We start from the raw sequence: 275,585 nt of genomic DNA, 5'->3' as shown, positions 1-275,585 counted from the left end.
GCTCTGTCTTCATGTTTGCAGACATCTAGCTCCCTCGCTAAAGCCTCAGCTTTCTAAATCGTTTTTTATATTGATGCAAACGGTCAACATTGCCCTCAAAAGTCTGTTTGCCCTTCAGGATGGTCTTTCATGTGAACTAGGACCCTGGAAAGCTGGAGCTCACAGTTCTTCCTGCTAAAACTGCCAGAATAGGAGGGAAGGAGGACTCCTTCCTAACCTCCCTTCAGTCGCCAGTATGAGCAAAATCCAGAAGAGTTCAAGATTGGGCGGAAGCCATTCCTGTTCACTGGATTTGGTGGATGGAAACCCGAGGCTGGGAGGTTGTCATTATGGAGAAGTAGCTCAGAGGACTCCAGATGGTTGCAACAAGTGTTGTGTCTCCATGAAGAAGACTTAGTGCTGTTTGGGGTAGGCAAGAAAACATTCAAACACCCAGGAAAAAGGACATGATTCAAGGTGACCTTGTTATACTGTAGTTGTTAAGCAACTCCAATATTGTATCTGCATTTACCATTTGTTCATCTACGTTCACCTACATGCAGTATTATGTACTAGAAGAAAGCGGGGAAATGCAAGCAAATTCGACTTTATTTTTCCGTTGTATATATGTACACCCACACCATTCACTTGTGTTTTGTTAAAGAGGTAGTCACAAAGGGCTTATGAAAATCACTTTTGAGTTAATAATTAGATGACAAGCAGTTCTGTGATCCACTAATTTGTTTTATCTGTTATGATTATAAAGCAATCAGTTATGTATTTAAGTTGTTTTGATTTAACTACAAATATAAAATTATATGTACTGATGTCTCCTGGCCCTTATCTGTGGATATTTTTTAAATGGACTTGTATGCTGATAATTCTAGACCAAAGTAAATATGGCAGAATATTTATACATAAAAATAATTTTGCAAATATTTTCTATAATTGTATTATTCATTTAAAATGTTGATAGTTTGTGTTAGTTTCAGGGAGGGGTGTATATTTTGATAAAATACTTTGTAATTCTGTATATTCTATACAATTTATAGCAGAGCCATTTTAAGACAACTGGTTACATTTTTTTTCTTGATTGTGAAAATGTTATGAGTGGTGTTTAATTATGCATCAAGTCCATAACGACCAAGTAGAATTACAGTGTAAACAGTGAGCATACTGTATTCTGTACAAGATATATTGTAACTTGCTGTTTTAGCATCTGTATTTTGGTTAGAAGATATTATTAAATGCAGATGTTAAGGATTGGAAAGGTTTAATTTTATTTTTAGAAATAATATAAATTTGTTTTGCTTGATTAAAATAGCTTATTCCTACATTAAGTCTCTTTTTAAAATGTCGTAGTGTTAATTCTTGTGCAGCTATTTCATCTTGGTGAGTCATGGCTTTGTTACACACAGTACTCATTTAATATATTGTTTCCTTGCTTACATCTCCTGGTACCTACATGCTTCAGATTTATAAACTGTGATATTAAACTCCATTAATCCCAGCACTCAGGAGGCAGAGGCAGGCAGATCTGAGTTGAAGCCGCTGGTCTATATAATGAGCTACTAAGAGAAACCAACAGAAAAACTGAGTAGCAGACATTGAACGTCTCTCGTAGATTACTTTCAGAATAAGCTGATGTGATGGTGGTACCTCAGAGTGAAATACTCACTTGAAAGTATTCTAGTCTCACAGAGAACAAATTACATTTACTGAGTCCTAGGCACTTGGCCATGTCTTTGGATCTAGGCATTCATTATCCACTCCCAGTTCTGAAGGGAGCCCCCGTCCCTGCTTTGTAGTGAAGTTGGAGTGGCAGTCCTACAGCTAGACGGTACGGCATGCCCGATCCCAAAGCCCATGTGTTTGAACTTTCTCCGCGTTTTTAATAAAAATGCTTATAGGAAACTTGAGAGCAAGGGGACAAGACAAAGACAAACAGATTTGGAACGTTCTAGAGGCTTCTGTGGAGTGGGCCGAAGGAAGCTGTGTCTAACTCAGTGCCGTATGTCCTTAGTTGCTCTTATGGTCTCGGGATATTGCCTTCATAAAACCTGCTTCCATAGTGTCTGCCTTGCCTGTTTTTTTAAGATAATGGAGTGAAGTTACCATTTCATGCCGCTATCAGCCAGCAATCTTTCTTAGGAAGAAAAATGTTCCGTTGTCACAGACTGTATTCCTAACCTTAGCTGATCATCCTGTGGTAAATGTAGTCAGTCACAAGGGGAAATGCAGAAAGGGACTTTGAGGCTCAGAGAATGTAATCCACCAACACAAGCAAGAAATCCAGACTTTTTAAGACACAATGCAGAACATTTTAAATAGTGAAAAAGGTTGTAGCCAGGCATGGTGGTGCATACCTTTTATCCTAGCCATGAGGCAGAGGCAGATGGATTTCTGTGAGTTAGAGACCAACCTGATCTATATAGTGAGTTCCAGGGCAGCCAGGGCTATTCAGAGAGACCCTGTCTCAAAAAGAGCTGGTAGCAATTAAGGAAGTACTCACATGAAAAGCATCTAAAACAAATCAAATTTAAAAGGTGAGGCTTTGGTGCATATTTTTAAAAATTCACGTGTCAGTCACCACCTTGTTGATACAACTTCACTCCACCACCCATCTCTGTCTTTGAAGAGGCAAGGACACTTCCAGTTTGGGTTTCGTCCATGTCTGAGAACTTCTTACACTCCCCTCCCCCGCCCCACCAAACCCCAGCCATCCTTAGGCTTTTCCTTCCAGATAGAGCCTTTTCCCTCCCTAGTTTGCACCCTTTGGCCCTAATTCTTCAAGAAATATGATCACTGAGCAGGTTTGTTGGCACGCAGTAATCTCTCCAATTACAGACAATGAATGGAAAACCTAGTCATATTAGAAATGCTATATTATTTAGCGATGGCAAAGGCATCAATTATATAGTAAATGGTCTTGTGGGCCAAGGAGATGGTTCCACTGGTAAAAGCACCTGCAACCAAGTCTAACAACTGGTTAGCTTGGAGGACTCACATGGTGGAAGGAGATTCCCACAAGTTGCCCTCTGACCTCTACACATGAGCTTTGGCAGAACACACACACACACACACACACAACTAATATTTCTAAAAATATCAGGGTTAGTCTTCTGATAAAAGTTATGCCTTCTGAGTGATTATAGGTGTAGGTATTTTTTTTACCTAACATAAACTTCTGTAAGTGGAGATTTAAAAAGCTGGATCAATGCTAATTTATATAGAATTCTTTTTTCACTGTTGTTTGGTTTTGATTTGGGTTTTTAAAAACAGGGTCTGACTATGTAGGCCAGGCTTGCTTCAAGTCCAAGATACTCCCCCTTCCACCCCCAATATGCTGTGATTACAGGCCGGCCTTAATGTTGTGGGATATTGGTTCACTGTGTAAAGATGTGTTGCTGTGATTGGTGTAATAAAGAGCTGAATGGCCAATAGCTAGGCAGGAGATATAGGCGGGACTTCCGGGCAGAGAGAGATAATGGAGGAGGAATGTAGGTGCAGGAGGGAGACATACAGAATGAAAAAAGGCTATATATATATATATATATATATATATATATATATATATATATGTATATATATATATATGATAAAACGTAGATTAATAGAAACAGGTTAAGTTGTAAGAGCTAATGGGACAGGCATAAGCTAAGGCTAAGCTTTCATAATTAATAAGTCTCCATGTCATTTGTAAGCTGGTGGCCCAAAGAAAAATCCATCTGTACCCTAACATACTTAATTCTGAGTATTGTGCATTTTATCTAGGCTTGGGTCATAAAGATGTGTGGCAATATACTAAAGTCTCATGAAGGAGGAGGATGAAGCAACAGAGAATTCAGAAATTGAGTCTGAGCTCCCATGGGTTCAAAACCAGAGCAGAAAGAAATTCTGAGGAGACCCCGGCCTCAGGGTCAGGCCCACGTTGGTATGACTGGAACAGAAGGAGCCATAGATGGATGTAAACTGTTCCAAAAGACTGAGCTTGGGTAGGCCTGCTGGACAGGCAGGCAAAGGGCACAGCAGGTCTTTGTGGAGCTGCTAAGGCACAGCATTGAACTTCTTCTCTTCTGACACACAGGGCTGTCGTAAAGCTGGCGAGGGCCCAGTGGGAGGGGAAATGGTCAGAGAGGTACCTAAAGTCCCAAGGGCCTTTGGAGGGCTTGCACAGAAATGGGAAGGATTTGCTGCTTTCAAGAGAAACACTCTTCCTGCAGTGTAGTGAACACACCAACAGAGAGGGCAAGGCTGGAGGCAGGAGAGCAGGTAAGAGATTGAGAATGGCTGGGTGAGAGGTATCAGGGACTTGGACAAGCCTGAGAATGAAAAATAGAAGAACGTTAGAAATCATAAGGGTGAGCTGGGCAGTGGCAGGCGCATCTCTGAGTTCAAGACCAGCCTGGTCTACAAGACCTAGTCCCAGGACAGACTCCAAAGCTTCAGAGAAACCCTGTCTCAAAAAAACAACAAAAATGAATAAGAGCATGTCACATTCTAGACATATATTTTTAGATCTTTTGATGTGAAAATTTTCAAATGCACAGCTCCCAAGTACCCATAATTCTATGCCAACAATTTGTCACCAATCATATAGTTTAGCTGTACCCTCCCCAACTCTTCCTCTCTATTGTATTGAAGCAGGGCCTGGACAGAAGACCATTTCACATGTACTAATATCACTATGATGATTCTAAAAAGTAAATAGTGGGCTGGAGATATGGCTCAGCGATTAAGAGCACTGGCTGCTCTTTCAGAGGACCTGGGTTCAAGGTCCAGCACCTGCAAGGTAGCTTACAGCCGTCTGTAATTACAGTTCCAAGGGATCTGACATCTGGTCTTCTCAGGCACCGGGAATGTGTATAGTGTGGCCATACATAGAACACTCACATAAAATAAGAAGTAAATCTATTTTTGAAATTAATAATTACCAGCTCCAGAGATAGCTATCAATAAAGTGTTTGCCATTCAAACCTGATGACTTGAGTTTGGATTCTGAGCACACTTGTAAAAAGCTACATACATGCACCTTGTTCTGTTCCGGGGAAGCAGAGACAAATCGATCCCCAAGACTCAGTGGCCAACCAGCCTAGCCAAATCAGTGAGCTCCAGGTTCAGAGAGAGACCCTGACTCAGAAAGTAAGGTGGAATGCTATGAAGACACCTGACATTCACCTCTGTCTTCAGCATAGAAGTATACACTCATGCATGCACACACATGCATGCACACACACACATACAAACACAGGCATGCAGGACACATACTCACATCCACATGTATATGTGCACATGCACAAACATCATACCCCCAAATGTTACTTCATATTAAATTTTATAAGCTACAATTTTTTATTATTGTAGGCTACCTAGATCGCTATGACCTTCATGGCTTTGGTTGTAACCTGACTGGGAATGAAGAAATGACAGACAGACAGACATGCAAAAAGACTGGAGCTGAGCCGGTGATGCTCCAGCAGCAGACTGGACACTCAAATGAGTTTATTAAACACAACACAAGCAAGGAGTGAGGGAGCTAATCATTGGGGTTCTCTATAGGGGAGCAGTCTGACCTGGTTCAGCCAGTTCAGGGAGAAGGTGGCTGTGGTAGATATTTTCTGCACCGGACCAGGGGAAGACCTTGCCTCTCCTTAGAGCCTGACCAGGGAAGGTCTTGCCTTTCCCATGGGTCTGAGGCACTAGGGTTCTTGACACGGCAGTGCTCATGTGAACAATTCGTTCACCCTATACTTCATCTGCTCCCCACCGAGATGGCTTAATGGTTAACAGCACATACCGCTCTTGAAAAGGACCCAAGTTTGATTCCCAGAACCGACATCAGGCGGTTCACGACCACCTGTAACTCCAGCCCGTGGCCTCTGCAGCACCCTCCACTCATGTACACATTCCTTCTCTTGTCCCTGCCTATGTATGCACATAACAAAAAATAAAAAAATCTTTAAAAATCTATCATAATTGTCATGCTTTTTATGATTTAAATCAGAATTCAGTGAGATCCATGGTTGAATTTCCTGTTCTGTAGGTTCCCCTCTCTACTTCCTTTTTAAATGTAGTCTATTATTAGGCTGTCCCCAATGTAAGTATTAGCAAGAAAACTTCCTCAGTGGGGCCATATTCCTCCATTAGAAAGCACACGATGTGGAAGACATTGGGTATATTTTGAAGATCGATTTCATAGTTTTTGTTGGTGTTTAGGTAGCAGGGGGTAAGGAAAATGAATCAAGGATGACTGTTGCAGCCTGAGCAATTGGAAGAATGGAGTTGCCTACAGACAACGAGACACACAGTCAGAGATTCAGAAGGTGAGACTAGTAACAAGTGTGTATTCAAGAGCCGTGTTTCAGTCATGTGAAGCAGAGCTGCATTACACACCGAGAATCCAGGAAGAGAAGCAGAAAACAGGTCTCACTCTCCAGTGGGAAACACAAGAAATGAATAAATGACCACTTTTAAGTGCTATGAAGAAGAGGCTCATGGCTCTAGGAGACTATCCAATGGAGTAACATGTCCAAAAGAGACCTTGAAGAAGTAGCATTTAAGTTGAGATCTTAAGGATAGTGTAAGAGCTGACATGGGATGTCCTCCTGTATATGTGTTGCTTTTATTGGTTAATAAATAAAGCTGTTTCGGCCTATATCAGGGCAAAATATAGCCAGGCTAGAAGAGATATAGAGATAGAGTAGATGGAGCCAAAGAGGTGCCATGTAGCTGCTGAAAGAAGCAGATGCCCAAAGCCTTTACCGGTAAGTCACTGCCTCATGGCAAGACACAGATAAATAGAAATGGGTTAATTAAAGACGTAAGAGCTAACTAGAAATATGTCTGAGTCATTGGCCAAGGAGTGTTGCAATTAATAGTTTCTGTGTGATTATTTGGGTCTGGGCAACCAGGAATGCAAGAGCAATCTCCATCTACAAACAGCTAACAAGGAGAGGGCTTGAGGAATGGGTGTGCTGAGGTCTGCCTCTGGAGAGATCACAGTGCATGGGGGGGGGCAGTTGTGAACAAAAAGCAGGAGCAATGGGCTTGAGATCAAACAGAAGGACAAAGGGCCGTCGTATGGAGGGCCTTTCATGTTATGCTGAGATTTGAGTCTTGTATGAAGAGCAGCACAAAGGCACTGAGGCTGGAGATGTGGCTCAGTGCTTGCCTGGCACATGGGAGCCCCTGATTTCAGTCCAAAGGAAGAAAAGGAAGGGAGGGAAGGAAATGCGGATGGAGGGAAGGAGGAAAGAGTGGGCTGGTGAGTGATTTTGAGCAGGTTAAGACAAGGAAAGTTATTTTGTATGTGTATGTATGTGTTCATGTGGGTGCATGCCTGCGAAGGTCAGAGGTGAACCTCAGGTGGTATTCCTTAGATTCTATTTGCTTTGGTGTTTTGAGACAGGGTCTGGAGTTTAACAAGGAGAGTAGGCTGGCTGCCAGGGATGCCTAAGGATCTGCTTGGCTCTACCTCATCAGTGTTGAGATTACAAGCAAGCATCACTACACCACCCCCATTTAGAAGAGATACATTTTCAATGACAATTAGAATAGGATCTCTTTCCCCTTTTCCTTTCCTCCCTCTAGGTCCTTCTAGGAGCCTTCCCTCTAATCCCTCCTGTGGCCCCTCTCTCAAACTGACAGCCTCTTTTTTGATTATTCTTGTTCCATATATTATATATATTATATATATTATATATTATATAATACATTATACATTATATATTATATATATATAATATATATATATAATATAGGTAAACAAAAGACCAAAACAATGGCAAAAGCAATAAACATGCTAACATAGAAGGGGAATTTTTCATGGGATCCCACCCTGTCAAAACAAAACATAGGCAACCAATGACTGCCGGGAGAATTCGCCTCTCCCAGAGAGGAGCCACCTTGCTGGTTATCTGGTTTTGTTTTGCGTTTTTGTAAATGTGAGTCCTGGAACTCAAACCCAGGTCCTCGTGCTTGCGCAGCACGTGCTTTACTTAGTGAGGTAACTTCCCAGGCCCAAGGGAAGGCATTTTAACCACTGCCTTATTATAAAAGAGTCTCTGTAGTTAGGTCTCACGGTCCACACCTTTGATCCCAGTACTCAGAAGGCAGGAGCTGGTGACGCTGTGAGTTCATGCCTAGCCTGGTCTACAGAGCGAAACGGCCTTAAGAAGGGGCTGTGCTGGAGCTGACAGTGGCCCAGATTATAGTCAGCAGTGACGAAGGGAAGAAAGGGGAAGCGTTGAGAGTTACTTAGGGAGTAAGATCAGCAGGATTTGCTCTTGGTTTGGATTTGAGACATGAGGGCTAGGGAGGGGTCCAGGGACCATCTTATGGTTTTAGGATGATTGCACCTGGCAATGACAGGCACCCCCATGAAGCTTATATGAGAAAGAAGCCAGAGTTCCAGAGAATGCCAGTATCTGAAAGATGGTCAAATAAATGCTCCACTCAAACGGGTCACCTATGGAGAAGGCCAAAGCTTAGAAGAAAGGCAGAATCTGTGGGACAAACCGGCCTCTGCCTTTGCAGAGATCAAGTTCCTTCAGTAGATTCTGCTGCATAATACCACAGCCTGAAAGCTGGGGCAATCAATTACACTCACACGCATCCTGGTCCCTCTAATGGAAGGACAAGGAAATGACATGTCAGCTAGAAAACGGTTATTGACTTCGCATGAGCTGTTAGGCATTGCCAGAGCCAAGCTGACTCATCTCTGGAATGGCTGCTTGCTCTCCCACATCTAACAACCTGAGACTGCATACAGAATAGAACATAATAATTAAGACCCTTAGGCTGGATTTATAACTTTTAAGTGTTCAGACACATGATATACAGGACTCCATCTGTATACTTGTTCCTGTAAAATTGGGGTTGGGGAGGGGCTAGCCATCACTACACCCACAAACAGCAACCCTTTCGACACTCTGTGTCTGTGCACCAGCTCCGGGCCATATTAAAATGTTCTCCTCTCTCCACAGAGTCGTATCTCAACACTTAATTTGAAAGGTCCTACATTGCAGTGCTGTTGGGCGATGGCTCCTCAGACCTCTGTTGTCTTTGCCTGGGACCTCACTGCTACTCTGTGGGAGTGGATGAGTCAGGATGAATGTGTGCTGTTGAGCATAGCCGTGTCAAGGACACCAGTGCCTCAGACCCATGGGAGCGACAAAGCCTTCCCCTGGTCCTTGTGCAAATGTTGATAGTGTGTGTAGAAAGTATGGGCTCCAGCTTCCTTCTCCCCAATGTTTACAGCTCTGAGAAGGCTCCCCTAGAGAGACTTCCTACCAGATCAAGCCTCCTCGTTTAGTTATATACAAAACTACCCACCTCCTCAATCCAGATGTATAAAATAAATGTGCCCATTCTGGGCTCCTGCTGGTGCATCTCCATCAAAGCATACAGCCCATGTGACCTCAGCTTTTCTGTATATGTGTCTGTCCTTTCTTCCTTCCCTCATTGCTCCAGTCAGGACAACCATACAGCCATTTGAGTCTTGACATGCTCTCTGGGGAAAACCATCCTCAACGCTACCGCTACTGTCAAGCAGGAACTCCAGTAGAGTGGCGCCCAGAGCCAGTTTCCTCAGCACCATCCTCCCAGTAACTGTACAGTGGCATCAGGGTGAGACAGCTACTAAACATCCGATCTGCCATCTAGGGTGAACAGCCTCCCAGTTTGCCCAAGACAGAGGCTGCTCTCAGCGTGCAGACCTTCCAGCATGAAAACTAACATGGTTCTAGGCAAACTGGGATGGATGTTTGGTCACCATCATGGGAAGTCTCTCTAGAAAGGTGGGATTCAAGCGGAAGGAACTAGCAATCAGAAGGAGAAGTAACTGGGGAACTTAAATCAATGAGAAGTAACCAGGCCACAGAACAATGTGCCCTGGTTGTACAAGTCTGGGCTGGGAGAAGAGAGTGGCTAACCCCAGGTTCACTTGCAGATCCTACTGGAGTCAGTCACTTTCCTCTGTGTCCTGAAGAATGCCTAGTAGACTCTTTCATGAAGCAAGAACCTTGAAGGATCATCTCACCTTTAGGCAAGTTCAGCAGTCATTTCTCTGTGTGTCCTGCATGTCCAGTTCATATAGCATAATCCCGCCTACCCCTGCTTCTGCCTCATTATTGGCTGTTTAGTTCTTTATTAAAACCATCGAGTGTTTTAGACAGGCACAGTAATACAGAGTTAAACAAATGCAGCGTAAACAAAAGTAGCACGCCTGAAAATAATATTCCCCAACATGCCACACAATCTCCTGAAATGGCACCACCGGCTGCGGACCATGAGCCTACAGAGGACACCGGACTCAAACAGTGACCATGGTGTTACTGGTTTCTGCACCTGCTATCCTATACTTCTTATGGTTATTTTACCGTGTGTTCGTGTGTGTCAGAGTTGTGAAAATACACAAGTAGGGCCAGCAACAGCCCTCAAACATCTTATGGTCACCATTTTCTCCGTTGCATCAAGAGGCCATATCCAGCAATCAACCTAGACCATCTAATTTTGGGCAAGTATGAAGTTCATACAATAAGTTTGCCTAGTGACATAGCTCAGAGCGTGTATTATGTATAAGTGGCACAAACCATCATAGGCTTTGAGCAAGGCTGGATCCAGGGACTCACACCGCAGTGTTCCAGCTCTCTCCATCTCTGCTCCCCCCTTTTCTTCCTGCTCACTCCCCTCAGGGTTAGATTCAGTATATTACTGCTTCTCCAAGTTTATGGCAAAGATGTCTATACTTAACACAATAAAGCTCTCCAGCCAAAAAGATAAAGTAGGAGCCTTCAAAAGATAAAGTAGGAGCTGGAAAAATGCCACCGTGGATAATTAATTTGAAAGCCCGAATACCTGAATTCTGTCTCTAGAGTCCACAATGGAAGGCAAGAGCTGACCCCTCTAGTTGTCCTCTGCCCTCCACATGTGCGCTATGACATGCACATGCTCTGTGCTGGTGAGTTTTTATAGCCAACATAACCTATAGTCACATGGAGAGATCACATGGGATTATACAAAGAAGAATTGCCTACATCAGACTGGGTTAGGGGCATGTCTTTGGGGGTTATCATGATTGATAATTGATGCAGGAGGACCTGGAACATTGACGGAGACACCACCCCAGGCAGATGACTCTGACTGTGTAAGAAAGCTAATGAACCTGGGTGAGAAGGCAAGCTGGTAGGGTGCATTCCTGCATAGTTCCCGTATCCAGCTTCATCTTTTGAACTCTTGTCCTGACTTCCCTCAATGACAGGTTGTAACATGTAAGCTAAAATAAACCCTTTCCTTCCCTAAGTAGCTTTGGGTTCTGTATTATATATCACAGCAACAAAAAGGAAATGCCCCATCACCACTACCACCATACCATACACACAAACAATAAACTAAAATAACAATATAAAGCTATTTGTGGTAGCACATGCCTTTAATACAAGCACTTGGGAGGCAGAGGCAGATGGATCTTTTTAAGTACAAAGTCAGCCTTATCTACAAGGTGAGGTCTAGGTCAGATACATAGTGAGACCCTGTCTCGAAAATTAAAAACAAAACTTTTTTTTTTAAACTCAAGCATAATGTGACATCACAAATGACATCCTAGCACTCAGCAGACTGAGGCAGGAAGATTGAGAGTCAGGAAGTTTGCTGTGAGACTGTCACACAATCAGATGGCAGAAGCTCCACCCATAAAGTCTCCCCAACATGACTGCCCAAATATGAGCCGAACAAGGACAACACGGATAGTCATGCCAACGTGGAAAGAGGAAAGCTCAACACGAAGAACTACAGACAATTAGCGAAGGCTGAGTGGAGAAACAGTCTTCCCCAAGGATGAGCACACCAACTGTCAACAAAGACCAAGTGCATCAGCCCTGAAAACATGCATGTAAGTAACAGTATATAGACTAAGCAGGTTATATTTAGGAATGCGTATAACAACAATCAATGAAAAAAAAGAGGCTATGAATTTGAAAGAGAGCAAGGAGAGGTATGTTGGAAGGTTTAGAGGGAGGAAGTATGATGTAATTATATTATAATCTCACTCACATACACAAAATCAGACCTACAACAACAACAACAGAGCCAGAGGCCAGCCTAGGCTGCACAGTGAGATCCTGCCAACAACAACAATATTAACATTCAAAGACAAACCACTAACAATCTCCTTGGAAACTGAATTCAAACAGAACAGGCCAGCATCATAGTAGACACTCCGTCTCTTCTAACGTAAGTGGTATAACCTCCTTTTAGGGAATGTTGAAGAGAAGCTGATCAAAATGACACCCAACATTCAACATCAGCCAACTAATCCAGGCTCTGCGCCAGATGCTTTAATCTGTATTTAAAAGAATCTAGGGGAAAGGGTATTGCTTTCACTAATTACTGGGTGCAGAGCCTGCAGGCCCATGCCAAGGACTCCACAGTTCTAGGTGTTGAGAACGCAGATAAGACTCCCTGTTCAGTTACTGAGCAATTCCTCACCTGCAGACATCAACTTCCCAGTCCACAAACTACACCCTTCCACATTTCACTTTGTGTTGAGCAAACAATAGTGAAGTTTCACATCCCTCCTCTTCTACCTGATTGCTCTATTAATTCACAAATAAGAGGAAGGGCTGCAGGATGGGACTCGAGCAGTGTAGACAGTCATGAAGATCCACCCAGTTCCCAGGCGCTCTGAGGGGTAAGAGAAATGTCTACTATGGAGGGTCCTAAGTATAAAGACGGTAAAGGTGAACAGCGGGCTAGCACAGTTGTATATACATATGTGTCCGCTGTGTATTTCACGAGATAATGCATGTACATGAAAACATTTTTCACATGATACAATCATTCCATAGATGCCAATCAATCTGTGTGTGTGTGTGTGTGTGTGTGTGTGTGTGTGTGTGTGTGAATGAACTTGGATTTTCTTATCCTTTTTCAGAATATAACACTACACACAAGTTTCTTTAAAATAGAATGTGGGAACATTCCATCCCTGTTGTCCTTTCAACAGCTGCCTAATGTGTAACTGTATGACGAGTATGTAACTAGTTTCCTAATGGTGAGCATTTGTTTTCAATCTTTTGCTTTTGTTTATGCATTTTAGATAGATTTTTATAGCAAATACAGAAACAAGTTGGGGGAAAGATTTTCTGTGTCTCATTCTCATTTAAACACAAAGTCCTGCTAGACAAAACCCCATCCCATTATGGGGTTTCTTGGTAATTTGCATGAATTCAAAGTCTGAGCTCGCAAAGCTTTTCAGAATTCTGCTCTATTATCTTAAATGTCAGTTAAATAAAAGCCCGTGTCTTCGAGAACTTTCCTTCCTTAAACAAATGCCATGGTGGAAGGGAAGAATAGTGTACGATAGAATCCAAGGAGGCTGGGCAAAAATTCAACGGGAAGCAGAAACCTCTCCCCCACGACATTTCATTTAAATTGCGTTCCTCTCTCCAGTCATCCTTCTGTGCTCTCTCAGTGCTGACGGACTCCGAGGCTCTCTGGAGCTGGAGGTGGAAGACGCGGTCTCGTTCCCAGGCAAGGGAAATGTTTCCGACCAACACGCCCACACGCGAGGATTGGTTCCTGCATGGTCAGGAGTTAGCCTCTGGCCCAATGAGCTCTGATTATAGAGTCAGAGCCCTGCTGTGAAAATGGCTGCAGAGACTCCGCCCACAGGCGAACCTCACGCTGGAAAAGGCTCTCAAGTGCCACCCGGTGGCCCCACAAAGACAAGAGGTTTAAGTTGTTAAAAAACAAAACAACAACAAAAAACCCTATAGGATCCCGGAAGATCTGCCACAATGGCTTCAACTTGGCAGCCTGACTTCCTGGGCTGGAGTCCCTCAGGAAGATGTGCCTGGACTGTTCATCAAAAGGTCTGCTTGACTTAGATGCGGCTAATGCGTGAACGACGGCAGCATTTTGCGTTGGTTTGTGAGTTAGGTGAGGGGTAGCGAGAGGAGGTGTGATTTGTGTATCTATAAATAGTACTTCAGCATCTAGGTGCCCAGTGTGGACCGGAAGAGTAACCTTACTCAGTATTCATTTCACTTTGATGTGTTGTAAACATGCTGGGCGGGGGGGGGGGTGTTGTTATTTATTTATTTATGTATTTATGAATGAATGAAAGTTTGGCCGGCAGGGTGGCACACGCCTTTAATTCCAGCACTAGGCAGACAGAGGCAGGCGAATCCTTGTGAGTTCAAGGACCGCTTGGTCTATATAGCAGATTCCAGGACAGTCAGAGCTACATAGAAACTCTGTCTCAAAAAAAAAAAAAAAAAAAAAAAAAAAAGGAAAATAAAAATAAACATTTGTTTGCGTAGTGGCAATTGTTTGGGGAATACTCTTTTTGAATTTTGGTTTTTTGGGGGGAGGGGTTACGTTTGTTTAATTTGTGTGCATGTGCGCGCAGGAGCACGTGAAGATCAAACGACAACCTTCAGGAGGTGGTTCTCTCCTTCGAACCATTTGGGTCTCAGAGAGTGAATTCCATGATTCGGGCTCTAGCCGGCTCCCTCTTTGAGAATTTTGTTTTAAGATTCATTTTTTTTTTTTTATTTTTAACTTTGTGTGTCTGTGTGTGGGAATGTGTATGTGTGCCTGCAAAAATCAGAGGCGTTGGGTCCTTCTGGAGCTGGAGTTACAATCGCTTGTAGGAGGCTGATGTACCGAGCCATCTCTCCGGCAACCTTTTTGAGAATTTTTAAATAAAATATACGTGTATCTGAAAGTGAACCAGCTTTGAGAGGAAGTTTGTGAAAGCAAAGACAAGAGCCTCACTTAGACTGCTGGTAGCTGAGGTCCCCAATTAACGCGTTAGTAGGGAAGCCCTCAAGCCTTGCTCTCCCTGGGCATCTGCAGTGTGGCATCTCAGAAGGCGACAGAACTACGGTCTTGGAGCGGTCACTTACCTCTGTGCAGAGGGAGAGGGAAATCCCACCACCAGAGGTCGCTAATGTACCAGCTGGGAATCCACAGCAGCTCCTCTTACCGGTGCGCCTGCCTTGCTCCCGGTTCATCACTTGGAAGGCAATCAGTGTTAAGTGCGTGCATGCCTGTTGTGGGCAGATTTTCTCAGTGGGACCTACCTTGATACCCTCAACCTGAGGCTGTTTGTTTTAGCTGATTTAATACTTAAGGCAACTTTGGATTGTACATCATCAAGTTTACCCTGGTCCAGGAAGTAGTTATATGTGCATCTAGCCTGGAACTTAAAAAAGGCATTCCCTTCCCCAACACCACACACACACACACACACACACACACACACACATCCAAATAGCTCGAGTTTGCGTACAAAGACCCTCCTGAGTAGGAGTGGATGCCATGATGTGACATGGAGTGGTACAGACACCAAGAGAAGGTATCGTGGAGCATCTGCAGCTGAGCCACTTAGAGTGTCAGAGCTAGCCATGGACAACAGCCGTGGGTAATGGAATGGGCTGCCGGCCCTCCTGAGTGACCATCAATAGCCGTTGTATTAAAGGGAGAAGGAAAGGGAGCAGTGGGGGCACCCAAACATCACCAAATCATCCCAGGACAGGACTCACTCACCTCATAGACAAGTCTGCCCTGGACAAAGATGCTGCCAATCTCAGAGGCCAGGTGAGAGCGCTAACGAAAGGAACTACAGGAACCAGGCCTGTGACCTGTCTCCCATGTAGGCATCTGGGCGACCAGGCGACCAGGTAACTTCAATTCACAGGCACTGGGCAAAAGATGGTGATGACCCGGATACCAAAGGGGCTGAAGGAGGCCCAGTGGCTCCAGGAGACTTCCTGGGAAGGAAAGGAAGTTGTCTTTTACCTGGAAAGAAGGCTAAGGAAAATCATGTGACCGAGGCTATGCATTGTATTTCCACAGTCACAGTGATTGGTCCGTCAGTGTGTATGTAGTCCAGTTGGAATCAAGGAGGCCATGACTTTCCGAGGACTACGGTAAGAGAAAGGGCACATTTCTCTTTCCGGTGAACTTGCTGCTGAGGGTGTACAGATCTGGAGAAACACCCTCTATCTTGCCAACACGGGGCAGGGGGGGAACCCAGAACTGAGTGGCCACTTTGGGGCTTGTGACAGCTTGTTTTGATGTCAGTTTGCCACACATTATAATCACCTGAGTAGGGAGCTTTATGTGAGGAATTGTCCTGGTTGCCTTAATTGATCGGAGAAGACCCACCCCAAATGTGGGTGGCACCTTCTGGTAGCGCCCCAGATAAAAAAGGTGTGGCAGAAGGAAGATTATTAGCTCGCTTCCTTGGCCTGCCCTCTTGTTAATGAGCTGATTTACTCTGTTGCTGCTGCTGCCGCTGATTTTCTTCACCGATAACAGAACCAGTGTTTCCAGGCTTTCACTAGAGGCTCTTCCAGAAGCTTCCAGGTTTGCACCACCAGATGAGGAATTCTGAGGCACTGCATGTCTTGTTGTTTCTGTTCCTCTAAAGCAGTGGTTCTCAACCCTCCTAATGCTGAGACCCTTTAGTACTGTTCCTCGGGTTGTGGTGAACCCAACCATACAATTAATTTTTTGTTTGTTTGTTTGGTTGGTTTTTCGAGACACAGTTTTGCTGTAGTTTTAGAGCCTGTCCTGGAACTAGCTCTTGTAGACCAGGCGGGCCTCAAACTCACAGAGATCCGCCTGCCTCTGCCTCCCCAGTGCTGGGATTAAAGGCGTGCACCACCACCATCTGGCCATAAAATCCTTTTGTTGCTACTTCATAGCTGTAATTTTGCTACTGTTATAAATCGTCATGTAAATATCTGATATGCAGGATATCTGATATGTGACCCTTGTGAAACAGCTGTATGACCCCTGGGATAGGGTTGTTAGACACCCCCTCCCCAAAGAGTCCATGAGCCACATGTTGAAAACCACTCCTCCCTGACTAATACAAGTCCTGAGACATGACCTCAACTTGTCTGAAAATTGAGTCCCAGTATCATTGCCTGAGCACCAAATCAAGCCAGACCTGGAGTTTATGTTACACTTGGATTCTTCCGTGGGCCAGTGAATCTTTCTTTTGCTGATTAGAATTGCATTAAGACAAGATAGGTTTTTTGATGCTACTACCTATAAGATTCCTGGTCGTTCATTCTTTTCTTTTTTAAAGATTTATTAGTTGCCAGGCATGGGAGCATACACCTTTAATACCAGAGAGAGGTGGGTGGATCTCTGTGACTTTAAGGCCATCCTGGTCTACATAGCAAGTTCCAAATCAACCAGGGGTACATTGGGAGACCCTGTCTCAAAAGGAGGGAGGGATAGAGAGACAGCTCAGTGGTTCTTAATTACTTTTCTATTGCTGTGAAGATACACTACTGTGGGAGCCAGCCATAATAAGCTAAGTATGGGCAGGTCACCCAAAGGAAGTTCTTTACTTCCAACCATTACCACCTGCCAGAGTAGGACTCAGCCATCTATAAATTTAACAAGAGGCCTGGGTCTCAGTTTACCCTGAAGCAGTACCTGGTTGCAGGAAGAGCCACAAGCTGAGATTACTTGAGCACCACCCAAAATCAGACCATCTAAAGGAAATGCCTAACATTCCAACTGCTAAAGATAGGATCACCTGCCAGTACACACTCACCAGGACACCCCTAGACAAATGTCAGCCAATCAGGGTTCCTAAATCTCGGAAACCCCTCACCCCCACCTTTACTACTATAAAACCTTATTCTAACTGAGCTTTGGGCTCTCCATTTATTCTAATACATTGGACATGCAGAGAGACCAAGTTTGCAAACTTGTATAAAATAAAGGCTCTTTGCTTTTACATAAGGGACTTGGTCTCCTTGTTGGCTTTTGCGAGGACTTTGCAGATTTGGGCATAACAACTATGACCAAGGCAACTTAAAGAAAAGAGTTTATTTGGGGCCTTGCTTGCAGTTTTAGAGGGTGAGCCTATGACCATCATGCCAGGAAGCAGGGCAGCAGGCAGACAGATACGGCGCTGGAGTGCTAGCTGAGAACTTGCATGTTGAGACAACAACCGTGAAGCAGAAAGAGCAAACTGAGAATGACACAGAACTTTTGTTTTTCTTTTTGTTTTGTTTTGTTTTCGAGACAGGGTTTCTCCATGTAGCCTTGGCTGTTCTGGAACTCTCTGTAGACCAGACTGGGTTTGAACTCAAAGATCTGCCTACCTCTACCTCCTGACTGCTGAGATTAACATGCACCATCACTGCCCAGCTGACATGGGTTTTTGAAAAGCCCACCCCTAGGGACACACCTTCTCCAATAAGGCCACCTCCCAATCCTTCCCAAACAATTCCACCAACTGACGACCAAGCCATTCAAACATTAATCTATGGGGGCCACTCTCATTCACGCAAAGGTTTAGAGCATCCATTGCTTTTGCAGAAGACCTGAATTTTACTCCAATTCTGGGTAATCTGATGTCTTCTTCTGACCTCAACAGGTACTAGGATCATACATAGTGCAAAAATGCAGGTAAAACACTCATATGCATAAAATAAAATAATAAAAATGAACCACTTAGGCAATTTCTTTTCTTTTTTTTACTTTTTAAATTAAATGAAAAATGTTCACAGTAGAATGGAAATCTTGTGTACAGATTGATAAAATTTAACACATATAAAACAAAAAAATTGACCTCTCTGGGCATTCTCACTGTTGCGTGGTCCTTTATTGTTCAAGTCCCTCTCCAGCTCCTCACCATGAAGTCACAAGGTCCTCAGAAGTCCTCTGGAGTGTGCATCTTGCTGAAACCCTAGCCACGCCAGTGTAATTGTAAATGTTTCCTGAGGAGTTTGTTTCTAACCTGCTGAGGAAATGTATGTATTTCAGCTAAGATGCCCTGGACAGAGAAAAGCCCATAAGGAATGCCAAAATGGGTGTTTCTGAGCTCAGTTATACCAGTAAGGACTTGGTCTTTATTCACCTCTCAACTCTGTCCTTCATGTCCGCATTTACAGGCCGAAGATGACCCAAAGCAGTCTAAGCATCACCAAGACCAATGGGAATAAGAAAGGGCATCATGCCAATACATACTGCATTCCTCAAAAGCCCTCAGCGGTCCCAACAGACCAATCCTGGAAAGGCAGAAGTATATGATCCCTTAAAAGATTATACTCTGGAATAACTCTCGAGAAACCAGGACTCCGTGAGCAAGCACTGTAGGAAAAGGCATGAATTGCTGTGGAATCATCACATTGACAAGATACTGGCCATCCATCATCCAGGCCAACCGAAATCCAACCAAATAAAATCTTCAAGTAACCCATTTCCACAGCAAAATTGTATCATAGCCATTAACTAGGCGAGCAAGGGCCCTGTGTGAAAAGTTCCGGTGGCTTCTAGAAACTTGATGACAATGAGAGCCTTCTTGGTCTGTTTACCACATATTCTTTGCAGCAAATGAAGAGGCTTGACAAGTGTGCTTGGCCTCTTCCTGGGTAAAGGTCACAGGCAGGAGAAAGCAGCTTGTTGTGTGGCTTAGCAGAACAGTCACCACTTGTTCCTTCTCAATGAAATGCCACAGTCTGGGAGCAGAAACGAGCACCCTCCAGAGCCTGCCTTGGCAGCCCCACCTCAAGAGCCCGCCCACATGAGCCGGATAAATTACTGTGAAGAGACCTGTGGGCATGGGGGGGGGTGTGGACAATGACCCTGAAAGTGGCCAAGGTGAGGACAAAGGGTCATTTCCCAGGAAGTATGAAAAATGGCACCTAAGAGGCTCCTCCACTAACAACTGGCCTCTTATCTCCACCCGTTCTCTCCAGTTATATAGACCAAATCTACCCTGAATGGGGTGGGGTGCATCTGTGTGTCCATGGGTGGGGGGCAAGTGGCAGGACCAGAAGCCCAGAAAATGAATTGTACCTGTTATGATTATACCCCAAAGATCACTCTGGGCCCACAGGCTGCCACTCTTGTTTCTTCACATCAGACTGAAGTTTGTTTATTTCCATAAGGAAACCAAAGAACCAGTCACAGAATAATAGAAAGACATCTAGACCTGGATATGTGCAGTTGCAACTCAGTAACAAAAAAGACAGCCCAATTAAAATGGGAAAATATTAAAATTAGGTGTTGTTGCATGTGTAGGGTGTGTTGTATATGTTCACATGTATGCACACATGTATGTGCAGGACATGTGATTGATATTGGGTGTCTTCTATTATTCTCTGCCTTATTTCCTTGAGACAGGGTCTCGTATTAAACACAGAGCTCATGGATTTAGTTAGAGTATCTGGGTAGTAAGCCCCAGGAACCTGGCTCTGCATCTCCGGCACTAGGATGGAGGTATAAGCAGCATCATTCCCGGATTTATTTATCTCCTTCTCTCTCTCTCTTTCTCTCTTTCTCTCTCTTTCTCTCTCTCCCTCCCTCCCTCCCTCCCTCCCTCCCTCCCTCCCTCCTTTTCTTTCTTTTCTTTTGTTTTTTTGTTTTTTGAGACAGGGTTTCTCTGTAGCTTTGGAGCCTGTCCTGGGACTAGCTCTTGTAGACCAGGCTGACCTCGAACTCACAGAGATCTGCCTGCCTCTGCCTCCTGAGTGCTGGGATTAAACGCATGTGCCACCACCGCCCAGCCAATCATTCCTGATTTCTTATGTGATGCCGACTGTCCAGATTTAGATCCTCATGCTTGTGTGATAAGCACTTTAGTGACCAAGCCATCTCCCCAGCACCTAAATTAGACGTTTTCCCCTAGAAGGTCTACACATAGATACTCATGATGGTTGTATCACTCACTGCCACCACTTCCTTGAAATACAAATGCAAACCAAAACTGTGGTAAGATACCACCTCATAGCATTAGAGTGTTGTGGTTTGGTTTGTTTTGCTTTTTTAAGGACAGTATCAAGAGTCAGAGAGAATGCAGAGAAGTTTAAACCTCTGTGTGTTGCTGGTAGGAATATAAAATTATAGATCTGCCTTGGAGACAGCCTAGCAGTTCCTCAGAAGATGAAATACAAAGTTATCACATGACCCAGCAATTCTGCTCCTGGGTCTGTGTCTGGCAATTTGTCTGTGTCTACACTTGCAGGTGAGTATTGGCAGCAGCATTATTCATAATGGCCATGGAGTGGGAATAACCCGAATGTCTGCCAGCCCATGGAAAGGCAAACTCATTGTGTTGTGTGCATACGAGGACGTAGCACCGGGCAATAACAACAGTCGAATCTGTAGTTACAGTCAATCAGCAATTCCTAGGTCTGATGTTGTACAGGGAGGGAGAAAAGGAAATGGAGAAATGTGGAAAGTGATTTCTGCTGACGACGGGATTTCTTTTGGAGGTGAGGAAAATACAAAATTCTGGTGATGTCTTATTCTGAATAAATAGTATGAAAATTGCTTTATACACTTTAAATAGTGAATTGTAAAGCTGGGGAGATGACTCAGCAGAGAATGTACTTGCTGCAAAATTCTAAAGACCAGAGTTCAGATCCTCAGACTCCACATGGCTACCCACCTGGAAACTTCTGGAACCAGGACCCCAAGAACGAGACTAGCTAGGCTAGATGAATCCATGAGTTCTGACCTCAAAGGAAAGAGCCTGCCTCAACACATACGTGGTAGAGCACTAGAGGAAGGCAGCCAAATCCATGTCAGACCTCCACACGTGGAGACTTTTATAATTTAAAAAAAAAAAAAAAATGCTGCAAGATCCCCAGCGGCAGTAGGCAGCAGAAATGATGTAGGTCCCAAATGGTGGTAGTGGGCAGACAGCGGGCCCTGGGAGCAGCCAGTCTCAGGCAGAGACGGCTGCCGGTCCCCGAGCAGTGGCTGGTCCCAGGCAGGGAGACACATGGCCGGTGGGCAGGAGACAGAGACATGGGTAGACATGACATGCAGAGTGAGGTTGAATATTTATTCAGGGGGATTATGAAGGGGGAAGGGAGAAGGGGGGAGAGAGAGAGAGACAGAGAGAGAGACGGAGAGGAGAAGAGGAGGGGGGAGCGGAGAAGTGGGGAGAGAGGCAGAAGTGAAGCTGCCTCTCCAAGAGGAAGATGGAAAAGAGAGCCAGCTCAGGCGGGAAGCTGAAGATCAGCCTGCCTCAGCGGATGGGGGAGGGAGTGGATGTGGCTTGTCTCTTAAAGGGACCAGGGACCAAAACCATAACAGAGACCACACACATACCAAAAATGAACATATTTTAAATTATTCAGCAAAATTAAAGGAGTGGACAGTAATCCCTATCCTGTGCAGTCTCTCTTGAAGTTCTACTCATCTTACAAAGAGTGAAGCAGCCTATCTGGTTTTCACATGGTGGAAGGAGAGAGCCCATTCTGAAAGCCAGCCTCTGACCCCACAGGTGCACCCAGCACTCAGAAGGCAGAGGCAGGCAGACTTCAAGGCCAGCTGGATCTATAGAGAGAGTTCCAGGACAAACAACCAGGGATATCTCCAAAAAAAAAACAACAAAAAAAAAGAAACATAAGAAATTAAAACTGACAGTATAGCTTCTTGTATTTGTACTTCTTCGTCATGCCCATTGACTCCCCGATAATGACATGGAGGTTTATTATTAAGTATGAAAGCTTGGCCAGTAGCTTAGGCTTGTTTCTAATTAGTTCTTATAACTTAAGTTAAACCATATCTTTTACTCTGCTTCCCTTTACGTGACTTAGTTACCTTTACTTTGTACTGCCCCTGCTGCTTCCTCTCCAATTGGCTGATGACTTCCTTTCTTTCTTCCCAGAGTTCTCTGTCCCCAGAAGTCCCACCTATACTTCCTGCCTAGCTACTAACCATTCAGTTCCTTATTAAACAATCACAGTGACACATCTTCACACAGTATAAAGGAATGTTCCACAACAGCTTCTCATTAAGATTGCTTAATTTCTCCAATGACATATATAGCATTCACAGATTATTGTGATAATTATAGAATTTATGTTTAACTCCATTTTTTAATCATAAGGGTTGATTTATTATTCTTTATCTATGTGCACTTCTTATTTTTCTTTTCCCACTTATTTGCTTTGTTTGTTTTGGAGACAGGCACTCATTGTGTAGTTCTGACTGACGTGGAACCAAGGGCTGGGCCCTTCTGCATAATTGGCAATAAAGAAGAATAAAGAAGATGTCTCCACAGATCCACCTGCCTCTGACTCCTGAGTGCTGGGAGTGCACAATACAGCCCACTATACCCAACAATTTTCCTTGACTTTCTCAGAGCTATAAAAGCCTTTAGTATCCAGCCTGGACACACTTGTTCAGCCCATGGAGCGTGGACTTAGGCTGCACATATCTGACAGTGGTCCCAATGCTACAGTCCATTGCAGAATACGGACCTAACTAAGGAGCCTTTCTGCCTTTGCATTTCATACAGCAGCTAATTTTCTGACTTGAATTCAAGACTCTTTGAATTCTAAATGTGCTCACTGAAACTGATTCATTTCTGGTGTATTTTGAAGGGATTTCTATAATGGTCTGTCCTGTCCTTTTAAGAGACAAGCCCCTCCCACCCACCCCCACCCCACCCCACCCACCACTGAGGCAAGCAGATCTTCCTTTTTGCTTCCAGCCTGCACTCCTTTCTCTCTCCCAAAGAAGCAGCTTCTGCCTTGCTCCCTTCTCCCCACCTCTCTCTGTTTCTCTTTCTCTCTCTGACTCTCTGCATTTCTCCCTTCTCCCCCTTCCTCTTTTTCCCTTTCCCCTCCATTATCCACTAAATATATACCCACTTTCTCTGCATGGCGTGCCTAATAGGTCTCTGTCTCTCACTCGCGGTGTGGCTCCCTGCCTGGGACCAGCTGCCTTCGTGGCCCACCATGGTCCCGGAACCCACTGCCCACTGCAGCCACTCAGGGACCTGCAGTGCCGTTTTATTTTTACCATAACATTAGGTGCCTGTGACTCAGCCAGATTCCCTCTCACCTGCAGGCGGGCCAGCTGAGGACACGTGGAACCCTGGGCTCAGGAACCGGATTCCTTTACAACAGCTCTGCCTTCTATCTGCCTGAATTCCGACCTCTATGCACACCAGCAGCTGCGGTAGTGAGTTTTTTCGCTTCCAGCCCACAACCACAGATTTCATGGCTACGGTTGAGCTCTTCGCTGACATTCATCTCTGGTTACTTCCCATATCTAAAAACGTGATTGGACTACCCAGGGTTGGTCCTCCTGCGCTGGCACTACACATACTGTGCCGCATGCGGTGCATTTGATTTGGGGCCCAGGGTCCCTCGGATTTTTCTTTCTCCTTTCTTTTTCTTTTCTTTCTTTTGGACCACTTGTAAGTTGTCCCCGCCATGAGAGAATGCTCAGAGTGGCTCTAGCCTCTGGCTTCCAAGTCTCCCCATGGGGACTAGTCAGGCTTTAACACCCTACCTATAGAGAAGAGATGTCTTTCTATAGGCCCTGTGGTGTTCGTTCACTATTTTTGTGGGTTTTCACATTTTCAGCTATGGTATAAACCCTCAAACTATCAGCTACCTGCCTGTGAATGCTCTGCCAGTCTCCTGCCAACTCTGCTTTTCCTCTGACTGTCCCTGCCACCACTACCACTGGTACTGCGGAAAAAACAAGATTAGTCAGATCTGCAAGGCAGCTGTTTTCAATTCCAGCCTTTGCTCACTGCCATGGCTTGTGGTGTGGTGGCTCAGCAACAGGGCGGATCACACCTCTAGGTCTCTCTTGTTATTATGTTTAAAACTCCCCAGCTCAAAAAAACATGGCTTCTCCATGCAACACATGACCGTCACCATTTTGACTAAGGTCAGGTGATCTTACCACCATCATTACTGACGTCAGGTGACTTCACCACCATCTTAACTGAGAGCCAAGTCAGGTGACCAAGACCCACCATCTTTACTGAGGTATTCCCTGCCTGGTTCCCTGGTGCTGACTCTGTTGCATGTGTGTTTTGTGCAGTGGCATGCCTTTGGTAGGGCCCACCAAGAGCATCCACTTTGCCCAATTTCTGCTCACTCTCTGTGTGTGTGCATACATGTAACTTAAATACATCTATGTTTACTGTTAAACATTATAATTGTCTGTTCATTATATCTCATTCCAGACTAACAAAGCAATGTCTCATATTTTAAATTGGTATGTACTTTTAAGTCTCTTAATCCAACCCTGCTATACCTGTTGAGAGCCAGTACAGTCAAGCTCAGACCCAGCTCTCCAGGCAGATTCTGTACTGTGGTTATAACTCATCTATACCCAGTAAACAGCCCTCAATTGCTCAAAGATCTGGGAGAATATGACATTTAAATGCTTAATTATTAAAAGATTTTTTAAAAACAAAGAGACAGATTGGCTCCTAACAGCAGCATTCTATTCCTCCAAAGAAGACAGAAGACATTGTCTATCCGCAATTCACTTCAACTGCCAGGCGCTGACCACTAGGCAAAACTGCCTTTCATCTAAACTGAAGATCTCCAGACAGTGGACAGAATCACTGGAATCGACAGCCTAGCTGCTCAGGTAAAGGTAGGCTTGTCTTCCTACAGATTTCTTAGGCCACAGGATCTTCTGAAGCAGGGCAGGCCCTGCACTAAACAGCAAAAGGCAAATACGACCCTCAGCAACCATGGAGAACCCTGAGGAGCAGTTCTAGGTGCCAACCAAGTAAGTTCTCTGTCATTTTTTAATCAATAATGCAAGTAAAATTTTATCCTTCTCAAAGATCTCTGATACAGCTTGACAGCTGAGAGGTTTTGTCAGTTTAAAAGGACAACCTCACCAAACAAATTTTAGTAAAACACAAATACAGGTTATTAAGGTGTGTACTTGCAAAGTTATAAAGGTATGAGGACAAACACAAGTTATCAAATTTCTCTCTCATGCTGCCTTCCATAGTCTTAAAGATACTTTTATTGTGCAAGAACATCTGTCACAGTCATCCTGACATAAATATGCTGTTTATGCATGTGTCTAAATCATTTGTTTTCACAAACCCAAAGAATTCTTATGAGTTCCAGGGAGCCGAATTGAGGGATCCACCTTAAACAAGTCAGATACACTCCTTTCAATTCCCTGGTACTAAAAAAATTTTTTTTTCCTAAACTTAACTTTGTCCTCTGTTCTGCCAATACCTTAAACAGGTGTAAAAGATACCAGATATTTCCATACCACAAATACTGGACAGGAGCAAAGAGACCAGCTATTCCAGGATGTGACCAGCACCCAGTTTCAGGTTCTCCCCAAGACGATGCCCACAAGTAAGTAGGAAGCAGTCTTGAGAATCTGCTGTCCCAATTTCTTTAACCTGTTTTGCCTAACCTCCTGCCCTTTTATTATAACAAAGAGATGGGAATGTAATGGTCTGCCCTGTCCCTTTAAGAGACAAGCCCCACCCACTCCCTCCCCCATCCTCTGAGGCAAGTAGATCTTCCTTCTGCTTCCAGCCTGAGCTCCTTCCCATCTCTCTCCCAAAGAGGCAGCTTCTGCCTCACTCCCTTCTCCCCACTTCTCCCCTTCTCCTTCCTCTCTCTGTTTCTTTCTCTCTCTCTCTCTGCCTCTCTCTCTGCTCTTCTCCCTTCTCCCCTTCCCACCTTTCCCTTTCTTCTCCATAACCCACTAAATAAATACCCACTTTCTCTGCATGACATGCCTAATAGGTCTCTGTCTTTCACCCTGCCTGGGACCCACTGCCTTCATGGCCTGCCATGGTCTCAGGACCCGCTGCCCATTGCTGCCACTTGGGGACCTGCACCGTTTTATTTTTACCATAACAATTTCCCCTATTTGAACCAACTTTAACTGACTTACAATTCAAGCATTTAGAAAATACTTGATGGGCATGAATGATTCATATTGATTCTTTCACATGCTTTGTAAATAAAAGGAATGCTATGTCTTAAAGTGTAGTGGGTATTATTTGTGTCAACATTTTGCAGCTTCTTTGTATTGGTGCTTAAAAAAGAAAGAAAAAAAACCTTGCTGAATAGAAGACATAAGAGGCAGTGAATCAAAATCCAGCAGTTCTGCTTTAGGACATGGCAAAGTGATCCTAACAGTTCATCTGGAAGAAAGAGCAAGAAAGAAAAGGCATAAAACATTCTAAAGAAAATAGCAATGAGGAAGACATTTACTAAAAGATATGGAATTAGCTGGGTGTGGTGGCAGCTGTGGTGAGACAGGGTCAGGCAGATCTCTGTGAGTTTGAGGTCAGCCTAGTCTATATAGTTCCAGGATAGCTAAGGCTATGTAGACAGACTGTCTCAGAAAAACCTAAAACAAGCAAGCAAACAAACAAAAAGGTATGTAATAGTTATTATGGTTAAAACTATATGGTATCAGAGCAATAATTAGTAGGGTGCTTCAGGGAACAAAGTGAAAGCCATAAATTTGTATTCATGCACCAGATTAGTTTATAATAATGTAAAGAACACAACCCTATCATATAATATTAAATATGTGCTACATGTGTGTACACTGTGAAACATTTGTTTAATGATTGCAAAGATGTGTTGCATTCATTTATGTTGCATTTGCTTAACTCTGTGAAGCTGTATTACTTTGCCTGTCTAAAACAGCTGATTGGTCTAATGTTGGGACACACAGAGATATAAACCTGTTCCACCTTGTCTGGAGGGCAGAGAGTCAGAGTTTATCTTTCCTCTTTCAAAGCTATTGACAACAGGTGTGGCTACACACCCTGACCCAGGGTGTGGCTTTTTGTTGTTTTGGACATTAAGATGGCCTGTAGAGGTGGATCTGCTCCTTCCTGACCAAAGGTCAGAGAATTTGAGCATACTTTTGTTCCTTTAAAAAAAATAGGAGGTTTGACATAGGGAGTGGCTGCTTACAGGATACTTGGTCTAGGGTGGGTTCACTGCATATTCCTGCCAAAGACATAAAATGCTTTACTCAGGAAATAATGACTTGATGTCTCAAGTATGGAAGGAGGTGACTGTTCTGGTTGTCCTTTGTGTCAAGTTAAAGCAGTCTTTTGCCTTCGCCCCCCTCCGCCCCCCGTTTGTATTGGGGTATAAAAGCACATGAAAATTAAACACAGGTGAATTCAGAATTCAGTATTTGCTGATTTGCCCTCCTGGTACTATCTTATGTCTCTGTTTCTTTTTAATCTCTGTTCCTCCTACCTAACATTTATAATCCACATGCCCCTACCCTGGAATGTATGAACCCACTGTGGCTAGGATCACAGCAGAAGTCACCCCAAAAGGTTTACAACAGTCTAATAAAAAGCTGAAGGGCCAATAGCCAAGCAGGAGAAAGGATAAGCAGGGCTGCCAGGCAAAGAGAATAAATAGGAAGAGAAATCTGAGAAGAGGAGATTGGGGACAAGAAAGGAGAAGGAGAGAGGACTCCAGGGGCCAAACACCCAGATACACAGCAAGCCATGGAGTAAGAAGAAATACAGAAATAGAGAAAGGTAAAAACCCAGAGGTGAAAGATAGACTGGATAATTTAAGATAAGAAAAACTGGCTAGATAAGAGCCAAGCTAGGGCCGGGCGTTTATAAATAATAATAGGCCTGCATGTGGATTATTCGGAGCTGGGTGGCGGGTCCCCCCAAAAGTAAACGAGTGGAAAACACACAACCCATGTGCTCTGGTTTGATTTCTGTCATGTATTAAGCACCATGACAAAAATGGGAAGAAAGGGTTTATTATTACAGCCCATCATTGAGGAAAGTCCGGGCAGGCACTGTAAGAGTAGAGGCCAGCACACAAAGCAAAGCAGTTGGCCAGCTAGCTTTCTGGCTTGTGCCGAGCTAGCTTTCTTCTCCAGCCCAGGCCTCCCTGCCTAAGGACAGCACCGCCCACAGTGGACTGAGCCCTCCTACATAATTAGCAGTCAAGAAGATATTCCCACAGGCTTGCCTACAGGCTAGTCTGATTCAGGCAATCCCCCAACGGAGACTCCCTCAGATAACTCTGGGCTGAGTCACAGTGACAGCTGACAGTATCTAGAAGATCATGGAAAAGCAAATAGTCTATTAAGCAAAAGGTGCTGAGGTTGTACTTGGAGGAAATAGATGAAGCTTGTGTCAATAATATACATAAGTACAGTTCAAATGAATTAAATCACTTGAAAAAGTCAAATCATAAAAACAAAATAAAACCAAGCACATATGTACCTGATATCTAGACAGGAAAGAAGATAGAAATTAGCACAAAGGATTAGCTGGGTATGAAGGTGCATACCACGTCTTTAATTCCAGCACTTGGGAGGCAGAGTTAGGAAAATCCCTTGAGTTCAAGACCAGCCTGGTCTACAGAGTGAGTACGGGATAGCCAGGAAAGAAATTAACACAAAGGAAAAGGTTGATTATGGGTACATAAAAGTTGGCTATTTGTTTTTAAAATATCACAAACAAGGTGATGGGGGCAGCTTTCTAAGGGCTGGGGATGTAACTCAGTGGTAACACACTTCTCTAGCATGTGCGTAAGTTCAAGGTTCAAACCCTCGCATCATACACACTTTCCCCTGGAACCACTAAACATCACCAAAACCAGGACCGTGAGAAGATGCTGCTGCCAAGAAGATCTGGTTATGGAACCAGTAACCAGAAAAGGAAAAGGAAAAACAAAACAAATACAAAAACCCAAGACTTCTAAAAAGTTTGACAATCTGTCCAGAAATAAAGACAAACAAGCGACACCTCCATTTTTAATGTCACAAGGTGAAAGTCACAGCATGAGACAGTGACAGCATTGCTTGAGTCAATACGCATTTCTCCTAAGGTAGACAAGATGGCTGAGGCATAAATAGGTTTTCTCTTGTAATTTCAGAGGTGGTTCAGCTGTAAAGTATAATCACTAATGTCTGTAGCCATGGTTCTATCAACTGTTGTCTTCACAGTTTCTCAAGTAGGACAAACGTTTCCAGGAGTGACTGCGTGCCTCTGGGGTTGCTGCTCAGCAGTCTTGTATCAATATTTTTTGCTGTAGCATGTGTTTCTCCCACAAACATCGAGAGATCCATGTGGGGCACCTAAGGTAATCTTAGTAATACTGTACTCCCTAACTACTTTTGTATAAGAGGTGTTTCACAATTTAATATGATTTATCTGAAAAATGGACCATTAGGCAAAACAAAGTTCGTATTTAAAAGAAAACAGTAAATTAAATGGAGAAAGCAATGTCCTGAATATTAAAAATTTTTAAAAGCCAAAGAAGATTCTAGATAAAATTTTCCAGTGAGATCGCATGTTTCTTTGTAAAGGAAAATGTGATTGTATAAAAGGCTGGATTTTCTGTGTGATCCAACAGGTGGCGCTATGCTAGCGCCAGGCCTCAGGGGAAAGAGAGCTAGCTAGCTACCAGGATGGGACAGGCCAGGATGGGACAGGCCAGGATGGGACAGGCCAGGATGGGACATCGGTTTGCAAGCTCATTCTATATACTTAAAAAGCAAAACAAAACAAACCAGAAATCCCCAGAGGACCGCTCTCAAGAAGGCACTTAATAAAGCACTCTCAGCGAGGGTGATGTCAGTCGCTCCCTTACTCGTTCACGTCTTTCTCTCGCGCGTCTCTGGAGGACCACCGTGTCAGACCCCGTGTGGCACTGGGGTGACAGCAGTGAGGAAATGGGGACCCTGCTCCTCCACACATTATCTTAGTGGGAAAACAGGCTACTGGGAGCTTCTGGTATCAAAGTCACCAGTTCGTGATGAGAGGTTCAAACGGAAAGGAGAGTGCGGATATCAAGACAAGATAAATTGCGGCAGAAGGGCTGTGGGAAGGCAGCCTAAGTTCTGTGCAGGTGAGAGAGAGTTGTAGAAAATGTTTAAAAGTCGGTTTATCAACAACTGTCTATGACCCTCGAAAAATCACCCTTCCCTTCATGGTTGCTAGGAGACACAGTGTTATACTTCACCTAAGTCCAGGATGGATCCCAGTTTTCTCTCAATGGGCTCTCCTTCCTCTCTAGCCTTCCCTCCTCACAGTGCAGGGATTCCCCCAGAAGCTGCATACCGGCCTGCGTTTTTGAATTTTCGAAGCAATGATTTTCCTCCTGCTGGGCCCTTTCTTATGAGACGGTCAGAAACCCGGACTGTCTCTAAACTGACCTGCTGCTCTCTTATCCTGTCACTCAGATCTCCAGCGCCTGCCCTGACTGCCTTCCAGTCCTGCCTCACACAAGCCCTATGGACAGAGACGGCCACCTGCCACCACTGGAGACAGCAGCCATCCCCCTTCCTGGCTTTTGCTCCACGCATTGCATCTGTCTGAAGTGGATTTTGCACTTGTACATAAGAAATATCCTCTCTAAAAGTCGCCTTTAAAAAAAGATGTTAAAAATCCTTTTGAAAAATGATTCTTTTTCTTCTTTGATGTGTATGTAATATGCATGTGCATATACATATTCAGATACATGTGGGCTTCTGCTTGTGTGTGTGTGTGCGTGTTGTGTGTGTGTGTGTGTGTGTGTGTGTGTAGGCACAAGGTTAATATCAGGAATCTTCCTCTTCATTCTTCCACTTTATTTTGTTTTTTCCACTGTAGTCTTTAAGGTAGGGTTTCTCAGTCAAACCCAGAGCTGGATGATAAGGTTAGTCTTGCCTTGTTCCAGGGATCCTGTCTTCACCTTCCCAGAATGGAATTACTGGGGGGAGGGGGCTCGCCCTCCTGGCATTTACATGGGTGCTGATGACTCAAACTCTTGCTCGCACGACACGAGCCGTAACTGCCAAACCATCCCCACAACCCGGAAAGGTCCTTTTTCTATTTTTATTCCATGTGCATTGGTGTTGTGCCTGCAAATGTTTCTGTGTGAGGGTGACAGATTTCCTGGAACTGGAGTTCCAGACAACTATATGCTGTCCCGCGGATGCTGGGAATTGAACCTGGGTCCTTGAAAGAGCCATCAGTGCTTTTAACCTTTGAGCCATTTCTCCGGCTGCAATAAGGTCTTTTAAAAACAACAGAAACCCTGATGATATAAAAACACAAATAGTGATTCTTTTTAAACAAACTTACATGAAAAATAAAAGATTGTTACCCCTGCGTTATTCCTTCCATATACAGACTTCGTTTTGCTAACCTTCTGAAGTCTCTTTTCAAAGAACCTGGCCTCACTGGGTTTGTGAGGACTCCCCACCCTGGGGAGAGGATGGCCGAGCACCCCTCTCCAGTCTGTCAGCAGTTGTTCTGATGTTCTAGCTCTTGTGTGAGCATCTGGACTTCTTCCACACTGCCTGGACAGATGCAGTCCACCCACAGGGCTGTGGTCTCAGCCTGAAGACTCACAGCATGGTATGCGGTAGGTAAACTATAGAGGTATGCATGGTGGCAAAACAGTTTCGAAATGTCAGAGCATGCGGGCTCCTTCCTCATTTATCATATACTGATCCTCCCTCCCTCAGACTTCTAGAGGCTTCTAGTTACCTTAGTAAGGCTTAGAGTAGTTACAGGAGAAATGCTAAGAAAGAGGAAACCGGAGAAGGAAAAGTTAAAGTCATCTACTAAATAGAACTTGCAGACGTTTTAGCCCAATGGTAGCTTAAACAGCTGAACTGTGTAAGGGAGAAAGTATGCTACTTCGTCTCAGACTGCTTTTCCTTGCTTTTTGACAACAGGGTCAGTTAACCATGGCATTTCTGTCAGAAGTCCTGAAGCGGACAGAAAGAGGACAACCTACCCTGCTAATCCTACTAAACTCTGTGGGAAGGAACAGAAAGATGAAGGAGGTCACCAGCTGACGTATTGTCTCCTCTCCTGACCCTGCCTAAATCAGCTTGGTGGGGGGGACATGGAGGGCTCCTGAAGACCCCATCTTTGGGGTTCTGGGAGGGCCTACCTGCCATGTTACCTTGCCCCTGAGAGTGGCTCCAAGGTTATTTAGGGAGAAGAGTTGAGTATAATGCTCTGGACCTGCCCCCAGGACCACAGCAGGAAAGCAGCTGAGCTGACTGAGCCGAGAGCCAACAGGCCTCCGTGTGCCAAACATCATGAGAGAAAGGTGAGTCACTAGCAAGGTGGGGGTGGATACTCTGGTGAAGAGCCAGATGGAAGATGTGGGGTCAAAGTCCCAGCCAGGGCAGCACTGAGTCATCAGGGAACACATGCAGGTCCTTCCAGGCCAGGAAGGACCAGACCACAGGCACTAGAGACCCTGCCTCAACAGCAGGTGCATACAGATAGCCTAGGAACAGATTCAGTCTCACCCCACAGCAGAGCACAGGGAACAGTCAGACCATCCACCTAGCAAAATTCAGCAAAGATATAGGAATTAGGACTGGACCAGAGAGCCCATCCTCTCTCTATCCCCCAAAGAATCTGTTAGCCGTAACGTCCATCCCAGATCCAAATATCATCTCTGAAAGATAAAAAAGAAGAAAAAAGATGGCAAGATGGACTATTTACTTGATGCATCTATTCAAGTTGTTTCAATCCAATGCCCCCCTCGATTCTATGGTTGGAGATTCAGAAAAGAGAAAATAATTTTGAGAAACAAAGATAGCATGCCATCTCTGCACATCTGTGAGCGGGGTGACAAAGCTCTGCAGCCTTCCTCACATACAAGCGCTGCCAGCCCTTCTCATCCTCCTCCCAGCTGCTAATTCGGGTGCTACTCGGGCTGCTCAGCTCCTCCCATCCACCCACAGGCAACTGTGCAGAAGAGGGCCTAGACCAGCTCTTTGGGCTTTTGGATGCAAACTGAAGGGAATGGGAAGGAGGCTAAAAATAGACAGGCCACAGGAGTGGAGTCTAAGGAGAAACACAGGAATGACGAGTTTGTCTTGAAAGAGCCTCTAAAGAACAGAGGACACAAAGTGTGTCCAAAGGTGTCGGAGTGGGAGACGAAGACAGGAACATAGAAATGACAGAGCCAGTTACTGCTGCACTTTAGAGGAAACAAAGACGGATTCTTTGAGATTTTAAGGGAGTTCCTATCGAGACTGTTTCTCTGAACCCCATTCAGTCACCAATACAGAGATCTTGACAACTACCGTGCCTCGAAGCTATGTAACAGAAGACTAACCTAGAGCAAAGACTCTCAGATTGGGTGGGGGGGGGCGATTTCTGTCTCCTAGAGGACATTGGAGACATGGTCTGATGTGTCCCAGACAGGCTTCAAACTCGTCATTTAGCTGACGATGACCTTGAACTTTGGTCCTCTGCCTCTGTCTGAGTGCTGGTGCCACTGCACTGCTCTTAGATTTATGCAGCTCTGGCCATTGAACCCAAGGTCTTTCACATGCCAGGCAGGCACTATGACAACTGACCTTCATCTCCAGCTCCTGAAGACACATTTAGTTGTCTGAGATACAGCTAAGACATGCCAGTGTCATATGTACAGAGGCTGAAGCACTGCCAAGCATCTTGCACTATACTACACGACCCTCCACAGCAAAATGTCCCAGGTAGAATCACGGCCAACAAATGTTTATTTCCTTACATCCCTATCTAATGACAAAAATAGAGGACAGCTTTTCTTATTTTAAACGTTCTTTCACATTTGTGATATTCTTTTTAAAAATGTTTACCACTTTTTTTTATTTGGTATGTGTATGTGTGAGAGAGGACACAGAGATGGGGGAGGGGGAAGCACACAATCACAGGCACATGGTGCTTGTGGAGGTCTGAGGATGAGTACTTTGGGTACCAGGTGGGTCCTGGAAATCAAACTCAAATTGTCAGTCTTGGCAGCAAGTGTCTTTACTAGTCCCTCACGCCTGTTCTTATCTGGTAATCTAGATAGAACTGGGTTCATAAAAACCATTAATGTGGAAGAATTCCTGTTTAATTCCAGATCTTGTAGAGGGAAAATAGATTTGAAAAAAGAAAGTTATAGAAAATCTTGTCAAATATCTACACATACATTGTATATGTTTGTGTGTGTGTGTGTGTGTGTGTGTGTGTGCGTGTGTGTGTGTGCACGTGTCTGGAGGCCTGAGGCTTACCTCAGGAGTCTTCCTTGACTTCTCCCCCATTACTCCATTTCCACTGGTCTAGCTAGTCAGCTTCAGGGATACCCCACCTCAGCCTTCCACCTTCCCAGAGCTGAATCATAGGCCAGCTGCCATGGCTGCCCAGCATTTTTGTGGGTTTGGGGATCTGAACACTGCTGAGCCATCTCCTTGGCTGTTACCAGTATGAGAAAACAAGCACACCAGATGGAACAGCGCTCACGAGTAAGACGTGATCACAGTGGGCAATTATGGCTTCTTTGCATCCCTTGCTCTCTAAAGAGAATTCCCAGAATCCAACTCATTGCCCAGTCCCTCCCACACACTTCCACACAGGGACTAAGCACTTGGTTTTACTTCGTTGCAGGTAATATATTCACTAAGGATTATGGGGATAAGGTGTTAGGAAATCGTGGCATATTTAATTTCAAAGTTTTGTTCTAAGTCTGGCTGGATTCCCATCAGCCCTCTCTGTCTCTATGCAGACAGCCCTAGGCTTCAGTCCTGGAAATCTAAACTATATAACTTTAAAAACAGCACTAGATCAATTATTTTAATAGGCTACAAATTTATCCAAACGCCAATTTCTTTTTTGCCTATATACCCCTGTCTTTTCTCGGAAACGCAGTCCTATGTTTAGGAAATAAATACCAACATCTCATCTATGAGGGCCAAGATACTGAACTGGCTCACTCCCAGCCCCTGTATTTCTCTATAGGGACATATTAAGTCAAGGGTCCAGAGGCAGAGCACATGGTCAGAGGGTAATTGCCAGCAGATTTGGTCCAGCACCAACACCATCAGAAGTAGCTACATTTATTGCCTCTACTGCCCTTGGTGGAGACCTACCTCTTTCCTTCAGTAACAATGAACAGCAGGCAGGGCCACCCTTGAAGATTCCAGGTGATTTGTGAATGAACAACTTGGCTCCTATGAGATGGGGTCACAGCATCAGCACATAATATGCAGAGGTTAAAGGTGTAACCAAGAGGAGGATGCCTGGTGCTTCAGTAACTGACAGGACAGATGGTGACTTAGAGAGGCAGTCTCTCTCTCTCTCTCTCTCTCTCAACAAATGGCCTAGAGAAATGAGTCCATAGCAGTACAGATTTCAGAGTCAGGGCTCTCTTGAGCTTTTCATTGTGATCACGAGATGGTTGTGGAATTTTCAGGTGTTTGTCCTTGTTTAACAAAGCAAGATGACAGGGCCATAGGAGAAATGGTGACAGTCCATGTATCATTCCTAGTGAAGAACACAAAGCCTTTTGGAAGATCAAAGCAGGCTCCCTCTCAAGTCCCACTGACTCATGCAACCAGCCCTAGCTGCCAAGGAGATGGGGACACATAAGGGAGAAGTTGGGGAATGTTGGTCGCTTTGACCATGACACAAAAGTCACACCTACAGCCTGGCATCTTAGACTAGTGGAGCCCTGATGGTGAGAAAGGGGAAGACTTGGAGCTGAGAACTGTTTTGCAAGTCTTCCAGCCCGCAAAGTGCCACTTTGGGCCTAGAAACGGAAGAGTGAACATTCTTGCCAGCTTTGCTGATACTTGGATACCCCACAGGTTCTGCAACATGACGCTCTTGGCTTGGGTCTTTACCTTCTCATAGCAGGCATCACAAAACAGTGGGCAGTCCCATTATGTGACACAAGACACCAGAGCAGGAAAGGAAGAACATAAGCACTCCTTCCCCCTCATGTCATTCAACCCGACCCCAAGATGCCAATTGCAACCCTATGACTCTTGATTCTTGGGAATCAATAACTGAGGAGAGATTGGATTATTTGGGCAGGTAGTGGCAAGATGGACAACTTTGGACTCATCTGTAGCCACAGAATGATAAGGCTGCCTAGAGATTGCTTCACAAAGTCTGAAAGTAGCTCACAGCTTTGTGTACACTCTCCCTACATTCCGCAACAACCCACAAAAGCGGAAGATGTTTAGATCTAAGCCACTGCTAACAACAGTGTGTGGCCAGTGAGCTTCTGTTTTCCTCTGCCCTCTCTGCCAAAGAAGAGTTGCTTGTGACACAGAGCCCAGCCCTGGGTGAGGACGACAAACCACAGATCTTGCCTCTCTCCCTTTCTTCTTTCTCACCTGCCTTCTGACACTTTGCCTTCCCTCTGCCCCCAAACTTTCGGCAAAGCTCTTGCTTGACCCCTCTGGCTCTGGGATGCGCTCTGGTTTCTCTTCCCAGAGTTCTGACACGTGTGTTAGCAGCTTCTCTGAGCATCCCACCTCGTGTCTTTGTTCGTGCACTCATTCTTAAACATTCAGTTGGTGCCTCCTGTGTCTGTTTTGCTTCCCATGTACGTCCAAGTCAAATGCACCGTATTGTCCAGTTTTTGAGAACTGCACACACAGAACAAAAAGGACTTATGAGTTTGCTATGAGCACTGTGGGCAATGTCTGTGTACACAGGGTATCATACTAGCCCAAAGGAAGAAGAAGCGGGTCAATGAGGCAGATTCAGAAAATTAACCTTGGACAGTAAATGTATCAAAGTATTTTCAGTTGAACATAGACAATATCGTTGGTAGACACGCTGTGGTAGACAGAACTCTCTGACTTCATGGATATTGATCCCCTCTCTCACAGTGAAAATTGATTTGGTCCAGACCACCTGATAACAAACGATGCAGGTTACCTGATGATGAGGTGCCTGCCTTCAGGCCCATTAACAATGACTAGACTAAGACAGTTCATACATTCAGAATGATGATGAGTCTTCATGGGGAGATCCTGGTCAGTGCACTCTGCTACCAGATGTAGGTATTTCCAGCGACAACAGCCATCTTGTAACTACGAAACCAAAGGCAAGAAGACTACAAAGATGCTAACTCCCCAGATGCACCCGCAACCTCAAGGATTTCTTTTTCTTTCCTTTTTTCCCCACTAATTTAAAAAAAAATACATATAACATAAGATGTGTTATCTTGGGGCTGGAGAGATGGCTCATGCTGCTCTTTCAGAGGATCCAGGTTTGGTTCTCAGCAACCATATGGTGGCTCACAACCACCTGTGACAAGGGATATATGCCTTCTTCTGGCCTTTGCAGGCACTGTATGCACTTACATACATGCAGACAAAACATTCACACATGTAAAATAAAATTAAATAAAATTGTTTTCAAGATAACATTGGTAAACATATGGTTCAGAGATAAGGACATTCACATTGTTCTACAGCTTTTACCACCATCCACCCCAGAGTTCTTTCTATGTAAAAACTCAAACTCTACCCATTAGACAGTGACTCCCTATGACTCCCTTCACCCAGGCCCTGAAAAACCCTGTTCTACTTCTGACTCTATGAACTTGAGCCCTTAGGTCCCACATATGAGCAGAATCACAGCTTATGTCGCTTCGTACAATGTCCTTGAAGTTCGTCCACACTATAGCAAGTGTCTAAACTTCCTTTTTTTACAGTTGAGTAACATTCCGTTGTATGTCCACACTACGCTTTGTTTTTCCATTCATCTTTTAGTGGGCGCTTAGCTGCTTCCACTTTTTGGCTCCTGTGAATGATGCTGCTGTGGAGATTAATGAACAAATGTCTCTTCAAGACCCTGCTTTCAATTCCTTTACCCAGGAGAGAAGAATTGTATGGTAATTCTTTTTTCTAATTTTTGTAACAGTAAACAGTTCTTCTCTATGAAAAAAAAAACAAAGAATAGTTGTTTGAGACAATTCTGAACATTTTTTTGTTAGTTACAGACTAATTTCTCCTAACTGTGCCCATGAGGGATGAGACTCAGAGGGAAAGTTGTACAGAGGGAAGTTGTGTGGACACAGGAGTGCCCTGGATAGACACTGGGCTCATTTAGGGGACTGCAGACAGCTTTGCACATCAGCACAGATAGTGCAGGGATGTACCTCACTTTACTTGAAGCAACCGAAATCCCTGCTTACTAAGAAATGACTGCTTTAAATACATTAGATAACTGAGAATCCCTTGGAGAGACAAAGAGCCAAACTGTAAAACTTACCAGCCCAGAATAATGCCCAGTTGACATGGCTCGTGTGCACAGATACTGTGGTCTGTGCAGGAACAGTAGCCCAAGGTTTGGTGGCCTCTACTGCCTGAAGTCTCTCTGAGGACATCTCACCAACCTAACCTTCAACGTAGCCTTCTCCAGCCCTGCCTTCTTCCTCATCTTTCTGTGAATCAAGGTTTCATATGGCTATGATACTTTATGGGAAACTGGGTTATGAATATGCATCCAAGCTGTGAGCAAGATTTTAATCTTGAAAAGTCTTCTCTCAGGCCAAAAACGTGTGACAGAAACTCAGGGACATTTCACAAAGCAACTGACATGAATCCACTGAGAGTATCAAGCTTTGCCAAACTAGATGCTCCACCCCTTAGCATTCACTGTACTGGAAGGTTCTCTGCATGCTACCATAGAAGGGTATTCATCAACTGCAAGGTACTCTGCATGCCACCATAGAAGGACAGTTATCAACCCAGTTATAAACCCCATGACCTACAGTAGTGACCTGCCTATGAGATAGGCTGGTGCAATAGTGGCTCAAGATTGCATTTAAGGCCAACTCCATGAGATGGAACCTGACACTACTTGGGTGGCCAAGAATCTGAGACTGGATAGGCAATGGGCCTAGGAGAAAGCCAAATGCTATTGCTTTGTTAAAGAAACAAAAGACGGCTGAGCAGTGGTGGTGCATGCCTTTAATCCCAGCACTCGGGAGGCAGAGGCAAGCAGATCTCTGAGTTCGAGGCCAGCCTGATCTACAAGAGCTAGTTCCAGGACAGGCTCTAGAAACTACAGGGAAACCCTGTCTCGAAGAAAAAAAAAAAGAAACAAAAGACTTCTCACAATATTCTGCTATATCCATAGATCAGTGTCTTACTCCACTGTCATCAGAAAGGCTTCTTCTTGCAGGAGAGGGGAGCTGACACAGGGACTCACAGCTGGACAGTGTGCAGAGAGTGAGAGACTTTAGAAGACTCAGTCCTAAATGGGATATTTTCAACCCCACCCCACCCCACCCTAAGGCTCAGGACCTACTCAGAAGATGAGGCAGAAAGATTGTAAGACACGTCAGGATAGATGCACACATGAACGTGCAGTGACTGTGGCAGCACGCGCAGGGTATGATGCACAGGTTCAAGTCTGATGAGATCCCAGCACTAAGAAATGGGCGTGGACGGGGGCTCCCACACCTAACCAAGAAGCCGTTGCTTGCAAAGGAAACGTTAGCTTTCCTTAATGGAGTCTCAGTGGGTGTATAAACCACACTCCAATGCAGGCATCATGCGACTTGGGCGGTTTTTGTCTTAATGGTCTTTTGTTTGTATATTTTGGTTCCCATTTTTTTTTGTTCTTGTGGGTTTGTGGGGGGAGGTGGGTGGGTGTGTTTCTTGTGGTTTTGCTTGTATTTGTTTTTTTAGAGAGAGAAAGGACATTTAGTTGGGTGGGGGCGGGGAGGATCTTGAAGGGATTGGGGAAAGTATAACTAGAATATATTGTATGAAAAATTATTTAACTATTTTTTTCAACTAAAAAATATCAAGACTGAGAAAGGCAAGGAAGAATTGAGGAACTGTCTCAGATGAGAAGAAAACAAAGACAAGCAGTGGATGTCACTCAGAACTAGGACCTTCTTTTTCTGTAAAGATGATTATTGAGTTAATAGAAAAGCGAACCAAGCCTGTAGATTGTCTAGTGTCTTAGTAATATTGATTTCCTGACTTTGTAAGAATTCCAGGTGAGGTAAGAGAACTCTTCAGTTTAAGAAACACACTGATCATCTCGGGTGGAGAGCCACCTGCTTCCAAACGGTTCTGGAACACAGGAGAGGTAACGGCAAAGCCAAGATGAAAGTGTTAGTGAGTGTTAATGAGGCAAGCATGAGGTCCGGAGTTCAGATGCTGAGCACCCACATAAAGGCCAGGTAGGTACAGAAGCACACCTGTGACCCCAGCTATTTGGAGGCACAGGCAGGGGATCCGAGACAAGCTTGCTAACCAGACTAGTCAAACAGGCAAGCTCTGGATTCAACAAGACCTTGCCTCGGGAACCTAAGTGGAGAGCAGTGGACAGGAGCTCCTGTCAACCTCCAACGGCCATACAAATGCACACACCTACAAGGATACACTTTTGGACCTGACAAATTATATGCAGATACGCGTGTTGGTCAAGACTCAGGGATGTTTCATACTGCCTTGGGGTCAAGACTCCTCCTCTGAACTGGTGAACCGACCACCTGGGTCCCGGCCATCTCACAACCGCCTTTCTTTCTAGATACAGGCCTAAGGAGATACCCGTGAAAGCTGGGCCATTCATCTTCTTCCCCCGAAACAGGAAGCTATTCAGATTCCAGGCTCTAATGGGCCCTAGGAACGCGAGTTCCCTGGATCGAGAGCCTTCCGGAGGGACTTTCTCTCTGTGCCATCTACAGGTATTGAGAAGTGGCCTTGGATTTCATATAGAATATACTTTGCCTTCCTGAATCTCTGGGTCCCAGCCTAAGCAACTTCTCATGTCTCAACTTTCCTAGACTTTTCTCTTAAAAAGAAATCAGACACGAGGCTGGAGAGATGGCTCAGCAGTTAAGAGCACTTGCTCTTCCAGAGAATCAGGGTTCAATTCCCAGCACCCACATGACAGCTCATGCCTGTCTGTATCTCCAGGGCTTCTGACACCCTCACGCAGACATACATTCAGGCAAAATACCAATGAACATTAAATAAAATAAATTTACAAAGAAAGGAAGAAAGAAATCAGACAGGGTCTCTGGACCACCCCCCATGGCATCACCACACTCCGCCAAGAACCTCCTTTGGTGATACAGTGCTTTCTTCTGATGTCTGCGGTGACCAGTGGCAAGGTGAACCTCCCTGATTCATTTGCCTGCAACAGAACAGCGCAATAGCGGCCTCCTTGTTTCCCAGAATGTGTGGCGGACCCCTGCTTACGATTTATAGAGTGTGAGAGTTGCTCTGGGGCTAGTGTTAGACATGTTGCCAGTCTCTTGTAAAACATGAGATGTCACTGGAGTATGAAAGACTGGAGGAACCCAAGGCAAGAAGCTGACGCTCCTGCTGTAGATGACAGGAAAGGTAGACAGGAGTGCAGAGAAGAGGAAATGTCCTGGGAGAGGCTCCCCCGAGGACTGAGCCCGTGGGCTGATAAAGTACCGGAGCTGACGGGCAGGCTGAGAAGATGTGGCCGATGTGGGTGGGCACTTGTCAGCTGGTAAGTGGAGTAGATAGGGCTAGAATTACAGTTCAGAACAATGCCCAGGCAACCTCCACCACTGGCGTATAAAAAAGGGAGGCTACTCAGAGCACTGCTGGAGTCTAAGCAGCCATGCCAGGTCATACTAGGACATGCCATCTACGACTGGGCCATTCTTTATCCTTCTTCTTCTGGACTCCTGCCTCCCCCAGAGAAGATGGCAACTTCAGTGAGCACAAAGAGAGGCCACAGAAAAGGCAGGACATCAGCAAGATCGTACCTCCACTCTGCAGCTGGCCTCCCAGTCGGTGACATGCCTCATTCAAAGCGGAGGAGAAACTGCAACTCGGGCTGTTATCCTCAGCTGGATGCTTCAGTTGCTGACACGCTATACTGGGGGCAACCGAGAGGCTGGAAGGGTGGTGGTAATGGTACCAGACTTCACTCAGAACTAGGAAAGAAGTAGCATCGGGAAGAGGTCAGGGGAAAGAAAACTGTTTCGTTGCCGACATAGAGCCCTGCTGACACTTGGCTATGGCAGAGTTTGCTGGCTCTTCCCCCAATGATCTGCCCTACCCCTCTTGCAGGGTCCTCTTTCCTGGAGGCCTGTTCTGGTGCAGCGTCTCTATTTCTCTACCCAAATACTTCTCTTCTTCTGCTTCTCTGGGGCTAACCCCCCATTCAGCCTTTTCATACCAAAAGGATCACAGAAGCGGCTCAGAGGTTGCACTGGCCCTCAGACACGGCCGGTTCCCAGAGCCGATCTCCCCCGGTCCTCACCACTGGAAAAGTGCCCAGTGGGCAATGGAGCTTCTGAAGATGGCAACAAAGAGGACTGACTGGGTTTGTGCTTGGCAGTCAGGGTGCATTGGCTCAAATCTGAGCGATTCTGTGGCTCAACTCTGCTCGGAGCCAGCACAGTAGCGTGAGAATCACAGTAACAAACACTGATGTTAGCCATGAAGAGTCTAGTATGGCATGTGCCATCGACCTGCATAGGCCCACTTGAAGAGCCTGGTTCAGTATTTACAGCCGGCACCACCTCCTGTGTTTTGTAGAGGAAAGAGAGATTCTGCAAAGAATTCCCCTTGTTCCTGGATTCTTGACTCTCAGTCCTCACTGCTGACTGATATTTCCTCCACTCTGGCTTTGCCCTAAGAGGGATTTGGGGTCAACTCTTTAGCTGGCTCTTTTTTTAAAAAAAATTAAGTTTTATTGTACAGGTGTTTTGCTTGCATGTGTGTCTATGCACCGAGTGCATGCCTGGAGCCCAAAGAGGGCAGAAAAAAGGTGTTGGACACCCTGGAACTGGAGTTACAGACAATTGTGAGTTGTCCTCTGAGTGCTGGAGATTGAATCCCAAGTCCTCTGGAAGAACAGCACTGATCTTAACCACTGAGCCAGCTCTTCATTGGCTCTATTTTCTTTTTGCTGAGACTTTAGAAGACTTTGAAGGTACCATTTAACCAACTACCACTTCGTTGTTTTCCAAGGCATTAATGAATGGGGTGGGGGGGGGCCTGGAACTTTCCATGAGCGTATCTAGGTGAGTCACCAGCCCACATCCCCTTTAGATGCCCCTGCGAATGTGTGCCAGCCAAGTTAATGACAGGGGTATTGGGAGACCCTACCTGCATCTTAAGAGTGTGGGACTCAGCTAGGCCACGAGCTGAAGTTCATGCGGCTGCACCGCCTGAGGTACTCCAGCCTAACTCTTACCAAATGAATTCCTGGTGTGTGTGTCTCCAGTTTTATCGAATGGATAGGTCTGCCCAAACAAAGACGTTTCCGAGCACGGAGCAGATGAAACAAGTCTGCAGTTACTCAGCACCTCCAGCTTCCCTCTTACAGCTGTTATCAGTCAGTGACGGGAGGGGTCCGCTGGAGGAGGGCTAATGTGCCATCGTAATTCCAAAGGAAGGAAGCTGGAGCACACCTAAGTGACTCTGGCCAAAGGGCACGTGCTGCCTCATGGTCCCACACCCAGGCCTTTAACAGCCGTCTGCAGGAGCGAAATGTACTCGAAAGTCTTTTCAATAAGTGAGCTGGAGTCTTCAGGATAAAGTTTGCCCACATCTTTGGACCAGTTTTTATCACAGCCTTGTTTGGTTCTGAAGTCAAATCTTGGAAGCTCTCTGAGTAGTTAAGGCCTCTTCCATCACCTCCCACAACTCCAGCTTTGCTAAACAGAGATTGTCTGGGTTTAGAGGTCAGAAATGAAAACCTGAATCCACAAAAAGCATTCAGATGACAAGAACAGGGAAACCAAATCATCACTCATAAAAGGAGCTTGCTTCCCGATTGGTCTGGAGGGCCATAATTCTGCCTCATTAGTGTGCAGATCTATGAAAATGACCCACATTTAAATACTAAAATGCAAGCACATACCTCTTCACCTGAGCTATCAGAAAACACCAAGAACTCAGGGGGGCCGAACTTGGTGGCCAGCACATTTGACCCCAGCATCCAGGAAGCAGAAGTCTGTGGTTCTCTGAGAGTTCCAGGCCAGCCAGGCCTACATAATGAGCCCTGTCTCAAAAATAAAATAAACTAGAGGCTGGAAAAATGACTAAGTGGTTAAGAGCACTTGTTCTTGCAAAGGACTTGAGTTCGATTCCCAGCACCCACATGGAGGCTAGCTAACAATCATTATAACTTTAGTTCCAAGGGATCCTATGCCCTCCTCTGATCTACAGGGGTGCCAGGCACTCACATGATGCACAGACATACATGCAGAGAAAAATACCCACTAGACACATAAAATTAAAAAATTAAAATAAATATGAAAAAAACAAAATGAAAAACTTAGAGCCAGTAGATACCATTCATACATCATGTTACAGGCTGGTAGGTGATTCAGAAATAAGCTGAAATCGACAGGCTCTAGAAATAGTTTCTCGTGTCAGGATGTATTTATCTCATTAAGAGATAAGGCGATGGTCTTACACAACCCACCATGAATGAGTTGATTTGTGGGTTTAAATGAATGAATGGGTTTAAAACTAGTAAAGGAATCAGAAAAGACAAAGTAGTGAATGGTTGCTCCTCAGAATAGAGAAGAGCAGAGATAGGAGGCTAGCCCTTAAATACATTCATTAATAATAAGGGGAAGGAAGTGAACTGCAAGCGCTAGTCTGGTGCAACAATGTTGCAGTTACCAAACACGGTGAAGAAAGGAGAGGAACTCTAGATGAATTCAGACCCCAGCGCAAGAGCCAGAGAGGAAACGAGATGAAAAAGCAGCCTTGCCGTTCGAATGTCAATCTTAGCAGTCTGTAAAACTTGATTTCCCAGGCGTTTTCTATTAAGGAAACAATGACCAGTAAAGATTGCTTCAGCACCAGTTGGAAACGTTCATAGCCTTAAATGATCATTCGGAAGCGGAGTAATTAGAAGTGACTTCCGATGAAAAAAGAAAGGAAACTTGAGAGTCTTTAGCGGAACAGTGTGCTAATTTTGTGCTCTGCAACAGGAAGATGTCCTAGGAGGAAAAATTCATGTTACTTCAAGTGAAACTGTTTTTATATCTTTAGTAACAATTTAGTATCAGAGTTAATGGAAAAGAAGGGAAATCAGAAGAATCTGGCATAAGCACTAATGCTTTTCAAAAAAAAAAAAAGCTAGCTTTGGATGTCTAATTAGAGGATGATATTAACGTTTTCGATTCCGACGCCTGCCATTTGGACAGCTATGATAACGAATTACAAGTGAGAGATTTCAAAATAGGGAAGCTCCAAGTCTGCAGAGCAGAGGAAGTGAGTTAATACATCACTCATTCATGCATTGAACATACTGAAATCGTTAGAACATTGAATGTAGGAGGTGAAACACCTAATCGACCACCTTCCGTTATTCTCCCATTGTGCTAGGAGGGCTTCCTATAATACCCAGCAGAAATTAATCAGCTCCATAGCACATGAGAATGTCTGTCCACAAAGGGATGGACAGGAGAATGACGAGGCAAGGAGGCAGCCCTCCACCAGGATTATTATTATTATTATTATTATTATTATTATTATTATTATTTTGTCTTTGAGACAGGGTAGCCCTGGCTGGACTGGAATTTGATGTGAAGACCAGGCTCATAGAAATTGGCCTGCAACTGCCTCCCAAGTGCTGGGATTAAAGGCAAGTGTCCCCATTTCTGGCTTGGGAAGCCACTCAACATCAGGTTGTTAGGAAAAGGGGTTCAAAGTGACTGAGGTGGAAGGACTGTGAGGCACACTGGGCCCAAGCTCGGAAGGACCCTGAACACCTGGCTGGGGAAACTGAGCTTTATCCCTTGGCCATCTTTACCACTCTTCATGACTAGCACTGTACACTGGCTTGATAACAGGCAAGACGAAAGAAGCCATTGGTAGGGTTTTGGTTGCTGCTGTTTTGCTTTTCACAATAAGTAACAAGCTTCGGTTTTTGCTTTGGATTAAGACTAAATGGTGTAAAACGGGAATGACAAGGGTAAGAGACCTATTACAAGAATTCCCATCAAGAGCATGAAGTGGCATTTACTGAACTAATCCTACTTACTGCATGTATCACAGACATGCTCTCAACAATTATTTAAGGCCAGCGACACACAGGGAAGAGTCCGTGTGTATTTCCATTTTGCCCTAGAGAAACATGCAGACGTATAGACCCACAGGATAGGACTGCTCTCGGCCTCAGTGAGAAGCTTTGTTTTTCAGTGGACAGAGGCTGATGTGGAGATCCACGACTGGCCAATGAGCTGAGGATCTGGGACTGAGAAGCGCTCAGCCCTAAATGAGACACCCACACCAACTACGTCTGAGGTTCAGAGAACTTCAAGGAGGATGGGGCAGGAAGCATGTAAGAGCCCGAGGGTGGGAAGGAAGGCTGTGAAATGCTGTCTCTGGACTTGACACGGCCTTTGTGCTCATGAACTCACAGCAGCTGTGGTTACTGACATGCGATGAAATGGGTCAACATTCCAGCACAGATTGGGAGGGGCTCCTCTGAGGAGCTGTAGGCAGTTAACGAACGGCTGCTGGGAAAGGGGAATCATTTTCTTCAATGGTGCGACTACTGTTAAGTCGCTCCGATAAATAAATCTTGATCCACAATCTTAATTAAACTCTATGGCACACACACACAAGGTAGCTGCGAGAAATAAAGAAGAGTCTCAGTAGGGGTGGGAGAGTGATGAGGGAGGGTAGTGAGGGTGAATATGATCAAAATACAATATGTGTGTGTGTGCACGCGCGCGTGTGTGACGTTATCAGAGAAGAGACCACAGGACATATAGAAATCAAGGCGAGACAGAGCTGGAAGCATCCTCCAGCTAGCGCTGGCACTCAGTGCCAGAGGTGCTATGCCGACTGCTGGTGGAGGATTGTCATCAGTAGTCGTGCTCGGAGGTTGTTCCTACTTGCTCCATCCTGACCTGCCAGGCAAAGTGCACCCTTACCTAGTGGTAAGTCTGTTCCGGGGGTTCCCAACCACCTCCTGACTGAAAATGAGGGCTGCTCCATTACAGGGAAATCACATCTGGTACTATGAGTCTAGTTAAAAGCACGTGACTGGGGAGGTCATGGGCTCTGGTAGGGAGGCTACAGATGTTTTGCTAAAAGGATGTGAAATGTGCACTAAATTGTGCACAATGACTGTGCTTGTGCCCTTGAATTAGTGATGCTGTCCAGTTTGGTTAGAGAAGCCTTTGTTTGGTTGGTTTTCTGCAACAGGCAGTGGTAAGTGCAGACTTATAACTGGTCAATATTGAGAATAAGTTGAGTGTTGAGTGCCTAGCCTTAAATAGGACTTCTACATTTATCTATATCACCTCCTCTGAGGCTCAGCTAAGGTTGAGGAAAAGATGGCAGAAAGAATGTAAGAGAAAGAAGATAGAGCAGAGTGTTGTGGGATTTTCTGGGCACAACATGTCCATTATATTCTTTAAAAAATTTTCTATTTCTTTTTATGTGTATGGGTGTTTGCATGTGTGTATGTATGCATGTACATACATACATGTATGTATGTATATATGTATGTATGTATACCACATGAGTGCCTGATGTCCCTGGAGATCAGAAGGAGTTGGATCCCCTGGAACTAGGGTTATAGATCATCAGGAACCACCATACTGGTGCTGGAAAATCCTCTGCAAGGGCTGTAAGTGCTCCTAACCACTGAGCCAACTGTCCAGCGGCTGTGGTCGTCTGTACAAGGCTGGGCTGTGGAGTGCTAAGGGATTTGCAAGGATGTCTAGGCAGCTAATGGTTGCTGGAGGAAAAAGAAACATTTTCTTCAGTGCTGTAGCCACTGGTAAGTCTCCCGTGTTCCTGTAATTAACCTCTCGCCTATACCCTGGAAACAACTCTCAAAACCTCATTGAATTAAAAAAAAATCCTGCTGGTGTGATGGCTCAGTGGGAAGAGGCTCTTGATACCAAACCAAAGGAACTGAGTTAATCCCTAGAACCCACATGGCGGAAGGAGAACCAACTCCCAAGAGTTGTCCACTGGCCTTCTGGTGGATCAGTGTGGAAGGGGGCTTAGCTGGGAAGAGGAAGGGGTTCAGAGGAAGTGGAAGGTGTCAAGAAAGGGTAATGGCAGGGAGAATACAATAAATACATTATACACATATGTGAAAATGTTATTAGGAAACCCATTATTATGAAGAATTAATAGATACCAATAAAGCACTAAAAGATTTAAAATAGAAAAAAGCCAGTCTCCTGAATTCCTATTCAGAAAGCAAGGGAAATAGAACTTGGCTTACTGCTAGTAAGGACAACAAGATACCCATAAGAGGAGGCATGCTCACTTGCCCTAAGACTGCAGCATACAGGAAACGAGGCATCACGCATCCCAAACTGGATTAGAAGCATTGCTTTGAGCCTAAAAGGCCTAGGAAGCCTGGGTCACTGTCGGAGTGACTGGCCTTTGCACAAGTGGCTTGTGCTCTCCGAAACACTTCCACTCGTTCCTCATTCTGGTCTTCTGTTCCCCCTTCCCAGGAAGTGATCTTTCCCAGGAAGGCTCTTCCTTACTACCTTACTTCTTCTATCATGGCACCTCTGACTTTTTCTGTGTGCCCTTCCAGATTGAGGCGCTCAAAGGCTGGGGCTGTCTTTTGACCTAAGGCCATTTCTGTATGTCTGACCCTTAAAAAAAAAAAAAAATCTCTCCACTGACTGGCAAAGAATAGCCCTGCTCCATTATATCAGTTTCTTCCTTCTTCGGGCAGCGCAGTTAACGACCTCAGGAGCAGGAAATCATCCCCTCATCACATACCAGGGTATTATTCACAGTTTACTCACTGTGAATAGTTCCCTTAAGATAGAGACAACAACTAGTTGAAGATTTACAAACTCCGCAGGGCCAATCTACTTTCTTAAAAGCCTGTTTATGAGAGTGGGGAACAGGTCCTCTTTCTGGTTCTGAAATACACCAGGGGTGATAACGTCAGAATTTCTCTGGGTCTCGGGCTGGGTGGGAGTCTGTGGTCCTTTGCTTGAGCCAATTTTTTTGCGGAGCAGTGTTCTTAGAGCAAAGGTTGTGGTTTGTCTCCTCGTTCGGGAGCATTTGGCCACTGCTGGGAGAGTCTCAATACATCTCTTAGTTGTTTGATGTTCGCTCCAAATGCCAAACTTTCTCTTTGAACCTGGAGTCGCACTGACTGAGGACTCCTATTTTCCTTGAACATTAGGGGACCTGGAGGTCCGTTCGTGGGGGACGCCCAATTCCCAGGGTTCTGGGGATCACAGCAGGGCCAGAGTTGTCCTCCCGGTGGGGGTTTCAGAGCCTTTCCCCCTCCCCACTCGCTCAAGGCCGAGAGCTGGAGCAGGGTCCCAGCGAGGCTGGGCGAGGCGGGCGGGCACGGCGCGAGGGGCGGGGCGAGGCAGCCCGAAGCCGGGGCGGGGCCAGAGCGCGACTCGATCCGGCCTAGGCCTCGCCGGGCTCCGCCTTGCCCGGCTACGCAGGCGGTAGGACTGCGGTAGGGGCCGGGCGGCACCATGGCGGCTGCTGCTGCGGCGGCGGCTTCTCCCGAGGCGCCGGCCGTCACGGGCACGGCCGAACCCGAGACGGGAGACGAGGACAGCCGCGAGGTCCGAGTGCTGCAGAGCCTGCGCGGCAGGATCTGTAAGCGGGGCCGGGGTCGGGAAGGGGGGGCCGGAGGGGATCCCGGGGCGGCGCGGCTGAGGGTGGGCGGCAGGCGCGCGGGGGTGGCGGCACGCCCGGGACTGGTGAGCCTGGATGGGGGTGTGTTGGGGGAGGCGCCGCGTCGACGGGACGGCGCGGGTCGGGGCTTCCCTCGGCGCGAGCAGGGCGGGGAGCTGCCCGCGCGGGCGAGCGGGCGGCAGGCGGGCAGGCGGGCATGAGGGGCGCCGCCTGGAGCGCGGCCTGGACGCGGGAGCCCGGGGCGCGGCCGGGGGCGCGCCGAGTTTCCGGCCTCTCTCGGACGCAGGCCTGCGGGCGGCCGCGGACGACGGGAGCGGCCCGAGGTGGGAGCCCCGTGGTAATTACCGGGGAGGCGCGGCTGTAGGAGGGAGGCCGGCCGGGGCGGGGCGGGGCTGGGCCGGGTGGCGGGCTGAGGAGGGGGTGCGGGCTCCCTGGGGCTCCGGGTATCCGGCGAGGTCGACACGGCTGCTGGGGGCTGCGGAAGCCGGCGGCCCGGGGTCGGCTGGGTGCGGCGAGGCGAGGCGGGCAGGCGAGCGGGACGCCCGAGAAGCACGGGCCGGACACCTGTGCCCGCCCCACCTTGCTGCTGCTGCGGCGGCGGCGGCAGCGGCGGCAGGGACTTGAATCGAGAGACGGCGTGACTGACAGGGACTGTGGGCAGGATGTAGTGGCTTCCTGTGAGCAGGTCTCAAAACACAGTCATCCAGCCCGCATTTAACCCACTTCATTCTTTCCCGTGCATTTGTTACTTTTGTGAGAGCCGCGCTGAGGAGTTTAGAAGCTTACTCGGGGACAGGCTAGTGTGATTGTCCTTGCGATCCTTAGTCTTTTTAATAACCCGTTTGATATTGACTCCCCCCAGCTTATTTAGACGACCCCCCCTCACTGTTGAAAAACAAATCAATAAAACTTAACTTTTTTTGTAAAAAGATTTTATTCAGTGCCTTTAGATTGGAATCATGCTCCACGGTGTCTCTCCTAAACCCGTGGCTGTGAAAGATAGTTTATGTTTTGTGTTAGACTGGGTAATACCGCTTTCTTCAGCAGAATATAAATTTTTTCTTCTTAAATATTGACGCTATAACTTATTTTGGATTCTCCCACTTTTTTAAAAAAGTTACTCCCTTTCAAAAGAATTTGGAATTTTATTAAAACCCCAGGAGCAAACACGTGAAACGTCATTTTTTATTCCCTGTTGAGATCCTGGGACTCTTAATGAAGATATTTTAGGTATTAAAACTTGGGAAATTACACCGGAGCAATGGATGCTTTGTGAGAGTCTTTTAAGTTCCCAGTATTTTAAGTTACTTTCGTAGGGGTAAGCTTTTCACAGTTAATATTTCTTACACCTAGAATTTGCATATATGTAATGCTTGGATACAGCCAAATGAGTTAGGATTTCCTGCCCCGCATTGATCTGGCTTTCCAGATTTTTGCTACTTTATATTTCTCTGTGAATTGATACTAGACACTGTCTGTGGAAGCCTTTCTGATCTGTAAAAGCAGATTGTATTGTGGGGGTGACAAATGAACTGTTGAAGTTGAGCCTCAGGGTTGGACTGTTTCTAGAAGGATTAGACACCGTCTACTCTGACCTGCTCCATAGCAAAGGTTCTGTGAACAGTTTGGCCAAAATATCACTCCAAGAGAGATTTGGGTGCAAATTAAAACACACACACACACACACACACACACACACACACACACACACACACACACAACTTAATTCCTGTGGTTTAGGCAGTTCCACTGCCCAGAAATTGACCATTAAGCTCCTGGGAATGCTATTTTCAGTTTAACTGGGGGCTAAAGTATTACACTTGCTTTCATCCTAGGCAGGTTATCTTTTAATTGCTCAACTTATAGCTCGGGTCATGGTGTGACTGTTTTGCAAAGAAATACATTTAAATAAAGAAAGCCCCTCCCGTTTCTGTGTCCTCCTTTTAGCTGGTGTAATGTAGAGCTGGTTAAGCTTGGGAACCTTGCAAGGAGATGCTCTTCTCTGTTCCTGAAACTGACATGTGGGTTTTATAAGGTGAGGGCCGGAGAGTGGCAGAAACGGCAGCAGGTGTTGAAGCCACAGAAATGGGCTGATGGTCTGGCAGGGAAGATACTGGGAATGGTGACATAAGCTATGTCGCCCCATTCCTTTTCAGCATACCGAGAAACCTTGGGGGAGGGCCTGAGAGTTGCCTGTTGTCCTGGAGATGTACTGTAAGAGTCAAGACGGCTCTTTTGGGGTCTCTGATCTGCAATTAGAGACCTAGACAGCTGAAAAATCCACCGGAGAGGAAGCATTCCTATTCGTATTCCTGGCCCTTCAGCTCTGAACCATCCTGGTGTGAGCCTGGACCCATGTATGTATTATTGAAGTTCTAGAGCTAGATGATAGGCCGCACCCTTCTTCAGGTGTCTCGTTCCTAATTTGTTTATGTCCCATGGATTTCACAAGGTATATGGTATCAGATTGGTGGATCAAAACAGCTGCGGGGTGGGGGAGAGGGCTCAGCCGGTCAGGTGCCCGCTGTGTAAGCCTGAGGACCTGCCTTCCTCACCAGAGCCCTTATAAAAAGCATGAGTAGGGGAGGAAGGCTTGCAGCACATTCCTTTAATCCCCACAGTGGGAGAGTGGCCACAGGCAGATCCCTGGAACTCATTGGCCCGGCCAGTGTGGCTGAGGAGAGCTTCTAGTTCATTGAGAAACCTTGTCTCAAATAATAAAGGTAGAGAGTCTCAGGCACCCACATACACGGGCACCCACATGCACATCTGTACATAGCCACATGAGCAAGAATACACATAGACAGAAACCATTTTATAGCTGCCTTTACACAGTCGGTTTAAGGAAATCTACTATTGCAGACAGTATTTTGGGTTATAGACTGATGGTCCGTTAACTATGCTAAAAAGCCTGAAAACATTTTGAGTGGTCAGCTTCCTTAACTGTATTCAAGGGGTAGAGTTGTTGGATGTCTTCGAATTATCTGTCACCTGAGCCTTTAGTAACTGAAGTCAGGAGTACTTTTGGTCTGAACTACTTTGATGTAAGTGGCATACCTAAAGCTAGTTTGCATGCCCCCCCCATTACACCCTAATTTCAGGTGAAAGAAGGGTTTTAGACTTTCTCTCTTATTTATATCTTCAGGTTTGGTGTGACCTCCTTTTTGGTTGCCACATATTGTTTAGTCTGCCCTTGTCCAATTAAGTCCATTATAAAAGTTTTGAAAGGCTCCACACTATGCACAGGCTTTTGGTTCAGGGGATAGATACCTGGTTCATATAGGTGCCAGCTGTGAAGATTTGTGTGAAGTGTTTGCTGTATTGTACAGTGAGATTTGTGAGAAAATGATTGGGTCCAAGAACTCACTTAGAGTTTTGATATTTTCAGACCAAGACTGGCTTACGGCTGTTTGACAAAGCAGAGAGCAGAGCACTTAACAGTGCTTAAGCTTACGGGCCTGGTGTAATGAGTCTGCTGGGATTGAGTGTACACTTAATTCTCAGCTTTTGTTCACACCTTTGTGTTCCTCTGTAGTCTCATGTGTAAACTGTGAATAGTAAAAATATCTGTCTCACAGGATTGCTATCATGATACCCCAACCCACAGCCAAAAAAGAGCTGGGTCAGCCATGGGCCATCTCTTAGGAAGGAGTGAAGCAGGAGATAAAGCCTTATCTGATGCTCTTGTCCAGCATGCACCAGCGTTTCCTGGTATACACAGAAAGCCGTGTTCTGCTTTGTACTTTGTTAGGTAATATTCCTGTGACTTTAGATGGCTCATTTACCCGTGAGCTTATCTCTGTCTTCTCTGTATCATCTTCAGAGTGGGACCAGTGCTTTATCACTAGCCATTTTGCTCATGTTATTTCCTCTGCCATATTTATATCAGAGAACCCTACATGTACTTCAGAAGCTTGCTCCATGTGATTTAAGTCTTTGAGACAAACTTACCCTCATTTCTAGCCATAGGGCTTTGATGCAAAAAACCAATATTGCAGTTCATGACCATTTTCTTATTATAGAAATCATTTGTGTATGTTCCTGTCATACTGTGAACTCTTTCAGTTTAGTATTTATTCTTGTGTATGTTTTATTTTTGTCGTTGTTGTTTGGCAGTCTCACTAGAACAGGGCAGGCCTCCCTCTCAGTGTCATCCTGGGGATAGTCTCAGAGTGCGGGGGGGGGGGAGGGGGAGGGTGGTGGGAGGATTTCTGTATTGCTGGACAAACTAGCAACTGTCAGTTTTCTCAAAGGAAAACTTCTAGGATCTCTCAGGAAGTTCTTTTTTCCTTTGAAAATTGGAATTTTCACTTAGCCTAGGTTTGAATTGAGGCCAAAGTTGCCTCCTTAGGAAAAGGGTTACATTTTTCTAAATGCTGACTTATTAGACTTTTTATTGTTATCTGACTATATTCATAAATTGTTATCTGACTATATTCATAAATTTTGATATTAGTTGGCCCTGGAGCTTGGAAAAGAAAATCTTAAAATCATACTTTACACAGGAAGTGTTTTTATTTGGCACGGCAGGTTTAAGTGTTTTGGTAATAAGATATAAATCAAGACTTTTTATTGACTACCCAAGAGTTGAGAGGAAGAGATTTCAAAGGAATTATTCATGCTAATAATTCATTATTATCAGATCTTTGAAATGAGATGAGGAGTACTTAATGGAGGGATTTAAAGGGTTTACTCATGGTAATAATTCATTATTGTCAGAAATTTGAAATGAGAGGATGAGTTATTTAGGACAGAAGAAGAATCCATCTTTGAGATGGATAGGAACTGAGGAGAAAGGGATCTTTGTAAAGTTCACAGAGCAGTCAGCTAAGCCTTTGCTCCTTGGAGGACAGGAGTAAACCTCAGTGAGTTCATAGAGGGGTTTTTGTAACTGAGAGCTCTTTGAATAGTTCCAGAAGTGACTGTAGAACTAATGTAGCTAGAATAAAACCATAATTTTATAGCCTTTAATTATAGACCCTAATCCTATTTTCTTGATAATGTGCTTTATGGAATTATTTAATAGTAGCAGATTATGTGTTTTGCCTACTGATGTATTTCTATACTCTTTTAAAAACTGGTAATAAAGTTTTGTTGTATAGTCATGTATTATTGTTAAATTAAGAAATATTTTATGTAAATTAAATTTTTATGAATCTAGTTATGTGTGGTATTTTAATCAAAAATCTAGATAAATTGGCTTCATTTTTAAGAGTGTGCATGTGTGTGTACATGTGTGCGCAGGTCTACATGCAAGTGTGTACATGTGTATGTGAAAGCCAGAGGGCAGTTTCAGCCGTTGTCCTCAGGAACACTGCCCACCTCTCTGATGGCATGGTGCCCAGTAATTAGTCTAGACTGACTGACCAGCAAGCTCCGTGGATCCCTCTCTGTCTTCCATCCTAGTGCTGGGATTACACACATGACCCCCACACCCAATATTTTTGCCTGGGTTTTGTTCTGAGGATTAAACTCAGGTCTTTGTGTTTGACCCCCCCCCCCCCATGGCATGTTATAAGGTTATATCAAATACAAGCAGGGCAGTGGTGGCGCACGCCTTTAATCCCAGCACTCAGGAGGCAAAGGCAGGCGGATCTCTGTGTTTGAGGCCAGCCTGGTCTGTAGAGTGAGTTCTAGGACAGCCAGAGCTACACAGAGAAACCCTGTCTTAAACAAACTAAAACAACAGCAGCAGCAGCCACAAACAGAATAAACAGTGAGCTGTAGTTGGAAAATTTACTTTGAGTATGGTTCCTAATATCCTAATAGTGCTGTTAATGATAGAATAGCTAAGCAGATTGAGGAACCCTTTCTTCTTTACTTCAAAAATGGGTGTTTGTATGTGTCTTTAAACACCCCTTCTAGTTCTTTCATAGTTGCTTTATAAAGTGAACCATTTGCTTTAAGATAATACATCAGAGACTTTTGTTTTAATGCTTGAATTTGTTTAATATACCTGTTTTGCATTTAATACAGTGCTCTTAAGAAATTTGCCTAAGACTTAATAGAATTGTTTGAATCCTAAACATTTTTTCTATGGCCAGTGGCTAATTCAGTAGTAGTATGTAATATATATTTGAGTATCTGTGAAGGCATATCATCCCTTGGACTGTAAAGTTTGTCTCAGGTTGTGAGTGGGATGAGGAAGTCTTTACTCACTGTTCTAGTCTAAGATTTATACTAAGCAGAAGTTTTCATTCATTCTCTGCTTAGAGGATTTTACAGTTTGGAAGAGAAAGAACATAACATTTGTGTTGGTCTTGTGTAATACAGACTTTGGTGTCACACAGTTAATGACTTGTAAGACAGTGCACTCTCAAAGGTTCCTCCTAGAATGCTATTGACTTACCACTATGAATGTTGAAAATATGCTACATGTAAGGTTTGAAGACTGCTTTCCCTCTCCAGTGGTTTTCAGAGTGGTGATAGAATTTCATTGAGTTTTGTACACATGTTCATCTGTTCCTGCTGAAGAATTTTGTGTAATGATAGGACTAGCAATGCAACCGAGGGTGTGTGTTATGTGGAGACTGAACCTGGGTGTTTATTCATTTATGCCAGACTTTATCTCAGCCCTTTGCAGTCTTGACTATCCATCAGTGTCTCTTGTGTTCTTTAAAAAGTTCTGGTACCCCGACTCTAGAATCATCATTTTGAGTGTCTGCCAGTTAGTTTGTATTCTTTTAGAGATTATTTAAGCACTTACAAACAATTGTGCATTGTGGCTTTTCTACTACAGAGAAATAGAAGCAAAATATGTGTGTTTTGCATCTCTCTTCTTCAATATAACGTGAAGATTTTTTCATATCCTCATTAAAAATAATATATTTGTAATATGCATAATCTCTCATCTGGGTGTATTGTATTTTATTTAACCAGTCACCTATTGATTGACATTTAAGTTGTTTTTGCCTTTGCAATAACAAATGTTGTATGTGTGTGCGTGTGTGTATGTGTAGAGTACTGGGAAAAGAATTCAGAGTCTTTGTACTCTACAACCAAGTTATATCTAGCCCAGCTGTATGTTTTTTATTTATTTATTTTTTTTGTTTTGCTTTGTTTTGTTTTTCAAGACAGGGTTTCTCTGTGTAGCCCTGGTTATCCTGGAACTTGCTCTGTGGAACAGGTTGGCCTTGAATACACAGAGATCTGCCTGCCTCTGCCTCCCCGAGTGCTGAGATTAAAGATGTGTGCCACCACCGCTGGCTACTGTATGTTATTTTAAATGTGAGCTCTCACTGTTTCCCAGGCTGACCTTGAATTTATGGTGATCTTTTGTTTTGTTTTGCTTTGTTTTTCGTTTCTTCAAGATGGGTTTCTCTATGGATCTTTGGAGCCTGTCTTGGACTTCACTGTAGACCAGGCTGGCCTTAAACTCACAGAGATCCACCTCCCTTTGCCTCCCGAGTGGTGGGACTAAAGGTGTGCACCACCACCGTCGGCATGATGATCCCCTTGGCTCCTGCAGTCGCTGAGTGTGCTGAGATTTCTGGTTTGCATCACTGTGTCTAGGCTTCATACAGATTTTTAAAGAGGCCCTTGGAAAAATATGTGCAAAAGTACTTCACAAAAGAAAATAAATTATCTAGTAAATATATGAAAGTGTTGGTGAAATTGAACAGAAATAAATCAGAGAAATAATTGTGTGAATGTATCACCATTTACAAAAAATAGAAACCTTGATTCTTTCAGTATTTAATGAGTGCGTAGGAAAACATACTTTGCACTTTTATTGTGATTTTAAATTTATAAAACCATGTTATAGCATTTTGGTAGTATTTATTAAAATTTAAATGTATTTTTTATGTGTTTTAACTTCTACCATATTATCCTACAGGCACATACAAAGAGATTTTGTGTTGGTCTTGATGTTTAAAAAGAAAGACATAATTAAAATGTTCATTAACAGGAAAGTAGATAGTCTGTTCATACATATATACTGTAGCAGTTAAAAAGAATAAAGTACATATATATTAGAATGACCCCAAGGTGTATCATTGGGTGGGGGTTTTTCTGTTCATCTAGCCATCCATCCCTCTAATCTGTTTTTGTGGTACCTGAGGATCAAACCTGGGACATCACAAATGCTAATTAAGCTTTCTGTCACTGAGTTACAGTCCAACCCCTTAATGTGTGCTTTTAAACTCTTGGGACAGTGGGTTTTTCTCTTTAAACTAATAGATACATTTTATTAAAAAGATGTCTGAAAAGATGGATAGTTTTGATTATTATTTTCAGTGGTGGCAACAGGAATTAGTCTTCCTTGTAATGACTTGATTTTTAATAGAGAGTATAGGTGTATTGGAGATATTATCAAACATTTCTGTTTGTAAAATGAAGTGTTAGTCAGATACTGTGAGTCACAATTCGACTTCAATTCTCTATGTAAAATTAAGTTTGGTAACATTTTAAGTACACATTGAAATTAATAATATCAACTTTTTTATTTTTAAATCTTAGTGTGTGGGTATAAATTTTATTAGGGTGTGTATGTATAAATGTATGTAATTCTGTGTGTGTGTGTGTGTGAGAGAGAGAGAGAGAGAGAGAGAGAGAGGTATAACCGGAAGGAGTTGATTCTCTCTTTCACCATGTGGGTCTTTCATACTGAACTCAGGTTGTCAGAATTAACACCAAGTGCCTTTACCTGCTGAGTTTTCTCACTAGCCCTCTCCTTTTATTATTTTTTGGCAATTTTAAAGATTTATATTTAATAATGTGTACAGAAGTGCAGGTGCCTGTGGGAGCCAGAGGAGTTAGAGGCAGTTGTGAGCCGCTCTAGTGTAGATGCTGGGAACTGAGCCCAGGTCTTCAAGAGAAGTATGTGCCAATCCCCTAATTTAAAGAAAGTAAAACTTAAAAATACAAATAATTTTCCTATTTGATCAGTTGTTTATGCTAAAAATGTTGACTTTTCAAAAAGTTAATAACTTTCAGGGATGTTATATTTGAAGGTCCTCAATAATTTTGAACCTGTATATTTGGATAACCTTATTTATGTAAAACTTCCTGGGCCAGGTAATGGTGGTGCACACCTTTAATCCCAGGACTCGGGAGGCAAAGGAAGATCTCTGTGAGTTCGAGGCCAGTCTGGTCTACAGAGCAAGTTCTGGATGGGCTCCAAAGCTACAGAGAGAAATCCTGTCTCAAAAAACCCAAAAAACCAAAAAAGTTCCTCAGTACATATGGGGAAGTGAACCCATGTTATTGGATATTTATTGATTTTCAGGTAGTGTGCTAGGATAGTTTGCATGTTATTAAATTTGCTTCATTTTATGTAGAGGATCGTTGTTCTTGACTTTAACGATGCAGCTACAGAGAGCTCTTGAGCAGTGTCAGACAAGGTCTCACTCAGCAGGTTTGTTGACAAGGCTCATGTCTTTTCCCACCAGGCTGCCCGTCTTCCAGTACACTGGAATGAATTTGTTTCTGTTGACAAGACTTGGTGATTACCTCTAAATTAACTGTGGTCTAATGAAATGGATACTCAATAAAGTTAGAATGTTGTCAAATGTAGTAAAAATGAGTCTAGGGATTTATAAAATAGTCTTTTGTTTTCCTAACTCTGCTTTTGTGGGTTTTCTGCCCACTTGCTTGCTCGCTTGCTTTCTTGTTTCTCTCTCTTTCCCTTCCTTCCTTTTCTTCTTTTTTGCCCCTACTTACTGTTTTTTGACGTGAAATCTCTCTATGTGGTTCTGGCTGGCCTCAGCCACAGTCTAGCTGGAGTGCTGGAGCTGCAGACATGTTACCACAGCCACTCAGTTCTCTGCTGTGGACTGCAGTTTCTTGCTTTTGAGTAGTTCTAATAAATACACACCTTTTCTGCAGAGAGGGGCATGTGTAGCATTTGTTATCAGGTACTGCTTTGTTGCTTTTGAAAAGGGGCTGGTAAGAATTCCATTACCAAAGATAACAGTCACAGCCCCTGTAAGGCCTGTCCTTGTGGCCCCAGCTCTTCCACCATTTGTCTTTGGCCTTTTGCTTGCCATTACAGGCTCTCTAGGTTGCCTTATGAACCTTGCTAAGCATCATGTAACTGCAGGAACCAATGGCCTGCCTCAGCAGAGATTACACCATAATCTCTGTTTGCTTTCTCACCTTGCAGAGGGGCCTGTAAGAACCATAGAAACCAGCACACATTCAACACTGACACCGTAAGTGGGCAAGGCAAACCACAGGAAGATCGTTCTTTCACTCGGTAACATACTTCTATAACCCATGGACACTTCCTGGCAGTATCTTGTGAAACTCGCCTTTTCATGGACAGTAGTTTCCTAACTTCTTGTTCTAGACTAAGCTTCAGTCAGAGGTGATTAATATCACTGTACAGATAGCTGCAGCTGTTGTGCATAATCTTTGATCCGGACCAAGTAGTTTGGATAAGGGAATTGTCTGTAGATGTTAATTTTTAAGAACCTCTAGCCAAACAAGGATATTGATAGTTACTATTTACTAAGTACTTTCTTTGTTTTAGATATTGTGTCAAGGGCTTTACCACAGTTAATGTTCACTACCGTCCTAAGTGTTATCTCTTTTTACACAGGAAATTGAAACTAAGGACATAACCGATTGTTAAATGCCAAAAGCTTATATTGAAACCCAACTGTCTGCTTTAAAACACAATCATTTAACTTGCTGTATTGTCAATACCACTTGTTATAGTGGTATTTTATTTGTGTTTTAGTAAATATAGCTTGCCTGAAGAGCAGAGAGCAAAGCAGCCATACTGGCCAAGGAGTGGTGGCACACACCTTTAATCCCAGGACTCAGGATTAAAATTAGAAAAATTTAAAGACTTCATTATATATTACCATATCATAGCTAGGACTATGTATTATGTAATTAGGTGACATTTTAATCTTATCTAAGCTTCTTAACATGAGTCCATATTTTTATATTTTTTAACTTTTAAAAGATGTATTCTCAAGTGTATGAATGTTTTGTTTGTTGGAATGTGTATGTATGTATATGTGCTCTACATGTGTACCTCACACCCTCAGAAGGTGCCAGAGCCCTAGAACTGGAGTTATGGATGGTTGTGAGCCATCATGTGGGTGTCAGGAACTAAACTCAGGTGCTCTGCAAGATCAGCAAGTGCTTTTAACTGATGAGCCATGTCTCCAGCTCCTAGAGTATATTTTTAAGTATGTATATTCCCTTTTTTTGTAAAGATATGGTGGTATTAACATGTGTCATATCTTCTCACTATGTAAAAACTACATGCTTAGGTTGACGTTTCTGTTGTGATGATAACATATCCCATGTCACTCAGGCCAGTTGATACCAGGTTCACGGAATTCTCTCTTTAGAGTATTGCTTCCATTCTTTTCTTTCCACTCTTTATTTTTTGTTACTTCAGTTCAAGTCCCTTGTCAGATTTTTCTGAAGTAGACTGTGGAAACAGAAGTTTCTGGTTGTTCTCAAACATTCAGAGGCTTATATTAATTAGAAATGCTCAACTGATAGCTCAGGCTTAACTCTTATGCTTAAATTAACCCATATTTCTTTTTTTAAAATTTCATTTTATATTCCAACCACAATTTTCTCTCTCACCTCCTCCTCGCCTCCACCCCCAGCCCACCCCCCATCCCCTCCTCCCAAGGTGGGTAAGAGATCCTATGGGGAGTCAACAGAGTCTGGCACATTAAGTTGGGGCACAACCAAGCCCCTCCCATAGGGAATATTAACCCATATTTCTACCTATACTTTGCCATGTGGCTTGGTACCTTTTCTCAGTGTGGCGTTCTCAGTCTTGCTTCTCTGTGTTTACCCGTGACTCTGGACCCAGTCCTTCTTCCCATCATAGTCTGGTCACCTATACTTCCTGCCTGGCTACTGGCCAATTAGAGTTTTATTAAACCAATTCGAGTGACAAATCTTACAGTGTACAAGAGCATTATTCCACAGCAAGACCATATAAAAGGGTTTCTTTTAGTAACCCTTGCCTGGCGGTGGTGACTCTTGATTTTAATCCCAACACTCAAGTGGCAGAGGCAGGTGGATCTCTGAGTTGGAGGCCAGCCTGGTCTATAGAACGAGTTTCAAGACAGCCAGGGCTACACAGAGAAACCCTGTCTCAACATAAACTAAAACAAGCAAATAAAAAACCCAAAAACTTAGTAACCCTTGTTGTCTATGAAGTTAGGACTCTGTAGCTTTCCATTTCAGGTTCTCTGTCAAACTCTCCTGTGTCCTCAGGCTTCCCCTTTTATCTGCTTCCTCAGTTTGTCATCTTCGCTGCTGCCTTGAAGATGCTCCTCTAGTTGCCGCTCCAGATTTATCTTCCTGCTGCAGCAGTCCTCTTCCAGTGTTAATTTCTGTATTTTGAAAAAGGTACTTATCACTTGAAAGATTTGTTTTGAAAATTAACTAAAATAACATGGCATTCTTAAAAAGTTTACTGTGAAATAATATATTTAGTAAATAAATGTTAGCTTTTATTGTTGTTTGACTTGCCCTTTTCCCACTGCAAATAGTCTTTTTCTTAATGTTCTTTTGTCCGGGACCCTGCCCTATTTTGATTTCCTTTGAGGGTTAATCCCTTTAGGATCTGTGTTGACTCCTGTCCTTCTTTGTATTAAAGGTATGCTTTGAAGTAGGTCTGAGTTTACCAAATCTTTTCCAGACAGGGATAGAGTCTCAGAACTACTATTTTAGAAGGAATTTAAGAATAGAGTGGAAATGCAGTCATACTATGGCTTTTGACTGTGACTTATTCATTGATGCTGTTGCTGCTGCTGATTTACTTTATTAAAACTATTGCGGGGTTGGAGAGATGGCTCAGCGGTTAAGAGCATTGCCTGCTCTTCCAAAGGTCCTGAGTTCAATTCCCAGCAACCACATGGTGGCTCACAACCATCTGTAATTAGGTCTGGTGCCCTCTTCTGGCCTGCAGGAATACACGCAGACAGAATATTGTATACATAATTAATAAATAAATAAATATTTTTTAAAACTGTATTGCTTGCCTAATAGAGTTGTTATACAAATTTGTTAATGCAAATGAAATGAGACATTGAGAAAATTCTTAGGGGCATTCAAATATTTAAGAGGTAGTTTATGTTAGTAGTATCTTTTCCTAGGATATGTATAAGTACAGAATACAACCTACTGATAGAAATATATAGATGGACTCGGGAGGCAGAGGCAGGTGGATCTCTGTGAGTTTGAGGCCAGCCTGGTCTACAAGAGCTAGTTCCAGGACAGGCTCTAAAAAAAAGCTGCAGAGAAACCCTGTCTCGAAAAACCAAAAAAAGAAAAAAAAAGAAAAAAAAAAGAAATATATAGATGGGATGTTCCCCAAACATACATACCAAAGTCTCTGTTGAACAACTTGATATTCTAGTGCTAGATACAATTTATATGGTAGGCTAGGAAGATGGCTCAGTTGGTAAAATGTTTGCTACAAAGTCATGAGAATCTGAGTCTGATCTCTACAACTCACATAAAAACAAACAAAAAAAAAGCACAGGTGTGGTGGTATACGCTTATAATTCTAGTTTGTTGGGGAGGTGGAACAGGAGGATCTCCAGGGCTCAGGGTCTAGCCAGGCTTAGTCAAACTTGTTAGCTCCAGGTTCAGTGAGAGGCTTTGTTTCCCAAATAAAAAAATTACATGGTAGGATCTAGGTACAAGCAAGCCTCCCTGCCCACATGGACTTATTGTACAATCTACACAGGAAGGACAAGCATTGAAATAACATTGTGACTGGAATGGTGGTTAAGCAAATAAGAGCACATGCTCTTCCAAAGGGCCTGAGTTTGGTTCCCAGGATCCATATTGGGTGGTGGCTCTATACAGCCTGTAATTCTAGCTCTAGGGCTATCTGTTGCCCTCTTATAGCTTCCGTGGGGACTGTACTCAGGCACGCGTGCGTGCGCGCGCACACACACACACACACACACACACACTGCATTTAAAAGTTAAAATTATTAGAGTTTTAGGCCAGCTAAGGCTACTTACTGAGACTCTCCAAAATAAATAAATTTAAATAAGTTACATGTAAATTTCTTCTTTAATATAAGTTGATCTGTGTCAGCACTCTAAAGGTTAAAAATAGGTCCCTTATATACAGTATGTGGCATGTTAATAAATGTAAACAGGAGTAGGTACCACATTTAATGACAGAGAATGAGAGTAGTCAAGAAGGACTTCATTGAGAAGGTAGCTTCTGCATAACTAAGGAGACGGGAGAAACATTTAATTTTATAGGAGATAGTCACTTTTTTGCCATTGTCAAAAAGTAAACAGTTAAAAGCAAGATAATAAATGTCAATGGAAATAGTAACTGATAATGGAAATCTTGAGTTAAATGAAAAATCCTCCATATAAATGTCATTCATTTAAAGATCATCAGAATTTTAAAGTAAGATTTAAAAATGATAATAGCAAAAAATAATAACAGCTAACTGGTGGCACAGGGTCCCCAGCACTTGGGAAGTAGAAGTAGGAGGACCAGGAGTTCAAGGTTACCTGTCTGTCCCTGGCAAAATAGGAAGTCCAAGGTCAACATGGAAGTCCTTGTCTCAACCTTCAACATGAACACCAACCGAATAATAAAAGAAAAACACACATACGCCATATATAGGTGTGTGTGATGAGGGAAAATTTACATTTTATTCATTGGATAAAACCACTGTCATATAATGTGAAGGTATTTTAGCCAACTTGCAGTACATCTGTGAAACAAGAAATGTCTGATTGTCTTAGGGTGTCTATTGCTGTGAAGAGGCACCATGACCATGGCAACCCTTTAAATGGACAACATTTAATTGTGGTGGTTTACAGTTCAAAGGTTCAGCCTGATGTGGGAGGGTCTTCTGTTTGAGTTGATTTCATTGGTTAATAAAGAAACTGCCTTGGCCCATTTGATAGGCCAGCCCTTAGGTGGGTGGAGTAGACAGAACAGGATGCTGGGAGTGAGGTAGATGCCTCTGGCAGTCGCCAGGACTCTCCTCTCTGAGACAGATGCCATGGAGCCAGCCGCCAGGTCAGACATGCTGAATCTTTCCCCGTAAGCCACAATCTCATGGTGGCATACAGATTATTAGATATGGGTTAGTCAAGATGTGAGAGCCAGTAAGAGGCTAGAGTTAATGGGCCAAGCAGTGTTTAAAAGAGTACAATTTGTGTGTTATTTCGGGGCATAAGCTAGCCAGGTGGCCGGGATCCGGGCGGCAGAAACGCAGCCCGTCTGCTCCTCACTCAGAACATGACTGTGTGCAGGCAGACGTGGTGTTAGAAAGGTAGCCAAGAGTCCTGCATCTTGCAGGCAACAAGCAGTTGTCTGAGACACTGGGCGGAATCCTGAGCATAGGAATCTTCAAAGCCTATCCCAGCAGTGACACTTCCTCCAGCAAGGCCATACCTACTCTAACAAAGCCACATCTCCATAGTGCCACTCCCTTTGGGAGCCATTTTCTTTCAAGCCACTACTCTAGTGAAGGGTTTATTTTGCTCATCTTTGAAGGTTTGAAAAAGGGACACTTTAAAAGAAATTTAAGACACTTTAAAAGAAATTTAATGAACAGTTATGCATTAAACCATAATGTAAGCTAAAGTGCTTAAGGAGTATTGCTTAAGAGCTGAAAAAAAAACATTTATTATGGAGTAAAAGAAGTTATGCTGGAGTGCCGTCCTCATCTTTGCAATGAGGAGCAGTTGATTGTGAATGATAAATCTCCTGACCTTGATTCATTGTTGATGGAAATAGTGACAGTCATAAATACAATCAAATGCATACTTTTTGTTATAGGGCCTTTGTATATTTACAGTACCTTGGCATGTTTTGTGAACATGAGAACCTGAGTTTGATCACTAGCACCCAAAGAAAAAAATGCCAGATGTGGCGGTGCATAGCTATAATTCCAACTCTGGGGAGGCAGATCGGTAGGGCGAGTTTGTTCCATCAAACCACATTAGCGTGGAAGGAATCCACAGGTTCTCGTCTTTTGTGGGGACAAAAGCAGAACCTCTTTTCTAAAGCAACGTATCTATCCTTAGACCCACATTTTGAAGTCAAGATACCTTTATGTTGGTTTAACTTAGCAGCCCCCAGAAACAAATGTCTCTCTGCAGTCAAAAAAATTAAAGAAAACACAATAATATACATAATTCAGACCTTCTGTGTATATTCCATTTTACGTGGCTTTTTAAATTACACCTTTAATCTATGACTGTCTGTACTCTTATATTACTTTTACTGTCTCTTTAGAGACTTTGTTTTATTTTTAAAACCTATTTCTTTTTATTTATTACAATGGAAGTGAAAATAATTTTTTCAGTTGGCTTGCTCAAGTATTATATCTCAAACTATAGTGGGATGCTATAAGAAATAGTTTCCAGAGACAGGTACATGGGTGCTTTGAATTAAAATACATTACTTTATTTTAAAAATTTACTTTTATTTATAGATATGCATGTATAGCCATGTAGGTGCATGGCATATGTGTGCCAGTGTCCTTGGAGACCAGGAGAGGTATCAGATCCCCTGGAGCTGGAGTTAGAAGCAGTTAGTTGTGAGCTGATTGTGAACAGAACTCCAGTCCACCAGAAGAGCAACAAGCAGTCTTCCTACTGTGCCCATTTCTTCAGCCCCTCCCCTCTGTGTGTGTGTGTGTGTGTGTGTGTGTGTGTGTGTGTGTGTGTGTGTGTGTGTGTGTGTGTGTGTGGCTATGTAGCTCTAGCTGTCCTGGAACTGCCTCAAAGTCACAGAGATCCCCCTGCCTGTGCCTCCTGCATGCTGGGATTAAAGGCATGCACCACCATGCTTGACTTTTTTTTTTTAATGTTTAAGAAGGTGTGTGTGTGTGAGAGAGAGAGAGACACAGAGAGAGAGACAGAGAGAGAGAGAGACAGAGAGAGAGAGAGAGAGAGAGAGAGAGAGAGAGAGAGAGAGAGAGAGAGAGACAGAGAGAGAGAGAGGTGCAGGTGATATGGAAGTCAAGGGCAATTTTGTGGAGTCAGTTCTCCCCTACCACCTTTACATGGGTTCTGAGGATCCAATTCAGGTCATCAGACTTTCATGGCAAGTGCTTTTACCCACTGAGCCATGCCGTTAGACCCAAGACCTCTTAGTGGTTTCCAGGCCAATGAGGCACCCTGTGCCAAAACAAAACAAACAAACAAACAAAAAAACCAACAACAAAAAAGTGGACAGCTCCTAAGGAATGGCTCCTGAAATTGTCTTCTGGATTCCACACTGACTCCACACTTAATGTGCATGTGCTGCCCCTCCCTCTAGGCTCCCAAAAAAGGCTGACTGGAATTCTCAAGAATGAATTCGAGGTCACAGTGGAAAGGGCTGTGGTGTTACTCAGTAGTACAATGCTTGCCTAGCATCGGTGTGGGGCCCTGAGTTCAATCCCCAGTACCATAAAACCCAGAAAAATCGCATCTCAAATAGGCCACCAAAAGTTATTCTCTTTTTTTATAATCAAAAGAGCCCTGCAGAACTGGTAAAAAGCTCTAACTTGTAACTTATTGCTTAGAACCTTGTTACCTCTGCCATGGTTAGGAATGTTCTAGTATTTAAGAAATAGCCTTTAGCAGGTAGTCACCTTCATCACTGTTGCTAATTCTAAATCCAACCCAGACCTCCCATAGCCTGTACCATAGAAAAGGTGCCCTATAAATTCCTCCCTCCCTTCCTCCATCCTTCCTTCCCTCCCTCTCCCCCCTCTGCCCCTTCCCCTCTCTCCCTCTCTCTCCCTTCTTTCCTTCCAAAGAAGGTCTCACTTTGTAGCTTTGGCTGGCCTAGGACTCACTGTATAGACCAGGCTGGCCTTGAACTCTGAGATCCATCCACCTGCCTCTGTCTCCTGAATGATAGGAGTAAAACAAAGACAGCTTAAAATGAGCTATGTAAACTGAGGATAGGTCAAGTGTTACCAGATACTAAAAAGTGGCCAAATAAAGTAGAAATTGAAAGGCAATAATTTGATTTGGTAGTGCTTAATATTATTAGTGTTCTTGAAGGTTCTAGACAGAGGAGGCTCTGAAGCTAATTGTAGGATTTTCAGGGTACAAGTAAAAGAAGTATTAGAGCTAGAAGATGGCCCAGTGCATGTGAATTATATCCTAAAACTGCATGAAGATAGTAGGACCATCTGTGAAGAAGTACAGCTTCAAAGGTGCTTCACTTTTGCAGATTATGTAGCTTGATGTTGTAGGTTGTGCTGTTAACACCTTTATCCTCTGCTTAGAGATGCAGCAATGCTTTAATGTCCTAACTATTGGCTAATGCACTTTATAAATGAATGAACAATTAGTCACTGGCCTAGTTTAGAATTACAGTTTAAATTCCTGATAACTGATTAAACATGTCAGTGTGATTATTTTGGAGAACTGGGCATTGATTGGATGAATTACTTTCAGCATAGCTTTTTGAACTTCAATCAGTGGTAGATACTGGGGGAAAAAAAGCACAAGGTAGGAGAATTGCTTATAGAAAATGATGCCAGGTGTATTTCTTTAATTATTCTAAGTAAATATTTGGCAATTTCAGTTTCATTAGATTCTGCAGACAGAATAACCCTTGTTTCCCCTCTTGAGGATGGAATTGGCAAAATATTTACACATTACGCGGCATTATTTTCAGGAGAAGGGATGGGGAGAGAGAGCCCCGATGAAGGGCTAGCTCCAGGTGAAGAGAGGAGTCTGATTTCTTACTATTTTTCCTGGAGGGAACTGCTTCACTTATAAATACCATCTCATTTTAGTTAGTTTGGGAATTATTTGCATGGCAAAATTCCTGATTCTGATTTACTCGGAATGAGCATAACTTTGTTTATAATGGATAAGTGGTAATTTCATTTTTTCTGGTCTCCAATGATTAATAGAAATGAATATTTTATTGTTGCCTTTTCATTGGTACTTTTTTTCCTTCTTTCCTTTCCTTTTCTTTTTAGACAGGTTCTCACTACGAAGTGCTCTGGTCGGGATAGAACTTGCTATGTAGACCAGGCTGGTTTCAAACTCAGATCCTCCTGCCTCTGCTTTCTGAGTGCTGGAATTAAAGCTGGTTCTTTGATTTTCATATTTTAAGTTTTAAAAATTACTTGTTTACTGATTTTTTATAAATGCTTTTTAAGTTTCTGGTAGACTTTATAACATATTGGCTTTAATAGCTCTTGATTCTAAACTTAAGCAGAAAAAAACCCTCAAACTTTGATCAGAAAAACTGTTCTTCAATGATTTTTCTGAAGTTATGCTTAGTAGGAGACAGAGAGACATTGATCTCATGATTCTTAGGGTAATTGATGTTCTTTCCTTTATGAAGCCACCCTGCTTTCTTTTAAAACTTTATTTGTCTATTTATTTATTACATGTGTGGGAGTAGAGATGGTATATGTGTACATACTATGGCATGTATATAGATGTCAGAGGACAACTTTTAGGAGTCAGTTCACCTTGCTTTTGAAGCAGGGTCTCTTATCTGTCTCAAGAGCTGCTGGGTGGTTCTTCTGTATCCTCCTCCCATCTTACTATAGAAATGTTGGGAACATTTAATGTGTACCCCTCCATTCAGCTATTCAGATTGCACACAAATATTCTTGCTGACCTCTTCCATACTTTTCTTGATTTGTACATTGGTGTGTATTTCAATGTGTAGACTTGTGTTTGTTCTTTTGGTACATGAGTAGCTCACAAGAACTTCAAAGCTTGCCTTACTTGGTTCTTTATTCCATCGAATATGTTACCAAATGTTTGCTGTTTTAGTTCTTGAGCATTAGCAAGTTCTCAGGCCTCATATTGGAGCTGCAAAAACTTCAAACAGCAGTTCAACCAGTTACAAATGCTCTCAAGGAGACCAAACAGAAAGAATGTGGTAGCAGGATCATCTGATTTAGACAGACTAATGAGGGAAAAGTTCTCTGACAAGTGTCATTTGAGCTGAGACCTGATTGATAAAAATGTACCAGCCATGTAAAGAGAAGAGAGATCAGGAAGAACTCATAGTAGACTTGACAGAGCTGGTAAATGGAGGAAAGTGAACACGGGAGAACAAAAGAGGAAGGGGTCAGAAGGAATACTTAGGGCTTTATGATTTAGAGATGAAATTTTATTTTTTACTTTTATTTATTTATGTTTTGGTTTTTCGAGACAGGTGTCTCTGTAACTTTGGAGCCTGTCCTGGAACTAGCTCTTGTAGACCAGGTAGATGTGAGATTTTATTCTCAGACAGTTGGTATGATTTGGAGCAGAGGAGTGACTGACTTGAATCTGATGAAAAGATCACTTTTGGTCTGAATTATGGCTATGTGGCAGAACACTTAATCTGCCATGCTCCTGTTGTGTCTGATCCCCAACATTGAAAAGAAAAGATCACATCTTTTGGTGAAGAATAGATTGTAGGAGAGTAATAGAAGCAAAGACACCAGTTAAGATATTGCCATGCTTGTCTGAACAAAAAGTCATAGTGCTTGGGTTTGTGTGATACTGGCAAAGGAAAGAAGTAATTGGATTTTAGATTTTGTCTTTTTAAAGATCTTCTGGATTTGCTAATGAATTGGATGTATAAAGGAGTGACGGGAAGAAGATGAGGGAGAGGGAAATAATTGTAGATCAAGGGAAGAGCTTGTGGAAGAGGAAATAAGATTGTTTTTCTGGAACTTGTTAAATTTGAGATACCTACTGGATATTCAGAGGATATTTAAGTTTAGCATGGAGGAGGAAGATCAGGCCTGGGAGCCACTAGCACATATGCTACAGGTGTTTATAGAAAAGAAGAGGTATTCTAGAACGGAGCCTTGAGGCAATTACAGCATTGTAGTGAGAAGGGGATGAGCATAGTGGAAGACATAGGAGGAAAGCCAGAAATAGTATGTTGTAGAACCCAAGAGGAGGGAGCATGTTAAGTGTTCACTCTTAAATTATGTTGCAAGGGTGGATATAGTAAGAAGAGGATTGAACATGTGGGATTTAGTAAGCCAACATTCATTGACACTGGTGACTTTGATTAAAGTTTCCGTTTCACATTGGCATCAGAAACTGATTAGGAGAGCCAAAGGATAGGTGGAAAGTGAAAAGGCAGTCTAGAGTGAAGGTTTGGCAAGAGAGAAGAGGTGGGATTTCCCTCTGAATGCTGTGAATATGTTTTATTACCATTGGTTAATAAAGAAACTGCTTTGGCCTATGGCAAGGCAGAATAGAGCTAGGCAGGAAAACTAAACTGAATGCAAGGAAAAAGAAGGCTGAGTCAGGGAGATGCCATGTAGCTGCCGAAGGAGAAAGATGCTGGAACCTTATCAGTAGGCCACAGCCTTGTGGCAACACACAGATTAACAGAAATGAGTTTATTTAAGATGTAAGAGTTAGCCAGGAATATGTCTAAGCTATTGGTCAACCAGTTTTGTAATTAGTATAGTTTCTGTGTGATTATTCAGATCTGGGTGGCCAGGAGTTGAGCGTGCAGTCTCCCGTGGTCTGGGTGGCTGGGAAACCAACATGTAGTCTATTTACAGGATGATTATTTGCTTCTGTTTGTTTTAATTGGGAAATGTTATTTATGTATTGATGAGAGAAATCTGATAGACAAGAAAATTAATTGCTGATTCAGGAAAAAGGCATTGACTGCAGGGAAATTCTTGAGATGGTACTGGTGGGACAGAATGGAGAGAATACCTTTTCTCTCATAAAGGAAGGATGCAGTGATGTATCATGACCCCAGGTGTCTATATATGGCTCCTCCCTTCAGCCTTTTTTGTTTTTAAGCACTTAGGTTTTTTCTTATATTTAAAAAAATACACTTTGATACAGAGTTCTCAGAAAAGGCTTCCTTTAGACCGCTTTGACCTCTTTGACCACTAGTTGCTTTTTTCTCTACTCCGTGTTATGACTTCTTCCAGACTGGATTCATATATAAGCCTTGGGTGATATATATATAAAGATATTTAACATCAATTTAAACTTTTTGTGTCAACAGATGAAGCAAAAAATTTATTGCCATATCTTGGACCCAACAAAATGAGAGATTGTTTCTGCACTATAAATTTGGACCAAGAAGAAGTTTATCGTACCCAGGTTGTTGAAAAGTCTTTAAGGTTGGTAGAAAATAAGAAATTACCATTTATTTGATATATATTCATGGGCTTATGTATTTTTCCAGATTTTTATCAAGTTGACTTTCTTGAATTAAAACTAATATTTTTATTTAAAGATTTTCTTTTCTATTATGAATTTATTTTTAGAATTACAGGATGGAAGCATTTGAAGGGATCTTGTATGTTCAGTAAACTGGGCTAACAACTTTGGACTCCTTAGCAGTAGCTCTGGCAAGTGGTCATGTGGTATCTGCTTAATAACGTTACAGTCACAAGAATTTCGTGCTTCCTAAGCAGTCTGCTTGGTCTTTGAACTGTTCTAACACAGAAAGTGCTTATGTTTAATTGGTTAATGATTATTAAAATGATATTCAACCATGTACCAAGCACTTGCTCAGTTCTGGGTTCTGTTTACTCGTCTGTCTGTGAGAATGACATCAATGTAGTGCTTGGTTTCATGTGGCTTTTCACTGCCTTAGAAAGTTTTTTTCTTTTGAATTGTCCTAGCTCTGTCTCTTAGATTTTCTGGGGAACAAATTTAGTGTATCTTTTATATGACACTATTAAATGTTTGAAAACAACTATTGTTAAGACTTTAGTCTGTTCTCTAGGCTAAATTTTGCCTATTTATTTGAGTTTTTCTCAAATTTCATCATTTTATTTCTCCAAAGAATAAATTAGTTCTTAAAATTCACACAAGTTGGAGCTAGAGAGGTGGCTTAGTTGGTGAAGTGCTTGATGCACAGATATGAGGACTCGTGTGCCATCCCCAGCACCCATGTGAGAAGCCAGGTGCAGTAGCTCCCATTTGTAGAACTGTGCTGAGGACATAGAGGTAGGGATCCCAGGAACTCACTGGCCAGCCAGTGTAGCCAGATTGTTCAACAAGAGACTTTATCTCAAAAAACTAAATTGGAAAATGATTGAGAAAGATACCTGATGTCAATCTCTGACCTACACACACCCCCTACCCTTGCATATACACAAGAACAAACATCCAAATACACACACACACACACACAAATTCATACATGTTAACTTACTAGTATATTATCAGGGAATTAGCCTTTGGTAGATTGTTTTCATCTTTGAAAGTATCTCAGCAAATTCTTAATTTGCCTCCTCTGCCTTGGTGCAGTGTTTGTAATTCTGATTTAGAATTGTGCTAAACTCACATGTCATGGCACATGCTTTCAATCCCAGCACTTGGAAGGCAGAGGCAGGCAGATTTCCATTGACTGTGAGACCTGCCTGGTCTACATAGAAAGTTCCAGACCAATCAGGGCTACATAGTGAGAGCCTGTCTCTTGTCTCAAATCAAACAACAAAAATCGAAAATACCACCACCACCAAACTGCTAAAATGATAGTCTTCAGAGACAAAGCAGTTGAGGGTTCTGGGGTTGAAACAAGCACGTTGGTGAATGAAACTGTTGTCACGATGTATTTCATTCCATTGGATTTCTGGAATATGTTTTGGTACTGCTTTACCCCCTCTCCTTAACTTACCTGTCTTTTCCTCTGAAGTTTGCCTGTGTCTCCTTTTCTGTTTTTTTCTCTTTTCTTTTCTCCATCTTCCCTTTCTTCTCTCTTTTTTCCTCTACCCAGGCTGGCCTCGAACTCTTATTCCTCATACTTCAGCCTCTGAAATGTCTGTGTTATAGGCATACCCCTCTGCATGCCTTTTTTATGTGTTTTGGTTCTTGTGATTTTGAACTCTTCATAAAGAAAGTATTATATAAAATTAAAGTAGGCCAATATAGAGGATTAGTCAGTTGGTAAAGGTGTCTGTCAGCTGTCAAGTGTGACATTTTGAGTTCAGTACCTGTAGTCGGAGTTTTTCTGTGTCTCAGATGTTGCTTTCAAATATCCATGCAGAGATTTACTGTTAATTATAAATGCTTGGCCAATAGCTCAGGCTTATTACTAACTAGTTCTTACAACTTACACTAACCCATTATTTCTATTAATCTATGTGCTGTTCTGAGACTCGTGGCTTTTACCTGTTCTGCATACCTGCTTTTCCATTTGGCTCTCATTCTGTCCTTCCCAGCATTCTCTCTGCCCCCCCCCCAAATCCTGCCTAACCATCGGCCAATCAGCTTTTTAGTAACAATGAGAGCAATACATATTTACAGTATACAAAGATTGTTCTATAGCAAGTACACAGAGCCCACATGCTGAAAAGAGAGAACCAACTCCCACTGGTTGGTTGTTCTCTGACTTCACAATTGTTCCACCCTCAGAAGAGAGTAAATAGTAGCCCCAAAAGATTGGGAGTAATATACTTCAAAGATTTTGTCATTAGTCGTATGCCCATATTGATTTAGAATTTTGAGTTTTTCACATATGTGCATATAAATTCATACATGCTTTTTTATTTACACTTATGAATGATGGAATAGTGTCACCAAAAGGCTGAATAATTTGTCATGTAATGAAGGAAGTTAAAAGAACAGCTGGGATTTGAGACTTGAAATCCTTTCAGTTTCAGTCTGTTAAAATTATATATCATAAAGTAATCAGTGATAAAATTAAATAGTAGTTGTCCATAAGTTGAGTACTTGTAGTTTATAATATGTAACCCTATAAATCAAAATTACCAGAATCAGCTTGTATTTTTTAATCCTTAACCTTTCTGAATTTTTGTGTAATAGAAAATGATGAGATCAGTTTCCTTTATTTCTTTATCTACCTTTAAAAAACAAGAAATCAATTTGAAAGATATTTTAAAGTTAGCAATGTAAGTACTGTAGTCACTTAAGAGTATAGCTAGTTAGATTATTCTTGGATTCTGAGTGTTTTCTAATTTTTACTTCTAGAATGGGGCAAAACAATATTAAAAACATTTCCTCTTCTTGATTTTATTATAATCTCAATACTTATATAAGTTGTGATCCAGCTGAAAGTAACTACATAGTAGGTCTTTCTAACTTTTTCTCCCTCTGAATTTTTTCTTTTTGCTCTTTATTTTTAGTTTTTAATACTTTTAATTATAAATCAGAAAGTACTGTAGAATTCCCAAAAGAATTATGTAAGATATTTTGCTTTTAAAGATCTCTAAATCAAATCAAAACCCTTAATAATGAAGAAATTTAAAATATTAGTAGACTCAGATATCTCATAAAAGATGATATATAAATGCCTTGGAGACACATGAAAAGAGATTGCACACCATTAATCATCAAGAAGATTGAGCACCACTAATTACCAAGAAAACACTATTTTCATCACTCTTAGGATTTAACCAGTAATGTGATGATAGAACTTGCACCAGTTGACTTACAGTGTGGGAGAGTAATTACAGAGGGTACAAGGGAAGTTTCTGGGAGATAGGTTTTATTTTTAATTCAATCTTTGAAAATTCTGTGTAGTTGGACTTTCTTTTGGGACCACCAGCCCCAAATAATGACAGAATGACTTCTTATTAATTATAAGCTTGACCTTTAGCTTAGGCTTATTCCCAACTAGCTCTTTAGCTTAACCCACTTCTGTTAATCTACATTCTGCCATTTGACTTTTTACCTCTTCTCCATTCTGTATGTCCGACACCCTTCATGTCTCCTTGGCGTCTCTCATGCCTAGATTCATTCTTCTCTGCCTGGAAGTCCTGCCTAACCTCTCCTGCTTAGCTATTGGCCATTCAACTCTTTATTAAACCAGTCAGGTGCCTTAGGCAGGCAAGGAAAAACAGTGACACATCTTTGTACAGTTTGCTCAAATATCCCACAACAATTCTATATGTGGATGTGTTGTCTCTTAAATCATACCCCTTGTACGTCCTCTGAACTCCTTCTGACAGGTTCTCCTATTTTCATATATCTTTGTGTATGTGTGTGACCCATTGAGTTTAGTTTAATTAGCATGGGTAGAACATTATTTACTGGAGCATGGGCAACTAATCAATGACTACACCGCTGAAGAAATGATTTCCCTTTTCCAGCAGCCATTAACTGCCCGTGGGACCTCCCAGGCCTCTTCCCCAACAATGATGAGTCAGTCTACAAAGTGCTTGCCTTAAAAACATTGAGAACTTCATTTTATATACTTAGAAACCTATGTAAAAAGTCAAACACAGTGGTGTAATCCCAAGACTGAGGGTGTGGAGACAAGAGGATCCCTGGGACTTGCTGGTCAGTCACTATAGCCAAATCAGTAAGCTACAAGTTAAGCTAGAAACCCTATATCAAAAAATAAGGTAGAGACAAATGGAGGAAGATGCTCGACTTTAACTGTTGATCACTATAGTCATGTACACATACACACAAAGTATGTGGGAAGGTAGCTCACTCAGTAAAGTGTGTGTTGTGCAAGCTTGAGGACCTGAGTTTGGATCCTGAGCATCCATGTAAAAAGCTGTTTGTCATGGCATGAAAATGAGCTGGGCCTGAAGGAACAGGAAGATCCAGCCTCAGGGAAAGACTCTGTCTTAAAACATAAGGTGGAGACAGATTGAGGAAGACACTCAACATTGATTGATAGCCATACACTCACACCTGCAAACATATGTGCACACATATACACACACATAGAAAGAAATATCACTGAGCTAAAATTATAGCTCAGTGGTAGACTACTTGCTTAGCATATACAGTGCCCCAGGTTCAAGGCCCTGGACTCCCCCAGCCCCATTAAAACTAGTTATTTGCGTAAGGTACTAGGGTGGTAATGGTGTTCTATATTTTGATTGGGATGGAAGCTGCACAGGATTGTAAATTTATCAAAAGCCACCAACCTCCATAGATCAGATTTGATAATACATAATATACAAATAATTTGGGAGTTCGAGACCAGCCTGGTCTACAAGAGCTAGTTCCAGGACAGGCTCCAAAAAGCCACAGAGAAACCCTGTCTCGAAAAACCAAAAAAAAAAAAAAACAAATAATTTGGGAAAAATGCTGAAAATATTTAATGTTCAGTATTTGTAATACATTTAAAAATATTTTATATAGCATTATCCATTTTAGGTGTTATGTATTATTGTGACCAAAACAACTTTATGTAGTTATATTTTTCCAGTATAATAATGTGAATGACTTTGTTCTTGGCTCTCTTTTAGGTCTACTGTAGTGACCATGGCCTAGGCAATTATTGCTTCTTCTGTCCACAGGACCTTCTGAAAAGCTATATGTTTAGAATTCCTTTGGCACCTGGGGTCTTTTCACTTCAGCTTGATTTGTATAGAATTTGTCTGAAACAGTAATGAGAGTAATTTGGGGGTTTTTGAAGTTCTTTTCTAAAGAGTTGTAATTTATAATTTCATTGATGTTTATTGAAAGTGACATTTGAATGTGATTTTAACAGTACTATTATGATAGTACTATTATGATAGTAGTAGTAATGGATTATTTAATAGTAATCATAGATGTATGTTATTTGGCATAATAAGCTTTCTCTTTTCTCTCTAGACCATATTTCAGTGAAGAATTTTACTTTGAAATTCCAAGAACTTTCCAGTATTTGTCATTTTATGTTTATGATAAGAATGTTTTACAAAGAGATCTTCGTATAGGTAGGTACAATTCACACGTTTCTTTTTTCTTCGATACAGGGTTTATCTGTGTAGCTCTGGTTGTCCTGGAACTCACTCTGTAGATCAGGCTAGCATCAAACTCACAGAGATTCTCCTGACTCTATCTCTTGAGTATTGGGATTATCAAGATAAAATGTGAGTGCTTAGAATCAAACCCAAGTTCTCTGGAGTATTAGTCATTGCTGTTGACTGCTAAACCATTTCTTCAGCTCCTTACCCCTGTTTATCCTCCTTTAAGATCATATCACATATTTCCCAGACTGGTTTTGAACTGGTGGGATCAAAAGGTCATTCTGCCCCATTTGCTTTAGTAGATGGTATTACAACATGCACCATTAGACCTGATCTATCACATTTGTATTTGTAGATGTATATATACCTGTACTTTTTCTCATCACTAGAACAAAATAGCTGTCAGAAGCAATTTGAAGGAGGAAGGATGTGCTTTGATTTAAAGTTGTAAAAGATTTCATCATGGAGAGAAAGACACAGCAGTGGAGGTGACCCAATCTTTGTCACTGGGAGCATAAAGTGGCCGGTTTCATCCTGGTATTTGACTAGGGAGCAGGGAGAATGGGACAAGAACTAGGGCTCAGATGCCTGCACCAGTTACCTGTTCATCAGTAAGGCACTAAACCTCCCCAGACAACATTACCTGAGAACCAACATTAAAATACATGAGCTATGGGGAAAGATTCCAGATTTGAACCATAACAATTTGTTAGCTTTTGTCACTTTCACTACTGAGTACTTGTTCTTTCCCATAGTTTTAAATTCTTATCTGCCTCAGAGCTTATTGAAAGTCAGCAGATGTTGACTGATGTTTCTGTCCCAACTGGTCCCACAGTCGTTAAGTCCCAAAGAAATACAGAGGACTACATTAATTATAAACTGATTGACCTAGTAGCTCAGGATTCTTATTAATTAATTCTTTCTTACATCTTAAATTAGCCCATTATTCCTGTCTATGTTAACCATGTGGCATGGTACCTTTTTTGGCAAGGCAGTTGCATTTTGCTTGCTCTGTGTCTGGGTGACAACTGGAGACTGACTTTCCTCTCCCAGAATTCTCCTGTTCTCATTGCCCTGCCTCTACGTCCTGCCTGGTCACCCCACCTATACTTCCTGCCTAGCTACTGGCCAATCAGCGTTTATTTAAAATACAAGTGACAGGGTACAGACCATTGTCCCATAGCATCCCCCCTTTTTTAAAATAAGAACTGTGAATCGAATCTCCTTTGTTTAGATTTTCTACTAACCATTATCCATAACAACTTCTAACCAACATTCTAAACAAAGACAAATTTTTTAGGAACGTGGGCGTAGTTTTCCAGGATACTTCATGCTGATTGGGGGCACTTATAATCTTATGGGGACCAAGAGAAAATTTAGAATTACGACCTGCTCTGGATTGAACAAAAGTACCTGGGAGCAAATGAGGCGGGATTCAGGTATAAAGAGTCCCCAGTGAACACTGATAAGGCGTTATCAGAAGGTAGGAAAAGGGATAGGAGAGCATAATATCTATCACATAGTATGAGATCTTTCAATGTCAGAGAGGTAAAGTAAGGATTGGAAAGAAGCTGTTGGTTATTAGCAGCATTCGAGAGTAACTGATAATTAACTGCATGCTGCTAGGGTACTGTGTTTTCATTGCCCCTTTACATAACATGTAGTCTTCATGTAGTATTTCTTGACAAGACCTTTATTATTTACTTCACATAAATAATAATGGTTTACCAAAGTTGCCTTTGCTGTTTTCTTTTATTTTTTTAAATTTATTTTAAAGTAAAAATCACCAGGCATGGAAGTTCATACTTGTACCAAGAGATTTGAGGCAGGAGGATTGCTTTGAGTTTGAGGATATCTTGGGTTACAGAGTAAGACTTCCATCTAGAAAAAAGAAAACCAGACAAATATTTCTTTAAAAAAGCAATTACTAGCCAGGCAGTGGTGGCTCATGCCTTTAATCCCCATCACTCTGGAGACAGAGGCATATCTGAGTTCAGGCCAGCCTGGTATACAGAGCAAATTACGGTATGGCCAAGGATACACAGAAACAAAAACAAAAATTGGTGGGGGGAGGGGGTTCAGAAGGATGAGAAGATAATTTGCTTCTGAAATGTTGTACTTACGGGACTGATTGCCTTTTGGGAAGTCACGTGTATCAGATATATTTCCTGTGATCTGAAAGATGTAGTAGAAAAGATAAATTTCTGTGTAGCTTTTAGGCACATGTTTTGTTAAATAGGTTTAAGTTGAGGCAAATGGACCATGAATCACTGTAAAAGTACCAGTATGATTTATATTATGAGGGCATGAATTGCTCAAAGCAATAAAGTTCCAAATAAAAAACGTAAAGCTCTCCCTTTTACAGTACTTACTATTTATGTGTACATCTGCATAATTGCAAAGTATGCATAAAGCTTTAAAATTATGAAAATGATAGAATAGAGGCTCTACAGAGATTGTTATTCTTGACAGAAGGATTCTCTCATTTATGCTCATTCTTATTCATTCATTCATATATAGTCTGTCTTCCCCCCTGTAGTAGGAAAGCCACTTTTTGTTCCTGGCTTCTCAGCCCTGAAATAACCACACAGAAACTGTATTAATTAAACCACTGCTTGGCCTATTAGCTCTAGCTTCTTATTGGCTAATTCTTTTATCTTAACCCATTTCTATTAGTCTGTGTGTCACCATGTGGCTGTGGCTTACCAGCAAGGTTCGGCGTCTGTCTCCGTCAGGGCTATATGGTTTCTCTCTGCCTCTGCCTTCTTTCTCCTTAGTTTCTTTCTTCTTAGTTTTCTCTGCCTAGCCCTGTTCTACCCTATCAGGCCCAAAACAGCTTCTTTATTAACCTCTGGTTTTCACAGCATACAGATGTGAATCCCACATCACTCCCCCTCCTTTACTGGCTTGAGATCACAATTCTTCTGCATCTGCCTCCTAATTGCCAAGGTTTTAAGCATGTGCTACCACATCTGGCCTAGTAAACTCTCTTATGCTAGGGCTGGGACTATAGCTTAGCAAAGTGTTTTTATAGTATGCCTGAGATCCTAATAACAAGAAAAACTAAAAAAGTAACTATATAAATTTAAGATGTTAAAAGTTGCATGCTAGATATTCTCTATACCTTTTCCTGGGTAGATGATAGCAAAGACATTCCCTAACAAAAACCTGTAAAAGATAAGAACTTCAGCTGTAGGGTGTATGCATGCATGTACATGTATGTGTATATATTTTTTCTATGTATATATGTATTTTTAAAGTACCAAACTATTATTCATTCCCTTAAAATTTATTTCTGATGCAGAATCAGTGATAATAGGAATTACAGTAGTTATGATTATCTCACATTTATCCATACGAAACTGAATGCTTCAGTATTTTCTATCCTGAGCCATTTCAGGTATATTGATTTGTTAAGAATTTTGTACAATCTGTAGAGTAAACATTTCAAGAAATTTATATCATTTGATCCTCAATCTAAATTCCATAGCAGTATGAGGAATGTTTGCTTCTGTACTTAGATTTCTATACTTAGATATCAGTGTGCACATTCAGAACTAGAGTGATTTCAGTTTTACCTTCATATCTCATCTTAAAATTCACAAAAAGCCCTGAAGTACATTTTTATAGTGTCATTTTGTACAATTCTAGTTTACAACACAAAGATTTTTATCTTTATATTAGATTTCACTCAAAATATTTTTAAAACATCATAGGTTTAAAGTTTTATGTATTTTCAGTTTTCTGTGCTAAATTGATGAATTTTCAGTAGGTCTCCTTTGAGTAGTAGTGTTACAGCAGTTGCCATTCTATTAAAAATCTCATTGTATATCTTAACTTTTTTCTTTAAATATCTTAACTTTTTAAATTTTATACATCTTTAGTTTGAGTTTTAAGTTATAAATATGGAGATAACTTTATGAAACTAATATGTTAAAAAGTTAGGTAACAACTTTATTAAGGTGTAAGTCACATACTGTAAAATTTCTTGTTTTAAAGTGTGTGTTATAGGGGGCTGGAGAGATGGCTCAGCAGTTAAAAGCACTGGTTGCTCGTCTAGAGGGCCGAGGTTCAATTCCGAGCACCCACATGGCAACTCACAACTTTAACTCCAGTTGTAGGGGACCTGACACCCTCACATAGATGTATGTGCAGTTAAAACACAAATGCACATAAATTAAAATATAAATTGTTATTTTAAAAGTGTGCATTATATTTAAATCTTATTTTTTAATGACTCAGAGAAAATCATTTTATATATCATACATATATCAATATATGTATAGATGAGAAAGAACAAAACATGGTAAAAAAATGATAAGATTTTGGAAGTTCTGGGTGAAAAAAAATAGAAGTTTTTTGTACTGTTCTTGACAACTTTTTTCCAAATTTGAAAATCTTTTTTGGGGGGTGGGGGCAAAGTCTCTCTCTATAGCCCTGACTGTCCTGGAACTCATTATGTAGACCAGGCTGGCCTTTAACTCATAGTGGTCCCCCTGCCTCTGCTTCCTGAGTTCTGGGATTATCAAGATAAAATATTTGTAAAATGAGAAAAGTGAGAAAAAGCTTGCACTATTTTTTAATATATCCTGCAGTTGTATGATCACTATCATTTCCAGAAAAAAACTTTAAACATAAGTTTTCCTGTGTTTATTTTTCTATCTTCCTTTTCACTTGCTATTCCAAAATTTATATTTCTACTCATAAAAGTTTACCATTTTCTTAGTGTTTTCAACTGTTGAGCTAAAAATAAGGTATGTTACAAGCAAAAGGACATAACATGTAGTTTTTTAAAAGAAAATTTTTAGGGACTTTGATATTTTGTCTGCATGTATGTCTGTGTGAGGTGAGAGTATTGGATCCACCAGAACTGGGTTTGCAGGCAGTTGTGAGCTGCCATATGGGTGTTGGAAATTGAGGGTATTACCTTTGGATGGGTAACCGGTATTTTAACTGCTGAGTTATCTCTCCAGCCCCATGTAGTTACTTTTTAGAAAAGGAAAAAGTAAATTTGTTTTAAACTATAACATATCTCCTTTGTTGGAGCTTTTGTACAATCTTTGAATTGTTAGTCATATGCAAAACTATGAATTGAGGAAGGAAATGCTTTGCACCAACATGGCAAATACTTCATTTGAAAATTATTTCTTTTCTGCTACGTTGTTCATGATATATTATCTTTCCTTGGTAGATAGCTGCCTTAATTTTTAAAATATATGAATTGAAGCAGTATAATCAGTTTATTAATGTTTTGATAAAGTGAAATTTTAATAAGATAGTTTTTGAGGTCCTTTTTATTAATAGGTGATATTATTTGTCCTTTGTCGTAATTGCAACATATAACCTCTTTCTAAATGCAGATATAACTGCTCAAAATTAGCCAGCACGTTTACTGCTTTCACAGTGTTACAGAACCTGGAAAATTATATTGCACTGCCATTTATATTTTGTTTTTTATTCTGAAGGTACTAGTAAAATATTAATTTGAGTAAGTGCTAAACTATATTAAAGTTCAACTCAGATTTTCCTTCCTTCTTTTTTTCTTTCTTTCTTTTTAATTTCTTCCTTTATTTTGTTTTTCTAGTATTTTGAGGCAGGGTTTCCATTTGTATTCTAGACTGGCCTCAAATTTACAGAGATCCCTTTGCATCCTGAGTGCTGGGATTATGGCTGTTTTTCTAATCCCGATTCAGATCCATAAAAGGGTCTACCAATGAACAAATAAAAATAAGACATTTCTCTTTTAGGGTATAGGAGGAAAGTACATTGTAGAAATAGGTTTTTAAATTCTGTACTCACAGCCAGGCAGTGGTTGTACATGCCTTTAATCCCAACACTTGGAAGGCAGAGACAGGTGGATCTCTGTGAGTTTGAGACCAGCCTGGTCTACAAAGAGAGTTTGAGGACAACAAGGACTGTTACTCAGAGAAACCCTATCTCCAATAAATAAATAAATTAAATAAATAAATAAAATCTGTAATTCTAGCATCCAGAAGGCTAAAGCAGGAGGATCACCATGAATTCCTATATTGGGCTATATAACAAGTACCAGGACAGCTAGGGCTACATAGCAACATCCTATTTCAGAGAAAGGTGGTGGTGGATTTTTATATCAACATATTCAAGTCTAAAGTATTTTCCACAAAGTATATAATACTGCTAATGGGTTATAAGGTTGTATAAAATATGTTTTCTTGTCATCTTATTAATTTTCTGTAGGAAAAGTAGCCATCAAAAAAGAAGACTTGTGTAATCATAGTGGTAAAGAAACTTGGTTTTCACTGCAGCCTGTTGACTCGAACTCAGAAGTTCAGGTAAGTTAAAACCTACAAGAGACTGTGACATAAAGAAAATGAATGAAAACCAACTAATAGCCGGGCGATGGTGGCGCACGCCTTTAATCCCAGCACTCGGGAGGCAGAGGCAGGCGGATCTCTGTGAGTTCGAGACCAGCCTGGTCTACAAGAGCTAGTTCCAGGACAGGCTCCAAAGCCACAGAGAAACCCTGTCTCGAAAAACAAAAAACAAAAAAAACAAAAAACAAAAAAAAAAAAAAAAGAAAACCAACTAATTATACTAGTTTATACTGTTAGAATTTGTTATACCTTATTTTAAGTTCTAATACCACACATTATAGACCTTCAAGTAATAGAGAGCTTGAAGGAAGTGGCTTTTCCATGCAGATATAAAAATAAGGTATGAATGGTGAGATAGCTCACTAGGTAAAGGTGCTTGCTGCCAAGCCCAGTGACCTGAGTTCAATCCCTAGAATCCCTGTAAAGATGAACAGAGAGAACCAACTCTCACCTCTGACATCCATACATATTCCTTGCACCTATACATGTAAATACACATGTACATACATGTATTTATAGAGAACTAACCACAAAATAATAAAAATCTAACAGACATTTAAAGAAGGTAGTCATGAGCAAAGTACATAGTTAGAAATGCCACAGTGATATCCATTAAAAAGTACAATTGATGCACTGATAATTATAAGAAAAAATAATGTGTATATACATAGTTTAGGAGTTTTGTTTGTTTGTCTTTGAGGCAGGGTCTCTCTATGTAGCCCTGGCTGTCTGTAACACAGTATGTAGCCTAGGCTGGCCTAGAACTCATAGAGGTCCACCTGCCTCTGCCTTCCAGTGCTGAGATTAAAAGTATGTGCTACCACACTCAGCAAGAGGACATTTCCTTCATTTCTGAGACCCATTAGCAAATTACTGCATTTTTAAAAGATGAAACATTTTAAAGGAAAAGTTGTTTTATTAACTCTAACCCTTAGGGGAATACATGGAAATCTGATTTTATTCATCCTTATTTGGATGCTTTTATTCCATTTCTAATTAACTAGACTTGGAAAAAGTGTTACTTTTTTTTTTTTTTTTTGACAGTTTGAGTGTGGAGTTTATTTGAGATAAAGGGAAGAAAGAATGATAGAGGGAAACAGAGATGGAGGTTGGGGGGAGTAGCCAGAAAATGTTATTTTTTAAAACCATGCTGGGGGGGGATCTGCACAGCCTTTATTCCTACCCCCCTTCCTGTTCACTTCTTTTTATTTGAAAGATAGAATTATTCTTATTAGTTTCTTCTTTCCTCTTCCCAAAATCAAAAATCACATTTCTGTATGTGAACAGAAATGTACATTGAAGTTTCTAGAAAGCTTGAGTTTCTACGATGTAGAAAATATTTCTAAGGAAATCTTTTTTGTAACCCTATTTATTAAATACAGTAATGATTGTGAAACCATTTCTAAGATCATAACTGCAATCAGGAGTCCTCTTCTCCTATGGAGGCTATAGTTTGCCACTAGGACTCAAACAGACGTTTAAGACAAGGGGGAAAGCATACCCACAGATACTCTGCAAATAAAGTGTGTCTCCATTTCCTCGTAACCTTTCGTGCAATCTCTGTGATTCAATTCTCAAAAAATAAGTATTGCATGTTGAAATTCCTTAAGTACAAAATATAGCCAACTTCTTTTTGTTTTATCTACTGTACCCCATTTTCATATTCATTCTTTGCATCTGACTATAAGTATTGTTCAGATCCCAATAGTATAGCTTTGTCAGTGACCCAGGAGAGAAGCAATTTGAAGAAGTAGAATGGGCTGAAATTAAGTCAGAAGACTTTTACTGGGTGTTTTTATATGGTTATTTTAATGACCTTTAGCTTCGTTTCTGTAAAATGAGAATAAAACTCACGAGTTTGGTTCATATGGCATGAGAAGAATACTTTAAAACTATTAGTTTTGAGTTGTAGTTCAGTTGGTAGCCTGTTTGACTATCATGTGCAAAGCTCTGGGTGTGAGCCTCAGTGTCACAGAAACTGAGCATCACGGTGTAAGCCTATAGTCCCAGAACTGAGGAAGTGAAGGCAGGATTTTAAGGCCAGCCAGGCTGCATAAATTCTTGTTTTTAAAACAAACAAACAAAAACCTGTTAATCTCTATACAAATGTAAATTTATTACCACCAGTCAATCTTGTGGTGTCCTACTTAGGGTTTCTGTTGCCCGGATGAAACACCTTGAGCAAAAAAGCAAGTTGGGAAGGAAAGAGTTCATTTGGCTTACATTTCCATATTGCTTTTGTGGTAGTTTGAATGAAAATGGCCCCATAGACTAATAGGGAGTGGCACTATTAGGGACCTGTGGCCTTGCTGGAGTATGTGACTTTGATGGAGGAAGTGGGTTACTTAGGGTGGACTTTGAGCTCTCTGATGCTCAAGCTAGGCCCAGTATGGCATTTCCTTGCTGCTGCCTGCAGATCAAGATGTAGAACACTCTGCTCCTTCTCCAGCGTCATGTCGGCCTACATGCTGTCATGCTTCTTGCCATTATGATAATGGACTAAACCTCTGAATTATAAACCAGCCCCCAAAATGTTTTCCTTTATTAAAGTTGCCATAGTCATGGTGTTTCTTCACAACAATAAAACCCAAACTAAGACACTGTTCATCACTAAAAGAAGTCAGGGCAGGAACTCAAAACAGGACTGAAGCTTAGAGGCAGGAACTGATGCAGAGGCCATGGAGGGATGCAGCTTACTGGCTTGCTCCTCGTAACTTGTTCTGCTTTCTTATAGAACCTAGGACCACCTGCTCAGGGGTAGCACCACCCACATTGGGCTGGACCCTCCCCCATCAATCACTACTTAAGAAAATGTTCTACAACTGGATCTTATGGGGGCACATTTTCTCAGTTGAAGTTCCCTCCTTTCAAATAACTCTAGCTTGTATCAAGTTGTTATAAAACTAGCCAGCACAGGTGCTTTCTAATGTAGCCTTACAAAATGGCCAATTTACTTTTTCTTTTTTGATACATGATTTAATACATTTTCCATACACAATCTACATAAGAAGTTGGGTATGGTGCTAACCTTTTTGGAGAGGGCGCTCACTTTGTACCTGAGGTTGGCTTCTACACACCTTAGTAACCTCCCTAGCATTGGGATTATAGGCAGGCATCACTGTACCTATCTAATCTTTCTAATAATTTGAACAAAAGGAAAGATAAAGGGCTTTGAGATTTTGATCTGAAATAGATTCCTTACAATTTATTAAATGCATTCTTACCAGCATAAATTTTCTGAAGGATTTAAGGGTTTTTTCTTAAAATGTAGTACTCTATAGAGTATTCTTTATGTAATACTTGAAGATGACACTAGAAACTAATTCTGTAGCAGACTTTTGATAGTCTATATATATATATAAAACTGTCACCTCTGAAACATGAAAATACTTGAAGTAGCATTTTTGTCTTATATATAGTATTGGCATTTTAAATTGTAGTACTATTTGGTTTCATGACCATTAGTCATTAACCTTTTCAGAACTTTTAGCTTAAATGATAATTAGCAAGATTTACCCGTTATTTAAAATAGATTTTAAAAGAAGAATGCTGTAGGAGGTGGGAGGCATGGATAATACTTTTTAAGACAGTATGGTATCTTTGGGAATATGATTATTTAGTCACAGACTGACCTGAGACTACCTCATTAACCTTGTAAGTATTAAAGATATGAAAACAGCCCATAATTAATACGAGCCTAGTCTGTTAATGTTTGTTTACCCTGTATGTTTTATAACTTTTTTAAAAAATTAAAAATAAAAATAGATGACAATATAGAAAGTGATGATAGTGAATTTAGCCAGGTTTCAATCTAATGATTACTTTTAGTAATTATAAAAGTATGTACTAGGAACAACAGTAATTAATATGCATCATGTCATTTAAGTTCCTTAAGATGTAAATAGTATTAACCTCATTTACAGATTGTTTTAATAGAATTAAAAGATGCACTGACTTCTTCAGTCACAGAAACTGATTTCATCAGAGATCTGTCCGACTCCTAACCACAGTGCTGTATTGCCTGTCAGTAATGGGGGCGCTTTGAAAGGTGAACTGCAAGAAGTTCCCTGTACCTGTGAGCGAGCCACCAGGCATTTGCATAAAAGCTGCATGTTAATTGGTTAGGTTCTGACATGACAGTAGCAGACAAAATAAAAATTCAGTTAAGTTAAAAGTGATCTTTGAAGTGACTTCAAATTCTCCTAAGATGGTTGGCTGCCACAGAGAAAGTTTCTATTTGGGGCTGTGGCAAAGGAGCACTATGTGTAGTGTCCCCGTAGCAGGAGGCCCACCCTGCAGCAGTGCAGACTAAGGCGGTGGCACTGAGACCCACTGACTGATGGTTTGCTTTTCATATTACGTTTCTTTCCCTTTGCATTTTACAGAGTGCATAGTTAGTGTTTTCTTCTTTTACTCTAACAACTTTATTCTTGTGGGGAGAAAAGATTGAGAGGTCTTACGAGGGAATTGTGTGTGATGGATGTATGCATGTGCAGGTGCCCATGTGCACGTTGAGCCTGTGCGTGTAGAGGCCAAAGAATAACCTCGGTGTCATTCCTCAAACCCTCTCTTGCTTTTTGAGATAGGGTCTCTCATTGAGACCTGAAGTTCACTGATTTGCTAGACTTGCTGGTCAGTGAGTCTCGGGGATCTGCCTATCTCTACCTCTCTAGCATAGGGAAACATTATCATATCTGTCTTTTTAAAAAGTTATTTCTTTAAATTTTTGAGATTATAATATAATTACATTTTTTCTCTTTCCTTCCTCCAAGCCCTCCCATATATCCCTCCTTGTTCTTTTTCAAATTCATGTCTTCTTTTTTCATTAATTGTTCTTACGTATACACATATGTGTGCATATATATGTATGTTTCTATGTATATGCATGTATTCTTAAGTTCATAACTACAACCTGCTCAATATGTATAATGCTGCCTGTATGTGTGTTTTCAGAGCCCACCATTTGGTGTTAGATAACCAGTTGGTGTGCTCTTCCCTGGGGAGTTCTATTTCTCCTGCTGTCAGCATTCCTTCTGTGGCTGTAATTCTTTGTGTAGGGTTGGGGCCTCCTGGGCTACTCTCACCCCAAGCCCCATTAGCTGTCTGTTGGTGAAACTTTATGGATGTACTTTCTAGCATTACTAGTAGACACAGTTTCACAGCAAACTCCTGATCCTCTGGCTCTCACAATTTTCCACCCCCCTCTTTCACAATGACCCCAGGCCTTAGATAAAGGAATTGTATTGTAGATGTCTCTGTTGGGACTGGGCTCTGCAGCTCTGCATTTTGTTGGTTGTAGTTTTCTGTAATAGTCCTGGTCTGTTGCAAAGAGAAGTTTCCTTGAGATTTCTAATGAGTACTGTACTTATCTGTGAGTGTAAGGGCGAATATTGAGAATGTGATTAGACACTCATCTTTTTACACACCCATTTTTCTGGGTAGATGGTAGGGATTAAATGCCATCCTCATGCATGTGTGGTAGATGCTTTACCAACCAAGCTACCTCCTCTGCCACATTTAAAGATTCTTAAAGATAAGATTTCACCCATTCTTTTTGTATGTCTAATGAGAATATATATCTCTTCCTTTGTTTCTTTCTGTGAATTTACTCTTTTATTGACTCTAAAAAGTATAATATTCATCTTTGAGTCTCCGTGCCAAACAGCTTCCTCATCTTCAAAGATCTTAGAATTTGCAGAGAGAAGTTGGCTAAATATGTGTCACTATCCACTGAAGTCAAATTTGATATAGTGCAAGGAAACATTATAGGGCAGTATATTCTGGAGTTTGGGTTAGTCCTGTTTGTCTAAGGGCTTGAGTGGATGAAATGATTAGTATCTTTATCTCAGAGAGGAAGATGTTTAATTTCCTATCATTTCCATCAATGAGTATTTGTAACTCAAATCATTGCTGATGGTTGTTCCCCAAGGACCATTATGAAATGAGGATCTCATAAAGACACAGGAAGTGACGCGCATAAATGTAGTTTAGTTCTCGAAACAGTTTAAATATTTTAGCCTTTAATATTGCTACTTTTTTATTACAATTATTATTTTCTTTTCAGAAATTCAGGATAGCAGTATTTAATAAGTGCATTTTCTACACTTTTGCACAGAATTTTAATTTAAAAACTTTATGTCTGTTGATGTTTTACCTGTATGTATATCTGTACCACAAGTGTGCCTGCTGCCTGTGGAAGTCAGAAGAGTGTTGGACCTCTGGGAACTAGAATTACAAATGGTTGTGAATTGCCATGTGGGTGCTGGGAATTAAACCAGGTCCTCTGCAAGAGCAGACATTACTCTTGAACTGCTGAGCCATGTCTTCAGCTCCTTTAAATTTTTTAAAAAGAATATTTTATATGTGTGTCTATGCCTGAGTATATGTATATGTACCACATGTGTGCAAAGCCCACAGAAGTCAGAAGAGAGCATCAGATCCCCTGGAACAGAGTTGCAAGTGGTTGTGAGCTACCATGTGGGTTCTGGGAGTCACACCTGGGTCTTCTACAAGAGCTGTGAGTGCTGTCAACCACGGAGACATTTCTTCAGCCCTTTTCTACCTTTTTAATAAAACACAGAATTCTTTTCTTGGTTCTGTGTTTTTGTTTTTTTTTTTGTTTTTTTTTGTTTTTTTTTTGTTTTTTTTTGCCATTTCCCCCTCTTCGTTGAACTACTCTCTGCAGAGAGGCCGAGGGAGAACACGCGGCTCTCACTACTTAGGGCTTTATGCTGCTACGTTCAGTGGCCTTTCTAGTCCTTCCTTCCCCTGACTTTTAATCAGGTCCTGATTCTGGCTGACTGCTTCTTTCATTTTAAAGCATTTTCCTCCTTAGGTTCTGGTCCTGGTTATGATTTGGATAGTCACTGTGTGCCACTTGGTGTCCTTTTTCTGTATTTTCTTCCATACAAGTGAAGTTAGTTCAGCTTGTGCCAGTGCCTTCTGTAAATTTTGTTTGGATTCAGTGCCTGCAGCCATCCTCTTAGCTGTAAAGTTGCTGGAACTCACAGCTTTTAAGCTTGGTTCCATTTTTATTTCTTAAGTACCATGATATAGAACATACTTTACATAAATTGTTAATTCTGACTGGTGTCCCACACAACTTGTATAGGTAGCAAACCCAGATATAATGCCAGATGTAATATTAGTTATATCTTTTTGATGCAATTATTAAGTCTTACCCAACAGGATGATCTTGACCATCTGTATTATACCATAAGTTACTGAATTTTACATACTTTTGTTCATGGCCTTTGTTTTAAAACTACTTTAACAACCATTTAAGAAATCTAGTTTATTAAATACATGCTCAATTAAAGCATCATAAATATAAAAGCATAATTTATTATAGGTTAATTTTGAAAACTTCATTTTATTTATAAATTTGTACATGGGAAGAATAGAAATTAGCTATTCTGTCTCTTTAAATTTATTTATTTGTTTGTTTGTTTGTTTGTTTTTGGAACAAGGTCTCACTATGTAGCCCTGACTGGCCTGGAAATCACTGTATAGTTCAGGCTGGCCTGAAACTCAGAGATCTTCTTGCTTTTGCTTCCTGAGTGCTGAAACTCAAGGCATGCACCACTGTACCTTTATCTCATTATTATTGTTCAAAGAGAAAAACAGACTCGCCACTAATATAAAAGAGGTTATAAAGTAAAACTTTGTGTTTTATGTGACAAACAGTTGTGTCCAAACTTGTTTACAGAGGCAGTTTCTATAGATAAAGCTATGTGAGCTGCCGTGGTGATGCACACCTGTAATTCCAGCTACTCTGGATTCTGATGCCGGAAGAGTAGCTACTCTGACTTCAGGAGCAGCTTAGCATTATAGCAAGACTTGATCTCAAAAGCAAGCAGCGAAAATTTGTCAGAAGCCATATAAGTTTTTATTTTTTTTCTTCCCTCATAAGATTTTAAAAACAGTTGAAACATACCAAGTTCTTTTGAATTTGTTTTTAGATTTATTTATTTTATGTGTCTGTGAGTGTCTCCATGAGTGTGTGTATGTGGACCGTGTGCGTATTTGGTGCTCTTAGAATCCAGAAGAGGCATCAGGTCTCTCAGAGCTGGAGTTACAGATGCTTGTGAGCTGCCGTATACGTGCTGGGAATTGAACCGGGGTCCTCTGCAGGAGCAGCCAGAGTTCTTAATCAACCCTGAAACATACTGAGTTGTTTTTATAAGAAAATTGTTAATGTTCACAATTTAAAGACTGTTTAAACATGAGAGGAATTTTGCCTTTATGCATTGCATTTTGCCTGAGTACCTCTGTTTTTCTAAACTGTGCATAAATTTTCATGTATTTTTATTTGCTATCAGGATATATACATGTCTGTTATGCTTTTTCCTTCTCTGAGATTTATTATGAGTATTTTCTACTGATAGCCTCTCCATTTTTTTTTTTTTTTTTTTTTTAGTTTTTCGAGACAGGGTTTCTCTGCAGCTTTAGAGCCTGTCCTGGAGCTAGCTCTTGTAGACCAGGCTGGTCTCGAACTCACAGAGATCCGCCTGCCTCTGCCTCCCGAGTGCTGGGATTAAAGGCGTGTGCCACCACTGCCCGGCTAGCCTCTCCATTTTATTCCTCTTCAGCTGCAGCCAATCTGATGTTAAATATATCTCATTTCAGTTACTTTATTACTGAGCTCTAAATTTTTCACTTAATTCTTTTCATGTTTCCCAGTTATTTACTGGATTTTTCACTTTATTTTCTGTTTAAAAAAAAAAAAACAGACTAGTCGGCATGTAAAATAATAATTATTATAAGAATATTAACAAAAAACCCAGGGGTACATATTATAAATTTGATGCTGACCTGGTCTAAACAGTGATATAAAAAAATTAAGCTAGCTATTTTAAACTCCCACTCTTCTTAAAATCTGCTATTCACACACACACACACACACACACACACACGTATTTTATTCTGTCATTGGTTTAATAATTTTTGATAGACTACTGAGCATTGAAATGTAAAACACATAGGAAATAATTTGGGGCTGTGGGTTTTTGAGGGGGGAGGTTAAGAAAACAATTATGGAATGGCACTGGCCACTTCATTTCTGTCTCATTAACCAAATCTGATTATATGGCCTTTAAAGCTACTATCCCTGGCTATAAGGCTGGCAATATCAGGTTTTGCTGCACTCATGAGTACACTTTCTATAAGACAGAGATTTGTTTTTTCTATAATCCAAATCTATACAGTGATGAGATATGTAAGAAATTTTGTGTAAAAATAATCAGGGAACACTAATTTTTCTAAATTGTTCACATATTTGCCCCCCTTTTGATGGAGGAGAGTTATCTGTCTATGTTTCTTTCATTGGTTAATTAATAAAGAAAACTGCCTTGGCCCTTTAAGAACAGAAAATTAGGTAGGTGGAGTAGACAGAACAGAATTGTGGGAACAAGGAAGTAGAGTTGGGGAGACGCTTCAGGGATTCGCCATAGTGAGTCTCCATGCTTCTCCTCTCCGAGATGGACGCAGGTTAAGATCTCTCCTGGTAAGCCACACCTCGTGGTGCTACACAGAGTACTAAATATGGGGTAAAGGAAGATGTGAGAATTAACCAATAAGAGGCTGAAACTATGGGCCAGGCAGTGTTTTAAAAGAATACAGTTTCCGTGTAATTATTTCGGGTGTAAAGCTAGCCGGCAGCCGGGTGGCAGGACGCAGCCCCGCCGCTTCACACTACACCCTTTGAGACGATTGGCTGTACAGTGTTTGTTGACCTTGTACTTGCCCTCCTTCTGCCTCAGCCTCCTGGTGCCAGGGTCACAGGTGACAACACATGCTCAGTGCAGTTTGCCTTTTTAACACTGAAAAGCAGTTTGTGTGATTTCAATTTACATTCACTTTCTTTACTAAAGGCAGTGCAATAATACTCAGTGTTTTGGTGGATACTAGTGTAGTAATTTGCACATACATGTTTTCAGGTTAACATTACATGCCATATTAGTAATCGGTTTTGTAGTTTGGTACAGTGTTCCCTGTGCAGCCCTGGCTGTCCTAGAACTTATTCTGTAGACCAGGCTCACCTTGAACTCAGATCCACCTGTCTCTCTCTCAAGTGCTGATATTAAAGGTGTACATCACCACTACCCAGCTGTAACTGTCTTTGTTTTTGTTTTTTTATAAACCAATTATTATCTCTTTATGAAAGTAGACAGTGGAGGCCGGCAGAGAGCTTCAGTGGGTGAGCGTTTGTGACACAAACCCGACAACTTGAGTTTTATCTCCAGAGCCATCTAAGGTGGAGGAGACAACTCCTGACCTCCACACAGCACCAGGTGTGCCAGTGACCACACACACAGCAATTAATTAATTTCCAGTAAACAATTAGGTACTGTTAATTGTTTATAAATTATAATTTCCGCCGGACGGTGGTGGCACAAGCCTTTAATCCCAGCACTCAGGAGGCAGAGGCAGGTGGATCTCTGTGAGTTCAAGGCCAGCCTGGTCTACAAGCACTAGTTCCAGGACAGGCATCAAAGCTGCAGAGAAATCTTGTCTCGAAAAAAAACACAAAAAATTATAATTTTCTTGATTTATAAATTGTCTTTCAGTTTTAGTGTTCCTTCCTAATAATATATGTCTGTCTGTCCTATCTTCAGTATTTTCTTGACCAGGTTAACATACAGTCATGTTATTTTTTTTTTTTCTTTTTTTTTTTTTTTTTTTTTTGGTTTTTCGAGACAGGGTTTCTCTGCAGCTTTTTTAGAGCCTGGCCTGGAACTAGCTCTTGTAGACCAGGCTGGCCTCGAACTCACAGAGATCCGCCTGCCTCTGCCTCCCAAGTGCTGGGATTAAAGGCGTGCGCCACCACCGCCCGGCTTACAGTCATGTTATTAACTAGTACCAAAGGAATGTTCTCTTGACCATTAGTAGGAATAATTAATATACTAGCCTGGCATGAGTCAATGATAATAATTCCTGGTAGAATTTCATTAAGCATCTTTTATTTCTAGGATTACGTACTTTGACTTTAGTTGTGAATACTTTTCCCCCTTTATTTTAATGGTTTTTATTGGCTCAGAAGTACAGTAGATTCTAGACATTTTCTGAGAGACATTTGTAAGACTACAAAATGCATGTGTTTTAAAATAGTGAAACTGCTTTAATATGCAGATGTTTGCTCATTGTACAAACTGCCTTTCTGGATAAGTAATACACATGTGTTGGCTTGACAGAACATGTGACTTAAAGTTCCAGTTGAGTAATACTAGAAATTACTGTGTAGTGTGGACCTTCAAGGCCAGTTTTGAAACACAGAGGTTGTGACTGCTAAATGCAGAAATGGTAAAAGATATAGTTTGTAAGATATGTGTGATTTTATATCAGTATGTGCCTAGATTTTTCCTGGATTGTTTCTCAGTTTAATTCCAGCTCTACATAACTGCTGATTTTACTCATTGATGTCTTTTGTTTCTTTAGAACTTAATTTTCAAGCTCTCTCATTCAGACCTTTGTTGTATTATGACTCATAACTATTTAATGTTTGTCACGTATTATTCATCTTCCCCTGAACTTCATAGCTAATGGTCCTGAGATTCATTCTTGCAAGACAAGTCCTCATAAAGCAGTAAAGCTGATTCAGGTTAGATTATTTGAACAGTTGTCTAAAGGGGCTCTGAAGAGAAGCCACACCTAGAGAGTAAATACCCTTCCTCTGATAAGATCACTGAGTTCACCAGCCACTAGACATTACATCCCAAGAACTCCACTTGGCACTGTTGGAGGTAGTGCAGCACTAGTTGTTAACCAGTTTAGAGTTGCTCGTTGCCAGTGAAGGGAAAAGATGACCAAGCTCTAGATTAGGTTGTTCCTAATTCTCTTCTTAAGGAAACTGACAGCTTAAATTCCTTTAAACTTACTAAACTGTTTTAAACCCACCTCTTAACAGCTCTGTGTCAGAGAGAACTCTGTTTTATTTTGTTTTATTTGATTTTGGTCATGTATTGTTACTCTTTAATTTATGTATTCCTGGTTTGTGAACTCCTAAGTAGTGACTGTGTCTTAGACGTCTGTTTGTTCCCCTTTGTTCCCATAGTACCCCCTAAGACAACAGATATTAAATTGATCTTTAGTAATTTATAGAAGTAGGTTTTAAAAAATTGACTCTTACTGTCTTTAATTTACTTTTACTGCTTTAGGAATTAATTTTTTTTAATTTTTCTAAAAACATAAGTGCCATTTTTAAGGAAAAACTGGTCATTGAGGTATATAAACATTTATTAAACAGGGCATAAAGTTCATAAATTTTTGTGTGTTGTATTTAATACAAGTATTAGACTGTTTTCTTTCAGAACTTTGATATATACATTGTTGGCTATTAGGCATTTAACCACTAAGTATAGGCAGAGCCATGTGAGAGTAGTTAGTGAATAATTAAATATGTGTGACAAAAGTACATTGTAATATTTTGTTAGCAAAATAGACTGTTCAGTTTATGATTTTTTTTGTCATAGGGAAAAGTTCACCTTGAATTAAAACTGAATGAACTGATAACAGAGAACGGAACAGTGTGCCAGCAACTTGTTGTACAGTAAGCATATCTTTTTTCATTTTTATTTTTTTGCCTAAATTACCTAGAAATAATTCTCTATTTTACATTCTTAGACCAACTTATTAAGTATTTCAGAAACTTCAAAATGAAACTCTCATCTAACATTTCTTTACCAAGCTGATAATCCAGTTTATTTTTCATCTGGTCCACTCAGGTTATGGCAAGTCATTATGTACTCAACTAATTTTTATTGATTGTCGGTTAAATGACACATCTCTATAAGCATTAAGGTATGTCAATGTCGTAGGCAAGATCCTGTGACTTCCTAGCACTGGAGACTTGAAAATTGTATCTAGCGGATATCTTTTTGAAGAACTCAAGACACTATACACACACACACACACACACACACACACACACACACGACAAGACACTCTAAGTGGACCCCCTAGGGTTGCCAGCACTTTTCCTGCAGATTTGGTATTCTTTATCCTTCTTAATGGTCTGACTGCTCTGTAAAATTTCTTTTCTAGCCTAGTCTTCTACTTCTTCCTTCCCTTCAGATCCATACCCTAGTTTATCAACAAACTACCAAGACTCCTTCATTCTGGAGCCCTGTTTCTTTGCCTCAGTTGATAACTGAATAACCCTGAAATTATCAGGTACATACCCATTAACCTCAGGGCAAGGAAATAGAGAAGTTGTTACTTACCTATTGCTGCTCCAAACTGTAATGATGAAAACTCCCAATTTTCAAGGCATTGCCTTTATGTATTAGTCTGTACTGATATTACATATGATCTTAGGTGTTTAATTTTTTCTGCTTTTATTAGCTGTCTTGATGCATAAATAATAAAAAGAGACTAAGAGATTGGCATGTGTGTATGAATTGACAAAACAATATACCTATTACAGCATTTTTCTAAGAATTTCATAATAGAATCTTTTAAATAGATTTAATAAGGACAGTAAAATTTTGTTGTTATTTGCTTATGGTTTCTGTTTTATTGATTTTTCAACTATAGTTAGCCTGTTAAAAATAGATCTAAACCAAGTGTTGTGGTGCGTGCCTTTAATCCTAGTACTCAGGAATCAGAGGAGGTAGATCTCAGAGTTTCAGGCAGCGAGATCTACATAGAGATTCTAGGACAGCCAGGACTATATTGACCCTTTCTCAACAGAAAAAGAAAAAGACATTCCAAGATTTGTTTGCAGATTTTACCCCTAGACTAACAGCCTACTTCCTTTCCTGCTTGAGTTTGGTTGTTATAGTCATTTGAAGTACTGTTAGTCAGATTTGTTTTATTTACATGCCATTTTAGGTTTCTTGATTTAGTCCTTGTTGGCCTAGGGTTTTTTTTAAGGTATATTTGTTTATTTTTATTTATTTATGTGCATTGCGTGTGTGTTTTTGTGGGTATATGTCACACATGTCTAAGTGTTTGCAAAGGTACAGTGGTGTTGGATCCCTGAAGTTGGAGGTTGTTGTGAGCCACCTGATATGTGTACCTGGAACCTAGCTGGGGTCCTCTGGAAGAGAATCAAGGGCTCTTTATTTGCTAAGCCATCTTTCTAGCTTCCTGATTTTATTTTTGAGAATGTAGACTATTAGCATAGTTTCAAAAGAAGAAATTATAACAAAAGGCATTCATAGATGTAATTCAGTTCCCTCTTCCTCACACCCAGCTCTAGACAACCACAATCTGATCTCTGTGTCTGTGGCATTTTGCTTTTTCCTGAATGTCATTCGGATAGACTCATATAATACATGTAGTCTTTTGTGTCTGGCTTATTTTTACTTAGTATACTCCTTTTGATATTCATTCACATTGTTGACTATAATAGTAGTGAATCTTCTTTCTAATGTTGTTTCCTGGTGCCAGGCACACACAGTTAAATTCTACCACTGAGCCAAACTTTAAAACTCCAACCCCTCCACACCTTTATTTTCAGATAACTCAATCAATGCACATGCTGGTTAAATAAACCCAACTTCACACTCTTAAGTTTGGGAACTAGATTTCAATTTTGGACATTTACTTAAAATTTTTTAAAGATTTATTTATTTATTATGTATACAACATTCTGCCTCCATGTTTGCCCACATGCCAGAAGAGGGCACCAGATCTCATTACAGATGGTTGTGAGCCACCATGTGGTTGCTGGGAATTGAACTCACGACCTGGAAGAGCAGCCAGTGCTCTTAACCACTGAGCCATCTCTCCAGCCCCTTAAAAAAATTTTTTTTAACTTGATACAATAGATTTGCAGGAAGATGTAAAGGTAGTGCAAAGAGGTCTTTGTGCTCTTCACTCAATTTTCCACAGTAGTTACATCTTACATGACTAAAGAAATTTGTATGGATAGCTTATTAAACTTTGTCTTCCCGGTGCCCTTTTCTTGGTTATTGGGCTAAGGAGGATTGGATGGAATTCTTTCAAAGGACATTTTTAAGTCTAGATTACTCACCAGTGGCGACTCACAACTTCATTTCTAGAGGGACCTGACACCCTCTTCTGACTTCAACAGGTACCAGACTTGCGGGTGGTGTACATACATGCAGGTAAACACTCACACATATAAGATAGAAATAAATAGCTAGATAAAATATCGTAGAATGAGGAAGTATCTAGGAATGCTAAGTATGATTTATATTTATATAATCTCAGAGAATCTTCCCATAAGGTTATCTTATAGATACCACTTCCAGTAATGAGACATCCAGTACCTCTTGATATTATGTATTGAAAAAGACACCAAGATATCTAATCCCAGTCTGGTCATGAGCAAATACCAGACAAACTCAGATTAAATAATATGAAAGCAGGTAGCCCAGGGTGACAGAGACTAAGAGGACATGGCATCTGAATGTAGTGGGGGATGTCATACTGCATCCCGGATCTTAGCAAAATTTGAGTGACATCTATAGATTAATTGGCATTAGTAAAATTAAGTAAATGTTAGTTTCTTGATTACAATAGTTTTATATTGGTTAACACAGAGTACTGGGTTTACAGAATCTCTGTATGTTATCTTTACAACTATTCCAAAGTCTAAGATTGTCTGTACCTTGTACATTCAACCTGTTTGTTTTGAATCTTAGTCTCATATCCACTGTACTGTCATGTAACATTGCAGCTATGCACATCTAAAGCTGAATTCTTTTATTCTCATGTTGGTTCAGCTCCTCTCCACAGTTTATGTCAGACCTTACATTTTTCTATCTCTAGACCTCCATTTTTAAAGGTTTTCTCTGTCTTTGTATGCTACAAAGTAAAATTTTTAAGTGTCCTTGTCTACTCTTATATTTTCTGACATTTCCGCCTCTGTTTTAGTTGACATTTTTCTTTTCACAATAAGTCATATTTATTATTTACATTGCACAGTGAAGTCACTAAATACTCTGTATTCCTGGAATGTACTTGAGTGTTTTGTAGGTATCAGTTTAGTTCCTTGGATACAGTTCATTCTGATTATAATTTTCTTTTAAGCTTTGTCAAAGATAGATGAGACCAGCATATATCACAGAGCTAGTAAGAGGCCCACCAGCCACATAAGAATACTGGTAGTTGATTAATGATGCCTCATTGGTGAGAAAATATAAACGCTAAAATATTTCCTTCGTCTATGCTTTTTTGGTTAGTTTTAGAATTTTTTAAAAATAAGTTATTTAAATTTATGTGCATTGGTGTGAAGGTGTCAGATCCCTTGGAACTGGAGTTACAGACAGTTGTGAGCTGCTATGTAGGTGCTGGAAATTGAACCCTGGTCCTCTGAAAGAGCAGCCAGTGCTCTTAACCACTGAGCCATGTCTCTCCAGCCCTAGTTTCAGAATTTTTGAATTTGACTTTTGATGCCCAGGTAGGAGATGTAAGTCTTGTTCTCACCTTTCTCTTTATGACAGTGCTCCGTTTGCAGTTCACCCATTTACAGTGAGTGAGTTTAGAGAGAAACTGGGGGTGTTGCTCTTTAGAAAGAAAAAAGAAAATGAAAAAAAAAAGGCCATTAGCAGCATTCATGAGCTTCCGTTAGGCAACAGGAAATGAAGACTCAGACATTAAACCAACCAACCAATAATTACTAAGAAACTTTGAGAATCAGATCATTAAATTGTTCTGTGCTTTCTGTAAATACAACTACAATCCATAAAATGGATTGGATGGCCTTAGCCTTTACAGTCTAGAACATTTTCTACGGAATGATGTGGGAAAGACTACAGAATTGTGTGAAGTGTGCCCTATATTTATGAATCAGATTTTAAGTAAAACCACAACCATTTCCTTGTGTGTCATTCATGCTTTAGCAGAGGATATGGTACCCTGGCACTGGCCTGGTTTGTAGTTTCTCATGCAAGGCTACATGACTTTCTTTTCCTTTTTAGAAGCCACAGCAGTTTTGATGTATTATCAAACCACAAATGTACCTTGGTATTTACCAGGAAGAAATGTGGTATGGTAGTCTGAGTACTGATCGTGTCATTACTGTTTACTTCTCTTTGGGAAATAATCATGTAAATAAGCAAATATATCATTTGGAGTAGTTGGTGTATTGGAACTGCAAAAGCGGCAAATGAGTTTAAAGCCTTTGAATATGTTGTTTTCTACTTAACAATAATGTTTTAGGGTTAAGAGTGCAGCTCAGTTGCAGAGCATTTGTCCTGTACTTGTGAATTTAGGGTGCTGCCCCCAGTCCATAAGAAGGCAAAGGGTGTAGGGAGATAGTACGTTATGATGTTAACTTGACTCTAATAATTTAAAATCTCTTCTATTCTACCTTAGCATCAAGGCATGCCATGGATTGCCCCTCATAAATGGACAAAGTTGTGATCCTTATGCAACAGTTTCCCTAATTGGACCTTCTAGGTAATGTTTATTGAATTGTTACTGTGTTTTCAAGTTTAAAGTTGGATTTAAGAGTTGTAAATGTAAAGTTCTTAGATCAAATGCTAAGTAACGATGACATAAAATAATGCTTTAAAAGAAGATATTTCAGTAAATTCTAGTGTACACTTGGTAAAAAAAAACTAAGTTCTGTTTTTGCAGAAAGATTCTGGGTGTCATTTCTGATAAGTTATGTATTTACTAGACTATGGGAAAAACCTCAATTTTATATACTTGTAAAATGTACTTTAAAATATAAGCCTTTGGCCAGGCAATGGGGAGTATATGCCTTTAATTGTAGAACTTGAGAGGCAGAGGCAGGTGGATCTCTGTGAATGTGAGGTCACCCTTGTATGCACGACAAGTTATAGGCCATCAGGGTCTAAAACAAAAACCTCAAGTAATATACACCTGGCTGCCTGTATTCAAGCCCAGCCTATTGGTGATAAGCAGTGAAATATACTGCAACTTAGGAGACTGTTGTTGTTTTCTATTTAATGATTTCTATCTCATGAACAAATTATTTTCTCCTCCTTCTCTTCCTCCTTCTTCCTTTCTCCTCCTCCTCCTCCTTCTTCTTCCTCTTCCTCTTCCTCCTCTTTCTCCTCCTCCTCCTCTTTTTCCTCTTCCTCCTCCTCTTCCTGCTGCTGCTGCTGCTGCTGCTGCTCCTCCTTCTCCTCCTCCTCCTCCTCCCTCTTTCTCCTTCTTTCTTCTTCTTCCCTCAGACAGGCTTTCTTTATGTAGCCCTGGCTGTCCTGGAATTTATTCTGTAGACCAGGCTGGCTTTGAACTCAGAAAGATCCGCCTGCTTCTGCCTCCATGGTGCCAGGGTTAAAGGTGTGCGCCACAGCCACTACCAGCCATCTTCTCATGAACACTTTCTTTAATGAACTTTTAAAGTCACATTTAGTAGAAACTTTTTTTTTAAATCACAGTTGTTTTTGCTTTAATGCTATAATGCACAAGACATTCACATTAGGTTGAGTCTGGCTAAAGACACTAGACTCCCTGAACATTTACTCATAAATGCCTCGGAATTTGTATATTCACTTGAGAATTAGTATTTGTTTGTTTAAGTCACTGTCATGGCTACACCCCAGAAGTAAACTGAGTTAGAGACATTTCATGTTCCTGAGGTGTTTTCAACACCAGTAAGGCACTTGGAGTCTCACTGCCTTTCTGCTCACCACTTTTTCTGCTTATGTAGTAGGATGTGTTTAAAACTTTCAAAGAGAATGTGGCAATCAACCTCTCACAGCCATGGAGACGGTAATCTAATCTTGGCCTGTATATACTGTGTATGGATATTCGATTTGAATTTCTGAGAACTCACTGGCTTTTGTCCCCTTACACAGTATGCAAACTATCGTCTTACCTCGGTCATCCTAACATGTAGGCAAAGGTCAGGCTTCCTGGTTGGAAATAGCTTGTTTTATAATTGTGTACTGTTAAGTTCTACAAGGTAAAACTCTACCACATTGGAACAGGAATGACCAAAAGAAGACAAAAGTAAAGAAGAAAACAAGCAATCCGCAGTTTAATGAAATCTTTTATTTTGAGGTAATTTCTTGTTTTATATAAATATTCATATTTAATATAGAATTCTAGTTGATTTAATTTTGTAAACCATGGCCATAGTAATTACTTTATCAGTTAATGTAACTAATACTTTCTGTCCAGGAAGCAGTAGATCCATGGTGTAACAATGTAGCTCTGGGTGTTTGGAAGTGGGAAGAGCTAGAGCCACACCTATCCAGAAGTCGTCCTCCTTGTCAACCTTCTCTGGACCCTTTCTTCCTACACTCTCCAGTCCCCAGATACATAGCGACTCTTCTGAACAAACTGTTTTAAAATATCTAGAAAAACAAGCATTACCACTCAGAAGATCTGAAATCTTTTCCCAGTGGACTTTAATGATGAACTAACTAATCATGAAGCCTGTATTTCGTACCTTGTGAAAGGGCAGTTTTCTAAAGGAAAATATTAACAAAGGTGCCAAATACAAGACTCCTTTGAGAGTATGAAGCACTTCCTGATAGACCTTTATATCATTAAGTTCTCCTTAATCTAATTTATTCTGTAGATATTTCTTGTTCAGGAAGATATTCAGTTGCCTTGAGCAAATCCTAACCACTAGACCACCAAGGTGTATCATTAGCAGCCTTGAAATTGTCCCAAATACAGTGCTTTGACATTCTTTCAAGTATTTAATAAATCCTTTTTTATATTAATTGAAGACTATAGAAAAATTTAAAAATCAAAATCTCTAAAAGATTGTGTAATAACAGAATGAGTTGCATTTGATATTAATATGTGAGAACAATTTGTAGATAGTTACATCTTAAAGTTTTTCTTTTGTATTTTTCTTCTGTTTTGGAGAGGATGCCAGGGTGCCCCTACTCATGCCTGATTACTGTAAGAAAATACCAAAGGTGAAATAGGAAATGGGGTGGGGGTGGGGTTAGAAGCAAAGGAAAAGGAAAACATGCTAATGCAAGAGACTTCCTTTCTGGAGGACTTGCAGTTTTCTACATTAGTAATGGCTGTTATGTCCAACCATGAGAACATGAAGAAGATTACAATTTTTAAAAAGCTGCTCCCAAAGTTACTGTCTTTTGCACGTTGTTCACACCTCTGATGGGTTGGAGTTCACTATACATATAGGGGGCCTCATAACAAGCAAGTAACTTTTTGAAAGTCAGGGTCAGATCTGCTCGCCATAATAATTTACCTATCAGGCCTTGAAACATTTATTCATTGAGCCCTTTGTCAGACAGGTTATAAAGATAGATGAGACATAAGAAAACACACACAGATATACATATATACAGCTATAACGGGCAGCACGTGCTGCTTGAGTTCAGTGTCAAAACAGTCCAGAGAAAGACTAGTTTTCCATAACTGAATACAGAGAGAATATTATAGAGAAAGAACATCTGAATAATGATTTAACCAAGTTTAATAAGAAAATAACCAAAATTAAGAATAAAAAGATGGAGGCTCGAGAGATGGCTCAGCGGTTAAGAGCACTGACTGCTCTTCCAGAGGACCTGGTTTCAGTTCCCTGCACCCACATAGCAGCTCACAGCTGTCTGTAACTGCAGTTCCAGGCTTCTGACATCCTTACACAGACATACATGCATGTGAAACATCAATAAACATTAAATAAAAATAAATTATTTTACCCCCTCCCCTCAAAAAAAAAGACTAGAAAGGATAAACTGGTGAATGAGATCTTCTCAGCACCAGGCTGGAGGTGCTTTAATTGTAGTCATGGACTATCCTTGAGCCTGGAAAGAAGTAACTGTGATCTGTCAGCAGGTGCCTAAAAACTTACGGTTTCAGTGTTCAAACAGCTCAGAGAAGGCAGTGAAGAAAGATATTCCAGTTCAAGATAACTGGTTATAGGAGGAAAATAGAAAAGAAATTAGAAGTGCCTGAGGACCCATGTAAAACTCTTTCACCAGGCATCAGATGTGGTGCATGCCTGGGATTCCAGTCCTTGACAGACAGGAAAATCAGAATTTCAAGGTCAGTCTCAACTACACAATGAGCCTTAGGAACAAATAACACCTGCTAATGGGACAGTTAGTGATTGAAATATGGTAGGTGATAACTTAGATCACAGTACAAGATTTGCGGTCAGGCGGGGGTGGCGCACGCCTTTAATCCCAGAATTTGGGAGGCAGAAGCAGGCAGATCTCTGAGTTTGAGACCAGCCTGGTCTACAAGAGCTAGTTCCAGGACAGGCTCTAGAAACTACAGGGAAACCCTGTCTCGAAAAACCAAAGGGGAGGGGGGAGAAGGGGAGGGAGAGGGAGAGGGAGAGGAGTTAGTTTCAGGACAGCCAGGGCTATACAAACCAAAAGAAAGAAAAAAAGAAAAAAACACAAGATTTGCCACAGAGCCAGGAAAGCCAAGGGAGTGAAGAGATGCAACAGAAGAAAACCAGAGAAGCTCTGCACTTACTATTCAGCTACTAAGTGCTGCTTAATTTTTGTACTGTAGCTTCCTTTTTTAAGACAGGATAGTAAATCTAGCCCTGCCTGCCTCAAAGGGATGATGGACATGATAACACTTTGTAAGTCAGGCACACCGTGTATCTTTAAGTTGTTTGTAGAGTGATAGAAACAGAATGGCACCTGTGAAGATTCCGAGGAAGAAAAGAGAGTAGCAAGAGGTGGCAGGATAATCCTTGGGTAAACTCAAAGCAAAGAGCTCTTCTGGAACAGGTCAGAGGGACACTAAGGAATATCATTAGACTACAGGTTTGGTGATGGAGAAAGATTTTACAAGTAAGGAAGCTGGTGATAAAGTGGTTACTGTCCTGAGTGGGTGATGAGGAAGTACAGGCTCTGGAATGAATTACTTTTAAGGTAGTTGTCTGAAAGAGGAGACAGGAGGACTAGGATTTAAGAGGAAACGTTTTTCTTAGACTAGAAGCTGTAATTAAGATAGATACATACTTATAGCACATACTTAAATACACTGGGGGAGGGGGCTGGCTTGGAGGAGGTAGTCTTAGGGAAACTCTAGTAGAGAGGCCTGAGGTGGGAAGTGGATGTTCATCTGAAGTTTCTGCCCGGCAGCCTTGATATTTTCAGCAAAAATGTGAGTAGGAATTAAGAGTAGGGTGGTGTGCTGTGAGAAAGGTAGGAAAGACCTGAGGTGGTTTTAGAAGTGTAGCCCTTTGAACACGGTGTTTTCCCCTTTGTGTTGCTGGCAGACACTGGGAACCAGATGCTGCTGCAAGCAGAGTTGATAGAAGTTGTAGAAGGCGGGGATGCTGCAACTTGTGTGCCACCCTTCCTTAGCTCCCTGGTGCCTCGTTAGTGCACCTTCCACGCTTTGGAAAATCACTTCCACTCTTGACTCTTTCTATATTTGAAGTTAAATATTTGGGAGTTTTCATGTTTGAACTCATGATAGAAAAGGATGCTTTAAAATGTTTTTTACTAAAATATTTCTGTTTATAGGTAACCAGATCCAGTAGTTATACCAGGAAGTCCCAGTTCCAAGTAGAAGAAGAGGACATTGAAAAATTGGAAATCAGGTGTGTGCCTTGAGTTTTTCCTAGAGAACTGATTTTTCCTGTGTGAACGTTGATAGAATACTCTCTAGCACATTGATAGAAGAAACTTAGAGGAACAGACATCTAATTTAATCCAAATTATCTTTTCAAAATCTGATTTCTTTTCAGAAATACCAAAGTATATTTCTTGTGTGAGCAAGACAACCTAATTTCCCTATTCTGTTTTCTATTTTCTCTTAATTTAATTGTTTCTTAACTATCTGGTTATAGTATAGTGAATGGAAAAGCAATTATATTTAAGCCAATTTAGAAATAATTTTTTTATTCTTCTTAACATATCTGCTGACTATCAGAAATTTCAGTGAGGTAAGGAGATAATGCCACAGGTGCATGTGTTTGAAGTTTGTGATATTTCCTAGGTCTTAAATAAATATCTATTCTGTTTTGGAAAGGAAACTTTGGCAAATGCATGTGTAGGTGTGATGTTAACAGTGTGTTACCCAAAAAGCACATTAATCATGTGTTCACAGTGGTAGGCGATGTTTTTCTAGGTCACCGGTCTTTACATATTAATTATCTTCAGAAGAGAAACTGTACTCTTATATTGGTTTGTTTTTTCAAATTCAGTTAAGTAACTGTTTTGTCCTTACTGCTACAGATTAAAGAAAAAACAAACTTTCAAACTTAGAAAACATGTTTCTCTTTCTAGACTATTAAAGTGTGCTGAGGGAGATGGCTAAGCTGGCACAGGCACTTGTTGTCAAGCCGTTCTACCTGAGTTCTACCCCTGGCACCAACACACGATGAAAGGAAAATTCCAAGTCCTGTAAATTGTCCCCTGAGCTTCACATATACTCAGCGGCATGTGCCCCTCCCCCAAATTAATAAATAGAAATGTAATTTAGAATTTAAATTGTGATTTTCCAATAAAAGTTACTGTAGTACTTTGCTTTCAGAGTCTGGATAATGAAGTATATGACGATGCTAACATGTCTTTTAAGCATGTAAAATTAATGCTACAGTACACATCAAAACCACTTGAAACTCTTAAGCATGGCTCACAAAGACTGAAGCCAGATTTTCAATTTTCAGGATTGATTTGTGGAATAATGAAAACCTAGTCCAAGATGTTTTCCTGGGTGAAATTAAAGTTCCTGTGAGTGTGTTAAGGAACGATTCCTCTCATCAAGCCTGGTAAGAAGACATATGCTCTCATGAACTAAAGACACCTAATATTGTCCTTTAATAAAGATGTATGCTTGCTGGGAGTAAGTCAAAAGTTACTGACAAGAATCTGATTATGAATTTGCTATTAGAGGAAAAATAAGCACTTTAATAGTTATGATATTTGATCTGTGATACTGAGGTAAAAGAACTTAGTTATCTAGGAATATTTTTCTGTTTAAAAATGAAATCTCGGGGCTGTAGAAATGGGTGAGCTCGCTGCTCTATCTGGACTGCATTGCGTTTCAGATCCTAGCACTCACAAAGAAATGGCTTTAACTTTAGCCCCAAAGAATCCAGTGCTCACTTTGGTCTTGATGGGCACCTGTGCATACACTCATAGACACACAGACACACACACTAAAAATAAAAATGAAATATTAAATCTAAGAAACTGAAAACCATTAGCCATCTCATGAACCCTTATGAGAAGATGCTTGTTCACAAGTCATCATATGTAGTTTAGATCTTTGACTTTTTGGTCACGAAAACTATGGCTGAGAACTAGAGGACTCAGAACATGCAGTTGTTTGTGGGGAGTGGCATATGATTTTCCTTCAACACATACTTTTAAGAATGCAGATAACCATGGTGAGTGTGGAATGTCATTGAACTGATTCACTCTTTAGGAGCTCTGGGAGATCAATATTGACTATAGTTTTATTTGACCTTTTCATGACTCTAGTAGTGATACTAAATTGATGTTACTAAACTTAATGTTCAGACATTAAATTCATACTTACTTCAGTGTGAAACTTTTTGTCTGTCTGTAGCCCTTTAAAACTAGTGTATCCTGTCCCTTTGCGTATCTTTGCCAGTGTCTTTTCCTAGATTGGTGTTCAATTGAGTATGTAGAAATATGCCTTTCTCAATTATTGTGTGTGTGTTGGGGGTTGCTTGTTCATGTGGTTATGTTCACATGTAGGTGTGCATGTAAAGAATGGAGCTTGACACTGGGTACCTTCATCATCAGTGAGCTCCAGGGAGCCACCTGTCTTTACCTCCCCTGAGCAAGGACTACACGTGTGCATACTACTAAGCCCGGCTTTTACGTGGGTGCTGGGACTTCAAACTCAGGTCCTCATGCTTACATAGCAAGCTCTTTATTAAGCCATCTGTCCAATTTCTGTCACTTCCCTTTAAAGATCACTTTTTAACATAGAATGTAGCATTTGTGCTTGCTTACATGTATATAGTGTGTAATGATCAAGTCAGTATTGTCAGCATTCCATCTCAAATATCATTTCTGTGTGTTGGGAAACTAATTATGCTAAAATGAGGCTGGAGAGATGGCTCAGAGGTTAAGAGCACTGGCTGCTCTTCCAGAGGTCCTGAGTTCAATTCCCAGCAACCAGATGGTGTCTTACAACCATCTGTAATGGAATCTGGTGCTCTCTTCTGACCTACAGGCATACATGGAGACAGAACACTGTATGCATAATAAATAAATCTTTAAGGGAATAATATGCTAAAATGTAACATCAGGTGTTGTAGACCGTAGTTACTAACCTGTTGGGTTATAAACCTGAGAGCTGCTACTCCTACAGCTGCATTTAGAGCCTACTCCCTGCCTTTTCTCCACTCCTCTCCCCTCCTGCCTTCTAGTAATTCTGCTTTCTTCTGTGGATCAACTTTAGCTTTCACAAATGAATAATAACATGTGGCCTTTATCTTTGCCTATTTCATATGATAAAATAACCTCCAGTTCCAGACGGATTACCACAAATGCTAGGATTTCACCCTTTGGTAGAAACATGTCTGCTGATGAGTGAATAGACTTAGATGATGTGGTGTGTGCACACTGTGGAGTGTTAGCCGTGAGAACCACTTTTTAGAACTCAGTTTCTGCTGCCTGGAAGAGAGGTTGACATTTGAGAGCCTAGGGATTGGTTTTGTTGTAGTTTTGTTTGATTTTTGTTGTTTTGTTTCCCAAGAGAGTTTGAATATGTATCCTTGACTAGCCTGGACCTTGCTATGTAGACCATGCTGGCCTTGAACTCAAGATTTGCCTGTCTCTGCCTTCTGAGTTCTGAGATTGAAGGTGTGCACCACCATGGCTGATACTGAGTATTCCGATACTTCTTTTTCGTCTCATTTGCCTTTAACAGAGCCTGTCTCTTTGTCTAGCCATTGGCACTCCTCATTTGGATTATGCTATCTCATAGTCTCCCTTTAGACTTTTTAAATTTTAACTTTTAACTACTCTAGAGCAGATCTAAGATGTATTGGTCTCTCTATTGACATTTTATATAATTTCTAAATACATCCAGAGAGGGGGGGAAATGACTTTATCATTAAGAAAAATATATCAGTGTTGCCCTCTCCATTTGCCATACTTTCTTGCATCTCCATGAAAATTTCTGATCTCAGTTTTTAAGCCTTTAAAATAATATTCCATACCTTTTAGTACAGAAGAGAAAAATGAGTCATTGTATCTCCCTGGGCTCACCAAAATTTACTAGAAATCTGCCCCATATCATGTACTTTCAATGACACTGCCTCTTGATACACTTTGCAAATTTGACAAAACGCTCTACCTTGACAGACTATGGAATATTAACAGACAGTAAGTAATTTTAATTTCTTTTGTCAATAGTATAAATATTTTATGTACACTTAAATACTGGTGTCTTTGAGGCCAGAATCATTGGATCCTCTGGAACTGGAATTACAGCTAGTTGTAGCTGCCAGATATGGGTGCTAAAAATTGAACTCAAGTCCCTTGCAATGATCTTAACCACTGAGCCATTTCTTCAGCTCCCAATGATATGAATATTTTAGTCTGTCAGAAGCATAAATGCCAAAACTTATGTAGCATAGAAGAATAAATCTGCTAGTCTGTGTGTATAATGTACGTTGTAGGGAAATACAAAAATAGCAATGCCTTTTTATTTTAGCTCAGGGTGGTTTGTTGCCTTCATCACTTGTAGAGCTGTAGCATCCTCTAGTGGGGCCAGTGGTAACTGCATGAAAACACCATAATTATTTCTAATTTTGATCATGTAGACGGTCTTATAGGCAGTAATATTGTTTGAAGCTTTTCTATTTTCTTTTTTTCCAATAATTTCCATTAGTGTTTGTCTATTATGTTGGACTTCTAAAAACTGGTTTTTAATGGTTCCAATTTATTTTTTAAGATTTTTATTTTATAAGTGTTTGCCTGCATGTATGTGCGTGTACTACATGTGTGCCTGGTGCTTGTAGAGGTCAGAAGAGGGGCTCAGATGCCCTGGTGCTGGAGTTACAGATTGTTGTGAGCCACCATGTGGGTGCTAGGAGTCAATCCCAAAGCCCTCTGCAAAAGCAGCAAGTGTTTTTAACTGCTGTGCCATTTCTCTAGATTATAACATGACTCAATCACTTTTCCCTTTCTTTTAAAAATTTTTTTGTTGCATTTATTTACTTACTTATCTCTGTGTGTGTCCATGTGCGGGTATGTCCGTGTATGTGTCTGTGTGTGTGTAGCATGTGAACTCCTATGGGAATTGTTGATTCCATCATTTGGCTTCTGGGTATCAAGCTAAGGTTGTCAGCTGTGTATCTCTCTAGTTGGCTTCTGTTGGTCGTGGACGTGGGAAAATAGAGCCTAAAAATGAAACAGACTAAAGTCTCCTGCAGTAACCAACACCATTCAGAGCATGAAACAGTTTATACTCTGATGATAAAGAAGAATCACCTGAGTAAAGTTTATAGTCACAGGGACAAGCTGCATATGGCAGACAACCATGTTTTTCCATAGACACATATAAACAAATAACAGCCAGTTGTAATGAATGATCAAAGAAAACTCATTCTTATCCACTACACCTGGGAGGAGCCTGAAAACACATTCCAAGAACAATTCCCTGGTTTTGTTTGTTTGTTTAAGAAACTGAGGTCAGTTCGGAGAATCATTAGATCTTACTACAAAAGATTGTATGCCACAAAATTGGAAAATGTGAAAAAAATGGACATATTTTTAGATAAGTACCATATACCAAAATTAAATCAAGACCAGGTGAACAATTTAAAAGAAACTGAGGTCAGAAGACTCTTGTAGTTTTCTCACAAGCACTCAGAATTCCCCTCCCATGATTCCATTCTTAGACCGTGTTCTGACAATCAGCAAGTACTTTTACCCACTGAGCACTGACAGCCTCCCCCCTTTTTTTTCTTAGTGAGTTACCTCCTTAACCTCCTTTTTGTTTTTGTTTTGTTTTTTTAAATGGTGATAGTTAAGACAGATGTTAGCTTTGTCTTGTTCATGTTGATACTAGCTAATTTTCACTTTTCCCTGTGTAGATAATAGAATTTGATTTGATCTGGGGGGTGGCGGTGGCAATGGGTTCTTGAGGCATAGTTTCTCTGTCTAACAGTTCTGGCTGTCCTAGAACTCTCTTTGTAGACCAGGCTGGCCTAAAACTCACAGAGATCTGCCTCTTAAAGGTGTGTGCCATTGCCACCTGGCAATATTTTTTTTTAATAGGCAATGTACTCAAAACCGTTTCTAGATAAAAAGACTCAGAAGAGAATCCTGCCTTCTGCCCCCCTCATCTTCTCAACTAGGTCCTTTTTGTGAGCTAGCCACTGTTCCCTAGTTTCTGGGAATAGTTTCTGTACATATAGGCAAATACATGTGTATAGTTTTTATTGATTTATTTGTTTTGTTTTGTTGAAACTAGGTAGCCTAGGCTGATCTGGAACTCAGAATCCTCCCGCATTAGCCTCCCAAGTGCACACACTACCACACCCACCTGTACATGCTTCTGTTTCTACTTAACAACATACTAGAACATATAAATATGTGATGACTCTAGATAGTGGTTATGATCATGTATTCTAGAATCAAATTGCTTAGTTTAAATCCCATCTTTGCCAATAATTCCTCTATGTATGTACATACTTAGTTGACATGCTGGAGATTGAATATGATGAGAATACATGTCACCACTGAGCTTCACTCCTAGCCCCTGTTTATTTTTTATTAGCTCACCTGTTTGTTTACCCGCTTGCTTGTTTCTCATTACCATCACTTGGAGTTGACACTATTTTTACTTTAGGTACTTGCTACAACCAAGAGACAATGGAAACAAGTCATCTAAAACCGATGACCTGGGATCTCTTCGATTAACTCTGTGTTATACAGAAGACTATGTGCTTCCATCAGAATACTATGATCCCTTGAAAACTCTGCTGCTAAAATCTCCAGATGTTCAGGTATTTTAGAAATCTTACATGTATGACTCAATGTGAAAGGCTAAACTAATCCTGTAAATGGTGAAGAAAAGATTTCATAATGTCAGTGCTTAAAAAGCTCTGTGTATTTAATGTGTCTGAGCCAGAGTACTGATTTATGCTTCACATTTTATATCTGATTAGAATTTAGAAAACTAAATACTATTTTATACATATTGTAATTACGGAGTGTATTTAAATTAAATCCACAGATTGAACATGTAGCCCTGCTTTTTTGATTCTAAGCTTGTTCTCTACCATTCTGTATCCTAGCCAGTATCTGCCTCAGCTGCTTATATTTTGGGTGAAATATGTCAAGATCAAAAGGATGCTGTTTTGCCTCTTGTTCGACTATTGCTGCATCACAATAAACTGGTTCCTTTTATCACTGCGGTGGCTGAACTGGACTTGAAGGATACCCAGTAAGAATTGTAATCATCAAATGTTAATTATGTGTTGTTAAAATTGAACTTTAATTTGCCAGATTGTTTTTATAGTCTTTTTTTTTTTTTTGTATTGACCAAGTTTACTATAGAGCAGGTGAAAAAGAACTCCCTAGTCGGTAACAAAAGACGGTTCTTAAAGTTAACCAAACAGAATCCAGCAACAGTAAGGACCAGTTAATAAGGGAATGTGTTTAATTCCGCCATACAGTTTTTGTTGTTGTTGTTGTTGTTGTTGTTGTTGTTACTGATCTTTGCTTCTGGATGCAGTGGTTCACATGCCACACGTCAGATAGTAAGAACACTTTATAAGACACACATAGGACAATATAAAGAGCAATCAAATGGCTTTCCATTCCCGTCATAGTAAAACAGCACCATCATTTTATGTACCCATATCTACATTATATTTTTTATTTCATAGTTTCTTTTTTAATCTGATATCATTTTCAGAAAATAGTTTTGGTAATTTTATAAACAATGTCAGCATATTTTCCTGTTAGTAATAAAAATTACTAAAATCGTATATATAATCAAAGTCAAAATGTTACTGTTTTAAAGCTTTTTCTTTCCTTTTTGCTGTGCTTGATTTTTATATCTTCCTATTTCTATTTCAGAGATGCAAGCACAATTTTTAGAGGAAATTCCCTGGCAACTCGGTGTCTGGATGAGATGATGAAAATCGTGGGAGGGCACTACTTGAAAGTCACATTAAAGCCCGTTCTAGACGAGGTACAGAGAATGCCTCATTGCCAGAGTCTGACCATCTGAGCAGTGGTTCTCAACCTGTGGGTCAAACTACCCTTTCACAGAGGTCTCCTAACTGCACATCAGATAGTTACATTGCGATTCGTAAAGTAGCAAAATTATAGTTATGAAGTAGCAGCAAGAATGATTTTATGGCTGGGGGGGTGGTCCCACAGCATGAGGAACTACTATATTAAAGGATCTCAGCATAAGGAAGGTTGAGAACTGCTTCTCTTTCAAGAAGTAACGTGTTGATTAGAAGGATCTGACCATTCATGAGCTACTGAAGGAATAAGGATAGACACTTTACAAGTAAATTACTTTCTCATCTGTGGATTTTTACTCACAAAGCACATCAATCTACATTATTATTCCTTCTTTTTTTTACTGTGGCATTAAACAATTTTGATAACAGTTCTTCAGAATATTGTCTAGATTGTACATGTTACCTTCAGGTGGGGGCTTTAAACTTTGTTGGATTTAATTTTTATATTATCAGAAAAAAATTACTTTCATGTTTTCAAATTACCTAGGAAAGTACAGTAACTGAAAAATACTTGTATTTTCCAGATATGTGAATCCTCGAAATCCTGTGAAATAGATCCTGTTAAGTTGAAAGAGGGAGATAATGTAGAAAATAATAAGGTAAGCTTATATGATGTAGTTTATAACTCCATTAGTTTTTTGGGTTTTTTTTTTGTTTTTTTTTGTTTGTTTTTTTGGTTTTTCGAGACAGGGTGTCCCTGTAGTTTCTAGAGCCTGTCCTGGAGCTAGCTCTTGTAGACCAGGCTGGCCTCGAACTCAGAGATCCTCCTGCCTCTGCCTCCCGAGTGCTGGGATTAAAGGCGTGCGCCACCACCGCCCGGCTTTAGTTTTTTCATTTTAATGTTATACCTAACTCCCATAAATGGTTTGTTTTATGTGTATAAGTGTTTAGCCTGAGTGTGGGCTGTGCACCACATGTATGATCTATGGAGATCAGAAGATGGTATTTGATCATCTGAAAATAGAGGTGTAGATGGTTGTGAGCCACCACATTGGGGCTGAAAATCAAACCCAGATCCTCTGCAAGAACATAAGTGTTCTTAGCCACTTAGCCGTTTATCTACCCTGTCTCCCCACACACACACTCTTAAAATTTAATAATGTCATGTGTCTGGAAACAATGTTATTTATTCTTTATATTACTCTTCATTTTTCAGAACATTTTCTAGTATTGACTTTAGCTTATTTTATTCTCAAGCTTTTTAACTTTGCATTTTTAATTATATCTGTGTGTTTAGAGGTACTGTGTGGATGTGTGCGCATAAATGCCTGTGCCAACAGAAGCCCGAAGAGGACTTCGATCTTCTGAACTGGAGTTACAGGCAGTTGTGAGCTGCCTCATATGGGTGCTGGGAACTGAACTCTGGTTCTCTGGAAGCTAATCTTTTGTTAGCATATATTATAGATAATAATAGGTTATATTACATTTGCATACATGCATATAAGGTATTTTGATCATGCTAACCCTTTTATCCTCTTGTTCCCTCTCCTACTGATCGATTTCCTCTTTCCAGCTAGTCTTCCCCTTCACCTTTTCTTTCTTTCTTATTTTTCGTTTGGGTATATTCATGTGCAAGTACAGGTGCTGTGGAAGCCAGCGTCCTTGAATTTCCTTGAGCTGTTGTTGTAGGCAGAGGTGAGCTGCCTGGCGTGGATGCTGAGAACCCAAGCGCTTCTTTCTGTGCAAGAGCAGTATATGTTCTTAGCTGCTGAGCCTCTCTAACTACCCTTTTTTTCTTTTTTTTTTTTAATTTTTGTTTTAATTATTGGCCCTTCTGCTTTTCTACTTTCATGTTGGTGTGTGTGTATGTACATGTAAGTTCATGTATATTCTAGTAAGTTTACTTAGGGACAAGAAGTGAGGAGTTAACTACAGTAACAGACAATTTATCAATAGTTACACCACAAAAAAAAATTCTACCTCCCCCAACAACCACTTATTGCTTGTAGATTCTCAGGGATAGGCAGGGACTTATAGTCCCCCTCCCCACTCCATGACGCATAGTAGATGGGCCTGAGTTTATGTAAGTCTTGTTGATGGTCATAACTACTGAGAACTCGAGTGCGGGTGGCCATGTAGTGCTTAAACCACTGTTATGGGAAGGTCACTCTTTGTCCTAGATTCTTTCTGTCCTCTCTTCCGTCATGGTCCCTGAACCATGAGAGAGGGGAGGTGTTATAGACGGCCCATTTAAGGTTACGCACTCAACAGTCACTTACTGTCAGCACTGTGAGCCTCTGCAGTGGTGGCCACCAAAGCCAAGAACATCACTAATCTCTGAACTTACACATAAATATTTAGAAGACGATTTGATAGGCATATCCATCTAGCAAATCAGCAGCAATAGCTTCCCCACGACATAGCTATCCTTATCCCAGCCATGAGATTTTGAACAGGTTTACAGTGTCAAACGAGAATTCCCTCCTGTGAAGCAGGCTGCAGATCCAAATCAGAAAGTGCTTGTTTATCCCCCAAACAGTGGTACCCCTGATGCCTGGAAGGTTAGTAGTGCAGGATATAGGGTTGCAGCTCATAGTTTTTAATGACAGTTCTCCATTAGCAGCCTGCATTATATCTTCTAACACTGTGAAGTCTAGGTAGCAGGGAGAAAATTTCTAGACACATGATATCTTTAGCAGTAGGGTCTTAGTTCTAGTGAGCAACCAACAGTAGGGGCAATAGCCTATAATAATAATGGATTTAAACTGCAGCTAGTTGCAACCTTCATTCTGACTATTCCTTTCTGGTCAGACTCATCTGACTAAGTGACATAATGATTTTAGTTGCCTCTGAGAAATCTATAATTGTGTGGGAGTCACAGGTTTTCACAGTAGGTTGACTGTGTTACAGTGTACTAACGCTGCCTATCATGAGTTCTTTCCCTGGTTTTCTTTTTTATTATTTTGTTTACCATGCTTCTTGTGAAAATTACTCATATACCCACCTGTCTAGAAAGTCTGAATTTATTAAATTAAGTCAGGATGTTGATTGCCCTTTTAACTCAATGAACTTGGAGAATGGAAACAGGGCTTTAGAATACTAGGTTGTCATCGTCTAATAAATCTCATATCCATTACTTTTTTTCATAAAGATTATTGAAAATGTGTGAAAGTCAAAATCTTAGTGTTTACTTTGTTAAACCCTGCAGGAGAATCTGCACTACTATGTGGACAAAGTATTCAATACAATTGTAGGATCAAGTGTGAGCTGCCCCACTGTGATGTGTGATATCTTTTATTCTCTGAGGCAAATGGCTACTAAGAGATTTCCTAGTAAGTGCCTTGATATACTCAATTACATCATCTCTTATTCTATGTTTTTTCCTACATGATGTCCATGTGTTCTGTATGAAATGTTTGTGCATAGGCCCAGTCTTCTAGAAGTTTTTCAAAATGATGCTAGCTTCTTTGAGAGACTTCATGACTTATTTTTCCTATAATCTCAAAACATACAATCCATTTTATTTCAGTATAATGACAACTTTATATAAAGAGCAAATTAAAATCATTAGTTTTTAAGAAGGAAAATTTGGATCTGTAAGATTTTCTGCAATATGTAAGCAATGTGCTATATATTAGGAACCTGTGGGACACACAGGACCACCTTTGTTGTTCCAGCTGTTTCCCCACGTGCATATATTCAAGCAGTAATAGACATCAGTTTCATACAATTGAATAGATTTGACAGCTTGGGAGTGCTAAGATGTCTGTGGTGAGATTTTTTTTTTCAAAAATAGTTCTGGACTTTACAAACACTTGTTCCAATGCACATAAGATTTTGAGGTACATATAGCAAGAAATCATTATGCTTAATTTTGCAAAATTAGCTATATTAAGATTTTTATTGGAAAGAATTTATAAAGTTATGAATTACTACCTTTTATTTTTAGTACTTAGTTATTTCTGTTACATAAATAAATTTGCCAAAGCCCATTGAAGATTTGCCCATAACAGAGGGGGGAGACATAGACAAAGGAGCTACTTATTAATAGCCAGGTTTATCTATTGTATAAAACTCTAAATTAACTTTTTTAACCATCCAAAGAGATTTTGTTATTATGTTTGCATGCATATGTCCCTCTGTTTAATTTACTCAATACTGAAATAATATGACTGAGTTGTCTAGCTTATACATGAATTCAGGTTTAGGTTTCTTGGCTAATTATAATAAAGATATAAAACATTTAGATTTAAATAAATGTCTTTAACCTTTGTAATCAGTAGAGAAGGCAGAGACTTGATCCTACATATATACAGATGAAGTGCTGATTTGATTCCATCTTAAAGTGGTGAGCTAGGTAATGACCACATTGCCTGCTTGCTAGCCTGTCCTAACACTGTCTGAGGCCGTCACCCATTGAGTAGATAATGAGACTGAGGTTTCGTTTGCTCTCAGTACCTGGAATACAGACAGCCGGGCAGGCTCCGCAGGAAGCAAGCACCACTACAGTGGACAGCTTGGTGATGTTCCCTGCTGAGTGATTTGTAAGAGCTAAAACTCGACGGCAAATCCGGAAGCTTTTTCCCTCACCACCCGCCTCTCTAGCATCTGGTTGTCAGGTTAGATGTTGGCTCCAGTCGGAAACAAGTACTGGAGATGAGCGGTCAGTGCTGCAAGCAGCCTGCAGCTCAATTGCAGCTGTATGTGAGATACTAGTAGCTTTTAAAAGTAATACTTCCACCTAGTCATTTCTAGTCTTTAAATTGTTGATGTTTCTTTTTGTGATTAAATACCTGAGAGAAACGATATAAAAGATTTCTATGGGTTCATAGTTTCAGAGCTTCAGTCCAGCATCCGCAGGATCCGCAGGATTAGTCAGGCCTGAGGCAAGGCAAACACTGTGGTGTGTCCTGCAGCCAGGTACTCTGCTCACCTGGCCTCCTGGTGGTGAGGAGGGAGGGGAAGGGAGGAATGAGCCAGGGCCAAATATGCCTTTCAAAAACAAACACAAAGGTGGTTTGTGATATGCTAGGCGTTTCCATCCAGCGAACTAGACAATTGAAATTAAGCATGCATACAACGGTTGATGTAATCAAGATTTTTAGGGTGGATTTGTAACAAAATTGTAAAACTAAAAACTACTCCTTGGTATTCAGTGTTGCCACTGAGTAGTGCTAGATACTGCTTTTATTTTTGTTGTAATTTCAAGACTATATGAAGAAAAGGCTATTTTCAAGTTTAAAATATTTCTTTAAAAACGTAAGAACTTTGCCTTTCATTTTATTTGTTATTTTAAGTTTCAGCATTTTCTTCAGTTCAGCCGTAGTTATTAGTATCATTTCACAAGTCAGTTTTTACTTCACAGATTGTTTCCCCTCCTACATGGTTTACATAATGGTTTTTCTTTTTTTTTTACTTTATTATCTTTGATTTTTAATTGGTGTTTTTGCATGACATTTCACCATTTTGTCCCTGCAGATAACCCTCATGTTGAGTACTCTGCAGTGACCAGCTTTGTGTTTCTTCGTTTCTTTGCTGTAGCGATACTGTCACCTCATACTTTTCATTTGCGACCTCATTATCCAGTAAGTGTTTGTTCCTCTCAAAGCTTTATCCCATTTTTTTTTATTTTTAGTAAAATGAAGAAAAAATAAACTGTTTTTACTGCTGTGCTAAGACATTTCACAAGTGTTTGACTGCTGATAAGTTGGTGTCACTGATGAGCAGCGGGGAGGTGCCCCAGGGTTTCCTCTGCTGTTCTCTCTGTAATTCCCAAGACGAGAGGGCCGTTGCCCTTAGTTACAGGGTGGTGGTAGTGGTTTGTAGTAATGGTTTTTGCTGGCTGTTGGCAGACCTTTTCCTGGCTTACTAAAACAGTTTATTTTTTATTTTTATATTTTGAGGCAAAATCTTACTACATAGCCCAGATTGACCTTAACCTGAAATAATATTTCTGCTTCAGCCTTCAGAGTATAGGCACACCTGCTACACCCAGATTATGATAGTTTAATCGTGGGAATATTTTTAAATCTCAGAAATTTGAAGAAAAATTCATTTCCAAACTGGATAGGAACCTAACTTAATTTGGTATCTTCATATTTTTGCTTTCTGTCCACTTAAGTTATATCAAAATACAAGATTTTAAAATTCTTTAAAGCATGTAGTTTATTTCTGAAGTTCTACTCAGCTAAATTTAAATCTTTGCATATATACTTCTTAATATTTTAAGGTTCTTTTTTAACTTATTTCTATATAACTTATCCTTCTCCATACAGCATATTTTAGTCATTCTTTAGCTTTTTTAATTCTAAATACTTTATACTCTTGATGCTTTAGGAGCTTATTTGTATAACAGATAATAAACATTTAGTGATTACTTTGTACTAAGCTTTGTTTTAATCACTTTATGTGTTTAACTCATTTAGGTCATCCTAGTCACTGTAGAAGTAAATTATTTTATTAGCCCCATGTACAGGTAAGGAAATCACCATGCAATAACTTCTCTAGGCTCACATTACTAAGGCATTATGATTGGATCCTACCCAATTTGAATTGAATTCAAATGGAACTAGGTTCAGTCTCCACAGCCTGTAAGCAGACTGTTATTGAGACACTTAGAACAGCCACTGTCATGGTGCTTAGTGCTGGAGATGCTGCAGATCTTGACATTCTCTACCTTGATGTACTCTTGCTCTATCAGGTAATGCAGTATGGGGAGGGCATGTAGACTTTCCAGCTGAACTGGATCTGAATGCCCATGCTTCCCTTGGATAGCCTCACAGTGTTAGCTGAGTAGAGCCACACAACAATGGCAGAAAATAGATGTTCTGTGTGACCTGTATCCTTTTGTTCACGGAGCGTGTGTTAACTAAAGCTATAAAGACCCGAGGCAGTGGAATCTTGCCGGCAAAATTTTGTACATAAACAGAACTCCCATTTCTGAACTTGTGACTCTGTCTTGTATCCAGACTTGGAATTCCTAGATCAGATGTTTAAATCAAATCCCTCTAACTACAGATACCTTTACGTCACTTTCCATGCAGTTTTATTATTCCAACTTTCCATCTTTTCTTTTGGTCCCTTTTTGTTGTGTGTCCCTACCCCCACCACCTCAGTATCTGCAGCAGGTCTTAAACTATAACCCTGCGTTTTAAAGAATGTTTGAAGTAGCGGGAATAGAGAAAACACATAACATTATTTATTATCGGTGATGTAGGGATAAGCACAATTGCCTTCCATTAATCTAGAACTACTTACATAAATTTAAAGGTAGCACTTAATTAGAACCAAGTAAGAAGTAGGAGTAGATACTACTGTACAAGCTGAGAATACAGAGTAATGTTGACATTGTCATGTATTGAAAGTTACAAATTAATTCAGAAACAGAGATGATCAGTTGTTACTAAGTTTTAAATTTAGAAATTCTTTGAATTTTGAGAAACTAACTATAGAAGCTAGTTTTAAAGTAGACAAGAAAGAGTAGATTAAAGAACAGGAAACTAAATAATCATAACAAGGACACTGGATATGAGCTATTCTTGCTAAAAGACAGATTCAAGGAGGTGTGCATGTGCACGTGCATGTGTTAACAAGTAACTGTTTTTGAAAACACTAGTTTCAAAATATGGAGGAGCTGGAGAGATGACTTAGAAGGTAAGAAGGCATACTGCTCTTGCAGAGAATACAGTTCCCAGCACCCTTGTCAGGCAGCTCACAGCCACCCATAACTCCAGCTCTAAGGGATCTAAACCTTCTGAATTCTCTGCACATGCCCACACACAGATACACATATGCACGTGAAAAAATACATTTTCTGTCTTAGGATTGTTATTACTGTGAAGAGACAATATTTCCATGGCAACTCTTAAAAAGTAAACCATTTAATTGGAGTAGCTTATGATGGGGAGCCTGGCAGCATGCAGGCAGATGTGGTGCTGGAGCTGAGAATCCTTCATCTTGACTCAGGGGCAACAGGAGGTCAATTGACTGTCACACTGAGGAAAGCTTTAGCAAGAAGGACCTCAAAGCCTGCCCCACAGTGACAAGCTTCCTCCAAAAAGGGTACACCTCCTAATAGTGCCACTCCCTTTGGGAGCCATTTTCTTTCAAACCACCACAACCTTTAAAAAAAATTATAAAATTTTAAAATATAATTACTGAGATAGACTAAGGACTGAGACTAAAAAGCTCAGTGCTAAGGCATTTACCAAACATTTGTGAGACCATGCATCCAATGTCTACTACCAACAGAAGAATGAAAGAAAGGAAATCTTTACTTGAATTGCCTTGGCAATTGTTTTTTTCTTTTAAAAATACAGATTATATGAACACTGACCTGGTAAGCTGCCGTTGAAGTTTTATAAAGGAAAAAATTAACTATCTCCATTATACTTACCTCTTACTCTCTCCTTGATAACCTTTAAGACCTTCCCAAGACCTTCTTTAACCCGTTAGTTTTGCTTCATGTCCCTCATATATATCTGTAGTACTCTGTGCACTCTGTCATGGCGTTTTTATATTCTGTTCTAATAACATCCGTGTATAACCTTTGCACATAGACTGCCAGTACCTCGGGCAATGCGAGACCTTTTCCGTGTGTGTGCGCACAGCTTCCGGCAGTCTCAGGACAGTCACAAGCTCAGTGTTTAATTAGTGAAGATGGTAGTTCAGAGAAGGAGCTCATCAAGTTGAGTCTTTTTTTTTTAACAGGATTCATGATTTAAATACGGGGGGGGGGGTGCTTTGCTGCCTCCAGACTTCCATAGGATTCAGAAGAACGTCTTTAGAAAAGGTCATGAGTACAGAACCGCTGCTCTTTTAAAATATTAGAGCAAACATTTGTTATAGACCAAATACAGTCAGGTGGTACCAATTCTGTAAGTTGACATAAGAGAGAAAAAAAAAGAGAGATGCATGCTAAGTTATTTGAATTGAAACATTGAACATTCAGTTGAATTTTGGAAATGTTACGTAGTGCTGTGCACTGGATGCTAGGTGATGAGGCCGTAGGTGCAGTGATGGGAGGATGTCGCTGCAGCCCTGTGTAACTGTACCAGGGACTCAGCGTCTGGATGACATGATGTAGAATAGTAGCCATGGCTGTGTGGCTCTAAAGCTTGTGGTAGCCTGGAATTCAGTAAAGTGTATATTGTTCCCTTTTGATAGTTCAAGAAAAAAAATGACCTATAACACTGAATTTAAAAGCCAAATTTAAGCTGGGGGGTGGTGGTGCACGCCTTTAATCCCAGCATTTAGGAGGCAGATATAGTCGGATCTCTTGAGTTAGAGGCCAGCCTGGTCTACTCAGAAAAACCCCGTTTCAAAACCCAAAAAATTAAAAAAAATTAAACAGTAAATTCTTGTAAAATTCATTTCAAATTTAATTAGTAAATTCTTGTAAAATTCATTTCAAATTTAATTTTTCCGTAACTTTTAAAGACTGGCCAGGCAGTGGTGGCACACGCCTTTAATCCCAGCACTCAGGAGGCAGAGGCAGGCAAATCTCTGTGAGTTCAAGACCAGCCTGGTCTACAAAAACTAGTTCCAGGACAGCTAAGACTGTTATACAGAGAAACCCTGTCTCAAAAAAAAAAGGGGGGGGGACTTAAAGAATGGTATGTAGTAGGGGCGTCTTAGAGATAGAATGGAATCTTAAATGCTCCATCAAAAATATTTTCTGGATAACTATACTTTATAACTTTTTCTAAACATATTGTATTGATCATTTACCAGATGTTTATTACTTCTTCAGATCTCTTCATGTCTTGGTCGTTTCTTCCCCACAGTGTTGATTGCCTATTTTCAATGCTGGGTGGGATCCTAGTAACTGAAACAATATGTCTCCTTAACTTAATTTTCCTAGTTATGTTTTTTGATAATATAGTTTACTGTGGTAGGATAGTTGGTTATATAAAAATGGAGATTAGTAAGAGTCTATCAGGCTGTACACATAAGAGCAGATCAAGTCACTAAATTAAATGTAAATTATACCTCAGTTTAAAAGGAAACAATCACAGGGCAGTGGTGGCACACACCGTTAATCCCAGCACTTGGGAGGCAAGCAGACCTCTGAGGCTAGCCTGGTCTACAGAACTAGTTCCAGGACAGCCAGAGCTACACAGAGCTTTGTGTAGCTGTCTTTAAAAACCAAAAAAAGAAAAATAAAGGAAAAAAAAAAGAGATCAAGAACTCGTGGGAGAACTCTGTTCCTGTCCATTTTATTTACTTCTGTCAGGTAGATAGGCCTGAAAGGTAGCATGAAACCCAAACAGTTACCCTGTGGTAAGATCCTGTGTAAGCCTAGTATGAATGTGGATTCTCCCTCCACCCCCAATGGTGGAAACAGTTGATGGCAAAAGCCATTTATGTTCTTCAAATATGCTTAGAAGTAGATTAAGCACAGAAAGTTGGGAACACCTATTTTAAGTTATATGGTAGAAAAAAGTAAATAACGTTGATCTTCCAAAAATGAATAAAAATTATAGTGTGATCCAGTCGTGTAAACCATATAAAAACCTTTAGATGCAGTTGATTAAATTGTGTCTTTCAAAGGGAACAAGTCAAGTCATTAAATCTTTAATCTGTCTTTATGTTTCTAATGGTACTGAAGATGGAATTGAAGGCCTCTCCCACTGAGCTGTAGCCCCAGCCCTCGTTTTACTTTTTGAGACAAGGCAAACATTAAGTTGTTTAGACTGAACTTCTCTTCGCTTTGTAGCTTCAACAGGCCTGGAGTTTGTCATCTTCTTGTCTGAGCCTCCCAAGTAGTTGGGATCACAGACCTACACCACCAACTTCTTTAGTCTCTTAACCCCTAAGTTCAGTAAGTTATCCTAGGCTTAGCCTCATTTGAACTATCCAGGTTTGAATTTTTAAACTACTATTTTAGAGCCATATAGTCCATTCACTTCATTCTGCTTTTTATATAAATTCTACTTCTTGAAAACTTAACAAGAATTTTGGTCATTTTCTAGGATACACAGACAATTAGAACATTAACTCTCATCTCAAAAACCATACAGACTTTGGGAAACTGGGAAAGTCTATCCAGAAGAAAGGTGAGTCTATAGTATTTTTCCTTCTTTCATACTTAATAAATTTTATTATACTATAAGATTCCTTCACTTACCTCCTTCCATATTTAAGATTAAACTGAAGAGAATACATGTTCAGATGCAGGAACTGTTAGTGAGTGTCCTGTGTAGTCCCATATTAGAGGAAATGGTGGTACTTAACCTGATGTATCCAAGGTAGGGAGAGAGCAATTAGGAAGAAAAGACACAGGCAGTGTTGAATTACCTGATGGTCCATGCCATAGTCACCTGACAGCTTTGGAAGAAATCTTCAGCTCCAAGCTGAATAACTAATGAAAATATGTGATTAGCTTGATCCTTCGCTTCAAAATACAGTCCTGTCATTTCCTAGTGCTCCACTCCAGGGCTTTATAAACTTCTCCACTCATGAATCTTTTTACCCAAGGAATGTTTATGCAACCTTAGTATACAGATATATAAAATTGGTACAACAAATCAAACATTTACTGATAATAACTTATTTTAGCATTTTGAAATGCCCAGCACCCAGTGCTGAGGAGAATATTTCTGTCATTTGCTTCTGCAACTGCTATCCTGAGTTTTTACTTAGTTTGAGATCCTAGAGAAAAAAAGGTCAAACAGTGAGTACCATGTTCATGGCTGTGTCAGGAGCTTTGAGGGACCTTCATTGTTCCTGTCCCTTTCTCATCAAGAGTATTCAGTAAAGAGCAGATAAAAGCCATGGTCTGATTGATAGAGTAACTGAGGTCACTGGCTCTACCAAAGAATAATCTTTGCTGACATCCAGCAGTGGCCCAGCATGAGGTACCTTTGGTTTCAGCAGCAGGAAACAGAATTGAACCAAGCCTGGTCACATTCAGGGAGGGGCTGAACATAATGCACCGTGTGCAGTGTGGGGAAGGCTGAAGACCAACCACTAGTGCCTGGTAGCCATGGCCTGGAACATTCTGGGTTCATTGACTTACTGGTGTGTGGGGAGGGTTGGGGGGTGGGGGAACAGAGGTCTGTCCCTTGGTGGAAAGTACCCTGGAAGTACAGCTTCCTTCTCCAGGAAGTTTACTGCTGGAGACTACAGAGACCTCCCATGGAGACTAGCTAACCCCTTCCTTTTGTGCCATACATAATGAAGGCTAGACTTAGTTTGCTGGTTAGTTAGTAGGTGGGAAGTTGTATTTGGTAGTTTCTAGTTTTAGATAAAGGTAGAAGGTTTTGCCTTTTTCAGAAGTCTGAGGCACTAGAGCTCTTGACATGGCCATGCTCTTGTCAGTAACACACATTCACACAGCTTCATCTCTCCACAGCACAGTATGTTTAAGTTCCAGGTTGTAAACGGAAACCGGCTGATGTCATTTGTGATACACATATCTGGGCCCATTCCTGTTTGGCTGGTGACATGGGAGCAGCCGCTGTGACCTAGGCCTCACTCCTACATTAGTGCCTTCCCTGTTCACTGTCCTCATCTCTGAGGGTTTGTCTTTCCCTGCCTGCTTTCTTCCTTTCCCATGAAACTGGACATTGAAGGACTGGGCTATAGCTCAGTGGTAGAACCCTTACTTAGCTCTTATACGTCAGACCTTAGGTTCAGTCCCCACTACTACTGTAAATGTTTTGCAGTGATCAGAGGGCCAAGAATTGCCACAAAGATCACACTGAACAGCAGACCTCACAAGCGAGAAAGAGAGCAGACCATGATAGTGCAGGCTAGGACTCGGGGGCAGGAGATATAAACATAGGGTGGTGCTGTGGGCATTGGTCTGCCACCTCGGCCTTTAGTGATGACGTAGTGCTGTCACTGAGTCATTAAAGGAGGGAGGACAGGCGACGCTAAATGTGAACACACTTGAGCGTCTTCAGAGGGTTTCTAAGTGTGCAGTGTAGTAGTGTCTTACCACCAACTGCCTTTGTTCCTGGTTACTATAACAAGTATTTGATGATAGAAGTTATTAATTTTGTTTATCCAAACCATTAATTTTATTTGCTTTTGTTTTATGTAATCAAATAAAATTCAAATGACATGCAGGGGTAAGAAGTAATGCATGGTTATTTGGACCAGAGGAAAGTGCCATAAGAGACCAGCAACTGTTTTTAGTTGAGGCTAGTCTGAAAACTTTTATTAGAGCAATATATTCATTTCTCAGATTCATTTTTAAATTTCTGATATGCATGATTTGGGTATTTTTAATGTGATATGCTTTTTTCTTCAACTTTGACTTAGTTGAGAATCTAGGACTAGCTAAAACAGCACCTGCATTATTTTTACAGAGCGAGTTGAAGCATTTCCATTCTAGTCAGAATAGTCGGCACTTTTAAAACATTTGAACTCAGAGATTGCACTTCTTTCAGGCTGTTATCAATTGGGTATTATATAGTTTTCATAATTTTGATTGAAACCCTTTAACAACCCTTTGTAAATTTTAACTCATTTTACTTGATTTTTCAGTACTATTTACAAAGAATTGATTTTTATTAATACAGTAGAAGAAATGTGCTATATTTTGATAAAATTCACTTGTATGTGTTGTAATCTCTAAAACAAAGAATTACAAACAGCTTCTTTAATATATATATATGACAGGAGGAGCGTGGGTCTGGAATGTGGGTAGTTCCTACCATTCCTCCCTTTTATTTATTTATTCTATAAGACAAATAGGATAGAGAGACTGGTGAGGTGGGAGTGAGGGTGCCAGGCTCTCAGACTGCTTCCTGTTGCCTGGGTGCCTTGACAGCTTTGGGAACTTAAGAAGGCTAGAGTGCTGCGCAGAGCCAGGGAAAACACGTTGTTTCGCTGGCTGTCCAGTCTCTGCAGAGCCGTCTGCGGCCGGGACCTGCACGCTGCATTGGAGCAGTCTAAAGTCTTTAAGCGATTGGAAGCCTGCTGAAACAGGAATATAGGGACAGAAGGTAAAATTAAGGAGTTAAGGGGAAATTTTTTTTCTTAGGTTTACATTTGAAGCTTTTAGGCTCATGGAAAGTGGGGGAGATGCCACCCTCAAGAATAAGCAGAATAGGCAGGAGGGTAAACAGGCAGTTTTGATTGGCAGTGCTTATCTGGAGTCCATTTGACCTTGAGAGGTGGATTCAATTCAATTCCCTCAAGTTTACAAGAATTTTTTTTTTTTCAAGACAGGGTTTCCTCTGTGTAACAGCCCCGACTATACTAGAACTCGCTCTGTAGACCAGGCTGGCCTCGAACTCTCAGAGATCCTCCTGTCTCTGCCTCGCGAGTGCTGGGATTAAAGGCATGCACCACCACTGCCCAGCATACAAGAACTTTTTTTAACCTTACAAAAAGAGATAAAGTTAGATATGTTGCATTACCACTTAAAATGTACTGAAATCCACATTGTAGGAATGGTAGTAGACTCATGCTTGATTCTTGGGAACCCAAGGATGATTCTAGGTTGAAAAAATTAACAGTTTCCAGTGGGCTGGACATACAGATTGGACAGAGATGTTTTTTAGCACAGTGAGAAGCACTTTTAAGTCTATACTTAGAAAACAACCAAAACAAGTTTAAAAACTTGAGCTTGTAACTATGATAATAGTAGTCAGTGCTTACCAGAGCTAGATCAGTAGCTTATCAGAACTCCATTGGTTAATGTTAAAACTCTTGAATTTTTAAAGTCTTAATATAACAATAGCATAGAGAGGAAAAGAAATCTGAAATATTTTTCATTTTTACATATACCTTAAATCATTTTCTTATACAAATTGCATTTACACACCATAAAACACTTTCTTATACCTTTCTAACTTGCATTTACATATCTTAAAAACGTTTTTTAGACCTTTGCAGCATAAGCTTTCATGTCCTCAGACCTTACATAAACTTTGCACTTTTTTCTATCCAGTCATTTACCATGGACAGTCATTGTAAAGCAAGTGCTTTAAATAAAAGAATAGTAAAAAGTTACATTGAAATCTGTTTTGTGAGTGTATCTCTTTTCTGAGTCTGGGTGTAAGGTAAACTGTTCCTAGACCTCTTAGACCTCCTAGTAGCTCTAGGAAAGCAGGGTCATGAGCTTGATTTTTGCATATGAAGAGAACTGAGAAGGCAGCTGAAGCCTTGGTTGCTGCTGTTAACATCGGAGATTTGAGAAGGATAACTTTCACCAGAGTAAGCAGGAAGTATAAGCAGTTCCCAAATTTATTAAAAATGCCAGAGTCTTATTGCCTGAACAGTCACCCTAGGTTCCTCCGTGGTAGTCTTGATTCCATTGGGGGCAGAGATCCCAGGGCAGTGTCAGTCCTAGGCTTCCAGGCCCAGAAGATCCAACAGATTTTCCTGTGGAGGAGGAATTTGGGGGACTGACTGGTCTAGTTTATCCAGGCAAAGCAGGGCAGCCAACTCTCCAGTGTCCTGCTTGTTCATAGTTTGGATGGGGGGTCTGGCAGCAGGCAAGGTGAAGGATAATTTTTCACTCAGTGGTCAGTTTTGCCACATTTAAAGCAAGCTCCGGGTGGTCTTCTGCTGTGCACCATGCCCCCATGTCTGCATTCGGTGCACTGGCACCCAGTTCGAGATTCGGGCAAGGGGGCAGGAGGTTAAAAAACACAGACAGAGAGACAGCGACACGGGTCATCCTTGAATTCCCCAAGAATGCCCCCTTTATTGTGTTCAGGGGCAGATTATATAGAGATAGCCACGCCCCAGCCAAACCCACCAGAAACCACTCTCCTGCCATCAGGAACTCCTGAAGGTCTCGTGCTCAGAGCAGCTGTAGGCACTCAGATCAGGGGATTACAAGAAATTCAGGATCTGGGGTCTCTCAACAGTCTTCTGTGCCCCATCATCTTCTTTGGAGATCTTAGGGCTGCTGCCAGGAACCTGCACTTCTCTATATCACTGGAAGGAAGCTGTTGTTATCTTTTTCTGCTCCTCCCTTCCATTAAACACCTTAAATGTCATATTCAGTAGATCTCTGAAAAGTTTTGAGGACCATTATCTATTAAGTATATCTAAACTAAATAATCTTTGCTTGTTTTTAGTGACTTGTTTTAGGCTTAACTTTGAAAACATAACAGGAGACTAAAGTTCGTTCCTGTAATTAATTGCATTAGTACTTAGCGTGACTGTAAGTGTAGTTTTGAACACATTAAAGAATTTGATCATTTATAAGGCAGCTGACTTAATTTGCATGTCTTGGTTATCTTTAACAGTTTACAATAAGTCAGTAGCTTTTATAAGATTAGGATTTTTACAGCCTTTCCTTGTTAAGTTCGAGCCTTAAAATTTGAGTTGAAATTTTAATTGAAGATCCTTTAGCATCAAAATAAATAATAAGTGCAGTAAACTTTCCTTTTATAGTACAGCATTATAGAGTATTACTTGTATGACTCAGTTTACCAAAATAGCTACAGTTTTACAATGTGAGTGAAGACAAAGAAGCTACCCAACTACTCTGTTCGGTTGGAACCTCCTGCTCTTGTGTGGTCTGAGAAGCCCCCTCCCTCCCTCCCTCCCTCCCTCCCTCCCTCCCTCTTTCTCTCTCCCTCTCTCTCTCTCTTTCTCCTCTACCCTCTCAGAGAATCACCAACAAAGAAAAGGCATCAAAAAGTCCAATTCTTGGTGGCTGTGGCAGCTCCTCCCCTGAAGTTGCTAGCAGCCCAAGTCCCACCTAAATCATTGGGCCATTGACCATACTTGGGCACAAACCCAGCTTGTGGTAGGCAAGTCATCACCCCTTGCCTACAGCTACATAACCTTCCTGCTTTAGTTCAGGTGTGACTTCTCCTGCCTTGATCTCTGGGACTGGAGAACTCACCAGGGAGTTGCTTGACTCAAATAAACCTGTTCTTTTACTTTTTCAGTTCGGCTTGATCTAGCTTACTGTGTTGGTAGAAAAACCTATTACCAGGGTATAGAAAACCTATTATCTTAGGAATTTATAAATCTTATTAATTAAATTTGCCTTTTTCATCAGACATGTTGCTTAACTAAATTTTCTAGAAGCTTGGTATTGAACAGTTAGCCAAGACATAAATAGTTAGAATACATCTTAAATCAGCTTTTGCTAACCTGAGTAGACCTTTATAATTTTAAAATCTTATTATTTTATACAGTATATTCTAAACCAGAGTTGAATCACATATATAGAATGTTTTAGAAAATCGAACCTTAAATTTTTATCGTTTTGTAAAAATCCATACCAATCCCAAAATATTTTGGATACTTGTTGTTGCTTCCTCAGTCTAAAAAGGAGATACAATGATAAGCAAAGTGTGGGGGTCCAAAAAAACACTGAAGGAAGACCCCAGGCTCAAATAGAATGCAAGAGCAAAAAGTGTCTATTTACCATCATATAGGGGGTCATCCACCTGTGCAAATGGCAGTGACCCTGAGAGCCCTGAGAGGAGCGTGCAGGCTCCTTTTAAGCACAGAATTTTAGAAACAGGTCATCTCAAATATAACTGGTTAAGCAGGCAGCAATTATATTAGTACATTTTTGATAGGCTGAGTTTCTAGGTTTTTTTTTCTTTGAACATATTTGGGCAAGTCTGGGCTCATTTCAGGGTATTACGGGAACTGTCCTGTTTTGGTCACTGTCTTGTAATACTGTGGGACTGATTCATGTGTTCTCACTCTTGTTCCTGCTGTTTGGGGTGTTGATTGATTAATAGCCCTTTGTTTAAGAAACTGAAACTTGTCTGCTCTTAGAACCAAAAAAAAAAAAAAGTGAAACTTAGATCTTTTTGTAAATGGGGGAAATGTAGACCTCTCAAGAGAGCTCAGTAACACTGAGAAGTTTTACAGTTGTTGGTTCTGTGCCACATGGTCATCTTAAGATGGTGGTAAAGCCACATGGCATGTACTCTTTAATCTTAGTGAAGATGGCTGCCAGCCATGTGACTGCTTATATCTTGATGAGGTCATAGCCAAGATGGAGGAGAGCAACATGGTTGCTGTTTAAAAACATGTTTTTCTAGTAGGAAACTCTCATTTTTTTTTTAAATAAGAGTTGAATCTGAGTTGCATACACATACAGAATTTTATGTAAGTTACATACACGCATACACATATGCAAAACAAGAGTTAATAATGTAAAATATGTTTCAGCATTCAAGATTACATGTGCAAAGAGTTATAAGTTTTTAAAGCCATATTTTGTTACAGATCCTATTAAACTGTATCCAGTGAACTTACAAATCTTAATAGAGTTTACAGCATAGTCTTAAGAGATTTGTTTTTTTAGAGTAGAGCACAGAGAAATCATAGAAATAGAAGAGTTTTAAGAGTGGAAAGTAGGGGCTGGAGAGATGGCTCAGAGGTTAAGAGCATTGCCTGCTCTTCCAAAGGTCCTGAGTTCAATTCCCGGCAACCACATGGTGGCTCACAACCATCTGTAATGGGGTCTGGTCCCCTATTCTGGCCTGCAGGCATACACACAGACAGAATATTGTATACAGAATAAATAAATAAATATTTTTAAAAAAAGAGTGGAAAGTAGATAAAGTATAGAATGGAACCAGCTTAGATATAAGATATTTGGGGGTCATTTGTTTGTGCAATAGCAGTTGTTACTATTTGTGAGAATTTAGAAATCAAGTGCACCTATTTTTTGGTCACTAAACTGTTCTGATGCCAAACTGTGTCAAGGAGAAAGGACTGCAAAAAAAAAAAATTCCTCTGGAGGGAATTTCTATATGCTCTGTGAGGGAGTTAAGGGAGCAGACGCTGCAGGACTACAGGTGGAAGCTGAGAGAGTGCAGGGGAAGGGGAACCTGCAAGTGTCTTTGGTAGAGAGCCCCAGAGGATGTAGTAGCCCAGAGCCACAAATAGAAAGTCATAGCAGGCTCTAGGAGCCAGAGACACTTAGGACATAGACAAGGAGAGGAATAGTTAAGGGACACGGAGGGATAAGCAGAAACTCCACCCAGGTGTAGAGAAGCTGCAGGACTTCCAGGAGGGAGCTGAGAGACAGGAGGGACAATGTTACAGATGCTCAGAAGGACTTAAGGAGGCTGCAGGACTTAGCAGGAAGCTCCTAGTGGGAGACAGGGAAACTTGCAATGTACAGTCCCAGAAAAGCACAAAGTGACAGAGCAGGTAGCAGGAGATGATGTCCACGTGGGTGTAGCAGGCCAGGGGCGTAGCAGGCAGGCTACAGGAGCCAGGGAGATAGATGTGTGGGTGCCCACGTGGAGGGCATAGCAGGCCAGAGCCCAGAGAGACAAGAAACAAATGGTTAGAAAGCAGGTAAAGGAAAGCAGCAGCTAAGGAATCAGACTAGGATTTGGAATCAAATTCTGTGGGTGGCAGAAGCCAGCAGAAACAAATGATCCTTACATACCTTAGTAGAGGACTCTGCAGAGGGAAGCAGAGCGACCACCAGCGAGCAAGGGGCATGTGCGTGCTGGGGCTGGCCTACTCCTTTGCTTTCTCCCCCTCCTGCTAGGTCGGGCTCAGACTGTACTTTGCAACAAAATTATGGATCTGTCAATGGTAACTTAAAGATAGGACATTTGCACAGTGTGGGGATTGGGGGAAGACCAGACCCCCCCCCAAAAAAAAACAGGCTTAGAGCTAAGAAATAGGGAATAGGAAACGTCTTCCTTCACACTGCCCCAAATACTTGCAGTATTTGTAAAGGTCCAGATTAATATTGGAATCTAGGGTGATGCTAATCAGCCACATTTGGATTGATTATATAAGGGATATTGAGGCCAGATTTGATTACAAAAGCAAATAAATTTGGGGCCCTTCGGGTGGATTCCAGGTAGAGAGGCTGGGATTTTCTAAGGGGCTTCCCAAGGGGGAGCCAGAAGGTGTGAATGATGGCATTGCAATGGGTGAGGAAGAGAGGAAGGTCCTAAACCTGACGTCTAGGGTCTCCCATGTCCCGGAGAACTGAATGAGGAACGAGGAAGACACAAGCCGTTCGCTCAGTGGGTCATCACCTCACTCAACGGGTCAGGGCTAAGAGACTCAGTTCCTGGTACTGGGGCTTCTGTATGAAGCTAAAAGGTGAAAACCAAGCTCAGAAACAAAGCCTCACCCAAATGAAAGGGTCTAGAGCAGGGTGGGTACCTCCACCTCCAAGAGTACCAGAGACTCAAGGAAGCAGTTACACCGACCAAGAGGGATCACTTACCAATTGTGGGTGATAGGCGGAAGGCCAAGCAATCAGTGGGCTAGAAGGGGAGTCTGTTGCAGGTGGACAGAAGGTAAGGGATAGGGGTCCTAGTGCAGCTCAGATCCCAAAGGGGAATGCAGGTACCAGGATATCCTGTTGGCACCAGTGTAAGTATTTTGTGGTATCAAAGGTCCATGGAATACCACAAAGATCACACCACACACAGACCTCATGCAAGAGATTTACTTGTTTTGTTGTGGGGATGGGGGTGATTTCTAGCATGGTATTAAAGCAGGGATAAGAAAGAGGGGGAGAGAGCACAGGAGGGGATGTATGGAGCGTGTACATAGTGGTGATACAGAAACCTGCTGTGTTGACCTTAGTGATGTGTCACATTGGCCTTTAATGATGTTGTGGTGTTGGTGCTGAGTTATTGAAGGCTGGAGGAACGTGATTCTGGAATGTGGGCCATTCTCAACAACTACTAGTTTTTAAACAAAAAAGAAACTAGAAATTGGGCTGCATGGTTTCCATCTGCCCATCAGATCTCCATCCCTACTTTGTTCTGCTCTGTGCCTTAGGAGAGCCTCTGATCTCTGGCTTCCAGGTGAGTGTGCTCAGTGGAGGCACAACATACTAGAAGAAGTGCGAGGCCAGAGAGTTTGTTTCTTAGTCTCTCTTGTCAGCTCGCTATGTGTGGGCTGTTCTGTCACTAAAGTAGCTCTTGTCAGGCAACACCAGGTGGATTCCCATTTCTTACTTGTCTCTTTAGGCTTTTGAGTAATGATGTCTCTTTACCTTGTTGTATGTTAATTAAATCTTGTTCACTCATTTGTAAGTACATTTTCAAAATCTGTATCAAATTTTCTTTTTTGTCATATAATAATTATACAAATTTATGTAGTGTTTTGATACATATTTACATTGTATATTAGTCAAAAATATTTTAGGTCAATTCTTTGTATTTATAATATTACCATTTATTAATTACAGAAAACAAATTTCCATACTAATAAGATGGATATTCTTCATGTTTTCATAAATATTAGTTGAATATTTGATACTATAGAATATACTTTTTCAAAGTTGATTATACTTTGATTTTATAATCAGTTTGCATAAACACATGGAACAGAAGTGTAGTGCAGGGGATTGGAGAGATGGCTCAGCAGTTAAGAGCACTGGCTGCTCTTCCAGATGTCCTGAGTTCAATTATCAGCAACCACATGGTGGCTCACAACCATCTGTTGTGGGATCTGTTGCCCTCTTCTGGCATAAAGTCCTACATGTAGTTAGAGGACTCATACAGTTTTTTAAAAAGTATATTACATAAACATAATGGCAGAAGTATATTAAAGACCATTTTAAAAATTGTTGGGAACTCTATCCTAATCTCACACCAGATTTACTTAATGTTTTTTAGGGTTTTGTTTTGGGATTTGATTGGTTAGTGAAACAAATAACTTAAGTCAGCAATTTAAGCATTTACTCAAACATTCTTATAAAATCCAAAGCTACTAATATGATATAGCTGACTAATAACATGGGGAAATACAGTAAGTATTTTCTGTAATTAAACCATTAGGTTTCTGTTAGAGCAAAAGCCTTCATGTCTAGTAAAAATAGCTCAGTTCCTAATAGACAGTAGCTCGGAGCTGTGTACTGAGGTCTTCCAGACAGCAGTGACTGGTGACGTGCTAGCATGCATAGTATAAGACGTGAGTGTGGTGTGAGCATAGGTAAAGCTCTAATGTTGGGGTGCCATGCAGCATAGGTGACACTGCCCAAAACACCTGAGTCATGACGTTTGATTTTGAATTAGTTCTTATTGCTGTGCTTTCAGAAACCTTCTGTGGACTCATGTTTCACGACCCCATGTGGAGTCAGAACTAAGTTTAAGAAGCTGTGCGTATATTTAACATACACAAATCCTGTGTTTGTTTTTTTCAGTCTCGTTCCAAAAAGTCAGTTATGTGTGAATTTCTCAAAATGTTTCAAGAGGAAAGATACTTTACAGACGTGAAAAAGGTATGTTTTATTTTGGAAATAGGAAACTTCTCTGTCATCTAGCATAAGGAATTAACATCTCATTCTTACTAGGAGTTAATCTCCAGTTTAAAAAAATAAATGTTTAAACTGTCAATCCAGGAGTGTAAGGCTGTGAGATAAGCAAGTCTTAGTAATAACTTGCCCTTGTTGTCTTAACTCTACAGATACATATTTCTAGGGCTAGGTTTCTCAACTGCAACACTTTTAACATTGGGGACTGGGTAGTTCTTGATTTTAAGAGCTAGCCTTTACATTCTAGGGTATTTAACAACATCTCTGAATTAAATGCCAGTAGCATAGTCCCTATTTTTATGACCAGAAATTGCTAAATGTCCCCAGAGGACAGAATTGCCTGTTGTTAAGAAGCTTTGGTCTAATAGCACTCATGTCGTAGACAACATAGGCCAGCAAGGAAGCTCTGCAGGTAAAGGCACCGCTCAGGGAGCCTGATAACCTGAGTGTGCTCTCTGGACCCACATGGTTGGAAGACCAGAACCAAGTCCCCACAAGTTGTCATCTAATCTCCCTTTGCATGTTGTGACACACACACATCCGCACAAAATAATAAAAATGTAAAATAGTGTTTTCAATGAATTATTGAGTATGTTGGTAATTGGAGGAAAGTAAAAATAAAAATTTACAACTGCCTGTAGTCTATAGCATGCTAACGTAAGATCTACAACATGTAAAAAGGTGGATGATTAGAAACTGAGAATATTTTTTAAGCCTTTACTTTCTTGATCCTTAACTCCTTAGTCATCCATATAAAATATAGTATTATAAATCTGGAAAACTTAGAAAGAAAAATTATTTTTAAATATATCTAAAGTAAACTTGAAGAAAGTACTGTGCTTTCATTATCATAATCCTAACTCGGTGACCAAACTAGCAAGGACAGTCTTTAGAGCCTGTTCAGATTCTATAGCCTGAGTTAGCAGTCAATAGCCAAGAACATATTGTACTAAAGTATATGTTTGGACTTTTAAAATACTTTCACAGGGAACTCCATAAGTAAACTTTCTAGCACCAGATAGATTTTTTTTTTATTTTTTTTTTTTCAAGACGGAGTCCCACTATGTAGCTCTTGCTGTCCTGTAACTTACTATGTAGACCAGGCTGGCCTCAAACTCACAGATATCTCCTGCCTCTAACTCCTAAGTGCTGGGATTAAAGCTGTGCGCCACTTTGCCAAGTCTAGGTTCTTCTTTTTTTAAGCTAGAATAGTGCAAAATTTAAAGCAGTTGTTGAAGGCTCTTGAGAAATTTTAAACAGAACACTTTATGTGGGGGAATTATTGAAACTTTTGGAGGACAGTAGAGTTAGACTGCAGTCAAAACACTGTGATGTACTAGCTCTTGTTTTGGAGTTATTTTTGCATGTCTAATAATCTAGGCTTGGGTAACATCTGTTCTCCGCCTCCTTATATAATCAGAATGTACTATTGATAGTACCAGTTATCAGTTGATAATACCAGTGGAGGACAGATTTAAGAGGCAGACTTTAGTATGTTTCTAAACTGCCTCTGAGTTACCTACTCACTTTCAGATAGGTTCTTACCCTAGAATATTTACTATCTCATTTATATCTGTAGTCTTGAGGTAGCTTAAGAGAGTTTACCCTAAGATCATAATTATCTCTCTGTGTGTGTATGTGTGTACATGTGCACATGTGCATGTGTGTACATGTGCATGTGTGCACATGTCTGTCCCCATGTTCATGTGCCTTTCTGTCTGTAGATTGGACCTAGGGCCTTATATAAGAATTCTGCTTAAGATTAAACTGTATCTCCAGCCCCTGTAATTAAGACTGGATACATACAGTACTAAGGATTAGAAATGTCCGCGTAACTCAGTTTCTAGTCCACATTGGCATTTATTCTAGTGACTTTGACCACTGTAGTAACTAAATCATGTACACAGTATAGGAAAAGTAACCAGAAGAGTTCTGTATGCAGAGTGATCGTGTGATTTGGTAACAGAAGCACACACTGAAGAAGCCTGTGTAGAGTGATCCTGAACCAACTACAGTTTCCTTCCTGTCAGCTTCACTGTCTCCTTACACTTCTCTTCACACATTCTCTTACCCTGTACTCCTTCATGATAATGCTAAGGAATGCGATACTCATATAAATGTTAAACTCTATTGGGCCCATCCACTAGAAATAGAGATGAGACAGGGCACCTCATTAATATCCTTGGATACTTGAACTTGCATCACCCACAGAACAAAAGGATTCTGTTTTTGCTTGTTCACTTACCAAGATTCCCTTCCAGCAAACTAGGAAAAACACTCCCTTGGGAAACCTCCTGAGTGTGTGCTCTGGTAGGTGAGTCACAGTGTTCTTGGGCCACGTCGCTGTGCCTTCAGTTCTACAGTGGAGGCACTAGAGCCTCAGTGTTATTCTTACAGGAATATATGCTTGTTTACATCCTAAAATCCTGAAGTATTAAGTTAGAAACATAGAAGGGAAGACAGCAGTGAAATCCAGATATCTGAGTTTGTAATATCTTACTGATAAGCAAATGGGTAGTTGATTTAGGAGGAAAAATTAGATTCCTCTCTAAGAACAAGAATTTTTTTTTTGAGACAGTGTTTCTTTATGTCGCTCTGGCTGTCTTAGAACTCACTGTGTAGACCTGGTAGCCTCAAACTCACAGGGATCTACCTGCCTCTGCCTCCTGAGTACTGGGATTAAAGGCATAAGCTACCACTACCCAGCAAAAATTACTTTTTGAACTGTCAGGTTTCCTCTTTCCATGTAGAGGCATCCACTAGTCAAATGAAGCCCTTTAACTGGTACAAGTTACGCATTCATGAAGCTAAATGCTTTCACTGGATGACTTCCTATGTTAGCAGTGGACATTGCTAATTTCTGTATCGTTCCAATTTTAGTATATGTGCTGCCGAAGCCATCACAAGCAATGGGCATTGCAAATTTTCTTGAGCCACATTCTCATATTGTGCATAGGAAGTTTGTGAATATTTATTTGATTTCAAGTTATCTCATTTGTCAAGGTCGTCAGTTATATATAATAGAAATCAGCAAGTTTCCTATAAATAGCCAGCAAATGGTAGGCTTTGCTGGTTCCATAAGACCTCTACTGTGCTTTCTTTTGGGTTTTATTTTGTAACTCTGTTTCTTGGTCAGATGTGGCTCAGTTCATAGATTAGTGTTACCTGACCTGTCAGACAGGTTCATGGCCCTGTATGTAAAAATCTTTGGAACCAGGAATCTTAAGAATTGAGTTTTTCAGAATTTCAGACAGTAATGGGAGCAAATTATGTGAGTCATCTCCTTCGGTATATCAAGTTATGTGAGCCATCATCTCCTTTGGTATATTCAGTTATGTGACCCATCATCTCCTTTGGTATATCAGTTATGTGGCCCATCATCTCCTTTGGTATACTCAGTTATGTGAGCCATCATCTTCTTTGGTATATCAGTTATGTGAGCCATCATCTCCTTTGGTACACACAAAGTACTCTAAGATGAGTGCAGACCATGATAGCCATGTGCCACTTGAGGGTTACTTATGTGATAAAATGAGTTTCCTGCAAATCAAAGACAAAAATTTTAAATGTTCTAAAATAAAATAAATTTTATATTTTAAAATAAATTCTTTATATTCAAGGTCTTATGGATACCAAAATATGAATAAGAGCTATCTGTGGTGGTATATGCCTATAATCTTAGCACTAAAGAGGCCAAGGCAGAAAGATTGCAGTGAGTTTAAGTCCAGCCTCAGAAATGGTGAAATATTGTCTCAAAAAGAATTACAGTTAAGGATTATACATTGAGTTATTTTTATAGGGAGCTCCATTCAGAATTGTGAGTAAGGTAAAACTAAGTTTAGAATACCTTCCATTTGTAAATTAGAAATTTACAATTTAAAATTACCCTTGGGCTATGTATATGAGTCCACTCTCCAAAATATCTTACTGTATATGTAATTATTTCAGAACTCTAAATCTAAAGCACTTTGGTACTGAGCATTTTGTATAAAAGAGATTCTCAACCTGCATTATATATACTCTTTAATGATGAAGAATTTCCTAATATAGGGGCTGAAGAGATGGCTCAGAGGGTTAAGAGCACTGGCTGCTCTTCCAGAGGTCCTGAGTTCAATATCCAGCAACCACATGGTGGATCACAACCATCTGTAATGAGATCTGGCGCCCTCTTCTGGCCTGCAGGCATACATGCAGACAGAACACTGTATATATAATAAATACTTTTTTAAAAAGGAATGTACTAATATAATCAATGATGTGTAAGATAAGACAGTTTTATATGATATCCCTTACTTACTCACATACTGTAATACTTTCCCATCTCCCCATTTAGTTCTTGGATGAAATTTCATCTACAGAAACTAAGGAATCCAGCGGTACGAGCGAGCCTGTGCACCTGAAAGAAGGGTAATTAATGAAATGAGAAGGAAAGTTATGTTTCACTGTAGACAGTAAGTACAAAGACCATGGGTCTGAGAGTTAGGAAACCTGAGTTTTCATTCCGTTCCAGTACTTCCTAAGCGTCTTCAGCCAGGTAAATCATCCTCTCTGCCTGTCAGCTTCAGGGCATAGGGAAGCACTCACTGACTGCATAGTCCCAGGGTTCTGCAGCTAAGAGATAGTTCTGGTCAGCCTTACTCCTATTTCTAGGAGTTAATGGGATGGAAATGACTTGCCTGGCCCATTTTTATTCTGTATAGTAGAGTTTTAAAACTACATTGATTAGGGCTAGAGAGAAGGCTCAGTTATTAAAAGAACTGGCTGCTTTTGTAGAGGACCTGAGTTCAGTTCCCAGCAACCACACAGTAGCTCACAATCAGCTGTAACTCCAGTTCCAGGGGGATCTGATGCCCTCTTCTGATTTCCACAGGTACTGCACACATGTGCGTAGACATCATGCATGCTAAACACCATACCTAAAAGTAAAACTAAAACAACCCTACATTAATTAAAGACTAGTCCCTCGGTGTGGCCTAAGTAAAATACACGTCATCAGTGGAAGTCACTGCTATACACTAATAATCATGCTTGACTGCCGGTGTCCGCTAGTAGTTAGGATCAGTTCTTAGTTTCAGATGAACATTTTACTCTCTGAGACTAATTGTTTATTTTATGTCTGTTATGTTGGCAGTGAAATGTATAAAAGAGCTCAAGGAAGAACCCGTATTGGAAAAAAGAATTTCAAGAAACGATGGTTCTGCTTGACAAGCAGAGAGCTCACCTACCACAAACAGCCAGGTAGAGTTGTGTTTATGCTTTATTGTGGCTTTACTCTGCTGGTTCTCCGTGCTGCAGTCAATCATTGAACAGTGAATGATTGAGAGTTTTGATGGTTGAGAGATCGGACGCTTAAAGAAAGGAATCCCACACTAGCTCAGTACTAAGAAATAGACTGGTGTTTATTAAAAAGGTAAAGCTTACAAAGTCAGGATTCTCTCCTTGAACGATGGATGAAGATCATATCCAAAGCAAACGGAACAGCAAATGGGGCCCAGGGGGAAACAGAGAGGAAGGGGCCCAATCGCGCTTCCGCACCCAGGTAAATAGTCTATAAGGCCACGCCCCAGTAGGCGGGTAGTTGCGAGCTATACACCTTCCCGCAGCACTGTTTCTCACAATGACACACACACAAAAAACTAAACTGGAGTGCTTATTTTATCACATTGTGTGATATGTAATAAAACTATAACATAAAAGCCTGGCATAAATCAATTTGAGAGGGCTGGAGAGATGGCTCAGAGGTTAAGAGCACTGGCTATTCTTCCAGAGGACCTGAGTTAAATTCCCAGCATCCACATGATGGCTCACAATCATCTGTAGTGAGATCTGGTGCCCTCTTCTGGCCTGCAGGCATACATGCAGACAGAACACTGTATACATAATAAATAAATAAAGCTTTAAAAAATCAACTTGAGAGCAAAACAACTGGACTTAGTAAGTAAGACAGTATAGCAATAAAAGCAGAACGGTACAGGCTTAACAGTAGCTAACAACAGCAAATATTCAGCATATCAGAAGGTGTTCAGAAGGTTTTTGAAGTCCTATCAAATCTGATTGGTAAATCCTTACTAAAAGAGCTTCTCCTATAAATGCCACAGTGATGACATAAACACCTGACATAGATACTTGAAAAGAATATAGAGTGCATCCCTGAAGACTGCTGAGTAGTAGAATGATGGGGGAGAGATACTTTAAAGAGATGGGATCTTGACCCAGAACTCTGAGCCTAAGAGTCCTCCTGCATCAGCCTCCAGATAGTACGGACTGCTGTTATCAGCTAAGAGAAACACATACACACTCATGAGCAGCTTATTCAGAATGAATGAATATGCATATGTACATGCATATATTGTATATCCAAGTATATTAGTAAGAAATTTTTTAGAATGAGTTGCATTTTAGGCACCAGATAGTTTGTTACAGTATATAAATACATAGCTAAAGATGTAGGCTTGCCTTTTCAGTGTTCTTAAAGCTGACTTCAAATGTTTCAAAATTTTGGCTTATACTGAATTTTATATTCTCTCTGCTGGGCATGGTGGCCCAGGGCTTTAATCCCAGCACTTGGGAGTAGAGACAGGTGGATCTTGGTAAGTTCAAAGCCAGCCTGGTCTACAAAGTGAGTCCAGGACAGCCAGGACTGTTATACAGAGAAACACTGTCTCAAAAAAACAAACAAACAAATAAATAAATAGATAAATAAATATTCTCACCTATGGATAGTGTTGTTGTGTATTATGTTTATATTAACAATAGAATAAAGTCAGGCATGATGGTGCACACCTTTTATCCTAGCAGAGGCAAGTTCAAAGCCAACCTGGTCAAGGTATAGTGAGTTCTAGTACAGCCAAGGTTAAATAGAGAGACTATCTCAAAACAAACAAACAAAAAACAATAGTAATAACAGTAGTGCAATTAAACAAAATGTAAAGTAAATTAGTCATTTTCTGTGAATAAACAAGTTATTTCCTCCTCAGAGCACTGTCTAGTCCAAGCTAGTATTCCAAAGTCTGCTGGCTATAACGTTCTTTAAGTCAGATGAAGTCACGGTGCCTTTCTTCTGAGAATCCTACATATAAACATACAGAAGTGGAGTTTGCATAGGAATTTCATGGACCTCATAGGCCCGAAGTACAGCTACAGTTGTCAGGTTTAACCTTTGTTCTGTCCACTGATGTAAAGGGATAGGTTTCATAGAATTAGACTTTCAGAACCATAAGAATGAATATATTAGAGCTTTGTTGCTTTTGTGTTGGAGGAAATACACAAATGAGATTGTGAGATTGCTTACCAAAACTTGCAATTTAAGCATACATACTTGTTTTAACTATTTTGATGGATTTTTTCCAAAATGTATTACGTGTTTTCCTGCCTTCTAAAAAGTAATTCATTGGATGTAAGATAACATTTTCTGGTTGACTTGAGGTATTTATTGGTAATGTTAATTCTGTATAGTGCCCTACTTACTGCATTTTCAGAGTCTGCAAGAGTGGGTGCAGCTATTTTCCCCAGCGAAACATCATAGACTACTGTGGTTTTGTGTTCGTGTGTTTTCTGTGTGGTTTATCTCTCGTTGTCTTAGTCAGGCTGTCACCTTAAACTTCTTATGCCATCAGTTTCTTTAACGTACCGTTTTTATGTTCATGATTCTGTATATACTCTATGTAAAGATCGTTCCTTCTTCAGGTCTGTGATCTGATTCCTGTAAGCCTCAGATCACATGTCAGCTCTTCTTTGAAGTCATTTTAGGTCTCTAGCATCTTAGCTGCCTATTTAATAGGAACATCGAGCACATGGGTCACTCCATGTCATCTCTCTCTTCCCCTGCTCTTTAAGATCCTTAGTGGTGTCACCAGCATAACCGCAGTTAGCAGACACTCTTCAGTATGCTGTCGCCTGAATTACTTCAGTGACCACTACTCTGGATTCTGAAGCTTTAATCAAGTTTACTAGAAAAATTTTTAATAAACCCAACTTTGAAATGCTTCTGTGAGATTTACTTAGATAATGTATGTTCTTGGGACCTATTATCTATAGGTCCATACAGACAGTTTATACAGCTTCCATCAACATGCACACTCAGATGTTTATGAGGACTAGACTTTTGCCTGCTCATGTTTTCCGACGTGAGGCTCTCCAGAGTTTTTGTTTGTTTGTTTTCTTAATAGCCAAAGAACCAAATAAATAATTAATTCAATTGTGCAAATATTTTCAGCTAAACCTATTTTACTGGGTACCTACTTTGTGCCAGAGGTACAGGACAGAACAGTAGTGAAGAAGACATACTAAAATCCAGGCTTTTACTCAATTTACAGGTTAGTACTGACAGATTATAAGACAAATGTTTTTGTAATTACAATAATCCAAGGCACAGAAGATACTGGCTTGGACCAGTTGGTAGTAATAGGAGTAGTAAAAACAATCACATTGTGAATTGATTTCAAAGATAATATTCAGAGAATCTGCTCAGGAATTAAATGTGAGGAACAGGGAAAAGACAAGTAAAGGAACATTTTGAGGATTTGGGCAAAAGCAACTAAAGGGATGAAATGGCCTTTTTATAAATAGACACATGAGAACTGGGAGTGTAGTTCAGTTTTTATAAATAGACACATGAGAACTGGGAATGTAGTTCAGTTGGTAGATTGCTAAAGCTAACACAAAGCCTGATTTCATCACCAGCAGGACATTAACTTGGAGAGGTGATCCACATCTTTAATTTTAGCACTTGAATTAAAATGTTTAATTGAATTAAATCAGAAGTTCAAGGTAATTGCCTGGCTATGTAATAAGTTCAAAGCCAGTCTGAGCTGTATGAGAGCTTATTTGTTAGACACACGAGTTCTGGCAATGATGAAGGCCTTGGCATAGACTAGCACTCTCACAATGTCAGACACTGACTCTGAAGAACTGACCCTTGGAAGAAGAATCATTCTGGCTCAGATTTCTATTGTTATGACCACCTGCAAAAGCACTGTAGTGCAACATTGCTAAATTCATGCTAAAGCATACAATTGTTTGGCTTCAGATATCAAAGGATCGAGTTTCAGGGTTTCTAGAAACATTGGAAATTGAGGAAAAAAGAGAAAGGATCCTTGAGATTGCACGTAAACTGCCCTGAAATTCTTAACTGAATTAAGATGCTTAGGCAAGAAGAAAAATTCAGAGATGCTAATAAAAAGCAGTAACTGAAAGTTTGTAGAAGAACACTGGATAGCATGGATAAGTTATAGCTCCATGAGATCAGTTACCAGGACAGCACCAGTTTAAAGGATGGTAATTAAATCTGTTTCCATGTACAGTGAAATGTCATGAGGTTGAGGTAGGAAACATGGCGAGAGTGTCATAGCAGAAGAGGACAGAGAAAATTACCTGTGTCTTAAGAAGGAAGCAAGATTAATTTTAAGTAACTGTGATGAGTTAAAACTATATAATGCAAGCATAGTGGCACATATCTCTAATCCCAGCACTCAGAAGGCAGAGGCAATCAGATCTTTGTGAGTTCAAGACCAGCCTGGTCTGCATAGTTCCAGGACAACCAGGGATAGTACTGATTCCCTATCTTAAAACAAGACTACTTATAACCAACGCTTAGAAAGAAATAAGATTAGCCTGTCCCCTTCTTCCTTTTCAGAAAGTAACTAAAGATGTCAAGGGGGAAAGCATCAGAAATCAGAGCAGACAGCAATATGGTGGTTTACACTCAACAATATTAATAATTACAGTAAGTATGAGGAAGCTATTTTCGTGGAAACCGCCAGAGCAGGTGTTCTAACAAACAAGATCTTATGAAATACTTTGTATAACGCATGCATCTTAAATATAAAAGTACAGATAAGTAGAGGGAAGGGTGGTGTGAAGATGAGGGGAGTCACAGTAGACTCCAGAACAGCTGTTCCCAAGCAGATGCAGACATGGTCTGCAATGCTAAACAGGCCTTCACAGAGAAAGGTAATATCCTAAGTGTGTGTGCCTGTTAACAGCTTGTTAAATGTGTGTCAGGAAAGAGAGTTACAATGCTTTCCTCTAAGTAATACCAAAATAGGCAAAGAAAGAAAATCAGTAAAAATATAGAAATTTGAAACACACTCAATCACCTTAATCTGATTCACACGTGTGGTGCTTGACACCAGAGAACACACAGTCTTTTCAGATTGGAGCATTTTCCAAACTAGATCAAACACTAAGTTTCAGTATATATCAGAAAGTTAACATTGTACAAAATGTTCTCTGATAACATAATTAAAACAATATATCTATAAATGCCCCCCAAAAAATATTTGGAAGTTAATATGCTTCTAAGTAACCTACAGGCCAGAGAAATTCAGAAGTACTTTTAAGCTATAAATGAAAATACAACAAAGAGAAAAGTTTGTAGAATATGGCTAGAGCAGTACTTAATGAAAATTAATTGCTTTAAGTATTTCTATTAACAAGGAAAGTCTTTTTTTACATGTGTGTGGCGGGGTATTTTGTGTGCATACATCTCTGATACCTGCTGTCCAAGGATGCTGGAAGAGGGCACCAGATCCTCAGAAACTGTGGAGTTGTGAGTGCTTGTGAGCTTCCACACAGTGTTCCTAAACACTGACACATCTCTTCAGCCCCAATAAGGAAAGTCTTTTGGGTTAGGCAAAGATTTCTTTCATATATTTCAAAGGTGTAGTCCTGAAAGAAAAATATTAACAAATTGGACTTTATCACAATTCAAAACAGGAGGATCCCCAAGGCAAATCAGCTAGCTAGACTAGCAAACTGGTGAGCTCCAGACTCAGTGAGAGACCCTGCCTTAGCAAAGTAGAGAGCTGTTGAGGAAAATACAGTATGTCAACTTCAGGTTTCCACCTGTATGAGCCTATATATTTACCTACATGTAAATATACTATACACACATACAAATACTACATGCACATGAGAAAAAGGAAAAAGGACCATTAAGAAAATGAAAAGATGCTGGGCAGTGGTGGCACACACCTTTAATCTCAGCACTTACGAGACAGAGGTAGGTGAGTCTTTTTGAACTTGCGGCCAGTCTGGTCTACAAGCAAGTTCTAGGATAGCAAGGGATACATAGAGAAACCCTGTCTCAAAAACAAAGCAAAAAATAAAAATAAAAGAAGAAAAGAAAGAAAGAAACTGAAAAGATAAACAGGAGACTGGAACAAAATACTTTCAGAGGCTAGAGGGACGGATGACTAGATGATTAAGAGCACTTGCCACTTTTTCAGAGGACCCAGTTTCAGTCCCTGTCCCAGAGAGAGAGGGAAAGGAAGAGAGAGGAAAAAGTTAACTGAATGAGAGTGCAAGGGGAAAAATAACCAGCCATAAAGCCATCCATGTACCCTAGCAGTTCTGTTCTTGGTTAGCTACCCCAAAAGAAATGAAAGCAGATGCCCAAAGAACTTTCAGTGAGGGTTTAGGTGAGCATTATTTATAATAGCCACAAACTGGGACCAACATAATGTCCATCATTCACCAACTGATAAATGTGTTCTATCCATGCAGTGGAGCACTTTCTTTTACATTATGTTTTAATGGTTTTCAGTGGTGAATCAATTTTCCAGATTTCTTTACCCAACATAGTATCTTCGATAACATTTTTTCTTGTTTCATCAGAACTTGACAGCTACCGTTCCTTGAGGAATTTTCAAAATAAGTGGGTTTGTTTGTTTGCGTTCTCATATGTACCAAAACATTTTTATCCTTGCATAAGCCTCATTTTTCCTTAGAACTTTAAAGGTATAAAACTCTGGCCTATGGCCATACCACCTTGAATGCTCCATTCTCATCTCAGAAGCTAAGCAAGGCTCCAGCTTGGTTAGTACTTGGATAGGAAACCTCCTGGGAATAATGGGTGCTGTAGGCTTTTAAGAAGGAGGGAGGGAGCCGGGCGGTGGTGGCGCATGCCTTTAATCCCAGCACTCGGGAGGCAGAGGCAGGCGGATCTCTGTGAGTTCGAGGCCAGCCTGGTCTACAAGAGCTAGTTCCAGGACAGGCTCTAAAAAAGCTGCAGAGAAACCCTGTCTCGAAAAACAAAAAACAAAAAAAAAAGAAGGAGGGAGGGAAACTGGGTGGTAGTGGCACACGCCTTTAATCCCAGCACTCGGGAGGCAGAGGCAGGCCTGGTCTACAAGAAGGATGGAAGGAGGGAGGGTGGAAGGAAAAGAGGGGAGGAGGGAGGAAGGAAGGAAGGAAAAGATATAATACTCCATTGTTTACTTGTTTCCATTGTTGGTGAAAATTTTTTATATCTCAGACTTTTGATTCTTCTCTGAAAACTCTTGTATCATTTCTTTAGTCCTTAAATTCTGCTATTTTGGGACTAAAAAGATGGCTCAGTGATTAAGAGCACACTGTTCTTCCAGAGGACCAGGGTTCAGTTCCCAGCACCCACATGGCAGATACCAGTTGTCTGTAACTCCAAGATCTGACACCCTCACACAGATGTAAATGCAGGCAAAATACCAATGCAAATAAAAATAAGGTTTTTTTTTAAAGTTCTGCTGTTTTATTGGCTCTCTTAGAGGCATTTAGTCAGCATGTTGACACTCTAAGTCATATGAAACTTGTGCTTTGTTTCTGTGTCTTTTTGTTTTGTATTTTTGGAAATTTCTTGGGAAGATCTTTTATTTCTAACTCACATTGTAATTTGCTCCAATTATCATGGTTAACTGAAATTAGCCTTCACAGTGTAAGAACAGAGAGATGGTCCTGAATGAAGTGAGCTTTCTCTACACCTGCAATATTAGAATTCATCCCAAAAATGAATAAATAGAACAATGTTAAGAGTATGACATGTCTTGTATATTTAACAAATCTAAAGAAAGAATGTTTTTAAATTCTCTGGCTAATCCTCTGGTGTCCTATGTGGGTTGGTACCCAAAGACAGTCTCCTCTGCCACCCAATTCATTACACTTGTGATTCCCTTGTTGTAGTGATGAGGCGAGCAGGCCTGCTTTTTGTCCCACCCGGCTCCTGGGCGCCTTGGCTAGCTTATGCCCCGAAATAACAACACACAAACTGTATTCAATTAAACACTGCCTGGCCCATTAGTTCCAGCCCCTTATTGTCTAATTCTCACATCTTGATTAACCCAATTTTAGTAATCTGTGTAACACCACCAGGAGTGGCTTACCAGGAAGATTCTAGCCTGCATCCATCTCAGAGAGGAGAGTCATGGCGACTGCTTGAGGCATCTGACTAACTTCCCTCCTTCCCAGCATTCTGTTCTGTCTAATCCACCTATCTAAATCCTGCCCTATCAAAAAGCCAAGGCAGTTTCTTTATTAACCAGTGAGAGTCCTCCGTCACCTCGTGTTACCCTGGGTGCATGTCTCACCTTTAGAATGCCGATTTTACTTGTCTGTTTGGTAATTGCCTTAGCAGTTTGCTCATACTTGTCTTTAACAGTCCATTCACCTACCTGAGAGTTGAGTAACAGACCCATAGTGATGGAGGGGTAGGTTTATGGCATTGGGCTGTTCTACAGCTCTGTCTGCAGCCCTGCTGCACTAGCCTGTGGGTGTTGGGTCAACTCTTCCAGATGTCACATCCTGATAAGTCAGAGTCTTTCTAATTCAGCCCTGTGTCCACTGGCGCTGGCTTGAAGCTCTCCCTAATTACTCCACCTGTGACTCCCATCAGTTACTCTCTTCCTGCCCCGCCTGTATCATCATGACCTTCATCTGCTTCCAGAAGACTGCTGATGGTCTTTTCTTTTGTCCCCATATATGACTGGTATTTATTGAATGTAAATGTTATTTCTACAGGGAAGTTCTCCTTAACTGCCCAATGTCAAGTGACTTTCTAGCCACATTCTATTACATCTCTTCAGTGTATTTTCATCATAGCATTCATCTCTAGTTAATATTTCTCTGCCACTCTTTTCAGAACTCAATATGAAGTCTGTTAAGGACCTGTTTTCTGTTTATACTCTGACTTAAATTATTAGGGCAGTGCCTGGCATATAGTAGACATTTGGTGTATATTTTTTAAAAATATGTGTCACATCTACTTGAATTACCTTAAATTTTAGATTTTGTGCCAGGAGACTCATTGAACATTTTGTATTAATGTCTTTATTCACAGCAACAACAAAAACACAAGTTAACCAAATACTGCTCTTTGTCAAAAAATAAAAAAGTCACAGCATTAATCCTTTGAACAGTATAAAATAGAATGTTTTTAGCTTCCTATATCTCAACCCACACATCCTTAAATAAAAGCTTGAAGAAGAAATAAAAAAAGCTTTGATGCTGTAAAAACACCATCACAAAATGACGAAGTCAAAAGCGTCTTTGTCAATAGCTTCTACAACTAGATGAGATATAGGTAGCCCCACGCTATAATGACAGGCTTCACCTTATGCCGTGTTAGCAGGAGCTCCTTTAACAAACTCAGATCCCCTTGCCTGCATTCAAACCCTTAGAGACTTTAGGTTTCACTCTGCTGGATAAAATTTTCTCCAACATCTTACTTTTAAAGATGTTGAGATCTTGTCTCCAACATCTCACTTTTAAAGTAAACATTGTATTATTAGCTAGCCAGCTGAACAATATGTGAAGTTATAAACCATTTTATAGTTTAAAAACATGTTTTAGGACTGGCAAGGTGGGTCAGTAGGTAGAGGTGCTTGCCACCAGTATCGACAAGCTGAGTTCACTGTCTGGGAGTGATACGGTAGGAGGAGAGGGCTGACTTCTGCCAGTTGTCCTGTGACTTCGACACATGCACCTACACACACACAAACACTAAAATAAAATGTAATTAAAAATTTAAACAAGGCTATACATGGTGGCACGTGCCTTTAATCCGAGCATTTGGGAGGCAGAGGCAGGTGGATCTCTGAGTATGAGACCTGATATAGAAACCTGAGCCAGCCTGGTCTACATACTGAGTTCCAGGACAACCAGGGCTATGTAGAGAAACCTTGTCTCAAAAACCAAATAAAACAAAATTCAAAAATTCAGGGTTGGAGAGTTGACTCAGTGGTTATGTTAGTATGTTTATTGCTGTAAAGAGACATCGTGACCATGGCAACTCTTATAAAGAAAAACATTTAGTTGGATGTCTTACAGTTTCAGAGGTCTGGTTCATTATCATCATGGAGGGGAGCATGGTGGTGTGCAAGCAGACATGGTGCTGGAGAAGGAGCTGAGAGTAAAAAAGGAGCTACATCTTGATCCACAAACAACAGGAAGTAAACTGAGTCACTGGGCATGGCTTGAGCATATATGAGACCTCAAAGCCCACCTCCACAGTGACATACTTCCTCCAACAAGACCATACCTACTCCAGCAAAGCCACACCTCCTAATAGTGCCTCTCCCTGAGTTTATAGGAGCCAATTGCATTTGAACTAACACCGTGGTTAAGAGCACTTGTTTTTATAGAGGACCTGAGTTCAATTCCCAGCACCCACGTGGTGGCTTGCAACCATATATAACTCTAGTCCCAGGCTATCCAAAGCCTCCTTCTAACCTTTGAGGACACTGGGCTCTTAAATGGTATACATATATCCATGCAGGGAAAACACTCACATACATAAGATAATAACATTAAGCGTGATTTAGGGGTAGAGGTGTAGGTCAGCGCTAGGGCACTTGCCTAATGTGCACCTACCTACCTTGGGTTTGGGTCCCTGCATGCGCGCATACACTGAATGTTTTTGTTTTATGGGATAATCCTTTAATTAAATGTTAAGTGGACAAAACTAAAGAATCTAATAGTCATGTTCACTGCTTAGGTCAGCTCCCCTGCCTGGCCCTCTCAGTGGGTCTTTATCACTAGGCACATTAGTTCTCTCCGCTTCCATATAGTGTTAAAAATTTGCAACAGCATAGAAAATAATTTCCTACATAGGGAACAAATTTATTCATATGATTTTCTTTGAAAATATTTGTATATGGAAAAGGGAGAGGACATTTTGTAGAACACAATCAAAATTCCTGTTCCATATTATTAGATACAAACCATTCAGAAATCTACTATATATTCATAGGCTTCTATCAGCAAGCGGAACTAACCTTACAGAATTAACATCTTACTTTTGTAATTATTAGAGTAATTTTTTTTAATTTTGTCATTTTTTATTATTTAGGCAAAGATGCAATTTACACTGTTCCAGTAAAAAACATTCTTGCTGTGGAAAAACTGGAAGAAAGCTCTTTCAACAAGAAAAATGTAAGTTGTATAAATATTGAAAGCATTTTAAATAGTTGTATATACGTTATTTTAATATTTGCCATTCCAGTCTCTAAGTAATATCCCAGCTTTGTCTACTATTGCCACTCAGCTGCTGCAGGACCTTCCAGTCGTCAGGTGGCGTCCTTGTTCCTCACTATCTCCTCATTCCTTTGTCTTTGCTCAAACTTCCTCCTGCATCTAAAGTTACCTTGCTTTGTTCTTATGTAGATAGTGACCCTTCCTTTGGATATGTCTTACTGCTTAGTACCATCAGCTAAGACTGTCTTAGGGTGTCTGTTGATATGAAGAGACTATGACCACAGCAACTCTTATAAAGAAAAACATTTAATTGGGTTCCTTACAATTCAGAGGTTCAGTCCATTAGCATCATGGTGGGACATGGCAGTGTGCAGGTAGACGTGGTGCTGGAGAAGTAGCTGGGAGACCTATATCTTGGAGGCACCAGAAAGTGCTCTGTCTCACTGGGAGTAGCTTGAATATAGGCCCACCTCAAAGCCCACTTACAGTGATGCACTTCAAGAAGACCACACCTCTTAATAGTGCCATTAAGGCTTTTTTAACTTTTTGTCTTTATTACTAATAAAGATGTTCCAAGTGATACATACAGAGAAGACACTCTACGTCCAAGCAAATAACTGTGTGGAAGCTAATGAGTGGATCGATGTGCTGTGCAGGGTGAGCAGATGCAACCACAACAGGCTCAGCTCTTTTCATCCGTCCGCTTATCTCAATGGGAACTGGCTCTGCTGCCAGGAGACCGGTGAAAGTACACCAGGCTGCAAGCCATGTACTGCGTAAGTTCCTCTCTGATGAAAGAAGTTGTGATATGTGATACAGTGGATATAGATAGGAAAACAAGCTAAGTAAAAATATCTACACATAAAAGCCACATATTCGTTGAAAATACTTTATAAAAGGTGTCTGTAAGGGTTTGGGTTGTTGTCTAGTGGTAGAGTTTTTGCATGACACACACAAGTACTTTGGTTGGATCCTAGAACCACAAAAAATATATAGAATAAGTAAATTCATAGACACATACTGTAAATTAGTGGTGGCTAGTGACTGGATGGATGGGAGAATAGAGACTGATAGTGAGTGCAACGTTTCTTTTGTGGCTGATGAAAACACTCTGAAATGGTTGTGCGTGCCTAGAGGTGGGAGATCTTAAGGGTCAGGTTAAAGGTTAATGGCAGAGCATTTGCCAAATATGAGCAGTGTTCCGCTGCATAATCAGCACCGTTAAAAGAAGAAAAGCCAGGGTCTCGAGCCTGACCGAGGCACAGAGAAGAGCTAGAGGGATGGCTCAGCAGTTAAGAGCACTTGCTGCTCTTGCAGAGGACCCACATTAAGCAGCTCTCGACTACCTACCTCTCTAACTCCTAGGATTCTAGTGCCTGTGGCTTCCTCAGGCACCTGCACACACCCACACATGCGCTAATCAAAAATAATTTTTAAAAATCTAAAATTGTATCACAGAAGTCCACTAAACATTCTGTATTAGATATTACAGAATAGCCATTGTTGCCCTGTAGATTTTATTATTAATGCATTGTTTTGTGAAGAGCCAAAGATTATAAAAATGATTTTACTGGGACTGGGGAGTAGTTAAGGTTGCTTGCTGCTCTTGTAGAGACCCAAATTCAGTTCCAGAACCTATGTAACTCCTGCTCAAGAGACTCTGATGCCCTTTTCCAGGCTCTGTAGACACCCACACATGTACACAGATACGCACATACACTTTAGAAAAATACTTTAAAAATGATTTTGCTTCAGAATCGTCTTCAAGACTTGAATCCATAACAACCAAACCCTGTGATCCTGTTTAATTATCTCAGAAACTAATTTCTGAAGTCCTTTTCTAAAATTCTAAATCTAAGTTTAGTCTCAGTTTATCAAAAATCTTTTTCATGTTAACAAAGAAAATTTTTCCAGTGTCTTTTCTTTTTTATCATAGAGGTATTCCTGCAGACATCCAGATAGATATTGATGAAGACAGAGAAGCAGAAAGAATTTATTCCCTTTTTACCCTCAGTTTACTTAAGCTGCAGAAGATGGAAGGTAAGCTCATGCCCTACTTTGATAAAACCATGATCTTTCATTACTAATTTCTGAGTTATTTCTTTGATTTTTTTTTAAAGTTGAAGATATTTACAGATTTCCTAAGTTACTGGTATAAAGTTCACAAACTGTCAAAGGGGGCATTTATCTTAGTATTCATAAAGTAAAATTACTATTATTTTTGTCTTTTTTTTGTTTGTTTTTTGTTTTTTAAGACCAGGTTTCTCTGTAGCTTTGGAGCCTGTCCTAGGGCTAGTTCTTGTAGACCAGGCTGGCCTTGAACTCACAGAGATCCCCCTGCCTCCCCAAGTGCTATGATTAAAGGCATGCACCACCATGCCCAGCAAAATTACTATTCTTATGTAAGCATGATAGTTCTGCTTTGTAACATTGTTACATTGTAGTCAAAGAAAATCTCTACCTTAAAAATAAAAAAAAAATGTTTTTAATTATGCTACACTGGTGGAATTTAGTTTTCTGATCCTATTTCTCTGCTCCTTACAGAGGCTTGCGGGACTATAGCAGTCTATCAAGGGCCACAGAAAGAGCCTGATTATTCCAACTTCACAATTGAAGATTCTGTTACAACCTTTAAGACAATTCAACAAATAAAAAGCATCATAGAGAAGCTAGATGAGCCTCATGAGAAATACAGAAAGAAAAGATCAAGTAGTGCAAAATACGGAAGCAAGTAAGTATCCTCAGGCCCCTGCTCGCCGAGTCTTAGCCCAGCCTTTCTCCTGCGCGTGCTTCCCTGCCACTCACTCCCTGTCCAGTTCAGCTGTCTCTGCATGAACTTCATCGCTGCTCTCAGGGTCGTTGTCAGTTGTGATTCTCTTTGAACGACTAGTAGGTTTTTCTTTTTTGTTTTTGTTGTCTCTATTTCTCACAACCCCTTACATTTATAATGAGTACTAAAACAAGCAAGCTCTAACAGTGCATGAAAGCATTTGAGTTGATTCCAAGTGCTTCTCAAACCTAGAAGATGAGATGCATAAGGACAGCAACAGCTGACATGTCCTGGGGCTTGCTCCTCTCAGGAGTCACAGCACTGGGCACCCTGTCAGTTAGATTACTCCCAGAAGCCGGTAACAAACTCCTGAGGGAAGTGTGTCGTCTCGCCAGTGAATACCAAGCTTATACAGACAGTTAATGCTAGAACTGGGCCCTGTCATTGGGAACTGTATAGCACTAAGGTACTCTAAATCTTGAAGCTTTTTTTCTTACAGTATCAGATGAGCCACAGTAGTTCAGAGCCCCACTTTCTTTTCTGAGATAATGTCCACAGGCAGAAAAAGAAAAAACTATTTCTTCCCTACTGAGAGAAAAGACGCTTGTAGAGTAACCTCCAGCCCCCCCCGATACAAAGGACTCCAGTGTGACTAGGGTCTGCTAGGACCACGGTGGGCAGGACCAGCACAGAACAGTATTTCCCACGGTGTATGTTCCTCTGCCCTGTGCTCATACCAGCCTATCATGGTTTCCTTCCCTCTTTATACATAGAAAACTTGAAGTGTAAGAAAAATGAATGTCTTGCCCAAGACCCCACACCGTTAGTGAGAGACTTTGAATCCCTATTGCACTCTTTTAAATAGTTTTTGAAAATTATATCAGGTAGTGTTTTTGTATTTCTGAATAAAAAGAGTCAGTTTTATTTGTATAAGTACATTCTTCTGAACAGAAAGCTTTGTACATTAATTACAGAGGTTGTACTGTGAACATACTAATTCTGTATTTTCTTCATTAGTATCATTGAATCTCTTCCAGCAAGAGCTTTCTAATTTTCCTGCACCCATTTGAAGTTCCTAGCCAAGGCTTGACCATCCTTAAATAGTACCTCACCACCAGGCATGGTGGCACACACCTTTAATCCTATCCCAGCACTCAGGAGGCAGAGGCCAGCAGAGTTCTCAGAGTTCAAGGCCAACCCGGTCTACAAAACAAGTTCCAGAATATCCAGGCTGTTGCACAGAGAAGCCCTGTCTTGGGTGGTGGTGGGAGGTAGAAGGGGGTGCCTCATCATGTGTGCATGCCATACCTTGCCCAGCTCAACTGCTGGTGGTACTCTTGCTTACTGTCCAACCTTCTGACCCTTGGAGTGTTACTTCACATATCTGTTTTCGTTCTTTAATGGGCAGGAGAAGGGACTTGACTTGAGAAAATAGCTTGGTTGTTATGTGGTTGACTAGCATACAGCACTGGGGCAGTGGTGAGGAGGGCAGCAATAAACAATCAAACCTTCTTATACTAAATATTTTGTTTATTTTCCTTTCCTATACCATCATGTGGGCTCCGTGAGTTATGTGTCTGTCTTGTTCAGTACTGTACTTAGCTTCTAGAGTAGTACCTAACTGTAGTAAGTGATCTGTAATACTTGCGGAATCAATAAAGCAAGACTCAGTAGATGAAAGATCAAGGAAAATTAGAAGTGCTTGATGGGTTCTGTATATGTCACATTTTTAATTTGTATATTTTTAAAGAGTATTTTTCTTTTCCTGTTTTGTAGGGAAAATCCAATTGTTGGGAAAATATCATAGTTTGATCAACTGATGGAGAACTGGAAAATATTCCTTTTCATGAAGTTTTTAATTCACCCAATTTTGTTCATACTATGTAAGAGCAGACATTGGCTTTGATGACACCTGCTTTCACAATGTATTTAATATTTAATGGTTGAAATGAACTGTTTGGGAATTCTGATATCCATGATTTTATTACTAGAGAATTTGAAACCCAAGATTTCCTTCAAATCCATATCATTGCAGCTTCTTTTGATGGAAAGAATCTTTCTAAGGAAGGTTCCTAAGAAGCTTTTGATAAAGGGAGCACGTCATAGTAAGAAGCCAACTCTACTTGTAGCTCTCTATTGTGTGGACTCATTTTCACTACCGTTAGTGCCTGCTCTGTACTGCCAACATTGTCTTTTACTAGAAAATCCCAGTTCATTGTCAGTTCTGAACTTTCATTGAGTTCATCTGGACCCTCCGTCTCTAAAAAGGAAAAAGAAGAAAAAACAAAAGCTTTTTTCCTTTGTTGTGCTAGCCGTTACAGGTTATGGAGACCGAGACGAAGACCTCAGAACACCCTTGATGTTGGTGGGTGTTTTGTCTGGTCACAGGTGTAAGAGTGCTCAGATAGATATCAGGGAATATGTGCTCCTGTGTGCACCGTGTTTACATTTGAAATGAGTGATGGCAGACGAAATAAAATGAGACCACTAAAATGTTTTTCATTGTTTTAAATATCAGGTACTCATATTCTTAATTTGAGAATTAGTTTAACATTGCTCCTGAAGGCTTCTCTTCCCAACCAGAAGAGAATAGTGAAGGTGGTGAGAAATCACTTGACCTTGCCTGCTGTTCATGTCGTAATAAGGGCGTGTAAAGATGCCCTCCATATAGTGTTAGGTCCTGCTCTAACTCGAGAACTGTCACTTGGCGCACTTTAATAATCTGGCACATTCCAGATTGTAGTTTAGATACTCCATGGTATCTATCTTTTATGATCAGTTAAATGATCAGTGTTTAAGCCTAGAACAATGCTTTTCTGAAAATGTTTATATTTTATTGCTGTTTCCTTATTGCCTGCTAACCAAATGGAATTAGGTTCAGCAGCTACTTGGGTCCTGAAAATAGTAACAATAAATAAGCAGTTGAAGCAAGTGCCACCCTGGAGAGGAGTGATGCGCTTGGCTTCATCAGTATTAAAACCATGGTACTTACTTGTCTTTTTTTAATTCAGAACATTTTCTAAGTGTGGTACTTTAAACCTTGGGGTATTTACATATGTTCCTGTTGAAATGTGACTTGTTGGTGTAAGTCTTACTAGCTGTGATTTTCTATTTCGTTGAGCTTAAGCTGTAATTCAGAATATATTTGCCAATTATGTTGTTGCTAGGTAATTGTTTTTACATTGTTATTAGGTAATTATTTTTAAAGATTTTTAACACAGAGTTGTCCCATAAAAAATCATGATTGAAAAATGTATTTTTCTAAATGACTTTTGTTGTTGGTTGTTTTTACTCTTTGCTCTTTTGAGCGGCCTGCCATCCAGCTCCCAAATTAATCACATGGAGATTTATTATTACTTACAAATGCCCAGCCTTAGCTTATTTCTGTTCAGCTTTCTTTTACTTAAATTATCCCCTCAACCTTTTGCCTCTAGGCTTTTTCCTTCTTATTTTTGTAATCTTACCTTCACTTTTACTCCGTGGCTGACAGGGTGGCTAGCCCCTTCTTTTCTCTCTCCTGATCTCTCTTGCTTCCCGAATTCCTCTTTTCTCCTATTTATTCTCTCTGCCTACAAGCCCCACCTATCCTTTGTCCTGCCTTGCTATTGGCCATTTAGCTCTTTGTTAGGCCAATCAGGTGTTTTAGACAGGCAAAGTAACACAGCTTCACAGAGGTAAACAAATGCAACATAAAAGAATGTGACGTATCTTTGCATTATTAAATGTTTTACAGCATAAACAAAGGTAACACATCTTAAAGTAATGTTCTATAACAGACTTTTAAGAGTTAGCACAGGCCGGCCTGAACTGCGCTTGAGTCCTTTAAATCTGACAGAGTAGGAGATCCCATTAACTGTACTGTGTTGTAGATGTTTTTAAAAAGCCATTTTAATACATTTCTCATGAACTTCGTATTAAAATTCCTACTTCTCCGAAATGTCTACCTAAAAAGGACATGAGGTCCAGATAAGAGAGATCAAGGCTCTTTCGTGGTTTTCAGTCTTCTGTTGGTTGTTTCGTTTGGGTTTTTCTCCTCCCAAGAGGAACTATTTCCTAACAATTTCTTGTTGTTTTGAGACAAGGTCTCACTACATATCCCTGGCTAGCCTAGAACTCAGAGATCCACCTGCCTCTGCCTCCACTTCCTAAGTCCTGGAATTAAAGGCATGTTTATCACATCCAACACCCCTAACATTTCTAATATCAAACTCCAATCATAAATATGTTTAAAGATCATAGGATTAAAAGGGCCAAAGCTGTGTACATGTATAATTCTTGAGAGCTCAGTCTCCTAGTTCTATTATTGACGTGACCCTTTAAACAGCCAAATTGACTAGAATTAATTAGATAGCTTGACACAATGTAAAAAAAGAAATATATAACTAATTTTCCTTAGATTAAGTCTTTTCCAGTCAGAAGTGATGTCCACGGGACCTTTTGGACAATCAAGGCTCTTCTAAGAACCTTCTCCTTTGCTGTGCTCTTGAGTACTTTTGAGTCTTAACTCTATGATCTCCTTTCTCTGCCTTTTACAAAGAGCATTTGGGAAAAAAAAATATATGGCAGCTTGCCTCTCCCTAAAACCTGGAAACCCCAGAAAGGACAGAAGAAGATGACAGGGGGACTCTAACCCTCCTATCACAGGTGCTCACTAGCTGTGAGCTTCGTGGAGCTGTGTTCATCCACTCAGAGTGGGGTAATCTATTCTATGTTTTCTTTCGCTTTGTTTTAAATCACCATCTGATAAGACAGTGGACAGTAGCAAAGGTTTTAATCAAATCAAACTGTTTTGTTTACCAAAGAAACATGTTTTTAATGTCACGGGTAACAGTGAAGAGTCAAAACTGGGCTTTTGTTTTACCAACAGGAAACATCACATGACTGGTGACTGTGGCTTTTGTTTGTGTTTCCAAGGCCTGGTTTCATTCTTCTACTGGAAAAGCTCATTTAAGCCATGTGTTAAAAAAAAAAAAAAAAAAAAAAAAAAAACCAGATTTAAGTGAACACACCTTCTAATTGGCTTTAAGTGCTGTTGAATAACTTGTAAAGACAGACTCGGCAGTGCTCTCTAGTGTCCTCACATACATGACAGATACAAAACTCATTCTAGAGTTGACTCACTGATCCTGGTTGATGCTATCCGCTTCCATTTCTGACCTGGAGATTAATAAGTTGGTAGTAAATATTGGTTTTTACAGTGTCTAGTTTGAAAATGTAAGTTATCAAAACGTAAATAGTGAATTTGAGTAACCATGTTGTATTATTGAGAATGTATTTTTATTTAAATTTTATTTTCTTATGAAGAGTATTATAAAAATTAAAACCTTTTGTAACTGTTGTTTGGAAATAACTCAAATAAAGTACAAGAAGCCTGTCTGTTCTTTGTGAGGTCTTAGTTACACTTAAATTTTGTGCTCCTTGCCTGTCTGTGGGTGACGTGCTCCAGGAGGACTGCAGCAGCAGCAGCTGGAAGCCCCCGTGCTGTGCTCACACGTGGCCAGGCCACACTCTCATCTGTTAGTCTCTGTTCTCCAGACTTCTCTCTGTGGCCTGCAGTGTTCATCATCAGCGCGTCTCCCTCCCTCCTGAGGGGAGGCATGGGGAGGATACTCCACTCGTGTCTGGGCAAGCAGCTCAGAACTGAGCCTGCTGGAGTTTCTAAAGAAGGCCTGTTTGCTCTTTAAAAAGAAAAACAGCAGTAAGGTCTTTGGCGATTCAGATCTTACACTGACCCCTGTGAGTACCCATAGCTTCCCATCTGTATATCCCCGGCCCCTCTGTATATTCTAAGCACCTCATCCATCTGGATGTTAGCATTTGGCCATCTTGTGCTGCGCTGACAAGTTATCTCAAGAATACATATCAGCAGCACCAAAGACTAGGCTAGAGATGACTTACACAGGAGAAGCACGTCTTAAGATCTTTTCCTTTGCACCCCTTAGCACCCCTAAATACAACAGCCCCTGTGACTCTGTGGGAGTTTAAGGTTAGCGAAGAATTGGGGGAGGGGTCTGAGTCACCCATGTTAGCCATGTATGGACAAAAATTTGTAATAAATACCAGGTTTTTTGTTGTTAAATTTTGGTTTTTCTCAAGAGGGGGTTTCCCTGTGTAACAGCTCTGGCTGTCCTAGAACTGGCTCTGTAGACCAGGCTGGCCTCAAACTCAGAGATCTGCCTGCCTCTCCCTCCCTAGTATTGGGATTAAAGGTGTGTGCCACCACTGCCTGGTCCCAGTATTCTTTCTAATAGTTTATTCTCAGGGCAGGGATTGGTTGGTTGGATTTAGTTTTCTTAATTCTTAATGTAGCCATGGTTGACGTTGAACTCCGGATCCTCCTGCTTTCCCAGTGCTGGTTTTAAAAGTATACACCACCAGAACACTTCTGCATTGCTGGTGGGAATGCAAGCTGGTACAACCCCTTTGGATGTCAGTGTGGCGATTTCTCAGAAAATTAGGAAACAACCTTCCTCAAGACCCAGTAATACCCCTTTTGGGACTACACAAAGACATGTGCTCAACTATATTCATAGCAGCTTTGTTTGTCATAGCCAGAACCTGGAAACAACCTAAATGCCCTTCAACCAAAGAATGGATAAGGAAAATGTCATACATTTACACAATGGAGTACTACACAGCAGAAAAAAATAACAGCTTGAATTTTGCAGGAAAATGAATGGAGCTAGAAAACATTATTTTGAGTGAGGTAACCCAGACACAGAAAGACAATTGTCACATGTACTCACTCATAGGTGGTTTTTTTAAATATTTATTTATTTATTATGTATACAATATTCTGTCTCTGTGTATGTCTGCAGGCCAGACATACATTACAGATTGTTGTGAGCCACCATGTGGTTGCCGGGAATTGAACTCAGGACCTTTGGAAGAGCAGGCAATGCTCTTAACCACTGAGTCATCTCTCCAGCCCCTCATAGGTGGTTTTTAAACATAAAGCAAAACCAGCCTACAAACCACAATCCCAGAGATCTTAGACAACAATGCGGACACTAAGAGAGACTTACATAGATCTAATCTACATGGGAAGTAGAAAAAGACAAGATCTGAGTAAATTGGGAGCATGGGGACCTTGGGGAAGGGTTGAATGGGGGAGGAGAGCAGAGAAAAATGTAGAGCTCAATAAATATCAATTTAAAAAGTATACACCACCATGACTAGCCCTTCTTCCTGATTAGACACACTGTTCTTTAAAGAGAGTAGCCATACTTTGGATTTCTCTTCCAACATACATGACTCCAGAATGAAAAATGCCTACAGCAGGTAGAGCCCACTTTCTACTCCACATTAGTGCCAAGTGCCACACTTCTCTGGGAGCTCTTCACACGGTGGCCGTTCTGGATGATTGGATATTCTTGTATCCTTTGATCTTAATTGTTCATATGCATCTTCACTTGCAGTCTGGTCTTTGGTGGCTTTTAGGTCCAGGGTTTCAGCACCAAATAAGTAAGGGCGCAGTGCAACCACTGAGCCTGACCACCGTCGGGAGAAAGAAAGGTTTGTTGAGAATCAGCTGGCCATGTGGGAGATGGGGGAAGAGCAGAAAGAAGAGCAAAAAAGATTTTTTATATGATAGTCAACAGGGTGGGTGTCTGAACTGGTACAGACTGTTCATATTGACAGGAAACCAGATGCCCTTGGAGGTAGTTGGACTTTGGGGGCAAGATTAAAGAGGTTCCTGGTTAATAGAAACCCACCTTTAGGTCTCATTACCCAGTTACAATCCTTGTTTACCCAGCCAATGTCCTGTTTAGGATATTGTCACCTGTACTGCCATGCTGTCGGGGACAACAACTTTGGGCCTAACATTGACTTTGCTCATGCATTAGTATGTCATTGCATCATGGGACTTAATTGGGGACAGTGTCTAGCACTGTATTGTGAGGCCTGTATGTACTGACATTTGAGAAGGTGGAACTTATTTAAACCTCTATTAAGTGTGTTTTGCTGAGGACTGGAGAGAGCTCAACAGTTAAGAGCATTGGCTACTCTTCAGAGTTCCTGAGTTCAATTCCCAGCAGCTACATGGTGGCTCACAACCATCTCTAGTGGGATCTGATGCCCTCTTCTGGCATAAAGGTGTATATGAAGATAGAGCACACATATTAATGAATTTTTTAAATTTTTTTATTTTTTATTAAAAATTTCCGCCTCCTCCCCACCTCCCACTCCCCTCCCCCTCCCCCCACTTCCCTCCCTCTCCCTCTCCAGTCCAAAGAGCAGTCAGGGTTCCCTGCCCTGTGGGAAGTCCAAGGTCCTCCCCCCTCCATCCAGGTCCAGGAAGGTGCGCATCTAAACAGACTAGGCTCTCTCAAAGCCAGTACATGCAGTAGGATCAAAACTAAATGTTTTTTTAAAGTATGTTTTGTGCCTTCTGTTTAAGAATGTCATTGTTCCATATTATTTGAACCTTTTTGCTTCTTTTTTGTTTTTTGAGGTGGAGTTCAGTCTTAGATGTGTAAATTTTACTCAGTGAGGAAGAGTTCTTTGGAGCAGAAACAACATTGCCTTCCAACTCCAGTACACTTCTCAACTCTATCCTAAACCACACTGCCTTCAAAGTTAGGGAGCCCTAGTCTTAGGTGGATTCTCAAATGCATTATGGGGTCCATAGCTGAAAAGAGGCAGAGCAGAACCTGCCAGTGGAGATGAAACTGAGGGAAGAAAGAGGTGTGAATGGAAGTGGCATAGTCAGCATCGTGATTTTATAGAGATGAAAAGAGCCAAGAAACCGATGTGAAAACACTCAAAAAAAAATTGCAAATAGCCAAGCTTTGTGGCACATGCCTGTAATCCCAACACTTAGGTTCAGGGTCGTCTTCAATTACTTAGTTCAAGGCCAACGAGAGCTACATTTAATCGTGTGTATGTGTGTGCACATATAAACATACACATATATTTAAAAGGTCAGATACCATGACCGAATTGGTCTCATCCGAGAAATTAAAAATGGTTCAACAACAAAAAAAAAAAAACACAAAAAAATGGTTCAACATATACAAATTAGCCAGTGTAATATAACACAGATGGAACAGTCGGTGCAGAAGAACCTTTAACAAAATTACACATGTTGATAAAGGTTTCAAACCGAGTAAAGAAGGAATGTAGCAGGCAGTATACGACATAGCTACCACATACTAAATGGGGAAAAACTGAGTGAGATAAGCATGTCCATTCTCATTACTCTTGCTTCAAAACGACGCTTGACCAAGCAATAAGAAAGGGAATATAAGAAAAAGGTAATTTTGGGGTTGGGGATTTAGCTCAGTGGTAGAGAGCTTGCCTAGCAAGTGCAGGGCCCTGGGTTCGGTCCTCAGCTTCAGGAAAAAAAAAAAAAAAAGAAAAAGGTAATTTTAATATTCATGGATCAGGGTTGTTATTGTAGAAATGGACATCTTACTGATGTCTTGTTGCATAGCACAATCCTTATTAAAATTCCAATGAGACTCTAGACTCTTCCTAGGAATGGGGGGGTCCCAAATGTAAACAAAGTTCCCCAATAGCCAGAACAATGTGAAGCAGAGAGAAGCAATGTTGCAGAGATGATGTTTCATTTCACGTTCCGCAATTGCACCATAGTAACCAAACCGTCATGGAGCCTGGCACAAAACAAACGTAGACCAATGGGATAAAGGCTCAAAAATAAACTCATGAAATTATAACTCTATGGTTGTTGACAAAGATGCCAAAAACCTTAAAAGACAAGTCTGGTTTCAGGAAAACTGAAAAGCCCGCAGCAAAAGCCGGAGTGTAAGGCTTCACAGAACCACAAGGCACTTGGTGCTGTTGTCCTCAATGGGAGATGCTATCAGCCCCACTGTCCACCCCCGAAATGGGAGATGCCTAAAGAAGCACGGAGCAGGAATGAGGAAACTAAATGCAGGAGTGGAATTCAGTTTGTGGGCTAGCTCTTGCAAGGAGTCTAACCTACAGCCCAGCTCAAAGCCACCACCTAATGTTAGACAACCCAGGGATGTTCTGAGGTGTAAGTGGGCCCAGTAGGAAATATGGAGGACAGTCACACCAGGCATCAGTAACCTGGGATATGAGCCACAGCCTGACATTGGTGGTGACAGATGCTTTGGGTGGCAGCTCTGGGCCTAGGTTGCCGAGGTGAGCCCTGTGTGTGCCCTGAGAGTGGCACAGTGCTTGCAGAACTATGCCATAATGGGGCTGATCCCCTGGCCTTGGGCTGCCAGCTGGGAAGCTGTCCTCATAGGTGTTTCCCTACACTCTGCTCAGCTCCATTCTTAATGTGTGTGCTGGACATGTGTGCTTGTCCCCAGGCCCTCAGCCGGAATGTACTTGTAACCAACGCTTCATTCACTAACAGAGCCTTCCCCGAGCTCTGAGGACCCAGCAGCCTGTGGACACCGTCCCAGCCACCACCTTTCTCTAGCTCAGTCTTACGTACCATGCTTAAACACCCCAAAGCTTAACCAGTACAGCCAGACACAGAATCTGCATAAACCCCTCCCGAATCTGGGTCTCTCCTAAGAAGTGTCAGACCAGACAGATGATGCCCTGAGTATGACCCTGTGCCCAACACCTAGAAACTATCCAATGTGGCCTGCTTATTTGTTTGTTTATTATTTGTTTATTATTTATCTATTGAGACAGGGTCTCACTAAATAGGCTTGGCTAACCTGGAACTTGGCTAACCTGGAACTCATCATGTAGACTAGGCTAGTCTCAAATTCACAGATATCCTCCTGCTTCTGCCTCTGCCTCCACTCCTGGCCTAGAGTAACCTTATGAAACTGCAAACAAGTCCCTTCTCCAACCTTCACAGGCCAGTTTCCCAGTCGTGACTTAGAATTTTGGAGCTTTGGAAAGATGACTTGGGCTAGTTGTTCTCAAAGTGGGGCCCCAGCAGTACCTGGGCACTGAACTAGAGAAGGAGCCCTTCTAGCCAATGAAGGCACCCTGGGTCAACAGAGGGCCCAGCAAGAACCTCTGTAATGTTCTGTCCAGGGGTTCAGAGGCTCAAGTTGAAGAGCACCTGCATGTAGCCTGCTTAACTGGTCTGGAAAGGTGGCCGTGGGTAGCAGATCATGGGCAAGCCGCCTCTACTTGATTACCCAGTGAGGAGGGAACCCAGCCTTGTCCACATCGTCCCACTGGGGGAAGGCAATTCCTGGAAGCACAGGTCCTTCTGACTCTAGAGCCATCAACACAGGGAGAGAAGGCTGAAGCTGCGTCCATGTGGCGAGGACCCATCCAAGATAAGAAATTAAAGTTCCCCAAATATTATTGTTGAGCATACTCAGGACAGCTCTAGTGTGGGGCCCTTTACACAAATATTGTGAATCACAGTAAGCATGTTTATCTTCTTTCACCTTCAGCAAATAAGGAAACATCTGTGGAACCGCTGATATTTATTTATTTTTTGAAGGAGCTTCGTAATGGTGGAAATATTCCGTACAAGATTATAGAACCCTGGGGCTAAAGCCCTGCCCCAGAGGAAGAGTGAGGCGTTAACTGGTAAATAATGTAGACATTCCCTTCTAATTAAGACCTCAACGCATAAATCTTTACATTTGTAGGTGTCAAGACTACAGCCATCTTGCATCTCAATAAAATGCAAGGTCAGCTAGTGAGAACGGCAGTCTTGGCAGAGGGCATCTGGCTCAAATGGCCATGTATTCTCGGTGCCTCGCTTTCCCCATTCTTTCTTTGCTACAGGAGGAACTGAGAGAAGCAGGTGGCTGTGGACTCAGACTTGCAGTCTTTTCTCGAGCGGTCCCTCTGGGTGGATTCTCACCTGCGGAGCCAGGCGATGGCTGCCAGAAACTTCTCACCTACAATTTCTGTTGACCTGCACGATTTGCATTTAATGCAAGCGAGAAGGGCTCCTTGGGCTGTGATGACGTCACTCAAAGTGGAACAGTTCAGGGAAGAGCATAGTAAGGCCTGCAGATACAGGTCAGTGCTTACCCAGCGTGTGCAAAGCCCTGAGTTCAAATCCCCATCTCTGCAGAAAAAGAAAGGCAGGAGCATAATCAGCAAAAAAATTGACCCCAAAGCCAGTAGTGTCCCCAGCCACATTCTTGGTTTGCTTTTATTCTTTGTTTTTAGCTTTTTTGAGACAGGGTCTCTTTCTCTATGTGGCCCCAGCTGGCCTAGAACTCATGACCTTCCCTAGTGCTAGGATTACAGGCTTGCACCACCTTCTAAACTGGATTTCTTTCTGGAGAAAGAAACTAGAGGTGAAGGGTGTTTGTAAGGATGAATGTCTTCGAGATTGGACTGGGAGAAAAAAAGCAGAGCTGCACACAGACCCTTGAAAACTAAAGTTCAGACAGTTGTATTAGCAACAGGCAGAAAGCGGGTGGGCACAGAGTTTGCCTACCAGCAGCCCAGCTCCCCGAGGACCCCCTAACCCTCTGGGGGCCCCCACCTGCCTCGCTTCACTGCCTCGGGTGTTCCAGTGTTGTCTCCTTCACTGCTCCAGATGTGGGGTCTAGTGAGCCAGACCTGCATCCAGAACACAGGTGCACAGTGCCTCCTTCACCCCGCTCCATCCCCAGGTGGCCCCAACACTACCTCAGAAATGTGCTAACCTCAAATCTCTGTTTTCACCAAACCACCAGCCATTTCTATATTCATGTTTGTTTGTCTTTAGGTACTGGGCATTGAACCATGACTCTGTGGGTGCCAGGCAAGTGCTCCACCACTGAGCCATATTCCCAGCTATGCATTCTTTTTCAGATGAAATATCTGGCCAGGCACAAGCCCTCAAGCCCTTAATCTCAGCACTCAGGAGGCAGAGGCAGGTGGATCTCTGTGAGTTTGAGGCCAGCCTGTTCTACAGAGAGAGTTCCAGAACAGCCGGGATAAAGGTTACACAGAGAAACCCTGTCTTGAAAAATAAATAAATAAATGGATAGATAAAGAAAGGAAAAAAAGGAATGATAATACCAAGGCTTTGGTGTTACTCTTGGGGAGGGGGTAAAACAGCCCAAATCCAGTACCGGGGTACCACTCAGAAACAGGAGAAAAAAATGGGCAGAGGTCTAGGCAACAGCGGAAGTGCCCCACAAAAGCCTGTTATGTGCAAGTAGCTGAGCAGAACACAGTCCTGGTGAGTGGTTTCTGCTGTGCATTCTAAAGTGCAAATGGAGAATAGAGCAGCGGCCAGGGAGGAGCATCTGAGGAGAGGAGCAGTGGAGGAGAGGAGCTCTGGAGGGGAGGAGCAGTGGAGGGGAGGAGCAGTGGAGGGGAGGATCAGTGGGGGGAAAGAAGGGGGGAGGAGTAGTGGCTGGGGGGAGGAGGAGTGGGAGGGAGGAGCAGTGGGAGGGAGGAGCAGTGGCAAGGAGGAGCAGTGGGGGGAGGAGCAGTGGGGGGAAAGAAGGGGGGAGGAGTAGCGGCTGGAGGGAGGAGGAGTGGAGGGAAGGAGAAGTGGGGGGGAGGAGCAGTGGGGGGAAGGAACAGTGGCAGGGAGGAGCAGTGGGGGGAAGGAGGGGGGGAGGAGTTGTGGGGGGAGGGAATGTGGGAGGGGGAGAACAGTGGCAAGGGAGGGGAGGTAGGGAACCTGGACAGAGAGCTTTTTATTTTTTTTTAAAGATTTATTTATTTATTATGTATACAGCACTCCTTCCATGTATGCTTCCATGCCAGAAGAGGGCACCAGATCTCATTACAGATGGCTGTGAGCCACCATGTGGTTGCTGGGAATTGAACTCAGGACCTCAGGACCTCTGGAAGAGCAGTCAGTGCTCTTAACCTCTGAGCCATCTCTCCAGCCCCAGAGGGCTTTTTAAAGGAGCACAAGAAACTTCTGGGGTGGTGGACATGCTCATGGGTTTATTGTAACTGTTTGGATAAGGTTCTTTCCAGACATGCTACCCTCAAATACAGCATGTTGGCCGATGAAGTATTTCAGGTTGAAGGGATTTGATCAAATGGCAGAAACTAGAAGGTCATCCTGGCAGACTGCCTCCTCCCTTGAAGCAGGCGATGAGCCCTCAAGTGGGAGGCCCTGCCCTAGACTTCAGGACAGGAAATCACAGAAGCAGGCAGATCTCTGTAAGTTCGAGGCTGGCCTGGTCTACAAAGAGAGTTCCAGGACAGCCAGGGCTGTTATACAGAGAAACCCTGCCTTGGAAAAACAAAACAAAATAAACAAGCAAAAAAGCTTCTCTGCCAGAGGCCTAGAGTTCAGAACCTAGCACCCATGTGGGGTACACTTACAGCCACTGTGACCTCAGCTCAGTATATCTGATGACCCCTTCTGGTCTTTGTGTGTGCGCGCGCGCGCACACCCACACACCCACACACACACACACACACACACACACACACACAGGCCAGACTGCATGTGCCCACTTGTTGTACATCAGTCGGCCAGTGTGCACTCTTCAAGTGTGCACATGTGAGCGCTTAACTCATTCTTTGTGTCCTCTTTGCCTTATAGAGTCTTGCATGCTGTTTTCACAGTTTGTATTAAATACTTGTGTGCTTCTGTCCTGTTAACCTTTTGTCTTAGGGGTCTTGGGCCATAAAATCCAGGACAGATGAAAGTATTTCTTTTCTATTCTTTTTGGGATCTTTGTTATTGTTTTGTTGTTGGTTTGGTTTGGTTTGGTTTGAGACAAGGCTTTGCTGTGTAACACAGGTTAGTCTCCAACTCATTGTATAGCCCCAGGTTGGCCTCAAACTCACAGTAATCCTCCTGCCTCAGCCTCCCCAGGCCTAAGATTACAAATGTTCACCACTATCCCTGAGAAGGAAGATGTTTTTCTTCCCTTTTGGCCTCGCTAATGGTTCATACATCAGTATTTGTCAGATTATACACTTAAGTTTGCTTCGTTTACCACATGTCAGTAACACAGGTGTGATATGTCTGTGTGCGCACATTCGTGTGTGTGGCATGATGATCCGCATCTTTGAAAGAATGGTCACACTTCTACCAGTGTCCCTTTTCTTCCTAGCTGATTGGGAATGAATCTTGGACCCATATGAAAGTTTGTGGTGCACTATTACAGGACAGGGAAAGGGAGGGGGGAGGGAGAGAGGGAGGAAGGGAATGTGTGTTCTTGGTGAAGTATGCACCTGCCTCTGAGGCTGAGGGATGGAGAATGACGGCCTTAGTATTATTGCGTAATTATTGAACAGGTCTGCCAGGCCGAGCATTTTACAACCGGTGTCTTATTTAATTCCTACATGACTTCTGAGCAGAATTATTAGACCCATTTTACAGAGGGTAAAATAATGTCAGGAAAATACAGCATGGCAGGTGACCAGAATTTATAACAGGATGTGAGAGCTGTCCTCGGAGATGTCAAACCAGAACCATTTCTAGCCAGTGGGTTTACAAGTGAATTTTGTTTATGCTTATTTGGTTCTGAAATTTTCTGTAAGGGATGCATCTATGACTAACCAGAAATAGCCTTGCCTTCAAATGATTATCGCCACTCTGCGACATTTCAAAACTTCAGCCCTCACATTGGTAGACGTGAGACCCGGCAGGACTCAAAGATGACAAAGGGGCTGAGAGAGGCAGAGGAATTTCTCGAATGGACATTGCTTCAGCTCCGCGGGCAGCCAGAGGCCTCCCCGCCTCTAGATTTCTGCAGGCGCCTTCTGTTCTCAGCTACAAGTGTTTGCACTGAACCGACCGAGCTCCTATTTAGTTTTTCCTCTTCAAACTGTTTGAAGACTATTTTCCACAATCCCTCTTGAAGATTATCCATATCCAGATAGTTCTTTAAAGGCCCACGTGATGCACAGCTGACATTTTGTAGTCCTTTGCTCTGCAGTTGGTGAGTGAGCTTTTTATAGAAAACAATGCAACTTGTCAAGGAGCCAGGAAAGCACCAGCTAGCTGAGAATCCTTCCCAAAAAAGTAGCAGAGAGCACTAGATGGAGCAGCGAGGTCCTGACAATTTTCACTCAAAAAAAAAAAAAAAAAAAAACCGTGACGGGGTTGGGGGGAGGCGGAGATGGAGCAATGAAGAAATTAACTCCCTCATCCTTGGAAGGGAGGGAAAGGGAGGGTCCCGTCTGCACAGCAGCTTCTCCCATTGAAAACCACGGAGGCTCGTGCTGTGTGTCCAAGTTTACTTCTTCTTTTTTTGCTTCTGTGAAGCAAATATTGTCCGGGGCCCTGTGGGTTCGTTGTCTGACCACGTGGAAGATGTGGCCATCTGTGTGCTAGTGAGGCCTGAGGCAGATTCAGTATTCCACGAGAGGGCTAGTCAACTCCAGTGCAAAGGTCAAGCATGTTTTGTGTGCTCAGAACTCTGATGGATATCTTAGGTTTTTAATCTTATTTTTCTTTTGTGTGCACGGGTGTTTAGCCTGCGTGTATGGCATGTCTGCAGTATTCTGTGGATGCCAGAAGAGGGCGCCAGAACCCCTGGGATCGATGGTTGTGAGCCCACACGTGGTGCCAGTCCCATTTTATGGTTTTTATGGTAGAATACACACAACACCACATTTCTCACTTCGACCACTTTGGAACGTGCAAGCCAGTAGTGTTAAGCACACACTATTAGTCACAGAGTCAAACAACTGTTTCCGGAATGTTCTCGTCTGGCAAAACTGAAACTCAGGCTGCCTGAGATGGTTCGGGGTAAATCTGTCACACAGAGCTGATGACCTGAGTCTGACGCCCTGAATCCACAGGGAATGTGGAAGAAGAAAACCAACTCCACAAAATTGTCCTCTGGCCTCCACGTGGAAGCCTTATATGGTGATTTGAATAAAAATGGCCCCCATAAGCTCATATTTTTGAATGTTTGGTCCCTAGCTGGTGGGACTGTTTGAGGAAAAGATTAAGAGGTGTGGCCTTCTTGGAGGAGGTGGTCACAAGGGGAGGGCTTTGAGGTCTCAAACACCTACACTGGACCAGTTTCCCAGTTCCCTGCCCTTTCTCTCTCTGTCTCCAGCCTTGAAGATAAGATACAAGGTCTCAGCTGCTGCTCCCGCACCAGGCCTGCCTGCCGCCACTACCCCAACCTCGATGGTCAAGGACTCACCTGAAACGGTGAGCAAGCCCCGGTTAAATGCCTTTGTTTATAACTTGCCTTGGTCATGGTGTCTCTTCGCAGCAACAGAAAAGTAATTAAGACCCTATACTACACTTAGAGCTACACACAGGCCATGGCATGCACACCTATGCCCCCATCTCTCTCACAAGTGGGTGCACAGAGAAACCCTGCCCCCCAAAAATAAATAAATAAAATAAAGAAAGAAAGAAAAATGAAAAGGAGAAAGAGAAAAGAGAAAGAACATCTTCTGGGAACACACTGGAGTTCATTCATTCACATATTGTCCACACCTCCTGCTTTTGCACTAAGTGCCAGAGTGCAGTGGTTTCAACAGCTACGTAAAGCGTTTACTATCCGACCATTTGTAGAAAATAAATCACCAATGCTACTGTAAGGCCGATGAGACCCTGTCAACACAGACAGATGCCTGAAAGGCAGCTCCGGACCCACTAGCAGCCTCGCTCCCCACTCTAGGCCTTCTGTGGCTTGCTAAGTCGGGACCCCTGCCCCTCATCACCCCTCCCCAGGCCTGTAGCTTTAAGGATGCCAACCCCATAGCCCCAGCTTCTCTCTCCAACCTCAGCTACAGCAGCTGCTGGATCTGAGATCTGCCCCACCTCACCCCCACCCCCCAGCCAGCCAGAAGGTTTACAGCTGACCAATGAAGCCACAGTGAGGAAGAGCTTCAGAAGGACTCCTGGCCTTCTTCCCAGCTGGCCTGAGCTTCCCCAGCTTCTGGGTGATGCTCAGACTCTGCCTCCCACCCCACTGCAAGAGTCCTGAATTAGCAATCTGGCTGTTTACCTGGGGCAGGACTCAGTCTGTTGGGCTTGTCTGGCTAGCTAGCACCTGTTCTCAATGAGCAATCTCCCTGGCCCTCCAATCAAACTTCCAATAGAACTTTCTGTGGATTTTGAACAACTGATTTGAAATTCATGTGAAGGGTTGGGGCTGTAGTTCAGTACCATTTTAAAAAAAAGAATATGGACGTATAGGAGGAATTTTTCTTCGGGACTACTGAGTCCCCAATAAATGACACAGAGACTTATTATTAACTATAAATGCTCAGCTGATAGCTTAGGCTTGTTACTTAGCTAGCTCTTATAACTTAAATTAACCCATATTTCTTATCTACAATCTACCACGTAGCTGGGTGCGTTTCTTTAACACAGCGTATTCATCTTCCTTCTCTCCACCTCTCCTCGAGACTCCCCCTCCTCCTTCCCAGAGTTCTCTCAGTCTGGCTCTCCACTTGACCTCTTCTTGCCTAGCTATTGGTCAGTTAGCGCTTTTTTCCCGATGGGCCACAAGAGGGCGCCAGACCTCAGGACAGAGGGCCGAAAGCCGCCGTTTCGCGGCCGGGAATCGAACTCAGGACCTCTGGACACACAGGCAGTGCTCTTGACCGCTGAGCCATCTCTCAACTCAGCCAGTTAGCTCTTTATTCAACCAATGAGGGCAACACACCTTCACAGTGTACGAAAGGATTACGCCACAGAATGGAAACAAAAGGGGCCAAGAGGAGTAACCATTCCATATCATCAGGACTGAATCACAGGATGGGAGGGGCACCATAAAGCACTCTGGTGAACTTGACTCTGTCCTCTCTGAGGTATCTTTACCATACTTATGTTTATGCCTTTGTTTAATTTATTTATTTGTTTGTCCAATAAAACAAACAAACAAACAAATAAAATGATGGAGATTGAACCCAGAGCCTTGCACATACAAAGCAAGTGGTCTACCCCTGAACTACTTCCCCAGTGAGTACATTTTTACTGTTGCTGAAGGCTGAAGACAAAATGATTACGTTTGTTTTCCTAAGCCACTCCACCAGTTCATGTAAGCTGAGATCAGTGCTGTGATTGTTGAGACTGCGGGGAAGCGGGAAAGGGCCCAGCAACCATGAGCGGCACAGAGTCACCCATCTAAAGGAGCGGAAGAGTGTCCTGTCGCTGCAGGGTGAGTCCTTGTGCAGCCTTCCTGCGAAACATGGAAAGCCGCACAGTGCTGTGGCTATTCGGTAAACAGGAGTGTGGCTTTGAGGGAAAAATAAGAGTTCAATTTTGAGACCTATCTAATTCAAGGTTCTTTATATAGCCAGCCACACTATGGTTACAAAAAAGCAGTAATGTTTCCTCTGTCACCAAACCTCAGCCACCCTTAACAAGGAACAGAACGACTAACTCAGAATCAAGCTTTACCTTGTCTCGTTCTGTGAGACAGATCAGGAAAGAGGGTGGGGCACTTTTCTAGAGGTTAGGTGACCTGAGAAACGCAACCAGGTAACACGGTTTGCATCCTGCATGCCTGTTAGTCTACATACAATAGGACAATGATGTCAAGAGAGACAGCTTAAGACAATCACCTGAAGAAAAAAAAAAAAGTCCTTAACTTCAAAACCATCGTCTATTATGGCTGAAAATTCAGTACACTGAACCGCAGCTCTCCAAGACGGGCTTCCCTCCCCTCCATCCTCTCCATACGCCCTGCCCTGGCTGAAGGCTTGGAGTGTTTTATGACAGTGGATGCAGTAAAGCTGGCAGAACCGAGGGAGGACATCCAAACTTTCGGCTGTTCTTCCCTTTCAGCAGGGGACAAGCAAAGGACCTCAGAATAGTCTACTGCTCTCTCAAAAGTAACACCCAAGGGCTAGGGCATGACTCAGGGACAGAGCATGTACTTAGACACACAAAGCCCAGGGTTCCATCTCCAGCACAGGCACCGGTAGGAGACAACAGCTGGGATGTGGGCCAGGGAGGACACTCTCCGATGATCCTAGATCTTAGACAGGAGAGTGCCACGGTGCTTTGGGAGGTTTCCAAAGTTTGGGGGCAGGGGCTTTCTGTTTTGTTCTGTTCTGTTCTTGTGAGTGGTTTTGTTAAGCCCTGAGAAGGTTAACCAGTGAGAATGTAGGCCTGGAGTTGAGCAGATCTGGTAGGAAGCCAATTCTACTCACTTTAATTTCAGTGACTCCCTCTTTCAAATAAATGTACCGTCATTTCTGACCTTCATAGTTTCCATTTTATATGTATGAATAACACTTTATTAAACACTTTTGCATGAAAAATATGGCTCCCTGGGGCAGGCCTTGCTGGCTGTTTACTCCAGGTCCTTCACCCTCCTCCGTTCCGCAGTACCCCAGCATTATTTGGGAAGCCTTGGTGCCTAACCCACGGTGCCCGTCATGTCCCTTGGGAAGGGCACCTCCTGGGGTGCACATTGCATCTCTACTTTAGGTGCTAGATCAGTAGGTGGGTGTTCCTAAGTTTTGGGGGTAGCATTTCTTACAAAAGGCCTCTTCCTTTCTGACTGGCCACTGTCTTGAGCCCAAGAGACCCTGACCTAAAACAGCTGATGGTGCAAGCAAAGCAGTGGACGGAGCTGTATCCTGTCTCCGGCCACTTCCTTGTCCACTGTCCTTCTAAGGATGGAATGGGAAGAACGTTTGAACAAAGTGTTTTATTACTGATTTGGGACCAAATGACTTGGGACTAATTAACTTTAAACAGACTGTCAAGTGGGAGTTGACAATTTAGGTACATCAAACTCCAACTCTTGGCAGCAGTGTGATGCTAGTTCTGAGAAGGTGTCACAGCCCTGGGAACTCTCTGAGGGCTTGGGGGTGTCCACTAAGAGAGGGCCCCTGCCGAACAAGTCTGAGAAAGCCCGGCACCAACAGGATCAGCAGGGTGGCGGGTCTGGAAGGCTAGAAGCAGATGCAGTGACAAATTCCTGTCTGCAGCTGCAGCTTGTGTTGGAGGCCGAGGCAGGAGTGAGCCCCTCTGCTCCCCGCCTTTGGCTGAGGCTTAGCAGCTGATTTCCATGAGCTCCCTGCCCAGGGCAGAAACCTTGCGTGCAAGTGTCTGGGTCCCAGTCTTCTTTTCTCCTCCTCCTCCATCGGCTTCTCATCGCGTCTCCCATTCCTGCAGCCCCAGAACGCGTGGGTTATGGAGCACCAGCTGGACAATGAGTGGCCGGATGTGGATATACAAATAAGGTTGGGAATGGGACCAATCAGGGAAGAGCTGTCAAACTGACCTGATCGCTCTGATGATCTCCACGGTTCACCATCTGCTGCTTTTTCAGCTTTACTGCTGTGCTCCAGGATCCAACTGATCAAGCAACGGAGCTGGCGAGATGGATCAATAGTTAAAAGTGCTTCTGCAGAGGACAGGAGCTCAGCTCCCTGCACCCACATCAGCCAGTTCACAACAGCCTACAACTCCAGATCCAGGGGGATCTGATGCCTCTAGGCCCTGTGGGCATCTGCACTCATATGTCAATACTAAAATGTTTTTTTTTAAATGCTTCCAAGATCCCCCACAGAGCAGCCGCGAGCCTGGTGGGTGGGTCGCGGCGGGTAAAAGGCACATAGACACAGTAGGCAGGCATAGAACTGGACATTTATTACTTAGAGGAGAGAGAGAGCAGAGAAAGAAGGAGAGAGAGACAGAGACAGAGAGACAGAGTGACAGACAGAGAGACAGAGAGAGAGACAGACAGAGAGAGAGAGAGAGAAAGAGAGAGAGGAGAAGAGGGAAGGAGGGAGGGAGGGAGGGAGGGAGGGAGGGAGGGAGGGAGGGAGGGAGGGAGGGAGGGAGAAAGGAAGGGACGGAGGAGAAGAAATGATGATTATGTGACCGTTATGGAGGCAAGAAGTTCCACTGAGCTAAAAATCAAAGCAGGTCTGACTGGACCGTGGTCCTTTATGGAACTCTGTGGAGAATCGATTTCCACTCTTCAGCTTCCGGAAGCCACTCACATTTCCTGACTCCAGTGTCCCTTCCTCCACCTTTAGAGCCAACAGCTGCACCAAGTCCTCCTGGCATTTCTGACATCCTTCTTGGGTCTTATCTCTGTCCCTTACCGTGGACTGGGAGTTTCTCAGGCATGCCCGGATGGGGGAGTATAATAGTCCCTCAAGGTTTGGACCCCCAATCCAGTGTTTGTCCCCTAAGGCCTTTCCCCACTTCCTAAATCCTGAAAGTTCTTAACTCCGAAGCCATTGCCTACAGCAAGATTCTTTCAGCTCTCTTTGCCTTCAGCTTGTCCGGAGTCCCCGTCTCTATGGCAACAGAGGACGCAGGAAGCAGGATTGCAACACTTGGTGTTCAGCGCCTGCACCAAGCAGGGTGGCCAGGATTTCAAAGGTCCCCACGAGAACACCGCCCTCCCCACTCCATCCCCACCCCAGGACCTGCTCTGTATTCCCCCCACCACTGGGGTAGCTGGGATTCTCGGATGCTTCCTCAGGCTCTGATTGGAACTGCCTCAGACTGTGTCCTGTTTCTCGAGTGAGATGGGGTGGCAGTGGGGGAGCTGCCTTCAGATAAAATGATAAAGCCTGGCCGCACAGGTAAGAAAACTCTATAAGAGTACACCCATGGTTTATTGTGACTGACTTTAGAGCACCCAGGCCCCAACTTTGTAATTTATTTTAAAACGCCGCGAAGAAAAGTCACATTGTGCAACAAAGCTCACGTTGGGCTTATTGGAAGAGGAGAGAGAAGAGGCGAGTGGGGGGGGGGGGCTGAGATCAGTCCCTGGGGACAAGAGTGGCGGAAAAGGAAGAGAGGGAGGGCAGGCCAGTACAGACACCTGAATACCAACACCAACTGCATGCAGAAAGGACCTCAAAAACTGCTGCGGTAAAATATTATCCTGGGCAGGCCAGATGGCTCTGCACCTTTTGACAAGATAGCTGAACAACCAACCTGAGTTGGATCTCCAGAACCCACCAGAACGAATCATGGAAGCAGGGAATGGATTCCATAGAGTTGCTGTCTGATCTCTAGACAGGCATGGTGTCTCTCTGTCTCTATCTCTTTTTCTATCCTCTCTCCCTCCCTCCCTTTTTCCCTTCTCATTGAATAGTTTTAAATATTTTTGTTAATACTTTGAGAATTTCCTGTAATGTTTTCTTCATACTTGTCCCTCCTAACTCCTAGGGCTCCACCCTCACCTCCCCACCACCCAGTTCTGCCTTTTCTTCCTTTTGTTTCCCCATGAGTCCAGTGTTGCCGTGGTGTGAGGTAGACCTAAGGTTGGTTCCCCCTCTCCCAGCAGCAGTGAAATGCCAGGAGCTCCTCGGCTAGCAGTGGAATTTCATATGTGTGTCTGCTGTGGGCAGCAAGGTTTTGTTGAAGGCTCCAGCACCTCTGGCTTCTAGAACCTGGGTTTTTTTGTTGTTATTGTTGTTTTGTTTTGTTTTGTTTTTGCTTTTCGAGACAGTTTCTCTGTAGTTTTGGAGCCTGTCCTGGAACTAGCTGGCTTCAAACTCACCGAGATCCACCTGCCTCTGCCTCCGGAGTGCTGGGATTAAAGGCGGGTGCCACCACAGCTTGTAGAACCTGTATGGCCCTGACCTTTAGGGAAGAGTGTGTGTGATCTTCATAATCCATTTAGAGATAAGCATTCCAGTCTCTTATCAGGCACGCTTTCACCAAGTAAAGGTCTTTGTGTTCATTGTCTTCTGCTTCAGGAATCTCTGAAGGACTGGACAGGGCAATGGTGGCAATGGTGGGAGTTACCAACTACTTTATGATTGGATCTATTTATATATTTTTAGGGACAAGTGCTCTGTCTGCACATATGCCTACATGCCAGAAGAGGGCTTCAAACCCATTATAGATGGTTATGAGCCACAATGTGGTTGCTGGGAATTGAACTCAGGACCTCTGAAAGAGCAGCCAGTGCTCTTAACCTCTGAGCCATCTCTCCAGCCCCCTCTGACTGGATCTAATGGTCTCTCCATGAGGGGAAACTTCTACCTGACATTGCTAAGGGAACCAAGAACGTATAGCTAGATAGGTTATAGGTCCTAGAGGAGAAGCATAATACTATCATTCTCCTTCTGCTGGTCGTCACTCTGGAAATGAGACTGCGGACATAGGCTGAGGGGTAGGAGTCAGGGCAGCTTTGCCCAAGGAAACTCAGGAGAATCTCAGCTACCCTGGAGGAGGGGAAGCACAGAACAGGTCCTGTGGGGTGTGGAGTGAGGAGGGCAGTATCCTGGTGATATCTTTGCTTGGGCCTTTGAATACATGAATCTGTGGGTATAGTAGTAAGTCATTAGGAGCAATTTTAAAGATATATATTATCCCCTAGGATCTATAACCTATCTTCTATATAGTCTTAGCCCCATAAACAAAGTCAAGCATAAGTTCCACCTCATGAATTAGACATTAGATCCAATCAAACATAGTTGGTAACTTCTACAACATTCATGCCACTATTGCGCCAGTCAGCAATACCTTGTTAGGCCATCCATTTAAATAAAATATTAAAAAAAAAAAAACCCTACTTGTTGGGCTCAATAGAAGGCACTTGCCAGCAAGCTTAGAGACTTGATTTTAATTCTCAAACCCACATGACAAAAACAGAGGCTTGACTACTGTAAACTGTCCTCTGACCTCCACACCCTCGCTGTGGCACACTGGAATTCACACTTACACCATGGCCAGCATAGCCACGGGCAAGACAGGGACCTGGACAGGAGGTGAAAGACCCCCGAAATGGGTTGTCTTCCAGTCTGGGAAGACCCTCCCAAGGAACAGCGAGACCACTCTTCGGATGCAAAAAGCAAGAGGCTTTATTCAGATACACAGGTACCTGGGGCGACTTAGTCTCTCGGAGGACTAGCGCGCCTTTAGGCTGGAGCAGTGGGTTTTTATAGGGTCGGGGAGCAAAAGCGCGGGTACAGAAGTGAGAAGCGTAGTTACAGGGTTCTGATTGGACAATTTAAATAAGGCTCGGGACAGCAGGGTACCTTCCAGGGGTTTCCAAGAAATCAGATATGCAAGTTAACTTCGTTTATCTAGGGTACCAGCTGTTTCTGTTCCCTTGCTCATGGCCGGGTGTCTGACCACAGATATCCTGCTTGGCCCCCACCGCCCTTGCTTTTCTGAGCTGAACTTTAACTGAGCTTCCCTGTCCTCTGCGCTGGTAAAATTTCATGCCTTGCGAAATGGCGTTACTGCTGCTAGCTGCTATTATTGAGTGGGGGTCTTTCATTCCCCCCTTTTCCTTTAAACTGAATAAAATCCTTTATTCAGCTGACTCGGTTTTCTACATCTTCAGGGTCAAACTGTTTAAGTTGGTGGTATTGTTGGGTCAAGACCAAGGCCTGTATAACTGACAGCCTGTCTTTCATGAACTGAACCAGACGGTTGAGGATACAAGGCCCGAACAGCAAGATTAACAGTATGATTATGAGGGGGCCCATTATGGAGGAGATTAGGGTGGTAAACCATGGAGATCTGTTGAACCAACCCTCGAACCAACCTTGTTGTGACTCAAATAACTGCTGTCTCTGCTTGAGTCGTTCCCTGAGTTTTGCCATATTGTCCCTGACTACACCTGTGTGATCAGCATAGAAGCAACATTCCTCTTTTAGGGCTGCGCAAAGCCCCCCTTGCTGTAGGAATAGAACATCCAACCCCCGTCTGTTCTGCAGGAACACTTCGGATAAGGAAGTCAAGGACTTTTCTAAGGCACTGACTGATTCCTCCAAGGCCTTGATATCTGTGTGCATGACTGCTTGTAATTGTTGGAACTGTTGGGTCTCAACTAGTGCAGCGGTCCCTGTTCCCACTCCCGCAGCTATTCCCCCTACTGTCAGTCCTCCCAGCATAAGGGCCAGTGTGAGGGACACTGGTTCCCGTCTAATTCGTGGCCTCTCTTCAAATTGTTCATAAATATATGAAGGGGTATGATAGGTTACTCTGGGCCATAGCTCTATTAACACGCAATAGTCAGAGGTTGTGTTAAGGACCGTAAGGGAAACACAGGGAGTGAGACCCGTACTGCATGCCCAGTAGGTTCCATTGGGTGCCACCAGATATCCAGTGGAGGAAGTCTGAAGTGGATGGGTACTGTTGCACAGTGACTCGTGGGTTTTAGGGACTCCTCCCACACAGGTCCCTCGACCCGATACCTCTGACAGGGTAAGTTTATGTTGGGAGGGGGATGTACAATAGGCCGTGGCTTCAGTTTGGTTGGTATAATTGCCAATTATAGCTACTCCCTCATAGTATGGGGGCCTCGAAACCAGACATAGCCAGCATTCCTCGGTCAAGTTTGGACTGGTATAGTTGAGGGTCGAGTATGCCCCCTGGATTAGATTGAGGAGTCTGTCCCCTGTACCCTGCAGAGGAGTTGGAGTATTATTGTGTGAAGATGGGGCCAAGGTAGTGGAGGGATTTTGGGCGGGAACTGGTCTGGGTCTGGGAGGGGGTGCTGGCTGAGAAGGGGGCTTCTGTTCTGACAAGACCGCGTTTGGCCCGACAGCTACTGTTGATGAGACAGAAGCTATTTGCCTCGTTAAGGAGAATATAGTGACAGGGTCATATCCTGAGCGATAGAGACGCAGTCCCCAGGACTTGGGACCATCCCAGACTGCTGTTTTGCCTTGGGCGGTAAAGTCGAGGATCAGAGGATTGCATCTGCCTCCTAAGGTGGCCCCCGTAACATTTTTAGTCAAGGAGTCATAACAGGGGCCACACCAGTCCTTGCTGCATACCCAAGGTCCTGCACCCGTGTAACCAGGGGTGGTTCCTCGCTTAAGGGTGATTAGGTCCCAGGAAGAGGATGGCTTCCAGTAGGCGTCTCCGGTGGTTTCGCAGCCCCATTGGGCACAGTACCCATCTGCGGGCCCCCCGCATTCTTTTCTAAAGTTTTGACCTGGGCACACATAGAAATCCCTGGCTCTTGTTCCATGCCGTCCCCCAGGGTGGTGGCAGCCATACCCGGAGAATGGCTCCTGGTCTGATGGATTCCATGAATCCCCCACTAGGTCACAGAGGTCAAAGTATAGGGTTGGAAAGACATCTTTCGTGGTTTCCAGCATGGAGGTGGAATTGGCAACCTGTCCTGTCATAAGGTTAGTGACTCTCCAAGTTATATTATAAACTGTATGAGGGCTCTTGGCTTCCCCCCCCTCTCCCAGTCCTAGCAGGGCCCATAAAATGATTAGGGGGGCTCCCGAGTAAGTCTTATCTTTAGAGGGTTTTGAGAACGTTGAACCTTCCATGATGATTCTGATGTTTTCTCGTCCGGTCGGGCCGCTTTTACGTGGGAGGCGTGGACCCAGGCCGCAATGCCGTCGACCTTGAGAGCAGTCGGAGTAGTCAGCAGCACAGTGTAGGGTCCCTTCCAACGGGGTTCCAAATTCTTAGTCCGATGTCTGCGGACCCAAACCGCGTCACCAATTTGGTAGTTGTGGGGTATCACTGGTCTGTCCAGCTGGTCTTTGTAAGCGGCAGCAAGTGGCTTCCAGACTTCTCTCTGCACGGCCTGGAGTGCCTGTAAGTGAGCTTGCAAAGAGGGACTGTTAGCAAAGTCTGAAATATCGGGGTCAAAAAAATTAATGAGGGGCGGGGGCGCCCCATATAATATCTCAAAAGGAGTAAGTCCATGAGGTCCTGGAGTGTTGTGGGCACGATAAAGGGCTAGGGGTAGTAGGAGTACCCAATCTCTAGTGCCAGTTGCAAGCGTTAATTTAGTTAGAGTCTCCTTGATTGTTCTATTCATCCTCTCTACCTGTCCTGAACTTTGGGGTCGGTAAGCACAATGTAATTTCCAATCAATCCCCAAGAGCTTGGCCACCAACTGACTTACCTGGGAGACAAAGGCGGGCCCATTGTCGGTTCCCAGTACCTGGGGCATGCCGTACCTGGGGAAAATCTCTTCCAACAGCTTCTTGGTCACTATCTTGGCTGTTTCATGTTTGGTCGGGTAGGCTTCTACCCATCCGGAGAAGGTGTCAACAAATACCAACAGATATTTGTATCCATATTGTCCAGGCTTAATTTCAGTGAAATCAATTTCCCAATGGGTACCTGGTCGGTGTCCTCGTACCCGGATTCCTGTCCCGAATTTGGATTTTCCAGCATTGACCTGAGCGCATGCCCTGCAGGCATCAGCTACTTGTTGTAGGATTTTGTCTCTGCCTAGCAAATAATGGAAGCTTTCTTCTCTGTCTAGGAGAGTTTTCATTTTCCGAGGACTAAGGTGAGTCAGCTTGTGTAAATAATCTATCAGTTCGAAAGTCTGTTTCGTGGTAGTTTTCGGGGTAAAAACAGGGCTTTTAGTAAGGCCAAGATCTCGTTTTTGTTTTTAATTTCCTTGCCCTCGGATGTTAGCAGTCCCCGCCTCCGATAAATTTCCCCGTGGATGTGGGCAGTGGCAAAGGCGTACCGGCTATCAGTATAGACATTAAGCTTCTTACCTTCTGCCAGCTTGAGAGCCTGGGTGAGCGCAACGAGTTTAGCCCGCTGGGCAGAGGTTCCGGCTGGAAGGGCTTCTGCCCAGATTACCTCGGTTTCGGTGGTCACTGCAGCCCCGGCTCTTCGTTGACCATCTTTTAGAAAGCTGCTCCCGTCTGTATACCAGGTAAAATCAGCGTCCCGGAGGGGTTGATCCGTCAGGTCCGGTCTGGTCCCGTGCATTTCCGCAAGGATCTCGAGGCAATTGTGTTTCGCCCCTCCCTCCGGCAAAGGGAGCAGGGTTGCAGGGTTTAGGGTTACCACAGGTCCGAAGTGCACCCGGTCCGTATCCAGAGCATGGCTTGGTAGTGGGTCATGCGGGCATTAGAGAGCCAACGGTCTGGAGGCTGCTTAACCAAGGCTTCCACCGCATGAGGTGCCAGGATAGTCAATGGCTGGCCCAGAGTTAGTTTACCCGCGTCCTTGGTAAGGACTGCAATCGCCGCTACCATTCGCAGGCAGGGCGGCCATCCTGAAGGTTTTGGGTCAACACAGAGTGTTGAGCCCCAGTGTCCACCAGGAAGGTGACTGGCTGCCCCCCGACGTCAAGAGTTATCCTGGGCTCAGGGGGGGGGCTCCTGACCCTGACCCCCCTAGTCTTCCAAGGTTAGGAGGGAGGTCTGGGGTCGCGGCTTTCGGGGCCCTTTCGGTCTTTTAGGGCAGTCTTTAACCCAGTGTCCTTTTTCTTTACAGTACGCGCATTGGTCCTTCTCCACCTGGGGCCCCCTCCGGTCTCCCTCCTGTCTACCCTGTCTTTGACTGGAAACTACGGTGGCCAAGAGTTTGCTCATCTCCTTATGTCTCTTACGGTCCCTTTCTTTCCTCTGCCTCCTTTCTAAGACGGTCCTCCCTTTCTTCTGGAGTCTCTCTCTTATTGTAAATTCTTTCTGCCTCCTTTAGTAGGTCCCTGAGCGAACTCTCCCTTAAGTTTTCTAGGTGCTCGAGTCTGCGTTTGATATCCGGAGCAGATTGCCAAATGAAAGACATAGCTACGCTAGTTTCTTGCCCTGGATCTTCTGGGTCATAAGGGGTGTATCTACGATAGGCTTCTTTGAGTCGCTCTAAGAACGCTGAGGGAGTTTCTCCTGGTCCCTGCAATACCTGTTTAACTTTAGCCAGGTTGGTGGGGCGTCGGCCTGCCCCATGGAGACCCGCTATGAGCAACTGGCGATAGAGAATTAGGTGATTCCTACCTTCCTGGGTGGTGAAGTCCCAGTTGGGACGTTCGAGGGGAAAAGCGGCATCTATTTCATTAGGCAGCTGGGTGGGACGTCCGTTTGTTCCCCGAACCGCCTTTCGAGCCTCCAGGAGGACTCTCTGCTTCTCCTCCGAAGTCAGCAAAGTCTGCAGTAATTGTTGGCAATCATCCCAGGTGGGCTGATGAGTAATCAGGACCGACTCAATTAGAGCAGTCAGCCTAACTGGGTCTTCAGAAAAAGAGGGATTGTTATTTTTCCAGTTATATAGGTCGGAGGAGGAGAACGGCCAGTATTGTAGTTGGCCATTTCCTCCGGTCCGGAGAGGGAATGCCTGAGAGGAAGTAGAATCCGCGGCCAGCTGCTGGTCTCGCCGTCCCCTTAAGCGGGCTGCCATGGGGGACGGAGCAGCGGGAGATGGCGCGGCAGGCCCCTCGTTTTCATCGGTCGAGTCGGCCACCTGAGGCGGGAGGGCCTGTTCTCGGTAGGGAGGGGGGTCCTCCGTGAGGAGGTCTACCAATAGGTCATCCCCCGCGGGCAGAACCTGCGGAGGAGGAGGTTTGATTTTTGAGGGGTCAGTAAGAGTCGGATATAGAGATGAGCGGGATGGGGGTCCTGTTGGAGTGGGGAGGAGTGGAGGGGGTAAGGAGGGAGCAGACGGAGGAAGTGGGGGTGTGGGAGGGACAAAAGGCTTAACCCATGGTGGTGGATCATATGCCATTGCTTCCCAAGTCACGATGTAGGCAACTTGGTCTGGGTGCCCATGAGGGCCGGGGTCCATCACTTTGGCTTTGACCTGTGAAATATTAGTAAGGTCGAATGTACCATCCCTCGGCCAGCCCACGTTAAACGTGGGCCATTCAGACGAACAGAAAGTGACCCAACGCCTTTTTCGGACTTCCACGGACTGGTTGTTCGCAATGTCCTGGACGTCCCTCCAGTGCTGTAAAGTTAGACTCAAAGGGGTAATTAAGGACTGTCCCATATTTTCAAACACGGACACAGACAAAACCAAACAAAAGAACAGAAAACCAATAACAAAGCAACAAAATCGCGCAGCGCGGCTTCGGCGTAGAACCGAGAGCAAAGTCTGAGTTGGAGATAGCGAGAGTCCGGATCTCTCTACTCCCAGAAGAACCACGTGCCCTTCTGGCTGCGGAGGAGCTCCAAACAGCCCAATCCGGGGGGGGGGGGGTCACTGAATACGGACGGGTCACGAATCGGACCCCAGATGCCCTCGGGACGTCTCCCAGGGCTGCAGTCGGGAGTACGAACTCGTCAGTTCCTCCACGGGTCCGCCAAATACAGATCTAGTCAGCTAACTAGTGCAGATACTGGCGCAGGCGCAAACATAAAAAAACACAATACAGACAGTCACATAAAGCGATCGCTGGCCAGCTTACCTCCCGGTGGTGGGTCGGTGGTCCCTGGGCAGGGGTCTCCTCATCCCGGACGAGCCCCCACATGAAAGACCCCCGAAATGGGTTGTCTTCCAGTCTGGGAAGACCCTCCCAAGGAACAGCGAGACCACTCTTCGGATGCAAAAAGCAAGAGGCTTTATTTAGATACACAGGTACCTGGGGCGACTTAGTCTCTCGGAGGACTAGCGCGCCTTTAGGCTGGAGCAGTGGGTTTTTATAGGGTCGGGGAGCAAAAGCGCGGGTACAGAAGCGAGAAGCGTAGTTACAGGGTTCTGATTGGACAATTTAAATAAGGCTCGGGACAGCAGGGTACCTTCCAGGGGTTTCCAAGAAATCAGATATGCAAGTTAACTTCGTTTATCTAGGGTACCAGCTGTTTCTGTTCCCTTGCTCATGGCCGGGTGTCTGACCACAGATATCCTGCTTGGCCCCCACCGCCCTTGCTTTTCTGAGCTGAACTTTAACTGAGCTTCCCTGTCCTCTGCGCTGGTAAAATTTCATGCCTTGCGAAATGGCGTTACTGCTGCTAGCTGCTATTATTGAGTGGGGGTCTTTCAGAGGGTCATTCTACACAGAGACATAAGACTCTGGATTTACTTCAGGAGTGAAGAGTTGAGTTTTTTTCCCATTCCCTTTGCTGTTTATATAGCCTCTAGCATGCACAACTTGAGCAGAAAGCCTTTAGGACCCTGTATCGGAGTTCCTTTGTCTACTCTTTGCTGTTCTTGCGGCCTCAGTTGCATCAGAGTCCTCCTTAGACATTACCTCATCCTGCAGCTTTCCTCAGGTAGCTGTATCTTGGTCAGGTTCTGTGCCTGAGAAAGGAATTATAGAACTTCTGGATGAACGGACACAATATATAATTTTTAAAAGCATTAATTTCTTTTGCAGAGTCTGGGCATGTGTTGTTTGTCTGTCAGTAAATACTGAGCAGCAGCTGGTAAAAAAAATACTCCCTAGAGCAAACAATCCTGCAGACTTGCTAGTGGACATCAGTCTGGGCTACGGTAACAAAGCACCAAGTGTAGACTGGCTGCTTTAAGGAACAGAAGGCCAGGCTGTGGTGACACACGCCTTTAGTCCCAGCACTTGGGAGGCAGAGGCAGGCGGATATCTGTGAGGCCAGCCTGATCTACAGAGCAGGTTCCAGGACAGCCAGGACTGTTATACAGAGAAACCCTGTCTGTAACACCCGATTCTGTGTTACCCCCTCGGTACAGTTCGCGCGCCACTGTACCGTACGCGAGTCGGACAAGGGCCTGGAGATTGAAAGAACACACAAAGAGACCTGGGTCATTCGAAAGGAGGTCAGCCGAATGCCGTTTATTTAGCCTTGGGGAAAATCTTAAATACCCCACTCCTGCCCAAGGAATTCCATCCAGGCAGGTGGGAAATTACCATATCTAGCTGCTGCACAAGGACTTCCACCTAGGCAGGTGGGAAATTACCATACCAACAATAGAGTCAACAATGCCCTACAGCAAATCACCAGGCCAGGGCAGAGGGAGCACAGGAACAAACAGGATGCTTAGTCATCTTACCAGAAACTGTCCTCAAGATGAGCCCCAGGAACAAGGGCAGACCCGGGCCCTACACCTGTCAAGAAGAAGAGAAGGAGGAAGAAGAGGAGGAGGAGGAGGAGAGGAGGGAAAGTGGGAGCTGAGGCAGAGGTAGGCAGATCTCTGTGAGTTCGAGGCCAGCCTGGTCTACAGAGCAAGTTCCAGAACAGCCAAGGCTACACAGAGAACCCCTGTCTTGATAAACAAACAGCAAAAAAAAAAAAAAAAAAAAGAAGAAGAAAAGAAAGGGGAAAATGGAAGGAAGGAGGGAGGGAGGGAGGGAGGAAGGAAGGGAGAGAGGAAGGAAGGACACCCCCCCTCCCGAGGTTGAGGCAAGCAGCTGGCGCTCCTGATTGAGCTTTCTTGCCACAGATGAGTTTCCCATGGCAGAACTTTGCTTCCCTTTCCCACAAAAGGAACTTTTGTATTATGAGATAAACAATAGTAATGGTTGTTGGAAATGGTGAATTTCTAGCTGTCCTCAAAGTCATGTGTTCTCAGTCTTGGAATGTTCTACTGTCCTTCTTCATCCTTGTCAGAGTTAGAGGGTCCAGCCCACCCCCAGGCAGGGGTCTTGGAGGCCACCTGATGTAAACGGGCTTAGCTCTGAAGGGAGGGGGCCTTGAAGAACCATCTTCACAGTGAACTTAAATGGCATATGACAATTTAGCAATATAATGTGCATCCTAAATGCCTGTTTTTTTTTTTCAGTATTGAATCCGTGGCCTCATGCACACTAGACACACACTTTACAGTTAAACTATATTCCCAGCTCAAAGTCCACATTCTGAACCATGTCAGTAGATACAGTCTGGCAGGAACTGAATCAGTAAAGAGAACCATGCCGCTTTAAAGCCAGTGTATCCGCATTAATAGGTACTGAATAGTATCGTGAATTCATATTATTGCCCCTCCTCATATCTGAGTCCATGGGCACTGCACTCAATATAAAGAAAGAAACAAAAATATGTACGCATGACTATGGAAATTGGAGATTGAACGGCTCTGTAGTGGCTCTAACTCCACTCACTAGGGCCACTTAGGATAAGCGAAGCCTCTAAGATTCTTGGAGAAGAGCGCACAACAGTGTTTTCTGGATTTCAAGGGTGAGGCACAATTTCAGCTTAAGTTATTGTTTTCAGAAGCCAAGTAGACTCACGCTGTAAAAACAATGCCAAGAGCAAAGAAAAGAAAAGAAAAACCCCAAGGGGCTCCCCCGTCAGTAGTTCCTGTTCTTCAGAAGTTTCTAAAGACATACCAGAAGCACTGCGTGCAGTCTGGGACGTCCCTGTGTCCCACCATCCAAAGGGACCTGAAGAACAGCATTGACAGAGAGCAGATCCTCAGGAAGGTGAGTGGGGGGGTCGGTCCCTGGGGTTCAGTCCAAAGCTGAAGCTCCACCAACTCGGCACTGCCCAACGGAGTGAAGTACACAGCTTTGCTCACTGGAGACCAAGGGCCTGGCCACTCTTCTGCCCCCTCCCCCAAACCACGCACCTGCCCCGCCCATGACTGCCAGAATGTGTTTGTAGGGGATTTGGGAGTTCCTCTTTAAGACCCCCCTCTTTCCGGACTCTGGCCTCTCTGAGGTGAACCCTCCTTCCCTCTAGCCTCTGCCAACCTCATCGGCCCTCTGGGTTTTTCTACTCCCTTCTTTTTTCAGCTGTCCCCACACACATCAGTTCCAGTGTGGGGCTCTCCACAACCATTCTTTTACAAATTCATGTGTACAGCTGGGAGGTGGTGGCGCAGACTAATCCCAGCACTCGGCAGGCAGAGGCAGGCGGATCTCTATGAGTTCAAGACCAGCCTGGTCTACAAGAGCTAGTTCCAGAACAGGCTCCAAAGCTACACAGAGAAACCCTGTCTCGGAAACAAAAATCATGTATATGTGTGTGTTCCCGGTTGTCTGTGTGTGCGCCACACATGTGCAGGTGCTGAAAGGTCAGAAGAGGCCATCAGATGCCCCGGGACTGTAGCTGCCCTGTGTGGATGCAGGAACCAAACGCTGGTCCCCTGTAAGAGGAGCAAGTGCTCCTAACTGTTGAGCCATCTCTCCAGCCTCACAATCACTCTTGGGGGGGGGGGTAAGATAATATTGGTTAATTTTTAAAAAGATTTTATTTTTCAGTTATGTGTATGGGGGAAGTGTACCAAGAAGCCATTGGAAATCCTGGAGCTGGAGTTACAGGACACTGTTAGCTGACTAACTTGCTCTAAGCCATCTCTCGAGAACATTAAGTTTTATTTTTACTATAGTTCTTATAATTAGCCTTCACCAAATTTTTTATTACAACCATCATCTGAAATACAATTAACATCCCATGTGGTTAGAAACAACTAAAGGGGCTGCATAAGTTGGAAGCTTGCTCAGATGGGGGTTCTCCATTTAATTATGAATATCAGTAAGAGCCTTGTGGGGGGCTGGAGAGGTAGGTCAGTGCTTGCTGGGCACTGGTGGCACATACCTTTAATCCCAGCACTCAGGAGGCAGAGGCAGGTGGATCTCTGTGAGTTCGAGGCCAGCCTAGTCTACAGAGCAAGTCCAGGACAGCCAGGGTCACACAGAGAAACCCTGTCTCAAAAAAACAAAAAGAAAAAAACAAACTTGCTGCTTGAAAAGATTGCCAAGATTGGTTCCCAGCACCAACGTGGAGGCTCCTATTAACTCCAGATTCAGGAAATCTGATGCCCTCTTCCAGCCTCCCAGGGCACTGCACACATGCACACAGACACACACACAGGCAGAACAAGCAGATACATAAAACTAGAATAGATAAGTCTTAAAAAATAAAAACCTTATGAATCGATCATTCTTATCCTTGCTATGTAAGATGCAATCCAATGGTTTCCCTGCCTTTCTAGTTCCTAAGAGAAAAAGAAAAGGCTGGCTGCACAAAGCTAAATTGATTTTGTGACCTAATAGAGGGCAGTAACGCTGACCCACAGAGCCGTGAGCTTGTCCATGGCAGGAATGCCATCAGCTGGGCCAGCACCATCCCACTACACAGGTGGTCCCTCAAGCAGTCGTCCAGTCTTCTGTTGGCGCGGTGTCTCTTGATGACGGCCACCTGTACTGTTCTTCCACTCCAGTTTACGCTCGTAAGAGCTGGTGACACCACAGCGAGCCACCCGCCTGTTTCCTTGGAGCCTTTGCTCATGGCTATTCGAGATGAGCGCTACACGCTGGGGAGGGAACTCTGCCTCTGGGGCCTTCAGCTGACCAATCCCGAGATCGCCAGGCTCGTGAGTGTGCTTTCGAGTTTCTTCAAACCTTAAGATCAAAACCAAGCTTGCAACACCCTGTATTCCAGATGTAGTTTATTTTTTTCTGACTTATTGATATTCTGCAAGATTTTCTTTCTTAAAAACATTATTTTAGTGAGATTCTTCAAACATATTTTAAATGAGTTCCTCATCTTAAATAAGTTTTAAATAAATTTTAAGTAAGTTCCACTTGTTTTTCTTTGAGGCAGAGTTTCTCTGTGTAGCCCTGGTTATCCTGCAACTCTGTAGACTAGGCTGACCTTAAACTCAGAAATCCTCCTGCCTCTGCCTCCTGAGTGCTGAGATTAAAGGTGTTAGCCACCACCACCCAGCAAGTTCCACTTTTTGAAGAAAATACGGAAAATGACAGAACTAATATCCATAAATCCACCTCCCAATTGTAATATACTCCTTTTAGATTAATATTTATTTATTTACTATGTATGCATTGTTCTGTCTGCACGTGTACCTGCAGGTCAGAAGAGGGCATCAGATCTCATTATGAATGGTTGTGAGACACCATGTGGTTGTTGGGAATCGAACTCAGGACCTATGGAAGAGCAGGCAGTGCTTTTACCTGCTGAGCCACTTCTCCAGCCCTAGATTAATTTTTTAAGAATTTATTTACTTAACACCGGGCAATGATGGCAATGCCTTTAATCCTAGCACACGGGAGGCAGAGGCAGGCGGATCTTTGTGCGTTCAAGGCCAGCCTGGTCTACAAGAGCTAGTTTCAGGAGGCTCCAAAGCTATAGAGAAACCCTGTCTCGAAAAACCAAAAAAAAAAAATTTACTTATTTAACTTTATGTGCATGAATGTTTCACCTGCCAGCATGTATGTGCTCCACATGCACCCCTGTTGGAGCTCCTGGAACTGCAGTTACAGATGGTTGAGATCTGCCATGTAGGTGCTGGGAATTGAACCCAAGTTTTCTGCAAGAGCAACAAGTGCTTTTAACCACTCTGCCATCTCTCCAGCCCCATAATATACTCTTTTAAATGAATAGAATGAGCAAATATTGACCAATATAATAGCCAAAGCGTTAGTCACCTCTTTTCCTCACCTACTTCCTAGGTGGGGCCTGCCTGAGGTAGATGTGTACCCACCATGCATACACTAACCTTTGTAGCAATATGCATGCATGTCGTCTTGTAGCGATATGCATGCATGTCGTCTTGTAGCGAAATGCATGCATGTTGTCTACATAAGTATGATTCTGTAAATCAGACTTTCACTCACATTCTGTTGTCAAGAATCACCCATGTTCAATAATTTTAACCGTTATTCTACATATAAACAATTATCGATTAACCTGCATTAGAAATTGAACATCCTTTATTGCAAATAAAAAGATTTTCACCGGAAAAGGTGAATCAGATAATTAAGATGAACTCTCGCTGAGAACTAGATAAGCTAAACACACATGTGCACATGCATACATGCGCAATCTCACACGATTCAAAGAAGGGTAGAGGTGGAGGTATCCCTAGGATATTTAATTTAAAAGAGGGTAGTTGAGGAACTTAGAAACATGATCAAGAAGCTAAACTGGGTGTCGTGGCACACACCTTCAATCCCAGTACTTAGGAGGCAGAGGCAGGAAGTTCCCTGTGACTTCCAGGTCAGTCTGGTCTACATAGCAAGTTCCAGGCTACCCAGGGCTATGTAGCGTGACCCTGTCTCAACAAATCAAAACCCAGAAAGAAAATTGAAAAGTTTGCCATTGGGCAAGGGAGAGATGGAGGAAAGAAGAAAGGGAGGGAGAGAGAGAGGGAGGGAGGGGAAAAAACTAACGGCACCTTTAGGAAAGAAGTGGATCATGTTCGTTTCCCTGCACTGAGGAGGAAGCGAGGGGGAGAAAGAATCAAAGCCGGTGAGAAGGAAAATGATTGACAGCAGAAGTCAGAGGGAATGCAGACGGAACAACACGAATGACTACCACTGCAAAGCCACAGAAACAGTGAAATAGACGCCATTACCAAGTGTCAGAGAGGATATAAAGCCACTGAACTTCCCACACTGAGAGAGGGTCCATACACAGCAGCTGCGTTGGAAGACTACATTGCAGTATCTCGATTCCAGCGTTTATTCTCCCTCTCTCGTTTTGTTTGTGTTGGTGGCGGTGGTGGATCGCAGTTTTTTGCTTTTTGTTTTTGAGACAGGGTCTCTCTCCAGCACCCCGGCCATTCCAGAACTCACGATGTAGACCAGGCTGGCTTCAAACCCAAAGGGATCTACCTGCCTCTGCCTCTCCAAGTGCTGGTTTTAAAGGTGTGAGCCACCACACCTGGCTAGGGCCTCCAGATTGAGAGGTTCACATCTCTAAGCCTTGAGAACTAGGGACCTACGGCTCCACCTTTCAAAGCTAGAGGCTGGCTGCTCTGAACGCTAATGGCAGAGACTACTGTTCTGGGCTTCTCAGACATCACCGAGCCGCTACTAACAGCCTCCAACTTTCAGCATCTCGACTCTGAGCTCACTCAGACTCTTGCTTCTGCCCTCGGCTCCCACCTGTGGCTTCTCACAGCGTCTCCTCTCCTACTCTTAGCTTCTCTGCCGTCCTAACAGCTCACTTTTTGTAGACTTGGCTAGCTCTAGATTCACACGGGGGCTCTGAGGCTTCACCACCACCTGCTGGGAGTATAGTTCTGAGTTTCGGAGGTCGGAGCCCTCAGCTCCTGGTGGCTTTCTGGAACCTTCAGCTCCCTTCTCACCGCCACTTTCAGCCTAGGCTGACTAATTTTATGTCAACTTGACACAGGCTGGAATCCTCTGAAAGGAGGAAACCTCAGTTCAGAAACTGCCTCATAAGATGGGGCTGTAGGCAAACCTGTAAGGCATTTTCTTAACTAGTGGTTGATGGGGGAAGGTCCAGCCCATTGTGGGAGGTGGCATCTCTGGGCTTCTGGTCCTGGGTTCTATAAGAAAGCAGGGTGAGCATGCCATGAGGAGAAAGGCAGGAAGCAGCAGCCCTCCAGATTCCTGCCCTGACTTCCGTCACCGATGGACGGTAAGGTAGAAGCATAAGCCAAGTGAAATCTCTCCCAAGTTGCTTTCGGCCAAGGTGTTTCAGCACAGCCCTAGTAACCGTAACTAGGACACAGGCTGGACGCTCAGCCCACTCTAGCTAGCGGGTGGGGGAGATTGCACATCACGCAGAGTTAGCACTGGCCCTGTGGCTATGGCTCAACTTTGCAATCTCAGCCAAAGAAATAACTGGAAACCGTAGGTCTGACCGATATGTCACCACCTTAAAAGGCCCTTAGCCTTCCGAATCCACCCAAGCCCTTTCGAGGTTTCTGTTCTGAGCTGAATGAGTGCTCTGTGCTGGTTGTAATGGCTGAGAAGCGGCTCATGCCAGCCTCAAGACTCGAGGTGTTAAATGCTCTTTCCTTTCAGGCAGGGATTTAACCATCACTGGTATCCTTGGCTACCACAAAAATGACCTGTCTGTGGACCTCTCCACTCTGGAGCGGATGCTGTGGGGATGCAGACACTTGTGAACAGCCCAAGGCAGCAGCAGCTCCCATAGCTGCTACTGGTTTCCACAGTCCACTTCTGAGCAGGCCTTGGAAGGAGGACGTCTGGGCCTGGGAACGACAAAGACGTTCTTACGGTTTTTATCTCATGCCAGAGGGGTCACACACCACACCTCTGTTAAAGAGAGCACAGGCGCAGGAGGCTACGTTTCCTCAGTAAGAAATCAACATCTCTGCGCCCGTGAGATGCCTCGGCAGGTAAAGCACTTGCTGCTTAAGCTACATAAAGACGGGAGGAGAGCACCAACTCCAACACACACACCAACAAGTTAAAAAAAAAAATCTTTTGACAAATCCAGGCCTGGCAAGCTGGCTCAGTGGAGTAAAGGCACTCGCTGAGCAAGCCTGTGTTCCAGTCCCAGGACCTGTGCAAAGATGAAAAGAGAGAATCGGCTCCACCGCGTCATTTTCTGACCTCCACATCCATGGCGGGCAGCAGGCACGCATCCCTCCCCCACTGATAGTAATCAGTTTTTAAAAACTGACATCCACCGTAGTCTGAAGAGGCTGTGAGCGGCGTCACAGGCTGTGTGGCTGAAGCAACTGCTGCTTCTGGAAGTTGAAGTCTAAAATCCAGGGGTCAGCAAGGTTTTCTTCCTGTGTCGTCTTAGGGTCCTCTTCTTGTGAGGACACTAGTCAAATCAAGTTAGGGATCATCCCAAGATCTCATAACACAGGCGCCTAAACCCATGCTGCAGCCTTCCGAGAGGCCTGGGTTAGCACTTCAGTATACGAGTGGAGCCCTAGTCAAGTGCCGTTTAGTGCAGTGTATCTCACCACAGGGCTTTGTGTTTCTCATATGGTTCTTCAATGAATCTTTGTTTTAAAAAGGAAAACTCCTTTATTTTCATGCTACAAGATGTAGAAAACCATCTTGGAGGCAAAAATGTTGCGGTCCTTCATAGGCTCGGTTGGCTTGGGAATCTATGAGACGGTGGAGCACATGGGTTGTCCTGATGGAAGTGTCTTTCAATCTCCTAGGCTTTGTTTCTGGAGTCGAAGAGGCACACCATTTGCCCAGTTACCACCTTGGAGATCATTAACTGCAAGATGGATCTGTGGTCCCTGGGGCGACTGGGGAGAGCTTTGCAGTTCAGTAGTCTATATTTCCTGGCCCTCGATTACTGCAAGTAAGGCTGAAGGCGGAGCTGTGGCAGACTGGGCTCTAGACGGTGACAGCTGGAGGATGGGGGGGGGGTAGGACCACACACCCAGGTTCTTGAGCCTCCTCAAGACAAGAAAGAGACCCCCCCCTCCTCCTGTGCCAAGTAAATGATAGTGTTCCCCTTTGTTCTTTCAACAAATGTTTGTTGAAGGTGACCGTGTGCAGGACACAGAGCTAAGTGCTAAGGAAGATATAAAAATAAAGATGCTGGGCCGGGCGGTGGTGGCGCACACCTTTAATCCCAGCACTCGGGAGGCAGAGGCAGGCGGATCTCTGAGTTCGAGGCCAGCCTGGTCTACAAGAGCTAGTTCCAGGACAGGCTCTAGAAACTACAGGGAAACCCTGTCTCGAAAAACCAAAAAAAAAAATAAAAATAAAAAAAAAATAAAGATGCTGTGCAGGCCGGTGTTTGTCACCTTGACGCAAGACAGGGTCATTTGGGAAGAGAATCTTAACTGAGGAAATGCCTGTAGGTAAGTCTAGTGCTCTTGCTCTTTCTTGATCAGTGAATGATGTGGGAGGGCTCAGTCTCCACATCAATCATGAATGACACCACTCCTGAGAAAGTGGTCATGTGTATTAATCTCAGCACTCGGGAGGCAGAGACAGGCAGATCTCTGTGAGTTTGAGGCCAGCCTGGTCTACAAGAGCTAGTTCCAGGACAGGCTCCAAAGCTACAGAGAAAGCCTGTCTTACAAAAACAGAAAGAGAGAGAGAGAGAGAGAGAGAGAAACAAAGAAACCTGAGCAAGCCACGAGGAACAAGCCAGGAAGTAGTGTTCCTCCATAGCCTCTGGATTAGTTCCTACCCTAACTTCCCTGGATGATGGACTATGGGCTGTTAAGATTAAACGAATCCTTTTCTCCCCAAGTTGCTTTGGTCATGGTATTTTATCACAGCAATAGAAGAAACCCTAAGACAGAAAACAAAAAAGATATAAATAAGGAAGATACTAAACATGACGCACAGAATCAACTAGGCAGAGCCCACAGGGACTCACAAAGATTGAACAGAGATCAGGGAGCCTGTCTGGGTGTGACCTATGTTCTCAGCATATATGTTATAGTTGTGTAGCTTGGTGTTCCTGTGGGACTCCTAACAGTGGGAGCAGGAGCTGTCGCTCTTTTGCCTGCCTTGGGGACCCTTTTCCTCCTACTGGATTGCTCCCCCAGTCTTAATATGAGAGTAAATTCCTAGTTTTATTATAACTTGATATGCCAAGTTTGGTTAATAACCCTAGGAGGCCTGCCCTCTTCTGAAGAGAAAGGAGGAGGAGTGGATCTTGGGGAAAGGGGATGTGGTGGATGGAGGAACTGGGAGGAGAGAGAGGAGGGCAGACTGCAGTCAGGATGTAATATAAAAGAGAAGAAGAAAAGAAGAGGAAGAGGAGAAGAGATACAAACAAGGTGATGCTGGCATCCACAGGCGTCTTCAGAGTGGTCGAGCAGACAGGCTCTTCAGTACACAGAGTGCAAGGTAGAAACTCTGAGTGTCACAGAAGATGCCCCAGACATGGTCCATGTTCTGTCAGGGGAAAGCATGGCTCCTCGGGTGACAGGCCAGTCTTCACGGAGGCACAAGGAAGGGACAAAGCAACTGCTTCTGAGAAAGGGAGTGTAAGCACATTCGCTGACAGTCAGGGTGGGAATAACAACACCAGCGAAAGGTTCACTTTCTCCCTGTGTCCCTCCCTCCCTCCTTCCCTCCCTCCTTCCCTCCCTCTCTTTCCCAGGGATGAAGTAGAACTCACCACCTGGTTTTGTGATAGGCACATCGGCCTGCCCAGTGATCTCGGCCACTCTACCAGCAGAGTTTTCAAGTCCTTACTATACACAAAGCACACTGCTAAGATGAACTCATTTATTCTCCTGTAGCCTCATGAGACAGGTTCTTGCCCCATGCCTGTACTACTGACCATAAAAGACGACTGTTGGGCCGGGCGGTGGTGGCGCATGCCTTTAATCCCAGCACTCGGGAGGCAGAGGCAGGCGCATCTCTGTGAGTTCGAGACCATCCTGGTCTACAAGAGCTAGTTCCAGGACAGGCTCCAAAGCCACAGAGAAACCCTGTCTCGAAAAACCAAAAAAAAAAAAAAAAAAAAGACGACTGTTGGGGGCTGGAGAGATGGCTCAGTGGTTAAGAACACTGACTGTTCTTCCAAAGAACCCGGGTACAATTCCCAGCATCCACATGGCAGCTAACAACTGTCTGTAACTCCAGTTCCAGGATCTGATACCTTCACACCAATCCACATAAAATAAAGTTAAATAAATTAAAAATAAAAGACTATTGAAGGGTGGAGTCTGTGTGTCAACTCTGACTGTCTCAATCAAATCCCTGATGCTATTTGGGTTTCTCTGTGTAAGCCTGGCTGTCCTGAAACTCACTTTGTAGACCAGGATGGCCTCAGACTCACAGAGATCCGCCTGCCTCTGCCTCCCAAGTACTGAGATTAAAGGCGTGCGCCACAACCACCTGGTTCTAAACCAAGTTTTCATTCACACCTCTTTGTGGTTTATTTCCCTGCCATAACCAACCACAGTGTCCCCCTGTGATACAGGCCTGTGATACAGTTTAAAAACCATGTGGTTCTGTCTTTTCAGGTTTGGAGATAAAGAACTTGAGAGTATCTTCTCGGGCCTGGAAAACAACCAAAGGCTGCAAGGCCTCAGTCTGCGCTACTGTGGCCTCAGGCCTCAGAGTGGGCTGAGACTGGGCTCTGTCATCAGCCAGAGTGCAGTTTGGTGAGCTGCCCCCAGGCCCTTGCTCACCTTGCCTCCTTGCACTGTGCGTCCTGGTGGCTAGATTTGCTTTTTACTCCCTCAGTCCCTTCCTCCTTTCCTTCCTTCCTTCCTTCCTTCCTTCCTTCCTTCCTCCTCCTCCCTCCCTCCCTCTTCCCTCCCCCCCCTTTCTCTTCTGGGCTTGTGTATGTTTGTGAAGGTACACACATGTGCACACGGAGCCCAGAGGTCAGCTGCCATTCCTCAAGCGCTCTCACCTGGTTTTCAAATCGGGGTCTCTCACTGGCTTGAAGCTCACCAAATAGGCTGAAATCCAGAGAGCTCCAGGGATGCGCCTGTCCTCCCCTTTCAACCCTGGGATAACAAGCACACCACCATGCCCTGTGCTGCTGTTGTTCTCTAAATTTCATTAGAAATTTATCTCTTTTTGATTTTGTTTGTGTTGTATGTGTGTGCTCACAGGCACATCTGGAGGTCAGAGGAGTTCATCAAATGGATTCCCCTCTCCCACTCTCTACTTTCTGAGACAAGGTCTCTCACTCAACAGAAAGTTTGTCATTCAGCCAGACTGGGCAGTCAAGTTCCAGGGACCCAACGGTCTCTACCCCCCAATGCTGGGATCACAATTATTTGTGGGTATGCCTGGCTGTTACGGGAGTGCTGGGGATTTGAACTCAGGCCCTCTTGGTTTCATAGCTAGTGCTTTACCCACTCGGTCATCCCCATGGCCCAATGTCCAGTGTTTTTCTCTGGGTTCTAGAGACCAAACATGGGTCCTCATGCTCGCTGGCAAGCACTTCACTTACTAAGCTGTTTCCCTAGCACCCTTTATTTTTCTTACCCTGGGGAGAAAAAGCCTTTAGTGAGCTTTGAGAACCAAGGGTCTCTGCTGAGGGCATGGTTTGTGCCACTGGCATAGCCAGCTTTTGTGACATGGTGTAGTATATGTTTACTGTAATTATCCACCGACTATGTTATATTATGTCATTTATGACTCGTTATGTCCTGTTGGAGAAAGATTTTAAATTCAAAGTTGAAGTGAGCCTGACAGTCAAGGAGCAATGCTTTCTGCCCTCTTTCCCAGCCAGCTGCACCTGGATGGAAATGATCTGCAGTGTTCTGGGACTCTGGCCCTCCTCAGACCCATAGCAGAATATGCAGAGATGCAGAGGAAGGACCAGCCCGCCTCGGCATCACCTCACACTGGAAATCTTCCTCTGCTTCCTCAAGGTGAGCCCTGGGTACCACTTCCAGACTGCCCTGTTGGTTCCTGAAGGGAGGATTCCACTTTGCAAGCCGGTGGCTTCTTAGTGCTCACTGGAGACCTTCTGGAGGTGTCTCTGCCCTGACCTTCAGCACCTGTGAATACGTTCACGCGATGGACGTCACGTCAGGAGTCTGAGGTGGAGATCTTCTCCTGGACTAGCCTGGGAGGAGCAAGCACAATCACAACGACCTTTCTAAGAGGCAGGCAGGAGGGAGATGTGAAATGGAAACTGAGGCACAAGTGATCTGAGCTGGAGCGTGGGTGGTCTCTGGTCTCTGGAAAAAGCAAAGAAACTTTTCCCCAGAACCTTCTGAGGACCTAGCCCGAAGATGTCCTGACAGTCACTTGTAGGATCCGTTTCAGGTTTTCAGCTTCCAGAACAGTGAGGCAGAAAGCTTGTATCCCTTCAAGTCTCACCTCATCCCCACTCCCAGTCCCCACTGTTACCCCGCATACCCTACTCCCACCCCACTCCCACCCCGCCCCCTACCTCCTCGTTTTGTGAGACAGTCTTGCTCTATATCCTGGGATATCCTGGAACTCATCAGTATCTCAGGCTGGCCTCAAATGTGTACTAGTCTTCCTGACTCTACCCTGTGAGTGTTGAGATTACAGGCATGGGCCACCACTTCCAATTTTAAGCTTGGGTTCTGTTACACCGCTCACTTTATGGTCGTCTAGCAGTGACTACAAAACTAACACACCATATTAATTAATATCAGACTCAACAAGTTAGCAAAAGCAAGTCAAACAGGATTGAAGGATACTCATGCATGACACACATACCCCACCACCACCGGGTACAACTGTCTCCGGAGATGGCTAGATTCAGGGACTAATCCATGGCAGCAAGAGCCCTTGAGTTTACAGCCCTGGTCCTCTTTGGTCCCCATACATACATCTTGGTCCAGGCTCTATGGCCCAGGTCCTGATGAGCTATGATTGGCAGGACTCATCACACACCTTGGGGGCGGGGAGGGTGAAGTGGGGATTGGGTCGAGTACTGTGCCAGGATTGTGTGACTCACAGAGAGAGCATGTCCTCACCCAACCAGCAGGCAGATGCAGGCAGATGAACCACCTCCATTTACTTCTCCTTTAAATTTAGGTGAATCCTAAGAATGCATATTTATGGTACATTTTAAAGCTGACTATGTTTACTAATTGGTTGTCTGTATCGGATGGCTAGTAACACAGACAGGGGCATGCCTGTGTGTGACTCTGAGCACTGTTTCAGGCTCTTCAGCTGCTAAATGAACATTATGGTAATCAGCTTCCATGTCGGGAAGGCTTAGCAGCGTGTGCTTGAGACATATCGCACACCCTCACCACTACAGCGGGTTGGTGGTTTTCTCGGAGGAGAAAATCTGTCATGGTGGGAAACTCAGTTGCTCTATATTCTGGGGAGGAAAGCGGTGATGGGGAGCTGAGAAAAGACGGCTTTGAGGGAGAAGAATGCCAGGAACCCGCAACTGACAATGGCTGTCACCTCCTTAGAGACTTTCATGGATCACAATCACCCAGGTCACTTGTCAAGCTAGGTTATTCAGCCAAGCCTTTCTGTGCACTGAAGAAACCGGAAACACTGCTTACCGTCTCCGTACTTTCTTTTCTTTTTTCATAGAAGAAAATTTTATTAACTTAAAAGAACATGTCTATGAAGTTACAAAAAACTTACAGAACACCAAGTAGATTGGACCAGAAAAGGAAGTACACAAGTCACAAAATAACCAAAACACTAAACATCTAAAATAAAAAAGAATATTAAAATCTACAAGGGAATAACGCCAAGTAACATAAAATCAGACCTATTTGAATTACCCCCAACTTCTCTTCAGGAGAATCTAAAACCAGGAGGGCCGCACAAATGTCTTGCAGACTCTAGTAGATCACAGGCTCCAGTAGATTACTATATTCAGCAAAAAAATTCAACCACTGTAGATGGTGAAAACAGGATCGTTCTTGACAAAGTAGTCTCTGTCTCCGCACTTTCTATACACTGCTTTTACACTCTCGTGAAGAGCCACAGTCTACTGACAGATCCTGTACTGCAGCTGTGGGCTCAAAACAGCTAAGTGACCCAGCGTGGGTATTTGTTTTTGAATGATTGTAAATGTAAAAGCCATGTCTTGAGGGTTTGGCGTGTGGCAAACAGGCAGGAATGAGAGGTGCAGAGGGGAAAGAACGCCCCGGGATGTAAGGTGGAGATGTGGGGGTCCTATTCCAGCTGTCTCAAGCAGTTTCTCTTAGGGGGAAGCTGCGATTTAATATTAAAAGTTTTAGGGGCCAGCAAGGTGGCTCGGCAGTAACGGCACCTGCTGCAGAGCCTGGAACATGGTGGAAAGAGACCGGCAAGTTGTCCTCTGACTTACAGAACTCACACATATACGCACATGCATGCACGGATTCACACAGATGCACTCATGCACACGCTTGCAGACATAGACACAAATAAATAAAACATGATTTTAAAAATAATAGCTATACATGGTGGCACACGCCTTTAATCCTAGTACTCAGGAGGCAGCAGCAAGCAAATGTCTGTAAATTCAAGGCCTACTTAGCTTATATAGTGAGTTCCGGGCCAGCCAGGGCTATATAGTAAAACCCTATGTTTAAATAAATAAATAAAATCTACATACATCCACAACAACAACAACAAAAGTAATTTAAAAAAAAAATCAAATAAAAATTCTGGAATTGTTTTGTCAAAGAGGCAAAGAAAAAAAAAAAAAACAGAAATAAAACCAAAAAACCCCAGGTCAGAGAAGGTGGCAGAGTGTCTGCAGCTGCTGTCCTCCAAGCAGCTCAGGATGGCCCGAAAATGCAGCGCATGTCTTGTGTTCAAGATCTCAGCAACGACAACAGACCCCCCCACACACACACGCTCAAGGGCTTTTCTAGGCCCCTTCTCCCCCTAGGCTGCCACTTCCATTCTCTTGCCAGCTCAACCTGTTGCTTCAGCCCCTCTCCATTCCTCTGCATTCGTTTTCTCAGGTGGCCATAGCCACAGGCTTGCTGGCTAAACAAGAGAAAATTAATCTCTCGCAGTTCTAGAGGGTAAAATCCAAGATCAAGGCAAGGGAGGCAGCTCCTCTAGTAGGGTGCTTACTGAGCACACGCAAAGTCCTGGGTTCACCCAAAACTACATTAGAGTTTGAGTCTAGCCTGGGGTATGTGAAACTGTGTGTGGCTTTGTGTGTGTGTGTGTGTGTGTGTGTGTGTGTGTAAGAAGGGGGGTAGAGTTTGCCTGGCATGTGTGAGGCCTTAGGTTCTAACCCCAGGACCGGGATGAGAGAGGAGGAATAAAGGAAAGCCCTCGACTGCAAGAGCTTGTGCTGGCTTGCGCTTGCAGTGGGTTTCGTGAGAGATCTGGGCAGCAGACTGCGGGGAGTTTGGATCTGACCCACTGAAGGGAGCGACATAAAAGACTTCATTTTATTTCCTGGCATATTTGCCATATGCTGGGAGTCTCTACCTTTGAAAAAAATCTTACAGTTATGATGAAAATTTTAAATATTAACTTTAAAATGTACCTGACATCAGCACTGGGAAGGCAGAGGCAGGCGAATCTCTGTGAGTTTGAGGCCAGCCTGGTCTACAAACTGAGTTCCAGGACAACAGGGCTACACAGAAAAACCTTATCTCATAAAAAAATAAAATTAAAAAAAAAATTAAAAATAAATAAATAAAACGTACTTTACAGTATAATAAGTTTTCAATATTCATATAAGCAGTCATGAGTGTGTGTGCATGCCCTGACTGTTCTGGAACTCACTCTGTAGACTAGCCTGGCCTTCCTTGAACTCACGGATCCACCTGCCTCTACCTCCCGAGGGCTGTGCCACCACCTTTTGCCATTTTTTGAATTAGGGTTTCTCTGTAGACCAGCCTGGCCTGGAACGCAGCGATTCACCTGCCTCTGCCTCCCGCATGTGGCCTTTAAAGGCACCGGCCACCCCAGCCCAACTCCAACACAGTTCTTAATGCGTGCCAACAAAGTGTATTCCTCCATAACTGTTCTTAGCAATCCCAGGAAGGTGGGGCCACGGTTATCCAAAGCAGCTGTGGCCTGAGGGAGTCACCAGCAGCGGGATGACTCTGGGGGACCGGATGACTCTGGGAGCCCTACTTGGCTCTGCTGGGTGTTAACCTCTAGCTTTGCAGTCAGGGAAATAAATACCAACAACAGGACCTAAGTGATTCTGGTGCTGTTCAGCTAATTCTCTCCCAAGAGAAATACCCTTGCAGGAAGTATCCATAAAATGAATGCAAACAATCACCAGTACCAAAGGATGCCGAAAATCATTTCCTTGACTCTGACCCTGCACCGTTGTCTTTTTTTTTTTTTTTTTTTTTTTTTTTTTTTTTTTTTTTTTTTTTTACCAGTGTGTGGAGGTGGAAGCTCAACTTTGAGCCAGATTGCGAAATCTTCGGACGCTGTACCAGTGAAAAGGACCTCCCAGAGGAGAAGAGGGGAACGAGGTATTTTGGTTGTCGTTTCGATTATTCTTTCCACTCCCTTCACCTTCTAACTCACTCCCTGTGTGTCCCTGGTGCATAATTATCCTAAACAAAGACTTAAAATCAAATGGAGAACAAGCAGATTCAATGTCTTGTGACCTCACACAAACCACCCATGAACAGTTTCGCCATGCCTGCCAGAGAAATTCATCATGGGCACAGTCAACATTCCAGAGGAGCATGGTGTGGAACAGTTCTTCCAGGAGCTGCCAGCAAGGCCTCAGAATCCGGGTTACTCAGAGTTAGAACCAGGGTAACAGTGAGGGGCTTTGGGAGAGATGGGAAGGGGCAGAAATAGGGCAACAGGGAAGGGGAAGGGGAGCGAGGGGGAGGGAAACAGAAAGAGAAACAAAGTGAACCCAAGTGGGATTTACTACCCCAGGAGCCTCCCAAGGACGAAAGTTCACAGTGTTGCTGCAGCCCCTGCTCCTGTGCTCCTACCCTGCCTGGCTCTCAGCATCCCACCCTGCAGAGGGCAGATTGGGCCCTACGGGCTCCTCTCCAGGCAATAAAGCATTAAAGTTCAAAGGACGCAGAGCAGGAGAGCTGCTGGGTGTGTCGTGAGACAGCCTTTGGGAAGCTCTCCTGGTGCAGCCTGTGCTGTTATGGTTTGGGCATTCGGTGGTTTGTATTTTGCCTTTGTGGGGAAGACAACCAGCTGTTTGAGAGGAACCTAATCTCCTTGGCCTCTTTCCTTCTTCAATTTTAATCTGTTCCTGTGTGGTCGTTTTTTTTTTTTTTTTCTGCCCTTGAGTTATCGTCGAGCCTTTTCTGTGAAATGCGGCTACATTAGAAAATTACAGACTCTTGTTGTCCAAAAGCCACATGAAAATGTAAAGCCGGGTGCATGCCCCTCTTCTCATTGGCTGGAGGACAGAAGGAGGACGATTGAGGAGGTCAAGGTTCTCTTCAGCTACAAAGCAAAGTTTGAGGCAACCCCAGGCTGTAGGAGACCTTGAGGTAAGAGAGAGAAGTTGGGGAGATTATAAAGCATGAAGGCATATCAGGCCCTGTTCTACTGTCTGTCTTGGATGCAGTTTTCCCATTGGGTAATGCTAATGGAGAAGGCAGTCAAGGTTTCCAAGTCTAAAGAAGTGGCCTTTGGTGTGTTCTCTGGACCAGCAGAGGGCATTCTGCTCCAGATTTGGGATCAGAGAAAAAGCTTTGGGGTCAAGATGACCTAGGATGAGAACAAAAAAGAACTTGGACAAGGAAGGACTTAAGTAGGAAAGACCTTCCCAGTACCATCCAGGAACCCACAAATTTGGCCAAGACAAGAAGATGCAGGAGACTGGCCCTCCTGAGGGAATGGATCACATTAAGGGACCTACAAGCCAAGATAAGGGCTTGGATTTGACCCAGGAGACAATTGAGGCCATTAGTCTCCTCAGCCTGAACTCAATGGAACAATTTTCAGTGTGTGTGTGTGTGTGTGTGTGTGTGTGTGTGTGTGTTTTCAGGCATAACAAAACTTCAAAACACCTTCCCAAAGGCAGGGCATGATGCCACAAGCCTCATGAGGCAGAGGGGAATAGAGTTATATAAGTTTAAGGCTAGCCTGGTCTGTATAGAGGGTCGTAGGCTAGCCAAGGCTACATCTAAAAAGAAAACCTTCCCTTCTCACATTGGACACCTGCTTAACAGTCATGGGCACTGGGGGAGAGAATCTGGTCTTTGGTAGGACTCTACCTGTTTCAAAGTGAGGGGCCTAGATGAGCTGATTGTGCCATGCTCCTGGGTGAGGAAGCCAGATGGTTTCCATTTGGTCCTAATTGGAAACAGCCAAAATACTTTCATGCACACCCCTTGTGGAAGGAGGTTTTTGGCCTGCTGCTTGGATAGCCATCCCTACAGTACCTTCTGAGGCCAAAAGCCACTCAGAAGCCTGGCCCTTTCCCCCACCCTCCTCTCATTTGGAGTCCGGAGAACATTTACGGTGATGATCACAAAAACGAGACAACTGACATTGGGCAGCTGTCTATAGTTTGATGGCAGAGCACAGTATTCTATGTGGCTACCTGCAGTTGTACACATGCCTGTCCCGGCCATTCTGCATTGGTTGCACCACTGAATACAGAATCATTAAACCAGTGCTGTTTGACCCTGAGAGTTTGGGCACCATCCTATGGGTGCCATCCCGTGGGACCCTGAGGAAAGGCTGAGGCTGCTGGTCCAGAGAGATCACTGGGAACCACTTCTTTAAACATGAAAACATCGACTGCCTCCCTTGGTTTATTTTGCTCCGTGAAGATGAGAGAGCAGAGTGGGGCTCTCCGATGCCTCTTCTGTGCCTTGGGAACCTCAGAACAAGCAGGCCAGGCCCATCCTGCTAGACTGCTCGGGTTCATCCAGCCTCTGTGGATCCAGCTCTGAGACCCAGGCTCTGTCTACATGAGGTTGTATACAAGAGTTTAGAGGTTGGTCAGCCTTCAAACAGTTGACACCCAGTTTTTCCATATCCCAATCACCAACTAAGCAGCAGCAGAAGATGGTAAAGGCTAGGAGTCACCAAATGGTGGTGAGGAGTAGCCACCTGAGGATAGCAAGGTTCTCCTGAGCCATTCTGCTGGCCCTGCCTTGTCACCTCAAGTCCCCTCACAGTCCCAGAAGACAGTGTCTTGGAGCCTATTTCTTCCCCAGCTGAAGCTACACAGTGTAGCAGTCCCTAGGGCTATTTAAATTCTGGAGGACTGAGGATGAGAAGGGTCAACCTGTGACTTAGCTGTATGAACAGGGGCAATGGTCCTTCCACGATCCTGATGAGATCAGCACTTGACTCCATTAGCAAGCTGGCCAAGTCAGGTTCAGTTCTCCAAATAAGGCACTATTGTTTATATCAAAGCCACAGCCCACAGAAATACCAGTGGCAGTAAGGAATGCAAGAGCCCACTTCAAGAGTCAAGATGTAATCTTCAAAAGCTGTATTAATTCAAAAACAGGAAGCTACCAGTTACAATCCTGAAGTCACTGTACTTGTGATTCCATGCTTGGGACAGCTGATCATAGACTGGAAACTTCTACAGAAAGGGATCAGGACCCTCGGTGTGAATCAGCCAACACTCATCACATTCTGTTTTCTAGAGTCCCAGGACCTTTGGTGTGAACTAGCCAGCACTTGTCACGTTCTGTTTTCTGGAATCCCATCATTGAGCAGATGAAGTTCACTTTCATAAAATGGGGTGGTACACAGGAAATTGCATGTGTCCATGTGTCCATTATCAATAGAAGGATGTTATACCTAAACAACTTTGAAAGAATTGTAGCCAGGTGGTGTTTGCACATGCCTTTATTCCCAGCACTCAGGAGGCAGAGGCAGGCAAATATCTGTGAGTTCGAGGCTAGCCTGGTCTACAGAGCTAGTTCCGGGACAGCTAGGATTTGTTACACAGAGAAAACCTGTCTCAACCAGGAAAAAAAAATTCTACCTCAAGGAAGGCCCGGTGTCTACAGATAAGCACTGCAGGCTCTGGTGCCTACAGAGTGTGTGGTGTCACTTGTCCTGCTGGACCAAAGGAGACCAGAGGGTGAGGGAGAAGATGAAGCTGTCTGGGAGGATGCGGGGTCCATGAACAGTCACACCTGCCCTTTAGGATCTGGCCCACAGAGAGCACTCGGGAAGGAAGGAGGTGTTACAGCTGGAAAGAGGCCATTTTAAGTGGAGCCCAGCCCCCCCCCACACACACACACACCCTGCCCATGAGAAAAAGCTCAGAGGACGAGGAGGCTATCGTGGTCAACACCGGGGACTGAGGCTTGGGAGAGCTACTGCAGATGACCGAAGAGGACAGTAGCCCCTAACCAGAGGTGATGAACGTCAAGCTGCAGCTGTCTCGTTGCTATGACAACACCTGACAGAAGCCACTCTCGGAGGAAGGGCTTATTCTGACTCAAGTTTCAGAGAGGTCCATCCTGGTGGGAAACACACAGCCGAAGGAGTGTGGGGTGGATTTTCACACACAGCAACCAGACAGGGAGCCGAGAACACAGGCCAGAACCGAAGTGGGAGTAGCACTCCAGGCTGGCTTCTAGTGACCGGCGATTGCCAGCTAGGCCCTTTATCGCAGAGTTTCTACAACTTCTCAAAACAGCACCGCCAGCTGGAAGAGTTCAAACCTCTGGGACTATGAGCTTTTCACAGTCAATGACAGAGCCGTGGTGGTTTTGAGTATTTGCTTGTTTGTTTATTGTTTGTTTGTTTAGAGTTTCAGGGATTTTGTCTTTGTTTGGGTTTTGTTGTTGTTTGCTTTGTTGTTTATTTGTTTGGTTGATTGGTATTTGGTTTTTGAGACGGTTCTTAAGTATCCCAGGAGAGCCTTGAACTCTCTATTGACTGAGGATGGCCTTGAACTCCTGATTCCCCTATTCTGCTTCCTGAAGGCTGAGGTTATGGTTTCAGAGTGGGACAGGAGCACAGTGGAGCTGAGCTGTTGCTCTTGGACAGTTCTCCAGGACAGAGAGAATGGACCACCAGGAAGACGGAAACTCATTCGGCTGGGTGGGCCTGGGTCAATCTGCAGCGTGGCTTCCAGGTTAGGTGTGCCAATGTCTGAAATAAACGTCAGACCCTTTGGTAGGGGGACACCTTGTTAATAAGTTACAAGGTTGCTTGCATGCGGTGTTTTAGGAATTCAGGGAAGTCAGAAATGACACCAGGAAGCAAGGCGCCACTGTGTGCCGTGCACTATGGTCTTTCACAACTGCTCATTGAAAGTGCCACCTAGCTGCCCCTCAAAATGATGCCAGGAGATGGGATAACGGCCTCTTTTTTTTTTTTTTTTTTAGATTTATTTATTATGTATACAACATCCCTTCCATGTATGTTTATATGCCAGAAGAGGGCACCAGATCTCATTATAGATGACTGTGAGCCACCATGTGGTTGCTGGGAATTGAACTCAGGATCTCTGGAAGAGCAGTCAGTGCTTTTAACCTCTGAGCCATCTCTCCAGCCCAGGCCTCTTTTATAATGAGGCTCAGAGATGTTTATAGGAGCCACAGGCCATTTTATTTGTTTGTTTGTTTGGTTGGTTGGTTTTGGTTTTTTGAGACAGGGTTTCTCTGCGTAGTTTCAGAACCAGGCTCTCCACGACAGAGAAGTGCGTTCAGACAGTTATTGTTAGAGAACCTGTCTATTTTTTGCATGTATGGGTATTTTTTTTTTTTTTTTGGTTTTTCGAAACAGGGTTTCCCTGTAGTTTCTAGAGTCTGTCCTGGAACTAGCTCTTGTAGACCAGGCTGGCCTCAAACTCAGAGATCCGCCTGCCTCTGCCTCCGGAGTACTGGGATTAAAGGCGTGCGCCACCACCGCCCGGCGTGTATGGGTATTTTTGTCTATGCTCCATGTGGATGCTTGGTGCCCAGAGGGGCCAGGAAAAAAGTATTGGATCCCCTGGAATTGGAACTGTAGATATTTGTGATGAAAATGGAACCCGGGGCCTCTGGAACAACAGCGAGTGATCTCAACTGCTGAGTCATCTCTTCACCCCACACCTTGCTTAGTTCTAAAGTAATAATAATAATAAAAAGGAATAAAAATAGATTAGAGTGAGTACAGCTGGGGAAGATAAAGTATGACCAGGGGCTGAGTGTGTCCTCATCTGTATCCCAAGGAATTTGTTTTCTGCCCAGAAAGAGGAGCTTGGTGTTGCTTTGGTTAAAGCCCCAAACCAGTACCAGAGCAGGACCTGAGCGGCTGCTGTCTTCCCGCATTCTTTGCGAGTTCCTGAAACCCATGAGAGGTCCATCTTCCAATCTGGTCCATTTGTTGTGGGCAGAAAATAATGTTTTCATTACTCCTTGATGCCAGTTTGGGAGTGGTTGAGACAGTTTGCCCATGGGGATGCCAGCTATGCCCAGTCAATCACAGGCCAAGCAGGCGCCCTCTCCAAAGGCACACACTTACACCGAGCTGACACAGCAGGGTGCTGGGTGCCTGACAGTGACTCTCCTCGCAAAGCTGAGCATCTGTACAGGAATTTGGCCTTCAGACCTCATCCCCTGCTGAGGATGGCTCCGGTTTTACCATTTGCTACTTTCTGGTGTGTGGAAATTAGGAGAAAGAAATGAGAACCGGTGTGGTCAGTGTCCACCTCGTCAGGGCAGATACTCCACTCTCAAAGGCATTTTAGATTTGTGAAAAAAATTTTATAAATGAAAAATCATATTCCATTCATGTTCATGAGTGGAATCAAGGCATTATACTCAAAAACAATAATGAATTGTATTAAGTTTGGCAACAAGTGCCTTTGCCTTCTGAGCCCACCCTGCTGATTCCTCCCTGCTTTAAATCAAGCCATTCAGTCCCATCTGAAGCAGTTCACGGGACAGCGAGCTTGAGAAGGCTGCAGGGAGTACTCTAGCTTGGGGAGCAGTGGTTCAGGTTTCCCCCCTCTCCCAGCTGAGAGAATTAGCCTGACTTATGCTGACGGCTGTTTTCTCTTCATGTTTTCTTCTTTCTCAAACTCCTAAAATTGAACTGGGCTGAATTAAATGTGTATGCTGTGCCACTTGGTGACCCTGACAATGAACTCTGGGAAACCTCAGCAGGCCAATGAGGGTAAACCAGACGCAGGACTTCGGCCCTCAGTGATGCCGTCGTGAGTCACTGAGGCAGATAGTCTTTTCTCCTTCTGACATTTCCCAGAACCCAAAGCTTGGGAAATGACTGCTTCTCAGACCTCTATAATGAGCTAAGCCCCTTTCAATAAAAACTGTCGACTCCCCAGGGTCAGTAGATAATTTTCCTCTTTAGTAGATTAACAGTGACTATCTGACTCCAAGATGGAATTGTCTATCATGCAGTCTGGGGCCTCTGTTGTAAAGGATGACGTGGAACCAAATGCAAAACCAGGACTTCCAAAATCACATATATTCTATTCATTGATTGTGTTGCGAAATAAGTCTATTCAGAAATCCAGTATGTGCAAACTCTGTTGGAAAATTGGTTTAGCTGGTAATAAATAGGAGAGCTATCATCTAAAAATAATACCGGTGTTCTGATTTTTCTTGCAGGAATGAGGAAAAAAGTTAACCGCCTGATGGAAGCTGGCCCTTGGGTAGTGACGCTGCATCTAGCAGATAACAGCATCGACAGGACAGGAGTAGAGGGAGAGCAATTGCTGGAACTCACTCGAACTTTAACACGGTGGGGAACAGTAAGAGCTTCGAATTCATTCACTCTCTAAAACTAAAGGGACGAAGCTAAACCACACGGCTGATCACAGCTTTTCAGCAATTCTTGTGTGGCTTCTCAGCTCGGAGAGGGGCACTTACCAGTCCTGGTCTCAGTACTTGTGCCCCTCAGGAACCTCACAAGGAGCCTTATATGAAAAGGGTGGCAGTTGGGGCAATAGAGGAGGCAAGACTTAGACTATTCCTCTACTGCTAGGGTCGGAATATAACTCAAACCCTGACTGATGTCAAGAAGAGGAAGGGAAGCTTGCTTGGAACACACATTCTTATATTTGGTTAGGAAGCTACCCACCCTGGACTCTTTTATATTTATTTTTATATTTAACATTTATTTATTTTTATGTATACAATATTCTGTCTGCATGCATGCCTGAAGAGGGCACCAGACCTCATTACAGATGGTTGTGAGCCACCATGTGGTTGCTGGGAATTGAACTCAGGACCTTTGGAAGAGCAGGCAATGCTCTTAACCACTGAGCCATCTCTCTAGCCCCCTACCCTGGACTCTTAAAGCAAAAGATGGAACTAAAATTCTCAGAAGCTTCTAGAAAGCACTGTTTCCTTGTCATGCCTATTTTGACAACATGAGGCATTCTCCCATCCATCTCTACTGAACCCACACCTTAAGCTGACCAATCATTGGCAGGGCTTGCACCCACTGCAGGAACTGCAGGTAATAAAGGGCTCTGGGCAGCACTGTCTCATGGCCACAGCACCACTGGCGGCCAAGATCACTGGGCACGGCTGACGTAGGAGGCCTGAAGGCTGATGGGTAGCAGTTTTTATCTCAGCAGAAAGAGGTTCCTCCTTCCTTACTCCAGAAGGATGGGAAGGCTTCCCAGCTGGCGATCAAGACTGCCCTTTCCCAGATAATTACATCAATAATTTCTATTTCGGTATCTTTTTGAACTTAATATATTGCTGAGGTAAACTGCTAAAGAGTGTTCAAGATTTTTGTGTTTACATCCATGAGCTACACGGATTCACACTCTCTTTCCATGTAATACGTTTGCCTGCTTCGGATCAGAGCTCTTGATGCCTGGAGCTTTCTCAGCAGGGGTTTTTGTGGTTTTTATACAAGTCTCACTATGCTGCCCGCGCTGGCCTCAAATTCACGGCCTTCCTGCCTCAGCCTCCTGAACTCAGGGGTTACAGGCATCTGCCACCACACTTAGTTCAACCAAAACTCATTTTTCAAAGCAGTATATGTTAGGTTAAACCCAGGGTCTTGTGTGTCTCAGTTTAACTCCCTACGCTGAACCAACCAACCAACCAAACATTTAGTATAAGGCTCTTCTGGCTTTGAGGGGTTTTGCCTGACATATTCTAGTTTGTTTCTTTCAAAGAATGTATTTATATACATTGTCAAATATATTAGAATAAAGTATTTATATTTCCTTATTGTCCTTTTAGAAACTGTAGATGCTGTGGAAACATCTTTTTCATTGACATTTCTCATTGTGTTTTCTCTTTCTTCTTGTACATTCGGTTAGAAACTTATCAATGTTACTGATTTCAGAGAATCGGCTCTTGGTTTTCTTCAAATTTTGTTTGTTTGTTTTGTTTTATTTTTTGTTTTTGTTTTTTGTTGTTGTTAGTTTTTTGTTTGTTTGTTTGAGACAGGCTTTCTCTGTGTAGCTCTAACTGTTCAGGAGCTTGCTTTGTAGACCAGGCTGGCCTCAAACTCACAGAGATCCGCCTGCCTCTGCCTCCTGAGTGCTGGGATTAAAGGTGTGCGCCACCACTACCTGGTCTAAATTTTCTTTACTCTTACTGCTTTTAGGTTCACTTTTCTCCCTTTTTACCTCCTTTGTCTGCTTATCGTGGATTCCAGGGCTTCGGTTCCCTCCTGTGAAATGATCACTGTGTACTGTCTAACACAGGAGATAGAAGTTAAATAAATCATTTATGCAAAAAGCTAAGCAGTGTTCAGGGATCTTGCTCCTCCTTTGTCCAAATAGGAGAAGGGCCACTCTGGACAGAGGAGGGAAGGAGGCACCACCTCTGGCCAGTTGAGCAAATGAAGTCCCCTCTACGTTCAGGCTTCTGGGTTCAGCACTGGGCAGGAAACTGAAGCCTCTGGGGGGCAATTCTGTAGGGCAGAAGCCTTCAAGTCTGGGGATGGCCTTGGTGGTGGCCAAGGCCCAGCAACACCAGTGAGACTCAGCTCCTCAAACGTCACAGACAGAGCTGAGTTATCAAGTCGGTCTTCAGCATCCCTCCCTCTCCTGTGGGTTTCCTTTCTCTGGCAGCATCCCTTCCTTTACCTTTTAGTTCTTTTTAAATTCATTTATTTTTATTTTATGTGTACAGATGTTTTAGCTGCACATATAAGCACCACATATGACCTGGTATCCTTGGAGACCAGAGGAAGGATTAGATTGTCTGTGTGAGCTACCACGTGGGAGCTGGGAACTGAACCTGGATCCTCCACAAGAACAAAAAGTGCTCTAACCACTGAGCCATCCCTCCAGCTGCGGTACCCTGATCTTACCCATCTTGTCTGAAGAACATGGACAGATCCGGGAGCTGAAACTGTTCAAGTCCTAGGCAGATGCTTCCTTGAGATCTTTGATAAGCATAGGCCGATGGCTTCAGCTCTGGCTGCTGACTCATTGGAAAGTGTGGGCAGCGAGCAGCAGAGCCAATGAGACCATAAAGCCAGCAATGACCTACGTGAAAGTTCAAGCCCCCCTATGTGATAATGACGCAGGACTGATCTCTTGATAATCACATCATAATTTACTTCTGAGCCAGAGACCATAAATTAACTTTCCTTTAGTCCCTGCTGTGCTGAGCACTAACAGAAAGAATCATTCTGTCTTCACTACAACCTCATAAAACAGACCACAAAGCCCCTTTCTGGCTAGTTTTGCAGATATGGAAAGTTAGACCCATGAGGGTATATGCCTTTGCCCATGGTCAACGAAAGGGCAGAGCTGACCAGAAGTCCAGGTCTTTGCCTCAATGGCACCTCCACAAAACCAGCCAGCAGAACACTGCCAGGCCAAGAATTCTCAATAACCCACCAAGAAATAAGGAAAATGCACTGGCCACACCACCCTGAACATTCCTGGTCTCTACTGGTCTTATAAGCTAAGCAACGTTGGCCCTAGAGTCCTTAGGTAGGACAAAAGTCCAGTGGTTTTGTTCTCATGAAGCTAATTCATCTGATTTTAAAATCTTTATTCCGAGGCTTGCCTTTTTAAAATAATTTATTTGTATTTAATGTTCATTGGTGTTTTGCATGCATGCATGTCCATGTGAGGGTGTCAGACGCCCTGGAACTGGAGTTAACAACAGACAGCTGTGAGCTGCTATGCTGTTGCTGGGAACTGAACCAAGATCCTCTAGAAGAGCAGTCAGTGCTCTTACCCACTGAGCCATCGCTCCAGACCCAAGGCTTGCTGTAGTTGGGTTTTCTTTGGGCTGCCAGCTCACAAATAATGACACAGAGAGTTATTATTAATTATGAAAACTCAGCCTATAGCTGAGGCTTGTTCCTAACTAGCTCTTATAACTTAAATTAACCCATTTATATTAATATATATTCTTATTTATTTATTTATTTATTATATATACAGTGTTATACTGTATATATGCATATACAGTGTTATGCCTGCAAGCATGCCTGCAGGCCAGAAGAGAGCACCAGATCTCATTACAGCTGGTTGTGAGTCACCATGTGATTGCTGGGAATTGAACTCAGGACCTCTGGAAGAACAGCCAGTACTCTTAATCTCTGAGCCATCTCTCCAGCCCCCTAATCTATAGTCTATTATGTGGTATTACCTCTCTTCCATCTTGCACCTCCTGTTTCCTCTCCGTGTCTCCTGGCATCTCCCATGTACCTAAATTCCTCCTCCTCTTCCTTTCTCTCCCCAGAAATCCCATTATACCTCCTGCCTAGCTATTGGCTGTTCAGATTTTTATTACACCAATCCCAGCAAAATATCTTCATAGAGTGTACAAATATCCCACAACAGCTTGCCTTTCTTAATTTTATGTGAAATTAATCCCAGTACTTGGGAGGCAGAGGTAGGTAGATTTCTGTGAGTTTGAGGCCAGCCTGGTCTACATAGCAAGTTCTAGGCAAGCCAGGGCTACATATAGAAACCCTGTTCAAAATAAATAAATGACATTTTTAAAAAAATCATCAAGTAAGAGTTATTATTTATCTGACATACTAAAAGTCATTAAGCCCTGGTCAATCTCTCAAATATTCTGACATTTTTCTAGTATATAACATATAAATGACTAAGAAGTCTTACATGGAAGCTTTTTGTTTGTTTGTTTTTCAAGACAGAGTTTCTCTATGTACCTTTTAAGCCTGTCCTAAAACGCACTCTGTAGACCATGCTGGTCTTGAACTCACGGAGATCCACCTGCCTCTGCCTCCAGAGTGCTGGGATTAAAGGTGTGTACCACCACTGCCCGGCACATGGAGCCTTTTTAAAGTAAATAAATAAAAGAAAGATTTATGGCAGGAAAAGCTTGAATCGGCTTTCCTAAGAGAAGCAGACTATGCCAAAGTAGAGACGCTCATCCAGATTCAATAAGCGGGCTCAACACCTCTCCAGTCTCGAGTAGGGTCGTCGCGTCAACTTGGGAAGGGGCAGGGAGGCTGAGGAGCCTGAAGAGAAGAGGCGTTCTCTGAAATTCTGAACTGACTTGCTCTGAGGGACCGTGAGCCACACACGGTACAAAGCCATTTTGTCTCATTGTTTTCTCTATGCAGCCTGATCAAATACTCCCCTCACTTAAGGGAAATGGACCTTGGAAACAATGTCCTGGGAGAAGCGGCTGCAGTGGACATCCTGGAAGCCCTGAGAGCCAGGAAGACAGGTTGAGTTTCATCCTCTTCTCCCCAGGCCCTGAACTAGCCGCGACTGCCCCATTGTTTAAATGACAAATCCGAACTGTGCAATGAGCCGTGTGTGTGTGTGTGTGTGTGTGTGTGTGTGTGTGTGTGTGGTCAAAGGCTAGCCTCCATTGGTCAACATGCCAAGAGACTTGTGCAAAGCTCAAGAACTTTTACAATGTTGTGTGTACCCTGTGAGCCTCTGAGTGATGGTTTTCCTCTGTCCTTCTAGGCCAGTGTCGAGATAGTTCCTTACCCTCTGTCTCTGAAGTAGCTTATGCTTGCAGAATATTCCCAGCCTGGCTGGGGTTTTTTATTGTTGTTTGTTTGTTTAATAACTTTTTCTCTGTCATGTTTACGTTTTCTGTCTTCTCTTTCCTTCCTTTTTTTTTTTTAAAAAGGACTTATTTATTATGTATACAGTATTCTGTCTGCACACCAGAAGAGGACACCAGATCTCATTACAGGTGGTTATGAGCCACCATGCGGATGCTGGGAACTGAACTCCCAACCTCTGGAAGAGCAGCCAGTGCTCTTAACCTCGGAGCCATCTCTCCAGCCCTTCTCCTTCCTTTCTTAGTCACCAAGAAAGTTTCTCCTGTTCTCGGTTCCTCTCTCAGCTCAACCTAACATGGTTTGTACAGAAATCGACTGTAGAACTGAAAGAGCAACTTAAGACAAAGCTGAGCCAGCCAGGCACAGGAACCTTTCAAGTCCGAGGTCAGCCTGGGCTACATCAGGATACCTTGGAGACATAGAAAGAGAAGAGGGAGAGAGAACAAGGAACGCAGTGTACTTATTAGTCATCCAAGAGGGGTTTGGCTCTAGCTGGCAGGCAGCCCTGAGTGACTTGTGGTCCTGTAGCCTTTGGAAAGTGAGAGAAGCGAGGTCAATTAATGGTGACTGTCCCTGGCCTCTCCTTTAGTTTATTTATTCTTACTGCTCTTACGGGAAGAGCAAGAAATGCCATTTGAAATGTTGCTCGATGTAAAACATGAGGAGATGTTAGTATGAAAGTTAGTGTCGAGGCGAGTGAGGGCAGGCTGAGTGGGGAGAGCTCATTGGCAGAGGCATCCTGTCTTCATTTCTTTAGTAAGACTCGGACCTTGCATTTTTCCTTCGCTGGCAGTGATTTAAAGAGAATTACAGGGCTGTTGTGGTCTGCTGCATTACTCCATTTCCAACTAAAGTCATGCATGTTTAATGACCAATTAAATGATTCTAAGATTTTTTTTTTCAATTATCCTTTTCTTTTAGAGAAACAGAACACCCACTTCGTGTTCCATTAGAGTTGAGATGAAGTTCAGCGGGCTTATTCTGTTAAACCTCTCTTTAAGTGCTCTAAGCAGAAGGCAGGTCGTGACTGCGCTTGGATGTTCCTGGTGCCACTTCCCACTCTACCTGGCAGAAACCATTACTGAGCTGCAGGCAGTCTCCCCCCCATTACTGCAGGGAGCGTGATTGAGAGACAGCCCCTGGCGACTTGATGGGAAATGATTTCCACTGAGTAGCTCTCTGGAATGGAAAATGTCTTGCTTGCTTAGCAAATGGCTCAATTTCCATAAATGAGAGGCTAATTATGGAGTACCCACCTGAAATGCAAGTCGTCATTTAAACGGCATTAGAAGGCAATCTACAGCTCAAGAAATCAGCGATTTTGAAGTTTCATCTAAGTGTTCATCATGAACAGCCTGAATGTGTTTATTTCATGAGCTGGACTCCTTAGGCGCTGTTTCTGACAAAGCACTTTAATTAGGTTGTTAGTTTGAACACAGTGAAGAGTCCTCAGAAAAGGGTTAGCCGCTTGGATTTCACAGAGCGAATCCCTAGCCATTTAGCCCTGAAGACACTGCTTTAAAACCTAAAACAACACTGATTATAAAACTAACATTCTTTCTGTTAGTGTCTTCCGTGTTCGTGTCGTTTGCAAACCAACAAGGGAATTTCTAATTCTCCTTTGATGAAACCACACTAACTTTCTTATCTGCTAAAGAGGGAGTTTGGTTCCTTTTGCCTTTATCTCTCCCCAATCTTCTTCTCTTCCTCTGGTTCTGATTTTTTTTTTTTTTTGAGACTGGGTCTCTGTGGCCCAGGGTGACCTTGAGCTGGCTACGAGACTGGGACTGGTCCTCCAGCCTCCAGAGTCCTAGGATCGCAGAGTTCCACCATGCTCTGTCAGGGAGCTCTGCATAAGCCAACCCTAATGACGCATCTCCTGCAGGGCTGTTAGGCCTGAGAGCACCCCTACACAGTGTGAGCCATTCTGCTCATTTACGCTTCTGCTCTCTTTGCTCAGGTAAACTACCACCCTTAAAAATTACGGTCACTCCTCGGATCTCTTCAGACACCTTCACATCTATTTGGAAACATAGCAAGAAATCTAATAGGACCAGAAAAAGGAAGAAAAAGGTAAATTCTTTATTGTCCGGGTGGTTGAGTAGCAGCCACCAGGGGGCGCTAGACGAGGCGTGAACCTCTGTGGACATAGATGGAGCCTTCGACGCCAGAGTTCAGGGTCTTCTAGGTCACCTTCCCCTAAACTGTTGTCAGATGGACGGTGGTTACACCAAGAGACGAGCAGTAAGACAACAACATCATCACTCAGAGATTAGTGGAAACTGCCTTCGGTTTCACCCTTTCTTCCCTGCCAAATGAGCGTGTTCCTGCAGGCCTATGGCAGATCTGCAAGGAGTTTGTCTCCACTCTTAGACGCCTGTGCTGTCTCTTGGGCAATAATGATTTATATACGTTCATTCTAACCACTACGTAAAATCGAATTTTTTTAAATAGGGCAAATATTTAATGGCACGGGGGGGGGGGGAATGTTACGAAACGAGCTGGTTTTAAGGAATAGGTAGAAGATGATTTTTGAAACGAGAATTTAAAAATATACACATGTATTTAAAAACCTAGATTGCTGTATACCAAATTATCAGCACCATTACTACCATCCACTGAGTAAATATTCTCCCCTGTGTAAGTTTGTATGTGTGTGTTATAATTTTTTGTTTGTTTGTTTGTATATTTATTGAGACTGGGTTTTACTCTGTACATCAGACTGGTCTTGAACTTGTGGCAATCCTTCTGTCTCTTCCCAAATGCTGAGAACACAGGCATGAGCTACCATGTCTGTTTGTGGCTGTCATTGTTTTGTTTGTTTTCTTCTCTATGTATTTTTAAAACACAGCTATTTCTGACCCGAACACATTGTACATGGTGGCCCATAATGTCATCCTAATTAACACTTAAGAGGCAAAGGCAAGAAAATTGTCACAGGTTCAAGACCAGCTCGGGCTATTTGGTGAGGTCCAAGCCAGTCTGGTATACAGTATTAGACTGTCTCAGAAACTAAAACAAAACAAAACAAAAAAATCAACAATCAAAAGAGAAAGGGAGGGAGAGGGAGACTTTGAGAAATGCTAGATGCAAGGAATGGAAATCCAATAAGCCAAACCACAGACCAGCAGTCAGGTCAGAAAGTGAAAAACAGTGTGGGTAGCTGTCAGCAGTCAAGTTTGGGACGGAATGCCGTTAGCACGGCTTTCATTTGGAGTCCTCTAAGTGATCACATCTATGGGGCCTAAACAAACAGCTGGCACAATAGTAAAGCGTTGCTCACAATGCTGGCTTTGGCTTGCTGCAGAGAATAACTGTCTGGCAGCTGGCTCCCACACGCAGCTCGCTGGAAACTGCAATCTTACAATTTATGGCTATGGTGTTTGACCTCTGGTCATTTTAAAGTCATTACATATGTATTTTATCTCATGGGTCTGGATCTTGAAAAGGCCATTATTCCTCATAAGGAAATTTAGTTTAATATATGTTACATAATGTCTCATGACAGGTTTTTAGGTCTCTGATGTTTCTAAGTACTCTGCAGTAATAAAAGGGCCTCCCCAATCAAAAACTCCCGGTGATTAATTAAAATGAATATCACCGCCTTTTCTCTCTTTTATCTCTCTCTCTCTCTCTCTCTCTCTCTCTCTCTCTTCCTTCCTCCTCCTCTCTCTTTTGTTTTTCCCCAGCTCACAGAAATCCACTTGCCCCCCACCCCTTCTGCTGGGATGAAGGTGTGGGGTTCACTCTGACCTCCCTCTGTTTTAATTGGTTTTGGCTGAGTTACTTGAGAGCAGAATATTCCCCATATATCACCAGGAGACTCAGCAGTCTCGGTTCTGACCGTCCGTCCACAGGGTAAGGCTGCCAGCACGTTATTCAAGTGACAACAACAGACAGCCCTTATCCACGTGGGGAACCCTGGATTCGGCCTCACAAAGCCGAATAACTGAGAAAGGCTCATTGGTTTTGTGACTGTTTTGTTTTGTTTTTTGTCTTTTGGATTTGTTATTGTTGTTGGTTGTTGGTTGGTTTGTTGGTTGGGGATTTGTTTGGTTGGTTGGTTTGTGTTTGTTTGGTTTTTGTTTTTTCTGAGACAGAGCCCTGGCTGTCCCAGGACTCACGCTGTAGAGCAGGCTGGCCTTGAACTCACAGAGATTTGCCTGCCTCTACCTATGCTGGGATTAAAGGTTTACGCTGCCAGGTATGGCTCATTGTTTTAGAACCAGACAGAGAGACAGCACCATTGTTAAATCGCTTGTTGTGCAAGTGTCAGAGCCTGAGTTTGATCTCCAGCATCCATGTAGAAAGCCAACTGTGATGTCACTTCAAATCCCAGAGCTAGGGTAGAGACAGCAGGTCCCTGGGCTCCCTGGTCAGCGAGCCCAGCCCACTTAGCAAGCCTCAAATCCCAGTGAGGTACTGTGTCTTTTTAAAAAATGGAGTTGGATATGAGAGGACAGAAGAGAGAATATGAGGAGAAATATCCAACCCTAAAGCCCTTTTGGAAAAGTCATAGAAAAACCTGCTAGAGGTTTCCTAAAATATGCACATGCACATGTGTAAAGTATTTAAATGGAGTTATCCTATGATGGGCCAACAGTACCCCACTAGACAACACAAAAAAAAGCTGTGCCAGAAGTGGTTACTTCTTTTGGAGTTGTTGGTCAGTGAAGTCCCATAGACCCTCAGAGTTGCAGACTTTTGACAATGCTGTTGGCTGCCCTCCAGGCAGCTCACAGAGCAGTGGGAGGCAGGTGGCGGCGGGTCCGGGTTGCCCAAGATCCCCGGTGGCTCATTGGGGAGAGACAGCTTGCGGCCGGTTTGGGAGAGCCACCCAAGTGGGAGGGTGTGGATATGTGGCAGGTAAAAGACACATAGACACAGTAGGCAGACATAAAAGTGGACATTTATTACTTAGAGGAGGGGGGGGGAGGGAGAAGAGAGGGACAGAGACATGTGTGCACACGCCAAGAAAAGGACAGGAAGAGAGAGATTCAAGATGGCAGTGAGAGGTCAGGGATCACTGGGAGTGGGCGTGGCTTGCCCCTTAAAGGGCCAAAAGAATACCAGCTACTACTGAAATCTAAGACATAAACCCCAAAACCAAACCAAGGCATTTTTCTACATTCTGCCACCTGTCCAGTAAACTGTCACTTTTAGTAGCAAGTTAGCACAGCAGTCTATGCCATAAAAGTCTCCACATATCTGAAAGGAAAACTACAGCAAGAGTTGTATTATCTGGGTGTTATACAGGGGTTGGTGCACACCTGTAATTAAAGCCTTTGGGAGATGGAAGCAAAGGAACCAGGAATTCAAAGCCAGTCGCAGCTAACACAGCGAGTTTGAGGTTAGCCTGGCTACATGAGACTCTGGCAAGGTGGAAGAAAGCTACTTGTCGCTTTTGTTTTTACATTCATTTTAATTAATTAATTTTAAGACAGGGTTGTACTATATAGGCCTAGCTGGCATGGATTCACTGTATAGAGCAGTCTGACCTCAAGTTCACAGAGATAGCCTGCCTTTACCTCCCAAATTCTATAATTAAAGGTGGGACTCACCATATCCAGCCTTTATTAGTTTCTTAACTCATGGTTTCTTGTTCACTATTTCACAGGTAAAAAACTGAATATAGATGGTGTATTTCCAGACGGGTGTCACCTACCTCCATGGCTGGACAGACATATCTAGAAAGATACTGCTCATTGTGCACAAACATTGTTCATTGCCATCAACCCCCCTTTCAGGTTCTAAAGTTCAAGACCACTTTCATCAAGTGAGTTCATCAAGTACCTATCCTGCCACACAAATTAACTTCTTTTTCTTTCCTTTTAGTTTTTTGAGATGGGGTTTTTTTTTACATAGCCCTGGCTATCCTGGAATTAGTTCTGTAGATCAGACTGGCCTCAAACTCACAATGATCCACCTGCCTCTGCCTCCTGAGTGCTGAGACTAAAGGAGTGTGCCACCACCACCGTGCACAATCAGTTTCTAAACTGTGGGTTTCATTCTGTCCCTGCGGCCACAAAGTCACCAGGAGGAGGCTGAGGCTTCACTCGTAACAACACATCATGACTAACATCAGTGACTAAGTCATTGCTGCTGGAGATCCCCTTATCCAAAATGGCCTAGCACAGGGAAAGAGCTACCTTTCCCATCGTACTCAGTAACATTCAGCTGTGATGAGCCTATGTGTGCCAAGGTGATGGAGGCCCCTTGTGCTGGCACCGACTTGATTGAAGGTTGATAGCACCAAGAAGCAGAGAAGGGATGGGCATCTGCAGAACTGGTGAATGGGAAAATGCAAAGAGTGGTTGGTTATGATGAACCCTAAAGCATTTTGAACCCAGTGTGGTGCTACAGACCTGTAATCCTAGCATTAGGAGATGGAATAAGTTTACAGTCAACCCTAGCTACATAGGGAGTTCAAGGCCATCCTGGGCTATGTGAGACCCTGTCTCAACAAAACAGAAAAAAAGAAGAAAGAAAGCTAAGCCTCTTTGATTTTAGCAGCAGAAGCAAGATGGATGACAAGGGAATGTTCTGGTTTAAAAAAAACAAAACAGTCAGGGCAGTGATGGTGCACACCTTTAATCCCAGCACTTGGGAGGCAAAGGCAGGAGGATCTCAGTGAGTTCCAGGCCAGCCAGGACTGTTACATAGAGAAACCCTGTCATGAAAAAACAATAAAATAAACAAACAAAAACAAAGACACATGCTGAATATGATAGCACATTCCTGGAGAGGCAGAAGCAGGAAGATGGCTGCAAGTCCAAAACCAGCCTGCTTTGTAGTGGCTCAGGTCAGGCAGGACTGCACACCAAGACTCCATCTCAACTGTGAGCCCCCACAGGAAGAAAAACAATTAAAATTGGCCCTGGAAGCCATGCTGAGGAGGGGTGATAGACTCGCCTGGTCCTGGGGAGGAGGCTGCAGGACAGCAAGTCTTCATGGGACCCACTGAGTCACCATTGTCCACACTCCCTGACCTCTGCTACAGAATGGGAACAGGAAAACCAGCAGCTCTTCTCTTCCCAGTTTGTTCAAACTGTAAATAAACCCATTTTCCTTTGCCAGTTTCGGTTGTTCTTTAAAAAATGCTATAAAGTCCCAGATGGCAGCTGTAGGCAGGCAGCGGACTCTAGGAGCAGCCAGTCCCAAGGTAGAGACGACTGTGGGTCCCTGCAAGATCCCTGGGGGGGCATGTGAGCAGTGGGAGCTTGCCGGGTCCGGAGCTGCTAGCGGGTCCCCGAGGAGACAGAGACATGGACAGTCATACATGTTGAATTTATTCAGGGGGTTATGGAGGGGAAAGGGAGAAGGGGGGCAGAGAGAAGGGGGGAGAAGAGAAAGGATAGAGAGAGAAGGACACAGACACGCGAGCACACACCAAGAAAAGACAGGAAGAAGAGAGATCCAAGATGGCAGGGCAGGGGTGGGGGTGGGGATTGCTGGGAGTGGGCGTGGCTTGCCCCTTAAAGGACCAAAAGAATAACAGTTTCAGTTTCAAATTTTCTTTTGGAAAATGAGGTAGCAGATTTATGGGCCTAAGCACCCAGCAACACATGACAGTCCCATGCCAAAGGTGTCAATGCATATCACAGGTACAAAAATGAATAAATTAAAAATGACTGCCAGGCAGTGGTAGCACACACCTTTAATCCCAGCACTCTCTGCAAGTTCAAGGTCAGCCTGGTCATAGAGCTAGTGAAAGACCCCCAGTGTGGGGAGACTCTCACTCAAGTCTCTGGATAACACAACTCCCTCTCCCCCCGTAACTCACGGGAGACCGTCCTTGCTGCAATCACACGAGGCTTAATGATGAGATGAGATGGGAACCAGTGCACTGGGGCCGAGACTCACAACCCACGCAGGGGAAGAGTTCGACACCGAGTGACCAGGAGAAGTTTTTTTTTTTTTTTTTTTTTTTGGTTTTTCGAGACAGGGTTTCTCTGTGGCTTTGGAGCCTGTCCTGGAACTAGCTCTTGTAGACCAGGCTGGTCTCGAACTCACAGAGATCCGCCTGCCTCTGCCTCCCAAGTGCTGGGATTAAAGGCGTGCGCCACCGCCGCCCGGCCAGGAGAAGGAGTTTTTAAGGGAAGAAACCACAGCCCAGTGATCCAAAAGGGGCAGGGAGGGTGTAGAAAATTCCGAGAATATCAGTGATGATCACAAGGGGGCAATTCCCTGCCTCTCAAGATCACTCTCAGGGTCATAATCAGCTAGTTCCTGAAACACAGTATTCCAAAAATACCAATGATAATCAGAAGGGGAAAGCTCCCTGTTTCTCAAGATTATTCTCAAGATTACAATCTAACTTTATCTTCAGCTAGTTCCTGAAACACAGTCTCTGAACCGGCTAATCCTAGATTTCTGATTCTTCTCTTCCTGCTTAGATTTTTGGTTATTTTCTTCCTGCTGGGTGGGGGTGGGGGGAAACACCTGGATTTATCCAGGGCTTTCTTTGGGGAGACCTGGATTTTATTCAGGTCATTCACTAGTACCTGGACATCCAGGGCTACTCAGAGAAACCCTGTCTTGACAAAAAACAAAACCAAAAAGATTCATTTCTATATAGATAAATGAATAAATAAATCTGTCTGACAATACCAGGAATACTCAGGAGGCAGAGGCAGGGGTATCTCAGTGAGTTTGTGGCTAGTCTCATCTGCAGAGCAATCTCCAGGCTAGCCAGAGTTACATGGTGAGACCTGATCTCAAATAAATAAACTTGAAAATGTAGATTTCATAAATAGAGTTTAGTAAAGAGAGAAAGGGGGAGCGAGGGAGAGAAAAAATCTTCTTGGGTTGTTCTTGTGCATGAGAAATTTATAATGTGAAGGAAGGGTTTGTTTGTTTTTTTGTTTTTCTTTGAGACAGGGTTTCTCTGTAGTTTTAGAACCTGTCCTGGAACTAGCTCTTGTAGACCAGGCTGGCCTTGAACTCACAGAGATCCGCCTGCCTCTGCCTCCTGAGTGCTGGGATTAAAGGTGTGTACTACCACTGCCCGGCTTTTTTTTTTTGTTTTGTTTTGGGTTTTGGTTAATAATGTGAAGGAAGTTAAAGTCTTTATTGTAATCAGACAGAAATGTGACTACAAATATGACCAGTAGGAGTGTTTAGAGACTGTGACCATGTCAGGTCAAATTACTAGTCTTTTTGGTTGTTTTTCAAGACAGGCTTCTCTGTGTAACAGTCCTGGCTGTCTGGAACTTGCTCTGTAGACCAGGCTAGCCTCAAACTCACAGAGATCCACCTGCCTCTGCCTCCCAAATGCTGGGATTAATTTTTTTTTGGTTTTTTTGGTTTTTTGAGACAGGGTTTCCCTGTAGTTTCTAGAGCCTGTCCTGGAACTAGCTCTTGTAGACCAGGCTGGCCTCGAACTCAGAGATCCACCTGCCTCTACCTCCCCAGTGCTGGGATTAAAGGCGTGCACCACCACCGCTTCGCTGGGATTAATTTAAAAGCATGAGCCACCACTGCCCAGCATGACTGTTATTCTTAATTGTCAATTTGCTGGAATTTGAAACCATGTGGGAGACACAACAATGGACCTGAAAGACCTGGATAAATCCAGACCCCCCCCCCCCGCCCCCCGCAACAGGAAGAAAATAGCCAAAAATCTAAGCAGGAAGAGAAGAATCAGAAATCTAGGATTAGCCGGTTCAGCGACTGTGTTTCAGGAACTAGCAGAAGATAAAGTTAGATTGTAATCTTGAGAATAATCTTGAGAGGCAGGGAGTTGCCCCCTTGTGATCATCACTGATATTCTCAGAATTTTCTACACCCTCCCTGCCCCTTTTGGATCACTGGGCTGTGGTTTCTTCCCTTAAAAACTCCTTCTGGTCACTCGGTGTCGAACTCTTCCCCTGCGTGGGTTATGAGTCTTGGCCCCAGTGCACAGGTTCCCGTCTCATCTCATCATTAAACCTCGTGTGATTGCAGCAAGGACGGTCTCTCGTGAGTTACTGGGGGGGGGTGGGGGGTTGTGTTATCCCGAGACTTGACTGAGAGTCTCCCCACACTGGGGGTCTTTCAGACTGACTCTATATGGGTGTTTCCAGAGAGCTTTAACTGGAACAGAAAGACCCACTAGATATAAGTGCTTCTGTCCCATGGGCTGGGGTCCCAGACTGAATCAAGGGAGGAGGAGAGCTGCTCAGAGCATCCATCTCTACGCCCAGCTGGGGCCACGGTGACCAGCTGACCTCGTGCTCCGGCTGCCATGCGTCCCCACCTTTCCTTCCTTTCCTTGCTTTTGCTAGTCATTTTGTCAGAATGACAAGAAAAATAGCTGGTACAGCTTCCTAAAGGACGCCACCCTAGGAATTAGTATCTTTTCCAAATGAGGAAACTTTGAATCACTGGACTCCCCACACTCCCAAGACACCGAACAGTTCCAAAGAAATGGAAGCCCTATGACTGATGGTTTATGCATGATAATTAAGGTTAGATGAGTTTTCTGTGTTGCCACAGTACAACCAAGATTATTAGGCACCAGATTTATGTATGAAAAGCTTGCTGGTTTTCAGCTACGCCAGTCAGTCAAACTCACTGCAACTCAATTCCCCCTTCTGTAAAATACAGATAAGAAATAATTGGGCCTGGTGACTGTCAGACTCCTGAGACAGTGTAAAGAGACAAAAGGAAGAAAGAGACTAACGCCTGACTTTCAACAGATGGGACTGTGCTCCTCCTTAGCACCCACCATGAGGAGCAGCCTCTCTCCTGGGGAGTCTGCCAGGGACCCTTTATCAGAGCGCTGCAGTCACTTGGGGGCTACATGCAGGTGCAATCTTTTTTTTTTTTTTTAACAATTGTCCACCTTAGGCAACACAGATATTGGGAGACAGGCATTCTCTGCAAGCATTGCTTTCTGGGCTGATGATAATGGCTGAGGAAGGCCATCCCTAACCTCCCAGGGGTCCTGTTTCTACAGTCTCGCCTCTCTACCAGCGGAGCATCTCCTAGAGGTTGAGGCAAGAGGATCACAAGCTCAAGGCCTGGGTTACTCATTGAGACTCTCAAACAGTAAAAAAGCCTGGGCTAAAGCTCATGTTAGAATACTTGCCTAGAATGCACTAAGGTCTTGGGTTCAATCCCTGGAGAAAAAAAAGAAAGGAACTATGATTCAGCAACTTCACGTCTGCATACAGAGCCCAAGGAATTGAGAACAGGCATGAAAGAATGCTGGCAGACCATCTTCACAGAAGCAACACCGATGGCGGAGGCAGGTCAAACTGCTGCCGGATGGATAACCCAAATTCTTTTTTGGGGGGAATGGACTTCAAATTTTTAATTCTATTTTTGCCAATTTAATTCACACATATATAACATGTCTTGGTAATAAACACCCAAGTCTCCTTCCCATCCCCCCTTGGCCATCCCAGCTCATGCCCATCCCACCTTCATCTCCTCTTCTTTTTCTTCTTCATAGTCCATTGAATTAGCGCTGCCTGCGTGACCATGGGCAGCCCAGCAGTGGCTGCACTCCCAAAGAGAAATCTCTCCCCTTCAGTTACCAATAGCTCCTCAGCCAGGGATGGAGCCCCATGAGCCCCTTCCCCAAGCCCTATTGACCAGCTTGATCTTGTGCCAGCTTGTGCAGCTAGCCATTGCGGTTATGAGCTCGTGAGTACAAGGGCCGTGCCATGTCCTGCTGACAGCAATTCGCGTCACTCTCCCCTGTACTCCAGATCTTGCATTGTTTCCACTCTGTCTCCCTAGATGCTCCCTGAGTCTTGTGTGGTAAATCAAATGTTGTTTAGGCCTACAATGGCATATTATTTGGCTTTTATTTATTTATTATGTATACAATATTCTGTCTGTGTGTATGCCTGAAGGCCAGAAGAGGGCACCAGACCTCATTGCAGATGGTTGTGAGCCACCATGTGGTTGCCGGGAATTGAACTCAGGACCTTTGGAAGAGCAGGCAATGCTCTTAACCGCTGAGCCATCTCTCCAGCCCCATTATTTGGCTTTTAAAAGGCTGGTGGAGGGTACAGCATTGAAGACATTATATCAATTTAAACCAAACAGTCACAAAAGACAAATGCAGCATTGTTCCATTTATCTGAGCTACCCAGAGCTGTGACTGAGACAGAGAGCAGCATGATGCTTGCCAGGTGGTCAACAGAGGCCGACTCCTAGCGCTGCTTCATTAGTCTACTCTGATTGGCTGCACAGTGTGAGCCACTGTCACTCCTTTTTGTTGTTGTTTTGTAGCCCTGGCTGTCCTGGAACTAGCTTGTTTGTGTGCTCAGATGTTCTCTGTGTGTGTACTCTTCCTCTGGTTCTGGGATCAATCTAGGGGCTTGGGCATGATACACAAGCCCTCTACCACTGAGCCACACCACCTTGAAGAGTTTCTCTGCTCCACCATGTTGATAATAGTCAACTGGCTCAATAATTAAATTAGATTACGTGTGGGTGTTTTGTCTTATTTTTCTTAATATGGTAAAGAGTCCTCAGTGCACCAGCTACCAGGACTGTATTAACCTATAGACACTTGAGAAGCAATGGATAAAGAGCTTTTTGTTTTTGTCTCACAATGTGTCTTATCTGTGCAAAGCAGTGTCTTCCCAAAAATCTCAATGTGTGAGGGCTAAGTTATGTTTTAATTTAAATTATTGTGCTTAAGAGATCTAGAAAACTAACCTATAAGCTCCACTTGTCCAAGGACAAATATACTGTGGAACAATATTGTACATATCTGTAAATATCCGTTGCTCTCATTGTTAATAAAAGGCTAATTGGCCAATAGCTAGGCAGGATTTGGGGGGCCAGAGGGAATACTGGGAAGAAGAAGGGAAGAGTCTTGGAGTTGTGAGCAGACTCAGAGAGAAGCAAGATGAATGTGCCATGTTGAAAGAAGGTACTGTCACATGGCAGAATATAGATTAATAAAAATGAGTTATGTTGTAAGAGCTAGTTACTAATAAGCCTGAGCTATGAGCTGAGCATTTATAATTAATATTAGGTTTCCATGTTGGTTATCTGGGAACTGGCATGTAGGAAAGAAAAGTCTGTCTACACAGATAACTTGGATGCTGGGGCCTTAAGTAAGCAAAATTAGTTGCCCCAACTGCACAGAATGTCCTTGATCACATGTAGGTGGGATGTGTGTATGCAGGAAATACATCAGGATGTATGCTTGTCTGCAGTTGGACAAAAGCGGGAAAGTACATAGCCTTGTGGGTTTTGCTTTATGAGCACCTGACTAACCTAATTCAGTGCCGTTCTCTGGGAATCCCAGGTGTGGACCTGGCCAGTGTCCATCATCCTGGCCAGGATTAAATAAAGCTTGATTTAATTAGACAACCATAGGTTTGGTCTTCCTCCCATAATTTTCAGCTTTAACAAATGGTCATAAATCATTTCCGTAGGATTTTAAAAACTAGGGACTATCGACCCCAATTGCCAGAAAAAAACATCACCAACATTGTCACAAAATTCTGATGTCTCACATCTATTCTGTTTTCAGGATGAATGAGAAAATGACATAAAAGGAAGAGGATAGTTAGGTTTTGTTTAATTTTGTTTTGTTTTTGTCAACTTGACACAAGGGTCACATCTTGGAGTAGGGAACCTCAATTGAGAAAATGCCCCCACTGATCTGTAGGCAAGTCTACGGGGCAATTTCTTGATCTGGGAAAGGCCAGACCCCTATGGGTGGTGCTGCCGCTGGGCAGGTGGTCCTAATTTGTATAACAAATCAGGCTAAACAAACCTTGGGTGCAAGCCAGTAAGCAGCTTTCCTTCATGGTCTCTGCTTCAATTCCTGCCTCCAGATTCCTTCCCATCCTGAGTTTTTTCCTGCGTTGACATCCCTCAGTAATGGACTGTGATCTAGATGTTATGTATAAGCCAGACAAACCACTTCCTCCCAAAGTTGCTTTTCATCATGGTCTTCATCACAGAAAAAGTCAGAGAACTAAGACACACACACACCCCTTTCTTTTAAACTTCCCTTCCCCTTATTCGGCTGATATACAAACTCTAAATCCAGGCTGCCGTTTTTCTACTGTGACTTCTACTTCTACAAATCAAAACCTGCCTTTTCTCTTGCTACCCTTGTCTGTGTAAGTCACAAGACGCCAAGAACTGAATTTAAGAGGGCCTGGAGAGTTTTTCCTCATTAACCATGGGAAAGATTGTTTTCATAAAGATGAATGGCATGAAAGAATTGGTAAAATAAGGACCAAAGAATAAACAGTGGAAACATTCACTTGTGATGGAAATAGGGTTCTTCCTGAAGGGCTGAAACATGTTTGAGCTAAAGGAAAGTCTCTGAAGCAAAACTCAGCATCCCTTCAACATTCTGAACAAAGGAATAGAGACTCTCGCCCTGAGGAGGATAAGTGGCCATGGTAAAGCCATCTTGTCCTGACTCTGTATTAGCTTAGACAGTTCTCAGCCCTCTACCCAACCCCACTCCCACAAAGGTCACATCTACCCTGCCAACACATTTGAGATTTCCATGGCCTCACCAGGGACAAGATGTATTAACTAAAATAACTGATGTAAACTAAGATAACTGGAGAAGAGCTAAGTCAAAAATAATTTTCATGTTATGTCTGAAATAATCACAATGTTGTGCCAGGAAGGTTGCCTTGTCATGTAAGTTATGGTCTTTTGATTTTTGCATTTAAAAAATGCTGTACCCTGCCCTGAGCTTCGTCACCAAGAGATGCTGAGGTATGAGCTCAATCTTAGTTGTAATAGGGCCCAAGACCTTAGTAGGCCCCAAGATCTTAGCACAGCTGACTCCATGATTGAAGTATCATTCAGGCTATAAAATTCAGCATTTAGACAGCACCACCTGCCAAAACTAAAACAAAGACCTAATCGACCAAAATTCATAGTTCTGGGAGAAGTCTCTAAATGTACTAACCTTACTTTTTGGTTTCTGTAATTCCACTTCTGGGTAACTGTTCTTGTTAACAGAAGTATGCCAACCCAGAACATAGTTTCTGTGCTTAAAAGCTCAGCCTGAGAAAGGCTAAGGTGTTGTGGAATATTATTTTAAGATGTGTTACATTCATTTATGCATAATTCGTTTAATGATGCACAGATGTGTTGCATTCTTTTTTGTTGTTTTTTCGAGTCAGGGTTTCTCTGTGGCTTTGGAGCCTGTCCTGGAACTAGCTCTTGTAGACCAGGCTGGCCTCGAACTCACAGAGATCTGCCTGCCTCTGCCTCCCGAGTGCTGGGATTAAAGGCGTGTGCCACCACCGCCCGGTGTGTTGCATTCTTTTATTTTGCATTTGTTTAATGATGTCAAGCTGTGTTACTTTGCCTGTCTAAAATATCTGATTGGTCTAATAAAGAACATAAGGGCCAGTAGCTAGACAGGAGAAAGAATAGGCAGGGCTAGAAGGCAGAGAGAATAAATAGGAGGAGACATCTAGGCTAGAGAAGAAGAATGGGAAGGGGGGGGGATGAAGAAAAGGAGGGAGGAGGACACCAAGGCCTAGTCATCCAGACACACAGCCAGTGACAGAGTAAGAAGGGAAGAAAGATATATACAACAAAGAAAGGTAAAAAAAAAAAACTGTAGGGCGGTGGTGGCGCACGCCTTTAATCCCAGCACTCGGGAGGCAGAGGCAGGCGGATCTCTGTGAGTTCGAGACCAGCCTGGTCTACAAGAGCTAGTTCCAGGACAGGCTCCAAAGCCACAGAGAAACCCTGTCTCGAAAAACAAAAAAAAAAAAAAAAAAAAAAACTGTAGCTAAAGAATTATAAAGGGGTTATTTAAGTTAGAAAAGCTGCCTACAAACAAGCCAAGCTAAGGCGGGGCGTTCATAAGTAAGAATAAGTCCCTGTGTATTTATTTGGGAGCTGGGTGGCAGGCCTCCAAACAGTAAAAAGAAAACAACTACACTCAGGGCTACACTGGGATCCCAAACACTCAGTGTGGTTGCCTGCCAGGTTTACTTTTGTTTTTTGTTTTTTCAAGACAGGGTTTTTCTGTGTATCTCTGGCTGTCCTGGAACTTGCCCTATAGACCATGTTGGTCTCAAACTCACAGAAATCGGCCTGCCTCTGCCTCCTGAGTGCTGGGATTAAAGGAGTGTGCTACCATGCCTGGCTTAATAAAGACTTTTTATTGACTTAAACCCATGTCTGGGTAGTCTTCTCTTGTGAATACCCCACAACCCTGGTCATAGACTAATAAAGGACTCATGTGCTTTTTTAAAATGTGCATCGGTTGCCTGCATATATGTCTGTCCGAGGTTGTCAGATCTTAGAATTTCAGACAGTTGTGAGTTGCCATGTGTGTGTGCTGGGAATCAAACCTGGGTCCTCTAGAAGTGCAGTCAGTGCTCTTAACCACTGAGGACTCATAGACTTTCAATGGGCTGAGCAAAGTGGTTGTCTGTACCTTTCTCCAGTGGGGCATTACAGAAACAGGTATATGAGGTCCAGAGCTTGCATGGGAGCATCCGTAACACTCCAGATGGTAAGAGGAATCTGAAGGATGGTGGCCAGCATGAGCTGAGCAGGGCATGAGGCAGGCATGTTTTCCAAGTCCAAGCTCTCCTGTTGTCCTTGCCCTCTGCCTGCCTTTGATTTCAGACAAAGCCCGTTGGCAGGGGCATAAAGGCAGATCACAGGGGCTCCTTCCAGGCGGCTTAAATTATGCTTGAACTAACTGCACAGCCTGGGCCTTCCTTGGTTGTCCCTGCTCTGCCATCTCCCCGGCACACATTTGCTTATACATGGTGCTCTTGCCCATCCCCTTGCCTAGTCTCTGTCATTTGGAAAGAGAGCACCAGATGTCCGCACTGCAGACTTCCCCCGTTCTCCCTCCTGGCCGTGTCTCACAGTCCTCTGCTGGGCCAGCCGTGGGCACGGCCCACTCTCATGCTTTCCCAGCAGCCGTCATTCTTTCAACTATGCCTATACAGGCTTTCCCCCTTCCCTGTCTGGCTGCTGGGCTCTCCCCCGGGTGTGCTTTATCTTCATCTTCATTCTTCTTCTTCATTCCTTCTTCATTCGCCATCACGTACAGCCATCAGCATCAGATTAGGGGTCTTCTTGCATAAGCAAAAGATGTGTTTGGAGTAGGTAACTCGGGCTTGTTCATAGGCATCATAAAGTATGGGCAAATCCCTGACTCCCTTCACTGCTGCTATGCTCTGGCCAACAGCTAAGATACACAGGCCAGCTGTCCACTCTACCTCCTGTCACCTGACAGGTCCCAAGGTGGGTGAGCAGCCTGTGAGAGACCTCTGCGACAGGTCCCATGGTGGGCGGGTCCAAACCACAGCGGGTGACAGAATATGCCGTGCAAGCATAGCTTAATTGAAGAGTTTTATTCGAGATAAGGAAATGGGAAGGGAAGAATGGGGGGGGGGGGGAGACAGAGAATTGAGAAGAGACAGGAAAAGTCCTCCCTGCCCCTTTAGAGGAAGAACAGGAAAGAGAGCTGATGTGGGCGGAGCTTGTCTCTTAAAGGGACCTTGGCACCTGTGTATAGACTAGGACCCTGGGCGGTACATCCTGCCAGATGACAGGGCAGGCTAGCATAATGCCTGAATCCTAACACCAACCTCACCTCTTACACACATAGATCCACCAAGCAGGACTCTGCAGCCACACTCAGTGTTCTACATATTAATGCATTCTCTGTCTTCTAGCCCCTCTCCAGGGGCCAGGTAGGGATGTTGGGGACTAGCAGATCATGAGAGGCCAGTGACCGGAGCAAGGTGTAGTGAATTTAGACACCCCTCGAGACTCTACACCTCAGCTTCTGATCTTTATGGGAGATCTCTACTTTGCTTGGAAAAACAGGAGGTGACCCTGGGTTTCAAGACTGGCACCTCCACACGACAGTTCTACGATAGTTGTCACTTTCCTAGTTTCATTACATGGCTTTTTTTTTTTTTTTTTTTTTTTTTTAAAAAGAGGAATTTAAACTGGCTCCGAAGGGCCCTCCTACAGGGTTTCTGGGATTATTTTTCTTTGTGTAACAATATTTTGTAACAATTCCCATTTTCCACTCTTATTTATACATAGCAACCATATGACTGAGGCTTTTGAGGCAAGGGAATTATGAGTTCCAGGGCAGCCTGGGCTACATAATGCGTCCTAGGCCAGCTTGATTTAAAAGGGGAAACTGTCTCAAGGAAGCAAGCAAATAAACCAAATCTGTCTTTTACATAAACAAAAGCCTTTGCAGATCCTACTAGCGCTCCAGAAGCAGAGGCAGGTGAATACCAAGTCAGCCTGGTTTCAACAGTGAGTTCCAGGCCAGCTGGAGCTGTGTAGTGAGACCCTGACTCAAAACAACAAACAGAAGCCTGGGGCAGTGGCCCAGGCCTTAATCCTAGCTTTTGGGAGGCAGAGGCTGTTGGATCTCTGTGAATTCGAAGCCAGCCTGGTCTACGCAGAGACCCTGTCTTGAAAAAACAACTAACCAAACAAAAACACTACAAAAATGCCAAGGTCCTAATAAATTTTAAGTGTAAAGAAAGATGCTGCGTGTGACTCACGCCCTTAATCCCAGCATTTGGGAGGTGGGGACGAACGAATCTGTGAGTTCAAGGCCAACCAGGTCTTCAGAGGTTCCAGGATAATCAGGGCTACTTAGTGAGAGAAACCTTGGTTTGTTTTTTTGTTTGTTTGTTTTTTGAGACAGGGTTTCTCTGTAGCTTTGGAGCACGTCCTGGAACTAGCTCTTGTAGACCAGGCTAGACTCGAACTCACAGAGCTCTGCCTGCCTCTGCCTCCCGAGTGCTGGGATTAAAGGCGTGCGCCACCACCGCCCGGCATAGAAACCTTGTTGGTTTAAAAAAAAAAAAAAAAAAAAAAAAGGAGGGAGGGAGGAAGGAAAGAAGGAGGGAGGGAGGAAGGAAAGAAGGAGGGAGGGAGGGAGGGAGGGAGAGAGAGAGAGAGAGAGAGAGAGAGAGAGAGAGAGAGAGAGAGAGAGTCCAAGACTCCCATCCCCAAATTGAAACCCACTGAATCAGATTCCTGGATCTCTTGCTTTCAACAAGCCTCCTACGGTCAGGCATTTTGTAAGATACGGAGGTTACAGTGATGGAGAGGCTTCTCTCCCTACTCTGATAGTTCACATTTGGGAGAGAGAAGACAAATGAAAACGGAAGCAAGGTGATTTCCGAGAGCTCCGGGTTTAATAAAGGAAGACGCACGCAAGGCAGTGCTCGCTCGCAGTTACCCCCTCGGTCTGCAGTAAATGCCGGTGGCCCCTGCAAAGCAGCAGCAGGCGCAGAGGGTCCCAGTGCAGGCCTCGTGACGTCACCGAGCCGCGCCAGCCAATCAGCGCCGCCTACCTCCGGCGGCGCGGGCGTACCTGCGGGAGGCGCCGCGGCACGCGTTTGGGCCCTACTGAGCCGCCATACCTCCCGCCTCCGCGCCCGACGTCCGCGTCGCCGTTCTGCGCCGCCGCCATGGCCGACGTGGAGGACGGCGAGGAACAGTGCGTGTTGTCCTCGCACTCCGGGACTGCAGGCTCCAGGCCGGGGGGCGACAAGATGTTCTCCCTCAAGAAGTGGAACGCGGTAGCCATGTGGAGCTGGGACGTTGAGTGTGACACCTGCGCCATCTGCAGGGTCCAGGTGATGGGTAAGCGAAGCGCTCGCGGCACGCGAGCCCGGGGCTGCTGGGCCGGCTCCGCCGGCGAGCACTGGGCCGGGCCGCCCGTGCGGGGTGATTCCCGCGGGTGGTGGGCGTGACCGAGGGAACACAACCGGGTGATCCCCGGGAACCCGTGTGTGGGTTGCCCAGCCGCCAGCAGACCTCACAGCGGAGCCCGAGACGTGGATCGGAGGGTCGAGGTGTTTGTTTTTGAGAGGCTCGCATGTTGCCCAGGCTGGCTTGGAAGTTGCCCTTTTAGCCGAGGTCAGCCTTGAACCCCCGGTGCTCCTGCCAGCACCTCCCAAATTCTAGGGAATTATGAGCCTGCGCCACCGTGCGGATCTCGCTTCACGGCTCTTGTCAACCCCGAAATGATGCACAGCTATTTGCGTGGATTCGGTCGGTGCAGCTGCTCTTTGGCTGGCTTTTAAAATTCAGATCGACAAGACGAGTCAGAGTTCGCTTGTCTTTAAGCGAGGGCCAAGAGGATTTAAATCCATGGGAATCCAAGGATAGAAAAGCCCTTGCTTGGTTCAGAAACATGAAACTTCATCATGTCCCCTTCCCATAAGGTGCCATTTCTTAGCGAAAATACTGACCTGCCCTTTTGTGCCCTTTCTAAGAACCTTTCATAAATAGTCAGTTTTATTATTTTGAACGAAAATACTGGGCCAAGTGAAACGTATCAAACCAGCGTAATCTAGTTGAGTTTTTTGTTTTGTTTGTTTTTTTTTTTTTTTCGAGACAGGGTTTCTCTGTAGTTTTGGAGCCTGTCCTGGAACTAGCTCTTGTCGACCAGGCTGGCCTCGAACTCAGAGATCTGTCTGCCTCTGCCTCCCAAGTGCTGGGATTAAAGAGTGTGCCACCACCGCCCGGCCTCTAGTTGAGTTTTGCATAGTTTAAGAGCTCAGTCCTGGCCTGAGGCAGAGACAGTCAAATCTCGGTGAGTTTGAGGCCAGCCTGGTCTGCAGAGCGAGTTCCTGGAAGGCTCTGCTTGTTAATTCAAAGGCATACGTAGAAAATCCAGGCCAGACAAGATAACAACAGAAGAAAGATTAAAAAAAAATTTTTTTTAGAGAGGTGGACTTTTTTATTTGTGTATGTGTGTGCACGGGTGTGGGGACCTAAAAGGACAGTTGTTTGTTAGTTTTGTGTTGGGCATGGTGGCGCACAGTTTTTAATCTCAGTACTTGGGAGGCAGAAGCAGGTGGATCTCTGTGATTTTAAGGTCAGTGAGCTCCAAGTCAAGCCAGGTATGTGTAGAGAGACCCCGTCTCAAGCCCGACCCTCCCCCCACCCATACACTTTTTTTTTTCTTTAATTTGTAATTACATATCTTTTTTTGGTTTTGGATTTTCCAGACAGGGTTTCTCTGTATAACAGTCCTAGCTGTCCTGGAACTTGCTTTCTAGACCAGGCTGGTCTCGAACTCTCTAAGATCCGGCTGTCTCTGTCTCCCACCACCGCCCGGCTGTTTTTGTTGTTGTTGTTGTTTTTTGTTTTTTTTGATAATCATGTATCTGCATGGAGGATATGTGCATCTGAGTGCAGGTGCCTGCGATCCCTCTGGAGATGGAGTTAACATCAGTTGTGAGCTCTCTTAGGTGGGCATTGGGAGTGAACTCGTCCTGTTTGAGACTCTTAACCACTGAGCCATCTTTTCAGCCCTGGATTTTTGATTTTTGGTTTTTCGAGACAGGGCTTCTCTGCAGCTTTAGAGCCTGTCCTGGAGCTAGCTCTTGTAGACCAGGCTGGTCTCGAACTCACAGAGATCCGCCTGCCTCTGCCTCCCGAGTGCTGGGATTAAAGGCGTGCGCCACCACCGCCCGGCTTGGATTTTTTATAATCTTAAAGTGACTTTCTTGCCTTCTTACTCTAAGGCTGGCCCATCCATCCCATTGCAGTACAGGTAGTGCTTTCTCCCTTGGGTTCCATCCGCAACCCACTTCCTGCTGAAAGGAGCAGGTGGCATAGAGAGGAGGCCAGGTCATCTGTACAGCCAGGGTGAGGGTACCTGATTGTGTTAGTTTAGACATTTAACACGGGCTTTTTGGAGCCTTGGTTTCCTCCTTTACAAAAAGAGGTAGTGGCACCAGGTGATGGTGGCACAAAGCTTTGATCCCATCACTTGGGAGGCAGAGGCAGGTGGATCTCTGTGAGTTTGGGTCCAGCCTGGTCTGTCTACAGAGTGAGTTCCAGGACAGCCAAAGATACACAGAGAAACCCTGTCTCGAAAAACAAAACATAAAAGTAGTGGCTCACCGATTCTCATATTAGAGTTCAGTGACCACCAGAGCTGGAGCCAGGCCATCATAAGGTATATCATAAGCTTGAGCCAGTGTAAGGAGAGGCAGGAAGGGTCTTCAACTCCAGGCTCGGTGTGCTTTTACAGAATTTTCTATTTTTACCTTTTGAAGTCACTCTAGCCCTGGCGTTAGCAGCACACTGTGTAACAAAGCAGTCCTGAACTCAGAGCAGTCTGCTGGATCTGGAGAAATGGCACAGTGGTGAAGAGCACATACTTGGCACCAAAGTGGGGCAACTCACAGAATGACTGTAGCCCCAGCCCCAGCGGTGTCCAGCGCCTCTGGCCTCCACGGACACCTGCATGCACATACCCACAGTTAAGCACACACACATAATTAACATCAAGCATTTTCTGTCAGCTTGAGCCTACTTTTACCAAATTTGGACTGTTTATACAGTTAAAGAATGAACCAGTTTCACTGGTCCCTAAAGTATTGTGTTGATTGAATTATTAGGTTTCCATTTCTAGTAATCTAAGTAATTTCTTCAAGTACTTTGCCGTTGTTGGGTGAGTGCATTGAGGACTGGGGGTTTGGGCCATCCTAGGCCATATAGTTTTAAGCCAGCCTGAGCAACATGAAACCCAGTCTCGAAAACAAAGGAAAGGAATTTTGCTTATGGAAAAATTAGAAAAAAAGTCGTTAACTTTCAAATAGGCTATATAGTCACATGGCTTAAAAATTAAGGGGGTTTATGTGAAAACTTCTTCCTGGTCTATCCTATACTTTATTGTTGGGCAGGGCTGGGGGCACATGCTTGTAATTCCATATCGTTAAGGCAGGATTTTAAGGTTGTCATCCACAGTATGTTCAGGCTAGAGACTAACGGGCTATGTGAGACCCTGTCTCAACAAAAATCTTTTCTGGTTCCTTGAGGATAATAACTAACGAACACGTGGGCATGGAGTATTTACCCGGTGTCTTGAAAATAACCCTGAGGTCGGTCCATGGGAGTGAGAAGCCAGTGGCCTTACAGTGGTTTGTTATGGTATAGTTGGCGTCTTTGTCTTGAAGGACTTTCCCTAATGCCACTGCCAAGTTCTCTTGTCATATGAGCTTGTAAGATCATCGTTAGCCCTGGTCAAATATTGGTCACAAGTGAATTAATAGAATACTGTGTATTTTATTTTTCTTTAAATGGTTATTTTTAGATGAGAAATTAATATGAAACTCTTATCTTCATCTCTGATCCTCAGGGCTTTTGTTTGACTTTGAAGGTCTGGGTTTCCAGTATTGCCTCCTGAACCTCAGATGAGATTTGCTTTGTTTGCTTTTAGATGCCTGCCTTAGATGTCAAGCTGAAAACAAACAAGAGGACTGTGTTGGTATGTGTTAATTCTTCTATCTGCCTTTTCAGTTGGAGGTTTTCTTCTGTCTCTGTGGGAATGTTTGAGTTTGCAATTGAAATTGACTTTATTGAACTGTCTTTGATAACCTAGGCCTGCAAATCCATAACTAGGGAGGCTGAGGCTTTCGCTACATAGTGAGACCTGTTTCCCAAAGAAAGAAATGGCTTTGTCAGTACATAAAAAAATTAAGCCATAAGGCAATGATTAATTACTAGTGTAAATACTCAGAGCACTCAGGGGCTGGTGAGATGGCTCAGGTAAAAGCACTTAACCTCTCAAACCTGACCACTCCACAAGGTCCTCTGACCTCCACGGGAAGCAGTGGCATGCACGCCCCCATCCTATACACACAGTTAGAAACAAAAACAAGCAAAATCAGGATTAAAACTAAAAGGGAAAGAATTCTCCTATCTCTTTAATAAATAGTAAAATGTTTTAGTTCTTTAAAAAAACCCTTATTGAGATAAATTTATGAGTTCTTCTATTTTAGTTAATAATTGATTATATATTCCATTCATGGTCTTGGTAAACATTTTGCTAAGCAGAAAGAAATACATTTTCTGCTAAGAAAACTACAGGCCAGGACTGGTGGCACACACTTGTCCTACCAGCAGAGGCAGGAGGTACACTGTAGGTTGGATGCCAGCCTGCTCTATCAGCAAATTCCAGGCCAGTCAGGACTATGGAGCGAGACCCTGTCTCCAAAGGAAAAGGAAGTAGGACAGAGGGGAGGGAAAGAAGAAAGGAAAGACAGACAGATTTTAAGACCTGAGCATGTTGGCCTACGTCTGTAATCCCAGCACCCTGCAAGCCTGAGACAGGGCAGTTACCATAGTGTACACAGTGAATGCCAGGCCAGGCTGGGCTTATAGCAAGGCCCATCTCAGCAAAGAACCCTGATCGCAGAGAGACGCCTCTCCAGCGCTCTGCAGACCTGATAGTCAGGTGAGGAGCCGCACTGCCTGCTGGCATGGTAACTTTCTGGTTTTTGTCTCAATGTGTGGCTCTTACTTGACACTTGCTATGTAGACCAGGCTGGCCTTTCAGTGATCTCTCACCCTGCACGACTGGCCTTCATGACCATACCAACTGGTCAGTACCATAATTCATAACTTCACAGCTTCACAAAAACAGCTCAGTAGATAGACAGCATCTGTTTGTAATAGCCAACTGTAAGCCCAGGGCCTGTAAAACATTGTATCTGGGTAAATCAAAACCAGGAGGATGTTATAAGGAAAGTGCAAATGATCCCTAAGGTTGCCTCTTGGCCGAGGTCTGGGCTCTATGACAAATTCAAGTCCTTTAATCCCCTTTTAATCTCCTAATTTAAGAAGATACCAAGTAGAGTTGTTTAGGAGCATGGGATAGAGTTCGCCCTGCAAAGAAGTGGCTCCTTCCTTTTTCTTTTTTTTCTTCTTTTTTTTTTTTTTTTTTTTTTTGGCGGGGGGGGGGGTGTCGAGACAATTTATCTGTGTAACAGCCCTGGCTGGCCTAGAACCAGGCTGGCCTCGAACTCTCAGAGATCCACCTGCCTCTCCTGAGTGCTGGGATTAAAGGGGAATGCCACCATGCCCAGCCTGTGGCACATTTCTTTCTTTTATTTATTTGTATCTTTCACATTGTGCCTCCCGATTACACACACACACCCAAAAAATTTTTTTTAAGAATAAAGGAAAAAAATCTCATCATGGAAGCTGCAGTGTGATGCAGTGGGTCGCTCAGTAAACCCTTTAGCCAGACGTTTACATGCAGGCGTTCATCCCAAAGAATAACTGGTCTGCTGTGAGGCCCCAGGTCTCCCTGCTGTCAGTGCTGGGCTCTCACAGGACTCTTCCCGGACATCCCGTTGCTGCCCTGGGTCCAGAGGACCAGCACCCAGCACACACAAACACACACACACCCGTGCTCCAGCAGCTCACGGGTGGGGTGGATGCTGGGGTGCAACACGTAATCCTGCTTCTGGCCTGGGTTGTTGGAGGATTGGTCAGACCACCAGCCTCTCCACTACCAGGCTGAGCTCTGCATTCAGTGCATATTTCTTAAGGTAACTTATATTTGTAAATATTTTTGTAGATAGAAAACAATTTGACCATTTATCCAGCTTTTTTCAGGATTATGATCCATTACTATTTTCTTGGCCTTTTTTAAACTATAAATTTGAACTTAGTAATTTAATTTTTTTAGAATATTTAAAAATTATGCTTTATTTCATACAGTCATACAATGTATGTTGATTATGTCCACCACTGGTCATCCCTCCTGCTCCCCTGAACTCTCCCTCCATGTGGTCCCCTCCTACGGTCATGTCCTCCTGGGCTTAGCTATTTTAATTGAACTATGTCATGTCAGTTGATGGGGGGGGTTGATTGTTTGTTTAATTGATTGGTTGTTTCTGAGGCAAGGTCTTGCTTTGTAACCACATTGGCCTAGAACTGGCGGTACTCCTGCCTCAGTACTCAGATGACAGGCATGTACTGCATACCCACCTACTCAGCTGTTCTTTTTTTTTTTTTTCTTCCAGTGGTCTGGGGAGAATGTAACCATTCCTTTCACAACTGCTGCATGTCTCTGTGGGTAAAACAGAACAACCGCTGCCCTCTCTGCCAGCAGGACTGGGTGGTCCAAAGAATCGGCAAGTGAGAGGCGGTGGAAGACTGGTGGGGGGCCCTGGACAATCTGCTGTGCAGTCACTGGACAAGAACTGGACACTCCAGTGATTCGTCCTCAGATAGACAGAGTGCTGTGCAGTCTTGAGATTCATCCAGGGCATGGTTTAGCATGTCTAATTTTGAGAAATTCTGTACAATTAAGATAATTTATTAAAATGGCCTTTCCTACCTCTGGTGTGTGTCATACATACTGCTTAGCAGAGCTAATAGAGGGACTGGAGAGATGGCTCAGAGGTTAAGAGCACAGGCTGCTCTTCTAGAGGTCCTGAGTTCAATTCCCAGTACCCACATGGTAGCTCACAACCATCTGTAATGAGATCTGGTGCCCTCCATGCCAGAACACTGTATGTATAATAAATAAATAAATCTTTAAAGAAGAAGAAGCGCTATAAAAAAGAATGCCAAAAACAGAATGATCCTTACCATTTCTCGGTTGGTACGTCGGGCTGTGAGAACATTTCATTCACAGAAGAGCATTTTTGTGTTTATGCCGGATTGTTTTTTTTTGTTTAAAGAATGTTAATAGTAACAAATAAAATTCATTTTGAAAACCCAGCTCCTACCCTCTGCTCCCAATTTTGTTGTTGGGAGAGGGTAACCCACGGTATCTTTATTTGCTATAAGCGAGGATTTCGACTTTAGACCAGTGAAGAAGGTAAAATGAAACCTTCAGTAAGTGAGACTCCGCCAACTTCACCGTCGTCGGCTCGTCAAGGAAGCCTGGCTCTGCTCACCTCACTTTTCAGTCTCTTGGGTTTTTGTTTTGTTTTGTTTTTTCCCTTTGAGGCAGAGTTTCTCTTTGTTACAACTCTAACTGTCCTGGAACCCTCTCTGTAAAGCAGACTGGCCTCAAGCTCAGAGATCCATCTGTGCTGGGATTAAAGGCGTGCACCACTACTACCCAACTCAAATCAGTTTTAAAGAGGTATTTTCTGTAAGGTTGTATTGTATATTTTAGTCAAAATATTAGCCGGAAATGCTTACCAGTTTAACACTGGAGTTATACAATATTTTAATAAGTGAAATATTGTTTTGAATTATTTTATCTATACCCTTAAGCTTATTACACTAATTTGTTAAATAGAAAAAAATAATATACTCTTTATTTTGTAGTAAAACTTAATTACTTGGAAACACACAAACACGTAGATTTTATCAAACTCATCTAGTGGGGTTGGGAAGATGGCCCAGTGTGGAAAGTGTTTGCTGTGTGAGCCTGAGGACCAAACTTCTGTTCCCTAGAGCTCATGAAAACGTGGGGTATGGCAGCCCTGTAACCAGGAGGTGGAGACAGGTGGCCCTTGGGCCTTACTAGCCAGCTAGTAGCTAAATAGATGAGCTCAGGTTCAGTGAGAGGCCTTGCCTCAAAAAGATAAGGTAAAAAACCATTGAAGATGTGTCAACCTCTGGCCTGTGAACACTGCACACACAAATGTGTGTAAGGTTTTATTTGGGGCCATAATCTTATTCTGAAGTGGAGGTTACAGGAATTTCAAAGAAAAAAGCCAGGCTGGAGAGGTTTTAGTGGCTAAGAGCATTTGCCACTCTTAGAAAACCCAGATTTAGGTCCTAACATCCATGTTGCAGCTCATGAGGAATCCAGCATCCTCATCTGGGCCTCTGGGGAACTACAGCGCACATATAAACATACGGATACACATACTCGCAGGCAAACACTCATGCTCTAAAAAGTTTTTTTTAAATGTGTTTAGTGAAAGTCCAGAATTAATGGAGGGTTTACTGGTGGGTGACAGTTTGAGGGAGGGTCTCACTGTAGCCCAGGCTAGACTGGAGATGAGTGGAGGTTGGCCTTGGGCATAGCCAGCTCTCCTCCACTGCCTCCTGAGTACTAGGATTATAAGTGTTCACCTCTATGCCTGACTGAGTTATGTTTTCTTTCATACTGGCTCTGGTTTCTCTGCAATGTTTGCTTATGTCAGCAGGGCCCTAAAAGCATGGGTAAAATTTTTCTAAGATTTCTAGGTACTAAAAGCATACACATTTTTGGTCATTAGTAGCTTTTTGACACTTTTAAAGCTTGAAGGTTGGAGCAGCTGTGGAGAAGGGAGTAGCCTGTCATGGTCGCTTTGACAGTTTGTAAGAAATCAGAAGGGCAGTGGTAACGACTTGGTGTTCACCCAGCGAAACTGACTAACAAAGCCCTATTTATGTTACAGTTCAGCGTCTGAGGGCAGCGAGGAGGAGGGATCAGAACAAAGCTTAGCTCTGACTCTGCACCCTGCTGCCCTGTGACCACTCAGCATCCCGTACATACTGTCTCATCAGAAAAACATGCGGAGGCATTTTAGTTGTGAGATCCAAAACCATGAAGCAGGATTTTCTCTCCAAATGATTAAATGGTATTAACTGAATATTAGTAAACATTTTAAAACTACAAAAAGATACGGACAACAGGTTCTTCGGCTCCAGTTATTTTGAACAGTTTCAGACCGTAGGGTGGTATATAAAGTCTGAGGTGTTGGCCCCTGTGTACCATCTCAACATCATAAGCCACTCCCGCCCCATCTGTCTCCACTTGTTACAACCTCAAAAACGTCAGTTTCTAAAACTTTGGAGGCAGGACTGCCTTCCTTGGAACAATGTCTTGGGTGCTCGGCAGATGGGGGCTGTTTGGATTTTGCTGCCACGGCCTCTCAGGCACCCTAACGGTACAGGAATGAAAGAATTTCTTTAAAAGGTAAGGTTCACTGTGTACTGGGGATTGAATCCAAGGCCTTGCATTTTCTACCTTTGCCCAAGTGCCTGCCGCCCTCTAAGCCAAGGGCTGCTCTGAAGTCCAGACAGTGAGCAGCTTCTGCTGCGACTCAAGCCAATGTGTCCCCGCACTGGTAAACCCCACAGGCTTTGAAGCCTGAGTAATCAAGTTGCTCTTGTTTTTTTATCTGAAAAAGGGTTAGAAGTGCTTTGTCTTTTTTGTTTGTTTTTCAAGACAAGGTTTCTCTGTGCAGCCCTGGCTGTCCAGGTACTAGTTCTGTAGACCAGGCTGACCTCAAACTTGCAGAGATCGGCCTGCCTCTGCCTCCCAAGTGGCAGATTAAAGGGGTATTTTTTAAAGTTATTTTCAAAAAAGAATCCTGTGATTCTTAAATGAAATGGCAAGTTTCTAGTGTTTAGTAAGACCAGGTATAAATAATGTTTAAGGAAATTGTGATGGCACTTACCTGTATCCACAGTAACTGGGAGACTGAGAGGCTGAAGAGGAGGATCACAAGCATGGGCTATAGAGACTTTTTTTTTTTTGGGGTGGGGGGGTTTCAAAACAGGGTTTCTCTGTCTCTGTAGCTTTGGGGCCTGTCCTAGAACTTGCTCCTAGAACCAGGCTGGCCTCGAACTCAGATCCTCCTGCTGTGATTAAAGGCGTGTGCCACCATCACCTGGTTTATAGAGAGACTCTTAAACCAAGAAAATAGGTTATAGATTTGAATACAAAGAGAATAGCACTGGACCAGGCAGTGGTAGCTCAGCACCTTTAATCCCAGCACTTGGGAGGCAGAGGATCTCTGTGAGTTAGAGGACAGTCAGTGCTACACACACACACACACACACACACACACGGGAAAAAAAACCCTGTCTTAGGGGAAAAAGAAAAAAAACAAAGTATAAATGTTTGTATTCTAAATTACTCTGTTGAACATTTTTTAAAAGGTTTATTATGTGTAGTGTTCTGCCTGTATGTATGCCTGTAGGCCAGAAGAGGGCACCAGATCTTATCAGAGATGGTTGTGAATCACCATGTGGTTGCTGGGAACCGAACTCAGGACCTCTGGAAGAACAACCAGTGCTCCTAACCCCTGAGCCATCTCTCCAGCCCTGTAGTGAACATTTTAATGGCATACCAAAATACTGAATGTTTAATGTTTGCATGAAGTTACTCTTAGCTCAGACTAAGCCCTAAGTCTTGACACCCCCACTCCACCCCACCCCCATCTTTAAGCCTCGCATCACACACCTGTTACACTGTAACCTTCATATCCTGTTCTATTGTGGGCAGGTTTTGTTCAGCAGAGTATGGCCTAAAGCACCTGATTGATCTAATAAACTGAGCAGCTAATAACTATGCAAGAGAAAAGATAGGCAGGGCTGGCAGGCAGAAAGAATAAATAGGAGAAATATAGGCCCGGGGTCACCAGCCACCCAGACACAAGAAGCAGTGAAGGACACAGAGAAAGAAAGAAGGTAAAGCTCTGAGGCAAAAGGTAGATAAAGAGAAACAGGTTGGTTTAAGTTGAAAGCTAGCCAAAAATGAACCTAAGCTAGGCCGAGCATTCCAAACTGGTACATCTCCATTTCATGATTTGGGAGCTGGTTAGTGGCTGGTACACATAACAGCTGAGCCTTCCCGGGGGGCTGACTTTGACTAGCTAGTTCTGCCACCTTCCTATACCTCAATTCCCGTGTGTATTGTAATCACAGCCTCACTGGGTTATTCGGGGATCCAGGACTGTTACTTTTCTCCTTGGTGTGAATGAAGGATGGGTTTGCTTTGGCTCACAGTCTGAGGAGGTAGTTCATTGTGGCAGGGAGGGGAGGCAGCCGGAAGCCTGCCACAGTTGGGGTGGGTCCTTCCACCTCAGTTTACCCTGTCTAGAAACTCCTTCTCCAGCAAGCCCCACAGCAGGGCTCTTAGGAGATTCTAGAACCTGTCAGGTGGACAGTATAAACACCACAGGGATTAAGCAGGTAAACTAAGGAGCGTCTGGTGCTGATAAGGGCCGCCGATCCTTTGCACCTGTAAAAGCTTTAGTAGAAGCATGTTCCATTGGGGTAAAGCCCTCCGAACTATTTTCAATTAAAAAAAAAAGAGGACTGGAGAGATGGCTCAGCCGTTAAGAGCATTGCCTGCTCTTCCAAAGGTCCTGAGTTCAAGTCCCAGCAACCACATGGTGGCTCACAACCATCTGAAATGATTCCTGCAGGAAGAATACTGTATACATAATAAACAAATAAATAAATATTTTAAAAAAGAGGCAGAAGGCAGAGGAGGAAGTAAACAGTGTGGGTGCAACAAGGAGCCAGGCCTTAACTACCTTCCGAATAGTTAATATGATTTTCAGATTTAAATAAAGAAAAGGTGCTGTAAATACTGAAGTTTAGTTTTAGCTGGGTGCCTTTAGTCGCTTGCAGCCCTGTCTCAAAAAACCAAAAGTTTGGCTTTAGATTTTCCATCTCTGTAGAGCTTTAAGTCTTTTTTGTTTGTTTTGATTGAGATGGGGTCTTGTGTGCACCAGCCTGGCCTTGAACTTGCTGTCTTCCTGTCCCCACTCCCCAAGGGCTGCACTGTCATCCAGTCTTCTTAGCATGGGAGCTGCCTGTCTGCTGGCTGCGGTGCTCTTGCTGGACGGGCACCATGGTGGCCAAGGATTTTCAACGCTGGTCCTCTCAGTGTTTGTCACTCAGTGTTGGACAGCAGCAGCAGGGGGTGCCCTCTACTGTCCCAGCTCAAGCAAGCCCCTCCTATTGGAGCCCTTAGCTTTACAAGTGTTTGTGGCTCTTCTGTAGGCCTAGCAAGTCAGGATTCCTTAGCCCGTGGCAGCTGCCAGCATTGCCGCTTCCAGGCAGGCCTAGGGCCCAAGACAGCTCCAGCCCTGAACCCTCTGCCAGCAGCCAGCCTGACGGTTCCTACGTGTCAGGCGGCCCTTTGCCCTGTAGGAGCCCGCAGTTTCCTTCCTTGGCTCTTTATGGCCTCTGTTCTACAGCCTGGCGTGCCTCCTCTCTACTTCCACCTTCCCTCTCTGGCTGCAGGCTCCAGCTGGGGCTGCCATTGTCGCCTCTGCCTGTGCTGCTGCTTTGTGTTTCCAGCTTGGCCCGTAGTGCAGGGGTAGGCAAGGAAAGGCCATTTGAGAAAAACAGCCTTTTATTAATAGAACTAGTGACAGTACCCAAGGGACAGCACAGGGACATGTCTGAGGGACTCACTGAGCTGGACAAGCGGCTTACGCGGCTAGAGAAAGGGAGTTCCCTCCGTTCACACACATCCCAGGCAGACATGGAGTTTAGTGTTTGCACCGATCACATCTGTCTGCTAGGCCACCCCTGTGGCGTAGGTAGAAATGGTTGTAGTATCAGCTATGCTTCGCTGAGGTGTGTGACAGCAAAAACATCTGGAATTGACTTTTGTTTTTGAGATATGTGTGTGTGTGTGTGTGTGCATAGTATATATAAATATAATTTTTTATTGAGCTCTACATTTTTCCCTGCTCCCCTCCCTGCTTCTCCCCTCCCCTTCAACCCTCTCCCAAGGTCCCCATGCTCCCAATTTACTCAGGAGATCTTGAATTTTTCTACTTCTCATGTAGATTAGATTCATATATGTACCTCTTAGAGTCCTCATTGTTGTCTAGGTTCTCTGGGATTATGATTTGTAGGCTGGCTTTCTTTACTTTATGTTTAAAAACCACTTAGGAGTGAGTACATGTGATAATTATCTTTCTGGGGTCTGAGTTACCTCACTCAAAACGATGTTTTCTAGCTCCATTCATTTTCCTACAGATTTCAAGATGTCATTATTTTTTTTTTTCTGCTTTGTAGTACTCCATTGTGTAAATGGAGTACCACATTTTCCTTATCCATTCTTCTGTCAAGGGGCATTTAGGTTGTATCCAGGTTCAGGCTATGAAAAATAATGCTACTATGAACATAGTTGAGCACAGTCCTTGTGGTACTATTGACCATCCTTTGGGTATATATCCAAAAGTGGTATTACTGGGTCTTGAGGAAGGTTTGTTTCCTAATTTTCTGAGGAATCGCTACTCTGATATCCAAAGGGGTTGTACCAACTTGCATTTCCACCAGCAATGCAGAAGTGTTCCCTTTTCCCCACAACCTCTCCAGCATAAGTTGTCATCAGTGTTTTTGATCTTGGCCATTCTTATAGGTGTTAGATGGAATCTCAGAGTTGTTTTGATTTGCATTTCTCTGATGACTAAAGATGTTGAACATTTCCTTAAGTGTCTTTCAGCCATTTTAGATTCCTCTGTTTAGGTCTTTACTCCATTTTTTTATTGGATTATTTGTTCTTTTGATGACCAATTTCTTGAGTTCTTTGTATATTTTGGAATCAGACTTCTGTCTAATGTGAGGTTGGTGAAGATCTTTTCCTATTCTATAGGCTGCTGCTTTGTTTTACTGACTGTGTCCTTTGCTTTACAGAAGCTTTTCAGTTTCAGGAGGTCCCATTTATTAATTGTTTCTCTCAGTGTCTTTGCTACTGGTGTTATATTTAGGAAATGGTCTCCTGTGTCAATGCATTCAAGTGTGCTTCCCACTTTCTCTGCTATGAGGTTCAGTGTGATTGGCTTTATTTTGAGGTCTTTGATCCATTTAGACTTAAGTTTTGTACATGGTGATAGATATGGATCTATTCTCATTTTCTACATGTTGATATCAAGTTATGCCACCATTTGTTAAATATGCTTTCTTTTTTCCATTTGATATTTTTTGCTTCTTTGTCAAAAATCAGGCAAAAGTGTGTGGATTAATATCCAGGTCTTCTATTCGGTTCTATTGGTCCTTCTGTCTGTTCTTATGCCAATACCAGGGTGTTTGCAAGTACTGTAGCTCTGTAGTAGAGTTTGAAGTCAGAGACTGTGATGCCTCCAGAAATTCTTTTATTGTACAGGACTGTTTTGGCTATCCTGGGTTTTTTGCTTTTCCATATGAAGTTGAGTACCCTTCTTTCAAGGTCTGTGAAGAATTTTGCTGGGCATTGCATCAAATCTGTAGGATTGCTTTTGATAAGACTGCCATTTTTACTATGTTAATTCTACCTACCTAAGAGCATGGGAGATCTTTCCGTTTTCTGGTGTCTTCTTCTATTTCTTTCTTCAAAGATTTGAAGTTCTTCTCATGCAAGTCTTCCACTTGTTTGGTTAGAGCTACTCTGAGATATTTTATGCTATTTGTGGCTGTTGTGAAGGGTGATGTTTCTCTGATTTCTTTCTCAGTCCATTTATCATCTGTGCACAGGAGGGCTACTGATTTTTTTCAATCTGTATCCTACTACATTACTGAAAGTGTTTAGGGATTGTAGAAATTCCTTGGTAGAATTTTTGGGATTGCTTATGTAAACTATCATATCATCAGCAAACAGTGAGAGTTTGGCTTCTTCTTTTCCAATTTGTATCCCCTCGATCCCCTTTTGTTATCTTTTTATTTTTCCCCCAGAGACAGGGTTTCCCTGTAGTTTCTAGAGCCTGTCCTGGAACTAGCTCTTGTAGACCAGGCTGGCCTCGAACTCAGAGATCCGCCTGCCTCTGCCTCCCGAGTGCTGGGATTAAAGGCGTGCGCCACCACTGCCCGGCCCCTTTTGTTATTTTATTGCTCTAGCTAGGACCTCAAGAACTATATTGAATAGATATGGAGAGAGTGGACAGCCTTGTCTTGTTCCTGATTTCGGTGGGATTGCTGTGAGTTTCTCTCCATTTAGTTTGATGTTGGCTGTTGGCTTGCTGTATATTGCCTTTATTATGTTTAGGTATGTTCCTTGTATCCCTGCTCTCTCCAAGACCTTTATTATGAAGGGATGTTGTATTTTGTCGAAAGTTTTTTCAGCATCTAATGAGATGATCATGTAGTTTTATTTTTCAGTTTGTTTATATGGTGGATTACATTGACAGATTGTCATATGTTGAACCATCTCTGCATCTCTGGGATGAAGCCGACTTGATCATGGTAGATGATGGTTCTGATGTGCTCTTAGATGCGATTTGCCAGTATTTTATTTAATATTTTTGCATCGATGTTCATGAGTGAGATTGGTCTGTAATTCTCTTTCTTAGTAATGTCTTTATGTGGTTTGGGTATCAGGGTAATTGTAGACTCATAAAAAGAGTTTGGCAATGTTCCTTTTTTTTATTATGTGAAACAATTTGAGGAGTATTGGTATTAGTTCTTCTTTGAAAATGTTGTAGAATTCTGAGCTGAAACCATCTGGTCCCGGGCTTTTTTTGGTTGGGAGACTTTTGATGACTGTTTCTATTTCTTCATCAGTTATAGGTCTGTTTAATTTGCTTATCTGGTCTTGACTTAATTTTGGTAAGTGATATTTATCCAGAAAGTTGTCCATTTCTTTTAAGTTTTACAATTTTGTGGAGTACAGGTTTTCGAAATATGACCTGTCTTGTTATGTCCCCCTTTTCATTTCTGATTTTGTTAATTTGGATATTCTCCCTCTGCCTTTTGGTTAGTTTGGATAAAGGTTTGTCTATTTTGTTGATTTTCTCGAAAAACCAACTCTTTGTCTCATTGATTCTTTGTATTGTTTTCTTTGTTTCTATTTTGTTGATTTCAGCTCTCAATTTGATTGCTTCCTGCCTCTAGTTCTCTTGAGTGAGTTTACTTTTTTTTGTTCTAAAGTTTTCAAATGTTCTGTTAATTCACTAGTGTGGGATTTTTCCAGCTTCTTTATGTAGGCATTTAGTGCTATGAACTTTTCTCTTAACCTCTTAACACTGCTTTCATCGTGTCCCATAAATTTGGGTATGTTGTGTGGTCATTTTCATTGAATTTTAGGAAGTTTTTAATTTCTCCCATTATTTCTTCCTTGACCCATTGATGATTCAGGTGGGCATTGTTTAATTTCCATGTGTTTGTGGGCTTTCTGGAATTAGTATTGCTGTTGAATTCTAGTTTCAAGCCATGGTAATCTGATAATATACATGAGGTTATTCCAATTTTTTTGTATCTGTTGAGTTTTGTTTTGTTACCGAGTATGTGGCCAATTTTTGAGAAGATTCCATGAGGTGCTGAGAAGAAGGTATATTCTTTTCTGTTTGGATGAAATATTCTATAGACTAGTTAAGTCCATTTGAGTCATAACATCTGTTAGTTCCCTTATTTCTCTGTTAATTTTTTGTCTGACTGACCTGTCCAGTGTTAAGAGTGGAGTATTGAAGTCTCCTACTATTAGTGTATGGGGTTTAATGTATGATTTAAGCTTTAGAAGTGATTCTTTTACATATGAGGGTGCCCTTGTATTTGGGGCATAGATGTTCAGTATTGAGATTTCCTCTTGATGGATTTTCTGGAATTGACTTCTTAAAAGCCCTGGTTGAGGCTAAGCCTTGAGCTAGAACAATCAACTACAATTCTCGAGTTCCTCACAGTGTCTGCAGGGTGCAAACGTGGATGCTGGCAGGAGGGTAGACCAGCTGGCTGTTGACTACCAATCCTTGGCTCAAGGCAGCCAGGGCAGCAACAGAGTCCAGCTACTGCCAATTACAGAGTCAACTTCCCACCATCCAAGTCTGCTTACAGGAAAGTGAGCATTGGTTGTTTACAATAAGACCTTAAGGAACTCACATCAATAGTGAGTTTGTCTAACAAACTTTCACATGGTTTAGTGCCTGCTGGGAGCCATAAGAAGCGTGTGCTCTGCTTCTCTGTCTCACAGAGCTGTCTACAGCTGTGCAAATGTATTGAGACTTAAATTCTCATGTTAATGATGTGTATTCATGGGTGTCTATAAGTGAATATGTTCACCTGAGCTCAGATGCCTGAAAAGGCCAGAAGAAGGCGTCAGATCTCAAGGCTGTGGGTACTAGAATCAAACTCAGGTCCTCTGTGAGCGTGGCAGGCACCTAACCACTGAGCCACCTCAGCTCCTGAACTTACTGTGCTTCTCCTCTAGTAACTCCAGCTCTGCCCTTTCCTCTATTACAGACACTCATAGTGTGGATCTATTGCATGCCTAACACATACTAGGCTCTGCCATACTAATAGACTGTTAATAAAAAGCCTTATCTTCAGGTATGTTAGGGAGTGCTGCCTTCCCGACACGGTTATAAAGTGTGGTATGCTGAGAGTCAAACTGGGAACTGAGATAGCACATTTGCTTAAAGTGTGTACAGTGTTAACAACCACTTGTGTGTGAGTGTGTGTGTCTGTTATGAAAACCTGTTCCTAAATCTGGTGTGATGGTGGATACCTGTAAGCCCATCATTTGGAAGACTGAGGCAGGAGAATTGCTACCAGTTCAAGGCCAACCTGGATTAAATAGTTCCAGTTTAACTTGAGCTCCAGAGTGAAACTCTGTGTGAGAAGAAGAAGAAGAAGAAGGAGAAGGAGAAGGAGAAGAAGAACAACAACAACAACAACAAAACACCCACCAGCTGGGTGGTGGTGGTGGCAGCGGGGAACTCTTTTAATCCCAGCAGAGGCAGGTGGATCTCTGTGAGTTCAGAGCCAGCCTGGTCTACAGAGTGAGTTCCAGGACAGCCAGGGCTACACAGAGGAGCACTGTTTTGAAAAAATAAAAAATAATAAAATAATAAAAGAAGGAGACAAAGGAAGAAGGGGTGGAGGTGGGGACCAGGGGAGAGATGGAAAGAAGAGGAAACTCGCTAAAATACCATCAGTAATTATCAAGTCTGTGCAGCACTTTTTGGGTCAGGTTCTCTCCTGAGAGCTTTGCACAATAACTCACTTGATCCTTATAAAGCCCTCTTAGGACCGGGGTTTGGCTCAGTCAGTAAAGGACTTGCCTTGCAAGCATAAGTACCTCAGTTTGATCCCCAGAACCCATATAACTAACTATATGGTTGTCTGTGCTCATCTCAGAGCTGAGGAGACAGAGACAAGGTGCCCAAGCTGACCTCTGGCCTACACATGTGTCCATTTGTACACACCACTCTTCTGTAAACAACTATTTTTACAGCTTAAAAAAAATGTAGGCACAGAAACCAAGTATGGTGGCTCACGCCTCTGATGCCAGCACTCAGGAGGCTGAAGCAAGAAGATTGCCACAAGTTTAGCAATAGCCTGGCATGCATAGGCAGCCCATATATGGCGGTTCTGTTGAACTTGTCCATATTGGGTTTCATGGTCTAAGTTGATGAGGATGACTGACCAGGTCTCTTCCACAAGAGGGCGCCAGATCTCATTATAGATGGTTGTGAGCCACCATGTGGTTACTGGGAATTGAACTCAGGACCTTTGGAAGAGCAGGCAGTGCTCTTAACTGATGAACCATCTGAAACCCTGTTTACACACTTACACACACACAGGACACACACACAAACATGAGAGGCAAGAGAGATGAATCAGCAGATCCTCACCAGACACCTACCCGCCTGCACACTCACCTTAGACTTGGTCTCCAGAACGGTCAGAAGGTAAACAGGCTGTTGAAGCATCCAGCCCGTGGGCATTTGCTCTACCCAGCCAAGGTGGGCAGCCTCAGTCTGGGATCATACAACCAGGACCAGAGGGTGAGTGTGGGAGTAGGCAGTCTGGCTTAGGACGTGTGCTCCTTTCCACTGGCCTGCACTGCCCCCTGGAACGCTTCTCTAAAGGCCTTCCTCCAGAATAGCCTGTCTGGCGATTGTAAGCTGAGGCAGAGCTTTTTCGTGCTGACCGCCCAGTCCCAAATAATCACACAAAAGCTTATATTAATTTCGGAATATTTGGCTTATAGCTCAGCCTTATTATTAACTAGCTCTTACAACTTAAACTAACCCGTTTCTATTCATCTATATTTGCCACGTGGCTTTGTGACTTGTCCTCTAACACATCTTGTTCCTCTGGCAGCTGGCTCTCATTTCCCTCTGACTCTGCCCTTCTCTCTGTATTTTCAGCTTGGTTTTCCTGTTCGACCTCATTCTGCTTTGCTATAGGCCAAAGCAGCTTCTTTATTAACCAATGAGAGCAATACATATTCACAGCATACAGAAGGATTATCCCACAGCAGACGTTTATTCTCTATAATTCAACTTGTTGGGGACTGCGGACCACCAGATCCTGAATTTCTTGTAAAAAAAAAAAAAAAAAAACTTTTTTTCCTCTGCTCTGAGCAGCCTGCAGCTGCTCTGAGCACAGACCCTGACGGCAGGAGAGTGGGTTCTGATGAGTCTGCAGCTGAAATATCCTGAGAGCTGGGGAGTGGCCAGAGCCCTGTATAAGATACCCCTGAGCACAATAAAGTGGGCATTCTTCGTTCAAGGATGACCGTGTCCCCTGTCTCTGTCTGTCTGTGTGCGTGTCTGTCTCCAGCTTAGTCCCCGGCTCGCTCACCGTCCCTTAGTGCAGGCGCTACACACCTGAGTCTGTAAAGCCAGCACGTGGGAAGCTGAGGAACGTGGAGTCAAGGCATCTTGGGGGACACAGGACACAGAAACAGCAGATCTCTTCATTCATAGGTGTGCCTGAAAGCTACTAGCCGAGGCTTCCTTGTGTTCTGTGCAACCTGTACCCACTAGCTTTCTGTTACCATAAAGGTTAGGAGATTGTTAGCCTAAAAGGGGAAGAATACAAGCCAGCAGGATGGCTCGGTGGGTAAAGGCTCCTGCGGGCAAGCCTGATGACCTGAGTTCAGTCCCCTTATACTGCCCACCTCCCCACCCAGCACAAAAGAACGGAAGGAGAGTCAATGGCAGGAGGATTGTCAGAAATTCAAGGCCAGTCTGGTCTATATATCAAGTTCCAGGCCAGCCAGGGCTACATACGAAAGCCCTGCCTCACAATTAATTAGTTAATTAAAATATCTGGTTCATTTTTTTCGTAACTGCTAAAACAGTATTAAAGCAGGCAATCTTAGCATCGATATTTTTAATTTGGTTCCTAAGATAATTCACCGAAAGGCTAACGTGTGACTGTCTCAAGAGTTCCTTTAAGCCCAGCGTGTCCGTGATGGAGCAGGCTGAATAGAGAGGATGGTGGCGTGTGATAGATAGCGGCTGACTTCATGGCATCATTCAAACACGAGTCAATCAGCTGACGCATGCTTGGCAGCAAAGCTCAGAACCAACTCCGCTGCCACAGATGCGGCTTTATTGTCCCACACAATGAGGAGTCGGGTGGGAAGTCCAGGGCTGGTCTAGCAGGTCAGCAGTGCCATCCTAAACCAGGCTCCCGGCTCCTGCTCTGGACATGGTCAGCATGAGGCCTTATTCTCGGGTCCTCTTTCCCGGCCTCAGGTGACACCATTCCTGAACAGGCCTTGTGTTCTCTCTCTCGGGGAAACGGAGGACTGGGACAGACTGTGACTTGAGTAGGTGCCTCCTTAGTGCCTTGAGTCTACCTGATTGGCCAGATCTGTCACACTGCTGCTTTGGAACGTAAAGGAAAACCAGAAATGGAGATTTTGTTTCATTAAAATCAAGTTTTAGCCAGGCATGGTGGCACATACCTTTAATCCCAGCACTTGGGAGGAGAAGCCAGAGGATCTCTGAGTTCAGGGCCAGCCTGGTCTATACAAAGAGTTCCAGGTCAGCCAGGACTACATAGAGAGACCCTGTCTCAAAATTAATAATAATAATAATAATAATAATAGTTGTTGTTGTTGTTGCTATTATTTTATTGGCTTGAGAGATTGCTCAGTGGTTAAGAGCATTTACTGCTCTTCCAGAGGAAGTTCAGTTCCCAGCTCCCACATCAAGCAGCTCACAACCATCTGGAACCCCAGCTCCAGGGAAAACTTAATTCCTCTGGCCACTGCAGGCACATGTACTCATACATACATACCTACACACACATGCACACACTCTCTCTCATCTATATAATTAATATAATTATTTGTTTGAGGGGAGTGAGATTGGGCACGACTGTGCCACAGCACATGGAGGTCCCAGGACATTTTTCTGGAGCTGCTTCTTACTGTCTACCACCTTATTATTAAGGCAGGGTCTCGTTTCTGCCACGCTGGCTGCTCCAGGCTAGCTTCTTGACTCTGCCTGCCATCTTGCCCTGGGAGGGCTAGGATCACAGACTCACCCCACTAGTCCAGGTTCTGGGATGGAACTCATATCAACAGGCTTGCAACAGGCTTACCTATGAGCCCTTAGCCCTGTGCTTTTAGGGGTTTCAGTTTTTTGTTGCTTGGTGGTTTTTTTGTTTTGTTTTGTTTGAGACAGTGTTTCTTGAAGTTCAGGATGGCCTGGAACTCACTTGGTCCTCAAGGATGACCTTGAACTCCTGATTCTCCTGCTTTTACTTCCCAAGTGTTGGGATTACAGATGTGCACAACTATACCCGGCTTAGGAGGTGGAAGTTTGCTTGTTTATTTTGGTTTAATAAAAAGGGGAAAACACAGAGCAGGGGTAGGTTGGGGGATAAAGAGGGAAAGCAATCGGGAATGGATGTCGGATGAACCAACTGACTTAACTGCTGTAATTAGCATTAACAATTAAGTTATGGGCTGGACATGTGGTTTAATGGTAGAGCACTTCCGTAGCATATTGAAGGCCTGAGTAAGATTCCCGGTACCACAGACGACAATCTAAACACAAAACCAAGTAATAATCACTAATACTTTGTCGATGTTTGCCATGTGAACTTTGTTTTCACTGACAGAGAATCCAGAAGATCTACAGAGATCATTTTTTTCTCTCAAACAGTGTCTTTATGTTTTGAATGTACTTAGCTTATAAAAGAAAAATAAATGTAGTAGACCCTCAGAACATGCCTGTTATAGAAGCTTGGATAACACTTGAATAAAATGTCATGCCTGAAAACATAACTCCATAGTAAAGAAATTTGTTGTGGGGTGTGGTGGCGCAGACCTTTAATCCCAGCACTCGGGAGGCAGAGGCAGGTGGATCTGTTTGAATTTGAAGCCAGCCTGGTCAACAGAACAGCTAAGGCTACACAGAGAAACCATGTTTCAGAAAAAAAGAAAAAGAAACATGCCATGTAGACTGTGATACTGCCTTTAGATCTTTTCCCAGACCTTGATTTTATACAGTTTCAAAACTACAGCTTTTTAAATTCTTGCATTTATTTTTATGTGCTTTGCCTGCGTGTACTGTCTAAGCACTGTGGGCATGCTTGGTTCCTTGAGGTCCGAAGAGGGTATCAGATCCCTGAGATTGGAGTTACAGATGGTTATGAATTGCCATGTGGGTGCTGGGGATTGAACCCAGGTCCTCTGGAAGAGCATCCCATGCTCTTACCCTCTAAGTCATCTCTCTAGTTCTAAAAGTACAGTCATTTTTGAAACTTCAGACTGAGCTAATACATGGGCGTTCAGTTGGAACCTCCAGTTCACTCCTGCTTGATCCAGAAAACCCCATTCCCATCTCTCTCTCCAAACTCCGCCCTCTCAGGGAATCTCCAACAAAGAAAAGGCACCAAAAACCAAGTCAACAATTTTGGCACTTGCCATCAAAACTGGCAAGCTGAGTTTGGTCCCTAAGACCTGCATAATGGGAGAAGAGAGTCAACTCCCATTTTCTGTCTAATGTCATGTGTGCTGTGGCAGGAATCTACACACATGCAGGAATCTACACACATGCAGGAATCTACACACATGCAGGAATCTACACACATGGGATAGTGCAAGAAAAAAATTGTCCCAGCAATTCTTTCCACAGGTGTGTGCCAAAAAACAAAGAAGACTTGTAACCACAAAAGACTTTTTAAAACTTTATTTCTCTTTTATATGCATTGATGTTTTGCCTGCATGTATGTCTGTGTGAGGGTGTTGGGTCCCTTGGAACTAGAGTTACAGACCATTGTGAGCTGCCGTGTAGGTGCTGGGAATTGAACCTGGGTCCTTTAGGAAGAACAATCAGTGTTCTTATCCACTGAGCTATCTCTCCAGTGCCCACAAAAAGACTTTTAAGGGATTATTCAAAGCTGTAGTTTCATGCTTATGTTAGTAATAATAGCCCTGTCCTGGTTAGCTTCAGTTCTCAACTAGACCAAGTTCGAAATCAGAAACAGCGCAAATGTCAGACAATAGAATGGTATAAAATAGAGGTAAGTCCGGAGAAGGGAAGAACAATCAACAGTTAAAAGCAAAAGACAGCAGCAGATGGCAGGGAAGCGTTAGGTGTGCAATAGAAACGTTGTCTTCATTCGGGCAACAGTTTCAGGAGTATATACATTTGCCCAAATGCACTGCCCTGCATTTGAGGTTTTTGTATTTCTCTCTGCAGGAAATAGACTTGAGCTGGGCGTGTAGCTTAGTACAGAGCACTTGGTCTAGCAAGCGCCAGGTTCAATGCCTCGCACCAGCGGGGAAAAGAAGTAGTAACCCAGAATGCTTTTAACCTTAGAAGTGCTTACTTAAGAGAGTCCTCAGCAAGCACTCTTTTAAGTTTGCTAAGTGCAAGTGTGGGAAACTGTTAATGGTGTTCCATTTGTCTTAATACTCAACTCTTCAAGGAAGCACTTGAATCAAAATAATTGCATTGCTCTCCTTGTTCTGGTCCCCTGTGGAGGCAATCTGAGAGAGCTCTGTGGAGTTCATTACAAGCTCTGCACTTTCAGACGCTTATCAAAGTGGACAAGAAATAAGAGATGGAAGAGGTACTTCTTGGGGGAAAATATTTTATTCATGCCATGTGACTTTGGGAATGTGTCTCAGGGACTTAAGTGAGACTGGCGTTGGTGTGGCCTGAAGTTTTCCCTGGCCTCTCTAACAAGACACTTTAAGTGCCTTCGACTTTTTGAGTTTTAAGTCTTTTGGGGGAGGACAGAGTCTGACTCAGCCACCCAGTCTTCTTTGTCAGCCTCCCAAGTGCTGGGATTACAGATGTGAACCAATATGTACAATGCTCTCTATCTATTTATCTGTCTGTCTGTCTGTCTGTCTGTCTGTCTGTCTCTTCCTTTTTATTCAGTCTGGGGCCCTAATCTGTGGAATGGAGCCACACACAGTGTAAAATGTCCCTCCTTGGTTAAACCTTTTTAAAACACACCTTCACAGACATTTCCGAAGGTGTGTGTCTCCTAGGTGATGCTAAATCTCGTCAGGCTGGCAATGAAGATTGTCCATAACACTGCCTACCCCCCACCCCCCGTCCCCATGTTTTCTACTTAAAATTGTTTTACTGGCCCTCCTGAGGCTGTAGTGCTAGATTTCTGTGAATCCATATCTAAGGTCATGTGAGTGCATACAGTCATTCCAATGATGTCATCCCAGGACTGCTAGGGTCCTCCCAAATCCTCTGTGCCCTACTATTAGGTCACACAGTGAGACACTGTCTCAAATAAATAAGTAAATAAATATATTCATGCCCCAGAACCTTCCTGCCCTGCTCTCTCTCCCCCCTCAGCACTTACCGTCTATAGTGCGGCTACAATGTTGCAAAGCGACTCTTAGCACTAAGATGGCTTTGTCCTGACCAAGGGAATGTGGCAGAAGTTGTGATGCTCTGGCGCCCAGACCTCAGGACACTCAGTCTCTGCCTTGGTCCTTTTGGAAAGCAGCCCTGGAGCCATTGCTTTTAGGATGCCTGTAAAGAGAGACCACAAGAGTCAGCTAGCTGAGCTACCCACCCACACCCTCGTGCTGCACGCAGCCATGACTGAGCCTTACACAGAACCAGAAACGGCTTCACTGAAAGCAAACCGTTGCCAAGCCAAAGCGAATATATATGTGCAGCCATGTACAGTTTTGTGAGATGGACGCAGATATGGGATAAATGAAAAGTATGTTGTCTGGTATGGACCTGACATGACTACACCATCACTAACAATGGATCAGAAATAACGTTGGCCCAAGAGCGGTAACAAGGAAATAATCAGAACACAGTGATTGCTGGGTCTGTGGTGGCGTGATGAATGTTCACACTCCCTAGTTGCGGGAAGAGGGGCAGCGGGGCTGGGGGAACAGATCCCGCCCTCTGCGCTCTCTTGCTTCCGAGCTGCAGGAGCACCTAGAGTACAACATAGAAGACGCGGAAAGTTAATGGAGGGACTCCATGATGAAGGTGCCGTGAGGAATCACCCATGATGGGGTAGGACTTTCAGTGATTCATCTGTTGGGGTATCACCCACAGTCTTGTAAGCAGCCCCTCACCCACCCACACTCTTAGAAAGCCCAATAATCACAGAGGCTTCCCAAGCTGGGCTCAGATGGCATCCTCTGTCTGTCACAGTACCCTGTGTAGTAAACAGATGTTTCTTCACGCGCCCCAGGAAGAGTACCGCAACACGTCGGCTCCAGTTGCCATGCCATAGTGATACCCACACTACCAATCTCTTCTTCTGTATCACCAGCATCCCTGGAAATGCAATGTGCCACTGAGTTGGGGTGCTGCATGCCAGGAGTCCAGTTTTCTATCCTGGCCACTGCCTAGGGACATAAAGACTCTACGGTTACTTTGTTTACAATGCTTGGGTTTGATATATTTTTTAACATAATTCCTCCCCCAGCCTTGTGGTCCAAATGCTCAAATTTTTCACCCTTTTCTTATAATACCTTCATTCTTGCAATTCTCAAATATTTTAATTTTCCACTGGCTGGAGGAGGGAGACTTTTACAGAGCTGACCCTTCCCATCTCTCAATTCCAGAATACAAAGTGTTTTATATTCTGCTAAAAATAAACTGAACTCCGGTGCCCTTGTTCCATTCTTATAACCACAAAGCTTTTTCCTCCACAGTTCCCATGGATTTCCCCACAGGGAAATAAATGTCCTGTGGAATTGGTTTTGCTGTGCTTGCTAACATGGCAGTGTTCAGTTTCTTCTCATCTCTTCCTTCCAGAAGGTCACAGAACTCCGAAATCTCACTGTGTGAATCTTCACCATTCGTCTGAGATTTCGCAATTATCATAACTCGCCCCTCAGCTGCCTCTCTGTCAGGATGATGTGTCATTTCCTTCCAGTAGACGAATCACTCTCTCGGCTTTTAGTTTTACTTCAGCTTTCTAGACGGGGCCTCCTGATGTAGTCGTAACTGGCCTCAGATGCACAGAAATCTGCCTGCCTCTGGCTACCAAGTGCTGGCCCCCCACACACACCCAGTTTCTCTCCCTCCGCTTCTGTGGCTCTTTGTGTTAGGAAACACACTCCTAACTGGGTGTTGTAGCCTGTGCCTTTAATTCCAGCACTAGGGAGTCAAAGGCGGGTGCATCTCTGTGAGTTCAAGACCAGCCTGGTCTACATAGAGAGTTTGAGAACAGCCAGGGCTATGTCTAAAATAATAATAATAATGATAATAATGATAATGATAATAATAATAAATACTATTTTTAAAAGGACATATCTTATTATGGGTGTATGACCATTGTTTAAATAATTAGAGTCTCATTCAGAAAGAACAATGTTTAGGTTCTGCCAGACCATAGAGCCTAAAGGTCAACATTTATGTTATCAATGTAGCTTGTGGTAGAAATAAACTTTGAGCAGGGCTACAGCTTCATTCTTGCTCTTAGAGATTGTGAGGCTTCTATGTGAAGCAGCTTCAAGAGCACAGTCTCTCACTCCCTGTTCTCGGTATGAACTGTGCAGGTCAGCCCTCCTGTGGAAAGGGTTTTTTTCTTCAGACACACAGAACTGGGGGAGTCAGGGACTCAGCTGTTAGCTGGATACCACAGTACCATTGCACCCTGAGGCCGCGAGAGAACGTCCTGCCATTTTCATGGCAGCCAGCATCCATACCATTTGTAAATACAACCCCAGCTTGCTTCTTGCTGTCAGACTGTGTTTATCTCAAGCTGCTCTCTGCCAGGGAGGGTGCACCGTGAAATGAGCCCGGATTGGAAAGTGACACCCCAAGTTCCGAGTTCCTAGTCCAAGTCTAAGGCTAATTTTTTTTCTGGTATCAATTTTTGTCACATGTGGTAAGACCTCAGACTGGGTCCATGCTATAGCTACCAGCATTTGACAAGCCAGTGTGTGTAGTCAGCAGACAATGATTGCAGTTAATAGGAAAACACTTGGGGCTCTTTGTTTGGTTGTTTGGTTTGTTTTTTAGATAGGGTTTCTCTGGTCCTGACTGTCCTGGTACTCACTCTATAGACCAGGCTGGCCTAGATTATCTGTCTGCGTGAGATTAAAGGCACATGCCACCACCACCAGGCTGAAAACACTTGGTTTTAAACTGACATTCCCTGCAGACTGGAGCATTAATTGCTCTCTCCCTTATTACACTTGGTGCCTGCCTGCATAATAGCTTTTAAACACACTGTATTGTGGTTTTTACGTAATTGAGTTCCCAGTCATCAAGCCTTTACAGCCAGACTCCCTCCTCTTCTCCCCAAGTGACTGCACAGGAGCCCTCCTGGGCTTCCAAAGCTCCCTGCCAACTTCCCAGGAAACTTGAGCAATTTTCCTTATATTTCAACCTTGTTCCACTTATCAGTTACCAACAGCGTTAGGCTGTAGTAGGAAGCGCCGTGTGTTTTTCTCCTCTCGGCCACATCTCTATCTTGGCACCTTGGCTCCCCTGCACCTGCAAGGGTCTGCTGCAGCTGCAGCTTGGCTCCCCTACACCTACCACTTCAGCTTACAGCCCTACTGAGCCACTAAAAGTGTCTCATTGAACAGGCGTTGTAGTGCATGCTTTTGATCCCAGCACTCCGGAGGCAGAAGCAGGGGGATCTCTATGAGTTTGAGGCTGGCCTGGTCTATATAGTGAGTTCTAGGACAGCCAGGGCTACACAGTGAGACCCCACCCTGTCTCAACGAAAGGAAAAAAGGGGGCGGGGTTGTATTCCAGGATCCCACACTGTGGCTGACATTACTGTATGCTTTCCAACCCCTGAGCAGTATTCCAGGAGTCGGCCACCACGCCCTAGCTTTTGCAATACTGTAATTTCCTGGCCATTCCTTCACCGGCCGGTCCTTTCCCTGACTTTTAAATGTTGGTGATTCTCAAGGCTCAACTCCTGCTGGTAGATGAGGTCTCTCTCCTCCGCTATTTCTGCTGCTGCCACAGCCTCTGTGTTTCTGTAGCTTCTGGAATGGATTAGCACAGACTGAGTGGCACAGAATCCCTCCAAACTGATCCTCTCAGCACTGCTGGGCTGGCTCCTTCTGAGGAACCTGAGGGAGGCTTCCATGGCCCTGGCCCAGCTGCTGGTGGCTGCCAGCCGCCCCAGAGTTCTCTGGTTTGTCAAAACATCACCCTCAACCCTGCCTCTCATTCAGGCTGCCTTTTTTTTCCTGTCTGTTTCTGTTCTCCCCCTTGTCTTATGAATGCACTGTCCCTTGAATTTTAGGGTGCACACTACTCCAGAATAATGTCAGTTAAATTTTATTGCATCTACAGAGTCCAGAGTCCCTATTGCTAAGCAAGGTCACATTCACTGGTACCTGGCAGGATGATTTTTATTGCATCTGGTTTTGGAGGGCATAGAAGGAGGGACACACACACACACACACACACACACACACATTGTTTTAATATTAAAAGAAGATACTACAGGGCAGGTGAGATGTCTAGGTGGGTAAAGACACTTGCCATGGATCCCCCCTGGAACTGGGAACCCACCAGGTTGTGAGCCACCTCTCCAGCCCTTGTCAGGTAATTTTTAATTAATAAAAGTAAGATTTTTTGTTGCTGGTGGTTTATTTTTGAGACTGTCTCATGCAGTCCAGGGTGGCTTCAAATTTGCTATGTGATTGGGGATGATCTTGAACTTCAGATCCTGCTCCCACCTGCTTAGTGCTGAGGTTACAGGCATGTGCCACCATGCTTGGGTCTATGCCTGTAACTCCAGTTTTGAGGGACCCAGTGACCTCTCCTGTCCTCCTTAGGCACTGCATGTATAAGGTGCACATACAGTCATACACACACACACACACACACACACACACACACACACGTAAATAAATCTTTTTTAAAAAGTCTAGCCTGCTGAGTGGTGGTGGCACATGCCTTTAATCCCAGGACTCTGGAGGCAGAGGCGGGAGGATCTCTGAGTTTGAATCAATCTGGTCTACAGAGTGAATTGCAGGACACCCAGAGCTATGCAAAGAGACCCTGTCTTGAAAAACCCAAAATAAAAAGAGTAGTCCATGGGCTGGAGAGATGGTTCAGTGGTTAAGAGCACTGGCTACTCTTCTAGAGGTCCTGAGTTCAATTCCTAGCACCCACATGGTGGCTCACAATCATCTGTAATGAGATCTGGAGCCCTATTCTGGCCTGCAGGCTTACATGCAGACAGAACACCGTATACATAATACATAAATAAATAAATGAATCTTTAAAAATGAAAGAAAAAAATCCAGCCTGTGCTGTACAAGACAGGGCAATTGAGCATTGCTATGTAGCTACTTTGAATTGAGAAATGTTATAAACATAAAATACAAACCAGAGTGTATGCAGACTTCTCTGTCCCACCAGCCCACTCTCAAATGACCACACAGAGGCTTATTATTAAGTATAAATGCTCAAACAATAGCTTAGTCTTGTTACTAACTAGCTGTTACAACTAAAATTAGCCCACATTTCTTTACTACGCTCTACCACATGCGGTACCTTTTGCCAGCACAGCACACTCATCTCCTGCTTCTTCTGCATTTGGCTGGCAACTCTGCCCTCCTTCTGGCCCTCCCACCTAAACTCTTTCTGTCTAGCTATTGGCCAGTTGACTCTTTATTAAACCAAAGAGAGCAAAACATCTTCACAATATACAAAATGATTATTTCATAGCATTTCCCCCTTTTTTGTGCCAATGAAAAATAAAAGTTTTAACTTTAACATAGTAAAGTTATATACAAAAAAATTATCATGTAAAAATTACAGTTACAATATCCAGTCCATTTGTATTTGGCAAATTTAGAGAAAATACTCTGTTATCTATCTTTATGAATATAAAGTTTTATACCAAATTTACTTTTTATCATAACTAAGGAAAACTGTAAGTCTAACTATTTAGCATTTAACTCCATCAAAGACCAAGAAGGATGTAATATTACCTCACAACGAGGACATCTGGCTGCCTGGACCGTCATCCAAAGTTCTTCTGTAACATTAGGACATCCATCTTTGGCCTGCAGGCCTAGTATATATGACAGACTTTTCTGAGAAAGAGGGAATCTTGAAGGACTGTCCGACCGTGTCTTGGCAAAGTTTGGCAGTGACTTTCTTTTGTGTTCTACTGGCCCAGTTGGACAGTATAGTGTGAACAATTGAGGCAAGGGCAGTTTTTTTTTCCTGCAGTACCTATACTTTTAGGGAGGGAGGGATCTAGTAAATCTGGTCAGACTGAGGGACTTCCTGAAGCCATTTTGAGTCACTTACTTTCTGAACTTTCTCCCTGCAGGCTGGGAGTGTTTTATCTCTTCTTAGAACATCCTGCCCTAAAATACCCTGTTGTTTTACTTCCCTTTCACATCCTATGTCTTAAGTTTCCCTCTGAGATGGAAAGTTTTAATCAGAGGAAATGGCTATGCAATAAGTGACAACCTCAATATCAAAGGACAGGGTTACATTAAATACTCACCTACTTAAAAAGGATTCCCAGAAGCCCTCAGCACATACCATCCTCAGTGAGGTACTTTTCCACTGATGATCTCATTAGATGTTCACGTGGTGGTAACGCTACTTTTTCTCAAGTTTCTGCCCTGTGGGTTGCTGTTGCATTCCTTTTTCCCCCTTTTTTCCTTTTTTTATTGATATTTATTGAACTCTACATTTTTCTCTGCTACCCTCCCTGCCTCTCCCCTCTCCTCTTCAATCCTTCCCCCAAGATCCCCATGCTCCCTATTTACTCAGGAGATCTTGTCTTTTTATACTTTCTACTTCACATGTAGATTATATCTATGTAAGTCTCTCTTAGTGTTCATATTGTTGTCTAAGTTCTCTGGGATTGTGGTTTGTAGGCTGGCTTTCTTTGCTTTATGTTTAAAAACCACCTATGAGTGAATATATGTGATAATTATCTTTCTGTGTCTGGGTTACCTCACTCAAAATAATGTTTTCTAGCTCCATCCATTTTCTTGAAAAATTCAAGCTGTCATTATTTTTTTCTGCTGTGTAGTACTCCATTGTGTAAATGCACCACATTTTTTTAATCCATTCTTTGGTCAAGGGGCATTTAGGTTGGGATATCAATCCACACATCTTCGAACACCTGATATTTGACAAAGAAGCAAAAAATACCAAATGGAAGAAAGAAAGCATATTTAACAAGTGGTGCTGGCATAACTGAATAACAACATGTAGAAAAATGAAAATAAACCCATATCTATCACCATGCACAAAACTTAAGTCCAAAGACCTCAACATAAAGCCAGCCACACTGAACCTTATACAAGAGAAAGTGGGAAGTACGCTTGAATGCATTGGCACAGGGAACCTCTTCCTAAATATAACCCCAGCAGCCCAGACACTGAGAGAAACAATTAATAAATGGGGCCTCCTGAAACTGAAAAGCTTCTGTAAAGCAAAGGACACAGTCAACAATGCAAAATGACAGCCTACAGAATGGGAAAAGATCTTCACTAACCCCACATCAGATAGAGGTCTGATCTCCAAAATATACAAAGAACTCAAGAAATTGGACACCAAAAGATCACATAATCCCATAAAAAAATGGAGTACAGACCTAAACAGAAAACTCTCAACAGAGGAATCTAAAATGGCTGAAAGACACTTAAGGAAATGTTCAACATCTTTAGTCATCAGAGAAATGCAAATCAAAACAACTCTGAGATTCCATCTTATACCTGTAAGAATGGCCAAGATCAAAAACACTGATAACAACTTATGCTGGAGAGGTTGTGGGGTAAAGGAACACTTTTGTATTGCTGGTGGGAATACAAGCTGGTACAACCCCTTTGGATGTCAGTGTGGTGATTTCTCAGAAAATTAGGAAATAACCTTCCTCAAGACCCAGTTAAAACCACTTTTGGGTATATATTCAAAGGATGCGCAATCGTGATCAACTATGTTCATAGCAGCTTTGTTTGTCATAGCCAGAACCTGGAAACAACCTAAATGCCCCTCCACCAAAGAATGGCTATTGCATTCCTAAGAATCATGGGAAAGAGCCATTTCCTCAGTGGAAGACATTCTCATACTGATTTTCACTACTTAGAAATATGGATCTGGGATAATGGATGGAGAACAACAAAGGGGGAGCTGGAGGGATGCTCAGTGGTTAAGAGCATACTTGCTGTTCACCCAAAGGACCCAAGTTCAGTTCCCAGCACCTTGTAAATCCAGCTCCAGGGGATTCAGTACCCCGAACTCTGTAGGTACCTGTGCATACATGTACACACACTTTTTAAAGACCCTATAATAAAAAGAAAACAACAAAGTTTGGTCCCTCCTGCGGGCATGGGAGCCAATAGTGTGATGGTGAGCAATAGCCCCTGGTGCCTATCACCCAACTCTATGATACAGGTGATCGTAGCTCAGCATGCAAAGCCAAAGGACTGTCTCAGTTCATTACATAATTCTCTGAGCTGCATCTGCTCTGGGAAGTAGTCAGGGGCTGATGGGCAGTCACAACGATGTTTTGACAGTGTGAGAGAGGTTGTTTGTTTGGGGAAAAAATTGTCTCTCTCTGTCTCTCTCGCTCCCTCTCTCCCTCCCTTCACTGTGCCTTCATACTGAATGACTTTGTTTTTAAGCTGCTTTAGCCTTGATGTGTAAAGGCCTGGCTATTCTTCCCCTCAGGACACGGTTGTTATTTTTGGAGCAGAGTTGCTTAGCCTGATTTTCTAAAGCACTTTTTGCCCTTTGTGAGCCCTGAGACCCTGTATGCCTGGGCCTGAGAGATGTCCCTGTCCTCCAGCCTCTGGAGGCGGGGATGTGGACCAGCCCCCTGGAACATCACCACTCCAGTGCCCCACAGACTCCTTGGCATCCACAGTCCATTTGTTAGAGTGTGTCCTTGGAACAGCCAGGCCACGTGCTGTAGGGTGCTGCTTCCTGTCTCTGGAGTCATGGAAAATTCCTGCCTCATTCAGAGCCCACACTCCAAGCTGATTCCTTTGTCTCTTTGTTTTAGGAATTTGGCCTTTTCTACTTCTGTCACTTAATGTTTAGGGTCAGGGTGACCCTTTCTGTTTTGTTTTAAAGGAGGGTGTGCCAGGTTACCACGTCCTCAAGCCCAGCCCAACTTTAGATGAAGGGTGTCTATAGGCAACTTGGATGCATCCTGAATAGTAGCGTCACCATGCTGCCTGATGTCCATAGTAACCAAGTGTGGTGGTTTGAAAGAAAATGGCTCCCAAAGGGAATGGCACTATTAGGACACATGGCTTTGTTGGTGTAGGTGTGGCCTTGGAAGTGTGTCACTGTGAAGGCAGGCTTTGAGGTCTCATATATGCTCAAGATATTGCCCACTGTCTCAGACCACTTCCTGTTACCTGCAAAATGTAGGATGCTTGGCTGCTTCTTTAGCACCATGTCTACCTGTACACCACCATATCGCACCATGATGATAATGGACTGAACCTCTGAACTGTAAGCCGCCACAATTAAATGTTTTCCTTTATAAGAGTTGCCATAGTCATGGTGCAATAGAAACCCTGAGACACCAGGCTTCTTACTGGAAACCTCTTCTGGCCTTGGTGGGTCCCAGATGCAGACCAGCTGCTCCATGGTCATTCCCTGCATGTCAGTTGAACTTGGGAGCACACAGGTCAGCTGTTACACAGCCATAGTGGACATGGGAACCTGGACATGCTGTTCCTTATGCCAATGATCTGCAGGGCCTTCAGCTGCACTGCATGGCTGTGGGATGTGGGATTCCCCTCTGTATGCTATGAATACCATTGGTGAATAAAGAAACTGGCTTGGCCTGGTAGGGTAGAGTAGAGCAAGGCAGGGAAAACTAAACTGAATGCTGGGAGAAAGAAGGAGGAGTTAGAGAAAAGCCATGGAGCTACCGCAGGAGAAAGACACGCTGAAACTTTGCTGGTAGGCCACGACCTTGTGGTGATGCACAGATTAATGGAGAGGGGTTAAATTAAGATGTAAGAGTTAGCCTATAAGAAGCTAGAGCTAATGGGCCAAGCAGTGATTTAATTAATATAGTTTCTGTGTGATTATTTTGGGACTGAGCTGCCAGGTGGCTGGGAAACAAACAAGTGGCCCTCTTACAACAGCTGTGGAACCTGCAGGAAGAAGGACAGGCCCTGATGGCCTGGCCAAGGTCCACACCATGGTTCTGGGATTTGCATCCCTTCTATGACAATGTCTGCAGTGGAAAATCTTAGAGAGGTGATCTGAGTTATACCTAACCTCACCCAGTTTTGTGAGCTGGGGAAAGGTGGCTGGAGACAGATAAATGTCCCTGATAGCAGGGAGGAAGAGGGATCTCCAAGCCCTTATTTATGTATTGGTCTCAAAGTTGGCACAAGAAACAAATAAAATGTGGATTTTTTAAACTCCTGCCACATGTCCTTGACACCTAGGGAAATGATATAGCGTGGGATGGAACTCCTTTCTGGTTAGCTGTCACAGTGGTGGTGTGAGAAGGATGTCTCACTAGGAAAACCCCCATCTTGAAGAGTACTGTGGCCAGATCATCAGTGTAGGAAGCCATTCTGAAAGGAAGTTCACAAGATGTAAAATTAATTCCCACCACCTGCCAATTCTAAGGTGCCTAGGCCGGTGGGACTTAGCATTCACAAGGCTGTGAACCATTCCCTCTAATCCCAAGACATTTTCGTCACTTCTGTACTCACTAAAAACTGTCTCCCACTCTCCCCTTTCAGCCCCTGGCCACCACTAGTCTGCTTTCTGTCACCATACTTTATACTTTTGCCTCTTTGGGACTGTGTTCATGCTACTGTGACAAAAAGCTTGACATAAGCACCTTCAAGGAGGACAAGCTTCTTTTGGCTTACAGTTTCAAAGGCTTCAGTTAAGCTAGGTTAGCTCAGTTGTTACTGGGCCTTTAGAAGGCAAGAGCATCTTGGAGAGGATTTACTAGAGCAGTACTGCTTAAGGAAGGCAGGAAGTGGGGGAGTGGATGAGGGCGTTGGAAGGAGGGGAGGGGAGCTGATAAAGGGGAGGATAAGAGGGGAGGAGGAAGAAGAGGAGAAGGAAGAGGACAAGATGAGGAGGAGGAAGAGAAGGGAAAAGGAAGGTGGAGGAAAAGGAGGGGCAGCAGCTGGATACCAACAGCAGCCCTTACAGGCTCAGATAAGGAGGCCTAATTCCTAGTCCTACTGTTTCCTAATAAAGCCATTAAATTATAAACTCATCAAGGGACTAATCTCTGATTAGATCAGAGCCTTTATGATCCAATCATGTCTCGAAAGTCCACCAACTGGCAACCACGCTTTTACCACCTGAGCCATCAGGAGACAATTCAGAGCCAAACCAGAAGGTGGGTTTTCCTCCAAGGTGTGGGTCTTAGCAACCTCTTGTCTGGATATGCCATGTGTCCATTCTCCTGCTGGCGGGCCCTGGGCTTGCTTCTACCCTTGGGCTGTTGTGTGTATCGACATGGAACATTCATGGGCAGGTGTGTCTGAAGTGTCATTCTAAGCACATGCTTAGTGAGCGTGTGGGGGAGTTTTGAGTCATCTGGTGACTCTTGACCTATGAGGAACCCCTGAACTCTCTTCCATGTTCTGTTCCCGCCAGCATCTCCTCATGTCATTGCCAACACTTGGCATTTTCAGTTTTGAAGTTTTTTGTGTTGGGGGGTGGGATGCCAGTCATTCAACTGATCAAGACAAGTCCTCCCTCCCATCTCTTTCCTTTCCTTTTCCAGTTATGGCCAAGAAAGCAGTTGTTCTCCGGGATGGGTTTCCACATGCCTTTCTTCTCCTTCACTCCTGGGCCATCTGTTTTTATTTCCTCCTCTCTGTTACTTTCTCTCCTTTTAAAGTGGAATTTTAAATGAAACTATATAAGCTGGAACAAAAGCAGTCAAACATGGTGTTTTTATCCGTTGAGAAAATACCTCCACAGCTTGGCCTGTGGGTAAGCCTGTTGTGGATTTTCTTGATTAATGATTGATGTGGAAGGGCCTACCCAGCTCAGTGAGTGGGTGGGACCATCCGTGGGGTGGTGGTCTTGTGCTAAAAGAAAGCAGGCTGAGCAAACCTAATGGTAGCAAGCAAGTAAGCAGCACCCCTGTGCTGCTTCTGCTCCAGTTCCTGCCCCAGGAAGACAAAACCTCAGATGGGGTCTGAATACAAAGAACAACCAGGTAAGGAAATGAGGGGAATCCCAGCAAGTATGGAAAGTTGTGGTGGTTTTATGTGCAGTAAAGGGCACTGAAAAGATATGGAGGATTCAGTCATTTGATGGAATTATAATGTTTCTTTGGTGGCAACAAGAAGCCAGCAAAGCATTTTTTTTTCTTGAGACAGGATTTCTCTTTGTAACATTCTTGGCTGCTGTGGAATAATCCTTCTGTCCACTGTGTGAATATATGTCACTATGATTGATTTAATAAACAAGCTGTATAAAACTCTAGGATAACTCTAAAGCCATTTCTAACAACTCTGAGGCCATTTCTGAGGCAGTGCTCCCCCCTCCCCTGGGAACCAAGGACCTAACAACTACACATGCACATACTGAAATGTTGGGAACTTTCCATCTCCCTGAGTCCTTATAAGTATTCTTCAAATAGAACTCAGTTATTGAATAGGGGCAAGAAAATCCTTAGGTGTTGACTCAGTTCCTGGTGTTTTGACTCAGTCCCTGGGAAAGGGGCAAAGTGACCCTCAGATGTTTCCCCTTACCTCATCTGATCTGGCAACTGCTCTCCAACCAATTATTGGTAATAGCCCTTTAAATAAACCAATCATAATAGTTAAAGAACAACCCCCAAACTCCCCCTTGTTTCTGTGGCTTTTTACTTTAAAAGTAGCCTGTACCAGCCATTCAGGGTCTTTCTGGCCTCTCTAATGCTGAAAGACCCTGTCGCGACAGAATTAACAAAATCCTCATGCTTTTACATCAACTGTGGTGTGAGAGATGGTCTCTTGGGGCAACTCCTCCTGGTAGTTGGACTTCAGGGTCCAACAGCTGACTGGTCAATAGCTGAACAGGATAAAATGGGAAAGCCCAACTGAGAGAGATGGGATAAGGAGGGGCAGAGTCAGAGGAGTCGCCAGTCAGACGAAGAATGAATTAGACACACAAAATGGGGTAGCAGTAAAAGCCAGGAGACTCAGGGCACTACACAGATTACTAGAAGTAGGTTAAGTTGTAAGAGCTAGTTAGTAAGAAGCCTGAGCTATTTGTTGAGCATTTATAATTTATATTAAGTCTCTGAGTCAGCTATTTGGGAAGCAGTTACAGTTATTTGGGAGCAGGTGGTTGGGACAGGAAAACTCTGCCTATGCCTGGTTATTCTGGAACTCACCCTGTAGACCAGGCTGGCCTTGAACTCACAGAGATCCACCTGCCCCTGCTTCCCGAGTGCTGGGATTAAAGGTGTGCACCACCACCACCTGGCACCAATGGAGCAATTTAAGGAAAATTACATTTTATAATTATAATTATTTACATATATAATTCTATATTATATTTGTCTTTAAGACGCTAGCTCAGGGAGGCTGGAGAGATGGCTCAGCGGTTAAGAGCATTGCCTGCTCTTCCAAAGGTCCTGAGTTCAATTCCCGGCAACCACATGGTGGCTCACAGCCATCTGTAATGGGGTCTGCTGCCCTCTTCTGGCTTGCAGGCATACACGCAGACAGAATACTGTATACACAACAAATAAATAAATAAATAAATAGATAAATATTTAAAAAAAAAAAAAGACGCTAGCTCAGGGCTGGAGAGATGGCTCAGAGGTTAAGAGCACTGGCTGTTCTTCTGGAGGTCCTAAGTTCAATTCCCAGCAACCACATGATGGTTCACAACCATCTGTACTGAGATCTGGCGCCCTCCTCTGGTGTGTGGGCATACATCGAGGCAGAATGTTGTATACATAATAAATAAATCTTAAAAAAAAATTTAAAAAAAGACGCTAGCTCAGCCAGGCAGTGGTGGCACACGCCTTTAATCCCAGCACTCAGGAGGCAGAGGCAGGCAAATCTCTGCGTTTGAGGCCTACAGAGCAAGGTCCAGGGCAGAGTTGCAGGAAAGCAGCCTGTGAAGCCCGTTGTTCTGTCCCTGGGCTCTTGGGAGGTGGGTGGGGCAGCTCTCAGCATCTACACCTGTAGTGCTGGCTGTCAAGAGGGACCAGGACCAGACACAGAGATCTGGAGTCATCGTGGGAAGCCTCAAACTCTACTAAATCTCTGAGGAAACAGTGAAGGAGGGAAGGGAAGCAAGACAGAAGCCAAGGAACACTGAGTGCTGGGTCAGGGCTGTGTGTCATAGGACCAATGAAGAAGATAGGATTCAGAGTCCTGTGGAACAAGGTGAGGGATGGGACGTTGTTCCATTAGTTCATCAGTTAAAGGGTGGTAAGATTGACTTCTGTATAGTTTTGGCCTTTTCTGTGTGTTATAAGATGCTGTTGTGGCTCCAAATATCAGGATCATGTTCCCTGCAGAAGAAATAAGAAGCAAAAGGCTATTTGCCAAGAGGGGAAGCCATGTTCCTGTTATCCCAGTCCTTGAGAAGGTGAAGAGAGAGACCTGTGAGTTTTAGGCTACCCTGGGCTACATGACCTTGCGTTAAAAAGAAGAGAAAGAGGGCTGGAGAGATGGATCAGTGGTTAAGAGCATTGCCTGTTCTTCCAAAGGTCTTGAGTTCAATTCCCAGCAACCACATGGTGGCTCACAACCATCTGTAATGAGATCTGGTGCCCTCTTCTGGCCTGCAGGCATTCACGCAGACAGAATATTGTATACATAATAAATAAATAAATAAAATAAATAAATAAATAAATGTTTTTTAAAAAAAGAGGAGGAAATGGGCACACCTGGAACTACTGAGAGCGGCACACTTAGGAACTTTCTTCCAAGCCCACTCATCTGCCTACACCAGCTCTCTTTGGCTGGACCTGCTTCCAGATTGATCCCACCTGCAGGAGACCTATTGCGGCCTGGTTTTCAGCTTTGTTGTTTTGCTTTTGGGGAGCAGAGGAAGCTCTGGTTAGTGTAGGAGAAGCAAGGCTGGCACTGAGCAGTAACTAGCGACTTATCTTGGTCAGGTTTTCTTCTGCCGCGACAAAAATCCTTGACTAAAAAGCAAACTGGAGAGGAAAGGGGTTATTCTGTTTACCCTTCTGTATTGCTGTTCATCATTTCATCATCAAAAGAAGTCAGGACAGGAACCTGGAGGCAGGAGCTGATGCCAAGGCCACGGAGGGATGCTGCTTACTGACTTGCTCCCCATGGCTTGCTCAGCTTGCTTTTTTTTTTTTTTATAGAATCCAGGACCACCAGGCCAGGATGGCCCCACCCACAATGGGACTAATTAAGAAAATACCCTATAGGCTTGCCTACAACCTGATCTTATGGAAGCATT

General features: G+C 43.1%; 5 protein-coding genes across 7 annotated transcripts; 3 read left to right on the top strand and 2 right to left on the bottom strand.

The window, feature by feature from the left end:
- The first annotated feature begins 49,938 nt into the window (after positions 1 to 49,938).
- Positions 49,939 to 160,250, top strand: Rasa2 (RAS p21 protein activator 2). 2 transcript variants are annotated; one of them, XM_038323756.1, is made up of 24 exons: positions 49,939 to 50,079; positions 72,044 to 72,161; positions 77,569 to 77,672; positions 83,925 to 84,019; positions 96,532 to 96,608; positions 101,348 to 101,431; positions 102,937 to 103,009; positions 106,426 to 106,502; positions 107,574 to 107,675; positions 112,745 to 112,901; positions 113,193 to 113,341; positions 113,980 to 114,094; positions 114,680 to 114,754; positions 117,304 to 117,427; positions 119,574 to 119,680; positions 125,069 to 125,152; positions 136,174 to 136,251; positions 140,618 to 140,691; positions 141,416 to 141,522; positions 152,384 to 152,466; positions 153,076 to 153,284; positions 154,445 to 154,548; positions 155,053 to 155,239; positions 157,055 to 160,250. In XM_038323756.1, the coding sequence occupies exons 1-24, from the start codon at positions 49,953 to 49,955 to the stop codon at positions 157,083 to 157,085; spliced, it is 2,541 nt and encodes an 846-aa protein (XP_038179684.1). In that variant the 5' UTR covers positions 49,939 to 49,952; the 3' UTR covers positions 157,086 to 160,250. The 2 variants fall into 2 exon arrangements, with proteins under 2 accessions (XP_038179684.1, XP_038179686.1); XM_038323758.1 differs by lacking the exon at positions 49,939 to 50,079 and adding an exon at positions 52,071 to 52,153.
- Positions 160,251 to 180,328: 20,078 nt separating this feature from the next.
- Positions 180,329 to 182,463, bottom strand: LOC119810128 (MLV-related proviral Env polyprotein-like). The gene has a single exon (XM_038323462.2). It carries the CDS (start codon positions 182,321 to 182,323, stop codon positions 180,344 to 180,346), a length of 1,980 nt encoding a protein of 659 aa, XP_038179390.1. The 5' UTR covers positions 182,324 to 182,463; the 3' UTR covers positions 180,329 to 180,343.
- A 56-nt stretch (positions 182,464 to 182,519) lies between these two features.
- Positions 182,520 to 185,782, bottom strand: LOC119809451. Its single transcript, XM_042054736.1, has 3 exons — positions 184,449 to 185,782; positions 182,911 to 183,189; positions 182,520 to 182,633 (listed from the first exon to the last, which is right to left on the bottom strand). Exons 1-3 carry the CDS (start codon positions 185,736 to 185,738, stop codon positions 182,520 to 182,522), a joined length of 1,683 nt encoding a protein of 560 aa, XP_041910670.1. The 5' UTR covers positions 185,739 to 185,782.
- Positions 185,783 to 188,904: 3,122 nt separating this feature from the next.
- LOC119809450 lies at positions 188,905 to 218,760 on the top strand. Its single transcript, XM_038322255.1, has 9 exons — positions 188,905 to 189,084; positions 190,827 to 190,979; positions 195,522 to 195,670; positions 198,309 to 198,449; positions 199,531 to 199,676; positions 204,102 to 204,197; positions 211,248 to 211,380; positions 216,166 to 216,272; positions 218,585 to 218,760. The coding sequence occupies exons 1-9, from the start codon at positions 188,905 to 188,907 to the stop codon at positions 218,758 to 218,760; spliced, it is 1,281 nt and encodes a 426-aa protein (XP_038178183.1).
- Positions 218,761 to 235,968: 17,208 nt separating this feature from the next.
- On the top strand, positions 235,969 to 242,718 carry Rnf7 (ring finger protein 7). 2 transcript variants are annotated; one of them, XM_038322738.1, is made up of 3 exons: positions 235,969 to 236,207; positions 239,810 to 239,857; positions 242,403 to 242,459. In XM_038322738.1, the coding sequence occupies exons 1-3, from the start codon at positions 236,040 to 236,042 to the stop codon at positions 242,457 to 242,459; spliced, it is 273 nt and encodes a 90-aa protein (XP_038178666.1). In that variant the 5' UTR covers positions 235,969 to 236,039. The 2 variants fall into 2 exon arrangements, with proteins under 2 accessions (XP_038178666.1, XP_038178665.1); XM_038322737.2 differs by having other exon boundaries at positions 235,991 to 236,214; positions 242,403 to 242,718.
- Positions 242,719 to 275,585: the final 32,867 nt, after the last annotated feature.

The sequence above is a fragment of the Arvicola amphibius genome, chromosome 3, assembly GCF_903992535.2.
Source record: "Arvicola amphibius chromosome 3, mArvAmp1.2, whole genome shotgun sequence".
In the NCBI taxonomy this organism is placed as follows: domain Eukaryota; kingdom Metazoa; phylum Chordata; class Mammalia; order Rodentia; family Cricetidae; genus Arvicola; species Arvicola amphibius.
The sequence above is the reverse complement of the archived record's forward strand: the minus strand, read 5'-3'. Positions and strand labels throughout refer to the sequence as shown.

Bases quoted from the DNA above. Each gene is read 5' to 3' on its own strand.
- LOC119809451 (XM_042054736.1), bottom strand. From the start codon at position 185,738: ATGGGACAGTCCTTAATTACCCCTTTGAGTCTAACTTTACAGCACTGG. The intron at 183,190-184,448 runs GCAGAAAGAATT...GCATGCGCTCAG, and splicing joins TCAGGGACCTACTAAAGGAG to GTCAATGCTGGAAAATCCAA. The intron at 182,634-182,910 runs GTAAGTCAGTTG...CCGATATTTCAG, and splicing joins GGCCCGCCTTTGTCTCCCAG to ACTTTGCTAACAGTCCCTCT.
- LOC119809450 (XM_038322255.1), top strand. From the start codon at position 188,905: ATGCCAAGAGCAAAGAAAAGAAAAGAAAAACCCCAAGGGGCTCCCCCG. The intron at 195,671-198,308 runs GTAAGGCTGAAG...CTGTCTTTTCAG, and splicing joins CTGGCCCTCGATTACTGCAA to GTTTGGAGATAAAGAACTTG. The intron at 198,450-199,530 runs GTGAGCTGCCCC...CCTCTTTCCCAG, and splicing joins ATCAGCCAGAGTGCAGTTTG to CCAGCTGCACCTGGATGGAA.
- Rnf7 (XM_038322737.2), top strand. From the start codon at position 236,040: ATGGCCGACGTGGAGGACGGCGAGGAACAGTGCGTGTTGTCCTCGCAC. The intron at 236,215-239,809 runs GTAAGCGAAGCG...GTTTGCTTTTAG, and splicing joins CTGCAGGGTCCAGGTGATGG to ATGCCTGCCTTAGATGTCAA. The intron at 239,858-242,402 runs GTATGTGTTAAT...TTTTTCTTCCAG, and splicing joins CAAACAAGAGGACTGTGTTG to TGGTCTGGGGAGAATGTAAC.
- Rasa2 (XM_038323756.1), top strand. From the start codon at position 49,953: ATGGCGGCTGCTGCTGCGGCGGCGGCTTCTCCCGAGGCGCCGGCCGTC. The intron at 50,080-72,043 runs GTAAGCGGGGCC...TTGTGTCAACAG, and splicing joins GAGCCTGCGCGGCAGGATCT to ATGAAGCAAAAAATTTATTG. The intron at 72,162-77,568 runs GTTGGTAGAAAA...TTTTCTCTCTAG, and splicing joins GTTGTTGAAAAGTCTTTAAG to ACCATATTTCAGTGAAGAAT.
- LOC119810128 (XM_038323462.2), bottom strand. From the start codon at position 182,323: ATGGAAGGTTCAACGTTCTCAAAACCCTCTAAAGATAAGACTTACTCG.